We start from the raw sequence: 288,358 nt of genomic DNA on the forward strand, positions 1-288,358 counted from the left end.
CTCTTTTTTGTGAACCTGGGAATCTAACTTAAGGTTTGGAGGGTGCCAGGCAAGTGCTCTCCCAGAGTTACATCCCCAGGGGCTGGCCACACCCCACTCCCCTGCCCATCCCACCGGCCGCATTTTTTTTTCTGTTCAAAGCCGTACTCAGAAGCTCACGAAGGGCAGGTCCCTTTTTATTTTCTCTTTGAATCCCGGGGCCAGGCAACCCTCCCCCTCAAGACCCCACCTGGCACCCCATGAGCACCAGGGGCCCTGCCCCAAGCGGGTGGAAAAAAGGGCAGCCCCACCCTGAGTGACAGCAGAGATGTGAGACAGACTCAGTTTCCCCGACGTGAAGTCTCTCAGGTCATCATTGGGCCTGAAGGAGAGATGGGGTATCTGGGACAGAGTCCTGGGAGACAATTAAGAAATCTTAGTTCCGGTCCCTTGGTCGTATACACTCGCGGCGGCGAGCGGGGATGGGTGTTTCCTGTGTTCCGGGTAATTTAATATTTTCCAAGGCTCCCAAGGGGCTGGAATTGTTTCCATTTTATAAGCCAAGGGTGCTAAGTCACAGACAGTGGTAGTTTTCGCCGTCTTGGTCAGTGCTGTGTCCAGAGTCTAAAAGCATGCGGGCACATAGTAGGTGCTAAATGAGAGAAGGAATCTGCCAATGACTTCTATAACGGATTGCCGGGTCCCTGCCCGCAGAAGGACTTCCCGCAGAAAACTCATCTCTAGATAATAAGACCCTGCACGGCCTCCCGCAGCCTGTAATTTGGATCTCCAGGAATCGCCTTTGTTGTGGGAGACCAACCACAGGCAAAGCAAGCACCTGCTTCTCCAGCAGGTCCTCGCAGGGGGGCCCCAGGCTGCCGCGACCCCGCGTGGCTGCCTCGCGGGGTCCCTTCTCTCGGTTTCCCGGGAGCTGGGGACCTGGAGGCGCCCCCGGGACACGCGGCCAGGGTCTGTCCCAGCGCTTCGAAATCGTGTTGACGCGCGTGCCCAGGTGCCCGACACCCTGACCGCGGTTGGCATTCTTGGCCCCCTATGGCCGGGCAGGAGGTCTGGGGCTGCGCCAAGGGTCTCCTACGGCACCCCCGGGCCTGTGGGGCTAGGAGCCTGAGTCACCGCCGCGCCCGCCCCCTTCCCGGCCTCCATCCCGGGGCCACCTCGGCTCCTCAGGGCCGGCCCCGGCGCCGCGGGCTCTCGGCGGGTGTACGGTACACCCCGCTCCCCCGCCTGCGCCTCCGCGGCCACCGCCCTCACCCCTGACCAGCTCCCGAGGAGCCTCGCCCGTCCGCCCCTCCCCTGGAGAAGCCGGAGCTCCCAGCGCTCCCCGGCGGCTCCCGCGGGAGGGGGCGCGGCCGCCCCCGCGGCTCCACCCTCTCGGCGGGGCCTCAGCCATCTGGGGCCCCTGCCAGTCGCGTCGGCTCCGGGGCCCGCGCCGAGGTCGCGTGGGAGGAGGCAGCCCCTGGCAGGGACCTCGGCCGCTCCACCGGGCGGTCCCCTGCCTGCGCCGCCGCGGAGAGCCCCGCGCTGACATGCCCCGAGGGGGCGGTGGCTGCGAGCCGAGTCTGAGTGGAAGCGCGTCGCAGCGGACGCGGGCGCCCCTCACCACCTCGATGACCCTTCGGGAGCCGTGACCGGAGCCCCGGAGGTGGCGGCGCGGGCCCGCGAGGGCGGCGAGGTCCGTGCTTTTAGCGTCCGGAGGGGCCGCCGGCTGCGGACTCGCCCCCTCCTGCCTTTCCCCCCCAGCCCCCCGCGAGCTGGCAGGAGGAAATAGCGCGCGGCCCCTTTAAATTTACCCAGGAGCCCTTAAAGGAGCCCCAGGGGCCCCAGACAGGAATCCCCACCCCGGTCCAGCCCGCGCCGCCGAGCGAGCAGCCAGCCGTCCGTGCGGCCGGCCGCCCCGTGCATGCGCCCCGCACCCCGGGGCCTCGCGCACCGAGCGCCCCGCGCGGGCCGCCTTCGGCCCCGCGGCCCCGCGCCCCGCCGCCCCGGGGCCCCGCTCTGCAGCGCAGCGCATGGAGCCCGGCGGGGACCACCGGAGCCGGAGCGGCGGCGGCAGGGGCGGCCCCGGGCCAGCAGTGGCCTCGGCACGGGGCCGACGGCTGCCGCCCACCGGATCGAGCGGCGGCGCGGAGCCCGAGGAGGACGACGGCGGTAAGAGCTGGGGCCGGCGGCCCAGGCGGGGGCCCCGGCGTGGGGGAAGGGAGGGCTTCGGCTCCGGGCTCCGGGCCCCTCTCCGCCGGCGAACAAAGGGGGGGACGCGGGCAGGCCGGCCGGGGGCGCCACCTGGCGGGCGCGGATCGAAGTTGCAGGGCCAGCGGGAGAGCCCTCCGCCCAACGCCCGGGGTCGGCCCGCGGGGCTCGGGCGGATCCCTTCCTCCTTAAAGGGCCCCGCGGCGACCCGCCTTGGGGGCCAGGCGGAGGGGCCCCGCGGGGCCAGCTCCGCGGAGCTCAATGGGGTTGGACTTGCGGTCCCCGCCCCTTTCTCTTTCAGACTCCCAGGTGGTCTTTCTTATCCAGCTGTCTCTTAAAAGACCGCCCACACCCCGTGTCCCTTCTGGATTTTTTCCCCTCCTTCCCTAGAGTAGCAGAGCACCCAACTCCAGTTTCCAGTCCGCCTGCCTCTCTTCGTGTGGCCTGCTTCGAGGCAGGAACTCTCTTTCCTACGTTCTCCCTGGCCAAGAGAATGGCTTGCGCCCGGGGCCCACCACCACCTTCCCCCACCGCGGGCAGCTTTTAAATAAGGGATGGGTTCGCCCACAAAGGCAGACACCCTCTTCTGTCCCCGCCTTGTCTCTTCCTTTTCCAGAATTTCCCTCAACCCCAATTTGTCAGCTGTAGTGGGACCAGCCCGTCCTCTTGGCTCTCAGAGAAAACTGTTGTCAATTCCTAGCTGTGCCTAAAGACCTGTGAGGGTGCAGTCCCGACCTGGGAGACTCTGCCCTAATCTCTGAGCTCTCCTCCCCAAAACTCCCCATCCCCTTTTGTTTTTAAAGAATCTCAGCTCCTCCTCTTTTTTTTTTTTTTTTGACTCTTAAAGGGCCAGTCTGCCTTAGACTATCATGGCTCCAGCGCTGGAAGGATGCTAAAAGACCAGCTAGCCATCCAGTATCCTTGCAGACAAAGACGGCAAAGGCCCAGAGAGCGGACATGACCTACTAGAGGTCACAGAGCAAGTTATCAGTGAAGCTAGGACTTGAACCTAGTGGTTTTTTTTCTATGAATCTACTTTTTAAAAATGCAAACTAAAACAAACAAAACCCTCTACAGTGTGACAGGAGTCCTCTCTGAGCCTGTCTTTTGTTTGCTGGATCCTGGGATTCTCCAATGGGAGAATGACCAGAACCTGTCCATTTACTTTATGTGGCCAGGAGACCATTTTCTAAATAAAAGGGTCATAACTGTCGGGAGGGTGGGGACTGCTCTGGGTGCCTGTTTCACAAAGGGAACACCACTGGGTTAACCCCCCATCCCCTCCAGTGCCCTCCCTTCTTATTGCTGGGCAGTGGCCAGCTCCCTGCCAGAGCAAAAAATAAATCTCCAGAAAGACTTAATGGGTTCTAGTGGGTGGTGGCTGCTCCCTGATGCAGTATCTTTGGTAGCCTCTCTGGTGGCCTTGCTGCCATCCCCTTTCAGGGTCATTGGCTCTCTCAGACTGCGGGGGAAGTCCAGGTCCAAGAAACTCCTTTTTGTGGAGGTGTTGACAGCTTTATGTTGGGGATCTCTCCTGTAGGGGAATCTGTATTTAGGGAACTGACAAAGGCATAGCCTATACCTATATGGGACTCTCAGGAGGCAGTTTTTGAGGCGTTATTGGAAAAAAGGAGAACTTTGGGTGGGGCCCTCCTGGCTGGGGCCCCAGGTGGGTGGGTCCTTGTGCAGGCCTGGATGTAGACAGATGCCCCCTTTGTTCCTCTCACCCCACTGCCTTCTCCATGCTGGCTGTAACCGCCCCAGCTGCTGCTCTCCTGGCTTTATCCCTACACTTTCCTCCAAAAGGGTGCTGTACAGAGCTGGTGTGTCCTTGGCCCTCACTTATCTTTAAAAAGTCACAGCTGGCTCATAGGGTACCCAGCATCCTTTTGTTCTCAAGCCTCTCTCACAGGGTCCTTGCCCTGTGTTAGGGTGTTTTGACACCCTGGTTCTCCCACGTTCCTTTCATTGCTATTGCTGTCCCTTCCCTTCCGTGAAACACCCCACCCCCTTCTCAGGCTCTGAAATTAAAGCTCTGGTTCTTTTCCTGGAAACTGGAGATTGAAATCTATCTTCCTTTTCTCTTCTTCAGGACAAGATCTTCAGCTGGAAGGGGGTACCTTGGGGTCCTGGGGGAGTACCCCCCCGCCCTCCTCCAGGGCCAGGGGACCAGCATCTTCGGGCAGGAAATACTCAGACCATTGTGAGGCCAGGGCCTCGAGGCCTGGAAAGAGCCGTATCCCTGGCCGTGACCACCGGCGCTACTACCACGACCACTGGCGGCTGGAGTACCTGATGGACTTCAACCCTGCTCGGCATGGCATGGTGTGCATGGTGTGTGGCAGCTCCCTGGCCACCCTCAAGCTCAGCACCATCAAGCGGCACATCCGCCAGAAACACCCCTACTCTCTGCATTGGAGTCCCCGTGAGAAGGAAGTCATCAGCAACAGCTGGGATGCCCACCTGGGGCTGGGGGCCTGTGGTGAGGCTGAGGGCCTAGGGGCCCAGGGGGCTGAGGAAGAGGAGGAGGAGGAAGATGAAGAGGAGGAAGAGGGAGCTAGCCTCCAGGCTTGCCCACCCAAGGGCTCAGGTAATGCGGGACATGGAGAGGCAGGGACCTAGGTATGTTGGGACCAAGTCAGGGCAGCTGCTCTGTCCACTAGCTGATTTTCTGGGACAGGTCACTGCTCCTTCTCTGGGTAGGGCCTGTTTATTGCCCTTATTGTCCAATAGTGAGAGAGGACAGTTGATGGGAGTCTCCAACCTCTCTAACACCTTTGACATTCTGTGGTTTTAGAGGAGTTAGAAGTTGGTGGGGACAGCAGGGAGGGTGAGGGTAGGTGAGGGAACAGAAGGGGGCTAGAAAAGCTGACAGTGGAGCCCAGGGAAGGGGCTGGAATCTGGGTCTAGGAAGGCTGGTTGGACTTAGCTAGCGTGTGCAGGAGGATTAGGGAGATGAAGCTAAGATGTGAGGGGAGAGGATGGCAGAGGCAGAGGTTAGATGTGGCACTTGAGTCACAGTTCAGTGAGCAAGAGGCTGTGGAAGGCCTGGCTGTGGTGGGGGGCTCCCCAGAGGGCCAGCATCTCAGTTGCTTCCCTCCAACCCTTTCAGGCAAAGCCTCAGCTGGTGGGGGCTCCCGGCTTCGGCGTCGGGTGCAAGGGGGCCCAGTGGCATCCCGACGCAGGTGCCTCTCAGCCTCCAGAAGGGCTGGGGGCAGCAGGGGACTGGGGTCCCAGCGCCTGGAGAGAAGGCTGAAGGAGTCCTTGCAGAGCTGGTTCCGGGCTGAATGTCTCATGGACTATGACCCGCGGGGGAACCGGCTGGTGTGCATGGCGTGTGGCCGGACATTGCCCAGCCTGCACCTGGATGACATCCGTGCCCATGTGTTGGAAGTGCACCCCAGCTCTCTGGGGCTCAGCGGCCCTCAGCGCAGTGCCCTGCTGCAGGCTTGGGGTGGCCAGCCTGGGGCGCTGTCTGAGCTCACCCAGCCCCCACCAGGTGCGAGGTTGCCCCGAGGCTGAGACTCCCCCCTCTTTAGTGCTGCAAGGTGGGGTCTATGACTAAAACTGAGAGGCAGGTACTCCTGGCCAAGGGCCAAAGGCCCCGCCTACTCATCCCATCCCTGCACTTGCACTGGTGGACGGACTCTCCTGTGCCCTCTCTTTCTCACCCTCCCTCTCTCCTTCTCTCTCTCCCTCTCTGCCTCTCCCCCCTTACCTCCTCTGCCCCCTCTTCCCCCTCCCTCTCTCTTCTTCCTTCCCTCCCTCCCTCCCTCTCTCTTTCTCTTTCCTCCCTCCCCCTCCCTCTCCCTGGGGCCTCTAGCTTGGGGCTGGGGTGAAGACCAAGGATAGATACCCCCCCACCCCGCATGGGTAAGGACAACACCGTCAGCAGGCTGAGCCCCTCTCCCTCAACCCTTCCCCAACAGACGAGGACCTCGTTCCCCAGGACCTGACCAGAAAGAGCCGGGACTCGGCCCCTGCTGCTGGAGCCCCCTCCTCTCAGGATCTCAGTCCCCCAGACGTAAAGGAAGAGGCTGGCAGGGTCCCTGAGAGGCCCGGGCCCACAGAGGAGGGCGAGAGCGAGGGAGAGGCGGAGAGGGAGGGGGTTCCCGGGCAGTCGCTGCGGGGCGGCGACCACCGCCCTCACTACCAGGAGCGCTGGCGACTGGAGTACCTCATGGAGCTGGATGGCGGCCGGCGCGGCCTGGTGTGCCTGGTGTGCGGGGGCGCGCTGGCCTCGCTCAAGATGAGCACCATCAAGCGGCACATCCGCCAGCGCCACCCGGGCTCCACGTGCCTCACCGGGCCTGTCAAGGAATGGAGCGAGAAGGCCGCCCACCTTCTGGCCCTGGGGCTGCCCTGCTCGGAGCCGCCCCCCGGCCCCACCGGCCCCAGTACTGCCGCAGTCCGGGAAGGGGGAAGGGCGGAGGAGGCGGAGGCAGAGGAGGAGTGGTGGGGTGAGCCGGTGGAGGGCCAGAGCAGGTGGCCAGGAGCGTGGGCAGGGACCGGGCAGGCACGGAGAGGGCTGGGCCTAGCGTGGCTGCTTGAAGAGTGAGAGTAGAAGGCTGAAGGGAGGCTGGGATCGAGGGACAAAAGGAGGGGAATGTGTCCTGAGATGTGGGACCTGTCCTGCTGTCGGCCAGCAACTCCAACGCAGCCCTTTGTCCTTCTCCAGGCGAAGTCCCACTTTCCCCTGGGGCTGCTTTGGAGCGGCCCGCCGAGGAAGAGGAGGACGAAGAGGACGGGCAGGAACCCGGAGGACTGGCCTTCCCGCCGCTGCCACTGCCGCCACCGCCCCCTCCCCCGCCGCCGCCGCCGCCCCGCAGCCGGGAACAGCGGCGGAACTACCAGCCGCGCTGGCGGGGCGAATACCTGATGGATTACGACGGCAGCCGGCGCGGCCTGGTGTGCATGGTGTGCGGGGGCGCGCTGGCCACGCTCAAGGTGAGCACCATCAAGCGGCACATCCTGCAGGTGCACCCCTTTTCCATGGACTTCACACCGGAGGAGCGCCAGACCATCCTGGAGGCCTACGAGGAGGCGGCGCTGCGCTGCTACGGCCACGAGGGCTTCGGGCCACCCGCCCCTGCACCGCGTGACGGCGGCACGGACCTCAAGCCGGGTGCCGTGTGCCGGGCATAGCGGACTCGCCGGGTCGCCCTGTGCTCGGCCGGGCTGGGCTGGGAGGCCCTCGTATCTCGTGCTAGAGCTTCCCACGGCCGACTGCTGTCGCGTCCCCCCCCGCTGGCCGGGCTGGGCGGAGATTGGGTGGCGCCGACGCTACTTAGGTGTCGGAGCTAGTCGGGCGCTGGGGGAGCGCACCCGGTCCCGGTGCTCCGGGCCTCTGCGCAGCGCTCCGCTTTCTATGAAGCCAAAGCGGTCTCTGAAGTGTTAGCCCCGAGCGCCGCTAGCCCCAGCCCGTGTCGGGCAGCAGCCGGCGAGGCGCCCCTTTGCCAGGCTGGGATGGGGGCGTCATCAGTCAGTATTAGGGCCTCGGGAGGGGCCTCGGGGAGGGCAGGAGGAGCGCGCCGGCCCCTTGTCCTGGCCGAGGGCCCAGTTCTCTGCGGCCTTGCACGCCAGCAGGCACAGCTCCCGTCTCGGGGACGGCTGACTGCCTGGTCCTAATTGGTATTCTTGGCCTCTCGGAGGCCCTGGCCACGGACGGGGGCCTTAGGCTTGGGGCGGGGCCCTGGGCTGGGAGCCTCCGGGATGGGGGGGGGCGCGTGGGACCGCGGACGGGCGGGGCGACCCGCCCTGAGCCTGGGCCCTGCCAGCTGCGCCAGCCTCGGGGGCAGGCTCAGAGAGACCCTGCCCCAGGTGGCTCCGCCCTCTGCCACTCCCTCCCGCCCTATTGGCTTCGTGTAAAGGGATTAGCACTTTTTTCCTTTGCTCCTCTCCTGCCCTGAGGGCCTCCGTTTACCCCTAAACTGAGTCTGGCGTTTTTTGGTCTAGCGCCAGGTCCATTCGAGCCCGGGGCACTGGCGGTCCCGGCAGTTGACCTATATTCCCGCCTCCTCCCTTTGTCCTCAGTGGACTCGCTACCCGTTCTTCGCTCCCAGGGCCTGGGGCCGGGCCTCGGCCTCTCTCTTCCGGAGGCAGGGCCAGGCCCTGTGGGTGGGGAAGGGGCCGCGATCTCCCAGGCAGGTCCGAGAGAGGGATGTGTAGACTCATTCTCCCGTGGAGAACCGGTGGCCCTGAGATCAGGCCCCTTTTTGCTCTTTGTATTTTATTTTGGAACTGTATTTAATGCTTTTATATGAAAGGGGGCGGGACGGAGACGGAGCTGACCCAATCACCCTAATGTGCAAATGTCTTATTTATTATGTGTGTATCAGAGATAAGCTGTGAGGTAGTGGGGGAAGGACCTAAAGGAAGAAGGAGCTAGGACAGCGGCGGGGATGGGAGGACTAAATATCCCATATATTCCTGTAGCCTCGGCCTCTTTCTCCTGCCCCAGCGTTGGCTTTCCACAAAGGGATGCCCCTGCAGGGACGGCGCTCTCCCGCTGGCTTAAAGTCAGGGTGGGGAAGCCAAGGGGTAGAGCTTGTGGGTGGGGTCTGCAAGGGTGTGGCCCTGGGGGACAAGGGCGGGCTGTCTTGAGAAAGCAGAAGGCAGAGAAAGCTCTTAATCCTTACCCGCCCCAGGCCAGAACCCAAGGTTCAAGTGCCTCAGGCCAAGTTCCTTGACTTTCTAATTGGGAGTTGTGTTTTTATATCACGAATTTTATAGCATTTTATACAGCTTTGCTGGAGTTGGAAGGGACTCTGGAGATAACTTAGTACCATCTCTCCCCCTTCACGCAGGCAAAATTCTTAATACCAGAAATAACTTTTCACACAGCTAAGGTAGAAACAGGACAAGAACTAGGAAAAAAAAAATCCTAACTCCCAATTCAGTGTTTTTTCCATCATAGCACGCTGCCTCCCAATCTCTGGTAAATTATTAGAATTCTTTACCCATTATGCCTGCAAAGGGGGTGGCATGTTTGGGGCACTGCAGGCTGTCACAGTGCACTTATGATTCCTGAGGTTGGCAGAGAACTGCACTTCTTTGAGGATGCTAAGCTCTTGGAATGAGGGGCAGCTCCTGCTGCTGCAGGCCTCAGCTGGGAGGCAGAGGCTGCTTTGCAGCTTTGGGATCAGAACACAAGATGGCCCTTCACCCCTGGCCAAAGGTCTACTCAGCAGGGCAAGGCTCTGGCTTTGTGTTCTTCCATTGTTTTGGAATTTGGGGATGGGCTGTCAGTTGGCTGAAAAGTGAATTTCCACTAGTTTGGCCCTCCAGGGTTTTTGAGACAGTATTAAAATCTTGAGAACAGATAAGCTGTGGCACCAGCCTGGGCATCGCCATTCTTTACTTCATGCATGTTGGTTTCAAATCCAGAAGGAGTATTCTATCACTTTTTCCACACTGCCATTCAAAAACAGGCAAATCAGGACAGCTGGTTATAATCACCTGAGCTCACTGTTGATGCTCAGGTAAGCCAAGTCAGAAAACGGGTTAGGTATTGGTTTCCCCCTTTACAGAAGAGGCCTTAGAACAAAAGTGACTGAGTGGCTTTTTAAGTGTGGCCCCAGATCATCTTAGGACCTTGCTAGAGGTATAAATTTTGGGGGCCCAGATGTGATCTGGGAAGTGCCGCTATAGTGATTACTACTGTGACTGGAGCTATGGCCTCAGAGTTGCCCTCATTGCTTGGGTGCCTCCTTGCCTTGGGATTCTGACATAAACAATTTCATTTTTTTTTTTTTTTTTGGTTAATGGTATCCTTGCTATTATGGCCAATATGTAAATGTTACTCTGAATACATATTTATATACCATGTTACTTAGTGACATTATTTGAACATTTGTATGCGTATTTGTGAAGTTGTTTGCTTCAGTCATTTAAAAAGAAATACTTCAGCCTAAGTTTTTTAAGAGGTATGTTGAATAAATTTTTAAAATCCAGCTTGAGTCACAGCAGCCTTAGTTTTGGGAAGAGCAACTTGAGAAACAAGTTGTTTTACAAAGAGGTGACTGATTCTTGATTTTGGTGCTTAGTGTGGCCTTCTGTGGTTCATATAGGCTGCTTCACATTGCAAGTGGGGAACCCTTCCAGTCTGGTGTGTTCCTCTGGGCCAGCAGCCCCCTTGCATCCATTTTTTTTTTCTTTAAAAGTGTGGCTGGGGTGATTGAACCCAGGGCGTCATGCATGCCAGAAAAGTGCTCTACCACTAAGCCATACCTCCAGCTCATCTTTCTCCTAAGCTCACCTCTTAGAGGGTGTTTGATTTTCTCAGAAACCAAATGCACAACTGTGCTTTTTACATTATGGAAATTCTGCAATTTTGGGAATTCATATAAATTGTTTTTTAAAACCCTCAAAGTGGAGTGAGGAGGGGGGAAGTGGAAGGAAGCCCCGTTTATAAGTATAAAGAATAAAGTTAGCAGAACACCACCAGTCATTGTGTTCTTTATTTTTAAATTAATACCACATCAATTTGCAGTTTTACAGGAACCAAGATTCAAGCTCCTTGGGTGCTACTGTATTTTTATGTTCCACGCACAGACACGCACACAGTTTCATTAGTACTTTTTTGTCTATGTTTTCCTTAAAAAAAAAAAAAAATTCTGCGTGGCACAAACATCTCTCCCATTATTATTAACACAGCAACAACAAAAGAAAAGAACCTGGTGTGGGGCTTCCAGTGCAGAAAGAGGTCCTTTGGAGGGGAAGCCTGAAAGTCCATCAGTGCATCGACTTCCTGGGAGGGTAAGGAATGGTGATGGAGAGGGAGATTCTTAATGACAGAAAATGTTAAAAATTTCAAAAAGAAAGGGGGCAAGAAAATAAGAAAAGGGAGTATGGGGAGAGTTCCTTTTTACTCATCTAAATTCCCCAGTAATTAAAAAAAAAAAATCCTCCCAGTGCTTCCTGCAGAGCTGCAGTACTTTGGGACCAACAAATATTGTAGCCCTTACAGCTTGCTCCCTCTTGGAAGGGCAGGACTACGTAGGAGCTACAAGCTTAAGGAACTTAATGACTGCTTTCACACTGACTTGAGTCTCCATGTGGAAAAGGGAGGAAGAAACTTTGTCTCAAACAGGAATCAATGATTCCCAATCACCCTCCACCTGCTGTGCCTGTGCAGTGCTCGTCTCCAACTGAAGAAAGCCCATCAATACACTCTGGCCCTGTCTGGTCATCTTAACTTAAAAGTCCACAGAAAGCACTCTCCAAAGGAGCATCCTGGGCCATGGTACAGGGGCTGAGCATTTTGTGTGTCTGAAAATCAAAGAAAGCACCCTCAAAGCAGATAGACTCCACATGAACAACAAAATGCACGTCCCCACACTGGCGTGCAGTCTCTTAGCCACAGACACATAAGATCTCCCCTCAAGCCAGCTTGGCTTTGGTCCTTACACTAAACTGATGAGCACACATTAAAGCAACAGCATGTGAGGAGAAAGCAGTGGTGGTGGTGGTGGTGGTGGTAGATAAAGAAAAACGTTTTCTTTTTTGGTAGTTCCATCTTTTGAGACTGTTCCCCCTCCATGGACTGAGACAGGATTACAATAACTCAATAACTAGGGAGCCCACATGCAGAGTATTTTTCTCTAACAAGTTTACAGCAGTGTACAGCAGGTACAGACATTTATTTCATAATAATAAAAGTACAACCATATTTATTAAACTTGAGGTGAGGTGGGTGGGCAGGAAAGAGGGGAAAGCACATTCAGGAATGAGTTCTCAAATTAACTCCCAGAACTGGCATCCAAGAGATGATATGGACACCATGCTCCCAGCTGGTGGAGCCCTTCCTTCCCTGTGGATGCGTGGCAGAGGGAGGTGGCCATTGCTGTGCCCCTGCCACACCCTTTCCCACCCTTTTCTGTTTCTACTCTTATTTCTCAGATGGCATTCTGGAGACAGGAATTATCACTACTACCTATAAGTTACTCAGAGCTGGAAGTTATATCATTAAGTCAAGAAGAGGAATATTAAGAGTAGCTGCTCACAGTGTGGGGCAGGAGGATGGGATTGGTGGGCTGCAAATAACCCAAGGAAGGCATCCCCCTCCTGTCTCCAAACCATTTCTTCACAAGTTAATCATTATTTCTTAACTTAAAAATAAGGGCAAAACTATAATGGGAGTTGTGTAAAACTAGTCCTTGAAAACTGAATAGAAGGACCCAAGAAATTTTTCTACCATTCACTTTCTCTTTTTCTAAATCTTTCCCCTTTTCATGCTACAGGTAAAAAGCTCCACCACCACTAAGGTATAATTTATCCTATTAATTTTATTCTTTTCTTTATTCTTTTGGGTTCTAAGATATCAGTTCTTTTTGTTCAGTCCACTGTTTCTTGTGCTTGATACTGAGGGTAAAGGGAAAGGAGGGGAGAAAATACCAAATTAAAATAAAAATAAGCTTGGAATGCAGGCTCAAGCTGACACTGAGCATGTCCTCCATGGTACAAGTAACATCATTATAACTATTAAGTGGTGTTTTAGTAACTGTTGCATTTCTGGTTTCCATGTGTTTATTCTGCCTTCTTTTTGGCGATTCCAGGGAGTTTTGCTTGGATCCTGTTCAGGGTGGGGGGGTGGGGGAGAAGAAGAAGAAGAAAAAAAAAACATAAGCATTTGTCTGGGTTTACATTTTTACAGTGATAGTAGAAGACAGTCCTGGACTTGCTAGAGTAACCTAGAAACATTCTCCCATTTTCACAGGGATATGGTGAAGAGAGGCAGGGGTTCCAAGCTGTCCTGTTCTCTGCCTGGGATGAGCCTGAGGGGTCCACAAAGATCATCCCTCTTCCCCTGCTGCCATGCCTGATCCTCTTTCTCTGCCAGGAATCTGAGTCTTTCACTGAGGGTTCCAGAGAAGAATGGAGGGACCCAGGCAAGATGCCTGATGACTATGTTCTAAACTTGCAGTCTATTACTTAAACTCACAAGATATTACTTAAAAAAGGCCCATTTCTCTGGCTCTGTGAGGTACAGAACCCACCAGTGCCACAAAGGACCTAGAAGTCAGGGTGAAGGAGACATGTAAAACAGATATGGGTCATAGTATCCTGGATCTCAGGCCTATGGGATGTGGCAACATTTCCCAGCCCCTCACAGGATACCAGAAGCTGCCTTTTATTCTGGCAAAGGGGCTATTCAATCAGAAAACCTGGTGCAATGGTGCAAGCCTATAATCCCATAATGCTCAGGGACAGTCTTGGCAACTAAGGGAGACACTGTCTCAAAGTAAAAAATAAAAAGGGCTGAGGGTGTATCAGTAGTAAAGTGCCAATGGGCTCTATCATCAGTATCACAAAGAAAAAAGAAAACCCTCAGTAATGTCAAGGCTACTCTCCACAAATGCCACAAACACAGCTGGCAACCCAATTCAAGCTCATATTGGCACTCAAGATGTTAGCTTTAAAGCCTAGCTATAATCACCTTTCACAAATTAACTAGGGTAAATAGCCACCATATATATATATATATATATATATTTGTGCTGTCTGTCTGATGTAGCTCAGTGGCAAAGTACCCTTAGGTTCAATTCCCAGTTTAAAAAAAAAATCAAAAAATCAGGTAAAGATTCTGGCATCAAACCAGACCTACTGGATATACTCAGTTTCTTCTTAAGTTTTTTGTAGTGGTGGGGATGGAACCTAGGACTCACTCATGCTAGGCAAGTGCTCTATCACTGAGCTACATACATCTCTAGCCTACTCAGCTTTTTCTTGAAAAACCTGGAGAAAGCACTAAAATCTGGGGTATGGAAGTAGCACACAGGGAATCTGTGGTACTTCTTTCTAAAAGAACACCTGAAGAAGGGAAGGGGGAAGGGGAGATGAAGGGAAGGCTCTGGGGAATGAGACTGATCAAATTATTTGGACGGATGAATGAGGCATATTGAATCTCACTTATAGTGTATGATTCATGATATATCAATAAAAAGTTAAAAAGAGAAAAACTGAAGAAAGTATGGAATAATGTTAACATTTTTACTTCAAATCATTGGTTTCATAATATTTGTTATGAATAACTGAAAATAAAAAAGCAGCTCCTTAATATAGGCGAGTCCTAGGTTCCATCCCCAGCACTACAATATTTTATTACTTGATTTAGGTATTACTTAAAAAAGAAAAGAGAGATTTGGTAATCACAGAAAACAGTTAGCTTAGCTGGGTATGATGATGTATGCTTATAACCCCAGCTACTTGGAGGCAGAGGCAAGAGGTTTGCAAATTTGAGGCCAGCCTGGACAACTTGGCAAGACCCAGTCTCAAAATTAAAAAAAAAAAAAAAGGGCTGGGGGTGTAGCTGAGTGGCAGAGCGACCTTGGGTTCTATCTTCAGTACCACAAAAACAAACAAAAAACACTCCTAAACTTGGTGGTACTAGATTTTGAACCCAGGGCAAGTGTTCTACCTTGCCCCCCCCCCCCAATAAACAAAACAAAGTTTTTTTTTGTTTTTTTTTTTTCCCAGGACGAAAATGACTATCTTTGACATGGGCATTTTAGACAAAGGACTAAAAATAACCAGGGGGAAAAACACATGTCATGATGAAATGTGTTTCCAAATGTACTTACTTTTCAACAATTGACTTGGTTTGATCCCGGACGATGCCAACATAGTGATCAATCTGGGTCTTTAAGGAAAGAAAGAAGACTCAGCTGTAGTAACACATAGATTAATGTTTCAGACTTCAAATTATGCCAAGCTGTGTGAAAGTGAAAGCTTTTGCAAAGGTAAGCTTTACTTGGTACTTTCTTTACTGGAGCATTCTACTATGTAAACATCTGCTTGCACCACCCTGAACAGCCTACAGCTTACCCCCCCATAAAACAAAAGAAACTGCTTCCTTTTACATTCAGTTTTTATTCATTAAGCATTTTTTCAACTTTTTGAAGAGATAATGCATCTATGCAATAAAACCTCGAAATGTTTACACAAGGGGTAACAAGTAAGTCTCTTTCCCACCCACATCTCTTCTAGACATCTAGTTTCTCTCACTGGAGGAAAACACCGTGACCAATTTGAACCCAAATTTGACTTTAAAATCAACTAAAATCAGTCATTTATCAACCAGCACACTGATTTGGAATAAATGCCTACCTTGTACTTCTCATAGACAATTGGGACGCTGAAGACGAGCAGCTCCGCTGAAAGACAGAATCACAGGACAGGGCAAGTGTAGGTGTGCATGAGACAGTCACAAAGTATCAAGACACAAGCAACTGCATCCATTTCCTCAGGAAATATAGGGTAACACACTTTCCTCAAAACGACAGATCCTGGCCAGAGCTCCCAATTAAGAACCATTACAAAAAAAGAGTAGATGAGAGAGGCTTGTGGTTTTTTACACTTATATAGGTTGCTTTCTTTGTCCTACAGATAACAATTTCCAAATAAAAAAAATGGCTTTATTATAAATAAGATCCCCATTTTCAAACCAAATCTAGATAACTCTCCTTTACTTCCAGCTATTTTGAAATATCATAAATGGGACCATTTAACAAATCTGTGATCACAAGTTCCTCCAGTATCTAGTTCATAGTCTCTGGCTACTGAGGTGGGACCACATGGAACAAGTAGAGCCATGATGAACATCCTCTTTACTTATCCTCACAAATCACTTCAAGGAGCATGGACATTTTCCTTGCCACCTTACCAAGAATCAGAAGGGTGATTCCATTAAAAACGGCACCAACATAGGTCATCAGCCACATGAAGACAGCCAGCTGTGAAAGCCAATGTAAGAGGGGTTAAGCAGAAAACCAGTAAAGTTCATCTTAACGGATACCAATCACCTCTAGCTAACTAAGTGTGTATAAACACAGTGACCTATGACACATGATTTCAAAATGAAGGTTCCCTCACTTGCATTATACATTTAAGTGCATGAGAGAATTCTGTGGATCTCTTAGGTCCAAAGACTGTACCACTGCTGATTCTATTATCAGATATTCTTTTTTTGGGGGGTACCAGAGATTGAATATAAGGGCACTCAACTCCTGAGCCACACCCCAGCCTTATTTTGTATTTTATTTAGAGACAGGGTCTCACTGAATTGCTTAGTGCATTCCTGTTGCTGAGGCAATCTTCCTGCCTCAGCCTCCCAAACTGCTGGGATTACTGGCATGTGTCACCACACCAGCTTATTACCAGATAATCTGATGTTCATTCTCTAATAGGAGGTGACAGCTTCTCATGATTTTTTTTCTTTTTTTTTTTGGTAGTGGGGATTGAACCCAGGGGTGCTCTACCATTGAACCACACCCCCACACCTTTTTATTTTGAGACAGAGATGCTTAAAGCCTTGCCACGTGGCTGAGGCTGGCCTTGAACTCTTGATCCTCCTGCCTCAGCCTTCTGAGCCACTGGGATTACAGGTGTGTGCCACCATGCCCAGCTCATGATATATGTATAACTTACCCAGGGCCCTGCACAAGAGCTCTTGACACTGAACTAATCTCCCTGGCCCTTGGTGACAGCTTTCTCTACTGACTACTACCTTCATTTTCACAAGATGACTGAGCTAAGCATATGTTTGTTTTTGTCTGATAAAACCCTATGCACCATTTTCCCTCTGAATCAAAATCCAGACCCTGATTTTTCTTAGTTTCACCATCAAAAACTGCAGAAGCAACTAACCTTCAAGGAGTCGACCAGATCTTCTACCAGAAAGAGACGAATGATGAGTTTTAGGGCCTTGTTGACATGCACCATGGCAGCATTCATATAATTATGGAAAGCTTCTGAGGACAGTGTAATGTCCACATCCAGGTAGGCTCTTTCAGAGGAAGAAACAACGGTCACATGTTTGAAATAAGAGAGAGCATTCTCTGTCAGCACAGCAGTTCTTGAGGGTTAAAGTGGCCTCTAGGGTGCATTTTAGAAATCTCTGGGATGTTTTTTGCTATCATGGGGTGAAAACAATATCATCATTTAGTGGGCAGAGACAAAGATGCCAGATGTCTGCAAAGTATGGGGCAGTCATACACAGTGAAGAATTGTCCTATGTTCTATGTAAATTTGACTCCCTCAATGAATATTCAAAAAAAGGTGAACCCATTTATAATTAAATGGCCGTAACATATGGCTCAGTGGTAGAGCACTTGCCTAACAGGTGGGAGACACTGGGTTCAATTCTCAGCACTGCATATAAATAAATGAATAAGGCAGGTGCAGTGGCGCACGCCTATAATCCCAGCGGCTCAGGAAGCTGAGGCAGGAGGATCATGAGTTCAAAGCCAGCCTCAGGAAAAGAAAGGGGCTAATAAGCAACTTGGTGAGACCCTGTCTCTAAATAAAATACAAAATAGGGCTGGGGATGTGGCTCAGTGGTTGAGTGCCTTAGAGTTCAATCCCCAGTACCAAAAACAAACAAATAAAAGGCCTATCAACAAGTAAAAATATATATTAAAAATAATAATAAAAAAAAATCACAAGATTATTGGGAGGATTGAATGCCATAAGAAGTTTACAATTAAAAAAAAAATCCTTGGGGCTGGGGATGTGGCTCAAGCAGTAGCGCGCTCGCCTGGCATGCGTGCGGCCCGGGTTCGATCCTCAGCACCACATACAAACGAAGATGTTATGTCCGCCGAGAACTAAGAAAAAATAAATAAATGTTAAAAAAAAAAAAAAATCCTGAGTTTTGTAAAACTATACCACTGTCACATGTTTTAGGCAAGTGATATGCCACTGAGCTATAGCCCTAGGCCCTAAAACCATACTCCGTTTATGATTTGTTTCCCATTTTGGAAAATCACATCTGCACTAGTGATTACAGAGGTAGGTGCAAGAATCCAACTCCACTATGCTACTGGGTGTGGTCATATTCAAGCAACTAAATATTGGCAGATAGTCATTTATAATTAAGTAACATGTCTATGTTTCACATTTTTTTTTTAAAGAGAGGGAGAGAGCGAGAGAATTTTAATATTTATTTTAGTATTTGGCGGACACAACATCTTTGTTTGTATGTGGTGCTGAGGATCGAACCCGGGCCGCACGCATGCCAGGAGAGCGAGCTACCGCTTGAGCCACGTCCTCAGCCCCAATATGTTTCACATTTTTATAATTGATCTGTTTTGAAACTACATTTGAAGCTAGATCACATTATCTATGAATTTCATTCAGAATGATGAAGAAGGCATTTAAAATATTTGTTTAAAAAATAATAAATTTGACAGAGCTGAAAACTTTAGAAGAAAGACCAGGGTTCTGTCCCCAGGTACTACAGGACTGAGATGTAACCATGTGCTCATAACCTGTTCATTCCCTCAATACTGACTGCATGTGTCTTGCATACCAGACATTCTGCTACATGCTGGGATGTCAGGAAAGGTGAGGCCACTTTTACTACCTTTAGGAGCCCCTAGTCATGGGGAAAATAGAAGAGTAATAGGCTTTTCCCCTTCTATTTATTAAGAAAATACTTACAATTATGTGTAAGAGTTTTAAAAATTAGGTATTATAATTAATAAATTTTCATGAAACATTTTTTAAATATTTTTTTAAGACACAATATTTTTATTTATTTATTTTTATACGGTGCTGAGGATTGAACCCAGGGCCTTGCACATGCTAGGCGAGTGCTCTATTGCTGAGCCACAACCTCAGCCCATAAAACATATATATTTTTTATATCTACAAGTGTCATGCAGAAAAGAACAATACTCCCTTAAGATATCAGAGCATATTGCAAAGCAGTAAAATTTATTCACACATTCATTCTGTGCTGATTTATTAAAATTAATTGGCAAGAAAATTTTAATGGCACTTAAGTTATTTCTTCTTTTACAGAAGGAAAGTATATGCACAGCATGGTGGCCAGAAGGCGTTCAGCTGCAGTGCTGAGGTCACAGCAGGGCCTCTTCCTCTATGAGAAAAGGGCTTTTTAAAAAACTGTCATATTTTGCTAGTGTTTATGTTTTTATGGGTTAAGAATTTCAAGAAGAAAAGATCTGTTAAAGTGACAGAACAATCAGAAAAGCTAGAAACTGGATCCTAGAAATGCATGACCTACCAACTTGATTCTGGGATTATTAAAACCAAATGAGAGATAAGGAGGAAGTCAGTAATAAAACCAGGATTAAATACATTCAGTTCTGGATGCCACCGAGAACACAGGTCCAGTTAAGATTTCAAAGCCATTTCAAGATTCATCCACATGAGGGCTGGGGTTGTAGCTCAGTGGTAGAACACTTGCCTTGCATGTGTGAGGCACTGGGTTCGATCCTCAGCACCACATAAAAATAAATAAATAAAATAAAGATATTGTGTCATATGGGAGGCTCATAGGCAAGATCGACCGCATGAATGAGCACAGCTCTAGGTGTGCTGCGCTTGCTGTCATGCTCAGGGTTTAGTCCTCTTTGATCTTAAAGCATAAGACTTTAGTGTGTAAAAAAACAGTTTGGGCCACTTCTTAGGGTAATCATAGTCTCTAGGAGATGAATAATGTCACCAGTCAGCTCCATGAAACCCTATATTTCTTGCTTTTTATTTAGGTCCAATTTTCAGACTGGACCAGTCTCAGCAAACCCCTCCACTGAAATGTGGAATATTGTGTGACACTTCAACTCACTTGAATGGATGGCCTTCTTCTGATTTCTGTACAGCTTGGATGACAGACTTGTAGACTCTGAAGCTGATGGTGACAGAGAGAAGGGCCAGGATGAGGTAAGAAACCACACTGATGACACTGAAGGCTGCCAGGGACAGCAGCATGATCAGTGTGGTGCCAAAGACAAACCCAGTCTTCTTCACATCTCGCCAGAAAATCAGATCGTGCACTGCCAAGAGAAAGGGAATGTGAGTTGCAGAAGCAGGAACTGCTCTGGATGAGCTCTGCACACCTGTGGGGTGTCCCACTAGCATAGAGAATCTGACACTTAAAAGAATTTATTTTAATTTTTTTTTTTGAGAGAGAATTTTAATATTTAGTTTTTAGTTTTCGGCCAACACACATCTTTGTTTGTATGTGGTGCTGAGGATGGAACCTGGGCCGCACACATGCCAGGCGAGCGCGCTACCGCTTGAGCCACATCCCCAGCCCCTAAAAGAATTTATTTCAGCTGCTTAAGTCCACTAATGTAAAGTCTCATTGACCTTAAATGTTTTGGCAGAAAGGATGACAGAACTGGGCAGTGATGTACACCTGTAATCCCAGTGACTTGGGACGATGAGGCAGGAAGATTGCAAGTTCAAGGCTAGCCTTGGCAACTAAGTAAGTCCCTGTCTCAAAATAAAAAACAGAAAGGGGTGGAGATGCTGCTCAATGGTAAGGCATCCTTGAGTTCAACCTTGGTACTTACTGACATATATACACACATCCATAAAAAGGATGCCAGGGCTGGGGATATAGCTCAGTTGGCAGAGTGCTTGCCCTGCATGCACAAGGACCTGGGTTTGATGCCCAGTACCACCAAAAACAAAACAACAACAACAACAAAAAACCAGAGTGAGGCTGGCAAAATCTTGGTAACTGTTGACTAAATGAAGCAAACAAGGTTGGTGTGGGTGCCTGTGGTTCTAGCACTATGGAAGCTGAGGAAAGGTGATCACCTGAGCCCAGGAATTTGAAGCCAGACTGGACAACATGGCAAATTCTAGTCAAAACCAACTGATAACGACTACAAAGATAACCAGAAATGTATAATTAGGGTAGGGGCAAAAAAAAAGTTGGTGATAAAAACAAACCAATCTCAATTAGTGTTACAATGAAACACAAGTCTGTGTTAATCTGAAGAGGTTTCAGGAAGGACAATGAGTTTGGGACAATATAATTATTCAAACTACTACATATATATAACACATACACACACACACACACACACACACACATATATAATTTACCCCCCATCTTTTCATCTTTTGTGGTGCTGGGGATTGAACCCTGGGCCTTGAGCACATGAGACAAGCAATCTTGCCTCAAGTTACACCCTTAGCCCTAATTTTACTTTTTTTTTTTTTTTTTTGGTACTGGGGATTGAATCCGGGGTGCTCTACCATTGAATTTACATCCTGTCCTTTTTATTTCAGACACATCTTGAGAAGTTGCTAATGCTGCCCTTGAACTTGTGATCCTCCTGCCTCAGTCTCCTGAGCTGCTGGGATTATAGGCATGTGCCACTGCACACACAGCTCTTAATTTTTACTTTTTAAGAGACAGGGCCTCCTTATGTTGCTTAGGTTGGCTCTGAATTCCTGGACTCAAGTAATCTCTCTGTCTCAGCCTTCTAATCAGTTGGGACTACAGGTGCATGGCCAAACCATAAAACTTTTAAAAGCAAGTGGGATACTTTTAATTGTCGTGTCGAGGAAACAGCTATAAACCTGGACAACCCCAGGCAACCAGATCTTATGGTTGGGAATGTAAAAACTGGAAGAATCTAAGTTCTTGTACTTTAAAACACCTCAAACTGGATGGCAGGCTGGTAACTACTTCCAATCTAGGCTCTGTAAAAGGCTGACTCTTAAGTAGTAGCCCTACTGTGACTTTCCTCCCATCTACTCCATTTAAAAAGAGAGCAAGACTTTTGGAGATAGACAAGAATTTCAGTGTTAGTAATTTCCAACCATATTACTTAAACCTGTTTAAGACTGCATATTCTCTCTTTTTTTTTTGAGAGAGAGAATTTTAATATTTATTTATTTATTTTTTTGTTTTTGGTAGACACAACATCCTTGTTGGTATGTGGTGCTGAGGATTGAACCCGGCCGCACACATGCCAGGCGAGCGCGCTACCGCTTGAGCCACATCCCTAGCCCCTGCATATTCTCAATTGTAAAACAAATAAAATGACATCTATTTCCTAGAGTTGCTTCAAGGATAGGTTAGTGCAGGGAGAATGCTCTGCACGGTAACTGACATGCAGTAAACACTTGCAATCAAATACAATTAGCATGAAAGACTGTGATTTGAGATCAAATGAACCTGAGAGACCAATGAGATCTACTCCTTCCCCATGTTCAGCTCCAACACTCTCTGAAAACATTTCTCTCAAGCCTAATTTTGCCCAAACTTAATATGAGTACAACTCAAAATCAAGAACACTATTAAAAAGATGCTGATTGGGGGGCTGGGGTTGTGGCTCAGCGGTAGAACGCTCGCCTAGCATGTGCAGGGGCCTGGGTTTGATCTTCAGCACCATATATTTAATAGATAAAATAAAGGTATTGTGTGTGTGTGTGTGTGTGTGTGTGTGTATTCAAAGATGCTGATTGAATAGAATAAATGAGCACTGGTTTAGAGATTCTGACCAGGGGAGGTGACTCATGAGGAGAGGAAAGGGGCATTATAATTACTGATGGGAAGTCGAATCATAGGTAGTAGTGCTGCAGAGCAGGTTGAAATCTGGGAGACAATTCCGGCTCATATGACTGAACTGAGACTGCAGAGGAAGCCTAACAGAACACTGGCCAAGTAAGAGGGCAAATATCAAGTGGGGGAATCTGCTAGTGGTCAGAGTTCACCTGCTACAAGAGCGTTTCAACATGGAATTCTTAGAGGCTCAAGGCCACCAGTAGTAGAACAAAGTGATTTCATGTGTTTCTCTGGATGCAATGCACTGAGAAGGATAGAACAGTACTTCTGTGATATTTCTGCCCCAAACACACAACTTGAATCTAGAGAGAGAATACCAAGCAAGACAGTCTCAAAACAACTGACCTATAGTCTACAAAAGGATTAATGCTGTGAAAGAGAAAGAAGAACCTTCAGATTAAAGGAGAGTAAAGACACAAAACAATATGTAAATGCCAAGTATGATCCCACACTGGACTTGGAAAAGGAAGTCAAAATAGCTATGAAGGTATCAGTAGGACAAGGACAAAATTTGTAAATGAAAAGCACTGAACCAATGCTAAATTTCCTAAATGTGGTTAAGTGTACCATGATTATGTAAAACAAATAACAAAAGTTTTTGTTTCAAGGAAATACCCTCCAGGGTATTCAGAGTAAGGAAGCAGGAAGCTTGCAAAACTCCAAAATGGTCCAGAAAAAAACAAAACAAAACAAACAAACCAGAACTATAGTGAAGAAGGGAGCAAAAAAAAGCACAGGTGGCCAAATGTTAATAACTGGTGAGTTAGCGCCAGTCAAGGTCACATGGGGGCTTTTTATACACTGCTTGCAGTTCTTCTGTAAATCTGAATATTTGAAAGAGAAAAAAAAATTAGAAGATAATGCTGAGGCCCAGAGAGAAAAGGACTTTGATGTACCAGAGAAGGACAAGGCAATAAATAGCCTAAAAGCAAATTAGAAATTCCTACCTTTGTGTAAGTTGAAAATGTCACCCTGTCTTATGAACTTTACTGCCATCTACTGGAAAGCTGTGATAAGATGGTCAAACCTACAATGACAACACGTGGCTAGTGCCTGCAAGTACATGCACCACAGTACAGAAAGCCTTGGACCAGAGGGGCATCCTGATTGACAAGGAACCAAGAGCTTGGAAAAGAAGGCCCCAATGCATTACAGCTCATGGCTTGCTCTTTCTTCATTCAGGTGCTGGCTTAGTATGACTGCCCACCTTGTATAACATCCCCTTCTCTCTCAACTCTTTATCCCATTACCCAGCTTTTTCTTCAGCACTTGTCACTTAAATTATATCTGTTGAGGCCTCTTCATATCCATTACTGAATGCTTAAAAATGGGCCAGCTAGTGACCGAAAGACAGCATAAACACAACCGTTTCCCGAGAATGACCCCTTATACTCAATCTATCAAGCACAGAGACTAGGGATCCTGAGTACAAAATACCAAAGAAAGGGAACTGGTGTGATGTTTGAAAACTTTTGGGAAAGACAAGAATGAATAATACAAGGAAAAAAGATGAGAAATAAGGTAGGCGTCAAGTTTTAAAATGTGAGGTCACTAGACCTCATATTCATTTCATAACCAGGACACCAGGAAAAGGTTGTGATGGTTTGTTTCCATGAAAATTTCTCTTCATTCTTTTCTATTTTCATTCCTGTGTTCTTTCTGCCTCAGTATAGTACTTTAAAACAGAAGATTCCTAAGAGTTTTCTTTCTTTCCATTTCCACTCTATTCTTCTTTCATGTGTTTTATTAAGTACCCATTATGTGCTGGGCAAGTGCTAGGAGTCACAGCTGTGAATAAGGCAAACAAGATCTTTACTTACATTCCACAGGGGAAGAAAGGAAATATATATAATAAAAGTGTTGGGGCTGGGCTTGTGGCTCAAATGGTAGAGTGCTTGCCTAGCATGTGAGAGGCACTGGGTCTGATTCTCAGCACCACATAAAAATAAAATGAAGATATTGTATTGGGCTGCGGTTGTGGCTCAGTGGTGGAGCACTCTGCCTAGCAAGTGCGGGGCCCTGGGTTCGATCCTCAGCACCACATAAAAGTAAATAAATAAAGGTATAGTGTCCAACTACAACTAAAAAATAAATATATAAAAAAATTGTATCCACCTAAAACTGAAAAATGAATATTTAAAAAAAGAGAGAGAAAGTGTCCCCCTATAAGAGTGGATCACAGAATAAAAACCTATGGGCTATGTGGGTGTTTTTTTTTGGCACTGGGTACTTTACCACTGAACTACATCTACAGACCTTTTGAGATGGTATTGCTAAGTTGCTTAGGGCCTTACTAAATTGCTGAGGCTGACATAAAATTTGTGATCCTCCTATCTCAGTTTCTGAATGGCTGGGATTATAGGTGTCTAGCACTGTGCCTGGCCCACTGAACTTTACTGAGAAGAATGTGTGCAGGAAGGCAATCGGGAAAAGCCTCTCTGCAGACTGGACACTACAGGTGAGATACAAAGGTGGGAAAGAGTTGAATGCAAAAACCCAGGGGAGGAATATTCCAGGGCAGGGAACACCCACAAGGACTGTTGGCAGAATGGTATTTGCACTTGTTTAGGAAAGGTCAGCTAGATGGTTTTAAAACAGGAATTTGGGATACAGAAAAAAATAATAAAACTGAGTCTCAAAAGAGAAGTACCCATAAACCTTTAGAATGCGGGCAATAAATATTCACGAATAAAATGCCAAATAAGCATCTCGAGCAACCTTGGGTAATACAGTCTGTATCCTCAGCCCACAACCTTGCCCACAAACAGTAACACGATGTGAGGTAAATGCTCAAGCACAGGAAGAGGTGATATAAGACTATAACTCTGCCCTGATTTCAACTCTAGTCCTGCTTGTAGCTACTGTCCTCTATAAATATTAACACACCAGATGCTCTGGTTGGAGTCTCTCCTCTAGAGATGGCCAGCATTCTCCCTCACATGAGTATTCCTTGTTTGACTCCAAAAGTTTCTCACTATTGAGATGGCCTGCATTCTCCCTTCAATGTGCATTTCTTGCTTTACCCTCAAACACTTCTCTCTTGAGACAGCCCATTCTCCTTGGAATGTGTCTGCTTTCTGAAATAAATGAATATGTATCTCTGGCTGGCACACATGCTGAAATTTCTTTCCTGTCACGTTTACTAAGGACCCCACTTGTGCTGAATCAAAGTCTTAATACGGGTAAACCCCTACCCCCTACCCAGGTAATAGTCAGGGAAAGGAAGACTGGCTGGACCGCAGAACACTTCCAGAGAACAAGAAGGTTAAGAAGGGCTGGGGATGTGGCTCAAGCGGTAGCGCGCTCGTCTGGCATGCAGGCGGCCTGGGTTCGATCCTCAGCACCATATACCAACAAAGATGTTGTGTCCGCCGAGAACTAAAAAATAAATATTAAAATTCTCTCTCTCTCTCTCTCTTAAAAAAAAAAAAAGGTTAAGAAGCTTGGTCCCACTAAAAACAGTAAGCAAGGCCTGGGGATACAGCTCAGTGGTGAACATTTGCCCAGCATGTTCAACGCCTTGGGTTCAAACCCCATTCCAAAGGAAGGAAAAAAATCAAGCAGGGCAATAACATGATGTACTCTTTTTAAAAAAATATTTTTATTTTTTAGTTGTAGTTGGACACAATACCTTTATTTATGTGGTGCTGAGGATCGAACCCAGGGCCTCACACGTTGCTAGGCAAGCATTTCACTGCTGAGCTACATATAACCCCAGACCCGTAATTTTTTTTTTTTTAAAGAGAAACACTTGCTATTATTTGCTGTTATACAGAGAAATGGATTGGGATGGAGCACAAGTGAAAGCAGGGAGACCTGGAGGCTATTATGGAAGTGTAAATGAGAAACATGTGGTCATTTAGGTTAGGATGGTGTGACAATAATGAGAAAAACCAAATTAAAACTCAGTTTCTGCTGGGCATGGTGGTGCATACCTGTAATCCCAGTGACTTGGGAGGCTGAGCCCTAAGCAACTTAGTGAGACCCTGTGTCAAAATGAAAAATAAAAAGAGTTGGGGAGATAGCCCAGTGGTAAAGCACCCTAGGTGCAATGCGAGGTACTAAAAACAAAACAAAAATTCCTCAGTTTCTCCCAGTACAATCTCAACAAGAAACTATCGTAGAAATTCTGAACAGTTTAGGAATTGTGTGCCATGAATAGATTGGGAGTATCAGGACGAGAGGGAAGATCTGAGCTATATTTTGAAACCAGAACTTGGGGATGGGATTGAATGTGGGGGGGACAAAGGGCAGGGGAGAAGGAGTATGAGTGACATCTAGATTCCAGTCTGAGCAAAATGGATGGCTGTGGTATTATTTACTGATATGAAGAAGAATGAAGGGCAGGGAGTGCTACCTTTGGGATGGAGGGATGGAGATACCCATTACTAAGCAAGGTGGGCAGATTCATCAGTGTGGAAAACACAGGCAAGTCTGAGCCGGAGATACAAGTTTGAAAGTCATAGCACACAATTTAGAAGTCATGGGAATGGATGTTGTTACCCAGTACCGATACAGAAGGTGGGCCAGATCGATTCTGAGGTATTCCAATATCTAGTAGCCAAGTAGGAGTGCAACTAGTGAGAGGAAACTGAGTAAATAGTCAGGAGGTGTTAACAGTGGTCCATTTTATGCTCTGAATATAGCCCTTGCTGCTCTGCCACTGCAACTTATTTTTTTATATATTTATTTTTTTTTAACTTTTTAGTTTTCGGCAGACACAACATCGTTGTTTGTATGTGGTGCTGAGGATCGAACCTGGGCTGCACGCATGCCAGGTGAGCGCGCTACCGCTTGAGCCACATCCCCAGCCCTGCAACTTATTTTTAAAATGAACATGTTTCTTTCTCTTTCTCTCTCCCTGTCCTCCCTAATTTGGGGAAACAGGATTATCTTTCCTCCCATCCTAAACAGAGTTATCTGTTCCTGAGTAACACCCACCACAGGAAGGAAGTAATTCAGATTTGGGGATGACACAGAAGATCTCAGAAATGAAGGTTTCCCAAACTAACAAATGAATTACAACTCCAAAAGAGAATGCTTGGAATACAGGCTTCGATTTGCCTCTTTAAAACCTCCTGTTGGAACTGGAGTTGTGGCTCAGTGGTAGAGCACTTGCCTAGAATGTGTGAGGCACTAGGTTTGATTCTCAGCACTGCATACAAATAAATAAAGGTCCATCAATATCTAAATAAATAAATAAATAAATAAATAAATAAATAAATAAATAAATACCCTCCTGTTTCCCCTGATGGAATCACAGCCTCTGGGACAGGAGTCCCCTGCGTTTCTCCTTTGCTAGCAAAGCAATAAAACCTTTTCTTTTTTCTCAAAACTGTGGTTGACACAAGGGACAAGGAATGAGCTTTTGGTAACTGAGGCAGGGGACCATTAGGACAGTGTGAATCACAGAAGCAGAAAGGAGTGCTTTGAAGAAGAGGACATAGAAACTGGCTAATTCTGCTGAGGATGAATAAGAAAAAAATCACCTTGAAATTGGCAATATGGAGATATTGGTGACTTGGACAGAGTGGTGGGAACATTAATGACTAGAGGCAGCTGGAGCAGATTATTGGTGAAGATGTGGAGGCAGTATGAGAAAAAATGCTGCGCAAGTATGGCTGTGGAAGTAGAGGCATTTGGAGCTAAGGGACAGATTAGATGGAGAAAACACCAAAGCACGCTTATGTGCAGACACAAACAGGGACAAGATAGCCGCAGAGGCAATGAAGTCCAAAAGAAGGCAGTGAAGGCCATACAAATGGCCAAAAAGCCATGAAAGATGCATCAGATCATTAGGAGAAATGCATACCAAAATCAAGAGAACCCACTAGGATGACTATAGTACATAAAAAAGGACATAATGATAAGGACACGGAATGATTAGAACCACGGAACATTTTTATATTCCCACAAAAAAATTTCTCCTGATAATCTGGCACATCTTTCATGTGTGCTTTGGTGTTTTATGGACAGAAAGTAGATTCATGGTTATCTGGGCCTGGGATGGTAGGAAATGGGAAGTGACTGGTAATGAATATATGTTTTTTAAAAAATTTTAATTATAAAAAAGTAATTAAAATATTTTTAGTTATAGATAGACACAACACCTTTCTTTCTTCCTTCCTTCCTTCCTCTCTTCCCTCCCTCTCTTTCTTTTTTTCTTGTGCTGAGGATCAAACCCAGTGCTTCACATGTGCTAGACAAGTGCTCTACCACTGAACCACAACCCAGCTCCTGGGTATAGGGTTTCTTTTCCTTTATTCCTTTTTAGTTTTTTAGAGCCTGGGGATGGAACCCCCAGAGCCTTGCATGTATTGGCAAGTGCTCTTCCAAGGAGCTAAGCCTTCCACATGCCCTTCCCTTTTCTTTTAAAGAAATGGGGTCTCACTATGTTACCCAGGCTGGCCTTGAACTCTGGGCTCAAGTGATCCTCCTGCCTTAGCCTCCCAAGCAGCTGGAATCACATACGCTTGTCACAGTTTCCTGGGTTTCTTTTTCAGGGGGACTAAAATTATAAAAAATTAGACTGTTGTAATGGTTATACAAACCTGTAGTAAAAGCCATATAAAAACCACTGGGGGGCTGGGGATATAGCTCAGTTGGTAGAGGGCTTGCCTCACATGCACAAGGTCCTGGGTTCAATTTCCAGCACCACTGGGGCGTGGGGGGAACCACTGAGCCTGAATTGTACACACTGAATGAATGAACTTAAATTCTTGACTTATGAATATTTAAAAAGGTGAAATAAATCCACAATTATAGATAGATTTCAATCCCACTTTCTCCATAATTGGTAGAACAAGTGGAAAGCCAATGAAAATACAGAAGACTTGAATAACACTGTCAACCAATTTGACCTTCCTGACATTATAGAACACCCTATTCAACCAAAGCAGAATATACACATATGCATGAAACATTTACCAACATTTATATGAACTAAATCCTGAACCATCAAATAATCCCAATAAACCTAAAAGGATTCAAATCACTTTTCTGCATGAAGTTGGGGGATGGAACCAGGGCCCTGTGCATGCTCTACCACTTGGCTTCACTTGCAGCCCTCAATTTACTTATGCTAATTACAAGATAATCATATAAAATACCCAGATAATCCTCAATATCTATAAACTAAATACCACATTTCTAAACAACCCATGAGTCAAACAAGAAATCAACAGGAAAATAAAATATTTTGAATTGAATGAGAATGAAAACACATTAATAGTTGTGGGATACAGCTACAAAAGTAGCTACTCTAAAGCAGTAGAGGAATAATGACACCACGAACTAACGTGCCTGTATTAAAGAAGCAAACCAGTGGTATTGGCTTCAACCTTAGGAAACTAAAAAGAACAATTAGAGGGCTGGGGGAATATAACTCAATGGTAGAACATGTGTGAGGCCCTAGCAACATCAAAATAAACAAATGTGCCAGGCCTTAAATTCAACCCCCAGTACCAGGAGGGGGAGGGGAGTTCTACCAACCACTCACAAATATACCTATTAACCCAGGAAATAGGGCTCATTCTTACTCCTCTTTCATCTCCTTCAATTTAACAACAGGGACACATAAAGTCTAACTTCTTGAATTTACATAGGAAAATAAAGATCTTAATTTTGATTAATTTTCATAGAAGATCCTTAAACATTTTTATGACTGTAATTTTTTAAAAAGATTTTATTAGTTGTTGGTCCATCAACAACTAATAAAATCTTTTTATTTACTTATATGTGGTGCTGAGAATGAAACCCAGTGCTTCACACATGCTAGACAAGCACTGTACCACTGAGCCCCAGCCCCAGTGACTATAATTTAATTCATACAAGCCGACTACTTAGAGGATATTGCACCACCCCAGTGGCTCTCACTTGAATGTGAGAAGAGAAACAGACTGCAAGATGGGAAGTGGGCCCCGACTCTAGGGAGGTTCAAAACATGACCTTTTCCATGCTGCAAACAAACAGTTGCTTCTCTAAAGATTCTTTCTTCTTTCTTCTTTTTTAATTTTTTGTATTATGGGGGTTTGAGCCCAGAGGTGCTTTACTATTGAGCTATGCCCTTAACTTAGCTATGCCCTCCCTTTTTGGAGACAGGATCTCCCTATGTTGCCTAGACTGACCTCAAACTTGAGATCCTCCTGCTTCAGTCTCCCAAGTGCTGGGAATACAGGCCTGTACCACTTCTCTAGATTCTGATGCCTCAAGTAGAGAACCACTGCTCAAGAGAACCTCTGGTACAGACATGGAACGTCCTTTTCACTGGGTAAATTGAATGTATCTTGGCTACTCTGAAACAGAAGACAACCACTGAGAGTTGATGGGCTAAGAATCTTCTGTTCCACTAGTATACAATCTTGTGGAGACACAATGAAAAAACTTTGGCTAATCTCTTCCAAAAGTCCTAAAGAGAACTGGCCCCCATGACTTCCATTGGGTACTGGAAAAACAGGCCAAAAATTTTCAAAAGATCAAAGCCAGTGTCTCTTTACCTTTTAGATTATAACTTTATCTTTAATATCATGTTACCTAAATTTTATTTTCATTTGAAAGAATTTTTTTCTAGCTATGTCAATGTTTAAAATCTTGTGACAAATTATTGTGCTGTGCAAAATCTTTTATTACTTGAACGTACTTTAAAGGCCTCTTAAAGTTAAATCATCAAATTATTTTGCTTGTGGCAATGAAGCTTCTGAGAAAGAATGGCAGTAACAACCAAGAGTGTTTCTATTGATGGTGGGATTATAAATAATTCCTCACTGAGCTGCTTAGTGCTCCGCTTTTGCTGAGGCTGGCTTTGAACTCACGATCTTCCTGCCTCAGCCTCCTGAGCTGCTGGGATTACAGGTGTGTGCCACCACACCCAGCAATTCTTTCTTTTATTTTCCAAGTCTTCTATAATATGGTCATATTACCTTTTTTTTTTTTTTTTTTTTTAAACCACAGACTGAACCAGAGGCACTTAACCAGTGAGCCACGTCCCCAGGCCTTCTTACTTTTTATTTAGCAACAGGGTGTCACTAAATTGCTTAGGGTCTTGCTAAGTTGCTGAGGCTGGCTTTGAACTTGTGATCCTCCTCTTTAGCCTACAAAGTTGCTGGGATTACAGGCATGTGCCACCATGGTTTGGCAGTCCTATTATCTTTATTGCAAAAATTAAAAATACCCATGTTATTTAAAAATTAAAAATGCCTATGTTATTTAAGGATGTCAGGTGCAGTACCCATAATACACCAAAAGAGGGCATGTGCACACACCATGGTAATCTCAGGCTAAGGAAAAACATGAGCCTAAGTGGTTTCAGCAGGAACAGCAGTGAACCTTGTTGACTCCTTACCCATTTACTCTGTTACTCAATTTGGGGAAAGATCTTGGTTTGATTCTAAGTTCACTCATTCCCAAAGGTCAACTCAATTTAATTTCTCAAGTACACACTTCAGTAGAAAAAAAAGGCTATTCAAACACTTATTCTGAAAAGGAATAAATGTGAAAGAAATTTCAAGGTTTAGTAGTCAATCCACTTTAACGTCATTTTAAAAGAACAAAATTCAAGGACCTGTACAGTTTATTTTTCTTGGAACAGTTTTTCAAAATATAACAATATGTAACACACATAAGAAAATTTAAACGTGTGAAATAATTAAATGGAAAAAAAGTGCCAAACTTTTGATCACAAAAGTTTTGAAAAACTGTTCATTAATGTAGGAGAAAGCCAGAAATGTAGCTTATTAATTTATTTATTGGTACCAGGGATTGAACTCAGGGGCGCTTAACCACTGAGTCACATCCCCAACCCTTTTTGTTTTGCAACAGGGTCTAAGTTGCTTAGGGCCTAACTAAATTGCTGAGGCTGGCTTTGAACTTGTGATCCTCCTGCCTCAACCTCCTAAGCTGGGGGATGTACCTTAGATACATGATACATGGGGGATGTACCTTATATACTTGATAGAGTGCTTGCCTAGAATACATAAAGCCCTGGGTTCCATCCCAGCAATGAAAAATAAATAAATAAATAAGAGCGAATAGGCACTTAAAAAAAAAAGAACAATTTATGTAAAGAAAAAGACTGCATTTCCACATGGATTATTTCTCTTTTTGATAGAGGGGTACTTTTTGAATTGTAAAAGAGAGCAGATGATGTTTGTAAATTTTAGATTCAAATTTTGTGGCCACTGAAATGGGTTAATAGTCTGCTCTGCTACAGATTGCCTTAACCAAAGAAATTCCCCTGAAAATGGCACAGAAGAATCATTGAAGGAAGACAAAGCTGCCTCTGTCAAATACAGACACACATGCCTTTGGCCACAGAAAAGTCGGCAGCAGGCCAAAGAAATTTGTAGGAAACCCTTTCAACTAACATTCTCTCAGACTCAGAAAAAATAGTTTTTCGTTCACTAAAATAACCTAACATCACCTTTGCCCTCAATTTCAGATTTATAAAGCACAGAAAACAAAATGGCATTGACTACTCCCCCCCAACTGGATAGCCGGGTGGATCTGAAAATGTTAACTTCTGTCCTTAGTTTATCTAAAGAATAAAGATAACAACTGCAATGCTCAATCAAGATGGAATGGATAAAACACAACACTAATCCTAGTTTTCTAGCCCCCCCCATTAAGACTGGCAGGTTTTTGTATATGTTGGACAACTATACAATTTACAAATTCAAACAGTACAGCCACTGTGGTAGCCCATGCCAGCCACCTCAGCTACTCAGGAGGCTGAGGCAGAAGGATTTCAAGCAAGGCCAGATTGGAGAACTTAGCAAGCTCCTGTCTCAAAAATGAAACATAAAGTGGGGCTGGGGATGTGGCTCAAGCGGTAGCACGCTTGCCTGGCATGCGTGCGGCCCCAGGTTCGATCCTCAGCACCACATACCAACAAAGATGTTGTGTACGCCGAGAACTAAAAAATAAATATTAAAAATTCTCTCTCTCTCTCTCCTCTCTCACTCTCTCTTAAAAAAAAAAAATGAGGGGCTGGGGATGTGGCTCAAGCGGTAGCGTGCTCGCCTGGCGTGCGTGCGGCCCGGGTTCGATCCTCAGCACCACATACAAACAAAGATGTTGTGTCCGCCGAAAGCTAAGAAAAAATAAATAAATATTAAAAATTCTCTCTCTCTCTCTGTCCCCCTCTCTCAAAAAAAAAAAAAAAAAAAAAAAAAGAAACATAAAAAGAGTTGGGGGATGTATCTCAATGATTAAGTATCCCTGATTCAATCTCTGGTATGAAGTGGTGGTGGTATGTGTGTGTGGGGAACAACAAACTCAATACAGATTTAAACTTCCAGAAGCTAATGAAAACACTAGTTAATTGCTAACAACTGTGAAAGATCAATCAAATTTAGTAAGTAGTTTAATGTTCCCACCCCTCCACCTTCTTGTACTGGGGACAGAACCCAGGGCTTCACATGTGCCTAGTCATGTGTTCTGACCCACACACCCAGCCCCTCACCTAATTACTTCTAATTCAGCTTTCTATTCTAGTGAGGTTATGCCAACATATTTCTTCTATGGTTTGACACACTTGGACACATGCTTCTTTTTATGAGTGCTGGGTATTTAACCCAGAGATGCTTTACCACTGAGTCACATCCCCAGCTCTTTCTTTTGAGAAAGGGCCTTGCTGGGCTGGGCATGTGGCTCAAGCGGTAGCGCGCTCGCCTAGCATGAGTGTGGCCTGGGTTCAATCCTCAGCACTACATACAAACAAAGATGTTGTGTCTGCCAAAAACTAAAAAATAAATATTAAAAACATTCTCTCTCTCTTAAAAAAAAAAAAAAAAAGAGATAGGGCCTTGCTAAGTTGCCGGGGCTTGTCCTGCAAAGTTATAGGTGTGCCCCACAACATCTGACCACATGTGCTTCTTTGGCAGTTTGTAAACTAATGTGGATATGGGATAGAGCTTCAGACTATAACAATATGTGACAGTAACACTGATTAATAAATCTCACATATCAAAGAAAACTCAGCTTCCCTGACATTGTCCCTTGATCATAAAATGATTCTAGCCTGGTACAGTGGTTGGGAGGCTGAAGCACATACTGAGTTCTGAGATCTTATTCTATTTCCCTAGCAGCTCTACCAAGTATTTCCACCAAGAGAAACATGGGGATCTGATTATAACTGGGACAGCTTCCCCACCTCTGTTTTATTTTTCCCAAGCATATAGCAAATTTGAGAAGAGTTTACAGTGAACATCCATAGACTCATCATCTGGAGTTTACCATTAACATCTTAACTTTGTATTTCTTTTTTGCAGTGCTGGGATCAAACCCCAGGGCCTTATGCATGCTAGGCTAATGCTCCATCACTGAATTACAATCCTATTATTTTTGTTACTCTGGTAAATATGCATATCATAAAATGTATCATCTTGGCCAATTTTGGGGGGAGTTTAGTAGTAGTAAGTATTGTTTTTTCATATTGTTGTGCAACCATTAACACCATTCATTAACCTATTTTGTTCCATGACCAGATATGGAACATTTATAAAAAGCTAGTATATAACATGATAATAAAATATAATTACATCACAGTATTAATGCAATACTATATATAAGCTCTAGATTATGATTTCTAACCAATTTTAATGCACCTGTGTCAATTTCTTTTTTCTTTTTTTTAGAGAGAGAGAGAGAGAGAGAGAGAGAGAGAGAGAGAGAGAGAGAGAATTTTTTAATATTTATTTTTTAGTTCTCGGTGGACACAACATCTTTTATTTGTATGTGGTGCTGAGGATCAAACTGGGGCCGCAAGCATGCCAGGCGAGCGTGCTACCACTTGAGCCACATCCCCAGCCCTGCACCTGTGTCAATTTCACTGAAATATTCACAGAATTGAAAACTTAAGATTTACTGGACCTGACCCTTCTGTTCACTCATGTTTTTAAAATATGCATTTCCAAGTAAATTATCGATAGTAGAAAATCTACTTCAGCTTGCATAACTTTTTTTTTTCTTTCCTTTTTTTGTACCAGGGATTGAACTTAGGGACACTCAACCACTGAGCCAAATCCCCAGCCCTATTCTGTATTCTATTTAGAGACAGGGTCTCAATGAGTTGCTTAGCGTCTCATTGTTGCTAAGGCTGGCTTTGAACTCACGATCCTCCTGCCTCCGCCTCCAGAGCTGCTAGGATTATAGGCATATGCCACTGCTCCTGGCTGCATATCATTTCTAAAGTTCAAAATTAGTTTGGCATTTTTCTTTAGATATGAGTTTTACTTACAATGAAATATACAATATAGTCACTGAGTCTGAAGATGTGCACACACCTATATAATCTTGTAAGTCTACAGAATATTACTATACCCAAAAAATGTTCCCAAATGCTCCATTCTAGTTGCTATAGTTTTTGTAATATCTGGTATCCCACAAAGACCCATGTGTTGAAGGCTTGATTCCCAGAGGAGCAGTATTGAGAGGTGGTAAAACCTAACAATTTTATGTGACAGGGCATGTTGCTGCATGTCCTGGCCAAGAGGTGAGCAACTCTCCTCCATCACATGCTCCTTGCCATGATATGCCCCCACAGGTCCAAGAACACCAAGGCCAACCCGCCATGGACTAAAATCTCTAAAGCTGTGAGCCAGATTAAGCCTTTTCTGTTTATGAGTTGATTAGTTCAGGTATTTGTTACAGTAATGGAAAACTGATGGACATAACAGTCAATACCCCAGAAGCAGCAGTGTCCCGCCCACCCCCCATTTTGCTGCTTCTACAGTTTCATATACATGGAACTAAGAAGTAGGTATTCTTATACACATATGTACATTTTTATTTATTTTGATGATGATAGGGATCAAATCCAGAACCTCACACATACGAGGTGCACACTCAATACTGAACTACATCTCCAGGCCCAATATATTCTTTTTCTTTTTTAAGTATTCTTCTTTTTTTTTTTTTTTTTAGTTGTAGATGGACACAATATCTTTTTTTTTTATGTGGTGCTGAGGATTGAACCCAGTGTCTCACACATGCAAGGTAGGCACTCTAAACCACGGAGCTACAGCCCCAGCCCTTCTTTTTTTTTTTTTTCCGGTCCTGGGGACTAAACCTAGTGGCACTCTACCACTGAGCTACATCCCAGCCCTCTCTTGTATTTTATTTAGAGACAGGGTCTCATCAAGTTGCTCAGGACTTTACTAAGTTGCTGAGGCTGACTTTGAACTCAAAATCCTCCTGCCTCAGCCTCCCTAGCTGCTGGAATTACAGGCATGCACTAATATGTCTGGCTTGTATTCTTTTTCTACTGCTTCTTTCACTGGCTATAATATTTTATTAATCTATACTGATGAAAAGTGTCAAAAAAGAGCTCTATCACAGGTTATTTATACTTTGTTGATAGGCTGTTGACTATTTTCAATTGGGTCATTTACGAATAAAACCGCTATGAATACTTACAAGTATTTGTGAATACATGTTTTCTCTCTCTGCAGTTGAGTTGCTGAATCAGAGAGGAGGTGTGTGTTAAGTTTTCTAAGTATTGTACTATACGTTCTTAGCAATAGTTATTCTATAACTTTGCCACCATTAGGTGTTGTCAATCTTTAGCCACCTGGATGGATAGGTAGTGGCATCTTATTTTAATTATGTGAGGATTCATTATGTTGAACACATTTACATTGGATTACTAGTAATTTTTTTTTTGGGGGGTGAGAGTACCGGGAATTAAACTCAGGGGCACTCAACCACTGAGCCACATCCACAGTCCTATTTTGTATTTTATTTAGAGACAGGGTCTGAATTGCTTAGAGCCTCACTGTTGTTGAGGCTGGCTTTGAACTTGGATCCTTCTGCCTCAGCCTCCCAAGATGCTGGGATTACAGGCAAGTGCCACTGCACCTGGCTGGATTATTGGTCATTTGCATAACTTATTTTATGAAGTGTCATAAGCTGTTCTGTCCAACTTCTTTTATTGGCTTGTCCTTTTTAAAAAATTATTTCATAGATACTAGTTCTTCATTAAATACACATTTTGCCAGTATTTTCTCCCAAATGAATGGTGCTTTTTATTGAACAAATTTTAAGTCTGATTAATTTTATGCTTAATGCATTCTGTGACCAATGAAACCTCTGACTATCCTAAAGTCATAAATATATTCTCCTTTGTTTGGTTTTTGGGATTGAACCCCAGAGAGCTTTACCACTGAGCTACATCCCCAGCACCCCGCCCTTTTGTTTTTTAACTCAGGGGCACTCGACCACTGAGCCACGTCCCTAGCTCTATTTTGTATTTTATTAGAGACAGGGTTTCACTGAGTTGCTCAGAGCCTTGCTAAATTGCTGAGGCTGGCTTTGAACTTGCAATATTCTTGCCTCCACCTCCTGAGCTGCTGCGCCCTGCTCCTCAGTCTTTTATATGCTAAGTAAATGCTCTATCACTGAGCCCACCACCCTCCAGCCATAATTAGCCTTTTTTTTTTTTTTTAAATAGTATTGGGTATCAAAGCCAGGGGCACTTTGCCAGTGAGCCTCATCTCTTGCCCTTTTTATTTTTTAATTTTGACACAGGGTCTCGCTAAATTGCTGAGGCTGGCCTTTAACTTGCAATCCTCCTGCCTCAGCCTCCTGAGTTACTGGGATTTATGGTCTGTATTACTATGCCCAGCTATTCCCATCTTTCTAAATTCTATTAATTTCTGCTCTTACCTTTATTTCATTTCTTCTACTTATTCGGGTTTTGTTTTGTTCTCCTTTCACTAGCTTCTCCAGTTGACACCTTAGATCTTTTCTGATTATTTAGAACTATAAGTTTCTTGGCACTGTATTGTCCAAGTCTGATGTTTTTGTTTTCATTGTCAGTTTAAAATATTTCAATTTTTTAATGATTTTTTCTTATTTGTAGATCATGTAAAAGTGTCTTATTTAATTCCCAAATATTTGAGAATTTTCCTAAATATCTTATTTTCATTATTCTAACATCTGTTTCACTATGGTCTTAGAATATACTCTGTATGATATACATTCCTTAGAGCAGGACATGGTGGTGCACTACTGTAATCTTAGTGACTCGGGAGGCTGAGGCGGAAGGATCCCAAGTTCAAGGCCAAGTTCAGCAACTTTAGTGAGACCCTAACAAATTAGGGTCTCAAAATAAAAAATAAAGAAGACTGGGAGGGCTGGGGATATAGCTCAGTTGGTAGAGTGCTTGCTTTGAATTCACAAAGCCATGGGTTCAATCCCCAGCACCACACACATACACACACAAAAAAAAAGACTGGGGATGTGGCTTGGTGGTAAAATGCCTCTGGATTCAATCCCCAGCACTAAAATAGATAATAAATTCCTTTGAAATTGAGAATTTTTTATGACCTCGCCAGTTGTCTATAATGTTGAATGTATACTTTATTTACTGGTAGGAAGTTTACTCTGCAATTTGTAGGCTAGCAGGGTGTTCTATAAATATCACCTAGGTCAAAGTGGTTGATCATATTGTTCAGAAATGTGTGTCTAATTGGTTATTGATCACTGAGAAAGAGGTATTAAATCTCCAGCCAGGCGTGGTGGCACAAGCTTGTAATCCCAGTGTGGGAGGCTGAGACAAGAGAATCATGAGTTCAAAGCCAGCCTCATCAAAAGCAAGGCACTATGGGGGCTGGGGTTGTGGCTCAGCGGTAGAGTACTTGCCTAGCATGTTCGCGCCCTGGGTTTGATCCTCAGCACCACATAAAAATAAATATTGTGGGCTGGAGATGTGGCTCAAACGGTAGCCCACTCGCCTGTCATGCTTGCGGCCCGGGTTCAATCCTCAGCACCACATACCAACAAAGATGTTGTGTCCGCCGAAAACTAAAAAATAAATATTAAATTCTCTCTTTCTCTCTCTCTAGAAAATAAATATTGTGTCCAACTACAACTAAAATAAATAAATAGAAAGATAAATAAATAAATAGATAGATAGATAGAAAGCAAGGCACTAAGCAACTCAGTGAGACCCTGTCTCTAAATAAAATACCAAAAAATGGGGCTGGAGATGTGGCTCAGTGGTTGATTGTCCCTGAGTACAATCCCCAGTACCAAAAAACAAAACAAAACAAAAAAGGATCTCTAATAATGAGTACAGAATTGCCCACTTCTCCCCTTTATTTCTGTTGACTATTACTTCACGTATTTTGAAACATATAAATTTATGACTATCAAGATATCCTGCTGTCTTTTACCAAAACATGTCTTATTTTTATTTCTGGTAATACCCTTGTTTGGGCTGGGGATGTGGCTCAAGCGGTAGCGCGCTCGCCTGGCATGCGTGCGGCCCGGGTTCGATCCTCAGCACCACATACCAACAAAGATGTTGTGTCCACCGAGAACTAAAAAATAAATATTAAAAAAAATTCTCTCTCTCTCCTCTCTCATTCTCTCTTAAAAAAAAATACGCTTGTTTCTTGTGCTTGTTGACAGCAATATATATATATATATATTTTTTTTTGGACATTTTTTTCATTTACTTACTTTCTACTGTTTTTATTCTTCTGGAGAATATTAACAGTTTTTTTTCAGTATGCAATTAAATTTGGTTAAACCCAAATTGCAAACTATGGTCTAATAAGCAGTACCTCAAACTTCAGTTCAGTTTTTTTACTTTTAGCTCGTCTGCCTGGAATCTTTTTTTTTTTTAATTTTTTTAATATTTATTTTTTAGTTTTTGGCAGACACAACATCTTTGTTGGTATGTGGTGCTGAGGCTCGAACCCAGGCCGCACGCATGCCAGGCGAGCGCGCTACCGCTTGAGCCACATCCCCAGCCCCATGGAATCTTGAGTATATGCGTGGTTCAGGGATTAAACAGAGGTTATACACAGAGTTCATCTTATGCATAGAATTTTAGGCTTTCATTGTCTACATCTTTCCTTTCCAGGATTCCTTCTCCCTTCATTATCTAGTGCTTGATTTGTTGCGGCTGACCCAAATTCCATCCTCAGTGAAAGTTTTGGGCAACTGATCAGGTGCCAACTTCTTCAACCTGTCTTCTGGCTAAAAGGAGTAAAAACTTCAAATGAATTCCATGTTGCCTCTTCTTACAACCGTCAACTCTCTCAGTATCTGCTTGCTTCTTTCATTCTCCATTGTCTTCGACCTTTGTTTTTTAAGCAGAGTGTATAATTATATGAAGAAAGGTTGCATCCAATAGAAGCCTACTAGACCATAATAAAAGAAAAAAATACATTGTGATCTGTTTTAAAAAATTACTTTAGGAGCTAAGAATATAGGTAAACAAAACAGACACACAGGAACAACAAACTATGTGTGGGGGTATATAAATTCACTATTTTTTTTGAGAGAGAGAGAGAATGAATGAGAATTCTTTTAATATTTTATTTTTTAGCTTTCGGTGGATACAACATCTTTATTTTGTTTTTATGTGGTGCTGAGGATTGAACCCAGCACCCTGCACATGCCAGGTGAGCGCATTACTGCTTGAGCCACATCCCCAGCCCATAAATTCACTTTTAGTGATATCAAAATAGGGATCCTTCTGTATACTTTATTTTGTGACTCACTTGTTTTCTACTTTAAGCATGCATCCTGTCATAAAAACGGCTACGTGCTCATTGCAAAATACTCAACTATAATAATATTTAAAAACAAACAAAACTACAAAGATGTACCAGATTCATGATGGCTGTTACCTCTTAGGAAGTGAGGGGAAGAATTTAGTGGGTCAGGTAGCAATCAAAGGGCATTTTAATTTGGAAAAAAATAGGACCACCCATGTTAATAATTAATAGAAGTTAATTCTATGAGTAGAGACACGTGTTCATCTTAGTACTTTTCTGTATTTTTTCTGTTTCTTAAAAACAAACACCTATAACAACTTCAATGACTGTACAATAAATATTCTGTTGCTTAGGTATGTCATATGTACTCAACCAATTGTTAAAGACATTGAGATGGGGGGCTGGGGTAGTGGCTCATTTGTAGCATGCTTGCACAGCATGCATGAGGCACTGAGTTCGATTCTCAGCACCACATATAAATAAATAAAAGGTCCATCAACAACTAAAACATAAATAAACAAATAAAAAGACATTGAGATGTGCCACCACCATAATCAGTGCCACAATAACCATCTTTGTAGTTATTTTTGCATATAAATTTCTTTTCTTAGAATAAATTGCTAGGGTTTTCTGCTTCCTGGCTGTCATGAACTGAGCAGCTTTCCTCTGCCACACCTTTCTATCATGTGTTCGATCTGACCTTAGGCCCAGAGCTAGGGAATTAGCCTACCATGAAATGAACCTCTAAAACTGTCAGCCAAAATAAACTTTTCCTTCTCTAAGTTGTTCTTTTTTTTTTTTTTTTTAAGAGAAAGAGAATTTTAATATTTATTTTTTAGTTTTTCGGCAGACACAACATCTTTGTTTGTATGTGGTGCTGAGGATCGAACCCGGGCCGCAGGCATGCCAGGCAAGCGAGCTACCACTTGAGCCACATCCCCAGCCCCTCTAAATTGTTCTTGTCAGGTTTTTTGTCACAATGATGAAAAGCTGACTAAAATGAAGTCCAATTCCAGTTCTGCAAGTCCTGTGGGCTGTGGCAGAAAATAATGGGTTCCAGCAATTCCAGGCTGGCAGACATGTACCTAAGCCACCTAGCCATCAGTAGCTGGGCTGTGGATATCCTGGTTGGCTGATTCTGAGCCAGTCACTATTGGCTGGCCTGCAAGGTTAACTTCACTCTGTCATCTATCTGCAGAGGGTTTACAGTGCAGAGTTCAGCCAGGCAGGTGGACCAGGGTCTACATAAAGCAAGAGAGGAGCAGCAGGTCTAGGGGCACTCCAATCACATGTGCTCACATTCCTCCAACTTTCTATGCCAGGGTGGGGCAGCATACCTGAAAAGGCAGCTGAGGTGGGCAGACAACAGTGGACTTTCCCCACAGAAAACGGAAACTCACATCCAATCTCACCCCAGACCCAAAGACTTCCTCTTTTTAGAGTGAATGTGTTTATAGGCATTATTTGGGGAAAAATGAGATTCTTTTGGGTTCTTGTTCCTCTCTGCTATTAGCTCATCTACTCTATCATTATCATTCCTATATTTTAAGAGTTCTATTTGAAGAGGATAAAGGCATCCACCCTTCAAATATCACATTAGGCCACCAACACAGGTCTGTTTGGAATCTGTACACAGTCATCAATTCCCATTGGTTGGGCCAATCTTAGAGAGGGGGAAATCACAAATTCTCCATATAGAACCCCCACTGTGAACCAGTGCGCCCCTACCCTACTCCAAGCTCTCCCTCTCCCACCTCCAGCCTGAGCTGAGGCCTTGCTCTCATTGTGTAGCCCCCACAAGAGAAATTGAGGCGGATGAGCTTACAACAGAGTCTAAAGAGAGGGCATCCTCCTCCAAGTCCCATGGGGCACAAAACAGATGATCACATGTCCTATGACTCTCTGGGGCCTAACTGGGCAGCAGGAAAGGGAGAAATGCAAGGAATAAAATAAATTGTTACGATACTAGGTTTTTATTACAAATTATGTAACCGCCTCTCAGAAAAGTTAGCAGTGTATAATACACCATCACCAAGCCTGTTTCCTTGAAATTCTTGCCAATCTGGATACCCCAAAGCAAAAACTATCTTTTTCTTTAAAAAGAGAGAGTGAGAGAGAGAGAGAATTTTAATATTTATTTTTTAGTTTTCGGCGGACACAACATCTTTGTTGGTATGTGGTGCTGAGGATCGAACCCGGGCCACACGCATGCCAGGTGAGCGCGCTACCGCTTGAGCCACATCCCCAGCCCAGCAAAAACTATCTTTACCAAAATAAGTATATGAAGAAGGGATCTAATTCCACCCCCTATAAATTGTTAGAGAATATCATACCATAATTACCGAGCAACTAACTATAATATCATAAATGCCTCATTATAAACTGGTATATAATAATAAATTTTTCATTATTTCTTTGGCATATTTCTGCCCAGCAACTTTAGAACATAATTAAAGAACTGTTTTTATTTTAAGAAAGACTATATATATTTTCTTATTTAAAGCTAGAAGATAATACATTTTACTGAAATAGTTTATATTTTATAAAGATTTATCCATAAAATAACTTAACAAGGTTTTCAATTTTTAAACATGCAAAGGAAGACCTTTTAACTCTAATTATATCAGTCTTATTTGTCATCTAAAAATATCTACTAATCACAAAATTTGATCAGTGATAAATACGCTGAATTTTCCAAAGCCCTTTTCATTTCTCATAGATTAAACAACTCAGTTGCAAATTACTAATCATTTCTAATATTTGCACAGTTCTTTACTTACAACAACACATAAAGCATGGCAAAGTAATTACCATCACCCTATTAACAAGGGAAGATGCTGAATCAGTAAGAGCAATTGTCCAAGACCACACTCATACATGAAAGTGCCAGAATTAGACACTGGAGTTTTTGTAGCCTAATTTCTGTATGCCTCATCACTCAAAAGTAACCACATGTAATAATTACAACAACAACCACACAGGAAAAAAACTACAATGTTCAGAGTCAGACAATCCTTATTGAAATAATCGAAGACCATCTACTTCAACATCCTCATTTTATTTAATTTTATTTATTTATTTATTTTTTTTTAGAGAGGGAGAGAGAGAAAGAGAGAATTTTTTTAATATTTATTTTTTTAGTTCTCGGTGGACACAACATCTTTGTTTGTATGTGGTGCTGAGAATCGAACCCGGGCCGCACGCATGCCAGGCGATCGCGCTACCGCTTGAGCCACATCCCCAGCCCCAACATCCTCATTTTACATGTAAAGAAACTCAGGCCTCTTCTAAGCACAATAGTATAAACTAGCACTCCTTTTTTTTTTTTTTTTTTTTTTGATCCTGGGGATTGAACCCAGGGGCACTTAACCACTGGGCCATACTCAGCCCTTTTTATGTTTTATTTTGGGAGGGTCTCTCTCAGTTGATTATGCTGAGGCTGGCTTTGAACTTGTGATCCTCCTAACTCAACCTCCTGAATTGCTGGGATTCCAGGCTTGCGCCACCATGCCAGGCTAAACTAGCATTCTTTAAGTTCAACAATAGCCAATTACTAGAGTATACTGCTATTCTGAATTATTTAAAATTTGGGGTTTACTCTAAAACTTCAAGGACTGGGGGTGTGGATAAGACATAAAGCATTCACTTAATACACGTGAGGCCCAGGGTTCAATTCCCAGCATCCCCAAAACAAAACAAGCCCCATGATGATCTAGGCCTGTAATCCCAGTGGCTTGGGAGGCTGAGACAGGAGAAACATGAGTTCAAAGCCAGCCTCAGCAATGGGGAGGTGCTAAGCAACTCAGTGAGACCCTGTCTCTAAATTAAATACAAAATAGGGCTGGGGATGTGGCTCAGTGGCTGGGTGCCCCCAAATTCAGTACCCAGTACCCACCCCCACAAATAACCAATTCAAGTCCAGGGGCTGGGGTTGTGGCTCAGTGGTAGAGTACTTGCCTAACATGTGTGAAGCACTGGGTTGAAGTCTCAGCACCTTGTATAAATAAAAATATAATAAAGGCCCATCAACAATTTTTAAAAAATTTGTTTTTTGTGTGGTACTGTGGATTGAACCTAGGGCCTTGTGCATGTGAGGCAAGCACTCTACCAACTGAGCTATATCCCCAACCCAAAAACTAAAAAATATATAAAAAAATAAAAAATTTCAAGTCCAGCTGGGGGCAGCTCCTGTAATCCCAGAGCTTTCGAGGCTGAGGCAGGAGGATCACAAGTTCAAAGCCAGCCTCATCGAAAGTTAGGTGCTGAACAACTCAGTGAGACCCTGTCTACAAATAGAATACAAAATAGAGCGCAGATGTGGCTTAGTGGTCAAGTGCCCCCGAGTTCAATCCCTGGAACAACCCCCCCCCCAAAAAAAAAGGCAAGTCCAGCTTTGGCAATTTATCAAGACCTTGTCGTAAAATAAGAACAACAGCTGGGCACGGTGGAGCATGCCTGTAATCCCAATGGCTCGGGAGGCTGAGACAGGAGGATTGAGAGTTCAAAGACAGTATCAGCAACTTAACAAGGCACTAACCAACTCTGTGAGACCCTGTCTCTAAATAAAATACAAAGAAATTGGGCTGGGGATGTGGCTCATTGGTTGAGTACCCCTGAGTTCAATCCATGGTAACCCCTCACCCTGTCAAAAAAAAAAAAAAAAGAAAAAGGGCTAGATGTAGCTCAGGATAACTAGAGAACTCCTGGGTTCAATGCCCAGTACCACAAAACAAAAATAAAAACAAAACCTTGATGTACTGATAGCTCAAGAAATAATTATCCAGTATACACTATGTACCAGGACCCATGCGTGGTGCCCTATCTGACTGAATATTCACTATATACTAGAGAATACAATGCCTGCGTTTTCACATTCAACCCTTATAATAAGTAGCATTATAGGATTAAGTATGATCGTTCTCTCAATTTTAATATTTAAAATTTAGGCCAAGTGATGAACCCAGTCATATTTCATTTTAAGATTGGGAGCCATCTCGTCACAAAGTCATGAAAAGTTAATTTCTGTTTTACTATAAATTATTGCGATCTCTAAACTTGTTTGGAATTCCTGCCCATGCCTTGAACTCACCCATGCCTGGCTTTCCCTGACCAAGTAACAACCCTCTCTGAAACCTCAATGGCACTTCATAAATTCTGATGGATCTAACTTTATTCCCTACCTTGAAATGTTAAGCCATGTAGATCATTAACCTAATATCTGCCTTTGTATTATGCTTGTCAAAATCCTGTTATCTGTAGGTTCTCAAGACACCCCCTTTGTGATTTTTTGTGTTATGAAACTGTGTTCCTAGAGATCTGGGGTACTGATCTCTAGCCCAAGGTTTTCGGAGAGACAGTCCTGGCCACCTCCTGTGTACACAAATATAAGCTTGCTTTAGTTTAATTCAAAATTGGAGTTCAGTGGTCTTTTCTTTGCATCGTGGATTAACACAATCATGGTGGCACATATCTGTAATCCCAGTGACTTGGGAAGCTGAGACGGGAGGACTACAAGTTTGGGGTCAACTTCAGTCATGTAGGGAGATCCTCAGCAACTAGTAATAGCCCATCTCAAAATAAAAAATAAAAAGGGCTGGGAATGTAGCTCAGTGGCAAAGTGTCAAAGCACCCCTGAGTTAATTCCTGGCATCTAAAAGTTGAAAATAAAATTTAGAAAGATTAAGTAATCTGTCTATGATCTTCAGTAAGGAAATACATTTATAAAAAGTTAAAAATGTAATCAAATATAAGTATATTTATCCTAATATTTTTGCAGCATTATAACTCTGTACGATTTCATCTGGAAAAAAGGGTCTATTATCAAAAATATTCTGAAACCACAGATCCCTAGGTTGCATCTAACAGTATGTATACAGTAAGAATAGAATTGGGATATTAGATTGGAGGTCAGGGACCATTTATGGAGGGCTTTAAATAGCCTTTGTGACCCTAGAAGAGACAGCACTTGAAGTAATCTAAATGAAAGCCAATAATTATGAGGAAATGGATGATTTCAAATATGAGGTAAGAGGAAGGGCTTCTGGTACCATCTAATGAGTTGTGGCCTGAAGAATATTAAAGTCCAAAGTACAAGAATGCACAAAGTTCTCTTACGTATTACTGCAAAAGAGTATGTCAATACTGATTACCTACTTTCAGAGCATTAAATCTCTGTGGTATATGACTAAATTAATTAAAACTTTCATTTACTGTCTTTCCCAACAGGAATTCCTTTATCTTTGATTGCTAAGTAGATTTCACAAGGTCTCTATCAAAAAACACCCAAGTGCCCAGCAGTTTAATTGTTATGGAGATTAAAAATTATTTTGTAAATAAATGAGAACATGATGATTTTTTTCCTGGCAGTATGGGGATCAAACCCAGGGCCTTCTGCATGCCAGACAAGTACTTAGCCAGATCAATGTAATGCTATCCTTAAAAGCAGTATTCACCTTCAGGCTAACCTAGAAGGAAAGAAGGACCCTGAAATATAATTGAAATATTAAAACATTTCTTTCAGGGAAGAGTAATTTTACAAAGTGGTTTAATGCTTCAGGAAATATTGGTATAGGGAAATCAAATCAAGTGATCATAAAAGACAAAAACAAAAACACTTTGCCTTCCCTCACCATACAGGGTGTGGTATCCCAGCTATAATTATATAGGCATAAACCAGAGACTAAGAAAAGGCACTCTGATAAGTAATCAATCACAGCTGAATTAATCACATGCAATATTTCTAATGTAAATGGTTACCTGAGAAGTCTGTCAGAAGTCTTGGTAGGACATGCTTGTTTACCAATTCAGTCTTGCTAAGGCTGGAAATAATATCTACCCTAGTTTCTTTGATAATAGAGGGCTTTTTGGAAATCCCAAGATCAGATACAGTCTTAACATCTGTATGTTCTAGGATGTCATCTGATCTCTGTGGCCAAGGTTCTGGAGCAAATGTTTGCTTGAGTCTTTCTTCAGAAGGAGATTCTTCACCCTGCACAGAAGGTGGCTCCTCACCCTGCCTTTCACCTAACTCTTTCAGGGCTCTGATTGTGAGCTGCTCCTGTTCTAAGTCAAGAGATACCACTGGAGTCCCACGGGTAGTGAAAACATGCAGAAAGTCACTTCCATTTGTTTCTTTGCATTTTGCACTGTTTTTGCTTGAACTATTTGACTTACTCTCAGATGAGACTTCTACTGGAGAAGCTGGCTTCTGTGACACTGCTTCAGAATCAGTTCCGTCCTCTTTACCTAGTATTCCTTTCTCTCTGGTTTCTGTTAAGGCTGCCATCAAGTCCTCTGGGGAGGAATCATCTATGTCTTTAATATGATTTCCATATAATGACTCCAACGTGGCAGAAGCTGTCACATTTAATGAGAATTCTGTCTCACTAAAAACATTTGGAGGTGCGGCTGAAGGAAGTTTTGGGTTCTCAGTTGTAATGGGCTTTTCAGGAGCACCTTCACTCACAGCATTGGACTCTCTTACACCTTCCAACACAACATTCATACCAGGTATTGGTGAACACACTGCCTCACCAACTGGTCTCCTTCCAAGACTACCAGACTGAGTTTGATGTGGCTCCCTGACCAGCTCTTCAGTGCTTTTAGATGTTGTACTTTCTACCTTCTTACAACTGGGAGTCTCTTTGATTTCATTTGTTCTTACAACAGCATTTGGAATAGAGAAAGGTTTTTCAGTGTGAATCCTATTTTCAAATGATCTCTCTGCTGTGATGTCCTCTATTACTGTGTCATCAGACTCACCAGAACTATCTGCCTCTGTGATTTCTTCTGGCACAGAGATCTGCCAGTTTGTTTCATCCTTCAGGATGTCATCAGGTAAAACCACTTTCACTGTGGCCACTCCAGAACCCAAAGAGACATGTTTCTCACATGGAGATCCAGGCAACTCTGGAAGTATGTCATCCTGTTTCTGTTTATCACCTTGTACACCTTTGACATTGACTTCTTTTGTGGAAATGAGATGGTCACTTACAGGTTTTCCAATGATAGCATTTTCTTGTGGGAGAGATATGTCTTCCCAATCACCTGTGATTTTGGTGATAGATGTGCTCTCATTGATAGAATATGCAGGAATTTTCTGGTAAGTGTTTGTCCTAAGATTTACAACTGGGATTTCTGAATGATATTCATTCCTGTCAAGTCCTGTACTTTTTGTGGGGTAGTCAGAAGATTTATCAGTCTGTTGTTTCACTTGGGGAACCAAGTCCCAAGTCAATATTTCATTAGTAAAGTTATGTATATCATTCACACATCTAGACACCTCTTCCAATGCTGCAGTTGTGTGTGAAAACTGTCTAGTGAGTAATGCAGAGGATGGGTAACGCCCTGCCTCTCTATTTCTCAGTGGAAACACTTTGTCATTAGTCTCTGACATGTCTGCAGATGATTCTATATCAGTGTGCACGGCCCAGCCACCCAAATCATTTGCGCTCTCCTTATATGAATCTTTAAATTCTCTGTCAAATGCTGCTTTGTCAATAATTACTTCAAATGGTGATTCAGGGGAATCTTTTTCTACAATACCACCACCTGAAACTTCATAGGGGGATAAGGAATATGTTCTAGTGTCTTCTTCATTAGACTGCTCAGTGGGTAGTTTCTGGGCAACTGGCAAAATGAACCTGTCATCAACATCCAATGCAGTTTTATCCTCCCTATTCAGTACCTGATTTGAGTTCTTGGACTGTTGATCTTTATTTATTTGCTCTTCTACTTGACAGGCTTCCTTTAGGAGAAAAGCAGGACACTCTGGGAGACTGGCTGGAATGGAAGGTTGATTACAAGGAACTCTTCCTGCTGCAAGAGAAACTGGAGAGTCTGCTCTGTCTTTGCAGGTCCCCTGAGGCTTTTCCATCTTTTTCATATGTAGAAGAGCCAAGTGATCTTTTCCTTCTTTGGCTATAACAGGCTGGCTGCCTAACACTTCATTTTTTTCTCCATGTAGTGTTGCAGGGTCAGAGTTATGTGTTTCAGAGGATGAAAGAAAGGAGGAAGTCATAATTTCTGAAGGTGGCTCATCAGAGCAAAGAGAGCTCAATTCCACTATGGTCAAAATTTGAAAGAAAAAAATTGTTTACCAGGTACAATCACACATTAGCTAGTCAGGCCAAGCAGCATGCTTTTTATTTTTAAATTATACACACACACATATATACACACAGGATGTGTGTGTGTGTGTACATATATATTTATACAAACACACACAATACGTAACAAAGCAATGATCAACAGTTATCTTACAAGACATGCATAAAATTGCCAACATGGAAACAGGAAAGCCATAACATGCTAAAAACTGCAAATGACAAAAAAATTCCACAACAAAAAATGTTTACTTTTGTTGTGAAAATTTTTCCCCCTGCAAAAGTGAAACATAAAGGGTAGTATTGGAAAATTTGGGGTAGTTTTTTCTTTTTGTGGGTTACACAACAGAAGCAACACAATCAATACAAAACAAACACCTTAATGCTCTGAAGCACTGAAATACTTTTTTTTAAAAAAAAATCTTTATTTTACTTATTTTTATGTGGTGCTGAGGATCAAACCCAGTGTCTCGTACCTGCGAAGCAAGCACTCTACCAGTGAGCCACCAACCCCAGCCCCTGAAATACTTTTATGTGTAAGCTGAACAATTTAAATCACACTGCCTCTATAAATCCACTGTTACATTCCCACAATCTGAGAAGGAAAAAAGAATGGTCAGAGTTCCTTTTTTTTTGGTACCGAAGATTGAACCCAGGGGCATTTAACCACTGGACCACATATCCTCATCCCTTTTTTGTATTTTATTTAGAGACAGGGTCTTGCCAAGTTGCTAAGTAGCAGTGTCATGCCAAGTTGCTGAAGCTGGCTTTGAACTCAAAATCCTCCTGCCTCAGCCTCCCAAATCACTGGGATTACAGGTATGTGCCACTGTGCCCATCCTCATATTTCTTTTTGATCTTTAAGAGAGATAGCATCCCTTTCCTGAACCTGAAAATGAGATTAAAATTATTCTATTCTACCCCCAAGAAAGCTCTGTCCCGTGTATGAATGGCTTGCTCCCAAATCTCTTGTACCAACTTGCCATTTTAAGCAAAATTCAACAGTGCCAATTGGTTTTTTTGGTTAAGACAGAGTTAACTCCATCCAGAATTCCTTTTAAAATAAAAGTGGTGTATTGGAGAATGAAACTGACCAAGTTATACTGTGTGCATGTACAATTCCTACAATTATGTATAATTTTAAAATGCACCAATAAGGGGCTAGGGGTGTGGCTCAAGTTGTAGCGTGCTCGCCTGGCATGCTTGCGGGCCGGGTTCAATCCTCAGCACCACATACAAACAAAGATGTTGTATCCACTGAAAACTAAAAAATAAATATTAAAATTCTCTCTCTCTCTCTTAAAAAAATGCACCAATTATAGAAATAATGCATTCTTAACAGTTATTAATACCACTAGCCATTAATTACCACATTGTTTCCTAACTTTCAAATCTAGCAAGTTTTTATTTCAGAAAAAGATAAAAACAACTATCGCAAGGGAAGGCACTGCCTGTCTTTCATGCACTCTGTTATATATGTTATATAACTGGAGCTGGAACAAAGTAGGTCTTAGATAAACAGTTCTAAATAAATGAAATAAAGATTCAGCATATAGAGATCTAAGTAGGCTCAGAACAGCAATGCCTTGAGCATGAATGAAGAATTGGGAAAATGTCAAAGAGAAATTCTTTTGGGTGACCAATATTTAGCTAATGTTCTCTTTTTCATGTGAGAACCCGAATAATCATATTAGATAAAAGCAAAGTTCTGACCTCAAACTTATTAAATTGAAAATAAATCTTACAATAAATAAATTCTACTACTATAAAAATGTTTCCAAATGCTATATAGAGTTCCTTTACTTTGACATATCACTGATATTTGATGAAACAGGACCTGAGCTATGGCTCAGATCAATAGCTTTAGAATGATAAATAGCTCCTTAAAACTATAATGTGGGTATTAGAAAAAAGAGTCTTTATAGATGAAAAATTGTTGAACTTTGGTTGTAAAACTGTACTGCTAGGATAGAAAATATTTGAAGTAAATTATAATTCAGATTTAGTTCTAATGTAAGAAACACAGTCCCGATATATAGCATGACAGGATTAAGAGAATACGATAAATAAAGCCCAGCATTGTGCATTAAAAAGTCCCAAAAGTTGAAGTTTTAAGTATTATCAACCACATTTAAATCAGAAATATTCTGAAAACTGGGTCATAAATTATTATTGGAGGACTGGGGTTGTGGCTCAGAGGTAGAGCGCTCGCCTACCATGCGTGCGCTCTACCATATGTGAGGTAGGCATTAAAGTGTCATCTTACAGGGTCTGGGTTGTGGCTAAGGAGTAGAGCACTTGCCTGGCACTGGGTTCGATTCTCAGCAGCACATACAAATAAATAAAATAAAGATCCATTGACAAGTAAAAAATATATTTAAAGGGCTGGGGATGTGGCTCAAGCGGTAGCGCGCTCGCCTGGTATGCGTGCGACCCGGGTTCGATCCTCAGCACCACATACCAACCAAGATGTTGTGTCCGCCGAGAACTAAAAAATAAATATTAAAAATTCAAAAAAAAAAAATATATATTTAAAAAAAGGAGAGAGAAGGAAAGCAAAAGCAGAATCACTGGGTTCAATCCTCAGCACCACATAAAAATAAAAAAGATATTGCATCTACCTATAACTAAAAAATAAATATTTTTAAAAAATTGTTTTTGGACGTCATGGTCATTGTTTCTATCAGAAAACATTCATGGACCAAATCAGGGTTAAGGTAAAACTGCCTAGGAGTCCTCCCGTCAGACAGGAATGAAACTTTGAGGTGAGCAAAACTGACTCTACACTACAGGGATGGCTCAACTTACATGTTTTACAGAGATGGAAATTTCAGATGAACTGTCATCTTACAGATGAAAGTAAGAAAAGTAAATTAGTTATTGGAATTAAAAAGTGGGGAGGAGGGGCTGGGATTGTGGCTCAGTGGTAGAGCATTTTCCTGGCACTAGGTTTGATTCTCAGCAGCACATACAAATAAATAAAGATCCATTGACAACTAAAAAATATTTTTAAAAAAACGAGAGGGAAGGAAAGTCATAAGCCGAATCACTAAGCAAAATAATGTCAGTGGCAGTGGTAGCAGTGCACCATGAAATGAAAATGAAATGGCACCGAAATGAATGCTGATAAAAGAATGCATCATTACTAGAAAAATAAAAAGACACGGTAAAAATGTTCTATGCTCTGGCAGGACACAAACTTGTCAGTTTATCAATTCTTGCTTTTCTCTTATCTTCCTTGAACTCTAGCACTCCAAAAGTTATGAATTAGATGTAGAACAAGGTAAAAACTGCAAGGTTAGGTCAGAAGAAGCCCTATTCTCAGAGTACCAATGAGTCCATTACTGAGTACCAAAACTGCCTGAACAACATCAGTTTATTAAATATTCTTAAAAATGACTTCTATATGCAAAAATAATCTATTTTATTTTACAAAAATAATTTAAATCATGTTCCTTAATAATGATTTCCTATCTTACTGTTTGGGGTAGATAATGTTTTTTCTTCTCCCCCAACCCCTGTACTAGGTATTAAACCCAAGGGTGCTCTATCACTGAGTTACAACCCCAGCCCTGATTTTTATTTTAAGAAAGGGTCTTGCAAAGTTACTGAGGCTGGTCTCAAACTTAAAAAAAAAAAAAAATTAAGTTGTAGGTGGACACAATATCTTTGTTTATTTATATGAGGTGCTGAGGAACCTGGTGTCTCACATGTACAAGGCAAGCACTCTACCACTAAGCTACAACCCCAGCCCTGGTCTCAAACTTTTGATACTCCTGCCTCAGCCTCCCAAGTCCCTGGAATTACAGGTGAATGTCACCATGCCTAGCTAGGATAGTGTTTTCTGAGGGTAACCCTGGATGGTAAACAGAGTTCAATGTTGCATTCATTCCTTAGCGATTGTGAGATACAGGTGTAAATTCTCATTACACTCAAATTTTCCCATATGTAGCCAAAGAAGGTAACATTCCCATTTATGTTTTAATTTTAATGATCTTGTTTAGAATTTCAGCAAATGAAAAGAAATTCTTTTGGCTAGCTGAAACCCTAACAAACTTGGACACAGCTGACTTGTACCAAGACAAAGGAAAAAACTGGACTGGAAGTAAAAAGTTTATAAAAACACAAAAACATTAAGCAGAATAAAGACTAGAATCTAATAAGCCTTTTAAAACTACTCCTAAACCAAGATTCTTTCAGTTAGTCAGTATGGCCCTTAGTGGTCATTGGTGCTATCCAAGTCAGCACCTGGAAAAATAGCAGAAAACCCTGAGAAACCTGAGGGTTATTAGATTTTCAAATTCTATACACTATACAACTCCTTGGTGAAAACATTTTGGATTACTTTATGTCTCAGAAAATGTATATTACTTTTCCTGTATTTCACACAGCACTTCACATGCACTCAACAAACCACCAAAAAAGTCTCATTATGAACATTTCCTAAATGAGTTATTTGTGACAGTGGGATTTAATGTTTATATTATATATATCTAATAGATTTATGATGTTGGCAGTCATAGTCTAAATTTCTCTACCGTTCCCAAGTAAAAAATTCTCATTAAAAGATAAAAAATCCTTTCATCACACTTATTGTCTGGCACTGGGTAAGTTGTTTAGTTTTACTTTAAAAAAAATTGGGGTTATTAAATCAACTAATTTTAGAATTGCTGTCAGAAGTAAATCAGTGAATACATGTTAGGAACAGTATCTACAGCTGGGCCCAGAGGTAAAGGTTTGTAAATCCAGCTACTTAGAAGGCTGAGGCAGGAGGATTCCAAGGTTCAAGGTCAGCCTGGGCAGGATCCTCTCTCAAAAACAAAACAAGGTGCATGCTTAAAATCCCAGTGACTCAGGAGGCTGAGATCCTAACCAACTTAGCAAGTCTGTCTCAAAAAAATAAAAAGGCAGGGATGTGGCTCTGTGGTTAAGTGCCCCTGGGTTCAATCCCCAGTAACAAAACAAAAACAGTATCATGCATTTAGTAAACCCCCATAAATGTCCCAAACACCACATACTCCCCCCCCCAAAAAAAATCTTTCCAAAGATTCCAGACCTTATACTTTTTTATTAGGGGGGAGAAAAAATGTATATTGTTGAATCATAACTACCTGTATCTGGCATATAATACAGAAATTCTCACTCATACTTTCACTCCTATCATTCACAAATAAAATAAATATACATATTTTTGTACTGGGGATTGAACCCAGGGACACTCTACCACTGAGCAATATTCCCAGTTCTTTTGATTTTTTTGAGACAGGGTCTAATTGCAAAGGCTGACCTCAGCTTGCACTCTTCCTACTTGAGCCACCTGAGTCACTGGGATTACAGGTGTGCACCACCATGCCTAGAAAGTTAAATAATTTGGGGTTGTATCCATTTCAAAATTTTGGGTGACACAACTTCTGAGTCAGCTGATACAAACCGAATGCCTTTGGCATCCCAAGTTCTCTTAGATCCCATGTGGACAAGTTAACCTATGAGAAATTCTAAGCTAGGTCATCACCAAGTCAAAGTATGTTTTTAGTTCAATGTGCAAGTAGCTGCACAATTTAACAAGATAGTACAAACAGCCTTTTGCCCAAACCTTTAGCATCCCGTAAATCTTTAGGACAACTATCAATATTTCCTAGGCTTTATATCTGACTTACTCAGAATCTTGGAGGAGTTTAGAGCTCATCACCCAGGTCACTGCTTTATTCCATTGGATTAGTTTTAGAAGAGTGGAAAGATCAGCCCCAATATTTTATTCTTCCAAAATCCTACAGAAAGAGGCTGCCACTCCTCATCATAGATGGTCTTGTCCAGGAGCACAACTTAGAGGTAGCAGGGGAAGGAGCAGGGCCAATTCTTCTGTGCCTGTTTTAAACACTTGTAGAGGGTGGGGTGTGACTTAGTGGTAGAGCACTTACCTACATGCAGCAGGCCCTAGGTTCCATCCCCAGCACCATACACAAAACACAATAAAACAAAACACTACTAAAACTAATTTTAACATACATTCTAAATTTTGATTGAAATAAGGTAAAAGTTCCATTTGACTAGAAAATCTGGTTTGGGAATTGAATAATACTTTTTAATTTTCTGCCTGGAGTATTTTTATCTTAAAGAACAAGGGAAGTTAAAAACATTATGGAAAAAACTTCTAAGTGAATACCATGTACACATCAAGTTGAGCCGAAAAACATTCTTCAATATTGCTTACTTTATACTTTAAAACATTTTCTCTTTACTTTTCCCCCACACTGTCTCTCAAATGAGTAGTGTTTCTAATTTGATTACTGCAAACAATTTGATCTAAAAATAAGCAATAATGAATTTTATTTTTTTTTTTTTAAAGAGAGAGTGAGGGGGACGGAGAGAGAGAGAGAATTTTAACATTTATTTATTTTTTCGTAGTTCTCGGGGGACACAACATCTTGGTTTGTATGTGGTGCTGAGGATGGAACCCGGGCTGCACGCACGCTAGGCGAGCGCGCAACCGCTTGAGCCACATCCCCAGCCCAATAATGAATTTTAGATGTTATATCAAAAAATTTTTCCTAAAAACAATCAAGAGCTTCTGGAATAGTTACCACCTGGTTACTATACCCTCCCTTAGAAAATTCATTTTTCCCCCTTTGGTACCAGAAATTGAACCTATGGGTACTTAACTACTGAGCCACATTCCCTGGCCCTCTTTTCATTTTTTACTTTGAGACACGGTCTCACTAAGTCGCTTAAGGACCTCACTGAGTTGCTGAGGCTGGCTTTGAACTTGGGATCCTCCTGCATCAGCCTCCCAAGCTTCAAGCAGCTGAGATTACAGGTGTGTGCACATCTGGCAGAAAATTTATTCCTTCAAATTAAAAGGAAACCATAATGTGAAAAAAACACCCTAATCAGAGAGGAAATGGTGCCACTGTTACTTTTTCATATAAATACTATGCATATTCATACAAAGGAGGCTTGAAATATTCAGGTACAGGATTTCCTACACATGAATTTTCTCATTTTCACAAAACAAGAAGACAAATCACCGTGCAAAACAGTATCAGCAACTTTCAGCCACAGCATCAAAATAGGAAGTTAGCCAGCAGACACTTTGCAGCCAAGCTAGGTCCTAAACAAAAAGACTCTTTTAAAGTACAAAGAAAAATGTTTTGCTTAAAATTTTTTAAAAAGGCTGTAACTGGCAAAATTTTTTCCTCAATGCTTGCCCCGAAGTTCAGTATGTAACTTCCTATTCTAGATGCCTACTTCATTAGTCAAAGAGAATGTAACATTCATCAATGTAAATATGCTTTCCAATTCTGAATATGCTTTCCAATTCTGAATGATGGATGGATTCTCTTTCCAATCTTTTTTTCACCTACTTAAAATGTTTCTAAAGAAAATCAAAGTACTTTCCAGCCTCCACTTTTTCCCAAAGATTTCAAAATTGAAACAAATTTCTGTTTTTGTGTCTAATAGAAGGAGCACATTCTGCAGATGACAGCTATATTACTAATAGCAAGGATATGGTCAAAACAGTAATTTCTGCTTATTTTTGCTTTCATAATCTTGGGGACAGGGCACTGGGGATTGAACCCAGGGGTGCTCAGCCACTGAGCCATATCCCTGGACCTTGCTGAGACTACATTACTGACTAAATTGCTGAGGCTGGCAAATTTGCCAACCTCCTGCCTCAGCCTCTCCAGTTGCTGGGATTACAGGCATGTACCACTGCACCCAGTTTTGCTCTCATAATTTTAACACCAACTTCAAAATTACATCTTTTAAAAAACCTCCAAACCCTAAGATACTGTCAGTTAACTTGACCATCTGTATCACAGGCAGAAGATATAAGCATGAATTTGAGTCCTTAATCTGTCACTTGCTTGCTGTGTGACCTCGAGCAAGTCACTTCACCATTTTAAACCCCAGTTCCCTCAACTGGTAAAAGAGTTAGTACTTTTCCTCCACAAAATTGGCCGTGAGGATTAAATGAGAAGATTTGCATGAAGTACTAAGCATAGCAAAAACTTAAAAATTAGTCACATACAAGACATCTGTCAATATCTTTATATCGTTTTATAAGTATAGGAAATTATTAAAAATATACTCCCCTGTTTTGAAACTCTCAGGGATTAGGCTGAAATTTACAATACTTAATGGAAAAGCAAGACTATAAGGACCTACTTGGGAGGCACAACTTATTTAGGAAGGACCTCATTAAATTCATTAAATTTTTGTATATGCACATCCTTGAAACCCAATTAATGATAAATATGTATTTGAGGATTAAAAATGCAAGTCATTTTTAAATCTACAAATGTTCCATTTAATTATTGCTTTATATTGTTTAACATATAAAAATATATAGGGTTCGGTTTTCCCTAGGCTAAATGGCTAAAGAATATAAAAAAGATTAGTTGGGTTAGCGCTAATTACAAACTTAAAGGTGCAACCTGGTGATGGCATTCACTCTGAAAGACCTTTGTAGGACTAGATAGGCCCTAGTACCTCAGCCCCCTCCCTCCCTCCCTGGGGTTTTAATACACCTAAGTAAGTACACCAATAACTTCCTCTTCCCTTATTTTTATTAATGCAGATTAGAAGTTCCTAGTCTTGACTACCCTAGGATATACCTAATTATCTGTCAAGGCATCCCTGCAAACAATTTAACAGGCTGACCCATAGATGGCCAATGAAATACAGCCCTATCAGGCTGATTTTCCATCATGTGTTTCTGCAGGAGAAAATGTTATTAAAAGAGACTAGAGAGCTGTGGCTGTGGCTCAGTGGTAGAGCGCTCACCTTACACGTGCGAGGCCCTGGGTTCGATCCTCAGCACCACATAAAAATAAACACATAAAACAAAAGTATTGTGTCCAACTACAACTAAAAAATAAATATTAAAGAGAGAGACAGACAGACAAGAGCTGGGCATGGTGGCTCAAGAGGCGGAAGCAGGAAGATTGGGAGTTCAAAGCCAGCCTCAGCAATTTAGTGAGGCGCTAAGCAACTCAGTGAGACGCTGTCTCTAAATAAAATCAAATTAGGGCTGGGGATATGGCTCAGTGGCCAAGTGCCCCTGAGTTCAATCCCTGGTGTGTACACACACACACACACACACACACACACACACACACACAAAACCCCTGTTTCTGATGAGGGGCAGAATCAGTCTTTGGGACAGGAGTCCCCTATGTTTCTCCTTCGTTAGCAAAGTAATAAACCTTCATTTACCTCTTTCTCAAAAAACAAACAAACAAAAAACACCCCCACACACACAAAAAAAAGAGACTAGATTGGAATGCTTTTAAGAATGCAGCAGTTTTAACCACCACTTTACAATAACACTACCCTGAAAATAAATTTCTGGAAGCAAAAAAGGAAGAACAATAATTGTATGCTCTTATACAAACATTAATATGCACTATAAAACTGAAGTTTTTTTGAAAACTGTTGTTGTGCAGTACTGGGGATTGAACCCAGGGCCTCCCACATTCTAGTCAGTGTTCTACTACTGAGCTATATCCTCAGTCCTTTTGATTTTATTTTGAGACGGTCTAAATTGACCAGGCTGGCCTTGAACTTGCCATCCTCTTTCTTGCCTTAGCTTACAGGAAGCTGGGATTACAGGTGTAGGCCACCATGACCAGGACTAAATCTTAGTTTTTAATCAGAAAAGTTCTTAAAACAAAAACAAAAACAAAACTCCATTCTACTTGAGATCATGCATAATTTTTGTTAAGAGATTCAAATGTCTTTTTCTCTTTTTGCACTGGGGACTGAACCCAAGAGGCTTTTCCCACTGAGTTATATCTACAGACCTTTTTAATTTTGAGACGGGGTCTCCCTAAATTGTTGAGGCTGGCCTCAAACTTGTGACCCTCCTGCCTCAGCCTATAGAGTTGCTGTAACTACAGGCCTGCACCACTGCAGCCAGCTTAAAATTTTAAAGTTATGCAGTCTAAATTTCACACATTGGGTATGTTGTGTATAAGTTGCACTTTTCACTATTTAGGATATTAACTATCCCATTTCTGTATGAAAAAAGTGACATAAAGCTATAATGTATTTTTAAGGATCTGAAATACAAAAGTAGAAATGTGGTTATTTTTTCAATGTATACTATGGTTTTCCCATAGTAGAATAATGTAATAACAATTTACCTAAATTACTAAATTTCTCATGAGGAAAAAAAAAAAAACCTTAAAAATATAAATCTGATCAAGTTCCAAATGTCAAGAATGAGAACTACTTTGTTTTAGTTATTTTGTAATGTTTACAAAATCTCTACCTTTTAATGTAAATATGTTAATTTCAAAGGTCATGATTTCATACACAACTCACCTAAATTCACATAATTAGGGACATTATAAAGGTTTGGGGGTGTGTTAATGTTATCTGTTTGAATTGCAAGTAATGAACTGTCTATAATTTTTCCTAAGAAGACTAGATGAGACAAAAATTTAACAAGTGTAGGTTTTATCCCATTATATTTTTTTCTTATAAGGTCAAAGTCTTCGTAATAAATCAACATCTAGACTTTACAGTTAGAGAATTCTAGTTGGGACAATAAACTGTTTATACAGGATTTTTTAGATCTGTCTAGTGATTTTAATTACTTTTCCTGTTTTTTTTTTTTTTTAAAGGTTTTTCCACTGACCTATATTTGGGAATCTAGTTCAACTGTACAAATGGAATAGCACTTTATTACTAGAACAAAGCAAGGAAGCAGTATTCTCTTTCTCTCTCAGGTTCATGGTGGTAGCTACTCCTAAAAACTTTGATACCCTTCCTCATAGACTGACAGATAAAGGGAGAAAAAAAGCCATGGCTTAAATCTCTAGGACAAGAAGTCTTTTTTTTTTTTTTTTTTGTCTTTTTTTTTGTTTGTTTGTTTTTGTTTTGTTTTTTGTTTTTTTTTTTTAGGACAAGAAGTCTTAATTGCCAAAAGTCAACTGACTTGTTCAATTTGGATCTAGCCTAGCTCTTGGGACAAATCCCAGAGAAATTCAGATTATGATATTCTAGTTGTTGACATATTTGTAGGCACACTTTTAAATTATTTTCTAAAGTCACTACTCTTTCTAAACAAGTTACATAAATAGAAATAAAAAAATTAAATGTATTCTGGGGTGGAGTGTTTTCTGAGCCACAAATTCCACAGTCAAGTTTTCAATTTTTAGGAAATATTCAAAATTACATCTAAACTTATGCTGTGTTCAGTGGTCCACCCACCCTCATTCTATCTTATCAATCTGTACAGAAAACCCATTGACAACTGTTAAATAGAAAGGACTGGCTTGTAATTAGTTTTGTTTGTTTGTGGTACTGGGCATTGAACCCAGGAGCATTCTACCTGTCATTTTTTAATTCTGCGATGGGGTCTCACTAAGTTGATTAGGTTGGCCAAGAATTTGTGATCCTCCCGCCTCAGCCTCCCAAGTCGCTGGGATTTACCACCATGCCCAGCTATAATAATTTTCATATAGGAATGTGGGGTCAATAGAAGACTGTGCCTCTTGTCCCCAGTTACAGCCTCTTTCTCAACATTTTTCTTTTATTAATGAACAAAAAAAGTTTACAGACTTGCCTTTAGAGGTCGAAAATAGAGATACAGGCTGAGAGGAAGAGGAAGAAACAAAGGAATCTGAAAGAAAATATACAGTATGAGAATAACAACCTCACAAAGGACTTTTCATTTTAACTTTTTTTTTTTTGGAGGGGGTCAAGCATCATAATTTCATTGGGTGTAGCAAAGGCGAAAATCCAAATCTATATTTTCAGTTACTAATTCCACTCACCTGCTAGTTATTTCCAAGATGCATTTCTAAAAGTCAATCTTTTAAAGACAAACATTATCACATTCAAAGAAAGAAAAGAGGAACTTCTAGCATTTTAGAACAACCACAACCTCAAGAGCAGATGGTGCCCCTCTGTTGCTCTGCATGGAGAGGGAAAGTAGGTATCGTTTCTTTTTTTCTGGTACTAGAGAATGAACCCAGGGGCACTTTACCACTGAGCTACATCCCCAGGCCTTTTTGGTTTTTATTTTTGAGACAGGGTCTTGCTAAGTTGCTGAGGCTGGCCTCAAGCTTGGGAGTCTCCTGCCTCTGTCTCCTAGTTGCTAGGATTACAGGCATGCACCACTGCACACTTTTTATTTTGAGACAGGGTTTTGCTGAATTATTCAGGCTGACCTTAAACCTGTGATCCACCTGCCTCAGCCTCCAGAGTGTCTGGGATGACTATAGGTGAGTGGCTGGGATCACAGGTGTGTATCACCACTCCTGGCTGAAGGAAAGCAGGTATCTGAATACTAATTAACTATCTGCTTTTAACTATTTTCACATGTATTTTAAGGTATCAGTTACTAATAGAAACATTTGAAACATCTAATTAGCAAATATGCAAAGTCAACCCTCAATACCTATAACAAAAACTCACAATCCAATAGGAAAATATGAGAAGTTATACTCCTTTAATTTGGCAACAGAAGTCAAAATTTAAAATACACATATCCTCCCCACTTCCACATCTCAAGCACATATTCTTCTTCTTCTTCTTCTTCTTTTTTTTTTGGTACTGGGGATTATAACCCCCAGGGTGCTTAACCACTGAGTCACATCCCCAGCTCTTTTTAATATTTTTTTAGAGACAGAGTCTCACCGAGTTGCTTAGGGCCTTGCTAAATTGCTGAGGCTGGCTTTGAACTCGTGATCCTCCTGCCTCAGCCTCCCAAGCCACTGGGATTACAGACCTGCACCAGCACACCCAGCTCAAGGACATTTTAAAATTAATTAATTAATTTATTTTTTAAGGTAAAAATGGTCAGAACATATTTATTTATTTATTTATTGATGTGGTGCTGAGGATCAATGAACAGAACTTATTTATTTGTTTATTTATTGCGGTGCTGAGGATCAAACCCAGGGCCTTGCAAGTTAGGAAGAGTGCTCTACCCTGAGCTACAACCCCAGCCCAAGCACATATTCTTTTAATTCAGCAATTATACTTTTAGGAATCCATCCTACAGACTTATTTGCACACATATACAAGAACATGTGTGTGAATATTTATTCATAAGAGCACTAGGTATAAGTACAAAAAATAATCTCTATGACTACCAATAGAAGACTAGTTAGAAAGTTAAACCTAGCCAAGGAACAGTATCACATGCCTGTAATTCTAGCTATTTGGGAAGCTGTAGATCTTAAATTCTTAAATTCTAGACCAGCTCGGGCAACTTAGGAGGGCCATCTCAAAACTAAACTTTTAAAAAAGGATCAAGAATGTAGCTCAGTGGAAAAGTAATTAAGTACAAAGTTCTAGGTTCAATCCTCAGTACAGGACGGGTGGAGAATAAGGAACAAAAGAGAAAGAACGAACAAGTTACAGTTATACATGTTGATATAGTCTGTATTTTACATTTAGAAAGCAAAGCAAAGTGCAACAGTGAATTCAGTGTGACCCCATGTGGTCAATGAAAACAAAAGGGAGCCAGGTGGATTGGGAGGCTGAGGCAAGAGGATCATGAGTTCAAAGCCAGCATCAGCAAAAGCAAAGCCCTAAGCAACTCAGTGAGTCAGTGATTCTAAATAAAATATAAAAATGGACAGGGGATGTGGCTCAGTAGTTGAGTGCCTCTGAGTTCAATCCCCGGTAGTCCTTCCACCCCATCCCAAGGGACTAATGTAAGGGACTGGAACATCTGGGATAGGAGGGAGATTTGTTTTTCAATATAATCTTTGGCTCTTAAGAAAACATGACCTTTTCAATAAAAATGGAAAGAAATTAATAAAAATAGCTATGTGAAAAACTCCAAATATGCCCCTAAATATATGGCACTTTATATATTAACTCCTTTTTTTTTTTCTTTTTGGTATCACGGATTGAACCCAGGGGCACTTAACCACTGAGTCACATCCCCAGCCATTTTTATGTTTTATTTAGAGACAGGGTCTTGCTAAATTTGCTGGGGCTGGCTTTGAACTCATGATCCTCCTGCCCCAACCTCCTTAGTGGCTGGGATTACAGGCATAAAACACCATGCCCATTTACCTCCCTTTTTTTCTTTGCAATTACAAAAATCTTTTTCACAAATACTAGAAACATACTTAAAACTAGCCAGGTCAAACATCTGTAAGCCTAGCAATTTGAGGGGCCGAGGCAGGAGGATTGCAAGTTCAAGGCTAGCCTAAGTAATTAGCAAGACCCTGTCTCAAATAAAAACATAAAAAAGACTGAGGCTATATCTCAGCAGTAGAGCTCCCTGGATTCAATCCTCAGCACCAAAGTTTAAAAAAGTAAATAAAGAAAAAAAGAAAAGAGAAAAAACACTCAAAAATAGAAGACTGGTTTCTTTAAGGACTGAGCCAGAGCTATATCTATAAGTATTAATTTAGTAAAACTATTCAGTAGTAATGGATACAGAGAATATTAACATCAAGGCAGAATTTAGTGGCTATCAAGCAGTAACTAGAGATCAGAATTTAAAAATTCACTGCTTTTAAGTTATCTTAAAATGAAACATAACATTTTTGTTAAAAAGCAGTCCTTTTCTTCTTAAAAAGAAGTACATTTACCCCTCTAATGTTTCCAGATGAGTTCATTTCCATATGCATTTACTATCAACATTAAATCTCCACCAACTAATGAGTTTAAATCTGAACAAACCTGAAAAACCAAATGCTTTAGGTAAACCCAATGCCAAGAAAGATCCTATGAACTTGCCAGCTGTCTACCTTTGCACTTCCACCTAAATACCTCCTCCTAATGGAAAATTTCAACATCAATTTTTATGCATAGCCTCTGTTCTGATAGAGAACACAGATAACCAGTAGTTTGTACCAACATTTCATGAGGTTTCTAACTTACAAAATCACACAGGGAAGTAACTTCAGAAGGGTGATCTTAATCCTGAAATGCTAATAATGAAATCGTTTTCTATAAGCAGCTAAATCCAGGCACTGCAAAATAGTGCTCAAAAGTAGCTGAAGAAGAAATATAAACCGGTAAGACTATATGATGATTATGGGAACACAGCAGAGGCAGCCACTAGGGTAAAATTAAGATTGCTTCAGAAGACGTGGTAACCTTGGTCTTAAAGGACATTCAGCAGGTGAACGAGGCAAAGGAAGACATTCTGGAGACAGAACTGGCCACATTCCAAATGGCTTTAAGTGTCACCTAATGAAATCTGGATTACATTCTTTGTGCAGTGAGAAATCACTAAATGTCTTTAGGTAAAGAAATGACATGATAGCATGTTTTAAAAAGAACTAAGCATGAACTGAACTAAAAAGTGACTGCATAATCTTGTCAAGAGATGTCGACTTAAGCTAAAATTGTGAGGATGGGAATGAGGGGGCAGATTTGACAAGAAAGAATGGACAGGACCTGGAATCATCTGACTGGAAGCTGGAGACTGGAGAAGTAACAAAGAGGGACTAAAAGAAATGCCACTAGAATGATTGCCTTATATTATCAATTTTTAATAAAAGAAAAGTTAAGGCAGATTAAAGTGAAAACGGTTGAATTGGCATTCAACAAGGGGGATAGTCTCAGGAGATTACTGGATTAAAGGCTGCAGATAGGTGTCTGGGAGTTAACATTTATGTGATCATTGACACCACTGGAATGAGATTAGCCTCAGGAGAATAAGAGAAGTTACAGAGTTTATGGCTTGGATTTGAATGTCCCCAAAAGGCTTGGTCCCCAGCTGTTGGTACTACTGGGATGTGAGGGAAACTTTAGGAGGTCAGTCACTGGGTGCATGCCCTTAAAGTGTATATATCTTATCCCTGGCTTTTTTCTTTCTCTCTGCCCCTGGGTGAGCAACTTGCTCTGCCAAACCCATAATGTTCTTGCCTCACCACAGGCCCAGAAACAATAAAGCCAAGCACATGTAAAACCTGTGAATCTGTGAGCCAAATTAAATTTTTCCTCCTCTAACTTGATTTTCTCAGTATTTTGTCATAGTAACAAAAAGCTAACTAACACACAAAGGAATCTTAAGATATACCAATATTTAAAGGGGAATAAGAAAGAAGGTGAAGGAGACCAAAATGAACTGATACAGAAGGAAAATGGTGTCACTTGGAGAATGCTTTAAAGAGTAGCTAGCAGAGGCGAAGATACTGAATGATCAAATTAAGACAATTTTAAAAAGAGTCACATGAATTAAGCAATCAGGCAATTTGGCATCGATAACTCTATAATTAGAGTGACTAAGGGGTGGGTGCAAACCCTGAAACTGGGGAATAAATGAAAGTTTAAAAATCACCAACAGGGCTGGGTATGGTGGTGTACATGCCTGTAATCCCAGTGACTACGGGAGGCTGACATAGGAGGATCCCAAGTTCAAGACCAGCTTCAGCAACTTAGTCTCAATCCTGTCTCAAAGTAAAACATTTATTTTTTTTAAGAGAGGATTTTTAATATTTATCTTTCAGTTCTTGGCGGACACAACATCTTTGTTGGTATGTGGTGCTGAGGATCGAACCCGGGCCGCACGCATGCCAGGCGAGCGCGCTACCGCTTGAGCCACATTCCCAGCCCCTCAAAGTAAAACATTTAAAAAGAGAAAAAAGTTAGGAATATGGCTCAGTAGTTAAGTGCCCCTGGGTTCAATCCCTGTTACCAAAAACAAAAAAAAAAAAACCAGCCAAAGGGCCAGGGCCATGTGCGCTGACAATACACCTATAATCTCAGCTACTTGGAAGAGTTAAACTCCACCTCCTTGAGAAAGGAGAATCTATATAAACTGGCAGGTTGGTATTTATTTATTTATTTATAGTTAACATAATTACTAAAAGATAGACTACTTGGTAATGTTTTTATAGTTCTCTAGAAACAATAAAACTAGATATGATTTATTATTCAATTAAATAAATTCAATTTATTTGTTGTCAGAAATAAATGACAACCTGATTGGAACACCTCAGGGTTAAGAAGCATCTTACGTATCTTTCATATAGCACAGAGTACGATGGCCAGCATACAGTGGACACAGAATGGAGGCATGAACATTCACAGATGCTAAAATTTTGCTTGCTATTTCACAATAGACTCTGGGCAGTGACTAGACATTAGTTCTACTACTGTAGCAGTTACTAACGCAGTAGATCCCTCTGGCATAAGTCAAAATGTGCTCACAACCAACAGGTCCACTCTTCTGTTACAACACTAAAAAAAAGTTGGAAATTTTTCTCTGTACCACTTGTTTGGAGTGAACGTATATGCAACTAACAGGAATAACAAACAGAACTCTTGTTGCAAAGAAACAAAATTATAAAGTCTGATAGAAACAAAATGGATTGTGTAAATGGGAAATAGGTTACAAAATATTTTAACACTCTAACCTCATTTTTTTTTTCAGCCTTGTTTTTTTTAATTGGTGCTGGGGTGAACTCAGGGCCCCTGTGCTTGGGCCCTCCTGCTGAGCTAACCTCCAGCTCCTCATCCCAAACTCTGAGTCCTCATTTGCTTCTAGGAATGTTTTCTCCCTTTCCAAATATGTCTAAGATATATCAAATCAGATCCCTATTTTGTTAGGAATAAAACTGAAATGCAAGTTAATTTTAACATATTTTTAAATTCTAGCATATCAGACTCGCCTAACCATTAAGTCCTTAGGGGAGGTAAGTCTCCAATATGACAATCCAAACAATCATGAAAAGATGTTTTCTGTATTAAAGATGTTTATAGAGGGGCTGGTAGTGTGTTCAATGACAGAATGCCTGCCTAGCATGCATAAGACCCTGGGTTCAATCCCCACACCACCAACAAAAAAAGACTGGTGCATACCTGTAACCCCAGCGACTTGGGAGGGCGAGGCAGGAGAACCTCAAGTTCAAAGCCAGCCTCAGCAACTTAGTGAGGCCCTAAGTACCTTACCAGCCAGACCCTGTCTGTGGCTCAGTGGTAAAGCACCCTGAGTTCATTCAACCCCTAATATATAACAAGCAAACAAAAAAGCAATCTTCAATCTTTTTTTTTTTTTTTTTTCTTTTTTTTTTATTTTTTTTTTATTTTTTTTATTTTTTTTTTTTTTTAAAGAGAGAGTGAGACAGAGAGAGAGAGAGAGAGAGAGAGAGAGAGAGAGAGAGAGAGAGAGAGAATTTTAACATTTATTTATTTTTTCTTAGTTCTCGGCGGACACAACATCTTTGTTGGTATGTGGTGCTGCTGAGGATCGAACCCAGGCCGCACGCATACTAGGCGAGCGCGCTACCGCTTGAGCCACATCCCCAGCCCCGCAATCTTCAATCTTAAAACAGACATATTTATTAACAAGAAAACTCTCTTCTCAGCACTTAGCTGGATACAATAATTCTTTAAGGTCTTAAGGAAATTGTGAACTAAAAGCTTTTATGCAAAATTTACTTTTCAAAAACTGTTTTTTTTAACTTTTAAAAAATTTGTTCTTTTTAGATATACATAACAGTAGAGTGTATTTTGACATATTGTACATACATGGACTATAACTTATTCCAATTAGGATCCTATTCTGTGGTTGTACATGATGTGGAGTTTCACTGATGGTGTAATCATACATGAACATAGAAAAGTTATGTCCAATTCATTCTACTGTCTTTCCTATTCCCACCCCCGCTTTTCCTTCATTCCCCCCCCTACTTTATCTAATCTACTGAACTTCTGTTCTCTCCATGCCTCACCTTTGTTGTGAGAACATTAGACCTTTGGTGTTTTGGGATTGGCTTATTTCATTTAGCATTATAGTCTCCAGATATGTATCCATTTACTGCATTAAATGTTCTTTTACTGAGGTTTACGAATGGATTTCACAGTGGTTCATGAAGCTTATGTAAGTTTATATAATACTATGTATATGAATATTTTTCTAGTAAGGACTTTTCCATTCATTTGTTCATTCCATAAAACATTTTATAGCTCAGTTGATAAAGAGTATTTGGCTCGTATGCATAAGGCTCTAGGTTCAATCGCCAGCACCATCAAAAAAAGAAAAATAAGTATCTGAGGGCCTGCTTTTTGTCAGATACTGTTCAACCATAGGTGCAGTGAATAAAACAGCAACATTTGGCACTCTGATGAAACATATTCTAGTAGGAAAGACAGTAAAATAAACAAATAAATCAAATACAGTAAGACAGATTATGATGCATGATAAGAAAAATAAAGCAGGGAGGCCTGTAAGGTATTTTTGTTTCCTCTACAATTTAGATAGGGTAATGTATGGTTTGAATAAGAGGTATTACCCCAAAGCCCCTGCAGAAATATTCAGAGCTGAAATGATTAGATTATGATAGCTATAACCAAATTCGTCCATCCTAGTTTGAATGGACTGACAGCGATAACTGCAGGCAGGGAGAGCATGGTTGGAGGAGTTACATCATCGGGTCTGTATCTGAGGTCCCTTCCTCCAACACCTGCTTCCTTGCTGCCATGAGGGGAGCAGCTTCTGTCCACTACATCCTTATTGCATGGTAGGCTGCCTCACTGTGGGCCCAGAGGAATGGACTGGCCAACTGTGGACTGAGACTTCTGAAACTGTGAGTTCCAAATAAACTTTTCCTCCTCTCAGTTGTTCTTGTAGGGCATTTCAGTCAGTGATAAAAAGCTGACTAAAACAAGTAGCTAAGCAAAGACCTAAAGGAGGTGAGGGGATAATATTGGTGTCTTCCTGTTCAGCTGCTGTATAACAAAACACCATAAATCTGCTGGTTCATAAACAGAAATCTATTTCTCCTCAGTTTTGGAGGCTGTAAAGCCCAAGATCACGGTGCAGGCATAGATTCAGTGTCTGGTAAAGGGACTTTTCCTGTTCATATGTAGTGGGTGCCTTCTTGCTTTATTCTCACATGACAGAAGGGGTGAACTCATTCTCTGGGGTCTTTATTATAAGCACACTTATCCTCAGCACCACATAAAAATAAATAAATAAAATAAAGATATTGTGTCCAACTACAACTAAAAAATAAATATATTTTTTTAAAAATGCAGTTAACTGGAATGGAGGAACAGCATTTCAGATAAACAAGTAAGTCCTTGAAGTAAGAGGCATTTCTGGTATGAAGAAAAACATGGAGACCAATGTAACCAAAGCCAGGTGAGTGAGGGAAAATTAGGGTCAGATTATGGTATAATAAGCCCTATGAGGATTCTACTATTTACTGGAATGTGACAGGAAGCCACTGGAGCATTCTGCCCACAAGTGACATGATCTGACTTAAATTTTCACCGATTTATATCAGCTACAACATAGAGAACAGACTGAGAAGGAAGAAAAGTACAAAGGCCAGTTAGACAGTAATTGGAGTTACTCAAGAGAGCTGTCATCGTCTGGACCAGGGTGGTAGTCATGGAAGTGAAGGGAACTGGTCAGACTTTGGATATATTTTGAAGTAAACTCAATAGCATTTGCTGATAACTGTATGTGGGTCAAGGATTTGGGCAAAAGATGAACAGGGTGGAATGGCCATTTACTAAGATGAAAACGACTGTAAGAATAGATTTAAAAGGAAAAATCAGAAATTCATGTTGAGAGACATAGCATTGAAATACCAAGTAGATTTGGGGCTGAAGATAAAAATTTGAAAGGCATCAATTTAAAGTGGTACTTTAAACAACAAGGCTGAGTGTCATAAATAGAGAAAAGTTCTGTGAAATGAGTCCTGAGCACTCTAATGTCTATAGGTTGCAAAGATAAAAAAAAAAAAAAAAAAGAATTAGCAATATGAAATCTCTACAATAGGAAATCCATAGAATCAGAAAGATTAATGGTGGTCAATGGAAAAGGGGAGCGAGAAAGGGGGAGTAACTCATAACTCATGTGAAGGATGAGGAAAATGTTCTGGAATTAAATAGGCATGATGCTCAAACAACCTGTGCGTAAATTAAAAACCACTTTAAAATGGTGAATCTTGTGTTATGTGAAAAAGGCCTAACAGGGAAACAGAAGAGGAGGAGTCAATGAAAGAGAATGTGTAGTGTCATGGAAGACAAATGACAAAGGCATTTTAGGAAGGAAGGGTGATCAATTATGCTAAAGGTATTGAGAGGACACTGGGAAGTGACCACTGGCTTTAACAATGTGAAAAATAACTGGCAAACTTGACCAGAGAAGTTTCTACAGAGCAGTAAAGCAAAATTAGGCACCTGGCTTAGGAACCATGGAACCAAAAATTAAGTTAAATTAATTTTTAATTAATCACTGAATTAAAGGGGTGACTGATAACTACCTTCCTCCATATAGTTTGAAACTACAAACTACATACAATATTAAAAAAAAATTCTTCCTGAAGTTGCAACATGTAAGAGTAACACATCTTACATAAGTCATAGATACGAAGTAAAAGACTTCAATGATGCAATCACAAGCAATACTGATTATGGCTAAACTTATTAACATACACATTTCTTTTGATATATCAATAATACTTCCTATGATCCAAAATCACTAGAATTAGTAACCCTTACAAATGAATAAAAAGTAAGCCAGTTTTCCTGGGCAACTTCTAAATGAGCTGATTACATAAAATATCAACTTGATAATTTTTATCAAAAAAGTTTTACTATTGAAAAAATATATTTTGTAAAAGTCTGTATATTTTAGGAGACTAAATACATAACAATAAAACTGAATACAATCTATAAGCTAAGTACATATAATTAATAAATACATTAATTAGTAATCTTCAATTACTAACATTACAAAACTTATGTGGGACCTTTGTAACTCTGGTCAGAATTGGAAAAACTAAGTTCTAGGACTATAGCTGATCTAAAGAGAAATGTCCTTCTACAGAACAAACTAACTCTTGGCTCAAACAAAACTGGAAAGCTTAACTTTCCCCTTTCCTTTATGACACGTCATGGATCCCTTTACTACCAGACTTGATCTCAAGTGCTTGTGCACAGAATTAGACAGGTGACTCCTATGTCAAGTCAAACATATAATTCCTCACAGCAGAATTTTTTTAAAAAGCAGTAATATTGGGCTGGGGATGTGGCTCAAGCAGTAGTGCGCTCGCCTGGCATGCGTGCGGCCCGGGTTCGATCCTCAGCACCACATACCAACAAAGATGTTGTGTCCGTCGAGAACTAAAAAAAATATATATATATTAAAAATTCTCTCTCTCTCTCTCTCTCTCTCTCCCCTCTCTCACTCTCTCTTAAAAAAAAAAAACTGTTTAAAGACCCCCCCCATTTTTTAATTGCCCAATTTACTTTGAGGTAATTTCCACAAGCAGATAAATGAAATGTAGCTTTATTTTGGCATCAATGTTGCTAGGGATGTAGTAGCTCAGTGATAGAGCACTTGCCTAGCATTCATGAGGCCCTTGGTTTGATCCACAAAAGAAAACAACTATAATTTCCATGTTAGATAAACAATAGACACTTAAAACAATTCAGATAATAGACATGTATCTAGACTTGATGTCTAATAAGGGCAACCTTCTTTCTAAAAAGAAAACACTAAATATTTCAGTCTCTCTTATCTGAACCTCAAATTTCTGCCTTTGAAGTCTTTGGTTTCTTTCAAAGGCAGCAATCAGGGGCATCCTGGCCCCGATCTCGTTCTCTAAGTGTACTACACTGGTGGGTGCAAGGTACCGTACCAGAAAATGCCATCAATCATTTTCCAAATATATGTGGAAACAAGTACTTCTAAAATACATTATTGGAAGGTCAGTTAAGATAAAATTGTTTTCTGCAGGACACCAAGTGATCACTTACCACCTTTTACTTAAACCAAAAGAAGCTTAATAAAAGAACATGAAGCAGGGCTGAGGATGTAACTCAGGGGTGGAATGCTTAACCTAGTGTGTGCAAAGCCCTGGGTTCAATCTCCAGTATGAAAACAAAGAATAACAACAACAACAACAAAAAAAAAAAAAAAAAAGAAGAAACTGACAGCCATGCTTATAGATTTTTTTCTAAACACCAAGGTAGATTATTTTAAAAGCAAACTTTATCTTATTTTCATTATGGCAAGTCTGAGATATTTCCTCTGTGAGATGGAAATAACTTTGGATAAGGAAGAAGGGTTTTTGCAATTAAGTGATAACTTATGTAAACTTTTATATTGAAGTAGTGACCTGACAAATGAAGATCTTGCATTGAGCACACCAAAATTGTTCTAATGCTTTATAGATAATATTAATATATTTGCTTAAGATTATCTTAAGATAATCTTAAAAAGTTTAAGACTATCTTCTTATTTTTCAGGTTTTCCTTTCCAGCTCATAAATTTGATGATTTATTGAACAAAAACTGATCAAGTACTACTACATTAGTGACAAAATGTCTACAGCAGATCTAAGATATACAAATTTTGTAATAAAGTTTTATTAAGAAACAACTGGTGGGGCTGTGGTTGTGGCTCAATGGTAGAGTGCTAGCCTAGTATGCACGAGGCACTGAGTTCAATCCTCAGCACCACATAAATGTAAAATAAAGATATTGTGTCCACCTAAAACTTAAGAATAAATATTAAAAAAAAGAAAAAACTGGTGATGGGCTGGGGTTGTGTGGCTCAATAGTAGAGCACTCGCCTAGCACGTGTGAGGCCTGGGTTTGATCCTCAGCACCACATAAAAATAAATAAGATAAAGGTATTGTGTCCAACTACAACTAAAAAATAAATATTAAAAAAGGGGAAATAATTAGTGAGTACTGAGGCATTTAATACTATTAGGAAAATGTAATACAAATCCATGAATTTAGAATGCCACTTCAGAATATAAATTCCACTACTTTCAGCAAAATGCCTGATTTCACTATCTTCTCTACTGTTATAAAGAAGGGAATAAAAAATAAGGTAGGCTGGGTACGGTGGCACAGGGAGGCTGAGACAGGAGGATTGAGAGTTCAAAGCTAGCCTCAGCAATGGCAAGGCACTAAGTAACTCAGTGAGACCCTGTCTCTAACAAGATATAAAAATTGGGCTGGGGATGTGCTTTAGTGGTTGAATGCTCCTGAGTTTAATCCCTGGTTACCTAGCCCCCCAAATAAGATAAAGTCAATACTCAATAAAAATTGTGACTAGGGTAAATAACATCAGAAATCAGAACTATTCTATGTTACATCATTAAATTTGTATTGCCAGCTTGGTGTGGTGATGCATGCCTATAATCCCAGCTATTTGGGTGGCTAAGGCAGAAGGATTGCAAGTTCTAGGCCAGTCTGAGTAACTGAATGGGACTCTATCTCAAAATAAAAATTAAAATAGGGCTGGGGAGGTAGCTCAGTATCAGAGCGTCCCTGAGTTCAATCCCCAATATGGCAAAATAAATAAATCAACAAATAAATAAAACAAAATACATTGTGCATTGCAAATTAGAGTCCACGTATATGAACACATATATATGTGTAGTTGTAGATGAACACAATATCTTTATTTGTTCATTTTTATGTAGTGCTGAAGATGAAATCCAGTGCCTCATAAGTGCTAGGGAAGCACTCTACCACTGAGCCAAACCCCAGCCCCCAGGGTCTGCTTTTTGGTGGTGGTGTGTTTGTGTCTGTAAATAAAATATTTTTTTTTGCTTTACTGGCCCAGATCTTTCATAACAGTGTATTAAAAGAATAAAAAAGTTGACTTTCAAATGCTTTCCCCATGTGGCTATACATGTTGGAACACAATTTTAATAGCCTGCCTGCTAACTAGAACGACTCCTCAATATTTAACATCCATTTTCTCTTGAGCACAAAAGGTCATTTCGTAAAACACAGGTCTGAGTCAAAAACTGAAAATCAAGAATAAGCAAAAGGTACCCACAAAAGGGCCAACCAAAGGGGGCTGGGGTTGAGGCTCAGTGGTAGAACTCTTGCCTAGCATGTGTGAGGCACTGAGTTTGATCCTCAGTACCACATAAAAAAATAAATAAACAAAATACAGGTATTGTGTCCATCTACAACTAAAAAAGAAATTCTTAAAAAAAAAAAAAAAAGGCCAACCAAATCATAAGCAGTGACAAGTGATTAAAGCCAAAAGACCAAGTTGCTAAGTTATAAGGAAACTGCTGTTCATTTGGACCTTATCCCAGAACACAAAAATTTGGAGGAGAAACGCTGGCAGTTTAAAGAGAACAAGAATTCCAAATCTGCTGGCTCATTCCTTTATCTACAGAAGCCTCTGATACTGTTTCTATGCAAATGACCATAACCTCGCTGGAAAATTTGTGGCACTTCAATTCTCTCTTAAACAGGTGGAAATCTATTGTTAGGAAAACGCCTAGAGAATATCAGAAATGACCAACCTGAGAATCTGCCAAAGGAGACAATGATTTTAAAATCTCTCAAAAATTCTTCCTCTGGCAACGCCCCTCCTCTCTTTTCTTCCTTTAAGAACCTCCACCTGCCCATGGTGCATATTCTTCAAGAAGACATCTGCACTGCAGATCTCTGCACGAGGCCAGCCAGCTCCCATCAGCAGGCAGACGCGGATACAATGGAAACTAAAGGAGGCCTGCAGTTTCCCTTCTAGTCCTTCAGAGATGGGAGGAGAAGGGGGTTCATCAGCCCCTGCTTTGTCTGAATTTTCTCCCCTCCCCCCTTTCTGCAGTACACATCCTCTTTTGTCATACTGCGATCAATAACAGCCCAGAGAAAATCTGAAATCAAAACATGTTGATGGCTTGGCATGACTCTATTTATTATTTTCTAGAATATAAACGACTGATTGCGCGTCCCTACCCCCACGCCACGCCAGTGAAGAGCCAGCTGTGTTGCAGATGCAGCCACGGATCCATCTTGGACCATCAGAAGCTCCCTCCCAAATCTTCCCAGAGCTATTCTCATCACGCCTCCTCTACCTTGGAGTCTCAGAAAAATCAGGCCTTTACGTAGAGTCCAGTCGAAAGCAGTAAAGAAAACGGGCGACAACGCTTCCATTAAACTTCCCCATCCTCCCCAGGGGCAAACAAAAATATTTTTCTTGGAAGACTATCAGGCACGTCTGATTATGTCAACACCTGACTGCAAACCTGCAATGCAACCCTTTCGCCACCATCCCTCAAAATCATAACGAACCATTTCTCCCAAGACCCACCTGCCCCAATCCTCTCAACGTCGCTAATCTTACTCCTCGGAATCACCCCGGTCCAGCGGGTGGCTCTGGCCTCCTCCAACACGGCCCAAGCCCCACCTGAGCGACCGTCCGTTTCATCCCAACCTCGCGGGGCGGCTGTTTCCCCACCTGCCGGGTCTCGGCGTGAACGCCCACTCTCCAGACCGTCTTCCCGCCCCCAACCTGTTTTCCTCACACCCCGTTATTTCCTCACCGCCCGAAAGACCTTTCGCTCCCCTCCCCCTTTGCCCATTTTCCAAACGTTCGTCCCCCGGGGTTGAAGCCACCAGCAGCCGAGTGTAACTCGTCCTCCCCGGTCGCTCCCGAAAGCCCCCGGCTCCAGCTCCCCTTCGTCCCCAAGGCGGGGGCTTCCCCGCACGCCTCACCCGCACAAGAGGAGCCGCAGCTTTTCGCCCCCAGGGCGGGGCTGGCTCCCGGGCTCCCGCCACCGCCGGCCGCGGACGGATCGGCCCCGGAGGACGACGAGGAGATGGACGGGGACTGAGTGGCCGCCGACGACTCCGCCATGGCTACGCGAGCAAGGGCGGGAGAGGGGTGAAGAGAGACGTGGGGCGGGAGACAGGGAGGGAAAATAGAATAAGTAGGCAGCAGGCTCTCCGAAGTCCCTTCGCTCAGCCTGTTCCGAAGACAGACTCCGACAGACTGACTGACTGACTCAGCCGAGCACTGCGCGAGGGAGAGCGAGCACGCATGCGCACAAAGAACTCTAGAACGCGCGGCGGGGGCGAGAGGCAGCTGCGGAGGCGCGCAGCGGAGCAGTGCGCAGGCGCAAGAACTGTCCCTCGGCGCTCCAAAAGGAAGGAGAGGTAAAACCGACCTCGCGCCAAGCCTCAAGCGGCTGGGGTGGGGCGCGCCTCTAGAGGACGGGACGCAAGAGGCGTGGTCAATCATCAAGCCACGCCCACCACTGCGGCCCTAGGCGTTGGCGCGGACGCTGCGGGGTAGAATTTTTTCACGGCTCTTTATGTGAATGTTTTCGACTGGATGGATTATGTATTTTTATAATAGATATTTCTTTATGCTTCCAGTAGCTGGAAACGATCTTTCCCATAAATTCCCGGAGCCTGATATCTTTTGTGTGATGCATTCCCCCTTAGAATCTGAAGTGAAAACCGCAGGGTAGAGAAGGCCCACTCTGCAAGGTGCTTTATGAATTTCTCTGAATGTCATAATATCGCCTCACTGTGAGACACAGACAGCTTCATGGTCCCGCTTTTAGTAGGTGGAAAAAGATGTTCTACAGAAGGAAAAAACTACTATTCATTCTAATCACATTGCCGTGCAGTCACAGACCCTGCTTCAAATTCTTGCCTTGTTGCTGTTCTTGTCCACTTTGAGTCTTAAGGTTGTCTCTTCCTCCAAATAGGCTCTAAGATAGAGAAAATGTATTTTGGAGAAGAAAAAGCTGAACTCATGAAGATAGAAAAGCAAGGAGATAACATCCTGGATGTGATTCTAAGGGACTGGGAATGGGAAGGTGTTACAAAATGTGTTATTAAAATTTAAGAATAGGGCACAAATACGCATAATTTTATTCATAACCAAAAAAGGGTCCTTAGCAGAAATGTATTTGAAACCAAATATCCAATTATCTTGGATTTTTTTTTTTCGGGTTCTCCTGGGTTGGCTTGTCAAATTCAAAGCTATCTCCCTACATCTGGACAAAATATTTTAAAGGTGCATAGCCTTTTAAAAAGGGGAATGTATCCTGGAAATAATAAAAGCCAAGGTTGTAGCCTTTGCTATTGCTAAAGCAGCGATCGATGACCCAAAGTGCAATTGCAGGTTCAGCAAATCCTATAAAGATGCAACCTCATGAGTGGGAAGGTTGTCTGCCAGGCAGGCTGCTGCGGAGGGGAAAAAGCAGTCTGACCAGTGGAAATCTTTTAGAACACAGGCTGTGAACTACATCTGCCCTTGACAGTTTTTAAAATCACATAAAGCCCAGAAAGTGGGGTGGAAAGAAAAAAAGGAAGAAAGAAAACAACAGCAACATCCAAGTGGTTGCAATGCTTTGAGGAAGGCACAGAAGAATATGTCCCAAAATAACTTCCTGACAAATATCTTATCCTGGTGCTCACAGCATCAGCTGATGATGCAGCAAACTGTCCTTAGATGGTAAAGGGAAATAGAAGCCAATGTGATATCCAAGCCAATTATCTACCTATGCTGACAAATGCATAAGTTTTAAAAATCTTTTATTAAGTGTTAGGAAATTATGCTAATACCTAACCCTGACAGTACTTGCTAGAAACTGGGGCTCCTAGGTGGATAGAAATCTCATTCCTGATAGTCATAATAGAAAATAATCTACCTTATCGATTCATTTCTCCCCTCTGAAGGAGTGCCCAACTACCATTAGGGACAGGGGCCTCTACCACTCTGGCTACTTCAAGTTGGAAAGGGGCATTAGGAGATGCCTGTCTGGGTCCTTTATAGAGGTCAATCTAAGGGGCCCTGGTAGATGAGAGATTTTATTTTGGATATTTATCTGTAGGGCCATCTGTAGTTTGGGCATCTTGTGCATCAGGCAGTCCAGAGGTCTATGGTGGCAGTGAAGTGAGATACAGGGCAGGGATCATATAGAGTTGCAGGATCCTTAGAGAAGTCCTGTCATTCTCTGGGTTCTGGCTGACCTTGGAGGACAAGGGCCAAATATTGGCTGCTTTTTCCTCAGTCCTTTTACTTCCTTGACCTAGGTCTCCAAGGTTTGGTTTCAAATATCCAGCAGACCAGTTCCACCAGTCTTAAAGTAGGAGTAATAGGTTTTAACTTTGAAGTTTATAATTTTACAGTTACTCTTTCTGTTGAGTTAGGGTGAGTTTCAGTGCTAGAAGTCAGCATTATATCCTATCTGTCCTGGAGATGATGGCTTATTGGTCTTAACTTGGGTTGTTTTATTAGAAGTAGTCTCTCTTTTTTTTTTTTTTAGTTGTCAATGGACCTTTATTTATTTATATGTGGTACCTCACACATGCTAGGTAAGCGCTCTGTCAGTGAGCCACAAACCCAGTCCCAGAAGTAGACTTTTTAAGCACCTCAGAGATTTTTTTTTTAAACAAGAAGTCTTAGTGGTTAAAGTTGAAGAGGAAGAAGAAAAAGTAGTAATAGTAGAAGAGGGGGCAATGGGAAGAAGAGGAAAAAGTATAAAAAGAAACACATTAAGGGGCTGGGGATATAGCTCAGTTGGTAGAGTGCTTGCCTCACATGCACTAAGCCTTGGGTTCAATCTCCAGCACCACATACACACACACACCAAAACAAACAAACAAACAAAAAAACCCCCAAAAAACTAACTAACTAACTAAATAAATAAATAAGAGAAGAAAGAAACATATTAAGGCAGAAGTGCTTTCTGGAGAAGGGCCATACACCAACACAATTCCTAATCCAGAGAAGAAGGAGGAGGAGGACAAGAAAGACAGATAATAATGAGGACTACTGGGAAAGAATCCTAATGCTGTTACTTAGACACATCATGCTTAAGATTCAGTTGGGAGTACCAGACATGCTCTCTAAAATAATCTAAGGGAGATTGAATTAAACAGTGGTTAATCATCTATAGCTTTTCAAACTTTTTGTGTCTTGATATTATATCATCATTTTTTAGAGTCTTTGAAAATAAATATATTTTCTTTGTATTGGTAACAAAACAAAGCAAAACAAAAGAAGCATTTGTGCTAAGTCCAAGTCCTGAGGCTGTTTTTTCTCTTTCCTGCTATGCCAACTTCCCTGAGACTGATATTTCCTTGGGATATTTGTTCATGTGATTTGTTTCATAGATGTTTACTGATCACCTGTTGTTAGTGTGACACTATCCTGGGATCTTTGTAGGGACTCCAAACTATGTTTATCCAGTCTTCAATGAGCTAACAAGCTAGGGCATAGAACATACATAAAGTTAAATAATACCAGTTAAATAGCAACCAACACCAATCCTAAACAGCACAAAGCCATGGTGCTTTGATCAGGTGGCAAGTGGACTGTATGAATTTAACATAGAGAAGGGCTGGGGCTTGTAGCTCAGTAGAGTGGTGCTTGCCTTTTATGTGCAAGGCCCTGGATTGGATCCCTACTATTTCAAGGTGGGGGGTGGGAGACAGGAAGTCAGGTATGCAGACAGACAGACGCACCCTGTGGAATGGCAGTTTAGAAAGGGTTTATGAAAAAGTCCAAAGTTGGATAGGAGTTTAGAGTTGTAAGAATGTCATTAAAGGCAGAGAAGGATGGTTTGAAGCAAACATAGGGTTGCTTTTGTGCATGCATACAAAAAGGCACCCTTCTGGGCAGACAAATCACATAAAAGAACCATTTCCTCCCAGTCCAGCCCATAGTGCAGTTCCATGCTTACTTGCTCAACAGAACATGGCCCTGATTTGATCCCCTCTTGCCCCTCCCCTGTATGACTGCCATGATGGATATACAGACTGCACAACCACACATGGTAGCTGGAGGCTCAGAAGTGTGATGTGTGTGAGATCTTTTGAGTGCTGGGTCAAGATATAAAGGGGGAAGATATTTTTGGACCAGAGTTTGGAGAAGCAATAGTATTTCACTAAAGAACTGAGGTTTTTCCAGGCACAGTGGGGTATGGTGAGGCATTCTATGGCTGCAATCCCAGCTCCTCAGGAGGATCCATCACAAGTTCCAGGCCAGCCTCAGCAACTAAGTGAGGCCCTAAGCAACTTAGCAAGACCATTTCTCAAAACAAAAACAAAAACAAACAAACAAACCAACAAACCACAAGGCTTTGTCTTAAGGCTTAAGGCCAATGGGGATTCAGTGAAAGTTTTGGCACAGGGAATGGCTCAGATGAGTTTTTCTTTTTTTTTTTTTAGTTGCTGATGGACTTTTATTTGTAAGTGGTGCTGAGAATTGAACCTAGTGCCTCACACATGCTACGCAAGTGCTCTTCCACAGAGTTACATCCCAACCCTCTATTTTTTTTGTTAATAAATATATATTTTTTAGTTGTCGATGAGTCTTTAGGTATGTATGTACTTATTTTATGCAGCACTGAGAATCAAACCCAGTGCCTCACACATGCTAGTCAAGTGCTCTACCACTGAGCCACAACCCCAGCCCCTCAGATGAAATTTTTTGAGAGTGAGAGTGAGAGTGAGAGAGTGTGTGTGTGTGTGTGTGTGTGTGTGTGAGAGAGAGAGAGAGAGAGAGAGAGAGAGAGAGAGAGAGAGAGAGAGAGAGATAATTTTAATATTTTTTAGTTTTCGGCGGACACATCTTTGTTTGTATGTGGTGCTGAGGATAAAGTCCAGTGCCTCACGCATACTACGCGAGTACTCTACCACAACCCCAGCCCCTCAGATGAATTTTTGACAATTATTTTTTTTCTTTTTTTATTCAGACATTTGTACATCTTTATATCCTAATTCAATACATTCATACATTATGTAATGGACAAATCTCAGTATTACGTACTTCCATCTCCTCAAACATTATTCATATACATCTCTTGGGAATTTTGCTCCCTTCTAATTATTTTGAAACATAGTGCAGATTATTTTAACCAATAGTTACCCTACTATGCTACAGAAAACCAAAACTTATGCCTCCTCGCTGCATACTGATGCCCCCTGTGTAACTTCTTTCTATCCCTTCTCCCCTCCACCCTTTCCAGTCTCTAGTGTAACCATTATTCTACTTGGTTCTTTTTTAGTGGGGAGGGGATACCAGGGATTGAACTCAGGGGCACTTGATCACTGAGCCTCATCCCCAGCCCTATTTATTTAGAGACAGGGTCTCACTGAGCTGCTTAGCACCTTGCCTTTGCTGAGACAGGCTTTGAACTCGTGATCCTCCTGTCTTATCCACTTGGTTCTTCTGTGAAATGGGCTTTTTAGTTTCTACAAATGAGTGAGAACATGTGATGTTTTTTTTTCTGAGCTATTTCACATCATGACCTCCAATTCCATCCAAATTATTGCCAATAACAGAATTTAATTCTATTTTATGGCTGAATACTCCATTGTGTATATATACATTATTTTCCTCATTTCCTTCCCAACTTTCCATCTGTTGATGGACATCTTGCTTGATTCTACATCTTAGCTACTGAAAATAATGCTTCAGAAAACATGGAAGTGGAGATGTCTCTTCAATACACTGATTTCATCTCCTTTGGATGTATACCCAGTAGTGAGATTGCTGGATCTTATGGTAGTTCTACTTTTAGTTTTAATAGGAATCTCTGTAATGTTTTCCATATAGATATACCAGTATATATTCCTACCAATTGTGTATAAGAATTCTCCTTGGGCTGGGGATGTAGCTCCATTAGAAGACTGCCCACCTTACATGCAGAGAGCTCTGGGTTCAATCCCCAGCACCAAAAAAAAAAAAAAAAAAAAAAAATCTCCTTTTATCTGAATCCTTATCAGTCTGTCATTTTTGATAATAGCCATTCTAACTAGGGTAAAATGACATCTCATTGTGGTTTTTGATTTTGTGCTTTCCTAATGATTAGTGACATTGAATATTTTTTTTTCATTTGTAAGCCATTTGTATGTCTTCTCTTGAGAAGCCCCTATTCAGATCTTTAGCCCATTTTTTACTTGGATCATTTGCATTTTTGTGTGTTTAATTTTTTGACTTTCTGATATATTCTGGATATTAATCCTTTGTCAGATGAATAGTATGCAAAAATATTTTCCATTCTGTAGGTTATCTCTTAACTGTTGATTGTTTCCTTTGCTGTGAGAAAGTTCTTTCTTTGATATGATTCCATTTGTCTATTTTCACTTTTGTTTCCTGTACCTTTAGGGTCCTATCCAAAAAATCTTTGCCTACACCAATGTCCTAAAGTGTTTCCTCTATGTTTTCTTGTTGCAAATTCTTAGTTAGATTCAGGTTTTACCTTTAAGTTTTTGATCCATTTTGAGTTGATTTTTGTATATAGTGAGAGGGAGGAACCTAGTTTTATTCTTCTGCTGTGTGTATTATCCAATTGTTCCAGCACAATGTTAAAGAGATTATTCTGACTATAGTGTAAGTTCAGATGAAATTTTAAAGAACTCACTGGAACTTAGGCATTTCCTAAGAGTTCCACCAAGCAACTTTTACTGCTGAGGTTAGACCTCTTCTTTCCCATCCTGTCTTATGGGAGTATTACCACCAGTAATTTCCCATCTCAAAAGAGGTGTGGGGCGCACACCTGTAATCCTGGTGATTTGGGAGGCTGAGGCAGTAGGATCACAAGTTCAAAGCCAGCTTCAGAAATTTAACAAGAATCTCAGCAATTTAGTGCAAAAATAAAATATACAGTAAAATACTGATAAATATACTTTCTCAAAATAAAAAATAAAAAGTACTGGGGATGTAGCTCTGTGGTAAAGCAGTCTCAGTCTTCCCCTGCCCCAAATTCCCATCTCAGCTTCTTCTCCTTCTTCATGCTGGAGATTGAACGCATATCCTTGAGCATGCTGAGCATGTACTTTACCACTGAGCTACACTCCCACCTGTCCTTATTTTTTTTTCTTGAATATCAGGACAAGATATACTTCAATTTTAAAATGTTGAATTGTCTGTGGATGTATCTCAGTGGTAAAGTGAATGCCTAATATGCACGTGAGGCCCTGGGTTCAGTCCTGAGCACCCCTAACACCTGAAAATAAATAAATTTGAAAAATTTAAATACATTCATGTTATTCTCATGTGTGCACAAGATCCTGGACTTGATTCCCAGCACTGCAAGGAAAAAAAAAAAAAGAAAAAAGATACACATAATCATGCATTGTTTTGTTTTGGGTACTGGGGATCAAACCCAGGTGTACATTACCACTGAGCTACATCTCCACCAGCTTTTCTTATTTTGAGACATGGTCTACTAAGTAGCTTAAGGCCTTATTAAGTTGTTGAGGCTGGCCTGGAACTTGTGATCCCCTTGCTCAGCCTCCTGAGTCTCTGGGATTATAGGTATGCAGCAGTGCACTTGGCTTCTTTAAAAAATATATATAATTTTTTTTAATTCTGAGAAAGGGTCTTTTTAAGTTGCTGAGGTTGGTCTTGAATTTGTGATGCTCCTACCTCAGCCTCCCTGGGATTACCAGCCTGCTCAGATGTATGCTCAGTCATGATTTCTTAGACAGGGATACCTTCTGAGAACTGTATCATTAGTCAATTTCATTCTCAGCCATCCTGTGGAAACATCAAAGAGTACACTGTCATAAAGCTACATGGTATATTCTCTGTGGCCTCTTGATGCAATCAAAATGTGGTAAACACAAGATGTGTGAAGGTGCTGCAGGTATAACAAGGCATATTGTTTTATAGTAAACTTTTTGCTTCATAAGTAGTAGGAATGCATGGTATAATACTGATAAAATACAGTATAGTAAATATGTAAACCAGCCACATAATTGTTTATTGTCATTATCCAGTATTATGTACTGCATGTACTTGTATGTACTCTGCTTTTATATGATTGGCAGCCAGTAGGTTTCTTTACATCAGTATCTCCATGAGTAGTGCATTGCCCCAAAATATTAGGAAGGCTACCAATATCACTAATAGGAATTTTTCAGCTTCATTATGGGATCATTGTGGTATATGCAGTCTGTCATAGGCCAAAATTTCATCATGTGGTACATAACTGTACTGTAAATTTTTCTTTTATCTCTAACCTTCTCCATTCTACACACATATAATCACTGTTAGAATATTCCAGTGGCAAACTCAAGCAAAGGTGAATATAGCAAATATGTATCCTCATCTACTCTATCATAAAGGATAGCATGATACACACATTGTTGTGTACATTCATTTCCTTCTAGTGATCTTTTAGTTTTTTGTTGTTGTTGTACTAGGGAACTCAGGGGTGCTTAACCACTGAGTCACATCACCAGCCCTCTTTTTATATTTTATTTAGAGACAAGGTCTCACTAAATTGCTTAGGGCTTCGATAAGTTCCTTAGGCTGGCTTTGAACTTGTGATCCTACTGCCTCAGCCTCCTGAGCTGCTGGGATTACAGATGAGTGACACTGCAGCTGGTTCTTTCAGCCATCTTTATGAAGAGTCCGACAGCTGTATTGTTGACTGAAATACTAATAATGAAGCAGCTGAAAAGGTCTTAAGCTTTTACAATGTTACCATATTTACATCCTAATATTCAACATTTAAAAAAAATTTTTTTTAGTAGTAGGTGGATAGTAGTTGGAGACAATGCCTTTATTTTATTTATTTTTATGTGGTGCTGAGAATCGAACCCAGTGTCTCACATGTGCTAGATGAGTGCTCTACCACTAAGCCACAACCTCAGCCCCATATTCAATGTTTTTAAAAATTGTTTTTAGTTCTAGATGGACATAACACCCTTATTTTACTGATTTTTTTAATGTGGTACTGAAGATTGAACCCAGTGCCTCACACATGCTAGGCGAGTGTTCTACCATTGAGCTGCAGCCTCAGCCCATAATACTCAACTTTAAAATTTCACTTTTATAAGAAATGGGGTCTTGGCTGGGGTTGTGGCTCAGTGGTAGAGCACTGATCTAGCATGTGTGAGGCCCTGGGTTCCATCCTCAGCACCACATAAAAATAAATTAAAGGTATTATGTCCAACTACAATTAAAAATAATTTTTTTTTTAAAAAAAGAAGAGAATGGGATCTTAGTAGGATGTCCAGGCTGCCCCCAAACTCCTGGACTCAAGGGAGTCTCCTGCCTTAACCTCTTTAGTACCTGGGACTATAGGTGTATAACACTGTGCCTGATTTATGATTACTTTTTGTGATTCTGGGGATTGAACTCAAGAATTTGCACATGTTAATCATGCACTTTACCAAGGAGCTACATCCTCAGCCCAGGGACAGATATTTACACGATGTCCCAGGATGTAACATTCCAACCTGTCCCTTCCAAATTTCTTAACTATTGACCCTTACTGAACTTGGCGGCTCACACCTGCAATACGAGAAATTTGGGAGGCTGAATCAGTAGAATTGCAAATTTGAGGCCAGCCTTTGTAAATTAGTGATAACCTGTCTCAAATAAAAAATAAAATGACTGGGGATATGGCTCAGCAGTTAAACACCCCTGGGTTCAATGCCTGGTACCAAAAATCAATCAATTAGTCAATCGATAGCTCCTGCAATAAATGTCAGGAGTCTGAACTATGTCACAGTATAGTCATAGGAGTGATATTTACTTGGCTGTTTATCCCATAAGACTATGATTTTCTGGAGGACAAGAATGTGTCTTATGAATCATTATTGCCTAGAAGAGTGCCTGAAACATAACGAAGCCCTATTTTTGTAAAGTTTTGAAACCTGAATCACAGTGGATATCTTTGTAGAAAACAATTTTACTATTTTTGTGCTTCATATACTTGAGTATTTTGAGTATTTATGCCTTTGCTTTTGCTTTTCCAGAATGAATATGATGACTACCACTTTTTAAGTACTAACTACACATTCATTAGTCATCATTTTCAAACATATCTCATTTAACCTACAACTGTGTGGGTACTGGAATTATTTTGTGGGTGATGAAAGTTTCAGAGAAGTTAAGGAACTCACCCAAATTTGTACAGCTAGTGAGCATCAAAGCCAAAATTCAAAGCCAGTGGCCTTAACTATTCAAACATTATCTACCCGTTGCCTACTTCTAGAAATGCAGAAGGAAAGTTCAACCTCTGTTCATACCCTGTGTCTCAATTCAGAGTAAGATTGCTGAAGGCTGGCTGTATATCAGTATTATCAAATTCAGCATTTCAGTCCATTGTTTTAATGACCCTGGATATTTGAGACTAAAACAACAATATACATTTCTCATGTATAGGGGCTGCTTTCTATGCTGTGACTAATCCTAAACTCCACCTATAATTTATACTGTGTTGTTGCAAATTCTAATAGTGTCTACAAGGTATGAGGACGGTTGATGTGTTCACATTTGACCTTGATGATGTTGTAATAATGCCTGCATTTGCTACTTGCTTCCTGACAGGATAGACTTCAATGCATCTTTATTGAGAATCCTTAAAATAGTATAGTTTTTTTTTTTTTTGGTTCAATAGCAAAAGTTAGGTATTGAATATTAAAGGAGTCATAAAGTTAGTGAGCAACATTAGTTGTAACATATACCTTCTTCAATGAAGACTTAAATCTCTACTCTCTGCCAGATCTGTGTGAGGGGTTGGGGATATACCAGAGAACAAAAGAGATAAAAATTCCTCTGCATTGGAATTTCTATTATAGTGGAAAGCACAAAATGAAATGTAAAATGTAGGTCAGATGATAAAAAGTCTTATGGACAAGTGTAATGAATGCAGTAAGGGGAATAGAGAATACTGGGATGTATGTGCAATTTACACAGTGTTACACAAAAACTTTTTACACAGTGTGTTGCAATTATGACAAATCATTGGCTTTTGGCCCTTCCTTTCTGAGTATGACACACACTGCCCTGCATTTGTGTTAACATCTTGTTGGTTCAAATTTCCAAACATCATGTGAAACTTCAGTAATTCTTGTTCTGAAGTTCATTTCTACTTTCTTGGTGATCCAAGTTGGACTAGATAAAATCTAGATTTAAATCTAAAGGCTAGAAGAAGGCATTCCAACAATCTTGAGAATTTGGGAAGAATTAGAAGGGGTAGGGGAAAAGTCAAAACAGGACTTCTTTAGATAGGATAAGATAGAATTACCTTTACCTCTCCACCTCTGGCCTAATTACTCAGGAAGTAGAAAACAGCTCAAGGGCTTGGCAGAGCCTAGAGGCAGGTGGAAGGAGATCCTGGGTAGATTATAATAGCTGAAGCTGAAGAAGGAAGACAGTGCAATTACATATTGAATGAATGGGACAATGGTGGCCGTGGGAGAGGGGGGGGATGAATACTTTAGCTTCTCATAAACTCCATCAGTTATCTCGCCTCTCCTCCCCCCAAAGACAAAAAACAACAAACAAATAAACAAACAACCCCTCCCCCCAAACCAAACTATTCTTCAATTGTGGCTAACGGTTTTTTTTTCAATCACATGTCAGATATTGAAAAAGCATTTTGGGGGCTGGGGCTGAAGCTCAGTGGTAAAGCGCTCACCTCTCTTGTGTGAGGCACTGGGTTCGGTCCTCAGCACCACATAAGAATAAAGAAAGATACTGTGTGTTCATCTACAACTTAAAAAAAAAAAAAAGCAATTTCGGAGAACCTCGTATTGTACTGATCTACCATACAGTTTAAGTGTGCTTGGAAAGGCAGCTTCTACCCATGATCCTGTAAGCTGGACAAGGCGGTGGCAGACAGACGTTAGAGCGGTGACGGTGCACATCTGGCGACTAGAAGAGCGGGTGGCGATGATAATGGTGGTAATTAAGTCATGGCTTCCTCTCCTTGTTAAGTCAAAATTATTAAAAACTCAACCTCAACGACGTTCACGTCATATGGCGTTGAGGCTTCTCTTCTGCGGTGCATCTGGGGGCCCCGCCAGTGTTAGACCCCAAAACTATGCCAGGGCCCGAGGCGTGACCCTCAAGGCCGCCGCCCAAGGTCTGGTCTCCCGGCGGGGCTCGCAGGCGGCCCCGGCCTCCCCGCACGGCCTGCTGGGAATTGTAGTTCAGTCGCCCCGCCTCTCTCCTCGGCTTCCTCTTGGCCCCGGATGAGTGAGCAGAATGGGGACCGCGGGCCGGACCCAGAGAGCGCGGGACCACAATTTCCAACCGACCGAAGCTTCGAGCACGCAGTCGCAGGTAGTCGGCGGCGCGCTCCGCGTCCCCGCGCACGCGCACACGGGCCGGGAGGTGGCGGGATTCGGCCGCGTGCGCTTTCCCGCCCGGGCTCGCCACGCCTCCGGCTGCGCGTCGGGCATCGCCCACACGCTCGGTGTTGGCTTCCTCGCGTCTCCACGCGCCCCTCCTTCACCTCAGTTTTCTTCTAGAGCCCAGGCCCCGCCCGTATCCCGCCTACCGGGCCTGGTTCGCCAGGCCCCAGCCCGCTCCTCCCCGCTCCTCGCCTCTGCCCCCCCTGCTGATTTTCTGCTGAAGGCTGAAGCTCCATGTTGTCCCCTCAGCGAGCGGTAGCGGCTGCCTCGAGAGGAGCAGGTGAGGCCGCCACTTGCCCCCGACCCGCCCTGTGGTCACCCCGCCGCCCTCCCTCCTAAGGCTCGGAGGAGACTGCCTTCTAGTCCCGGGGCTGCGACCTCGCGCCTGCCGTCGTCCCTACGCTTCGCGCGTTTGGCGCCCGGGGCTCCTTGCGTGGCCCGTGGGGCGGCGCCTTCCTCAGCCTTGTCCTAGGAGCGGCCGCCCTGGCGCGGGTAGTCTGCTGCCCCTCGGCGCGGGCGCGGCGGCCTGCCGGTTCCGGGGGTCCCCGGGCGGCGTCCGTCGGCTCCAGCCTGCCGCGCCCTGCGCTGCGCTGGGCCGCGCGCTCGGGGCGGCTGCCCGCTCGGTGCCTGAGCGCCCGCAGGCTCCCGGGCCGGGACTCTGGGGCCGAGAGGCTCTGGCCCGGTTAACGGGCCGGGAGGGTTCGGGGTTTCTTAAAGCGGAGGGCTGCCAAGTGTCCTTAGAATTGGACGTTTTGTTTTCATCCTAACGACCTTGAGGCACTGACAAGTATTGGGAAAAGTTGGTTTTCAACCCTCTTATCGCCGTAAAGGAGATAAAAGAAAGGGCCTAAATTGACTCAGTAAGTTCTTTGAGTACGTTGGGTACCGTGCGCTGTTCTTGTGCTTCCCGAAGACGCAGAACTCGGCGACGGAATTAAAGCCAAATAGGGTGTCAGCCCAAACTCACGACTGCAGTTTCGCCTGTCATCATACCTAGCTTTGCTCCTGTTTAATGTGTGTGCACCTGAAATCGCCAGAAGTTTCAGTTGCGAAATCTAAAGGCAAAGGCGTCAAGAATAGTGAAGCATCTTTTAATAAGTTCCATTCCTCAAATTTGAATAGGAAGTGGAATGTTTTGTGAAAGGCAACTAAAACGGTGCGATTCCCCATTTTGGCTAATTTTAGAATTAAGAAGCAGATTTAAGAAGTAGAATCTACGGTGTTCTAATATGTGTCAAGTATTTAGCATTGTAAGATACATACTGGGAATTCGTGTGGTTTTAACACCAGCAAAGGAAATATTTGGTTGGAGGGGCTCTCTGCATAACAAAGTATTAGGCTGGGCCAGCACTTTATCTTATAAGCTATGGTTTATCTCATGTAATTTTCATAAAATTAAGAAAAATAATAGAGGGTAGATGTGATGTTGTGTACTACCATTTTTCTTAGTTTTCAGAAAATAAGGCTTATTTATTTTCTTTTGCTGTACTAGGAACCCAGGGTTTTGCCTATGTGAGGCAAGCCCTCTAGCCCCTAGGGCTTAAACTAGGCTTAAAGCAAAAATAAATTTTTAAATAGTTTAAACATTTAAGTTCTTTTTTTTTCCTCCCCTTCTATTTTAGATGTCAATCACAGGGAAAAAGTTATACACACTAATTATTTAAAATGAAATAATAGAGAATTGGGTGAACAAGAAATATGAAGTTCTCTGCACTTCCCCAGTTCCCCAACATATGAACAGTTTAGTCACACATTCTTTTTTCAGATTTTTATAGACTACGCTAGGCAACCCTAGTTGTGTGTGAACTTGTTTGAGAGCTGGTTTAGAACTGACCTATAATGATTGGCATGCCTGTTAAAGTTCTTTATGTCCTTGTATTCTGTATTGAGAAAGTGTTCAAGTAACACAACTGAATTTAAAGTTTGCCTGAATTTTAAAACATTTTTCTGAGTTTTCTTTGATATTTTTGGAGCATATTATCTAAACACCAAGAGGAAAAGTGAGAGAAATCTCTTTATTTTTCATTTTTAAAAATCAATTTATTTATTTTACAGTACAGTACATTTTTGACATATTGTACACAAATGGAGCAAAACTTCTCATTCCTTTGACTGTACATGGTTCAGAGTCACTCCAGAGTGTAATCATACATGTATATAGGATAATAATGTCTGTCACTTTCTACTGTTCTTCCCATCCCCACAACCCCACCCCTCCCCTTAGAAATCTTTTATTTAAAAAAATCTTTGAGTTGCCTTACAGACCTTCTGTACACTAGAATTATCCAGTGGCTTAAAACAATCAATCAAAACCAAAATCTTCCGATTCTTGAGTACCACTCATAAATTCTGATTTAATTCATTCAGGGACCAAGCAACAGTTAAAATTTCTCCAGTAATTCTATTTTGCATAGTACTTTATTTTTATTTTTTGGTACTGAGATTGAACTCAGGGGCACTTAACCATTGAGCAACATTCCCAGCTTTTTTATTTTGAGGGTCTCTTAAGTTGCTGAGGTTGGCTTTGAACTCGATATCGTCCCACCTCAGCCTCCCAAGTTGCTTGGATTGCAGATGTATGCTACCGTGCCAGTTGCATAGTCGTGTTTAATCAAGTTTTCCTATAGGTAGTTACTTACATTTGAATTATTTCGTTGTTTTTTTAGAAAACAGAGTTTATTAATTGTCAATGTGTATTTTGAAGAGTTGTTTTCTGTGCAAATTTCTAAAAAATGCCTTTTAATTGCATGCATCTAAAAAATATCTTTATTATATTTACTTATTTGTGGTGCTGAGGATCGAACCCAGTGCCTCACAAGAGCTCTGCCACTGAGCCACAACCCCAGCCCCTACTTGCATACATTTTGATTGTTAGAACATGTTAGATGTATTTGACAGCTGAAGTATATTATGAATTAAAAAATTGTTGGGCTGGGGATGTGGCTCAAGCAGTAGCGTGCTCGCCTGGCATGCATGCGGTCTGGGTTTGATCCTCAGCACCACATACAAACAAAGATGTTGTGTCCGCTGAAAACTAAAAAATAAATATTAAAAAAAAAACTCTCTCTCTCTCTCTCTCTCTTTAAAAAAAAAAGATTGTCATTACTGATATAGTAGGCTGTTAAACAGAGCAGTGGAGTAAGCATATTTATGCCCTAAAATGATAAATATGAGCCAACTAAGTATTGTCAATTAATTAAGAAAGCCTTGTTAACTGGAACATTGCTAATTAAAACCTTTGGGTAACTAGATTGATTTTGGTGCTGTTCCTATGTTTAGGAAAGAGACAAAATTACTTTTGAATTTATTCTGTTGAAATGTTTTTTCTCCACCTGTGGTATAGCCTGTTAGTCTTTTTATTTATTTATTTATAATATTTTGAGACAGGAGTCTTTCTTTCTTTTTTTGGGGGGGGGGTACTAGGGATTGAACTCATGGGCTCTCAACCACTGAGCCACATCCCCAGCCCTCTTTTGTATTTTATTTAGAGATAGGGTGTCAGTGAGTTGCTTAGTGCCTTGCAGTTGCTGAGACCGGCTTTGAACCTGCAATCCTCTGAGACAGGAGTCTTTCCATGTTGCCCAGGCTGGCTGTGAAATTCTGAATCGATGGGATCCTCTTGCCTCAGTGTCCTCAGCATCATCCACCCAGCTTCTGCCATCATTTTTAGATTTAGCCCTATTCCTGCATTCTCCATGTCAATAATGTTTAATCATAGTTGATCTTCATAAATCCTTGAAGCACTACAGAATTCCTTGGGCAGGACAATGGTAAATGCTTGCAATTCCAACTATGAGGGACATTGAGGCAGGAAGATTACAAGTTTAAGGCCAGCATGGGCAATTTAGCCAGACCTTGTCTCAAAAAAAGGAAAAAAAAAACTTAGAATTCTTTTTTTTTTTTAAATATCCTTTTAGTTGTAGATGGACACATTTATTTTATTTTATTTATTTTTATGTGGTATTAGAGATTCTTTTTTTAAATTGATTTTATTATTATTTTTTAAATACATGACAACAGAATGCATTACAATCCTTATTGTGCATATAGAGCACAATTTTTCGTATGTCTGTATATAAAGTATGTTCACGTCAATTTATGCCATTATACATGTACTTTTTTTTGCATTATAATTCTTAATACACAGATATGCTACAATTTTTCATACAGATTCTTAATCAAAAGAAAATCTGGGGTGGGGATATAGCTCAGTTGGTAGAGTGCTTGCCTTGTATTCACTAGGCCTTGGGTTTGATCTCCAGCACCACCAAAAAAAAATCTGGGCCAGGTGTGGTGCTACATGCCTATAATCCCAATGACTTGGGAGGCTGAGGCAGGAGGATCATGAGTTCAAAGCTGATCTGAGCAAAAGCAAGGCACTAAGCAACTCAGTGAGACCCTGTCTGTAAATAAAGTACAAAATAGGGCTTGGTATGTGGCTCAGTAGTCGAGTGCCCCCCCCCCCCGCGCCTCCCCCCCCAAAAAAGAAAAGAAAATCTGGTTATCTTCAGCATTCTACACTAAGGCACAAAGTTTTTTTTATTGGTGCTTTATAACTATACATAACAGATTTGTTGTTACATATTCAGATATGCATACAGTATAATAGTGTAATTTGGTCCGTTTAATACCTAATACCTCCCCTTTTCTTTCCATTCTTCCTTCCCCTGGGGCACAAAGGTTTTCTACAACAGAAGAATTGGAAAAAAACCTTCTTAGCCCTTTAGTTAATTAGAATATAAAATTTCCCCATTATTTTGGCTTATTGGGTTTTTACTAGTATTTCACAGAAACAACCTTATATATGTTTCTACTATCACATTCATTGCCTTAAGCCAGTGGAATATATTGCCCCACCCGTTGCCCTAGCACCAGTTCTAAAGTTGGGAGAGGGCTTAGTATACTTATCCTTGCATATGATATGTTTTCTTTGGCTTTGTGAATCAGGAACTTTTAACAACTTCCAGTAAAGACAAGGCAAAAAAAATGGTATGCCTCTGTTTTGGGGTGTGTTGCTCTTGCCCTTTAGAGAATGTGGTATTTTAAAAGGAGACTGGAAAACTCAGGTCATAACTCAACCGTGAGTCACACAATATGCTCAGTTAAGTGTTCTGTAGCTTTGGTTCCTTTGCTTTTAAGAATTCTCTGGACAGGGCTGTGGCTGTGGTTCAGCGGTAGAGCACTTGTTTCGCATGTGTGAGGCCCTGAGTTCAATCCTCAGCACCACATAAATAAAATAAAAAGGTATTATGTCTACCTACAACTAAAAAAAATTTTTAAAAAAAGAATTCTCTGGACAGTAAAGATGAGTACTGAGGCTGGTTTTATACTAGTGATTCTTTTTTTTTTTTAATTTTTAATATTTATTGTTCAGTTCTCGGCGGACACAACATCTTTGTTGGTATGTGGTGCTGAGGATCGAACCGGGTCGCACGCATGCCAGGCGAGCGCGCTACCGCTTGAGCCACGTCCCCAGCCCCTATACTAGTGATTCTTAAACCAGGGTGATTTTTGTTCCCTTGGAACTTTAAAAAATGGCTGGAGATGCTTTTGGGTCTCACAAATAGGAACACTGCTGGTTTCTAGTGGGTATAAGTAAGGAATGCTAAGTATCCTATAGGGTGTTGGATGTGTGCCCCTGCTCCAGCAAAGAATTACCCAGTCCCAAATGTCAGTAGTGCTGAGGTTGAGAAATCTTGATATACGCTGTCTCTTCACTATTGAATTAATTGACTAATTTCTGTGTGTGTGTGTGTGTGTGTGTGTGTGTGTTTATGTATGTATGTATGTTGGGGATCAAACCTGGGACCTTGCACAAGTTAAGCAAGTGTTTTACCACAGAGGCATTCCCCCAGCCCTGACTTTTCTGATAGCAATAATAACTGCTTTCAATTAACTAATTTAATTCAGTTTGTCAGAGGGGCTTCTTAAATATTTGAGGGGCATTTAAACCTTTCCCCATAAAGTTTTTATCATAGAACTTATCTCCTAGAATTTATGTATTTTGTGAGACTGAAAAGTTCACCCATGATTTAGCATCACTTTTTTTCAACCTATGCAGCTCCTTTGTATGTGCGTATGTGTGTAGGGGATTAAACACAGAGTGTTATACTACCACTTAGCTGTACCTCCAGCCCTCTTTTTTTTTTTTTAAAGGACTATAATTTTAGGAAAAGTTATCCTTTCATGTGTACAATGGTGTGTAATTATTATAGAGATTATTTGAACAGGTGTATGAAACTTATTTATTAGTCTGGATTAAGGTGTTGTGCCAAAATCAAAGGACAAATTAGTATTATATAAATAGGAAAAAGGTTGTAGTTTTTACTTAAGTTGTTAGAATGCTTTCTAATTATTCAAATATTTTCAGTATTTTCTATGTATTTGAAATGATGTCTGGTACAATATTTTTTAAAAATTTCTAAAATTTAGTTGTAAATGGACACAATACCTTTATTTTATTTATTTATTTTTTTGTGGTGCTGAGAATTGAACCCACTGCCTCACACATATTAGGTAAGCGCTCTACCATTCAGCCACAACTCCAGGCTCTGATACAGTATCGATATGAGTTATTTAAAGCAATCAGAATTGGCAATATAATATAGTATTTCTGCTGTTCAACATTTTCTAAAACATTTTTTTGTTTTGTTTTGTTTTTGTTTTTGATGGTGCTGGGGATTGAGCCTAGGGCTTTGTGCATGCCAGGCAAGTACTTTACCACAGAACCACATCCTGTCCCATAAAATGTAGGTTTTAAGTTGTGTTATATGTATACGGCTGAAAGGTGTGACTATAGAAAAGACAGATCTTTATAGTTGTAAAAATGTCACATTTGGGGGTTGGGGATATAGCTCAGTTGGTAGAGTACTTGCCTTGCATGCATAAGGCCCTGGGTTCAATCCCCAGCACCACCACCACACACACATAAAGGTCACACTTGTTATCCATAATCTTGTAAGTGCATGTAGTGTAGTATTAACTGTTGTCTCAGTGTGCAGATGTAGACTTTGGAAATAATTGCTTCTCTAAAGGGAGAAGGCACATAGGTTGCTACTGAAAGATACTGTCTCTGGAGACTAGATGAAATCTCCAGATATTAAAATTCTTGAGAAGTGAGAGTAATTTAACTGCACTAAGTGGGGCCCTCCCCCAAATGCCAGAACAAAACCCACAACTCCAAAACCTTCTGTAAATTACTGAGCAGGTTACTTTAATGTTTTTGGGAACATAAATTTTGGGTTACTGTTTAGCCAGTCCTGTAAAATTTAAATTAAGTGGAAGAATCAATAGGTTTCCTAGCAAGCTTGGCCAGTTTAGTTATTCGGGAAATTAAATATCTTCTGCCTGATTTTCATAGTGGAAATGCAGACAGAGAAGTTAAGTGATTTCCTCATATTGCTATAGTCAGTGTAGAACAAGGTCCAGAATTCTGTTCTTACTGTTAGGGAAGGCTTTTCTCTCCGTACCTACTGCCTCATTAGAATAATAGCTTTTGCTAAAACTGAACTAAAATCATGGAAAAAATATTGGGATTTGGTGATGGATTACCTATAGGGAGATAGAACTGGGAAAATACATAGGCTTTGAGAAATTTGAGAGAAGTGGAGTAACTGAGGATTCATTCTGACAGTACTAAATGTAGTCTGGTGAAATGTTAGCACTGAAAAAGTTTTGAAAGTTGAAGCATTTGACTCATTTTATTGATGAGATTGAAGACCAGTCATGCCCAGGATCACATAAGCTGTTAGTAGAAGAACTGGAACAGGAACTTGTTTCCTGATTCTTAGGTCCATGTATTTCCTCATATTCCTCCTGAGAATGAGGTGAGTGGAACATCCAGGTAATCGTACTTTAGGCAATTGTGCATTTGTACTACATGGAAGTTAGAGAGCTAATGAAATTGTGTCATCAAAATAGAGGGTATAGTTGAAATTATAAGAATAAAGAGCTCATTGAGGGCTGAGGTTGTGGCTCAATGGTAAAGTGCTTGCCTATCATGTGTGAGGCACTGGGATCCATCCTCAGCACCACATTAAAAATAGATAAATAAAATAAAGGCATTGTGTCAATCTACCAAAAAAAAAAAAAAAAAAAAACAACTCATTGAGGGAGTGAGAATTTTAAGAGATGACCAGAGGGTTGGTGTATATCCACTGGAGGCTGAACAAGGAAAAGAACTAGTGAAAGAAGATGAAGAGTCTGGAAGAAAACTAGGGATATGCTTGTCACTGAATCCAAAGGTTTTAAGTTATAGAACTGGTGGCGTTTGTGTTTTGTCATAGAGGGGTAGAATTGACCGAGAATCAGGAGGGCCATTGGCTTTGGCAAGAGAGGTCGTTGAAAACTAGAGAATAGTATCAAAAGATTGAGAGGAAAGTTATATTGCAAGGTGTTAAGGGAATGGGTAGATAACAAGTGGATGAAGGCATACCTTCAAGGACTTTGACCACAAAGGCAAGGAGAATGGGAGGGACAAGGAAAGACACCGCTTTTTATTGAAGTGCTTTACATGTATTATTGGGTTTATGTTTACACTCCTGGGAAACATTTTTCCTATGTTAGATAATGGGGCCGAATGACAATTTCTCTGATTCCCTAAGAGCTCCCAGTTTGTTTGATCAATCTTCATTACAATATTGTAATACTATAATGAGTAGAATAGTAGTATGTGCAATATTTCAGTGGAAACAGGAATGTGGAAAGAAGAAACTGTTTATTGAGTTCCTATTATGTGTCAGGCACTGTGCTTTGAGATGGGTATTAGATTTATAAATGGATAAAAATTGGTTAGAAATTTCTCCATATTCATATACTTACATTCTAAGTGGTGGAGTTTGTTTATTCCACAAATATTTATAAATGGCCCACTGCATGTGGGAACTGTTCTGAGAACTTGTTGATATAGCATTTAACAAAAGAGATAAAAATTCTGGCCCAATAGGGCTACATTCTAGAAAGGAGAAATTCAAGATTCAGCCTTTTCCTGTCCTAATTCCAGAATCTTGTTTTTTCTTTTTAATATACCATGTAAATTGTTAGGGTCTGAGAGGATAGGGTAGGGTGATTAGGACAAAAGGGAAGGCTTCTTCTGAAGGTGAGTATTGAAGGATGAGTAAGTATTTACTTGCTGTCAAGGGGAGCATTCCAGGCCATTAAAACAAATGATTAAATAGGTTGTTCATTTGAAACTTGGAAGCAGGGCTGGTTGGTACCTGAGGATAGATGGACTTTTATGAACTGTGGATTAACCCAGGGTCTTACATGTGCAAGGCAAGCAATCTCCCATTCAGCTACACTCCCAGCCCTTTCTTTTTGAGACAGTCTCTGCTAAATTGCCCAGGTTGGACTTGAGCTTGTGATCCTCTTGCCTTATCCTCCTGAATTACTGAGATTACAGGTGTGCACCATCATGCCCAGCTTTAATCCTTGACTTTCTCCTAATAGGAAGACCAAAGAGAATAAATTTTCCTGGGAGGACAAAGAGATTGAAGAATTAGAGGAAATAAGAAGACAGTGGGAGAATGGTGAAAGGCTGGGCAGGGGTTATAGCTCAGTGGTGAGGTGCTTGCCTAGCATGTGTGAGGCACTGGGTTCAATTCTCAGCACCACATATAATAAATAAACAAAAATTCCATCAAAATTAAAAGAAACAAAAAAGAATGGTGAAAAGCTTCAACTTGAAGGATGGAGATTTTAGTTTTGAGCCATCCATCCACAGTTGCTGTTGTATATGTTATATATGTATTATAATGAAGTAGAAGATTCAGTCTTAAGGAATGTAATGACATCATCAAAGGAACACCTGGGCTCTGTGACTTGGATAATCAACTGAACAGCAAAGTTGGAAGGTGACATGATTAGGGGAGAGGGTTTGATAAAGGCTCTAAGAGATTGGGGCATCTGAAATATGAGGATTAGCAAAGGACCTTTATTTGATATTTGAAGAGAGATGAGTGGAAATGAAATTTTTACTTGGAAGATTAGTAATATAGTTTTGTTGACTACAGAAAGCAAGAGGGAGAGATGGTGTTTTGAAAAGTGAGGATCACTCCAGCTCCCTGAACTAAACACAGCCTGTGCTTCTTTATTCTTGGGTATTGTAGGAAACAAGAGAGGAAAGACTGTCTTCAGCTGGGCATGGTGGTATACCCCTTTAGTCCCAGCTACCTAGTGGCTGGTTTCTAGGGTTGTACCTGAAGGAGCCACCAAATAAGTGATTTAAGTAAGACAGACATTTGTTTTTTATTCTTTTAAGAGTGAACCAGTATGGCAGCTCCACTGTACAAAGTCCTAGGCCCTGCCTGTCCTATTACTTCAGTATTTTAGGGTGTTGCTTGGCATCTACTGGTCCAGGATGACTCACTCCTACTTGTACATTCAGACAGCTAAAGGGGAAAAATGCCTGCCCTGGAAGTTTCCTATGTCATTTCCCATTGGCCAGAACTTAAGTCACATGGTCATATTCCAGCTACAAGTTTGCTTAGAAATTTGTTTCTTTTGGGTAGTTATATGCCTGGCTAAAAATCTGTTACAAAGTAGAAGAAGGATATGAATATTAGGGGAATGACCAGCCATCTCTGCCACAATCAGAACTTAGTTTTGTACTTCTTTGAATACTGCATGGTACTTAGCACTGTGCCTTATCCATAAGGTATAAATAATTTATCCTTATTTTAATTTATTTTTAAAATTATTTTTTTTTGGTGGTACTGGGGATTGAACTACTCTACTCTACCTTTGAGTTGCATCCTCCATCCTTCTTTATTTTGAGACAGGGACCCTCTAAATTGTCCAGGTTGGCCTTAAACTTGTGATCCTCTTGCCTCAGCCTGAGTCACTGGGATTACAGGCAAGTGCCACTGTGCCTGACTGATAAATTCTTGATTTCTTTTAGGTTTTGGATTTATCTGTTACTTGGCATTATGAACCCTAAAAGGTTATCCACAGAAATTCTATCCAGGGAGGACAAGTGTTAATATATATTTCTTACCACTATAGCATATTTTTATCTATATTTATAAATTGTTTTCTCATAGTCTACAAAGAAATAAAAAGTGAGAAGAACCCTTTTGTTGCTGACATTGCTAGTATAAAAAGTGAGCGGTTCCAGGAGCTTAAAGGGTAGAGCCTGAGATTCAAGCCGATTTGTATGCTTTGCATGCTCTAACCATGTGACCTTCAGTGCCTTTCAAATGAAAGCCATTTGGAACATATTTGTGATTTGGGTCATACCTGCCTATATAATATGCTTTACTAAAAATGTGTCCTTAAATCTGAATTGATCTATTCTTTAGACTTAGCCTCCCTCTAAGCAACAATCTATTGAATTGCTGGTGTGGTGTTTTCTAATATAATTAAGATATATAATTATTATCGAATGTCCTTTTGAACTACCTAAAAAAATCTTTACTATAAGAGGCAAGTATAGAGAACTAGGTAGAGCTTTGCCTATTCTCTAGCCTCACTGGAAGTGTTTTTGTTTTTGTTTTTTTTAGTTGTAGATGACACAGTACCTTTGTTTTATTGTAATTTCTTTTTATGTGGTGCTGAGGATTGAACCCAATGCCTCACACAATGCCAGGCAATCGCTCTACCACTGAGCCACCATCCCACCCCTCACTGGCAATTTTTGTAAACTTTCCATAAATCCACAATTACTAAATGGCTTTGAATTTCAAAGCAAATTTCTTTATGCTTTCAACTCTGGTAGAGAAAGTACTTGTTAATTCTTACTTTTCAACTATAGAATTAATAGCCCCTGAAATGTTGACAGTTATTGAGAATGATCTGCAAGTTGGATGAGGTATCACATGCCTGTAATCCTGGTGACTCTGGAGGCTGAGGCAGGAAGGTGGCAAGTTCCAGGACAGCCTGGGCAACTTAGTGAGACCCCATCTCAAAATAAAATAAAAAGTCTGGAATGTAGCTCAGTAGTAGAGTGCCACTGGATTTAATCCCCACTACTGTACCCCCTCCCCAAAAATCTGCAAAATAGCCACATGAAAAGATCTTTTTCCAACTTATCTCTGGGACCTGTTGTGCAAGATACTAAAGCTTTTTTAAGCCTTAGTTTCCTCGTTTTTATAATGGGACATATTATTTACCTCATAGGGTTTTTCTGAAGATTAAATGACATATATAGAAGGTTTTGCAGTGGCAGATGACACCCTTTGATGGACATTTGTGTTATTTCCACTTTTGGGCAACTTTGAGTTAGGCTGATGTGAACATTCTTATTCAAGCTTTCTAGGCTTGAATTCTGGATCCTAGGATATGTTTAATTTTAGTATGCACTGGCAGTTTCCCAAAATGCCTGTACTATTTTATACTCCCATTAGAATGTATGAGAATTCCAGTTGTTCCATATCTTCTCCCTTAGTTGATATTGTCATACTTGAAAATTTTTAGCTGTTCTGCTAGGCAGGATGTGATTTTATGCGGGAAGCCATCGTGAAATGTGTGAAGACCTGTTTCAGCATGGTGGCCACTGAGGGGGTAGATCTGGGTATTGGGAACCTCCTGTGGCAGTCCCATTGGGTAAGATTGCCCAAATGTAAGCAAGCAAACCGTCCTCTCCCCCAAGTTCTGCTAAGAGGTCTCATGCAGTATTGGAGAGGGACGTGACCTGCTAGGGACCCAGCAGCATACTTGCCCCCACCTGTTTTGGTGAAGAACTTTCTATAGAATTTCTTTGATGTGTCCTGATATAAATAAAGTAAGCATAGGCTTCCTTCTGGACCCATCTGGTCAGCTTTGCCTATCGCTGTTCTGGCTTTGATACTGTACTTTTCTGTGTTCTGTGGTTATTTTATGGTACTACTTTGCAAGTGCTCTATGGTACTACTTTTCTTAGCTTCTATTTCTCAGCCAGTCCATCCCTCTGGAAGGAAACCCTTTCCTTCCCCTGCGCAGGACGTGGGCAAGAGTTTTAATTTTCATCTCCTTGATAAGTAATGATTTTGACCATTGGGTATCCCTTTTTTTTTTTTTTTTTTGGTGAAACTCCTGTTCATAGTCTTTCCCCATTATTATTATTTTTAAAAAATGGACTGTCTTTTTCTTATAGAGTTACTGATTCTGGATGTGAGTCCTTTGAAAATAGATATTGTGAATATTTTCTCCTTGTCTATGGCTTTTACTCATTTATTGGAATTTTTTAATGGACATTCTTCATTTTAATGAAGTCTAAATTTGTTGTTTTTTATTTTTAGTGTTTTGGGTACTGGGGATTGAATTCGGGTTTCCGACCACTGAGCCACATCCCCAGCCCTATTTGGTATTTTATTTTGAGACAGGGTCTCACGGAGTTGCTTAATACCTCACTGTTGCTAAGGCTAACTTTGAACTCAAGATCCTGCTGCCTCGGCGTCCCAGACCTCTGGGATTGTAGGTGTGCACCACCTCACCTGGCTTGTTTTTCACTTTTTATGATTAGTATATTTGTGCCCTGTTTAAGAAGTTTTTGCTCTTTCCATGTTAAAATGTATTAAGCTCCGTGTGGTGGTGCAAACCTGGAATCTCAGTGAGCACGGAGGCTAGGATAGGAGATCCCAAGTTCCAGTCGAGCCTGAGCAACTTAGTGAAACTTTATCTCAAAAAAAAAAAAAAAAAAAAAGCTTGGGATGTGGCTCAAGCGGTAGCGCGCTCCCCTGGCATGCATGTGGCCCGGGTTCAATCCTCAGCACCACATACAAACAAAGATGTTGTGTCCGCCGAAAACTAAAAAATAAATATTAAAAAATTCTCTCTCTCTCTCACTCTCACTCTCTCTTTAAAAAAAAAAAAAAAAGGACTGGGGATGGGGATGTAGCTAGGTAGTAGAATACCACTGGGTTCAATCCGTAGTACGGTAAATAATAACTTTTATATGTATACATGTTGTCTATATGTATGTTTATATTTGCGTATGTATGTGTGTTTAAAAGAGTTTAAAACTAATATTTTTTCACAACGTTAACGTAGGTGATGCCATGGAAAGCGGAAAGCCTGGTCCAGTGCAAGTTGTTTTGGTTCAGAAAGAGCAGCATTCCTTTGAGCTAGAAGAAAAAGCCTTGGCTAGCATTCTTCTGCAGGACCATATCCGAGATCTCGATGTCGTGGTTGTGTCAGTGGCTGGTGCCTTCCGAAAGGGCAAATCCTTCATTCTGGATTTTATGCTGCGATACTTATATTCTCAGGTAAGGGATAATTAGTTTATCCCATATGATGAGAAATGAGACTTTTATGTCCAAAAAAGCAAAATAAGCTCTTGAATTATCCTTGAAGTGTAAAATTACTTGTTTTCGATTTAATTGAGGCCCAGGCTGTGCTACAGGCTATGCTTGTATTCCCAGCAACTCTGGAGGTTGAGGCTAAGGATCACAAGTTCTAGGTCAGCCTCAGCAATTTAGTCTTAGGTTGCTTAGATCTTGTTTCACACACATACAAAAAAAAAAACGTCCGGGACTGTGACTCAGTGGTAAAAGGTTCCTGAGTTCAATCTCTGGTTACTCCTGTCCCCCTCCCCCGAAAAAAAAAAAGATTTAGTGGAGGGGTCTTGGGTATAGCTCAGTAATAGAGTGTTTGCCTTGTATCTATGAGGTAAGGTCTTGGGTTTGATCTCCAGTAATGAATGGGGAAAAAAATGGCAAATTAATGGAAATGTCTTATTTCTCCTTTAGAAGGAAGGTGGCCATTCAAATTGGTTGGGTGACCCAGAAGAACCATTAACAGGATTTTCATGGCGAGGAGGCTCTGACCCAGAAACCACTGGGATTCAGATCTGGAGTGATGTTTTCACTGTGGAGAAGCCAGGTGGGAAGAAGGTAAGGATGAAAACAAAAAAACAAAAAGAAAAGAAAAACAACAAAAAAGTGAACTTTAAGTATACTGTGTTAATTCATTTAAAAAATACTATTTTTAATCAAAGTGTTGTAAGTGTATGGTTTAAAAATAACATGTGGACATAATGTGTAAAAGTTCAACTACATGATTCTTCTGTAAGGTTTCTAACAGGAAGTAGCTGTCAATGTGTTGTTCTTCCCTCTCCCAGTTTTCACTTTCTAGAGGCTTTGCTTTCACTATTAAGAATGTTACCTCTATTTTTTACTTCTTGTCCCTGTTCATGTCATGAGTGGCACATACCTGCTACCATTGTTGTGAGAACTGATTAGTGAGATAGCCTGGAGAAGGTGGGCATTCACTCCCCAGCCCTAGTAAGCTTCCCATCTGGTGGCATCCATACCTAATAAGCTGCAGTTGCAGAGTCTCTTCACAACTTATATGATTGGGAGAGCAGGTCTTGTATTTCTTACACTGACTTTATACCATTCCTTGTTTTTAGCCCTATGCCTTCGTAGCTGTTTGTGCCTGAGTCTTTCCAGACTCAGAAGATTTCACATCCCCTTTCTGGTTGTTCAGTTTCAACCTTTCCCTAATCTAAGTTCTAATTTAGGATTGGGAGCTGAAGAGTTGATACACAATTTTTTTGTTTTTGTTTTTGGGTACTGGGGGTTGGACCCAGTTACGCTTTTCTACTGAGCCATATTCCTAGCCTTATTTTTTTTGGTGGTACTAGGGATTGAACCCAGGGCCTTGTGCATGAAAGTCAAGCATGTTACCAGCTTAGCTATATTCCCAACCCCCCATTCCTAGACTTTAAATTTTTTTTTTTTTTTAATTTTCATACAGCGTCTCACTAAGTTGCTTAGGGCTTTGCTAAGTTGCTGAGGCTGTCCTTGAATTTGTAATCCTTCTGCCTTAGTTTCTTTCTTGAGTTGCTGGGATTACAGGTATGTAACACTTTGCCCAAGTGATACACAATTCTTTTTTTTTTTTTTTAAGAAATTTATGTAAATTTTATTTGTTGACTTTTTTTTTTTGTACCGAGGATTGAACTCAGGAGCACTTGGCCTCTGAGCCACATCCCCAGCCCTATTTGGTATATTATTTTGAGACAGGGTCTCACTTAGTTGCTTAGTGCCTTGCCATTGTTGAGGCTGGCTTTGAACTTGCGATCCTCCTGCCTCAGCCTTCCAAGCTGCTGGGATTACAGGCATGTGCCACTGTGCCTGGCCACAATTCTTTAAAAAAAAAAAAAAATTTTAATAGTAAATGGACACTGAATACCTTTGTTTTATTTTTATGTGGTGCTGAGCATTGAACTCAGTGCCTCACACATGTGAGGCAAGCACTTTACCACTGAGCTACATTCTCAGCCCTATGACTATTGATTCTTAACATTTTGGGACATTTCTAGGAAGTTAGTAGTAAGGAAGCTTTGTTTTTAATTTTTGATATTTGTAGGTCCTTCTTTTTTTTTTTTTTAATCCTGTTGAATTGACTCTTTTATGAAGCTCCATGTTTTTTGTTATCATTCTGTTTTTTGCCTTTTAAAAATATTAATAGTTTTATAACCCGCGCCCTTTTTTTTTTTTTTTTTTAACTAAGGATTGAACTCCAGGGGCATTCTACCACTGTATATCACCAGCCACCTTTTTTTTTTTTTTTGTACTGGGGATTAAACTCAGGGGCATTTAACCACTGAACCACATCCCCAATCCTTAATTTTAAATTTTGAGACAAAATTTCTTGAAGTTTCCCAGGGTTACCTCAATCTTGTGATTCCCCTGCCTTAGCCTCCTGAATAATTGAGATTCTAGGCATAAATCACTGTGCCAGCAATAAACTTATTTTTTTTTTAATTTTAAATTTTTAAAAATTTATTTAAATTTCTAGAAACTTTTTATTCTTATACATGACTAAACTTAATTTTTTAAAGCAGTTTTAGGTTTACAGGAAAATGATGTGGAAAGTAGAGTTCCCACACTTACGATTCTCTGTCAGTTACTCACTGATGTGTATGATATATTGATTACACTTTAATGAACCAGTCTTTATCTCTTGTCATTAATTAAAGCTCAGAGTTTACATTAGGGTTTACTCATTGTGTTGGACATTGTGTGGATTTTGACAAATGGATAATGGTGTTTTTCTACCATTTGGATCATATAGAATAAAAATTGCCCTAAAAATTCTCTAAGTTACCTGTTTTTTTCTCTCTCTTCTTTTGTCTCCCCAGATTTCAGACATCCACTGATATTTTTATTTTTTATTTATTTTTTGGTGCTGGAAATTGAACCTGGGGGTGCTTAACCACTAAACTACTCTCCAATCCTTTTTTATTTTTGAGATAGGGTCTCACTAAGTTGCTTGGGACCTGCTAAAATTTCTGAGGCTGGCTGTGAATTTGTGATCCTCCTGCTTCACCCTCCCAAGTCACTGGGATTATAGGTGTGCGCCACCACTCCCAGCTATATTTTTACTTATTCATAGTTTTGTCTTTTCCAGAATGTCATATAGTTGGACTCAAACAGCATGTAGCCATTTCAGAATGAATTCTTTCACTCAGCAATGTGCTTTTAAGGTTCCTCCATATCTTTGTATTTCTTGATAGCTTATTTTTATTGTTGAATATTTCATTGTATGGAGGTATCATCATTTGTTTATGTGTTTACCTGCTGAAGAACATCTTGGTTATTTCCAAATTTTGGCAGTTAAATCAATCAACCAATATCTATCTCTCTCTCCCTCTCCCCCTCTCTCTCTCCCTCTCCCTGTCTCCCTCTCTCCTATGATTGCTGAATTATTAATAGAGAATGTGTTTAGTGTTGTAAGAACCTGCCAAACTACTTTCAAGAGTGGCTGTACCATTTTGCATTTCTACCAACAATGAATGAAGGGTTCCTTTTACTCTACATCTTCACCAGCATCTGTTGTCAGTGTTTTGGGTTTTCATTATTCTAACAGATATGTAGTACTATCTCACCATTATGTTTCCTTCTCTTAATGTTAAAACTTTCAGCAGGATCAGGAATGCTTTATATTGGATATATGCCATATTGATGACAATTCTTTTTTTTTAAAATTTTTTTTTTAGTTGTAGGTGGATACAGTACATTTATTTATTTATTTATTTTTATGTGCCCCTGAGTATCGAACCCAGTGCCTCACATATTCGAGGCAAGCATACTGCAACTGAGCAACTAAGCTACAATCCCAGCCCGATAACAATTCTTTATATGTTAGCCAAAATAAAGTTTAGTATGATTTTCTTTTTTTTTAAAATACTCAGGGAGATTATAGCCTGGAAACTTAAGTGATTTAAAAAGTGGAGAATTCTTTTTATTTGTTTTTGCATTTTAACTAAGAGTCAACATCAGTAATTATTAAGATCTGGAATTTACATATTAAACATCCTAAGAATATACTACATTTCATAATTGTCATTGCTTCCTTTTCCTTTTTTATAATTTTTGTTAAAGTGAACATCCTGAAAATATCTTGTTGAGTAAAATTGCAATTGTGTCTTGAGGCCACAGCTTTTTAAAAAATTTTTTTGGTACTGGGGATTGAAGCCACGGGCACTTAACTACTGGGCCACATCCTCAGCCCTTTTTGTATTTTATTTAGAAACAGGGTCTTGCTGAGTTGCCAAATGCCTTGCTGAGTTGCTGAGGCTGGCTTCAAACTCTTAATCCTCCTGCCTCAGCCTCCCAAGCCGCTGGGATTATAGGTGTGCATTACCATGCCTGGCTGAAGCCACAGCTTTTTAAACTGTTAGTATTCTGTTAGAGGTAGAAAAATCAGTGTATTGGCTCATAACCAATATTTAAAACATTTTAAAGAACTAGAACAGAATAGAAATTTTCATAGTGGAGTGTGCATAAAAATCTGGTTTCAGCTTTTTGTACAGGTGTATTTATTTGATTATGGTATAAAGTATATTTCTCACGGTGGTTTCTAGCCAAAAACATTAGCCACTGTGAAGTAGAATTGCTGGGAGTGGGAAGGCTCATTTCCCCTTTCTTTTTTTTTTTTTTTAATTTTTTTTTATATTTATTTTTTAGTTTTCGACAGACACAACATCTTTGTTTGTATGTGGTGCTGAGGATTGAACCTGGGCCACACACATGCCAGGCGAGCGCGCTACCGCTTGAGCCACATCCCCAGCCCATCATTTCCCCTTTCTTGAGAATACCCTTTATAGCTACTGACAGATGTTCTTGATAGTAGTTATAGCTGTTTACTGTTCATTATATGGTATGAGAATACCATTTCTTCCAACTCCTTCCCCTCAAAGAAATTTTCTTTAGTATTTCCCCTTGTTTGCTTTTTTTAGTATAGTTTTTCTAGTTAGCAAATGCATCCCAGGATTAACTCTTTTTTATTGAAATACAATTAACACTAGAAAATCAATCATCTAGAAGCTATTTATTTATTTATTTATTTATTTATTGATGGTGCTGGAGATTAACTCTTTTTATTGAAATACAATTAACACTAGAAAATCAATCATCTAGAAGCTAGCTATTTATTTATTTATTGATTGATTGATTGATTGATGGTGCTGGAGATTGAACCCAGGACCTTGTGCATGCAAGCACTCTACCAGCTGAGAATATGCCCAGCCCCTATTTTGTGTTTTTTAATATACTTCTAAGCTGTGCAGGTATCACTACCATATAATTCTGGAATCTTTTCATTACATCAAAAAGAAACCCAGGGAGCTGGAGTTGTAGCTCAGTGGTAGAGCGCTTGCCTTGTACATGTGAGACACTGCCTTGTACGTGTGAGATGGCACCAAATATAAATAAGCAAATAAAATAAAGGTCCATCAACAATTAAAAATATATATAAAAAAAGAAAAAAAAAGAAACCTCAGTATCCATTAGCAGTCAGTCCCCATTTCCCTCTTCTGTCAACCACTGGCCACTACTACTATGCTTTCTTCATGACTCTGTGACATTTCACATGAATGAAGTGTTATGTGTTTTTTCATGTCTTCCCTCTTGTACTAGGCTCAGTGCCCTCATGGCTCATCTATGATGTAGTATGCATCAATATTTTACTCCTTCCATGGCTAAATAATACTCCATTTTATGAATATGCCACATTCTCTGTCATCAGTTGATGGAAATTTGGGTTGATTATACTTTCTGGCTATTGTGAATAATATGCTGCCTTGAACAGTTGTGTACAAGGTAGCTGTACCAACCTATTTTTCTCACTAGTAATACAGGAGGCTTTAGTTTTCATATCCTTGACAACACTTGATGCTATTTATCTTTTTTTGGGGGTACTGAGAATTGAATTCAGGGGAACTCAACCACTGAGTCACATCCCTAGCCATATTTGGTATTTAATTTAGAGACGGTCTCACTGAGTTGCTTAGTGCCTAGCTTTTGCAGAGGCTGGCTTTGAACTCACGATCCTCCTGTCTCAGCCTCCCAAGCTACTGGGAATACAAGCATGAGCCACAATTCCCGACTGAGGCTGTGCGTTTCATCATCAGTCCTGAAAAAAAAAAATCTGTTTTAATTGTGTAATCTTTAAGTTGTACAGTTTCTTATTTATTCTAGATACTAGTCCTTCTCATTGTGTGTTTGTGTGTGTGTGTTGCCTTTTTCACTTTTATTTTTTTTAGTTGTAAATGGACACAATATCTTTTATGTATTTATTGTTATATGGTGCTGAGGATGGAACCCAGTGCCTCTCCCCTGTGAGGCAAGCACTCTATCACTGAGCTACAGCCCCAGCCTACCTTTTCACTTTCTTTTTTTTTTTTTTAAATTTTTTAAAAAATTTTTTAGTTATAAATGAACACAATATCTTTATTTTTATGTGGTGCTGAGGGTTGAACCCAGTGCCTCATACATCTAGGCTGGTGCTTTACCACTGAGGCACAACCCTAGCCCCTCACTTTCTTAATAGTGCCCTAATAACTACAAAAGTTGTCCCTGGCCCCCGCTCCTTCCCAGTTCTGGTTATTGAACCCGGAGGCAATATTACTGCACTACATCTATAGGCCTTTAAAAAAGGAGTTTGGGGCTGGGGTTGTGGCTCAGTGGTAGACTGCTTTGGGTTCAATCCCCAGCACCCCATAAAAAAATACTAAATAAAGATATTGTGTCCATCTACAACTAAAAAAACAAACAAACAAACAAAAACTTTAAAAGATAGGGTCCTGCTAAGTTGCCCGGCTGGACTTTTAGCTTGTGAATTTCCTGCTTCAGCCTCCCAAGTATCTGGGATTACAGGCGTGCATCACCACACTTACCTAGTTTTTTTTTTTTTTTTAATTAATTAATTTATTTTTTAGTTTTCGGTGGACACAAATCTTTATTTTATTTGTATGTGGTGCTGAGGATCGAACCCAGGACCTCGCGCATGCCAGGCGAGCGTACTACTGCTTGAGTCATATCCCCAGCCCCTTACCTAGTTTTTAAAATTTATTTTTTAACAATGAAAAACCATTGAACAACTGATGGGGTAGTGAGGTGATTGATTTCAGTGTTGGCTGTTTTGATTGATGGGGCAATTTTCCTCCTGTGTTGCCTTGTATGCCTCTGTTTTGTGGCATCTCACCAGGTTAGAACAGATGTTCTCCAGCAAAGTGCTCTGGTCAAAGCAAGGTACCTGAATAATCGTTCTTTTCTAATAGATACTCAGTGGGTGCTTGAGGCTCATGTAAACAAATCTGTCCTTTACCTTTTCTCTCTTCAACATATTTTATTTGTATTTATTTTTTAGGTTGCAGTTATTCTGATGGACACACAAGGGGCTTTTGACAGCCAGTCAACTGTGAAAGACTGTGCCACCATTTTCGCTCTAAGCACCATGACTAGTTCTGTTCAGGTAAAAACCACTTAACTTAAAATAAGAGGAAATAGGATAAAGGGAGGCCATCAATTTTTTTTTTTCTTTTGGGTACAGGGTATTAACTCGGAGGCATGCAATCATTGATCCTCATCCTCAGCCCTATTTTGTATTTTATTTAGTGACAGGATCTCACTGAGTTGCTTAGCACCTTGCTTTTGCTGAGGCTGGCTTGGAACTCATGATCTTTCTGTCTCAGTCTCTCGAGCTGCTGGGATTATAAGTGTGCACCAGCGTGCCCAGTCTATCTAGTTTTAGTTACTGTTCTATTAAAAAAAATTCCTGTGATGATATGGAAATGTTATTTTTAGACTATAGATGTAAGACAAACTCTTAGCTCAAGAAGGGGGGCTAAATTTTTTTTCCTCTTTGGTGATAATCATATTTAATATGTTCTAGGAAAGGTCCAAAATTTGGAAATTGAAATTATATCTTTTATGTAGGAAATGTAGATTTGGTAAGAACTTAGGAAAATTATATTTTAAAATGTAAAGGAAGAATTTTTTATTCCAACCTTGTATTTTTTTGTCTCAAAGACAGATAATATTACTGTTTGAATGGGCTTCACTTTCTTATACGCAAGCCTTTAATTGTCCACACTTCTTTTTTTTATTCAATTTTTAATTGTAGTTGGACATGATACCTTTATTTTATTTATTTATTTTTATGTGGTGCTGAGGATCAAACCCAGGGCCTTGCACATCCTAGGTGAGCACTCTACCACTGAGCCACAACCCAGTCCGTGTCCAAACTTCTTTTTGAATGCTTTAGGCTTATTTGGGATTTGTTTGAAGTAAGTCAGAATAGATCAAGTTGAGTTTTGTTTTCTAGATATATAATTTGTCTCAGAACATTCAGGAAGATGATCTTCAACAGCTGCAGGTATGTATTATAAATATTTTAACATCATAACCCATCACTTGAAGTTTTAAGAGTAAGAAAACTATGAGAACTGAATAGTTTTTAGCAAATGATTGAAACCTGAAGCATTTGGTTCTTAGTAATCCTACACTGATGTCTATGGATGAGGTGGAGCAATGGTGGTCAGCAGGAAAGGTGTTACAGATTGGGGAAGAGAATGAAATAAAATGGATGAGTAAGAGCTTCAAGTATATGTTGGGTGAGATGTTAAAGGAGAGGGAGCAGCAAGAAGGGGTTTCAGGGTGTGATGGGAGGGGCTGAATGATGAAGTCAGAGAGGTGGTGAGATCAGGTTCACACCAGGCCTTGGGTATTTCTTGTCGGGGAGATGGGAGCCATAGGGAGTTTTGAGCAGAGGAGTGATGTTATCTGACATTGTAAAAGGATCACTGGCTGCTGGGTTCAGAATTTTTAGGGGTGCAAGAATGCATTCAGTGAGAACGGTTATGGAGTTACTGCAGTAATGCAGGTGAGGTTAAATAAATTAGTATTTGTTAAATGCATAGAATTATGTGCCTAGAAAGTAGTGTTTTCTAGTGTTTAACATTTGCTAACCACTATTATTATTACTGTTACTACAATTATTATTCAGTGACTTCTTCATAGCAGTTCTTATCTGTTTTTCCTGTAAAACACTTTTTTGTTGGGTATTCTAGGGTTGGATGCAATTCTTAGCATGCTTCTCTACTTTTATCTCCCCCAGTGACAATTCAAGTGAGTGAGTGTATCAGTTATGAGAGGGATTCCCTTGAATTATATATATTGTCTAGTCTTTTTAATAAAACAAGATCATTGTTAAATATTGGCCCTTAATAACTAAATGGCAATTATTTGTACTGTTTAATTGATGGTATTCTACTTATGTATGAGTGGTTGAGAGCTGTGGCTCTGTGTAACATTTCTATCAAAACTTAAGTTTGTCACCATGTTATCTGAAATTTACTCCTTCCTTTCACAGGTTTTTCAAATGCTTGCCTATGCAGTGTATAGGGCCAAGCACTATAGATATGACAGTGTTTGATATAGACTTGTTTTTTTTTTTTTTTTTTTTGTGTGTGTGTGTGTGTGTGGTGCTGGGGATTGAACCCAGGATCTTGTGCATGTGAGGCAAACACTCTAACAATTGAGAGTGGGCCCAGCACCCCCTGGTTCTTATGTTTTTAGATTTTGTAGCCAAGTCAGTGAGAGAGATGTGAATGAGTAGGTAGGGTGGTGTGTTAAGATGTCCAAGACCATAAACCAGGTTGCTTAAAACAAATAGAATTAAATGTCTCATATTTCTGGAGGCCAGAAGTTGGAAATCAAGATGTTGGCAGGTCGTTCCAAAGAAATTGAAGACTGGTGGGTAGAATCTCTTTTTGCTTCTTTCTAGCTTCTGGTGGTTTGCTCGTGATCCTTGGCGTCCCTGGACATTCAGTCTCTTGTAACACGTCAGTCTTTGTCTCTGTCTTCACATGGATATATCTTCCTTGTATGTCTGTGTCTTTACGTGGCATTCTCTGTGTAGGTTTGTTTTTCATATTGGATTAGGGTCCATCCCAATGACCTTGTCTTCACTTGGTTACATCTATGAGGTCACACTCATAGGTGCTGGGTGTTAGGACTTCAACATGATATTTTGGGGGACACAATTTGTCCCATAACAGATAGTTAAGGAAAATAAGATACAGTTCCATAATTTTCCTATGATAACTATTCTCAAGAGCTTCATCATGTGCTTATTCTTCAAACTCAAGATATGTTTAAGTATGTCTTTCTCTAATCATTTCAGCATAAATCTTTCTGCTTTTTGTCTTACACAGTCCTGCAACTCCTGTACTGATCTTATCTTGTGTGAAGTCTCACAATAGCTCCCCAGCTGACTTTCCTGTTGCTGTTTCTTTTATGGGAGAACTGTTACACACTGCTGAATCATCTTTTTAAAGTGTTAATGTAATTCTTAGACATCTATATTATTTTCCGGATTATTGTATTACATTAAAGCTTTACTTTGTTCTTCAGCACAGTCTATACAGTCTATTTAACATGGTTTTCATTATCAATTATGCTGTTTTAAGTTTCATTCATTTCTTTTTTTGTGGATACTGGGGATTGAACTCAGGGGTACCTCTGAGCCACATCCCCAGCCCTATTTTGTATTTTATTTAGAGACAGGGTCTCACTGAGTTGCTCAGCATCTCACTTTTTTTTTTTCTGAGGCTGGCTTTGAACTTGTGATCCTCCTGCCTCAGCCTCCCAAGCTGCTGGGATTACAAGTGTGTGGCACTGCACCCAGCTAATTTTATTCATTCTTCCCTAGTAATGCAAATGCTCATAGTTTCTACAAAATTCAAATTGCTTAATTCTTGTAATTTTTGTAATTTTTGAAACAAATAAATTTGTTTTTTGTTCTGGTATCTTTCCTAGTTTCATTTTGGCCACATTCTCTTTCTTTGAACTCAATTTTTAAAAAATCACATTTTCATTAAGACTTTTGTAAACTAGTGCTGAGCACTATTACTTTATATTCTGAGTTCCAGTAACTGGATGTAGTTTTAAGTGTTGGAGACATTAAAGTCTGGAGATTTTTCCCAGTGATATGCAATTTTTATTTTCTCTACAGTAAATATTCTCATGAAAGTATCTTTTATCTTTTATGCTACAATAATAGGTTTGTTGTGAAAGGATTTTTGGGCTGAGATAGAAGCATATATTATGGATAACTTGTAAGTTTTGGGAATAAGAGAGGGAATTTTGGAAAAGGACCTGTGTTTGTAAGATAAAGCAGAGGGGGTCTTTGGAATGGAAACCTTGGTGAGGGCAAAGAATAGCAATAGGAATGATTCAGTAGCTGAAACAAGGTCAAGGAGCCAGAGCAGAATGTTTGAATTTGTTTGACTTTGGTAATGAAACAGTTATAGGTGACAGAGTCCAAGCTGTGGATATACTGGAGTGAAAAAGATCATTGGAGGTCAAATAGCAAGGGGTTTTGAGGCAGGGATTGAATGTAAATGCCTACTTTGATGGAAGAAAAGCCTTAGACAGATATCAAAGTCCTCAGTGAATGAGAAGGAAATGATGAGATGATTGGCAGATGGACAGCAGTAAAGAATGAAGGAAAGAGGTAAGTAAGTATACAGAATGAACAGATGCAAAAGGAATAGGGCTTTTGCAACACAATGGGCAATATGATTTAGAAGTGACACAGAGAAGGAAGGAAGTCACCAACCTCACCTTTTGTGAAAGAGAGTAATAGTCACTGTTTCAGATGTCTGTGGGGAAAACAGGGCCCTCAGATTTTAGTTAAAATAAGGAGGCAGAGAAGCAGCTCAAATTTAGGGGGATTTGGTCTTTGGGGTTCAGAACTTACAGATTATTCAGTGGAAGTATCTGCATGGTGAAAGAAGGGAGATCTGGAGTATTATTTCCATGGGATGCCACTGCCATAAACTACGAAGCTGGGGTGAGGGGATGTGGCTGCCTTTAGGTCATCAAATCAATGGATAGGTGAAAATAGGTATGATAGGCATGATGGATTTACTCATTATAGGTTCATTTACTGTATCAGTCCATTTTTCTATTACTATAATAAAATACCTAAACTGAATATCTTTATAAAGAAGATATAAATTTAGCTCACAGTTCTGGAAATTTAAGGGGATGTTGTCAGCATCAGCTAAGCTCTTGTGAAGGCCTACTGGTGAATGGCATCACAGTGGCAGGAGTGTCTGGGAGTGAGATCATGTTTCAAGAAAAGAAGCCATAGAACAAACAGGAACTAACTAGGGTCCCAGGAGAACTGCAGTAATCTCTTTCATGTTTCCAGTGACCTATAGACCTACCACATGGCTGCTCCTCTTAAAGTCTCACTGCCTCAACACTAATAACACTGAAGACCAAGCCTTCAACACATGAACCCTTGGGGGATAAACCACAGCACTCACATTAGGCCACCAGACAATGGCTAGAGGTCTTTTTCAACTTAAAAGGTTGGTGGTAGATTTAGCAAATTATATAAATATAAATGTTAAGAAGGAGGGCTGGGGATGTGGTTCAAGCATTAGCGCGCTCGCCTGGCATGTGTGCGGCCTGGGTTCGATCCTCAGCACCACATACAAACAAGGATGTTGTGTCCGCCGAGAACTAAAAAATAAGTATTAAATTCTCTCAAAAAAAAAAAAAAGTTAAGAAGGAGAATATAATATTGTTGTGTGCCTAGAAATACACAAAAATCAACTGGAAAGCAATTTAGAGCTTAAGAAATTAAATAGAATACCCATTACAAAAAACTAGCATCTTGACTTTCCTAGCCCATTTAAAAAAGTAATGGAAAACACCTATTGTAGCAACAGAATATTTAAGTCATGGAATAAACTTAATGAGACCTATAGGAAGCATTTCAGAACAGTGCGAGATGGGTTGGGGTTGTGGCTCAGCGGTAGAGCACTTGCCTAGCACATGTGAGGTTCTGGACTTGATTCTCATTCTCAAAACACACACACACACACACACACTAAATAAATAAATGAATGAATGAATAAATAAATAAATAAAACAGTATGAGACACAAAAAAGATTTAACCAGATGCAGGAATACATTACTTTCAACACACTGATTTCATTTCCTTTGGATATTTCTAGAGCATGTGGTAGTTGTTTTCTTTTTTTCTTTTTTTTTTTTTTTGGTATGGCTGATTGAACTCAGGAGCACTTTATCACTGAGCTCCATCCCTAGTCTATTTTATTTTGGTGGGTAGAAGGGACAGGGTCTCATTAAATTGCTGAGGATATTTGTTTTCCTAAGTTGCCCAGGCTGGCCTTGAACTTGAGATCCTCCAGGCTCAACCTTCCAGGTTGCTGGGATTATAGGCATAGGCCACCATGCCCAGCCTCTTTTTTAAATTTTTTGAGGAACCTCCCTACTGTTTTCTGCCAAGGCTGTCTTTTCAGAGTAGTGCTTTTGGTTGTTTTCTGCTTTGAGTTTTTTTTTTTTTCTTTTGTATGGAGCATTAAACCCAAGGATGCTTAACCATTGACACATCCTAGCCCTTTTTATTTTTTATTTTGAGACAGGATCTTGCTGAGTTTCTCAGAGCCTTACTAAGTTGCTGAGGCTGGCTTTGACTTGCAATTCTCCTTCCTCAGTCTCCCAAGCCACTGGCATTATAGGCGTGCACCACTGCGCCTGGCATGCTTTTAGATAAGAACATGATTATAACACTGCTTTAAAATTTTTATTTATTGATTGATTGATTGTGCTGTTGATGGAACCCAGGGCCACAGGCAGGTCAGGCAGGCACTCTACCACTCAGCTACAGCCTTAGCCCCTCATTTTGAATTTTAAAAATTTAAATATTAATAATACATAAAATTAAGATTCAGTTTTCTTTATTCCCTCCACTCTTTATTTTTTTTATTTTTTGGAGGTACCAGGGATTGAACTCAGGTGCACTTGACCACTGAGCCACATTCCCAGCCCTATTTTATATGTTTATTTAGAGACAGGGTCTCACTGAGTTGCTCATCGAGTGCTTCGCTGGCTTTGAACTTGTGATCTTCCTGCCTCAGCCTCCTAAGCCGATAGGTTTACAGGTGTTTGCCACTGTGCTCAGCTTTTTATTTTGGTATTGAGATTAAACCCAGGGGTAACCACTGAGCCACATCTCCATAGTGAGAGTCTCACTAAGTTGCTTAGGTTGATCTTTAACTTTTTTTTTTTTTTTTTTTTTTTTGGTACCCAGGATTGAACTCAGGGACACTCACTGCATCCTCAGCCATATTTTGTATTTTTTTTTTTGAGTCAAGGTTCTCACTGAGTTGCTTAGTGCCTCACCATTGCTAAGGCTAGCCTTGAACTTACAATCCTCCTGCCTCAGCCTCCTGAACTACTGGAATTACAGTCGTGTGCCATTGTGCCCGCCTCCTTTTTTATATTTTATTTAGAGACAGGGTCTCGCTGAGTTGCTTAGAGCCTCCCTAAGTTGCTGAGGCTGGCTTTGAGCTCTTAATCCCTTTGCCTCCGCCTCCTGAGCCACTGGGATTATAGATGTGTATCACCATGTCTGGTTATTCCTTTCACTCTTTACCCACAGTTTCCCTCCTTTTATTATCCTAATAATTATATCATAATTTTTGGTTAAAAAAATGACCATTATTCAGAGTTAATATTGTCAAAATGTTCATACTACCGAAAGTCCTAAACAGATTGAATGCAATTCCTATTATATTCCAGTGACATTCTCCATAGAAATAGGAAAAGCCGTCAAAAAATTCATTTGGAAAAATAAGAGGCCCAGAATAGCCAGAGCAATCCTTTTTTATTTTTTATTTTTTTTTTGTGGTGCTGGGGATTGAACCCAGTGAATGTGAGGCAAGCACTTTACCAACTGAGCTGTATCCCCAGCCCTAGGCAAAGCAATTCTTAGTGAGAAAAGTGAAGCTGGAATATCAATTCCAGACCATAAATTATACTACAGAGCTATAGTACCAAAAATGGCCTGGTATTGGCACAAAACCAGTCATGCAGACCAGTGGTACAGAATAGAAGACACAGAATCAAACCCACATAAATACAGTTATCTCATATTAGACAAAGGCATCATAAACACACATTGGAGAAAAGTTAGCTTCTTCAACAAATGGTGCTGGAAAACTGGAAACTCATATGTAGCAAAATGAAATTAGACTCCTGTCTCTAAACCTGCACAAAACTCAAAGTAGATCAAGAACCTTAGGTATTATCAGAGACCCTCCACCTACCAGAAGAAAAAGTAAGGGGTGCACCTAGGGAAGCAACGCTGGGAGCAGCGAGAGGCTATCCTGGGTACAGGGGCTGCATTCTTTGGCTCAAAATGTCAAAACAGTTTTAACAGGCTTTCCTAAACCAAGCAAAACAAGCATTGGTGGATCCAACATGGCGGCCGGTGAGGAAGCAGCACTTTCAATATCTCCACATTAATGGGATCAGAAAGACCCATTAAAACAGCTACATTCTACCTACTGAGGAACTTCTAGCAAAATTCCGCTGAAAGGAGACCTGCCGGGAATTAGTAAGTTTATTAGAGGTGACAGTTTGTCCCAGACAAGTGAATCTTGGCTGACCACGCGGGTGCAGAGGTCCAATCCCGCGGACACCACCCGCGGCCAGCGGCCCAGAGCGGCCCAGAACGGCACGGCGAGAAGGGTCCCCGCCCTACTCGGCAGAAGGCCCCCGCCATCCCGGCTCTCCTGGCGGCCCTGCTTGCTCCGCGAAAGGCCACCCCGCCCGCCCGGCTCTTAGCCATGCGGCTGCAGCCGCTGGGCTCTATAAGCGGCCCCCGGCAGCCCGGCTCGTTGAGAAGGGTCCCCGCCCGACTGTCAGACAGCCCCTGCCATCCCGGCTCTCCTGGCGGCCCTGCCCGCTCTGCGAATAGCCACCCCACCTGCCTGGCCCGGCCCGTGCCCTCCTGGCTCTGCTAACGGCCCTGCCCACCCGGCAAACGGTTCCTCCCCTGAGACGACGTGAAGGGAATCTAGCCAAGCCTTTATGAAATAGCGAACTGGGAACTAAAAACAGAGATTGTGTCAGACCAGAGACAAGCCAGTTCCACCCCTCCCTTCAGACACTCTGGCAAGGAGCCAGGGGCCCACCATAGCAGAGAGGGGAAGTCACCAAAGTTCGGCCAAAGAGATTCCTTCCCAGCGAAATCTATTTTAGCAGGTGTGTGACTCCCACCCACATCAGATACAAACAACCGGGAAACTTCAAAATCTCTCCGAGGGCGTGACCGTAAGGGCCAAAGAACTCTTGACCCCCAACTCCCCCTACTACCAGTGACGTGGGCGTGACTGTAGGGGCAGAGGGAAGCAGAGAAGACTCCCCAACCCCAACTTCCCCAACCGCCAACTGAGAGGGCATGACCGTAGGGGCGGAGGGAAACAGAGGGACACTCCAGACCCCTAACTCATCCAGAGGGGATCTTCGACCCCTAATTACCACCTGCGGCGACACCAATGGTCTTAGCTGCCAGATTCCGAAGATGTGCCCACCAAAGGGGTCTGGAAAAATTAAACTATTGACTCCCAGACCACAACTCCACAGCACTGGGGCTTAGATGAAGGACAGAGAGAGTGCTCAGTCGTTAGGGAAATAGAGCACTTAGTGGGTCTGAAAGTGTAACCAAATCCTTGGGGAACCATCTCCGGTGAGCAGGACCTGGCAGGCTGGCAGGAGGAAGGGGAGGAGGGGCCGTAGAAGTGAAACGGCTCTGGACCAACAGGATTGAGAGACTCCCAGGAGCCTCCTTTGAGGGATTGCTGTTGACACATTGAGGGCAAAACTCAACCCGGGGGGCGCACAGCTTTGCCTACGGGAAGAGAAGAAAATGGATCTCCAAGACCTAATTTTATTTTAGTTTTTTTTCTCTCCCTTTTTCCCTCTTTCTCTCCCCTTCCAAGTTTTATTGTTCTTTCCATTCTCCTCTATGCTATCTATCTCCCTCTCCTTCTTTCTTTTCAAGAGCACCTTCCTTCCCCTTCCCCCCAACTTTCATCCCAAGCATTACGTCGTCCATTTTGTGTAACTGTCCAAATGCAAATAGGTGAATGTTTCAAGGCCGTCTATAGTGATCCTAAATACCTAGCTACTACCAACACCCTGATCCAATCGACGGTTAGTATCCCCCTTCAGTAGAGCAATCTTCTAAAGTAGCCAAGACATACTAACCCTTATACCTGCATAGCACCTAACCTAAAGTCCTAAGAACAAAAACAAATCACTATATGCATACAAAATCCGGAAGCCCTTTATAAATTGAATGAATCAACTCTAAAGTACAATAAAGCCCAACATCTATAGGCATGATCTCCCACCACAAAGGAGAGACAACAGAGATAAACAAAGCCAAAACAAATGTATAGGAGAAAGCAGTTACAAAGCAGTGAAACAGAGCTGGAAAGTAACGTGAACAACATGAAAAAACAAGGGAAAAAAGGATTACAGATAATGCAGGACAACTTAAATCTACAGGAGGACCTAGAAGCATCAGAAACATGGACAGGGAAAGAAATCAAGGCATACCTAATTCAGATGGAACGGAATTTTAGAGAAGACATGAGACAGCAAGTCCAAGAATTGAAAGTATATTTTGAAAACGAACTAAACAAATTCAAACTGCAAAGAACGAGCTTTACCAGGAGATAGAGGTCTTAAAAAAACCCAAACAGTAATTTTAGAAATGCAAGAAACCATAAACCAGATTAAAAATGCTAACGAGAATATTACAAATAGACTAGATCAAGTAGAAGTCAGAACATCAGATAATGAAGACAAAGTTTATCAACTTGAATAGAGTATAGTCAACACTGAAAAGATGCTCAAATCTCACGAGCAGTTTATCCAAATCCTGGAAGCCTACAGGACCCCAAACATCCAAAACTGTAATAGACCAACTCCAAGACATATAATTATGAAGATAGCCAACATACAGAACAAGGAGAGAATATTAAAAGCTACGAGGGAAAGGAGGCAGATTACATTCAGGGGTAAACCAATTAGGTTAACGGCTGATTTTTCATCACAGACTTTGAAAGCGAGAAGATCCTGGAACAATGTATTTCAAACGCTGAAAAGTAATGGTCTCCAACCAAGAATACTGTATCCAGCAAAATTAAGCTTCAGATTTGACAATGAAATTAAAATCTTTCACGATAAACAAAAGCTAAAAGAATTTGCAGCCAGAAAACCAGCACTGCAAAGCATTTTGGGCAAAATTCTACAAGAAGAGGAATGGAAAAATAGTGCCCAAAACCAACAGCGGGAAGTATCTCAGTAAAGGGGGAGGAAAACCAGCAAAAAGTAAAAACTAGCCAAACTAAAATAAATAAATAAATAAATAAACATGACTGGAAGTACAAATCATATTTCAATTGTAACCTTAAATGTTAATGGACTAAACTCACCAATCAAGAGACACAGGCTAGTAACCTGGATCAAAAAAACAAATCCAACAATATGCTGCCTTCAGGAGACTCATATGATAGGAAAAGACTGAAGGTGAAAGGTTGGGAAAAATCATACCACTCAAATGGACCTCGGAAGCAAGCAGGAGTGGCCATACTCATATCGAATAAAATCAACTTCAAACCTAAGTTAATCAAAAGGGATAAAAAAGGACACTATATCCTGTTAAAAGGAACTATCCACCAACAAGACATAACAATTATCAATTTATATGCACCAAATAATGGTGCAACAACGTTCATAAAACAAACTCTCCTCAAGTTCAAGAGTCAAATTGACCACAACACAATAATTATGGGTGACTTCAACACACCACTCTCACCATTAGACAGATCCTCCAGACAAAAGCTGAATAAAGAAACTATAGAACTCAATGACACAATCAATAACCTAGACTTAACCAACATATATAGAATATATCAACCATCATCAAGTGGATACACATTCTTCTCAGCAGCACATGGATCTTACTCAAAGATAGATCATATATTATGCCATAGGGCAACTCTTAGTAAATATAAAGGTGTGGAGATAATACCATGCACCATATCTGATCATAATGGAATGAAACTGGAAATCAATGATAAAAGAAGGAAGGAAAAATCCTGCATCACATGGAAAATAATATGTTACTGAATGATCAGTGGGTTACAGAAGACATAAAGGAGGAAATCAAAAAATTCAGACACAACATACCGGAATCTGTGGGACATAATGAAAGCAGTTTTAAGAGGGAAATTCATTTCCTGGAGTTCATTCCTCAAAAAAAAGAAAAAACCAACAAATAAACGAACTCACACTACATCTCAAAACCCTAGAAAAGGAAGAGCAAAACAACAGCAAATATAGCAGAATACAAGGAATAATTAAAATCAGAGTGGAAATCAACGAAATTGAAACAAAAAAAAAACATTGAAAAAATTGATAAAACTAAAAGTTGGTTCTTTGAAAAAATAAATAAGATCGACAGACCCTTAGCCATGCTAACGAGAGAAGAGAGAAAACTCAAATTACTAACATACGGGATGAAAAAGGCAATATCACAACAGACACTACAGAAATACAGAAGATAATTAGAAAGTATTTTGAAACCCTATATTCTAATACAATAGAAGACAGTGAAGACATCGATAAATTTCTTAAGTCATATGAGCTGCCCAGATTGAGTCAGGAAGACACACACAATTTAAACAGACCAATAACAAAGGAAGAAATAGAAGAAGCCATCAAAAGACTACCAACCAAGAAAAGCCCTGGACCGGATGCGTAAACAGCGGAGTTTTACAAAACCTTCAAAGAAGAATTAATACCAATACTTTTCAAGCTATTTCAAGAAATAGAAAAAGAAGGAGCTCTTCCAAATTCATTCTATGACGCCAACATCACCCTGATCCCAAAACCAGACAAAGACACTGCAAAGAAAGAAAACTACAGACCAATATCTCTAATGAACATAGATGGAAAAATCCTCAATAAAATCCTGGCGAATAGAATACAAAAGCATATCAAAAAAATTGTGCACCATGATCAAGTAGGATTCATCCCTGGGATGCAAGGTTGGTTCAATATATGGAAATCAATAAATATTATTCACCATATCAATAGACTTAAAGATAAGAACCATATGATCGTCTTGATAGATGCAGAAAAAGCATTTGACAAAGTACAATGTTTCTAGTGTTTATGTTCAAAACACTAGAAAAACTGGGGATAACAGGAACTTACCTCAACATTGTAAAAGCTATATATGATAAGCCTCAGGCTAGCATCATTCTAAATGGAGAAAAACTGAAGGCATTCCCACTAAAATCTGGAACAAGACAGGGATGCCCTCTCTCACCACTTCTATTTAATTTAGTCCTTGAAATACTAGCCAGAGCAGTTAGACAAAAGAAATTAAAGGCATAAAAATAGGAAAAGAAGAACTTAAAATATCACTATTTGCGGACGATATGATCCTATACCTAGAAGGCCCAAAAGGGTCTACAAAAAAACTACTAGAACTAATAAATGAATTCAGCAAAGTGGCAGGATATAAAATCAACACACATCAATCAAAGGCATTCCTGTATATCAGCAACAAAACTTCTGAAATGGAAATGAGGAAAACCACCCCATTCACAATATCCTCAAAAAAAAAAAAAATACTTGGGAATCAACCTAACAAAAGAGGTGAAAGATTTATACAATGAAAACTACAGAACCCTAAAGAGAGAGATAGAAGAAGATCTTAGAAGATGGAAAAATGTACCCTGTTCATGGATAGGCAGAACCAACATCATCAAAATGGCAATATTACCCAAAGTTCTCTACAGGTTCAACGCAATGCCAATCAAAATCCCAGCGGCATATCTTGTAGAAATAGATAAAGCTATCATGAAATTCATATGGAAAAACAAAAGACCCAGAACAGCAAAAGCAATTCTAAGCAGGAAGTGTGAATCGGGAGGTATAGCGATACCAGATTTCAAACTGTACTACAGAGCAATAGTAACAAAAACAGCATGGTACTGGTACCAAAACAGGCAGGTGGACCAATGGTACAGAATAGAGGACACAGAGACCAATCCACAAAATTACAACTTTCTTATATTTGATAAAGGCTCTAAAAGCATGCAATGGAGAAAGGATAGCATCTTCAACAAATGGTGCTGGGAAAGCTGGAAATCCATATGCAACAAAATGAAGCTGAACCCCTTTCTCTCGCCATGCACAAAAGTTAATTCAAAATGGGTCAAGGAGCTAGATATCAAATCAGAGACTCTGCACCTGATAGAAGAAAAAGTTGGCTCCGATCTACATATTGTGGGGTCGGGCTCCAAATTCCTTAATAGGACGCCCATAGCCCAAGAGTTAAATACAAGAATCAACAAATGGGACTTACTTAAACTAAAAAGTTTTTTTCTCAGCAAGAGAAACAATAAGAGAGGTAAATAGGGAACCTACATCCTGGGAACAAATTTTTACTCCTCACACTTCAGATAGAGCCCTAATATCCAGAATATACAAAGAACTCAAAAAATTAAACAATAAGATAACAAACAACCCTATCAACAAATGGGCCAAGGACCTGAACAGACACTTCTCAGAGGAGAACATACAATCAATCAATAAGTATATGAAAAAATGCTCACCATCTCTAGCAGTCAGAGAAATGCAAATCAAAACCACCCTAAGATACCATCTGACTCCAGTAAGATTGGCAGCCATTATGAAGTCAAGTAACAAGTGCTGGCGAGGATGTGGGGAAAAGGGTCCACTTGTACATTGCCGGTGGGACTGTAAATTGGTGTGGCCAATATGGAATGCAGTATGGAGATTCCTAGGAAAGCTGGGAATGGAACCACCATTTGACCCAGCTATTGCCCTTCTCGGTCTATTCCCTGAGGACCTTAAAAGAGCATACTATAGGGATACTGCCACATCAGTGATCATAGCAGCACAATTCACAATAGCTAGACTTTGGAATCAACCTAGATGCCCTTCAATAGATGAATGGTTTAAAAACTGTGGCATTTATACACAATGGAGTATTACGTAGCACTAAAAAACGACAAAATCATGGATTTTGCAGGGAAATGGATGGCATTACAGCAGATAATGCTAAATGAAGCTAGCCAATCCTTAAAAAACAAATGCCAAATATCTTCTTTGATATAAAGAGAGCAACTAAGATCAGAACAGGGAAGAAGAGCATGAGGAAAGATTAACATTAAACAGAGACGAGTGGGGTGGGAGAAAGGGAGAGAGAAGGGAAACTGTATGGAAATGGAAAGAGACCCTCATTGTTACACAAAATTACATATAAGAGTTTGTGGGGAAAAGGGGGGAAAAATAAAAACAAGGGAGTGAATTAAACAACAGCAGATGGGGTAGAGAGGGAAGATGAGAGGGAAGGGGAGGGGGGATAGTAGGGGATAGGAAAGGTAGCAGAATACAACAGTCATTAATATGGTATTATGTAAAAATGTGGATGTGTAACCGATGTGACTCTGCAACTTGTATTTGGGGTAAAAATGGGAGTTCATAACCCACTTGAATCAAATGTATGGAAGATGATATGTCATGAGCTTTGTAATGTTTTGAACAACCAATAAAAAAAAAAAAGAAGAAAAAGTAAGCCCATGGGGTTGGGGATTGTGGCTCAGCCGTAGCGTGCTTGCCTAGCATGTGTGAGGCAGTGGGTTCGATTCTCAATATCACATACAAATAAGTGAAATTAAAAAAAAAATCCATCAACAATATTAAAAAAATATTAAAAAAAAAAGTAAGCCCAAATCTCCATCAAGACAGCTTAGGAACTGAATTCCTCAACAAGATTCCTAAAATACAAGAAGTAAAACCAAGAATTAATAAATGGGATGGAATAAAACTAAAAAATTTCACAGCAAGGGAAACAATAAAAAAGGTGAAGAGAGTGCCTACAGAATGGGACAAAATCTTTGCCACCCGCACCTCAGAGCATTAATCTCTAGGACATATAAAGAATTCAAACATTTAACACCAACCTCCCCCATAACCCAGTAAATAAATTTGGCAAAGGAACTGAATAATCACTTTATAGAAGAAGAAATACGATCGGTCAACAAATATATGAAAAAATATTTAACATCTCTAGCAGATAGAGAAATGCAAATTAAAACTACACTGAGATTTCATCACACTCCAGGCAGAATACCAATTATTAAGAATACGAATAACAATAAATGTTGGCAAGTATGTGGGGGAAAGGTACACTCATACATTGCTGGTGGGACTGCAAATTGAGGCAACCGCTCTGGAAAGGAATATGGAGATTCCTCAGAGAACTTGGAATGGAACCACCATTTGACCCAGTTATTCCACTCCTTGGTATAAACCAAAGGATTTAAAATCAGCATACTCTAGTGACACGACCACATCAATATCAATAGCAGCACAATTCATAATAGCCAAGCTATGAGGCAACCTAGGTGCCCTTCAATAGATGAATATAAAGAAAATGTGGTATGTATACACAAGGAATATTACTCAGCCAAAAAAAAGAATGATTTTATGACCTTTGCTGGTAAATGGATGGAATGGGAGACTGTCATGCTAAGTGAAATAAGCTATTACCAATTAACCAAAGGCTGAACGTTCTGATATGTGGATGCTAACACATAATAAGGGCAGGGTGCGGGGAGGAGGGAAGAATAAAAGTTCACTGGATTAGACAAAGGGGAATGAATGGAAGGGAGGAGGGATGGGATTAGAATAAATCAGATATAACTTTCCTATGTTCATATATGAATACATTACCGGTGTAACTCCTCATCATGTACAACCACAAAAACAGGAAGCTTTACTTCATACATGTATGATATGTCAAAAATGCATTCTACTGTCATGTAACTAAAAAGAATAGATTAAAAAATGTTTTAAAAGGCCATTATTTGTCATTTTGTTGGTATATATGCATCGGTGTCTCTGTTTAAGTACTGCATCCATGGATTCAACCAATCTCAAACTCATAAACTTTTCAGCATGATCTAAATACTTCTGGGTTGTTTTATCATTCCTGGGGAGGCCTTACATCTAGGAGTTGAGTGGTGCTGGAGTCTGGACTGGTGCTTGCTTGTCTGGTGGATAGCTCTCATCCAACAGCCTTCCTTTGCCACCATCCTGGCAATTTCATTTCACTTTACTCAGTTGGGTCCTGTTTAATCTTTGGATTATTCACTCCTAACTATCCATTCTCTAAAAGAGGAAACTTTTTTTTTGAGGTCTTCTAAGAATATTTAATTTTATCCTAAACTTATAGAATGGAATTATTTTCTCTTAGAATTGCGAAGGTATGGTTTCATTGTCTTCCAGTATCCACTGTTGCTGCTAAGTCTTGAGTTATCTCATTCCTGTTTCTTTGTATGTGACGTGTTTTCTTTCTGGAATTTGTAAGGTCTGTATTCTTGGTATGCATTCATGGTAAAAGTGACTTAGTGTGGGCTTTTTCTTTTCCTTTTTTAAAAATATCTTTATTTATTTTTATGTGGTGCTGAGAATCGAACCCAGTGCCTCACTAGTGGGAGGTGGGCACTCTACCAATGAGCTACTGCCCCAGCCCAGTGTGGGTTTTTTCTTCATTCTGGTAAATTTGTATCTTCAAAGAGATAAGATGTTGCAACTGAAAATAACAGAATGATATTAAAAAGCAACATTCAGAAATAAAAAAAGATCTGGAAATTAGAACTATAAGAATAAAAATGAAAGATTCAGTAGGGGAGGAGTTAGAATATAAATTGGAGAAAAATTTCCCAGCAGGTTGAATAAACATACAGAATAGAAACCAGGAAGGAGGGAGGGAGTAAAGGAGAAAGGGGAAGGAATGAAGGAGAGAGAGGAGAGAGAAACATAGAGTGTGGGGGAGTGAGGATGGGAGGAGCTAGAGTAAGGAATTTGAAGGAACAGGGAGGGCACACAACAGAAAAAGGATCAATTCAGGAGAATTTTAGCATGTTAATAGTAGGTGTTAAAGAACAGAAAATGAAAAGAAAGAAATTAAATTTTTTTTTTTTTTTAGTTGTAGGTGGACTTATTTTTTATACGTGGTTCTGAAGATCGTACCCAGGGCCTCACATGTGCTAGGCTGGCGCTCTACGGCTGAGCCACAACCCTATCCCCGAAAAGAAAGAAATTTGAAAAGGACATTATTTTGTCTTTGCTGCTTTAGGATTTTCTCAAATGTGTGATGGTCTTTGGGTGTCTGTATTTAAGAGTGGGAACTTGGTAAGAGGGCAGGTCTTATGTATTGGTGTGGATCATAGTGATTGGGTACGTTTACTAACTATTTTGTTGACAACTCCTAAATATTTGTCTTTGCAGAAGTTTATTCTTGGGCTGTCATTTTCCCCAGAGATTTCTTTGATCTTCCAGTAGAATGAGAGGGCTAAGGAGTCCCACCTCAGCATGTGTAGTTTTTTTGTTTTTTGTTTTGTTTTGTTTTGTTTTTAACCAGCTGGGCAGGTTCTTGTACTCCCCATCAGAAGACTCAGATAAAGGCACAGCTACAGCAGAAATCAGACTCTTCATTGGGATGTTTTGTTCCAGTGAGAGACACAGCACTGACCAAGAGAGTGTCAAGCTGACTTTCCAGACAAGAGAAGAGAGCCAGTCTTATTCTCATGGAATGGGTGGGTTTGAGTTTAGGAATATTAATTGCCTTTAGATGAATTTTAGAAGGTGTTTTTCTTTTCCTTGGTGAGCACTTTAACCTTGAGGAAGGGATAGTCAGCCAGTCATCCAGGTGCCAAATGTTATCTGTCACACTAATTCTATGCCCTACATAAACATCTTTGCCCTGTGATAGGGATGAGTTGCTGTAGCTGTTAAAAGTGCACATAGGTGGGAAATGGAAAAGAACACAAATCATGACAAGTAACACTTCCTGGGAATATGCGACTTTGGGGATTCCTCAATAGTTTTATGCTTTATGTTTGCCTCGGACAGGCTGGTGGGATCATCCTGCCGTAATGATGCATGTGGTTTCTGAAGCTAGTAAGGTTGTATGTGGATGAGTAAGGCACATACCACGCCTTTAATTGCTGATAGGCTGAGTTGAACTCCCTGGAGAGGGTAGGAACTGTCTCGTTCCCCCACCCTCAGAACTTTTGCTTTACAAAAGGGTGCTGCTTTCCATGAGAGTCTCTGATTCACTCACTTTGACTTAAGTACTGGTGTCCAGTAAGGTAGTGGACTCATTCCTAAGCCCATCTGAGCTTGGTGTCCAAGACTAGGATTTTTGTTTATTTATCCTCTCTAGACAGTACACCTTTCATCTTCTATGGTAGTCCAGAGAACATGGGGCTGAGTGGATGGGAATCTGGGGGTTTAGGTGCTCTCTGAAGAGATTTGCGAACATTTCTATTGTTGTCAACCCCATTCTTCACATCTCTTCTGCAAGGTAACTGCACATTGATAATTTCTGAGCCTTTAAGGGATTCTCCTAAGAGAATCTGCTTATTTCTTATTGGTTCTTTCCTCTCACAGAATTCTTACAGGGCATAGAAAGCTAAAATTTGACAGTTATCTGTCTCTTTCTTTCAGAGTATTTTGATAGTTCTATTTGCTGTTATGTTATTTCCCATCCCTTTTATCCTGTGAGTTTATAATATATTTTTTTTTTTGGTAGTAGGAATTTGAACCCAAGGGTGCTCTACCACTGAGCTAGATTCCCCAGCCCAGCTCTTTTTATTTTTTATTTTGAGATTGGGTCTTGCTAAAATTGTTGAGACTGGCCTCAAACTTGCTATCCTCCGTCTTAGCCTCCCAAGTAGCTGACATTACAGGGTCTGTCTGACATTACAGACACTCTGTCTGTCTCTGAGTTTATAATTTCTATTTATTTATTTTGGATTGCTGGGGAAAGAACCAAGGTCCTCACACATGCTAAGCAAGTGTTCTATTGCTGAGCTATCCCCCGCCCCAGTTTATAGCTTTGTTTTGTTTTGGTACTGGTGATTGAACTCGGGGGCACTGGACCACTGAACCACCTCCCCAACCCTATTTTGTATTTTATTTAGACACAGGGTTTCACTGAGTTGTGTAATGCTTCGCTTTTGCTGAGGCTGGCTTGAACTCATGATCCTCTTGTCTCAGACTCCTGAGCCACTGAAATTACATTCATGTGACAGACCCCAATTTCTAACTTTTAAATATCACTTTGTTATACTTTTAGTGAGACTTCACAAAAAAACAGGTAAATGTACTTGTAAAGTCTCAACCTGAATCATTGATTCAGTCATTTGAATGTCATGAATACTATGGCCCTGTACTTTTCTTGCTGCTTCTTGTTACAAAATACAAAACTGGCAGATGTTCTTGCCCTCCTGTGGTTTAAATGTTTGTTGTGAAGATTGACACTATTCAAGACAAGTATTGAGATGTAGTATATTAGATAATGGTTAATGTTAGAAAAATAAAAAGGACATGGATTAGGAAATACTATGTGGAGAGTTGTAATCTTTTTAGGTATATGGTTATGGAAAGTTTGTTCAGAAGGACTATTTGAGTAAAGACCTTAAGAATCAAGGGAGCCAATCCCAAGAATTTTTTTTTTTTTTTTTTTGGTACCTTGGAGCAAACCCAGGGGTGCTTAACCATGAGCCACATGCCCAGCCCTTTTTTATATGTTATTTTGAGACAGGGTCTCATGAGTATGGCTTTTAACTCATGATCTTCCCGTGTCAGCCTCACAAGTTGCTGGGATTACACATGTGTGCCACTGTACTTGGAACCCAAGGATATATAGGTTCAAGATATACATATATATGTGTATATATATGGGCAAGAACACTGCAGGCAGAAGGAGGAACCAGAATAAAGGCCCTGAGGGAGCTTTGTGCCCAGTGTGTTTGAGGCATAGTGTGAGAGGGACCAATGTGTCTGGATCACAATATAGGGACTAGTTTTAATACTAAGTGAGGTTGACAGAGTTGTGAGCAGAGTCATGCTATGTTCTAACATTATGTATAGCAGAGCTGCTGTGACTGCTTTCTTGAGAATAGTCCATGAGGAGGCAAGGGCCGAGGTGGGGAGACCAGTTAGAAGGCTGTTGCAGTATTCTAGCCTATGTGGAAGTACTCAGTGGTTGGATTCTGGTTTGACTGATGAATTGGGATATGAGAGAGGGGAATCACCAAGATTATTTTAAGGTTCATAGCTTCTGTGGTCTTTTAAAACTATAGAACTTTGGTTTTAATATTAGTAGTATCCAGTCTGTTAAATGAATACTTTTCTAAAGAATAACATAATTATTTTAAGTTATTTTGCTTTACAAACCAAAGCTCTTTTTTTTTTTTAAAGCTCTTCACAGAATACGGTCGTCTGGCAATGGATGAAATTTCCCAAAAACCCTTCCAGGTAAATTATTAACTATGAATGTAATATATATCTTTGTTTTTAGTTAAAATAAATCAGCAAATGATAGCTCACAGGCTAAATGTGGCCTGTTGCCTGTTTTTATATGACCTGTGATCCATACACACACACACACACACACACACACACACACACACACACTTTAATTTTTTGCAGTGCTGGGGATTGAACACACAGCCTTATGCGTGGTAGGCCAATGTTCTACCACAGAGCTACATCCCCAGCCCTGGTTTTATTTTTTTATTTTTGGTACTAGGGATTGAACTCTCAGGGGTACTTGACCACTGAGCAGCATCTCCAGCCCTATTTTGTATTTTATTTACAGACAGGGTCTCATTGAGTTGTTTAGTGCTTCATTTTTGCTGAGGCTGGCTTTGAACTTGTGATTCTCCTGCCTTAGCTTCCCAAGCTGCTGGGATTACAGGCATGTGCCATTACACCCGGCTCCCAGCCCTTGTTTTTATATGTTTTAATGGTTGGGGGAAAAAAATGAAAATAGGAATAATATTTAAGACATGTAAATTATCTGAAGTTCAGACATCAGCAATAGCTGAAGTGTTAGTGGGACATAGCACATGTTTATGTGTCAGCTATGGCTGCTTTCCTGTTACAGTAGCAGAGTTGAGGAGCTATTTAAAATATTTACTCTCTTGCCTTTTATAGAAATCATTTGCTGACTTCTGCATTAGCTAATTGTTTCTTGAGAAAGCACAGTAACCTCAGTAAGACTAGAGGTGCCTTAATATGTGAACATTATTTCTTTTCCTTCCTTCTTTGTTTTGGTACTGGGGATTAAACTCAGGGATGCTTTACTGCTTTACCATTGAGCCTACATTCCAAGTCCTTTTTATTTTTTCTTTTGAGACAGGGTCTTGCTTAGTTGCTGAGGCTTGCCTCAAACTTGTGATTCTCCTGTCTCAGTTTCCTGAGTAACTGGGATTACAGATATGTGCCAGTGTACCTTATTTTTTTTTGGTTGAGTGTCTTGCTAATGTTGCCCATGCTGGTGATAAAACTTATGGGCTCAAGAGATCATCCTGCCTCAGTCTCAGGAGTGCTGAGACTACAGATGTGTTCCAAGCCTGGCTGTTTCTTTTCCTTTTCTAATGTGAGTAACAGATCTGATCTTATGATTAGCTGGTGCTATGTCATTTTTTTTTTCCTTCTTTCTTTACTACATGCCTCCTACTTGCCTTTAGGGCAAAGATTTGAATTTAATATTTCCTTTTTTTTTTTTTCCTGTGCTGGGAATTAAACCCAGGTCCTCACACATGCTAGTCAAATGCTTTATCACTCAGCCCTACCTTCAGCCCAAATTTAATGTTTTCTTGGCAGTCTTTTTTATTTCTGTTAATCTGTAGGAATGAAAATAACAGATGGGATACATTGACCTCACATTTGGCTTAAACGTGTCGTTTATAGAACAGAAAAATCGTTCAGCACATATCCTTGCCTCCTTTGTAGAAATCAGCATTAAGCAAAGAACTACTGCCATTATTATCTTGAAAATGCATTTATGCCATGTTATATGTTCTCTTTTTTCTAAATAGACACTGATGTTTTTGGTTCGAGACTGGAGTTTCCCCTATGAATACAGCTATGGACTGCAAGGAGGAATGGCATTTTTGGATAAGCGTTTACAGGTAATTGGAAAGAAAATCTCCTGGGGAATTTTCTAAAAGTATTGACAGCTTTCTTATTTGCCTTTGGCTGTTGTATTTAAAACAGATAATTGAAAATTATACTAAATGTATTAAATATATGTATGAATCTTAGCACAAACTAACATAGTTTATTCATGATATAAAAGAACCTCGGTGGGGGCCAGGGATATAGTTCAGTTGGTAGAGTACTTGCCGTATATGCACAAGGCCCTGGGTTCAATCCCCAGCACCACCAAAAAAAATCAAAAGAACCTGGGTATGAAATGCACCGAGATATGTAGAGAAGAACTTTGAGCAAAAACCCAAGTGTGTTTATAATCTCCATTTCATATTTTAAACCAGGTTCTATATGTGTCTTTATATTCAGAATTTTAGTTCTGTTATTTTATTCAAAATTCATATTTGTTTTGACATAGATATAAACAGACCTAGCCTGTTCCCCCAAAACCAAAGCACAGGGGTCTTTAATCACTATTAACTGGTTAGACCCTCCTTTCATCCTATAGAATCTCTGTTCTTAAGCACTGTGCAGTACTCTTTTTAAATTATTTATTTATTTATTAAATGGGTGCTGAGGTTTGAACCCAATGCCTCACAAATGTTAAGCAAGCACTCTTCCACTGAGCCACAACCCCAGGCCTGTGTACTCATTTTTTTCTTTAGTACCTCTTCTTAGTTAGCTATGGGAGAATCAAGCATGGTTAATCACATTCATGCATTTACTGCTTCTTGGGGTTCTCAAGTTTTTTTTATTGGTGTATGTAATCCATCACAACTGAATTACTTAACATGCCTAATTTTTACCAATTTCTTCATCTATAAGTAAGGGAAATCTTTCCTTTGTCTCCATTCTAATGGTTCCTAGTGAAGAAAACCAAATAGTCTTTGGTTGATAAATAGTTGTTCTTCATTGGCAGGTGAAGGAACATCAACATGAAGAAATTCAGAATGTTCGAAATCACATCCACTCATGTTTCTCCGATGTTACCTGTTTTCTCTTACCACATCCAGGACTCCAGGTGGCCACAAGTCCTGATTTTGATGGGAAATTACAAGGTGTGTTACAGATGTTGTTACTCTAAACATGTGACTTGATCTTTGGAATTAAGTAATGACCAATAAATGTCAATTAAAAATCAAGTGAATAGTTGGCCAGGTGTGGTGGCTCAAGCCTGTAATCCCAATGGCTTGGGAGGGTGAGGCAGGAGGATTGCAAGTTCAAAGCCAGCCTCAGCAATTTAGCAAGGTCCTAAGAAATTTAGTGAGACCCTCTCTCAGAATATAAAAAGTACTAGGGATGTGGCTCAGTGGTTAAATGCCTCCGAGTTCAATCCCTGATACCAAAAGCGATCAAGTAGTGAATGCTTAAGAGAAATAGAATAGTCTATAAGAAAAAACAGTATTTAGAGTCGAGTTCACATTTTGCTCTTGACTTAATGTGACCATCAGAATTAGTTTACCGAGGCTGGGGTTGTGGCTTAGCGGTAGAGTGCCCGCCTAGCACCTTCAAGGCCCTGGGTTCAATCCTCAGCACCACATATAAATAAATAAAGGTATTATGTCCAACTACAACTAAAAAAAAAGAATTAGTTTACCCTAATTTCTTCATCTGAAATTGTGATGGTTATATCCATCAATGATCTTTCTAAGAAATGTTATAATTATTGATTTACAAGAGATGGAAGTGAGGGGCTGGGGCTATAGTTCAGTGGCAGAGTGCTTGCCTAGCAGCACTGGGTTTGATCCTTAACACCACTTAAAAATTAACAAATAAAATAAAGAAATGCTCTTAATCTGCTATTACAAAAAATAATGAAAAAAAATAGATATGGAAGTGCTAAATAAAGGAAGGCTATTTATCAAGTGAAGTTATCTTCCCAAATAAAGGTACCATGATGCGTGTTGTTTTCATGTTGTGATTATAACAAAACCCGCCAGGTCAAGTTTTAATATCAGGAAGTGGATGGCAGGTTAGAGGAATTAAGAATTGGGACTCTTAGGTTCCATTATCTTATTTTTGTTCCTTATTCATCAAGGCATTTTGTTCCTCATTCATTAAGTCATTTAGTGGCTGGCCCACAGTTTACATGTGCTAAGCTGAGTAGTTTGTTTATAAGCTGCTCAGTTCCTGGTAAAGTGTTGATAATAATAGCTACTAGTTTTGGAGACCTAGCTGAGTTGCCATTGCTATGCAAGGTGCTTTCATACTGAGGCTCCCAATAATTTAATGAAGTTGATGTCATTTCCCTTAACTTACAAATGAAGAAATTGGTAAAAATTAGGCATGTTAAGTAATTCAAAGTGCTCAGTGAAAATGTAGGGCAGATTCACATTCCAGATTCTGATGTCCCAAAGCTGTACTGTTCAAAAATAGAAATTCTTTGTTGTTTATGGGAAGTCTTTCAGAGGATATGTACTATTTAGTTACCAGAGGAACTTGCCTTTCAAAGTAGAAGGTTTTCATAGTTTCATATTAAATATAAAATGCATCATTTTTCACTTTATTTGATTTAGTGGATCGAAGAAAATGAATGTACTTAACCAATTCAAGACTTACAGTCTAGCTGATCTTAGTATGGCAAAAGGAACCCACTTTTAGAGATTAATCTTTGACCTTGTATTTGTTACTTACATGATAATTTTAAGTTGTTGGCAGCATTCTTGAAGAGGAAACTTGCAGACTGTTATATTGTGATTGAAAAATCCACGATTAAGATCTGGCTTTGGGATTGGGATTGTGGTTCAGTGGTAGAGCTCTCGCCTCACAACTGCGAAACCCTGGGTTAGATCCTTAGCACCACAGAAAATAAATAAATAAGTGAAAAAAAGGTGGTTGTGTCCAATTACAACTAAAAAATAAATATTAAAAAAAAAAGATCTGGCTTTGGGAGAGAAATCTTCTTAGGCAAACATGAGTTAGAAATCTCTTACCTAATAAAAGCAGTTGTGAGGGAATTTTCAGAGGTAGGGAGAAAAAGTTGAGTGTGAATTTGCATGTATCTGTGTGTAGGTTATATATATGTATGTGTGTGTGTATTTTTGTTTTGGTATTGGGGGATTAAAACCAGGAGCACTTTACCACTGAGCTTCATCTTAGCCCTTTTTTAATTTAAAAATTTTTGGGGGGAGTACTTGGGATTGAACTCAAGGACACTGAACCACTGAGCCACATACCCAACTCTATTTTGTATTTTACTTAGAGACAGGGTTTCCGTTGCTTAGTTTTTTGCTGAGGCTGGCTTGGAACTCCCAATTCTTCTGCCTCAGCCTCCCAAGCTGCTGGGATTCCTGGTGTGCACCACCGTGCCCAGCTAGGTCTTTCTTTATTACATGAGAGAGTAAGTTCAGGAATAAATATAGGGGGACTGGGATTGTGGCTCAGTGGTAGAGTGCTTGCCTAGCACATGTGAGGCACTAGGTTCGATCCTCAACACCACATGTAAGTAAATAAAGGTATTGTGTTCATTTACAACTTTAGATAAATAAATGAATAAATATAGGGCTGGAGATATAGAGCTCAGTGATAGAATGTTTGCCTAGCGTGAGGCCTTGGGTTTGATCCCCAGCACTGCAAAAAGCAAAACAAAAAATGGTCAGAATATATTAATGAAAACATGGGCAGCATCACAACAATCAAAGCACAAATGTGTTGGTATGAGCTATAAACTTAGTAGTACTGGGGCAGTATCAAAATTTAAAATGTCTATGTTCTTTGATATCCAGTATTCTCCTTTTAGGAATTTATGCAAGGAGTTTTCCAAATCAGTGGACAAAATGTATGTTCAAGGCTAAAACTTCACTAGCATTATAATTATGGAGAGTAGTTGGAAACAACCCAAATGTATGTTTATCAGGAATTGGTTAAATTAAAGTACCTCGGTACAGAGGAATAAAATGTGGTCCTTAAAAAGGATAAGATATTGGGCTGGGGTTGTGGCTCAGTGGTTGAGTGCTCAGCAGTTGAGTGAATCCTGGGTTCCATCCTTAGTGCTACATAAAAATAAATAAGTGAAATAAAAGTTTTGTGTCCAACTACAACCAAAAAAAAAAAAAAAGGATAGGGTATATAGGTGGATCTATATGTATTTACAAAGAAAGATTTTCATGATAAATTATTAAATGTAAAAAGATTGCTCAATACCATATGTAGTATGATCCTGTTTGTTTTAATATACATATGTTTTTTAAGTACTTTTTCAATAGAAAGATTTGAAAAATGATTTCCTTTTTTTGCTTCATTTAAAAAATGTCATTCGTTAAATAGTCCTCTGTGTCTATGAGGATTGCTTGTGAAGAATTCTTTTAGGGCTGGGCGTGGTGGCGCACGTCTGTAATCCGGGGCTGTGGTAGGAGGATCAAGAGTTCAAAGCCAGCCTCAACAAAGTCCAGGCACTAAGCAACTCTGTGAGACCCTGTCTCTAAATAAAATACAAAATAGGGCTGGGAATTTGTCTCAGTGGTCAAGCCCTAAACGGAATTGTTTTAGTTCTGCGAAAGTTTATGTATAGCCATGTGCCACATAATGACATTTCAGTCAGTGATAGACTGTATACCCAGTTGTCCCAAAATATACATGGTCCCATATATATATTTTTACATAGCCTACATATGTAGTAGGCTATCCCATGCAGACTTGTATAAGAACGATCCATGAGCTCACAAGAGGAAATTGCTTAATGAAACAGTTCTCAGGGGCTGGGATTGTGACTCAGTGGTAGAGCATTTGCCTAGCACATGTGAAGCACTGGGTTTGATCCTCAGCACCAAGTAAAAATAAATAAATAAAATAAAGGTATTGTGTCCACCTTCAACTTAAAAAAAAACCAGTTTTCAGATTGTCTCTCTGCTGTTAAGTGATGCGTGACTGTACTTTTTAGAATTGGAGATGGATATTTTGTAATTTTAGGAAACCTTTTAACCACATTGAAGCATTTTGAGTGAAGAGTAGATGCTAAATTGCAAACAACAGGTGACTTTTTTGAGTGTTTGGCTGGTGCTGGCCTAAGACCCACAGCCTTTTTTACAAGACACCTGTAAGTAGAGCTGATATATTTCTCAGAGTTAAAAAACCTGGATGTTGGGTTTGGGGATATAGCTTAGTTGGTTGGGTGCTTGCCTCTCATGCACAAGACCCTGGATTCAAATCCCCAGCACCAAAACTAAACAAAACCAAAAAAACCCTGGTTGTTGTATTATCTGAAGTTTACTTGTGTAATTACTTGATTTAGTGTTCATAGTCTTATTCCATATAAGTTGGAAAAGCCAACCTTAGAATGGTTAGGGGTAATTCTTTGGAGAACCTTAATGTAGTTTCTATAGAAAATTTAAATTTCGTAAGAAGCCATTTCTAGATGGTTCCTCAAATCTTTTAGGAATTGTTTTAGTGGTTTTATTTTACTATACCTTTAAAGATTTGACTACTTACTCAAATAGCTACCAAATACCATCTTCATTTGTGGTGTAATAGAAACTGAGCTGCTGCTGCCTGCTTGTATTAATTAGCTAGGAGATTTAGCTGCTTTTTAAGACCCCATTTTATCAGACACAATTTGACTTTGTCATTAGTATAAAGAAAAATGTCTTTTCCTAACTACTGGAGTAGGGAGATGAATATAGTTACTGTTTAGTTAGAAATTAAACAGAAAGGTTTGTAGAGCACAATCTTTGACATCATGAGGGACTGAGCTTATCTCTGTTGGTATATAGTTTTTGTCTATTCTGATTTGAAATAATGTTAAACATGAATGGCTTAGGATCTGTAAATGTTGGTAAGATGCTATCTGTAGTACCTGTATCCTGCCAGTTCCCTGCATGAAATATTTTTTGGAACAGTCTTTCAATATGATAAAAATTGAAACCATAAAACAATTTAAATAGATAATACATTCCTATGTTTAAAATTCCAAAAAGAGTTAAGCTTTTGGTGAAAAGTCTCTCATTTTTTATAAGCTTCCAGAGTTTCTTTAGTATATGCAAGCAAATATGAATTTACATAGGATTTATATTTTATTTTTTGCTTTACTGGGAATTGAACCCATGGCTTTGTGCATACTAGCCAAATGCTCTAACACTGAGCTATATCCCCAGCCTTTTAAAAAATTTTACTTTGAGACAGGGTCTCACTAATTTGCCCAGATTGACCTTGAACTTGAGATCCTCCTGCCTTAACCTCTCTAGTTGCTGGAATTACAGATGTGTACCATTATTATGAATGGCAGATACTTTTTTAGTGCAAGTTTATAAGAAATTTATCTCACTTTTCTTGAAATTTTGTGCTTTAAATTTTAATATTATAATTAGGTTTGTGGGGTGTTAAAGAATTCTTACCTTGTTATGAATTCCAGCCTACTTTATTTTCAGCTGGAAGTTGGAAACTCAGAAAGATGTTAGAAGATTATACAAATAAGATTTGTCTTTTAATTTTGCTTCTTTATTGTTGGACAGGCTAATTCTCACTTTAAGAAACTAGCTCTTGTTTGAGCACCTTCCTGAATCCTCTGTGGGAACTTTGTAGAACCTGTAAAGCCTCTGTCTCCTTTCCTGACACAATGGTTTTTTTCATCTTGAGGTAGCCCAGAGAGTTATCTGAGGAGATAATAGGAAATAACAGCATGAGGCATAGGGGCTTCTACCTCTTCTACCTCTTAAATGTTAACAAAAATAAAGCATATTAATGAACAGTGATTTCTGGTTGATATCAAGGGCTAGTGAGAGGGTGCAGCAAAAGCCTGAGACAACTTAAAAGGTTGTTTATGTGGGCTAGTTTTTTTTGTGTGTGTGGGGGGGTGCTGGTGATTGAACCCAGGGCACTTTACCACTGAACCACATCCACAGCCCCCCTCCCCCCCCCTTTTTTTTTTTTTAATTTTGAGACTGGGTCTCACCAAGAAATTGAGCCTGACCTTGAACTTGCTATCCTCCTACCTCAACCTCCTGAGTCACTGAGGTTACAGGTGTGCGCCACTTTGCCTGGCTGTTTATTAGTTTCTGAGATCTTATTAGTAACATTGTTTTAAAAATTGAAATTTCTTGAACAGTTAGGGAATAAACTGAATATCCCAGAATGGAAACCAGGATAAGAATATTTTATATATTCTTTTCTGAACTAGAGTGGACTTCACATGCCAGAAGGGAAGGAGACAAATAGAGGTGCATTTGAACAGAGATCTGTCAGCATCCTGGTACTATCCAGGAAGTATCAAACATACATATAATCTGGGATTCCTCTAACTACTTTTCAGCAAGCAAATGTTAAAATAATTGGATACCCTATGAAGTTTGTGTTTATGCTCACTTTGGTTGAATAAGGCTGTTTGGATTCTTGTCTCCTTTTTCATGGTTCTGTGAACAGATATTGCTGGTGAATTCAAAGAGCAGTTGCAGGCACTGATACCATATGTATTAAATCCATCTAAGTTAATGGAAAAGGAGATCAATGGCTCAAAAGTTACCTGCCGCGGACTGTTGGAATATTTTAAGGTAAATATGGGTTTTATATTTAAACTGTTTGATTTTTGATAAAACTAATCTAGGTTGTAAACCATCCTGAATTTTAATATTCTGAAACTTCAAAATTTCCTGGAGGAGATGGTGAAATGCATTTTGAGACCTCAGTGCCCTTCCCAGAATGGGCCGCTGGGTGGCAGTATGGGTCTAGGAACCAAATGATGTTCTTTGCACTCTCTTTGAGGAGTGTTTACAGTTGCATAAGGAAGATGGTTCTTCAAGGAAGATGGTGTGGACAGGAGATGGGTAGGAAGTTGTGACCCGACTACCTCCAGGCGGATGGTCTCTCTGCCCAGGTTGTGGTGAGACCAGTGTGCATGGGGAGTCTGATGGGAAAGGGTTGCTAGGCTTTTGCTGCTTGAGAACATTTTTAGATAAAAATGCTAACATGCACTCAAAGGTGTGTTGTGTTTTTGCTAATTCCTGGTTGTTGTTGTAGGTTTTTAGGAAATTGCAGTTGTATGGTCCCCATTTCAAAAAATTAGAGCATGATTAAACTATGATAGAATGACTTTTCTCATAATAATTTTTATGTTTATATTCTAAGGCATATATTAAAATTTATCAAGGAGAAGATCTGCCTCACCCCAAATCCATGCTTCAGGTAATCAGTCCTTTGATATCTTAAATGGTATCCTTTAATTGCTCAAGTTGTTGCAGTTACAGTAAAACAGAATCCTGTAAGAAGAGAATGAAACAACTTGCCTTTCCCATAATGCTAGATATGTTGATGTTTAGCACACCTTGCTGCACTGTGGGTGCCTTTTGGTTTTCTTGTCTTCATTCACAGTGGTACAGTTAAAACAGGTTGGCCTCTCTTTCCTGTTCTTCCTCTCACATAAACTTTGGGAAACATTGCTTCATTATGCCTAGGCGAAGCATACCCACTGTATTAGACAAGTGACTTCTAGTCATCTGGGGTTTACTTCAGTAGGACATGTCTTGATCTTAACTTGTCTACTTACGATGCACACTGTTCAGGTTTTTTATTTTCAAGTAGAAAAAAGTCATTTGTTTGAAACACTTTCTGACTTCATTTGCTGAACATAAAGGCATTAATTGCCAAATACTGATTTCTTTAGTAGCAAAACATTTTCACAAAGGTAGGTAGAGCCTGTGATTGACATCATAAAGATATGTGTGTGTGTGTGTGTGTGTGTGTGTGTGTGTGTTTATTTGCATCTATTTCTTTTTTTTTTTTTTTTTTGTGGTGCTGGGGATTGAACCCAGGGCATTATCCAAGCTAGACAAATTCTCAATTCTGTATCACTAAGCTATATTCATAGCTCAAGCCTTTCTTTTTTTGGTACCAAGGGTACTTAGCCACTGAGCCACATCTTCAGCTGTTTTTTTACATTTTATTTAGAGACAAGTTCTCACTGAGTTGCTTAGAGCCTTGCTAAGTTGCTGAGGCTGGCTTTGAACTTGCAGTCCTGCCTCAGCCTCCTGAGCTGCTAGGATTATAGCTTTCATCTATTTTTTTACATTTAAAATGAAGCAAAGGAAATGATGTTTTCCTTGACTTATGGAGTTTTAATTCATGCTAAAGATTTTAGATCAAAGAAACATGTTTTGGTAGAAAGTTTGGTAGAAAGGTGTAATTTATTCATTAATTGATGATATATGAAGACCTGAAAAATAGCAGAAGGTCATTAAAAAAAAACGAATGGGGAAGAAGGTAAGGGATGGTTTTTACTTGGTAAAAAGAAGGTAAGGGATGGTCTTTACTTGGTAAAATGGAAGAATTTGTAATTCATGCTTTCATTTCTTAAAAGGCCACTGCTGAAGCCAACAATTTAGCAGCTGCAGCCTCTGCCAAGGACATTTATTATAATAGCATGGAGAAGGTATGTGCTGCATATTCCTTTTTCTGAAATATGTGTACCCTATGCATTGTTGCTTAATTGAAAAGTCCAAACTCAATCCTGCTTAGTGCATCTTCTGATGAGGCAGCAGAGCTGTTTTCAGGTCCGCCTGGTGATCGGGGCCTTCTGATTACTAACATTTCTAACCAAGGTTTTATTACAGTGCAGCTGCTCTTTCCGATTACTAGTACTCTGGTGGTTTAAGTGACTTTATTAGCCTTGATCATCTCTCTAACATTAAGTTCTAATATTTTAAAACATCTTCTATGTCTTTTCACTTGTTTTATTCAGCACTTGTTTTTGAAGGGATTTTCAGTATACCATTTTTATTCTTTTTAGGTTTGTGGGGGAGAGAAACCTTATATGTCTCCTGACATTTTAGAGGAGAAGCACTGTGAATTCAGACAACTGGCTCTGGACCAATTTAAGAAGACCAAGAAGATGGGTGGGAAGGATTTTAGCTTTCGCTACCAGCAGGAGCTGGAGGCAGAAATCAAGGAACTCTATGAAAACTTCTGCAGGCACAATGGTAGCAAGAATGTCTTTAGTACTCTCCGAACCCCTGCAGTGCTGTTCACAGTCATTGTTATTTTGTACATAGCCTCAGGCCTCACCGGCTTCATTGGTCTTGAGATTGTGGCCCAACTGTTCAACTGTATGGTTGGACTGCTGTTAATAGCGCTCCTTACTTGGGGGTACATCAGGTATTCCGGTCAATATCGAGAGCTGGGCGGAGCTATTGACTTTTGTGCAGCATATGTGTTAGAGCAGGTAAGTATTTTTGCTGGCTGAGAGTTGATAATGGACAGATATTTGTGTTTCTATTATATCTCAGTTTGGGAGAATTTCATAGTGAAACGAAGCATGAGAAACTTACCTTGTTCATTTTTTAATGATGGATTTTATATATTATTTTTCTTTAGAATATTAATATTCCTAATATTTTGTTTCCTTGCCTAAAATTAGTCTTTAATGCAAAAAGTTTTGAACTTGGATGTATTTGTTCCTCGTGGGACACTTTTAAAATTACATGCTCTTTAAGCATAATTCCAGTGTAATTCTCTTCTATGCCCACTCCCCTGATTAATTTGTTTCATGAAAAATCAAGAGCTTTGAAAAAAATAAGAACTCAACAAAATGTTCTGTTTTGAATCCTATTGGGTTAGAAAATGGCCTCTCCTTCATTTAAAAATCTTGCAAAAAGCCAGTGACTTGGGCTGGAGCTGAACCTCATTGGTAGAGTGCCCACCTCGCATATGTGAGGCACTGGGTTCAATCCTCAGCACCACATAAAGATATTGTGTCCAACTGCAACCAAAAAAAAAAAAAAAGAGTCAGTGGCTTTTGGCATTGGCATGTTCTCCAATTTTATAGATCTTTTTTTTATTATAGATGGATACAGTATCTTTATTTTTACTTTTACTTGGTGCTGAGGATCAAGCCCAGTGCCTCACACGTGTGAGGCAAGTGCTCTACCACTGAGCCACAATCCTAGCCCCAAATCTTACAGATCTTTGAGCCTGGCTTGTTTCTTTTCCTGAGTAACATGAACAGATCAGTTAGGTCAAGTAGCATATGAAACCAGGCAAGCCACCCACACTTCCCCAGCTATGGGGCAGATGCTCCACTGACTCTTGGGAGTTAGCTGCTGCCATAGCCTCCCCTCACCCTGCATTCTCATTTTCCTTCTTTTGGCAGCATACTGATGAGGAAAGTTTATTTCCAAGGACTGTCTTGGGTTCTGTGTTGTATTTCATTAACTTACATATTGAATAAATGGACTTTTGCAGGTTTCTTCTCATATTGGTAATTCTACTCAAGCTGCTGTAAGGGATGCAGTTGTTGGGAGACCACCTATGGATAAAAAAGCTCAATAGCATCTTAACTGATCCAGCAGGAGCCCGACCAGTTCCTGGATTCTTGGATCTCTTCATGGCCCTGGGTCCAGGTCCAGAGGAAGGGCAGATCAGAAACCATCTGGCAAGAGCTGCAACAGGGAACTGCAATAAATGAACTGACCTCTTCTGTGGTTTCAAATTCTTAAACACATTTCCATTTCTGTTGAAAGCATTCCTTTTCTTGCTCTTAGATCCAAGTCCATATCTGTCTTGTTATTCTCTGCTTTGTGCACTTTATAGGCAGTGGGGGAAGCTAAAGAAAAATGTGGAAATGCAGCTTTTAAGTCTTTTATGTGCCACTCTAGTGCCTTTTAAGATTGAATCCATGCTTTTGTGGACACAAAGCGGAAGAGATGGAGGATAACCTCATGAAAATGTGCTATTGTGGGTGAAACTTGTCAATTCTTACATACCTTACTCATTTGAGACGGTTTCCTTTTTTAAAAAGTTTACAAAACTTGGAGAAGCTTCAGAACTAAAGAATAACTGAAAATGATGCCACTACACTTTTAAAATCTTATTTATAATTTTAAGATTCTGTTTGCCATATGCCATGGGAAAACCATATCATATTTAAATATACATACTTTAAAATATAAGGTCTTTTACTTGATAGCTTGGTAGTTTTGTGGAATCTGCTTTATTTTTTTTCCGATGGCTTTTAGTACAGAGGTAAACATGCCTGAAAAACCAGAGTAGCCCATAATAAGAGGAATGAGAATGGATACTTTGAGGAAAAAGCTGAGTTTGAATGAACCTGTGAACGTCTGTCAGTCACTTGAACTTGTGCCTTTATTTTTTTATAACATGTATATGTTATACGTAGCTCTCAAACAAAATTGTCATTTGAGATATTTTGGTTTTGAGTTTTGCATGAGTATAGAACTTTATATTAAGGATTAGAGGAAAGATTACCAAATATTAATGCCTTTAATGTCCTTTTTCAAGTGACTTAACAGTAATTAATAATTGAATTACCTGACTTAAAGTCTTTGCCCAAACTGTTTATTTATATTCTTCTATGCACTAATGTTCTTAATAACGAAGCTAAAATTGTTAATTTCACTTCATGAGTCTTCCTGTATTTACTTTTAGTGTTCATTAGTCTAGTAGCTTTAGAATAACTTTGGCTTAGGAAGGACCAAAGTCCTACCCAAATATAGATAGTATCTAGAATTATCTATGAATTTTTAAAAAAATTTACTTTATGAGATGAAAAAGTTTTATCTGTTGGTTGCTTTGTCTTTGATTTATAATGATGAATTACAGATTTTAAAACTTGCCTACAAGTATTTATATAAACATTCAGGTATATGAACCTTTATTTTTAAGATAATTTGATTTTTGTTGTGGGAGGGAGGTTGGAGGGCTTAGGCAAAACCTGACTGGAAATTTTATATACATGAAGTATGAATGGAAAGGAGAAAAAAGAAAGTATAGCATTCAGTTGCTGTCAGGGAATTTTCTTTTGACAAAACACTTTACCTCTCAAGTATTTTTATAAATCCTGAATTAATTCTAAGCCCTTTACATATTTTCATATTTACATACCATCTTGTCTTGAAGTGCTTGCTATTTTATTCACTTTCTGTTAACATTTTAGAAAAATTTCAGCTTGTTCTAAAAGCTGTTCACTTGCATCTGAGTGATAAACAAGCTTTGACTAATAAATTGAAAGCTCACTTTAGAAATTTTGGTGCATTTTGAGGTGACTTCTCATCTCTCTGAAGGTTCATACTTACAGGCCTTTCTGATAACTAAAATTTTAATGAATTCTATAAGTAAATTTACATGTAAGTAAATTTACAGATTTCAGAATAATTGTCCAAAGTGGTTCTACATTTAAAAGTGACAGAGGATGATGATGCATCTCTTTATTCTAATACAGAAGTATTTGGTTTCTTTTTAAAAAAGTGTATGATTTAATAATGTCTTAGGATTTTGTTCCTGTTTAATTCACTGTTTCTGTTTTGGTCTTCTACAGGAACAACCTTTACAAGAATTACTCTGAGTTTTTTTCATTGTTTTTAGTTACCTTACTCTGCCTCTGGAAAGTGTTTATGTAAAGTTTTGTGTGACAGTTCTTTGGCCTCTTTTTTTGGCCTCTTTTCTCTTTTAACAGTAAATTGATGATTTTATATCAACCTTTTCATGAAAGATGTCTTCTCATTGCTTATAACCAGGTTGAAAATGTCTTTTCCAGTTTTTCCCCCTTCAGTCTTTGCTTTGTTTGGGCTATTATGTAAGAATCAGTGTTCACTGCTCTGTCACTGCTGGTGGACATTCATGCACACATCGTTAATTTGCACTTTCTTAACAATATATGGAGCAGATTTTTATTAAACTGTATGTGGAAATTTTTTTAAAATTCCGTTAAAATAACTCATTTCAGGAGAAATTGCCAATTTTTTTTTGGGGGGGGGGCGGGTGCTAGGGATTGAACTCAAGGGCACTCAACCACTGAGTCCCATCCCCAGCTCTATTTTGTATTTTATTTAGAGACAGAGTCTCACTGAGTTGCTTAGCACCTTGCTATTGCTGAGGCTGGTTTTGAACTTGCAGTCCTCCTGCCTCAGCCTCCCGAGCCGCTGGGATTATCCAAGCCGCTGGGATTATAGGCTTGAGCCATCGCACCCGGCATGCCAGTTTTAATAGTTCCAATTTGCTTATAGTTAAAATAGTAGAATCGAAGTTTTGAGTCTTTCACTGAGAAATATTTCTAGATAAGTTTGTAGACAGGGCAAACTGTTATACTGTATGGTGATAAAAATTTTCACATTTGTCACTTTTTTTTTTTTTAAATGGTATACCAAAAATATCTGCTTATTCCATGGAGGTTTATGTTTTAACAAAATTGCTTATTGTTTGTTGTATTTATTCTATTTTTTTCCTCTTACTTTGGGCAAGTAAACAAAAACACTGCCTTGTACTTGGAGTACTTTCTCTAGCAAGTCAACACAGAATGTTTCTAACCTGGCTTATGAAAATGGTGCCTTGGATAGGGTATGTTTGGATGAGCACAGATATGTATGAGAGTTCTAGAGAAATTAGGTAGGTTGATTTTACCCAGACAAAAACAATAAAATAGCCCTCCCCCAGGATTAAAAAAAAAAAAAAGATGAAACATTTGTTAAGTCTTCTTCATAGAACTGATCTTTTTTTTTTTTTTCTTTTGTAGAACTATTGGAATGTGGCTCAGGATGATTTGATGTTTCCACTGAAGGTAGCCAACATGGGCTGTGTCATTTCAGTTTACATTTGGATCCAACAAAATTTTAGTCAAGGGATAAGGGCATAATGAAGATAAGCTTCAGTTATTAAAAGTACAAACTATCTGTAATTTTTTTAAATGACATTAAGAAGCCCATTGTAAAAGACTCCACTTTAGCAATTTTCCTCCTGTTATGAAAAGTCTCATTGTAGCTGTATTTTGGGTAGTGGTTCTCATTTGCCTTGGAGTGCATTTAAGACTTAACTCTGTGATCCTCAGCTTTATACCCAGGGATTGCCTCTGTTGGTCTGGGCTATGTCCCTGGAATCGTCACTTTTATAAACATATTGTGATTCAGAGACCACAAGGAGACTAACCCAGAGGGTGGAAAGTACCAATAAAGGAAAATTTGGTGTTGTCTGGAGGCAGGTGGACAGCTCTTAAACCTGAGTTTCAGGATCAGCGGTCTGCTGTCAGCTACAATCACCAAGGGTTTACTGTGTTCAGAATAATAAGGGTGCCTTAATCCAGAGGATTGTTCTTCAAAATCGTCATAGTGCCTTCTAAGAGAAAATAAACGAATGTAACAAGTATCCTATATACTAACAGTATAATTAGGATTTTTTTAAATGTAATTTTGATAACCGTTTTTCTTTTAAAAAGCCAAATTCAGCACTGTGACTCAAATTCCTAAATCACACAGAAAACAAACTACAAATAAAAATAATGAACAAAAAAAGAGGATGGGATTAAAACAGATAATTAGCAGCTGAAGTACCCCATATCAGGAACTTTCTAAGATCAAGAGGCAGAAGAGTTTTGAAAAACAAAAAATGTTTCTTTGTGAAGGAATTTCATGTGACAAATAAAATTTAAATGTACTGTTTTTAAGATGAAAGGAAGGTTGTAGTGATTCCCAAAACTTTCTAATTCAGATGGACAAAAGCTATCATGGATGTAAACCTTAAAGGGGTTAAATCTTGAACATATACAAATGTTCCTTAGTTTTGTTTTTCTTTTCTTTAAAAAATGACTTGTTAAAATTATGTTCTGCTAGATCCTTGCTTTTGGATGGCTTCAAATTTCAATATAGTTTTTAAAAAGTGCAATGGAATGAGATTATGCATTAGTATATTAAAAGCATGTTTCTGTTTTACTCCCAGTCATTTAATGGAATAAAGATCACAGTACCTTGTTGCTTGTTTTTCTTGTTCTGTAGCATGTAAGGACCTGTGAGTGTGAGATGGGCAAAGGGAGTAGAATCTCAGGGGGGGGATCTGTCGAGGGGTTGTGGTATGGTTCCTGTCAGCCAGCTTTCTCAGTCCCACAGTCATCATGATCTGGTGTTTATTATCATAGTGCTGTTGGCACAGCAGCTTAAAAGTGAAGGGAAACTTTATGTACAGTAACGTGGACTTGTGAGGACCTTTGGATATGTAGCACTTTGATTTGGTTGCTCTGTTTGGAGGCAATAGCTTAAATGGTTCCCTTTTGGATATGGGGAAGGTGAGAGGCAAAGCTCTGCTGAAAGGTTTCCCTTCTGCAGGTGATCCTGGAGGTGGCAAAAAACTCCACTCCTAATAGCTGGCCATCCCCTATATTGCCCTATGGTAAAAGAGTTTGAAGCACACTGAGTGGAGTAGGCAGCTTTCATCTGCCTAGTTCTCCATTCCTGATGTGGTGATCTTGTGTAAAATGCTATCCTGGGTGCCCAGCAGGGTTCTTCAGTTTGGCAAGGGATGGGGTGGAGGGGGTGGGGGGGATTGGGTGCTTCCATTGGTGGTGTTGCCCCCACCAGCTTAAGGTTGGGAGGAGTGAGCAGGGTGAGGTGTGTGGTCCTGCATGGATGAGTCCAGTAAATTTATGGCTTGCTTTTGACTCTCCTGTTCCAGGTGGCAAAAAACAAGTTCAACTCTTAATCCAAAAACAGGATTGTAGCTGGGAAAAAGTTTTTGTAACTGGATTTCTAGGGCCAAAACTGACAACAGGCACTTAAGAGACTCAAGAGACCAACAGGACCAACAGTGGCCAAATTATCTGTTGTTGCAGATGGGTTTCTTGAATGCCCTAGGGGAGGGCAGATAGATGGTTCTAGGCTTATGTCATTACACTTAAATATCCCCAAAGGAAAGAGGCTTTTAATTAAGTTGTCTATTTAAAAATGTATTTCCATTCCCAGAGAAGACACCTGATTGGTGTGATGTGAGTCATGCTTCTTGCAATCAGTACTGTAGCCTGGGGACTTGGGCCACCTTTACCAGTCACAGCCAGGTCACAGGCACTGTGATTGGCAACTCCACTAGGACCACACAGAGATACCCAGTGAAGACTGCTGGCCAGACCAAAACAAATACCCACTTAAGTTACTAGTTACTCAAACTGGCCCATTTCGCAAACATGGGAGTGAGAGAACCCGGCACGTTTCCCAGGTTAAAGGTTTTGAAATGTACTTTTAAAGAGGGGGTAGATATTAGTTATGCTGCACAGCTCTTTAGAGCATTTTCACTAGGGTTTTTTTTTTTTTTCTCTTTTTAGCAGGGCTTGAGGGTGTTTGAGAGATAGGAAAGAAGTTATTAGTTATCCTTCATCATCTTTCATAAAAGCCTGACGTTTTTGGTCAGAGCAAACTGTCAAAATTGATACATTCACCAAGCCTTACAACAGCCTGGACACTTGTAAACCCTGTATTCATTTGGCTGATGAATGCTTTTTCCCTAAGGAGTATTTCCGTTTTGAGTTGTTAATCAATAGAGTCCCTCATGTCACCACAGAATCTGTTCCTAGTGTGTAAAGAAGCATCTGGAACATTTAAGCCTCCCCTTAAATGCATCTTACCTGCTTTTGCTCTCTCCTCACCCTCTCCCTTTTCCCTCCTTTGCCTTGGCCTTCCTCTCTACCCTGCCCCAAGGGATGTTTCTTGCCTGCACATCAATTTAGCCTTGAGCCGTTTTCCCCTTGCTCAGTTACTCCTTCAGACTAAGAACAGTGAATCCATCCTCATTAGGACATAAGCGTGGAGAAGACAGCAAATACTTAAAAATTAGTATTTCCCTTTTCAGAAGAATGGGGCTCCATAGCTGAGCTATGTAGAAGCTTTAGGGTCAGATATTGGTTCTATTCTGTTCACTTCCCTTGGTGTAGGGGTATTAAGGTTTAAAAATGTTCCCCAAATTTCGTATTTTGGAAACTGAATCCCCGAAGTCAGATTGTAAGGGTCCGGGGAACGACGGAGGAAGAGACCACCAAGAGACCAACTCATGCAATAGCAAAAGGGGGTTTATTGAGGATCCAGCGTGCTGGGGCTCCAGGCTCACTCAAGAAGGGAGAGCGGCCAAGAGCCCCAAGCAGGGGTTGAGCAGTGCTTAAGTACACTTCTTTAGGGAGGGCAGGGACTTTACATACATCACAGTCCCCTTTAACAAATCACCATACACCACGGGAAAATCAAACAACAATTCTCAAACATGATTAGTACATTCATTGGCGGGAACAGGTCGGGCTGGAGTGATAGGTCATTCCTAAGGAGGGGGATACATTCAAACTGATTGGTTTGGGCCCTGAGGTGCCTACGTGCCTAGCTGCACAGGGTCCAAGTTGTTAAACAACTAAGTGGTCAGGGGGGATTATTTAATGGGCAGTCCCGGGAATTGTCTTAACAGCTACAGGAATTTCAGGCTTTGAGTGTAGCATAGAAACTTAACAATACCTGGTCCTTTACATTTTAACTCAGGCTTTGCAGCTTAGAAACTTTACAATACCCGGTCCTTTACATTTTAACTTCAATTTCTTTTATCCTTTCAAGATGTTAATGATATTTGAAAGGTGGAAGCTTTGGAAGGTGACTGGGCAGAACCTCCATGAATGGATCAGCCCCTTCATGGATTAATGGGTTCTTTAGATTCTTGCTGTCTCTTGCCATGTAATGTCCTTACCAAGTTATGATGCAATATAAGGCCATTGCCAGATGCCAAGCAGAAGCTGGTATTATGGTCTTGGACTTATGAGTCTCCAGAACTGTAGACCAAATAAACTTTTCCTGCATAAATTATCCATACTCAGGCATCTATTATAAGCAATAGAAAACAGATTAAAGTGGATAGTCTTGCTAGTGATGGTGGTAGCATCAAGTAGCAGTTTCTCACTAAGATCTGGGGCCTTCTTACAGAGCTTTTTTTTTAATATTTAGTTGTAGATGGATACAATACCTTTATTTTTATGTGGTGTTGAGGATTGAACCCAGTGCCTCACACATGCCAGGCAAGCGCTCTACCATTGAGCCACAACCTCAGCCCAAGAGCTCCTCTTTTTAAGCTGTAAAAAAAGTAAAAATTTATAGCCCCAAGCTGCACTCCCAGCCTTTTGTCTTTATTTGCTTTTGTCTGGCACAGCAATAGGACAAAGGGTAAGGGAGGTAACATTTAGACCCTTCTGGAAGCAGAGGGTGAGGAGAGGCAGAAGTCTGTTTGGTTTCCTTAAGACAGAACTTCTTGGGCTGGGGATGTAGCTTGGAGGTACAGCACTTGCCTTGCATGCATGAGGCCCTGGGGCCCATCCCCAGCACTTGCAAAAGCAACATCAAAAGGGCACTGTTAGGTCGGTGGCAACTTAGAGGCGAATTAGAACAAAGCAGCCACGGGAAAGGAACATCAATTAGGTGCGGTGAGAAACGCCTGTCAATCAGCAGGAACCCCTGGCCAATCCTGGAGTTCAGCCAACTCCCCTGACCAACTCCAAAGGGACAAGGGACCCTAAAAACACCTTTTCCTGTCCCAAGCCCTTCCCTTCCTGCTGTAAGCCCCATAAAAGTCCAGTCCTGTCAAGCTTCCACACGGTTTCTCCTCAGACCCTTCTCCTGTCCACTCTGTGGGTCTGATGGAGTTCCTCTTGGGAGTGATATCTCAATAAAGCCTCATTCGGGGGCCCTTTTAAATCTGCCTCCTTTGGTCACTGCCTGCCTCGGCTGATCTGACAGGCCCCTTCTCCATCCTAGTGATTCGACAGTCACTAGCTCAGTGTGCTCAGCAATGGGTTGGTTGAGTAATAATATACATAAAACTAGCACTTATTTATATTACCTCTGACTCTTATTCTCAGGAAGCTGGTGAATATCATGTGATGATGAGCATGTGACTCTTCTCATGTTATTAATAGCCTGTGTGTCCCGATCAAGGATTTTCCAAGAATTTTCCACATGCCAGACATCAGGCTCAGCACTTTATAAGCATCATTTCATGTGTGGCTCTCCCTTTGGGGAATGTATTCTTATGTGTTATCTAATATCACCTAATTTTACAGATTAGTAAACAGACTAAGAGGGAACTCTGCCTTGGGCCCTACAATCACCAAGGGTCAGGGGCAGGATTTGTCCCAAGCATCCTGACCCCAAGGCTCAGTGCTGGCATGCAATGGCAGGAGTAGAGAGACAAAAGAAGCTGGTTCTACTTTTAGGGAGTCAGAATTCAGTGCAGAGAAAAGGCCTGTGTGTGGCTGTTCATCTTTTCAATCACTCGTTTACCTGCTGTTGTGTCAGGTTCTGTGGAGGGTATTGGTATCCTATGGCTTAAGACCCAGTGAGTGGAGGTATTGCTATGTTGCTCAGGGTGGCCCCAGACTCCCGGGATTAAGTGGTCTTCCTGCCTCAGCCTCCTAGCAGCAGGGACTACAGGTGTGTGCCACATCTGGTTCCTTTCTTGTCTTTCAATAGCTTTACATTTAATACAGTTTTATAGGAAGGAGCAAAACTCCACCTCTACCCTCAGGGTCCTAGCTGGACTTGAGAATAAAATTGACACAAGATAGGATAGCAGGGGAAAAGCATACAAAATGTCTTTAATACAGTTTTCTGTGGCACAGGAGATTTCCTAAAGAAATGAAGACCCAAAAAGCAGAGTCAGTTCCTTACACACTGACTCAGACAAAGAAGCACCTAAATCATGTGGGGAGACTTAAAATATAAAAGCGTTATTATCATCATCATTAGTTGCTTTTTTTTTTTTTTTTCCCAGTGCTGGGGATCAAATCCAGGGTATTGCTCTATGGCTGAGCCACATCCTCAGCCCTGAAGTCTTATTTAACAAAGTCTATACAGAATTCTTTTCCATTTGAATTCTCTTTCTTGAGGAAAGGTGTTGCTCTTCCTTCTAGTACAGGGAGAATGCTTTGACATAGGAATTTCATCTCCTTGCTCCCTCCCTTTCTCCCTTCCTCTCTTCCTTTCTTCCTTCCTGTGCTGGCAATTGAACCCATAGGCTCTCTACTGCTGAGCTACTACACCAGCCCTTTCTATTTTGAGATGTGGTCTCACTAAGTTGCTGAAGCTGGCTTCCAACCTGGATCCTCCTGCCTGAGCCTCCCGGGTCTCTGGAGGTATGTGCCACTGTGCCCTGTTCATTTGCTTCTAAGAAACTTAAAAGACCTTGGAGTTGGTCTCTTCCTCCCCAACTGTAGCTCCCTAGCCAAAGCTTATGCAGAGAAGTGGGCTCTGAGATTGACCAAAGCCCCAGGAAAAATGGTGGAAAATTCACTGTTGCCATGCAATTTATGGCTTTGTTCTTTTTTAAGCTCCCAGTTTGGCTTGGTGCTTTATCTTATGTGGGCTCCTATTCCTGAATCTTGGCTAAGCTCCTTAGGCTCAATCTAGTTGCCTCAAAAATAGTGGGCGGTCGAATTATCTCTCTATCTTCTTATTACTATAGTAACTGATTATGTACTCTTATTTGGAATTAACAGGATAAGTACTTCTCCACTCAACTCCATTCATACAATCACAGATAACTATGCTAAAAAATCAACAGCTGAAGAAGTACCAAGAAGGGGCCATCCTAGCATTAAGAGATATTCCTAAGAGTGAAGTAAATCAAATGTACTTTCTTGCAGGCAAGGAACTTTATACAAAAACTGAATTGTGTCAAGCATGATGTTTTTGACAATGATTCTGACCATAGTTATATTGATATCTTATTATTAATATTGAAATGTAAATAAAGGAAGTTTTCCTTCTCTTAGGCAAATTTTATATATATATTTAGTTGTAGATGGAACAACTTTATTTCATTAATTTATTTATATGTGGTGCTGAGGATCAAACCCAGTGCCTCACCTGAGCTAGGCAAGCGCTCTACCACTGAGCCACAACCCCCAGCCCAGGTAAATTTTAATTAATATTGTAAATGTTTTCAAATATTCATTAATAATAGATTAAATAAAATACTGTATTATTCCCCCACCCCCCCTCAAAAAAAGAGGTTAGAATGATCTTCTTGCACCTGTTGTTTTAAGTGCCTTTAAGTTAAAATAAGAAGAACAGGATCTATACACACACACACATCCACACATACATATATATTTATTTTATTTACACTGTCACTTTTTAAACTATACTTCTCTAGAGGAGATAAGTAAATCGATCCCAACACTTCAGTGTGCTGTGTATACAAAGATCAAATGCAACACAACCTGTGGTTAAATACTTGCAGCCTCGGGTCAGAGGAGGGCGTGGAGAGAGACCGCCCCGCCGGCCGGCTGGAGCGGGAGGCTTCCAGCTGTCTGTAGGGGTTGGGTCAGAGCTCGGCCAGGCTGTCATTAGCCAGTCACAGGGGGAGGGGCGGGGTGACCTCGCGCTGGCCGGGGCTCTGCGGCCCTTAAGCTGGTTCCTTTGCTGCGGCCGCTGGCCTGCCTCCCAAGTCCGCCGGGTGGGTGGAGCGATTGTTTCTGGGACGACAGGAAAGGTGAGAAGCTTGGGTGCCTCTCGCGGTCCCCGAGGGCTGCCTGGGAGACAGGAGTTGAGTGGAGCGGGAGTAAACAAGTCAGGTGAGCAGCCGAGCAGCTGCGGCCGCCCGGGGATCGCGGGGCGGGGACCGCGGGCGCGGAGGAGGGGGAGCCCCGAGGGCGGGTGCAGTGGCCCCGATGGCGTGACAGTCGCCGCTGACTTTCCAACCCCGAGCGGACCATTCAGGTGAACCATCCAGACCCCTGCAAGGGACAAGTCCAGTGCAGGGCTTGGAGGGTCCGACCGCAGTCGGGGGGGGGGGGTGGTGGTCAGGTGGTTATTCCGAGGGGTCAGCGACGAGCCAGGGCTCCAGGCTAGAAGCCGCTGGCTTCTGGGGTCTTGAGGACGCTGTTTCTTGTTGGTGGCCTAATGCATTCCTGCTCCCCTTTCCTCAGGCATTAGGGCCACTGAGAAGTGAAATCCAGCCTGACATCGAGGGTCCACGTCGCGAAAGAAGATGCGCGCGCCCATTGTAAGTGTGGGGACCAGGGAGCATGGGGACCGGGTCGTGTCCTAATGGTAATTTGTTGAGTCCTCGTGCCTGGAGGGAGGATCCTCGTTTCTGGGGACTTTTGGAATTTTCTCAGGACTTCTCGTCCAACGCGTGGTCAGGTTGGGGGCTGCCCTGCCTGAATCAGCCCTGGTGGAAGGCAGGACCCTCGGGAACAGGATGGCAGTAGAGAGGTCTCTCCATTAAGGACAAGGGCTGCCTTTCTGGTCGGACAGGCTCCTGGGCCTCAATGTCTGAGGCTGGACCTGCTGCGCAGGGGCCTCCCCCAGTCAGCTGACTGCGCGGTGACCAGTCCTGCCAGCACCTTCCCAGTCCCGCTGTTGGTCTTTCTAACCTGTGATGTGGGGTAGGGGGCTTTGCGGAGGCTTCCCGTCATCCAGCAGGACCCACCAGAGTGGTTAGAGAACAGATTTTTGTGATAGGTCATCAAGTACCTCACTGGGATTTCTGTACCCCAGAATGAATATCACTTAAAATTTAGGAAGTGCTCTGAACAATACTTGGCACACATATTGAATGCCCGACGGTAATTAGTCATCATCATTATTATTTCAATCCAAGTAAAGAGCTGGGCATACCTGGCATGTGTGACACTTTTTAATATCCCTCTCCTCGAACAACATTACTTTCAGCAATAGTCATAATATGAATGATAATAGCAGCCAGAAAAGAAATGTGGACAGTGAACATTTTCTTTTATTGGACTTTGTGTATGGAATCATGAGGTAAAAAAATGAAAAATGAAAAATAAAGGTAATAGCAAAAAAAAAAAACCCAGAAAAAAGTAATGGATTAGTAGTTTTTAGTTACATTAATGTATTTTTGAAAAAAGGGAAAATTTATTCTTATATGCAGGTTGATCACAGTAATGAAAAATTATAATGCTATAATTTCTGTTTTGGAAACTTCTGAAAAAGCTGTTTGTGACATGGTCAAAATTTATTTTCTTTGCATATTCATATTCAGTATTCAGTATAGCTAGATTTCTCAGTCCATCTTTGCTTACAGTTGATTAAATAACATTTTTTGTTAATTTTAATTTGGAAAGCTGCTTTCACATGAAACAACAGTTAACATTAGTTAGGAAAAGCCTTAAACTTTAGGATTGGTTTGACAGAGAATTGTAAAAATCCCATTTATAATAAAATTCCAGAAATTGTAATACTGTTCTTACTTAAAAAAAATCAGTTCTAGTGGCTTTTTAAACATTTTTATGTTGGCTGGGGATGTGGCTCAAGCGGTAGCACGCTCGCCTGGCATGCGTGCGGCCGGGTTCAGCACCACATACCAACAAAGATGTTGTATCTGCCAAGAACTGAAGAATAAATATTGAAATTCTCTCTCTCTCTCTCTCTTTAAAAAAATTATGTTTTTATTAATTTTAATTTTCTTGAGACAGAACCTTGCTCTGTTGCGCAGGCTGGTCTTGAACTTCTGTACTCAAGTGATCCTCCTGCCTCAGTTTCCTAAGTAGCTGGAACCACAGGTGTCACCACCACGCCTGGCTTGCTTCTAGGGGCTTTTAATGTCCCCCCATTCAAAACATATTCACTAAAACATCTGAACCAGAAAATTCACCTTACGTTTTTCTTTTATGTGGCAAAACTCCCCCCATTTTTCTTCTTGTGCAAAAATCAGGGAAAATGACTGAATGCTCAGGAACCTTGACATTTCTTTCATCTCTAACTCTAGAATGAGAGTCTAGTTCTTGGTCACTCTTAGTTTCTTCTGGAGACCAGACTGTTTTGTTTTCTGTTTGAACATAGGGAGAGGTAGACTGTAGGGGTTGGTGACATAATCTGTGTATGAAGTGAACCTGAACTCTGCTGAGCTGTTAGGAAACCATGGAAACAGACCTGGGTGCCGAGTCTGTGTGTGTTGGGGGCTGACGACATAACTGTGTGTTCTCTGATTTAACTTCCACGTTGGTGGTTACAATTTTTAAAGATTAAGAAATTCAAATGTGCCAACTGGAGGTGATGATGATGATGATGACGATTAAGTCTCAACAGTAACTCAACTCTCCTCTCGAGTGGAGAATGGAAACTGATCACCCCTTCCCTCAGGCCCAGCCCAACGATTCTAGCCATCCCACCACAGGGCGGTGGAGGCAGCAGCAAATCACTGCTCCAGGGCCTGGGGAGATGCTGAAGAGTGGAGACTTGAGGCCCATCTCTGTGTGTTCCGAATCTGCTACAAGGTGTGGGTCTTTTCCTTTCCCCTCCACCCACCCCATCCTGGAGTCTGCCTTGTTGACCAAGCCGCTGCAAGGAAACAAAAGCCCAAATTGAAACTGAAACCCAACCCTTTTAATGTGAAGAAGTGATTCCATTCCCGAATCCAGACTCCCTGTTTCGCTGCTGTAGCGCCTAAGTTTGCCAGGTGTTCTGGAGAATCTCTGCAGACCTAGTTAAGGTGCAAAGGGGAGAAGAAAGGAGAGGGGACTTCTCCAGTTGATTTGGGGCTTCAGGTCCTTGCAGGGCTTTCTGTGCACTCCAGAGGGGCTGAGAGAGGCTCAAGGAGAGCCACTTGTCCCTCCAGGCCATAAACCTCTGCTGAGAATGTCTTATGTGCCAGGCGGAGGCTGGTGAATTAGACGGCGCCCTAGTTGTCGGGCTGGGCATGGAGCTGCTCATGCCTACCCCTGGCTCAGTCCAGCAAGTTACAGTCATCCCATACACACGCCGCTCTTCTGGGGAGTCTGGGAGGCGTGCGGGAGTAGAGACGGGAGCCATCTTGAGGGGGGAATGGGATTTTGCCAGGTGAATGGCAAAGGGCAGGTCTAGAGAGCAGCAGTGCAGAGGTGAGGCCCCTCATGGGAGCCGAGCTGTTCTGGGATGGCAGCACCTCCCTGAGAATTAGTTACACGTGAAGAACTTGGCCTTTTTTTTTTTTTTTTTTTTTTTCTGATACTGGGAATTGAACCAAGGGGCACTTGACCACTGAACCACATCCCCAGCCCTATTTTATATTTTATTTAGAGACGGGGTCTCACTGAACTGCTGAGGGCCTCGCCATCACTGAGACTGGTTTTGATCCTCCTGTCTCAGCCTCCAGAGCTGCTGGGATTACAGGTGTGCGCCACCATGCCTGGCCTTTTCTTATGATGTACCGATTACGTGTTACCCATACATTGGATTTCAGGCATAAAATGAAGAATACCACTTACTCTCTAAAATACTGTGAATTCTAATAAAATTTATGTAAAATATCTGGCACAATTTGTGGGTCTCCAGGCTTTCAAAGCCGCGGGCTTTCCACTGAGCCGTGTAGCCTAGCGAAGGCACACTGGAGGAGTTTTCCCATCTTCCTGTGTGAGGTTCCAAATAATCGGACCACCTGGTGTACAGTTTCCATGTTTGCAGATTTAATTTCCAAAAGAAGACTTTACTTTTTGTTTCCTTTTTTATATTCCTAAATACCAAGCTTGCTCTCCATCGTATGAGAGCTGCGGTGACTTCCGGCACTGCTTCCTAGGAAGCTGAGAGACCTGGGATAAGTTAGTTCCCGTCTCTGGGCCCAGTTTCCCGGTCTGTACAATAGGGCTGTTGTAAGGCTTCCTTATGTGAAGACCCCAGCAGGGCCTGGTGGAGGTGGTGAGAGCCAGGCACCCTGACATGGGAGAGGGAACAGCCTGGGGGTTAGTGTGGAGAGCCTGGGAGGGAAGAGGAGTTTTGCCTTCTTTTTCTAGGAAGCCTGTGACCTTTGGGCTGCTGAGCTTGGACCTGGCGCCCGTTGCAGATGCCCCTGTTCCTCCCTGACGCCTGGGAGGCCTGGGCACAGGGCAGTGAGGGAAGGGGCCATGTGTCTGGCCAGCTCTTGTTTAACTCTCATCCACATTTTCTCTGGGCCTGATGCTGACAAGTCCAGGCAATCAGGCCCCTTTCTTGTTCCCCTTCACCCACCTCTCCTACTTCAACACAGCCAGAGTCACCGAGTCTGCCTCTTGTTGGTTTAAGTGGCTTTATAGTGTTCACCCCATTATCTCAGTTTTTCCTTACACAGACTCTGCAGGATGGGTATTAATAGTCCTGTTTAACTAGAAAGCTCAGAGAGGTTAAGTGACTCCTGAAAGTCACACAGCAATAGAGCACAGAGAGGCTCAGAGGAGGCCTTCCAAGGGTGGTCTTGGTTCTGCTTCTCCGGATGCAGCCTCAAACTGATTGATGCTAACTAAGCTCCCCATAGGTTTCTTTTCCCAAAAACCTTGGCAAAAAACTCCCAGCTCTCTGCTGGAAAGTCCATTCTATGTTCCACTCAGACTTCCCTCTTTATCATAAAATTCTAGACTTTTCCCCCAGAGTGTCAAAAGTGAAAGAGGCATGGTGAGGGAGTTCCACATTCACCCCAGATTGTGGTTGAGCAGAAAGTTGGGGAGTGCCTCTGAGCCTCACAACCTCTAGCTGCTTCCTGAGCTGACTTTTCTAAGCAAAAAGAACAACCACACCCTCAGGCCCGGTGGCAGCGGAAGCTGCCATTTACAGCGTCCTGCCTGAGCTGAGCGTCTTACAGCTGTTGCCTCATTTGAGGCTCAGGACGATCCCAACAATCAGGTGCTGTCAGTGTCCTGGGTTTACAGCTGAGGACACGGGCTGCGAGAAGCCAGTGAGCAGGCCCAGGGCTGTACCGCTAGTAAGTAGCGGAGCCTGGTGAACTGGGAGCCCTAAGTGTAATCACTTGCTGTTTCTGAAAATTTAATCCATCTAGAAAAAACAGAGAAGTTTAAACATTTTCCTACTTTCTCTAGTTTTCATAGTCCTGAAATATTTCATAAAGAAACACAAGCAGCCGGGAGCAGTGGCACATGCCTGTAATCCCAGCAGCTTGGGAGGCTGAGGCAGGAGGATCTTGAGGTCAAAACCAGCCTCCACAACAGCAAGGCTCTAAGCAACTCACTGAGACCCTGTCTCTAAGTAAAATACAAAATAGGTCTGGGGATGTGGCCCAGTGGTTGAATGTCCCTGAGTTCAACCCCTGGTAGCAAAAAAAAAAAAAAAAAAAAAAAAAAAGAAAAGAAAAAAAGAAAAAAGAAAAAAAGAAACAAAACCCCCAAACCCTGAGAAGACTTTGGTGCCTGGATGGGTTAGGATGCTTCCTGAAAATGGCCTTGAGTGAAAGAAAAACATTCTTTTGGTTTTGTTTTACTCCTTGGTTTGGAAATTGTTCTAGACGCGCCCTCACGTTCCACCCTGGCCTGCTCATGCCCACAGCTGGGGTCTTGTACTGGGTCAGCGTCACAGAGTGAATGGGGGTCATTCTGCAGGGACTGTGACTGCAGGGGGTAAGTCTGCCAGGCTGTCTCCTTTCTTCTTGCAGGAGGTGGGAACAGGCTGGGGTGCACATTCCAGCCTTGCCACTTTGGGGTGACTCCCCCCACCCCCCCTTGTTACCCCGCCTGTGAAATGAGGCCTGTGCACCGTCTCGGCCTAACTTCCCGACATCACCTGTTCTGAGTCTCCCTCTGAGGTGCACAGGGGAATCATCCGGGAACTTGAGCGACATATCAGGCCTGGGCTCTGACCCCGGGATCCTGCTCTGGCCACACCCCAGGAGCCTCTGAGTCTCCCCCCACCACGGCGCGGGGCTCCTCTGGACGCGCTGCCCTGCCTCCCAGTCTGCCCCACCCCCGTGGACTGGTCTCTCTGCGGGCCACTTCGTGTCCACTGCCTTCTCTGAGGGCAGTGCAGTGTGTAGGACTTGGGTGTCTCTAGATCCGGGTTCGAATTCTGTTTCGCCACCGACAAGTTCCCCTTCCTCTTTCCAGACGGCAGCAGGAATCCCCGGCGGCTTCACTTCCAGTTCTCTCCCTCCGTGGCGCCGAAGCCCACGCAGCCAGGCTTCCACCTCCAACTCTCGTGAGGGTCGCGGGCCCTGGTCCCAGCTCACTTGCTGTGTGCAGCAGCTGCCCTGGCCTCTCCAGTGCCTCTAACAGGCCTTTCAGCCCAGCCTCCCTGAGCCCGCTTGTCTGCCCCCAGCTGCTCTGGCCAAGCGCCTTGGGGTCATCTGACTCCTCTTTCCTCCTCACCCCTCCTCATGGGCTGTCCCTTCAAAGTGGAGGCGGCGGCCAGGACTTCCGCCCAGCCTGTCTGAGCTGCCCCCCTGGTCTCCTTCTTCCTCCTCATGCCCCGTGTGGTCTCTTCCAAGGGCAGCAGCCAGAGGGACCCTGTGGTGGGTCCTGTCTCTCCGTGTTCCACACCTTGCAGGGGCCCCTGTCAGTCAGGGTCAAAGGCCTTAGAGTGGTGGCAGGTGCTGCACTGCCACCTCTGTGGCCCTGTGACCCTCTACGCTACCACTCTTGCCCTCCACCCCCATTGCTGGCCTTCTTTTCTTTTCTTTTTTTTTTTTTTTGGTACCAGGGATTGAACTCAGGGGCCTTAACCACTGAGCCACATCCCCAACTCTATTTTATTTAGTGACAGGGCCTTGCTAAGTTGCTGAACTCAAGATCCTCCTGCCTCAGCCTCCCGAGCTGCTGGGATCACAAGCATGCACCACAGGGCCCCGCTGATGATTTGTTTATTTAGTAAGGTTTTTTTTTTTTTTTTTTTTCCTGTCTTTCTCCCTGTCGCTGAATGACAGCTCCGTGAAGGCAGGCATCTTTGCTTTTGCTCATAGACAAAGTCCAGGTGTCTGGCACCTGGTACACAGCTCAGGGAGTATCTGGAGAGTGAATGAGTAAATGCATGAGTCCCTTGATCCTCCAAGGCAGAGGTGGGCACCCCCAAAGTGAGGGGATTCTCAGGGATATTATTGGCCACTTAATTAATTGGGATTTGTTAAAAATGTGGGATGAGCTGAGCATGCTGGTGCTGTAATTGCTGTAATCCCAGCAATTCTGGAGGCTGAGGCAAGAGGATCCCAAGATTGAGGCAGTCTCAGCAATTTAGTGAGACCCTGTCTCAAAATAAAAATTAAAAAGGGCTGGGGATATGGCTCAGTGGAAAAGTGCCCCACAGGTTCAATCCCTGGTAACAAAATAATAAAAACAAAAAAACCCAAAGGCGATTCTGCATGTTAGCAATCCGTTCTCCTGTCATCCATGCTGGGGAGGAGGAGGCAGGAACCCAGGGTATGGCTACGGATGGTAATTTTTAGGGAGCTGTAAAGGTGCATCTTCTCGCTCTTGTCATTACCTTGGACTCCCTCATTGCTTGAGCTCTTAAATGACTTAAAACAGCAACGACAACAACAATAAAATTTGAAGATACAGTACAGCAGAAACAAAAAGATGGCCGTATGTTGTGTGATAAAGCAAATACGGTATCAGGTCTATAGATGTTCATTTAAAATCTTCCTTCACTTTTAAATATTTGAAAACTCAAATCATATGTTTGAAAATTTTTTTTATAATAAATTGTTGGGAAGTGTGTTATATACTTGAAAATGTGACATAAAATCTGGAAATTTTTGGAGAAACGAAGGATCACCCTTAGCTCTCTCCAGAGAGAATGTCTTTTAGGATGTTGAGAGAGATATTTATCTATTTCAGCAAATAAATTTCAACAAATATATTAAAATATATAAACATACGTATATATTTATGTATATATGTGCACATATATATTTGATCTATCTAAATACCTATATCTTTCTAATATTTTTGCTTTGCATGTGAGTGTGTGTGTGTGCACATGTGTGTCTTTTGGTACTGGGGATTGAACCCACTGAACTACATTCCCAGACCTTTTATTTTTTAATTTTGAGACAGGTTCTCATTAAGTTGCTTAGGGCCTCTCTAAATTGTCCAGGCTGGCCTTGAACTTGGGATCCTCCTGCCGTAGCCTCCCAAATTGTTGGGATTACACTATACCTGGCTATGTATTTTTTTTTTTAATTTTTATATTTTGGCATGACAGTGTTTGGATGAATTACCCCAAATCAATTTTTGATTGATTGAACAAACACACTGATGTTTGTTCAATCCTGTTTTTTTTCCAATTCTAAAATGAATACATGCTTATTTAAACATTTTTTAAAAGTAGAAAATAATTCAAAAGAAAATTAATGCCTCTAATCGGGACAAAGTTTCATAAAGTTTTAGTAACATACGATCTATATTTTCCAACTAAAAACTACAAGTTCATCAACATGAGGGTATTTTAAAAATCTTAAAAAATTTTCATTATCAAAGTAATTCATACTGGAAAAGTTCAAACAAATCAAATTATAGAACATAAAAGTTTAAAACTCCTTGAATCTCAGTCACTTACTGCAATGTATTTTTGGTGTGTTTCCTCGGATCATAATAGGGTATAATACATTTTAATTATAAATGCATTTTGAGCAAAGATGGAATAATAATGCCTTCCAACTTGCTGATTTGGATGATTTCCATGTCTGCTGCTGTGACCCACCTTCTCTCTTAACCCCCGTTTGGGTTGTTTTCCATGATGCATTTCAGAGGCCAGGGATTGCCCTCAATTTGCTTGCTAAGGAAAATGCCTGTCACACTGCCTTTGTCACTGTGCTTTTGTGGGGGAGATAAAGGCTTTTTGTGGTGAAATCCCGTGGGTGAGCAGAGTCTCAGCTGGCCATTGTTACCGAGTGTGCTGCGTAGGAGGGTCTCGGTCACTTCACTGTGCAGCTGGGGGTCCCCTGAGTCCTTCCCTGGAGGAGGCAACCTGTTCCTGTGTCTGGCGGCGCTCTGCTGAGCCGAGCCTGGTGTCACTTGCCTGGATTCCTGGGAGAGCTGTGGGACCTTTCATGACAGAGGTTGGCAAACATTTTCCCTAAAGGCCCAGGTAGTAAACATTGCAGGTTTTACAGTTTAGATGGTAGCTGCCACAAGGTCTCACCCTGCTGTCGCAGAGAGCAAGCAAGCTGCAGAGGGAAGGTGAATGTGTGAGTGCGGTCACGTTCTCACAGACGATGACATTTGAATTTCCTGTGTGAAAAGATATTCTCTTTGGACTCTTCCCCAGCTACTGAAAACTGTAAGAAACATTTTGAGCTTTCCGGCAGGCCATACCAAAGCAGACAGAGGGCCAAATTTGGCTCTGGACGGTAATTTTCGTACCTTTAAATTGAACATATGAGGTTTTGAATCCTTAATTATGACTCAGCAGGGCAGGCGTGTGTGTGTCATTAGGTAATTGCTTTTCTGATTGGATTTTGGTGGAAGAGGGTAAATTATGCCTGTCCTTAGTTCATGGCACCCTGACTTCTTGGGTCCCTTCTTTTTTTTTGGGGGGGGGTTCTGGGGATTGAACTCAGGGGCACTCGACCTCGGATCCACCTCCTCAGCCCTATTTTGTATTTTATTTAGAGACAGGGTCTCACTGAGCTGCTCAGTGCCTCGCTGTGGCTGTGGGTCTGTGGGCCTTTAGTTCACTTAAGTGATGTTGTGTGACCGAGTCCAACCTTCATTTCCCAGTAGGCACTGTTTTAAAGTCCCTCTGGGGCTGGGGTGCACCTCAGGGGCAGTGCACTTGCTTAGCATGTTTGAGGCCCTGGGCTCCATCCCTAGCACCTTGAGACCCCCCATGTTGCCCTGTGGACATCAACTCCCTACTTTTAACTAGGGCATAGGACTCCATACGGGAGTCCTCTACTTTTTTTTTTCAATATTTTTTTGATTGTTGATGGACCTTTATTTTATTCATTTATTTATACGTGGTGCTGAGAATCGAACCCAGTGCCTCACACATGCAAGGCAAGTGCTCTACCGCTGAGCCCCAGCCCCAGCCCATGAGTCCTCTACTTTTTACTTCTTATTCATTTTGGGGGTGCTGGCATGGAATGTGGGCAGCCCCTGTACTCCTAGGAGCAAGCAGGCCGGAGCCCCTCACCGTGTCTTCACCGTGTGGAAGGCGGTGCCGGTTCAGATGGCAAAGGTTCAGAGTGGTTGGAACCAGGTGCTGATGGGCCTGTCTCCAGAGGTCCTGGGGGGTGGGTTTCCTTGATCATTAGAGTCTTATGATTGGCCTGGGCCGCAGAGGCTAGCCCACCCCAACTCTGGTCAGAGTGGGAAACTCCCCACCCCCAGCGCACAGCACAGGTTTGACCCTGGGGTGTCAGTGGTGTGGGTGGATGTGATCTTGAACCTCTCTACCCCGTGTTCCCCTAACAGGCAGGGACTTGGGAGCATCTACAGCACCCTTCCCACCTTCTTCACACACACACACACACACACACACACACACATGTCCACGTGTTCACACACATGTCCACTCACGTGCTCTAACCCACTGCCTAGGCTCCACCCACTCACCTGAGCACTCACGGCCCTTCTCTTTGTGCTGAGCAGCCAGGAGCACCTCATTGCCTCAGGCCCATCCCGGTTCTCTGTAGGGCCCTTGGCCATGTTGGGGTGCCTGTGGGGATGCCCTGTAGACTGGACAGCCTCAGGTGGTCAAAACAACCAGTGACGGTAGCCTGACAGTCTGTGTGTAGTCAAGACATGGACCTGGGGATTAGCCTGCCTGATGTTGAGTCCTGGCCATGTCACTCACGAACTGGGAGGCTTTGTGCAAATTCCCGCACATCTCTGAGCCTTATAGATGGGGTTCAGGATAGACAGTACTCACCTTATAGGATGGGTGGTGCGTGGACTTATTGAGGCACGCGTGTGAAATAAAGTGCTCGGTCCAGAGTAACAGTTCGTTTAAAATATTCCTAGAAAGAGTCACAACGAGAGAGATCCAGATAACAAACCTTTCTGATTTGCACTTTGTCATTTGTAAGGTCAGGGTGGGTTTTGTGGGAAGGCAGCTCCGTGGTCCCTGCAGGACTGGAGCTCAGGACTGGAGCTTGCTGCTTGTGGACCAGCATCAGACTAGCAGGGCAGGGCTTGGGACACAGGTCCTGCTGACCTGATTGCTGGGAACTGCTGACTCAACCCTCCTGACGGCGCCCCACCCCTGGTTCCAAAGTCTCATGCCACCACTGACATCCCTCTTCTTGCTTTTTCCAGCCAGAGCCCAAGCCTGGAGACCTGATTGAGATTTTCCGTCCTTTCTACAGACACTGGGCCATCTACATTGGCGATGGATATGTGGTCCACCTGGCCCCTCCAAGTAAGGGCACCCAGGCCTCTGCTGTGCTGGGCTGTGCTGGGCCCAGGGGCTGGGGAGAGGGGGATGGGAGAACCACACATAACGGGGCTCCAACTTCCTCCTTGCTCCCCAACTGGGGTTTTGTTCCTGTTAACAGAAGGCAGGCAGGCAGTTTGGAATGGGGCAATGGTTCTTGAAAAGGGGCTGAAGAAGCATCCAAGGAGGCAGCTCTGCTTTTTTTGTGTGTGGGGGGTGCTGGGGATTGAACCCATAGCCTTGAGTGTGCGAGGCAAGCACTCTACCAACTCAGCTAAATCCCCAGCCTGGCAGCTCTCCTTTTAAACAAAGACTCCTGGAAAGAACGCAGGTGTTGGGCAGACAGACTTGGTTATGAGTTCATTTGGGCTTTCCCGCCTTGGTTGGTTTATTCGTAAACTGAGGCTAAGAAACACTTACCTTTGAGTCCGGTGGTGAGAATTCCCCATCCCCTTTCTTAAACTTTTTACTTAAACTGGAAAACAACACAAATATAGCCAAGCACACAGATGCACTAGAGGGTAAGTCAGTGAACTGAAAAAAAACCATCTGCCATCAGAGTTGGCCCAGTTTTTGGCCGCTTTGAACAGAGCTGGTGTGGACATCCTTGAATGTGTCTTTTGTTCATCTCTTTACTCTTAACTAATGGCCTTAATTAATGGAGTAACCAGAGTGGATGTCCTCTTCCCCACCCCTGTTTAACCAAACCACCAGGCTCTGTATGAGCAGAATCTGCATCCAACTGGATGGTTCTAAAGGGTACATCGGTCATGCCACTCACTCCTTAAAATTCTCTCCCAGTGACTCAGGTGTAGCATGAGGAAGGCCCAGGGTGCCATTCCTGGCACTCCAAAAGAAAAAATCCTCCATTGGCCTTTCCCTTATATGTAGAACCAGATTCCGGTTAACCTAGAAACGATAGTCTGTCCTGTAGACGCGGGGCCTGCCTCTCTGGGCCTCCTCATCCTCTCTCTTCCTGGGCCTCTAGGTGGCAGCCACGGTGGCTTCCTTACTGCCCCTTGGGCCTGCCACACTCTTCCCTTGGTGGGGTCTTTTGGCTTATGCTGTCCCTCTTGCTTGGCGTGCTCTTCCATATAAAAATAACAGCCGACTCTTGCCTCTCAGCCACTGGGACTTAGGGCCTGGCAGTCCAGCTGTGGCTTCTGTGCCTTTAACCACCATGCTCTGCTGCCCACTTGGACATTTCTGTGTCCAGTCACGGGTTGTTTGCCAATCCACATGCCCTTTCTTACTCTTTTCTTTAATAGAAAATGTGTGTTTGCTCAGCATTGGCCCAGCAAAGTGAAGTCACACGTGCAGACCCCTCAGGCCGTCAGTGATAGAGCCGGAATCACTCACAGGGTGGCACCGAGGGGACAGAGTTTAAGGAAGCCCTTACCTAGGTGTTGCTGCTGTCATGCATGTCGCCGAGAGCTGGTACCTGCTAAATATTGTGCCACATGCACGGTGCTTGCCTCACCTCGTCCCAGCCCTGTTCCCCACCCCACCTGTGGGCTGCGGGTGGGTGGCTGAGCCTCAAGGGCGCAGCCTGTCTACACACGAGGCCACCTGGCTCTCATTTACTTCGGCGACTCTCCAGCACCACCTCCTCTGGCCACTAACTCTGAATTCCTCTGACTTTCTAAAGATCTCAGGGTTGTACTCAGGGCAGAGGGCTGTTGTCCTTTCTGGAAAGCCGAGCAGAGCGGGATCTGGAATCTGATTAGCCCTTGCTGCCACTGCTTGTTGCTGTCCCATGGTGTCACAGTTGAAGGCTGGTCCTGCCCAGTTGAGGGGGGTACTATTGCTGCACCTGGGGGGCCTGATTCTGGCAGGGCTACAGAGGCTCTTTACCGGTGGGCTTCCTCTTGGGGGGTGCTCCCAGGCTCCTGCGTCCACCTCTTGGGTGCACACATACTTTTTCAGTGACTATGCCCAGTGCATGCCCCTGCCCATGATGCAGGTGGCTGGATTGGGAGGTGCTGGGTCTGTGCTGGCATCAGCTCTAGCCTCTGGGCCTTGGTCAGGACTGCTGGTGTCCCTAGGGGCCCTCCTTAGCCTCACACCTAGGGAAGCAGCCATGGGGTTTTGGTCCCTTTGCTCCCAGAAGGTGGGGACTGCTCTGAAATCAGTCAACTTTTCTCTGTCCTCCGTGTCCTGAGGTCCAGGAGTTGTAGCCCTGATGGAATCACAAAAGATCCACACTCTTCTCTAAGAAGAAAAGGTGTGCTCAGAGCTCATATTTGCATAATCAAGAGGGCCAGTTAGTTGTCAAGGGCACAGAAAACCAGCTTCTCTAGGCTCACAGAAATTATCATAAATCCTGGAACTTCACTGGTCCTTACTTTAGGTAAGAAAACCAGGACACGGAGACCACACGCCCTCTCCAAAGCCACGCAGTCATGTCTGGACCCTTCTGGTGCCAAGGGCAGATGCTCAGCTGGGGACAGTTCTGATTCTCTGGGGCCCTTTCCTGGGCCTCTCCTCTGTTTCCCCTTTGTGGATCCTCAGGTGAAGTGGCAGGAGCCGGTGCGGCCAGCATCATGTCCGCCCTGACGGACAAGGCCCTAGTGAAGAAGGAGCTGCTGTACGACGTGGCCGGGAGAGACAAGTACCAGGTCAATAACAAGCACGATGACAAGTACTCCCCGCAGCCCCCCAGCAAGATCATCCAGCGGGCGGAGGAGCTGGTGGGGCAGGAGGTCCTCTACAAGCTGACCAGCGAGAACTGCGAGCACTTTGTGAACGAGCTGCGCTACGGGGTTGCCCGCAGTGACCAGGTGTGTCCTCAGCCTGTGTCCCCATCCCAGGAACCAGGCCATTCCCAGCTGACAGTGGCTGGGCCTCAGTGTGGGGGGAGAGAGAGAGCCGAACAGGATGTGCTTCCTGTCCTCAAGGGTGTCACAGTCCGGGTGGGAGGACAGTCAGACATGGTGGCAAGGCAGGTCAGTGCTGTTAGGGACGTGACGGCCAAGAAAGGAAGTCATGGCCGTGGTGATCAGCCTCAGTGACGGCCAAGAAAGGAAGTCATGGCCGTGGTGATCAGCCTCATTCCTGAGCCCTCCCTGGTGCCTAGCCCCGGGATGAGCCTCTGTAGCCTGGAGGTTCTATTATTCCCGCTTAACAGATGGGAAAACGGAGGCTTCCAGTGCTTCTGGAACTGTCTGTGGCCGTTCATTTCATCCGACAAAGCTCTGTTGGGTCTCCAGACCTGCACCTGTCTTTTCCTTGGAGTCAGATGGGCCTACGCCGATGAATAGCAGAGGGGGCACTTAGCCTCCTTGGGCTTACAGTCTCCTCAGCCCTGCTGAAGTCCAAGAGGAGGCCCCAGGGCATCCCAGGGGATGGCACTCAGCACACGTGTTTACTGGGGCTAATGGTCTTCAAAATAGTGTCCTGGGCTGGGGTGTAACTCGGTGGTAGAGTCTGGTTTTGGCCATGCCCGCTCTCTTGGATCTCTTTTTCTCCTTCCTGTTCTCCCCACCCCCCACTTTGATTGCTACTGCCTGCCCCCCCCTTTTTTTTTATATTTTTACAACTTTATTCAGGTATCTTTTACATGCTATGAAGTTCATCTGTTTTATGTATATGAAGGATTTTAATACATTCATACATTTTTGCATTCGTCACCACAGTTGTTCTGCAATACTTCCATCACCCCCAAAATTCCCCTGTGCCCATCTGCCATCAATTCCTACTCCAATTTCCATACCTATATAACTGCCCCCCTTTTTGATGAGCACATTCTTGGAAAAAGTTCTTATATGATTGTTGATGCAGAAAAATATGATTTTTTTTCCTTCAATGAATGATGAGGTTAAAATCAGTCTGGTGGTTCATTTTTATTTTTTGAGATCCATTCCTTTTTTTTGGTCAGGGTGGTGGTCAACGGCATGGGCTCCTGGAGTCAGGCTGACCTGGGCTGGATCTGGGGCCTGGCTTTTGTCAGCTGTCTGACCTTGGGAGATTTGTTTGACCTTGAGAGATTTAGCCAAGTACCCCAACTTGAGTAAAGAACAAGTGATAACTGATCCTGGAGGATTTCCATAGGAATTAGCTTAGAAGGTCTTTCTGCTTAGTGCAGAGCTGGCTCAGAATATGCACGTAAACTGTTGTACTAGTGGAGTGGTCCTGCTGGTCCTCACCTTGTTCTTTTTGCCTGGTTCCCCTGTGCCTTGTCTGCTGGCCTATCAGGGCCACAGTGACTCGGATGGGGAGGCACTCACCAGCGCCACCTACAAGGATCCGTCTCAGCTTTCTCTCAGACGCTGCCAACAGCTGTACTTACTGCATTGACCCTCCAAAGTGGTTGGTAGCTTCCTGTTCCTGTCTATCATGAGATATTAGATGTCTTCCAATGGGTATCTTCATATTGTTTTTCTCAACTGGTTGGGTTATTACTGTCTGTCAGCTGTTTATACATATGTTAAGGCTGATTCATACAGAATTTGAGTGGCAAGTGCATGCTAAGTAGATTGCTGCTTGTGTGTGGGGTGGACTCCCAGGTCCCTGGGTTGCAGTCTGGCTTCCACTTCCCTGAGAGCTGATAAAAGACGTCAGTGTGCAGGACCATGCGAGGAACTTCACTAGGACCTGAATGTGGCAGGTTCCAAAGGTGATGCAAAGAAAGAAGGGGTCTGGGGGAGATGGCACTCAGCACATCTGTTTACTGGGGCTAATGGTCTTCAAAACAGTGTCCTGGGCTGGGGATGTAACTCGGTGGTAGAGTGCTTGGCTGGCATGTGTGAGGCCCTGGTTTCCATCCCCAGTGTGAGTGTGTGTGGGGGAGGGGGGCAAGAAAAAAGCATTCGACTTCTAAGTAACAAGGCTGTCATCCGGGCATGCCCTTCGCTAGCCTCCTAAAGATCCCGGGCACTTCTCTCCTGCACTGATGTTTTTATCCTCTGAAGCTCACATCTTTCTCTCTCTTGGTTTACTTCCTTGTTTTCGTTGGACTAGTTTCCCTAATCGTTTATTGAAAAATAGTGCATTGTGAAAAGAGCTCGGGTGCCTAGAAATGTCTCTGGTTTGCCCTCACATTTGATTGACAGTTTGGCTAAGTGTAGAACTCTAGGTTGCAAATCAATTTTTTTTTTCTAGACTTTTGAAGGCATTGATTCACTGTCTAGATTTTGTTATGGTGGCGGTGGAGTCAGAAACCATGCAAATTCTTTTTTTTTTTTTTGGTACCGGGGAATGAACTCAGGGGCACTGGAATACTGAGCCACATCCCCAGCCCTATTTTGTATTTTATTTAGAGACAGGGTCTCACTGAGTTGCTTAGCATCTCACTTTTGCTGAGGCTGGCTTTGAACTCACGATCCTCCTGTCTCAGCCTCTCAAGCCACTGGGATTACAGGTGTGTGTCACTGAAACCGTTCTATTTTTGAGCCTTTAAATGTGGCTCATTTTTTTTCCCCAGAGCTATGGAATCTTATCTTTTTTTCACTATGATATGCCTTGGGTAGGTCTGTTTCATCTATTGTGCTGAACACTTGGTGATTCCTTTCAATCTAGAAACTCCTTTCTTTTAATTCTGGGAAATTTTCCATTTTGACTTCTCTGGGACTCCTGCTCTTGGGATGTTGGACCCTGGATTGCTCTCCTGATTGTTTTATCTTCTTTTTCCTGTTTTTCATTTGTTGATCTTTTTGGATTAGAAAACTAACATTCATTGGCAGATTTAGGTATAATGAAAGTTTCATTTTTAAATATAGCAATGATTATCAGCATGAAAAAGAGAAACTTACACTTAAAAGATTCTGTGTTATCATTGCTGATATTGCATAAAAGTCAATCATGTATGATTTCCTCTTCAGGTAAATTTCCCTATATCTATATAGCAATAAACTCCAAATATAGATTACAATACAACCTTGGGAAACAGCAAGATTCTCCATAAAATCAAGGGTGTACATTAGGAAGATTTACAAAATAAATCCTAATCATCTCATTTTTATCTCTTCTTGGGTTCTATTAATAGAATAATGGACAGATCCACAAGTTTCTGTAAGTAGAACATTTTTCTTACTGCCAAATTGTTACACAGTTTAGTAAAATATGTATATCATTAGGCACAAATGATATTTAGAACATTTAAATGAAATTTCAAATCTTGAGATAGTGAAATAACCAGGAAACATTTTCTACCATTTCTTCTTTTTATAAACGATAATTCTACTCTTGTGGCAAAATGAAACAACACGAACTGCACACATAACCCTTTTTTTCATGTGGCTTTAAGCCTCAACTGATCCATCCAGGGGAAAGAGGCCAACATAATGACGGTGCAACAGACCAATCCACTTAATCCACCATCACAGAAAGTGCAACCAGAATATAACTTAAAACCAAGAGAAGTGCCACCTGTTTTGTTGCAAAGATTTCCTCTTCACTTTTTTGATCTAGGATGTGGGTTTCTGAACCTCAGTGGCTGTTGACAGTTTTGGGCCAGATAATTCTTCCTGACTGTGACACCAGGAGCATCCCACCCCAGACCAACAATGTCTGTAGACATTGCCACATTTCTTCCTGGGGCAAAATTGTTCCCATTTGAGGACCCCCAGCCCAGGGAAGTCATGACTATAATACCTGCTGGTGAGCCAAATTGAAATGTAACCTTCCCAGGTGTCCCTCTCACTAACAATGGCCAAATTAGTAAAAAACGGGAAAAAGTCCAGCCGCATTTTTCTTCGCAAATGCTGTCAAAAGCCATGACTGTCCCTGTCATTGACTCATGAAGGCATTTTGGTTTTTAAGAATCTGATGAGTCATTATCTGCACTGGCTCTTTGCAGCAGGTCAGATTTCTATCAACAGAGTACTTAGGACTTATCTAACTTCCCAGGGGGGGAAAAAAAAAAAAGTGAAGCAGTGGATTTAAATTAAAATGCATTCTGTGCCTTATGTGCCTAAAAGCATTCTAGGAACAGGGTTTTCTAGTTTCTATCCACTTAAAAATACTTGGGCTTCACAAAGTGTATTTTAGTAAATCTCTGTAGAGAAGCCTTTGCACTGAGTTATACTAAAAACAAAAAAACCCCAAACAAACAAGCGAAAAAATACCTCCACCAACTGGGAGCTATACTCACAGTGAAGTCTAGTCTGAATTAGATAAAATATTAAGATTGAAGATGTGGACAGTCCATCTGGATAAACTGTGAGGTAGTACTTTAACGTTACTGTAAAGAAAGACCAATTTCTCTTTTTTAAACTTTTTTCTTTTTTATTAATTTTAAAATTTGTTTTAATTAGTTATACATGACAGTAGAATGCATTTATGTACTTTGATATATCATTCATAGATGGGATATAATTTCTCACTTTTCTGAGTGTATATGTTGTAGAATCATATTGGTCATGTAGTCACATATATACCCAAACTAATAATGTCTGTTTTATTCCACTATCTTTCCTGTCCCCACATCCCTTCCCCTTCCCTCCCATCACTTCCCTCTACCTAATCTAAGGTAACACTATTCTTCTCTAGTCTCCCCTACCACTTTATTGTGAATTAGCATCTGCATGTTAGAGAAAACATTTGGCCTTTGTTCTTTTTTTTTTTTTAAAGAGAGAGGGGAAGAGAGAGAGAGAGAGAGAGAGAGAGAGAGAAAATTTTTAATATTTATTTTTTAGTTCTCGGCGGACACAACATCTTTGTTGGTATGTGGCGCTGAGGATCGAACCCGGGCCGCACGCATGGCAGGCGAGCGCGCTACCGCTTGAGCCACATCCCCAGCCCTCACTCTTCTTTAAAGCTGAGTAATATTCCATTGAGTAGATATACCACATTTTCTTTATCCATTCATCTATTGAAGGACACCTAGGTTGGTTCCATAGTTTAGATATGGTGAATTGAGCTGCTATAAACATTGATGTGGCTGCATTACTGTAGTATGCTGATTTTAAATCCTTTGGGTATAAACTGAGGAGTGGGTAACTGGGTCAAATGTTGGTTCCATTCCAAGTTTTCTGAGGAATCTCCATAGTGCTTTCCATCGTGGTTGCACTAATTTGCAGTCCCACCAGCAATGTGTGAGTGTACCTTTTTCCCCACTTGTTCACCAACATTGATTGTTGCCTGTATTCTTTTTTTTTTATTTTTTATTTTTTTTAAAGAGAGAGAGAGAGAGAGAGAGAGAGAGAGAGAGAGAGAGAGAATTTTAATATTTTATTTTTTAGTTATCAGCGGACACAACATCTTTGTTTGTATGTGGTGCTGAGGATCGAACCCGGGCCGCACGCATGCCAGGCGAGCGCGCTACCGCTTGAGCCACATCTCCAGCCCTGTTGCCTGTATTCTTGATGATTGAAGAAAGGACAATTTCTATACATATATTTTATAACTCTTTGTTTTATAAACTCTAAGTCTATATCAGGTTGCTTTTAGAATAGCACTACTCTTTTTGCTTTTTCTTTTCATTTTTTTAAATGTTATTGTATTTTTTATACTATTTATTTATTTATTGGATGTAGTGCTGAGGATGGACCCCGGTGCCTCATCCTTTCTCGGCAAGTGCTCCACCACTGAGCCACAACCCCAACCCCTCCGCTTCTTTTTAAATCCACTTCAAACATTGCTCAAGGTGAAGGAAGCATAGTAGAATTTCCTTTTCAAGAAACGATTTAGACATCACTAAATCTGGATTCAACTCAGAAGAGCTGTGTCACATGAACAGCTGTCAGTAATGATAGAATCTCAGTTTGCCCACTTGGGAAAAAAAAAAAAAAGATAAGATTTCTTAACATTTCTCAGGAGAGATAATTTTCTCTTTGACAAGATTCTGATTTAAAGACCTGTGATCCACCTCATGTAGCCCTTTCCCCATCAGAATTCCTGTAGCATGAGCCAGGGCTGGGTGGACCCCTCTGCAGTGCACAAGAACATTATCAATGGCATCTGCAGGCGGGCGCCGATTCGTGGACAGATTGTTTTCCCCAAAAGGTCTGGCACTATCAGGGCCACTAGATACTGCTTTCTTGTATTTAATCACACTTTGTGACTATGTACAAAGCTGGAGCACAAACAATGAGGATATTGTTGTTTTCCCTGACCACGTGTCTTTTGTATGAACCAGCTGCATTGGCGTTTGCTCTCAGGCCATGAGGTTCTGTAAAGAACTGGGGCCATATTGTTCCTCCGGCATCATCTGCAGGTCATTTCTCCCACCCTGACACAAGAGCTCAGCAAGGAAAATACTGGACGCAAGTGACGGTATGCAGGCTTCGGGGCAAGGTGACTCCGCAGAACCACAGCTGCTACAAAACCACAAACCTATGTCTGATTATGTTTTAGAAGAAGGGTGAGGGGCTGGGTTGTGGCTCAGTGGTAGAGCACTTGTCTAGCATGTGTGAGGCACTGGGTTCAAATCTCAGCACTGTATATAAATAAATGAATAAAACAAAGGTCCATGAACAACTAAGAAAGAAAGAAAAAAGAAAGAAAGAAAGAAAGGTTGAAAGACTGACCAGCAGTCAAACCTCTGGTTGGTAGCTCCATCAAACTTTTCTAACATGAGTTCTGGCTGCTGAGAACCTCAGTTTTAGGCACTTTGTGTTGTTGGTTACACTGGTGTTTGCTGATGTGCACACAGCTATGATGGACATGTTTATGGCCCAGATAAGTCTGAGCAGCATGAAACAAACAAACAAACAAAACTACTGCAGCCCTCAAATCCGTCTCTACATTGGTTATACAGGATTTTTTTTTCATCCATACTTATCTCCATCCATCCATCCATCCATCCATCCATCCATCCATCAGGGTAAGCTCTCTGCTTTGAGTATCAATAAAGCATTGGCCATGTCATGTTGGGGTGTAGGTTTTGTGTGCTAGGCGCACATTTTCATCCTTTTTGTTTCTGAGTTTCTTGGTGTGCTGTCTTCATTGAACTTCTTGGCATGAAAGATACAATGTTTTCCATGGCAGCTCAGATTCTGCTTTAAGAGACTGGCTTGGTTTTAGGGTGAGTTTTCTTGATCCGTTTGTGACACTCTTTCATGCCTTTGGTGGGAGAGACTGCAGTTTTGTTGACTTGGGACACGGAGCCTTCACTGGGGACAGTTGGTCTATATTGGGACCCTTTGCCGTCCCTTTGCATTGTCTCAGGGGCTGATGGCCCTGTAATTGGACCCTGGATGATGCCAGAAGTAGGGAGACTGGACTCTCTCACTGTGGCTCATTGATCTGGATCATTTCTATTCAGTTTTCTTGCTTTCAGTGTTGCTGCTGTGCTATACAACACTAAGGGTGACATGGATGGGAGGACACTATGGCTCAGAGACTGGAAAAAGTCGAGGAAAGGGCCACCAGATACACTGAACCTCTAGCCAAACTGCAAATGAGGGCAGCAGACCTCTGCCTGGCACTGGTTTCCAAGCTTCAGATCATATCCGAGGCACTCACTCGTAGAGGTTCTTGATCTGCATTGAGTCTGAAGCTCTGAGTGCTACTGGGCTCATGTCCTGCTGCCAAGCACGGTTCAGGCAGCAGCAGACAGTCAGACCGTCCTCCAGTGTCACCTTCACAGTGTTTTGTACACCAAACATATTTGAATGCTGAGGTGAAAGAATAGCTGTACTAAATTCGCTTACTGAATAGACAGACTCCTGAAGTCTGACATGTCAAGCACATGTTGAGTGGATGTTTAGGCACTGGAGTTAAACCAGATTGAAGATCAGAGGTCAAAGGTAAATGGGGGTCTGGGTATATAGCTCAGTTGGTAGAGTGCTTGTCTTGCATGCACAAGGCCCTGGGTTCAATCCTTAGCACCACACACACAAAAGAAAAAGGTAAATGGGAATGTTTTAAACAGAGGATGAGTCTGAGATATGTGTGTGTGTGTGTGTGTGTGTGTGTGTCCGTCCTCTTAAAGCAATGACCCATTACTGGACAAAGCCAAGGTACCAGAGCAGTAATCAATTGCTTCTGGGTCTGCATCAGCACAGCTGTCTGTGTTATGAATTAGCAACAAATGGGCTGGGGATGTAGCTCCATGGTAGAGCACTTGCCAAGCTTGCTAGAGGTCCTGGGTTTGATTTCCGTCATGACAGACACGTCAAAAACTTAGCAACGTTTTCTTGTGGCCCTTTCCTAGGATGCTTAAATGCTTGTCTTCTGAGATGGATTGTTTTTGCATTAATTGTGTGATGATTTCTTCATTGCTTTTCTTGCCTTTCTAGTGTTGTAGACATAATGTTCATGCTTGAAGTTTTATTATGATAAAGTATTGTATCAAATTCCTGGGCCTCTTTCTTTCTTTTTTTTTTTTCCTGGAAAAGTTTTTAAATTAATTTTTTTTTTTGGCACCACAGATTGAACCCAGGGGCACTCAACCACTGAACCACATCCCCAGCCCCATTTTGTTTTTTATTTAGAGACATCACTGAGTTACATAGTGCCTCAATGTTGCTGAGGCTGGCTTTGAACTCGAGATTCTCCTGCCTCAGCCTCCAGAGCTGCTGGGATTACAGGTATGCACCACCATCCCTGGCTCTATTTTTTTATTCACAATATATATATATTTTTTTGCTGGAGGGGGCATGGAGCACACTGGGGATTGAACTCAGGGGCACTCAACCACTGAGCCACATCCCAGCCCTATTTTGTGTTTTATATAGAGACAGGGTCTCACTGGGTTGCTCAGCATCTTGCTAAATTGCTGAGGCTGGCTTTGAACTCATGATCGTACTGTCTCAGCTGCCTGAGTCGCTGGGATTACAGGCGTGTATGGCAGTGCCCAGCATGAATTATTTCATTTTTAATTTTTTTCTTCCCTATTTCTTTTTCTGGAATTTATATTATTCAGATGTTGGGCTGGTTGGATTATTCTCTATATTTTTAAAATCTTGGCTTTTATTTTCTTCTGAGAAATTTCTCATCTTTCAACTTTCCTACTGAGTTTGTCACTTCTATCATATTTTTATTTTCTATGAACTGTTTGTTTTCTCAATTTCTATTATTTTTATAATACTGTGTACTTATTTATTGAATGCAATATGTCTTCTGTTCTCTATTAATAGTTTTTAAAAAGTGGTTTCTTTTCTAGATATGATTTATTTCTCCAGATGACTTTTTTTGGGGGGGGTGAGTACCAGGGATTGAACTCAGGGTCGCATTCTTCAGCCTTATTTTGTATTTTATTTAGAGACAGGGTCTCACTGAGCTGCTTAGCTCCTCACCATTGCTGAGACTGGCTTTGAACTTGAGATATTCCTGCCCCTGCTTTCTGAGCCGCTGGGATTACAGTCCTGCACCACCGTGCCCAGCCAGATGACATTTTAAAATGTTTGTTTTCCTCTCTGTCTTTAATTTAGGTGTGTGGTACTTCTAATGATTAAGGGTGGATGATTACTACCTAACAGAAGCTCTCAGTGAATGGGGGTGGGAAGCACTTCATTAACTTTGAGTTTCATTGTGATGAGATCCTTGTGGGCTTTTTGAGAGCTTCCAGTATTGCTATCTTTTGCTCTACTACAATTTCTTTATTCATTCATCTCTTAAGGGGAAACCTAGTTTTGCGCCATAAGGGGAAACCTAGTTTTGCGCCATAGTTAGCTAACGTGAATTGAGCTTCTATAATCATTGATGTGGCTGTGTTACTATATTATGCCCATTTTCAGTCCTTTGGATATGTATTGAGAAGTAGGATAACTGGAACAAATGGTGGTTCCATTCCTAGTGTTTTGAGGAATCTCCACACTGCTTTTCAGAGTGGTTGCATCAATTTGCAGTCCCACCAATAATGTATAAGTGCACCATTTCCCCTGCTTTCTCACCAACATTTACTGTTATGTATTCTTGATAACCGCCATTCTGCTTGGAGTGAGATGAAATCTCAGCGTAGTTTTAATTTGCATTTCTCTAATTGCTAACAATGTTGAACGTTTTAAAATTTATTTGTTGACTGTTCATGTTTCTTCTTTTGAGATATGTCTGTTTACTTCCTTTGCCCATTTATGGATTTTTTTTTGTGTTAAGTTTTTGAATTCGTTGTATATCCTGGAAATTAACACCTACCTGAGGTGCAGGCGGCAAAGATTTTCTCCTATTCTGTAGGTTCTCTCTCCATGCTCTTGATTGTTTCCTTTGCTGTGAAGAAGCCTTTTATTTTGATGCCAACCCATTTGTTGATTTTTGATTTTACTTCTTGTGCTTTAAGAGTCTTGTTGAGAAGTTGGTTCCTGAGCTCACATCATGGACTGTTGGACCTACATTTTCCCTAATATGTGCAGGGTTATTAGTCTAAGTCCTTGGTCTTGAGTTTTGTGCAGGGTGAGAGATAGGGGTTAAGTTTCATTCTACTACATATGGATTTCCAGTTTTCCCAGCACCATCTGTTGAATATGCTATTTTTTTTCTCCAATGTGTGTTTTTGGAACCTGAGTCTAGTATGAGTTAACTGGATTTATGTGGGTTTGTCTTTAACTTGGGTTGTTCTGGTTAGATCAGAGATATTTGGCTTAGTGTTTTCATCACAAATTGTAATTGCTATAAAGCCACACACAATTTTTGAACTTTTAATTTTGCAATAAGTATTATGGCTAGAATTATTTACTGAAAATTTTAGTAAAATGTGTGAATGTTTGTTTCTTTATATATTAGCCTTACAGGAGTAGATGAATCTGAATAGATTTCTGTTGAAATCTTCCGTGTGAACATTGTTGTCGTTTTTGTACTAAGTTTAACCATGAAATAAAAACGATTTTTATGCATAGATCAGAATTTAAACATAAAGTTTTTTTTTTTCCTTAAAAAAAAAAAAAAAGAGACACAAAGAGCATCTCCATGCCTGACTGGACCAGGTGCTGGTCCGGTGAGGGGTGAGGTCGCTGTTCTCATGCAGGTCATATTTTATTGCGTTGTCAACAACAAGTTCCTGACTTCACACTCACTTCAAGGGCTTCCCAGTAGCTGGCCAGTATTTTGACCATTCTGATGTCATCTCCTTGTCCTTTCCCCACAGTCACCCGCTGAGGATTTATATTCTTTAAATAGCCACAGGATGAACGGAGTTTCTCACTTTTGGGTTTCTGTGAAGTCCAGGCCAGCTGGCTACACCCACTGATTCTTTCCCCATCCAACTCTCTCCTCGGCTCTTCCAACATTTGTTGGTTGGTTCCTGAGTTTGGTGAAGGGAGACCAAGGACATGGAGGTGCCCTGAGCCGCAGGATCCTGTTGAACGTACAGCTTGTTCTGGATTCCTGCCACTAGAGGCTGACTCACCCCTTCTCTGTTGCAGGTCAGAGATGTCATCATGGCAGCTGGCATCGCAGGAGTGGGCTTGGCAGCCGTGGGCCTCATTGGAGTCATGTTTTCAAGAAACAAGAAACAGAAGCAATAAGTTGAAGCGACTGTCAGGAATGCCTTTATGCTCCAGAGGGTCTTGTTTTGCTAGAGAGTTTGGGGTTTGGTTTGTGGATTTCATTCTGACTTATAATAAGGCTTATTTTCACAAATAAAATAGAGCACAATAAGAGAGGATTTTATTGGGGAAAATGCAGCACTGACGCTTGGTATGAAGTCCATGTAGGGACGAGCTGGACTGTGTTCCAGGAGACTCCCTTCCATGATTTTCTCTCTCTCTGAAGATTGTATTCTTTGCAGAAATCAGGGGCTAATTCTGGTGATCTCCTGAAGGGTAGTTGGGGGAGTCAGGACACACTGCCTTGTCTCTTCTGCCTCCTCAGTGCTTTGGCTTCCTCTCCACTTCTGCTTGCCATGACCTCCAAGCCTGGAGTCCCATATTCCCACCCGCCTTCTCTTCCCGCCTCAGCTTAGCATCCTCTTTGCCCACTTCAGGCAGCTCTGTGCTCCCAAGTGCAAGTTCCTGAGAATCTGATTGGCTCGGCACCACCCAGCTCAGCCTACCCATTGGCTGCCTTTGGGTCAGGTAACTTCCATCAGGCCAATCAGCCATGCAGGATGGCCCAGGGTCACATGGAACAAAGGCAGTCTCAGAGCTTGGGGAGTGGCTGGTCCTGGCCCCCTACCCCTCCCTGCTGCCAAGTCCTCGTGGGAGGGGCTTGGATAAGGTACCACCTTCCATTGTTGGTCGTTTGACATCTGTTATGGCTTAATGGATTTTTTGGATGTTCAGAGTGACCTGTTCTCTGAAGGGGTTGTTGTGGGTTCTTTGGAACTGCTGGGGCGGACTGTCCTTCCTTCTTAAGGGCATGCTTCCTTGTACTTGCTTGGAATGTTTCCTTCTTTGCCCCTGGTTGTCTGGGGACCATCCTGTCCATAGCAAGTCTGGACAGGATTTACAGATGGCCCCAGGGCTATTCCCTCCTGCCTTGCCCACATCTGGTGCAGATAAGCAGTACTCTCAAGGACCAGTGTTGAGAGAATACTTTGTTTCCAGACCAGTTTCCTTTCTGACTCAGCCCTGTTGATGTGTCTCATTAGAGCTCACAAGCTCCCCAAACCTGAGAGACAGGCCAAACTCAAAAAGTGGGTCTCCTTAAACCCTTTTTCATGTGGCTTAAGATAAAAGGGAAACACAGAGTGTAACTTCCAAACTAATAATGAGGGGATGGAAAAAGAATGAGGACAAACTCAAGCAAAACAGAACATATGCTCTTCAATTTTTAAAAAGTGAAAAATAAAGGAGGAAAATTTACATACAAAAAGTGGTGTATGGAAATAACTGGATAAAATGGAGGAGCTAATTCCAAATATATTGATAATCACGGAAAGTATTTTGCAAGTGAACTAAACTTGCAAAGTAAAAGACAGACATTACACTGGATTTAGAGATGAGTCTACAAATACAGTTCATAATAGGCATACTTAAAATATAAGAACACAATGACTGAGATGAAAAGGATGGTCATTTTGGATAAGATAGGCACAGAGCTGGGGGTGAGCCTGAATGGAGGTTACAGGAAAGTTCAGACTCAAGGGCCAGCCAATAGCATTGGTACTTTTCCAAGGCCTGCTTAGCATAAATTTGGACCAACAGTGTTGGCCAAGAGCTGTATAAACCCCTGGACTAGTATACTCCAATGGCAACTCACTATCGGGTCCCCTCTTGTCCTGCGAGAGTTCAGTCTCTTTTCTTCACGTTTTAATAAATCTTACTCTTTTTCACTCTGCCTTCTGTTGTTGTCGTCCATGAATTTCATTTTTTGAATTTGTGAGACAAGAACCTGCAAAGAAATTGCTTGATAGTAGTGGAGAAGAATCTGGCTTTGCCACCTGCCACCCTGGGTCCTCCTGGAGGGGAGCTGGCAGGATGCCCTGCTGTGATTAGCTGCCAACACCAAAGTGCTTTCTCAGCTGCAGAGGCTGTAGCGTATGCTGACTCCACCTGCCAGAAACAGAATTGAGTTTTGTCTCAAACCCTGGTTTAAACTTCACATGGCAACTGGTCTGATGTCTTAATAAAGTTAATGTTATCGAGGAGAAAAATTTGGGGTGTGTGAATGCTGTTCTGTGCTGAAAGAAATAGTTGACAAAAAGCAAATGTCAAAAACAACTATAAAAACAATTTGAGATAATTGGAAAATTCAAGTTTATTCTGGGTATTAAAGAATACTAAGGAATTATTAATTTTATTGTGTGATAATAGTATTAAGCTTATGTTAACATATGTCCTAATTTAAGAAAAGAGATAAAGCAAATATGGTAAAATAATGTTTTATTTAATTTTTTTTAATTTGCTTTTTCTTTTTTTGTAGTGGGTATTAAACTCAGGGGCACTTGACCACTGAGCCACATCCCCAGCTCTATTTTGTATTTTATTTAGAGATAGGATCTCACTGAGTTGCTTAGCAGTTCACTCTTGCTGAGGCTGGGCTTTGAACTTGCAATCCTCCTGTCTCAGCCTCTGAGCTTTTGGGATTACAGGTGTGTGAACTTGTGCTGGGCGGTTTGCTTAGTTTTTATTTTATTTTTTTTAAAATAAAGTTTTAAATTGAGGCAGTAGGTGTATGGTATGTGGATAGTAACTATAGTAAATTTTCTAGTATTTTTTTTGTATGTTAAATGTTTCAAATTAGCAAACATCTTCAATAATACCTAAAATTTAAGATTAAATAAGATAAATTTATTTAGATAAATTATAACTATTTAAAAATTAAAGGATAAAAGAGATATGCTAAGCAAATACTAACAAAAAATTAGGATACTTAGGACTTTGGTCCATTTGAGTTGACTTTTGTATGGGTAGGAGAGAGGTTTTTAATTTTATTCAATCTGTATGCATATCCAGGTTTCCCAACACCATTTGTTAAAAGTGCTTTATTTTTTCCTCCAATGAATGTTTTTGTCACTTTTGCAAAAGTCAGATGACTGTAGCTGTATGTGTTTGCATTTTCTGTTCTGCTCCTTTGGTCCATGTGTCTGTTTTTGTTACTACGGCTTTGAAATATTATTTGAAATTGGGTATTGTGATGTCTTTGGAACTGTTAGAAGGAAAAATGGAGAATACTTCAACATGCAGGAGCAGGGAAAGACTTCTGAATAGGACCCATACAAGTCAGGAAATAAGAGCAAGAATCAATAAATGGGAGAGCATCAAACTAAAAAGCTTTTGCACAGCAAAGGAAATAACAGTGAAGAGGTGATCTACAGAATGGGAGACACTCTTTGCAGCTACTCTTCCAACAGAAGATTACCGTCCAGAAAACACAAAGAACTCAAAAAACTCAACACCAAAAAAACCCAAAACCAAAACCAAAACCAAAACACAACAACAACCCCCCCAAACCTAATCAATAAATGTGTAAATGAACTGAACAGATAATTCTCAAAGAAGAAATACAAATGAAAAAGAAATACATGAGAAAATGTTCAACATCTTTAGTCATCAGGGAAATGCAAATCAAACTATACTGAGATTCCATCTTACTCCAGTTAGAATGGCATTCATCAAGAATACGCATGGCAATAAACACTGGTGAACCTGGGGAGGAGTGGGGGATGGGGGAAAGAATTTTTTTTGGGGGGTTTTGGGTACCAGGGATTGAACTCAGGGGCACTTACCCACTGAGCCACATTTCAAGACCTTTTTTATTTTTTATCTTGAGACAGGGTCTTGCTAAGTTGCTCAGGGCCTTGCCAAGTTGCTGAGACTGGCTTTGAATTTGCTATTCTCTTGCCTCAGCCCCTCCCCAGACCCTGGGAGAAATTCTTGTACACTGTTGTTGTCATTGTACATTGGTACAGCCACTATGGAAACTGGTACAGAGGTTTCTCAACAATCTAAGATAGATCTATCATACGATCTAGCTTTACCACTTCTTGATGTTTATCCAAAAGAATTAAAGTCAGCATACATCAGAGGTGCATGCATACCCACTTATCGCGGCGCAATTCACAGTAGCCGGGTTATGAAATCAGCCTAGGTGCCCACCAGCAGAGGAATGGATAAAGAAAATCTGTATACAGAGGAGTTTTATTCAGCCATAAAGAGAAAAAATAATTGTTATTTTCAGGAAAATGAACCAAAAAAGAGACCATGAATTTGAGCAAAATAAGTTAAACTCAGAAAACCCTCATGTTTTCTCTCCTAAGCTTGAAGGAAAAAGCAGGGGGAAAGGATTGCCAGAAAAGTAGAAGGGAGACCACTGGGTTAGGGGAAGCAGGTGGGGGGAGGAGGAGGGGGGGTGGAGGTTGGGGAGTAAATCCATCAAGTTGTGTTTTTATGTATATACAAATAAACCAAATGAAACTCACCATTCTGTGTAAATAATTTGTACCAATAATAAAAAAAGAGTATAGGCTAAAGGTTATCACTGAAAGGAAAAAATAAATTTACTTTATTGAAAAATTTAGTATACAAACTAACCAAAAGCTAGTATAATGATACCAGAAAACATAGCATTTATGGCAAAAGTCATTAGGATAAAAGTGTTCTGATTAAAGTTCTGACTCCGTATCAATATATGTCAACTTTCTGTTTGTATCTAATAGTCTTAAAATACATAACAAAAAATACATAAAAAAAAAGATTACAAGGGAAGCTGGCAAATTTACCATCATAAGGGGGAATTAAATACCTTTGTTGCTCCTGACCTGCAGAGGCAGCTGAACTTAAGGTCGCTCCTGTGAATTTTCAGGGACACCAAATAAAACACAGACACAAACTTTACCTTTAAACAGGTTTCAGGACGGCTCCTCCTATCTCAGCCTCAAGCTCCCCAAACGGGAGAGCCAGGGAAAGTCATGGAGGCTGGAGAGAGGGGAGGAGGAGAGGGAGGGAGGGAGAGAAGGAGAGAGAACACGTTTGGAAGTGGGCTTTTATTGCAAGGACCCTCATTCTTAGAAAGTTCCATCCAAAAAAGGTAAGAGGTGGAGTTACACGGAGAGGTGAGTGTAATTCCACCCAAGGGCTGTAGGGAGATGCCTGTGTCTGAAGTTGCGTCCTCAAACTTCTGGGATAGGGCAATGTCCAAGTCACTACAAGGTGTAGTGACAGTCAAAGCCTCTACGCTCCAAGATTAAAGACATGAATCATTCAGAGTGGCTCCCCACAACCCTTCTCTTAGGAACTAAATAAGGACATGCAAAGATATAGAAAATTTGAAAAATTTTACCAACAAGCTGATTTAATGGATACATGTAGTATGATTGTGGAATACGGATTCTTTTTAAACTTCACATGAAGGAATATTTAGGAAAATTGTATCCTGAGCCTTAAAGAAGTCTTAACACATTTTGTGGGTTTAGTTCATTGAGATAATCTTTTCCAAATGTAGTGCAGTTACGATGGGATCGGTAACAAAGACATAGCTGGCAAGAGCTCATACTTTCAGAAAATTTAGAAATACTGCTAGGTAAACTAGGAATCAAAGAAGGAAACAATGGAAATTGGGTAATATTTAGAACTAAATGATGATGCAAATACTGGATATCAGTGCCAAGGTCTCCGCTTGGCACCAGAATCACGAGCCACCACACACCTTTGTAGGTTCAAACAGCAATTCTTTATTCCCGCTCTCACACTGCCTCCACACAGGTCCAGGGACAATCGCGTTCTGCCGTCTACCCCATAATTCACCTACTCCACGAGGCTATCTCCAAATCCCATTTTAATCTCAGGAGAACTCAACTGGAACAAGCAGCAGGAACACCCTAATCCCAGCAATAATCTTCAACCTCCAACTTCCCTAAAACCCATTGTCTTAAACTGGCAACGCCTTAAACTCAAGGAGTTTAACCTTCCTCAAACCTGATCAGCTCTAAACCCGGATCCGCCTTGGTCCTTGAGCAAGGTCACCTTATTAAAGCATGCATGCAATGTCCCATGAATGTCCTCTAAGCAGCATGGGGTACGCTTGGCAAGGAAATTTCGATGCGTCATTCCTACTTGACAATGGCCTTCAGCATATCAGTATTTCACCCATGCAGCAAAGGGATGCTCAGGAAGATATTTGTAGTATCTTCACATTAAGGAAAAAAGTGCAAATTAATAATTAGCAGAAATAAAGTAAAAAGACTACAGCAAAATCAAATGAATCCAATCAGGAATATAAAATAGAGAACATTAACATTTTAGGAATAAAAGAGAGGGTGTTAAGTACAGATGCCGACGAGCTAGAACCAACATGAAATATCAATAAATAACTTCATGACAAGAAATTGGAAAATTTTGGTGAAATTAATACACTTAAAAAGTCAATGATATTGGGTTGGGTGTGGTGATGTATGCCTGTAATCCCAGTGGCTCAGGAGGCTGAGGCATGAGGATTTCGAGTTTAAAGTCAGCCTCAGCAAAAGCAAGGTGCTAAGCAACTCAGTGAGACCCTGACTTTAAATATAATACAAAATAGGGTTTGGGATGTGACTCAGTGGTCGAATGCATGGCCCCTTTAAATCATCCACCACTGCTCCTGCCCTAGCAGCAACCAATCACCCCGCCCCCACATAAATCCCCTTTAACTGAAAGTATGCAGCAAATACAGGAGGAATGACAATCTCATAGTTTAGCTGTTTTTCCTATTAGGCTAAATACCGCTTGTCAACTAGAGCATGAACAATTACCTTTTGTTGTATTTAACGAATTACAATGTACCAACCCCAGGGCAAAAGGAGGGGATCTGTTTTTTTCAGCCCCATCAAGCTCCCCTGACACAGATGTTTCCAGTTGAAAGAAAACATCCTTGCAGAAATCCTTTCATGCCACTAGAGGGAGTTCTAACTTTAATTTTAATTACTATTGCAAATGCCCAAGTGCAACTTCCTAGGGAGATATATAAAAATTATTTCTCAAAATCAGAAACCCTTACCCAATACTTTTGGATTACTTGTGTCTTGTTCTCATAATGCTAAAGAGGAGAATTTGTTGTTTTGATTATACCGGTACCATATATGACTAAATGTGGTCCCATATGCCCTTAAGCCTCTCCAAAGGCTGCTCTATTGCTCAGTTGATTGTGATTCCCTATGTTTCAGCTCAACAACCTTTAAATGAAAGGGGAAATACAAGGTTTGGCTCTATTATCATTGGAGCATGTTTACTAATTACTGAAGGTAGACCTAAATTAACTCTTTGCTTAAATGAGCACCCAGTTACAGGGCTATTGGATACTGGTGCTGATGTTACGGTACTCTCTCTTTCAGTATGGGCCTTATGCAAGAGGCCTCCCCAGTATGGGACCGAGGAGGCAAAGATGAGCAAGTGTCCTAAAGTTCCTTGTGGTTACCTACTACTTCCAATCCTACTCCTTCCAACCCACAACAAATCATCACTCATGTTCAGCCCCGTTTAATGTTATTACAAGATTTAAAACAAAAACAAAAATAAAAAAGAACTCTCCAAAAAATATATAAATGATAACAACATGCTTTAAGAGAAGAAAAATGATTACAGCAGTTTTCCTTACTTCTTAATTTCTGCTGGATCTCTAACTCTTCCAGCCTTATACTTAAAATGTGAATTACAGGGCCTACAAGATATGCTAGGCTTATTAAAAACCAGTTAAGACTAAAGAAGAAAAAGTGTCCCTTTTAAATCCAAACGATTTGGCTGGCTATTTCATCTGTTTTCAGCTGCCTTTCCTAGCCAGTTCCTCCCTAATGTTATAGCACAGAAAAAGAAAAAATAAAAAGATTCCAAATATACAAGCTATCTTCTTCTTTTTTAAAAAAAATTATTTTAAAGAATTTCACAGGCTTCCCAAGTGGCATCACTATACCAGACCTTAAACTATACTACAGAGCAATAGTAATAAAAACGGCCTGGTATTGGCACCAAAATAGACCTGTAAGACCGAAGGTAGAGAGGACACAGAGACAAACCCACATTAATACAGTTATCTCTTATTAGACAAAGGTGCCAAAAACATAAAAATGGAGAAAAGATAGCCTCTCCAACAAATGGTGCTGGGAAAACAGGAAATCCACATGCAGCAAAATGAAATTAAGCCCCTGTCTCTCACCATGCACGAAACTCAACTCAAAGTGGATCAAGAACCTAGGAATTAAACCAGACCTAATAGAAGAAAAAGTAGGCCCAAATCTTCATCATGTCGGATTAGGCCCCAACTTCCTCAAGAAGACTCCTATAGCACAAGAAATAAAATCAAGAATCAATAAATGGAATGAATTCAAACAAAAAGCTTCTTCACAGCAAAAGAAGCAATCAGTGGGGTGAACAGAGAGCCTACAGAATGGGAGCAAATATCTACCACATGCACAACAGATAGAGCACTAATCTACAGGATATATAAAGAACTCAAAAGTCTTAACACCATAAAAACCTAAAAAACCCAATCAATAAATGGGCCAAGGAACTGAACAGACACTTCTCAGAAGATGTTATACAATCAATCAACAAATATATGGAAAAATGTTCAAAATCTCTAGCAATCAGAGACATGCAAATCAAAACTACTTTAAGATTTCATCTCATTCAGTCAGAATGGTGGCTGTTAAGAATTCAAACATCAGTAAGTGGAGGTGAGGATGTGGGGAAAGGGTACACTCATACACTGCTGGTGGGACTGCAAATTAGTGTAGCCAATAAGAAAAACAGTATGGAGATTCCTTGGAAAACCTGGAATGGAACCACATTTGACCCACTCCTTGGTTTTTACCCAAAGGACTTAAAAACAGCATACCCACAGGGACACAGCCACATCCATGTTTATAGTAGCACAATTCACAAGAGCTAAACTGTGGAACCAACCTAGATACCCTTCAGTAGATGAGAGGATAAAGAAACTGGTATATACACACAATGGAATGTTACTCAGCATTAAAAGAGAATAAAACCATGGCATTTGCAGGTAAATGGATGGAGCTGGAGAATATTATGCTAAGTGAAGTTAGCCAATCCCCTAAAACCAAAGACTGAATATTTTCTCTGATATGAGGATCCTGATCAATAATGGGGACAGGGTGGAAGGGGAGCATGGGAGGAAACTTTAGATAGGGTAAAGGGGAGGGAGGAGAAGGGAGAAGGCAGAGGGATAGGAAAGGCCGTGGAATGAAATGGACATCCTGACCCTAAGTACATGTATGAAGACACAAATGGTGTGACTCTACTTTGGGTACAACCAGAGATGAAAAATTGTGCTCTATATGTGTACTGTGAATTGCATTGCATTCTGCTGTCCTATATAACAAATCAGAATAAATAAATAAATAAATTTAGAAAAAACCAACAACAACAAAAAAGAATTTCACAGGCTTCCAATGGACTCTTATCTGAGCTAAAAGTTCACTCTGACCTGATGAAGTAGTTAATATTGCAGCCATGTCAGTTTTAAATATTCCATGTAAGTTAATGTAGAAATTCCTCTGGTGGCTTCAAAGCTGCTCTGTGAGTGCCGACTCGCTGCTGCTCTCTGCGGAGGGACAGCCTCATTGGTTTGCTCCACGCTACTGACAATAAATCCTTTGCATGAGATTCTGGTGTGTGGTATGGTCCTTGGACTTTGTGAGTCTCCTTTCACATGGGTGGTTATTTATCCCCCCCCACCCAGTATCAGCACTTGCTTGCTTCACTTTTTTTTCTCCCTGAAAATGGGGATTTTGGCATATCCCCCCGGATTAGAGATGCCACCAAATCCAATTGAATGCACACTGAGCTCTGATCTCTCTCCCCTCCAACTGATTTCCATATCTAACTGTCTCCTGGACAAGTGCCCGCAACCTGTTGGAAGATTAATTAATTAATTATTTTTGCAGGGCTGGGGATTGAACCCAGGGCCGTGTGCATGTGAAGTAAGCATTCTACCAATTGAGCTGTATCCCCAACCCAGATGAAAATTTTTTTTATATATTTATTTTTTAGTTGGACACAATATCTTTATTTATTTATTTTTATGTGGTGCTGAGGATCGAACCCAGGACTCGCATTGTGCTAGGCAAGCGTGCTACAGCTGAGTCACAACCCCAGCCCTCCCCAGATTAAAATTTTTATGTGAACTTTGATCTACATTTTCCACTACTTGAAGGCTTGGGTAAGTGAAGTTAAGGAAAAATGAAACTCAAAGGTAAAAGAAGTCTGGATGTCTAGCCAGCAACACAAAACACCTCTGGACCGAAGGATGACTCTCCAGAAAGGGTTTTAAAGCTTTCATTTTCAAAGCAACAGTAGCAAGAATTATGTGTGCTGTCCTTGTTGGCTCCAGCCCAGGTGTAGAGGGGACAGGAAGGGAGAGGGGCAGGTGGGCTGCAGGTCTGGGGCTCTTGCACAGCAGGAAAGGAACCATGGTTTGGGTCCAGGAGCCCAGAGGCTTCCCTGCCTCCGCTGCTGTGTGGGGTTTGGTCTCCTGAGTGCTGGCTGCCTCCTGGCACCTCGCTGAAGGCTTGGCTTTACCCAAACCAGACTTCAGGAAACACCTCATTGGGACGGGTTGTGACTCAGCGGTAGACAGCATGCCTAGCACACGTGAGGCCCTGGGTTCGATCCCCGGCACCACATAAAAATAAACTAATAAAATAAACTGATAAAAAAGGTATTGTGTCCATCTCCACCGCCCCGCCCCCCAAAAAAAAGAAGTAGAAGAAAACGGGCAATGATCTACCAGTTGAGATCAGAGGAATTCTTGAATGATAGAGGGGCATTTATATCCCAAAGCATTTAGTTCTGTTTTTTTTTAAATTTAATTACATTTTCTAATTTATTCACAGTAATTTGTGAATGTATTTGCCTTGTTTAAGAAAAAACAAGAAGAAAGTCCAAGGGACATCAAGAGAGGAAAGGGATGAGGTTGGAAGAGGGAAGTGAGGGGGAGGTGTTAGGGAGTGATACTGGGCATATTATATTGCTGTATTGGTGCAGGTGTGTATAGGCAACGGAACACTCATCATTATGTACAAATATAATGCACTCATAAAAGCATGTTGAAGGAGAATTTAAAAAAAGAAAGAAACTAAAATCCAAGTGGAATTCCTGAGCATGAAGAATCAGCCCTTCTCCCAGACCCCCTGTGTTCTCTCTTCCCCCTGAAGCAGTTTGGGGTGCGCTCTGCCAGATGGTTCTATTCACGTGTATATAGCTCCCTTATCAGTGCTGACTTGAAGCCTTATGTTTTATGGTGGTTTTTAACTGGGCTCCCTGAGTACAGTTCATCTAGATACACCTGAATCTTTCTCATTACTTAAACGTGTTTCCTAGAATCAATCTGTTGTATTTCAGTACATGTGTGCTGATTTTTTTCCCAGTACGAGGGATTGAAACCAGGACCTTGTGCAAGCGAACCAAGTGCTCTCTATGAATGAGCTACTTCCCAGCTCTTTTTAATCTTCACTATGAGGCCAGGTCTCCTAGTGGCCCAGGCTGGCTTCAAACATGTGATCCTCCTGCCACAGGCTCCCAGTCACTGGGACTAGAGCCATGCCTGAGCACTGCCAGCAGGTATTACCTGTCTGATGCTCTGATCAGCCCCCCTTGGGTCAAGCTGACTCCGGATCCTTGCTGCCAAGCACTTGAACTCCCAAGAGATCTCCCACCTCCTCCAGGCAGCTGCACCCTCACTTCTCTCTGCAGCAGCTCAGCTCCCTGGCAGGGTGCACTGGGCCAGAGGCCAGGCTCAGCCGAGTTTGGGGAGGGCAGCTGGTTGCATCATTGTACTCCAGAGGTACAACTCACTCATATGAACTTCAAAGAGAACCCCTCCCCCTCTGATTCCCAAACACATCCTGTATTTCTCTTTCTTGGTTTTGGCCTAGAGCCCAGACTCCAGCTGCCCCAGCTTGTCTGGGACCTTCTGGGAAACCCTGAGATCTCGGTTTCCTCTGGCTCTTCTGCTCTCTAGGCAAGTCACCTAACCATCCTGAGACCCAGTCTTCTCATCTGTGGAGGAGGGTGATGGTAGTTCTTGCTGGAAGGATGATGGACAGTGGGGTCAACTGTTCTGCAGTGTTTGGCAGGTTGGGGTCTACACGTGGGGGCTCTGTACCATCACTGAAGCCCAGGTTCATGGCTGGTGACCTTTAACGATGCGTTTTGGACCTTCTTGGGAATCATTTTGACATTTGCTGATATAAACATTCTCTGTGCATAAAATGTGCTCTCTGCAGCTGGTGCACATCACCACCCCACACTCCTATGCTGCAGATCTACTGCCATGGTCCCTCAGAGACACCCCTTCCCATGTCCTCCTTGTCCTGAGATCTTTCCAGGCAAGCAAGCACATGGTAAATGGAGAGGAGAGGCTTCCCACCTGTGTTTGGAGCAGTCTCTCCTCTCTGACTCCTCAGGTGATGAGCACAGGTATTCTGTGGGACTGGGTTGGGGCTCCTTGCAGGTCAGGTTTTAGAACAACCCATACAAAGGCCCCCTCTTTCTGTGTTTGATTTTTCTGTTGCAGGACAGAACAAGTTCAGAACCTGGAGACCTCATTGAAATTTTTCGTGATACCTTTGAGCACTGGGCCATCTATGTGGGGAAAGGGCTATGTGGTGCATCTGGCTTCACCAAGTAAGCATGGTTTCTCTATTAAACACAAGGGCTGACATCAAGGGTAACAATGCAGGCACAGTTATGTGCTGGTCCTCACACTGCCTGGCAGAGCAGGCTCTCAGTCAGCATTTACTGAATGAATCATGCTCTTTGCTCTGGCTGTATCTCTGCTAGTCCTACTTATCAGTGAGTTCAGGGAGAGAATAGTGACCATATTTTCATTCTACAGTGAGGTTCAGTCCCAGGTGAACCTCTTTGGCTAATAGCATCCCTCCAAAGGTTCAATACCCTGTGTCTGTGGAGTTCTGCAAGGTCAAACAACAGTAGAAGGAGTTGATCCTTCCAAGAGTTTATACCTGGCTGCAGAGAGCAATGGACAGGTGAGGGCCTCCAACCTCCCCAGGGCCAGCCTGGAATCCTGCTCCTCTGCCTCCTGACTGTGGAGCGTGTGGCTTCACCTCAGTCAGTTGAGCTCCACCTCAGAAGAGCAGGGATAGGGATTCCTGTCTCCCAGGCCGTGAGGGACAGAAATGAAGGAGGGCAGGGAGGCCTGTGTAGGGCCTGGCCAGGTGTGGGGCCTCCTCCCTCTCTGTCTCAGCATCATGGCTTTAAGGGACATGCTGGAAACCCCACTCCCCTGCACACAGAGGAACGCTGTCCAGTCCTTCAAGTCACTAGTAGAGTGGTGTGGACATGCACCTGTGTGCACATAGGAAGTCAGTCAAGTGGGAGACATTGAGACCTTCTGTGGCACCTACAGCAGCTCACAAACTCAGAGACTTTGAACAGCAAATGACAAAGAGCTCAGCTCACAGCAGTGCTCACACTCAGTTGTTGAAGTGTCATGAGGGAGTGCATCTGTCCCTGAGCCTGGCCACTAGGAACCTGCCCCCCTTAGGCTGTGCTGCTGCGGGGGCTCCCTGGTTGGTGTCCAACCCCTGGGACAGCAGCAAGGTCCTGCTCACAGCAGGAGAGGGAGGTCTGTCTGGGCTAGAGCTGGCTCTGGGGAAATCAGGACAGTGTCCAGTTAGGGCTGCATGAGGTGGGCCCTTTGTTCTTGTTGGTTTGTTTGTTTGGCTGAAGCCCGGGGGGTTGAACCCAGGGTGCTCTAACCTTGAGCTACACCCCAGGCCTTTTTAAAATTTACCTTTGAGTCAGAGTCTCAGTGCATTGCTTGGGCTGGCCTCAGACTGGCCTCGTCCTGCCTCAGCTTCCCGGGTGTCTGAGATTACAGGCAGGTGCCCCACACCATGGCTGGCTAAGGGGTTTTGGTCTACATTCAGTCTGCTGCCTCCTTTCCATGTCTGTTTAACAATCCCCAAGATTACTCTTGCTCACAGATGTTCGACCTTCAGGGGACCTCGTAGATAGTAACCAGGACTCAGTAAGTCCTTCACAGGTTCATGTGAACGCAGTTTTGGTGGCTTATGCTCATACAGGTCATCTGAAGAGCATGTGGCTGCTGACAAACTTCACATCTCTTGAGGATACACCACATGTAGGGAGTCTTGATAAGAGAGAAAGGGCATCCATCATCGCCCACAATTTCAGGAACTTCCAAACAACAGGGCTGACCTGATCTGGCTCTGACTGCATCCTGTATTTATGTTTTGTTCAGGACTGATTTGATAAAGGGTCCTTGGGTGGAAAGTGGAACTCAAATGAAGGCTAGGCTGTCCCTAGTCTGGAAATTCCAGTGTAGATCCTTGCAGTTGGTGTTCCAAGATTCACTCAGCATAGTTCTGGACTAGTTCACTTGTTCATAAAGATGGTAAACGAGAACCCCAGGATTTCTCTGGGATTTGATCTGTGTTTATTTTTCTCCTTATTATTTTTAAATTGGTCTATTATGATTACACACACAGTGGGACTCACTGCTGCATATTCACACCTGCGCACAGCGTCATTTGGTCTGTTTCATCCCCCACACCTTCCCTTTCCTCCCTTCCCCCTCCCCTGTCCCTCCCACTACTGAGTGCTCTCTGTTTCATTTTCACGAGGTCCCTGTCCTTTCCTGTTTTCTCCCTAGCTTCCACATGAGTAAACACAGGATCCTTGACTTTCTGAGACTGGCTTATCTCCCGTAGCCTGTGCCTGGTCCTGGACTTTTCTGTGTGACTTGCCTTGGGAGCAGCGTCCTGGGAATCCAGAGGAGCCCCGTCGTGCCCCCTGTGCAGTGGTGGCGAACCTGTGGACATTTCTAGGTGGATTTTTATTGTTCATTGTGGGGTTTTGAGAGTTCTTTATATATTCTAGATCTGAACCCTTGGCCAGTATGAGTTCTGTAAATGCTTTCTCCCAAATCAGTCCTGAACAAAAAATAAATACAGGATGCAGTCAGAGCCAGATAAGGTCAGCCCTATTTTTTTGAAGTTTCTGAAATTGTTGGCGATGATGGATGCCCTTTCTCTCCCATCAAGACTTTTTTTCTTCTTTTTTCTTATTTCCTTTTCCCCTCCACACTGCTACATTTTTGACCTTTTTAAATTTTAACTTTTTAACTTTTTTTGAAACATCATTTGATGCTATTGTATTATTCTTTGTTTCATTATGTGTAATTTTATGTGTATGTATGTGAGTATATAGGGCTAAAGTTGTGTATGCTCTCACTGCGCAGATAAGTTTGAATATATATATATTAACTCTCTTTTTCGTGGGTTCATTATTTAGCCTAGATTAGACTGAGATGGGGTGCAATTATGTGAGAGTGTAAGTTATTTCAAACTTAAATGTCCTGGTTTATTCATACCCAGATCTGGGCCCTCATATCTGCCCTCATGCACCCTCTTTCCCAGTAACAGCCCAAATTTTCTATTCTCTTCTCCTTTCTTTTTTTTATTACTTTCAGTTAATTTTATATTTCTTCTTTACACTCCTTGACACTTATTTCCTATCTCCTGCCTCTCCTCTGATCACTTCTGCAAATTATTGAAACTTTCTCTTACCTTCCCACCCTATTTGGTCTTAAGAAACTGTAATCCCACAAAATAATAAAATGTTTATAGATCATGTGATTCCTACCTCATTCAAGTTGTGTTTGTTGTTGTTGTTTTTTCTTTTCTTTTCTTTTACCGAGGATTAAACTCGGGGGCACTCGATCACTGAGCCACATCCCCAGCCCTATTTTGTATTTTATTTAGAGACAGGGTCTCAAGAGTTGCTTAGCACCTCACTGGCTTTGAAATACGTGATCCTCCTGCCTCAGCCTCCTGAGCTGGTGGGATTATAGGCATGTCCACCACACCAGCTTAAACTGTGGTTTAGGTATTGGTTTTAATATTTATTTTTTAATTGTAGTTGGAAACAATATCTTTATTTTATTTATTTATTTTTATGTGGTGCTAAAGATTGAACCCAGGGCCTTGCACATGCTAGGCAAGTACTCTGCTGCTGAGCCACAATCAAACAGCCCCAATTGTGGTTTTTAAAACAGTGGACAACATATAGACACCTGCTGTCAAAGTCTGATCTAGTTTACAATTTTTTTTATTGTTGATACTGTTGTAAAATGCTGACCCCAGCATTCCTACATAGGTGGCCATTACTGTTATAGATGTCAAAGTAGAACCAGACATTTATTTTAAGGCTCAAGATCTATTGTGACATTAATGTCATTCTTGTCTCCTCCTCCTCTATAAGGAGCTGAAAAGAGATTGGTACACTTCAAGATCACAGAGTAGAGATCCCACTGACGAGAAATACACACATCTCAATGAAGAAACAGTGAATTTCACCCCGCACAATCTAGCCCCACCTGAGCCTTAATATTACTCCAACTCAAAGAATTTAGAAGATAAAAATACCAAGCCAACAACAAGGAGGAACAATCAGAGAGAGGGACATCAGGTTCCACCCCTTGATACTTACTCATATACCAAAAACAGAAAAATCCCAGAATAAACACACACACACACACACACACACACACACACACATACACACAGTGAGAGAGAGAGTGACAGAGAGAGAAGCATACAAAAGAGGAAAAGAGGAAGGGAAATCCATCTCCAGTGATGGGCAAGTTCAGGACCTCTTGAAATTATGAGGAAACAATCAAACAAATTGCTTCCAAAATTCAAAATCTCCCAACAAAGGATCCCACAGATATGGAAGAAGATAAAACCCCAGAGAAAGACTATATAAAACTGATCATTAAAGGGTTCAATGTACTAAAAGAAGATCTAAGGAATGAATTAAGATGGAGAATACAGAATATAAAAGAACATTTTAATGAAGATATAGAAATATTAAAAAGAAACCAATCAGAACTCCTAGAAATGAAAGATCCAATGAAGCAAATTAAAAATTCACTTGAAAGCATCACCAGCAGATTAGATTATATAAGAAATAGAACTTCAGGGTTTGAAGGAAGAACCTAAAGACTGGAAGACAGGATACATGAATTTGAGTACACAGAACGTAGTCCTAGAAAAAATAATAGTACATGATCAGAATATACAACGTCAAGAGACCAAACCTGAGAAGAGACCAAACCAGATAGAAGAGAACATGGAGTTACAAACTCAGGGCATAAAGAACATTCTCAATGAGATAGTCACAGAAAACTTCCCCATATCAGAAAGGAGATAGACATCCACATACAGGAGACATACAAGACCCCTCATAGACCCAACCAGAAGAGGAGTTCTCAAAAAACATCATAATCAAAATGCTTAACATAGAAATAAGGAATAATAGTAAAAGCTGCAAAAGAGAAACATGAGATCACATTTAGAGGCAAACTAATAAGGCTCATTTCTGACTTGTCAACTCAGACACTAAAATCAAGGAAGTCCTAGAATGAGATATTACAAGCTCTAAAGGAAAACAATTGTTATTAACCAATATCACTATACATACCAAAGCTCTCCTTCATATTTTATTGGAAAATAAAAACTTTCCATGACAAGGATAAACTAAAAGAATCATAACAACCAAGCCAGCACTATAAAAAATTCTCAAAGGTAAACTTCATACATAGAACACAAAAACAAATTTTCAAACTCCCAAATAGATGAAGATCAACAGAAGGTGAATCATCTAAAGGAGAATCAAGACAGAATTAAACACAACAAAATATCAAAATGGCCGTAAACCACAAACATATCCATAATATCACTGAATATAAATGGTCTCAACTCCCCAATTAAAAGATGTAGATTAGTAGAATGGATCTAAAAACAAGATCCAACTATGTGCTATCTGCAAGAGACTTACCTCAGAAATGAGACAGACACTCACAGGCTAAAAGTAAAAGGTTGAAAAAAAGTATTCCATGCAAATGGATTCTGTAAACAAGCCGGAGTAGTTATTCTCATGAGACCAAAAAAAAATTATACCCTGGAAAAGAAAACAATCCAACAAGAAGATACAATAGTAAATATATATACTTCAAATGTCAGCACACCCAGTTACATTTAAAAAAAATTAGTCCTTGACATGAAAACCCATACAGACCCAAATAAAATAATAGGTGACTTCAACACAGTCCTATCACCAATAGACAGGTCATTAAAGGGTAAAATCAATAAAGATATATCCATCTTAAATAAAACTATAAATTAAATGGACCTTATAGATATCTATAGAATATTCTACCCCCAACAGCTAAATCTAGCTTTGTAGCAGCTCATGGAAACTTTTCCAAAACAGAACACATTCTGGATCACAATATAAGTCTTAGCACATAAAAAAAAGATATAATCCCATGCCTCTGGGGCTGGGGATGTGGCTCAAGCAGTAGCGCGCTCGCCTGGTATGCGTGCAACCCGGGTTCGATCCTCAGCACCACATACCAACAAAGATGTTGTATCCTCCGAGAACTGAAAAATAAATATTAAAAAAAAAAGAAAAAAAAATAATCCCATGCCTCTTATTGAGCCATAATGAAATGAAACTAGAATCAACAACAATAAAAATGATAGAAACCACATAAACACATGGAGCTGGAACAATACTCTCTTAAATTAAAAATGGATCAAAGAAGAAATTTGAGTAGAAAATCAAGAAATTCTTAGGAATGAATGCGAAAATTGAACATATCAAAATCCCTGGGACTATATAAAAGAAGTTCTAAGAAGAAAATTTACAGCATCTAGTGCCTGCCTTAAGAAAATAGAGATACAAAATAAATGAAGATCAATAGGAGAATCATCTAAAGGAGAATTAAGACAGATTATGCTTATGCTGCACCTGAAGATCTTAGAAAAAGAACACCAAACTAATTCCAAAATTAATTAAATGCAGAAATTAAAATTGGAGCCAATTAATGAAACTGAGAAGAAAAATGATATGCAGAATCAATACAACCAAGAGTTGGTAATTCAAAAAGATAAATAAGATTGATAAACCTAAAGCCAGACTAACTAAAAGAGAGAGAAGGCCCAAAACAATAAAATTAGAGATGGAAAGGGAGATATCACCAAAGACCTGTCTGAATCCAGAGGATCATCTGAACCTATTTTGAAAAAAAATTATACTCCAATAAACTGAAATATCTAGATGACATTCACAAATTTCTAAACACATATGACCTGCTCAGTTTGAAACAGGAAGACATTGAAGCCAGTATAACTCCAATACCAAAACCAAACAAAGACACATCAAGGAAAGAAAACTACTGAATAATGTCCCTGATGAACATAAATGCAAAAATCCTTAATAGAATATTAGCAAACCACATCAAGAAAATGGTCCACCATGATCATGTTTCATTCCAGAGATGCCTAGGAAAGCTGCAGGCAGTGAACAGGGCCAGTCCAAGGGGGAGCCTCTGTGGTCTGCAGCAGGCAAGGTCTGAAGCCCTTTCCACTTCACACCTCCCCACAGTGTGCTGCAGATGCTGAGCCTGGAGCCTCGGGGTTTCATGTTGCCCTGCTGGGTTTTGACCTTGCTTTGGTACCATCCCTTCCCCCTATGCTACCATTCCTCCCTTTTGGAATGGGAGTGTCCACTCTGTCCTGTTGTATGTTAGAGGCATGTGGCATTTTCATTACTATAGGGGATAACAGCTATGAGTTTGTTTTTGGTCTTAGATGACTTTCGACTTGGCCTTTTGAGCAATGCTGGAACCGTGGAGATTCTGGTGACTCTTAGAAATGAAATGAATGCCTTTTCAAGTGTGAGATGGATGTGGGCCTTTGAGGACTAGGGGCACAATCCTATGATTTGGATATGAAGTGTCTCCCCCAAACTCATGCAGTTTTGGACCTCAATGCAGCTGTGCTCAGAGGAGGAGCTTTGAGGAAGTGATTAGGGCACGAGGTTCTGACTCCATCCATGGATTAATCCTGTGGTGACTGAATGGACTCCCGGGAGGCAACAGAGACCACAGCAGATGAGACCTGGTTGAAGGAGGTCGATCAGTGGGGCTCTCCCTCAAAGGGCATTTCTAGTCCCTGGACCCTCTGCTTTCTCTTTATATCTATCCATCTGCCATCTGCCACCTATAAGTCTCTCTTGTTGGGTTTCTGTTCACGACTAAAAGGCTCAGGGTTTACTCCAGTTGAACTGGGCTGACTGTGCTGCACAAATAACCACACAAGAGGCACAAATACTTTTTTCTTTGGGGTCGCTGTGATGGCTCCTCTGACCTTAAGGGTCTGCAGGAAGAGAGCCAGAGCACGCGCTGACCCCTTTTGTGGAGGAGAAGGTATTCAAATGAGGTAAGGGGTCAGGTTTCAGGGGGCTGAGTATCTTCATGATGTCCACTGTCAGCAGGTTGACAGACACCTGGGTAGGCCACACCCAAGGGCACAGTAAGAGGAGGGGACACACACAAGGCACTTCCATGGAAGGTTCTACCCTAAACAGGGCAAGCGGTTAGATTACAAAGGAACAGGTGAGCGTAGCTTCACCCACGGGGCTGTAGCAAGACACACCCATGTAGGAGATACTGACCCTCAAACCCAAGAAGGGTGGGGAAATCTCTGCACATTTCTGTGACTGAGCGCCTCAGCACCCAGCCGGGGAGTGTGACTCAGTCATTGTAAGGTTGGTCTCCCACACCCTCTCTCCTTCCTGGGTGCCATGAGTGATGAGGTTTCCCCTGCTCTGAGCTTCTGCCATGATGTTCTGTTCACTCAGGCCCCGCGCAGTGGAGCAAGGTGTCCACGGACTGAAACCATGAGCCAGAACAAATCTTTGCTCCTCCACGTTATTTTTCTCAAGTACTACCACAGTAATAAAAAATAACACAGAACATCTCTAAATAGGGCTGGGTGACGCACTTGCCTGGCATGTGTAGGGCTTGATCTTCAGCACCACATAAAATAAAATTAAGGTCTCCACCGGAAACTGAAAAATAAATATTAAAATAAAATTCTAAAAAAAAAAATCTCTAAAATATTTTAGCCGACTCACATCTTGTGACTAACTCTGATATCACTAGTGAGTGGTCCTTTCTAGTCTTTCAGTTGTGCTGATTGTCAAGCTTTCATTTTCTCCAGGAAAACATCCCCAGCATCCAGTATGGTTACTAGAAAAGCATCTGCTGTTCAGAGGTAAAGATGGCTTACAGCGACTGCCGCCTGCAGCACAGAGCCAACTGTCTGCCCGAGGGATGAACTTCCCTAAATGAAACTTGCCAAACCAGGCGACATCTTTAGAGGAAATTAGCCTCTTTCCCTATTGGGCAGTGCCGCAGTCTGACTGGGCACAATTCAGGAGCCACTTGTCAAAGGAAACGAACTTTATTTTTAGAACACACACACTGCACCACACAGCTCTTCAGGAAAACCCTCAGAGCCCAACTGCCACCACGGGCTTCCCACAAGCCTCTCCACCTCCCCCACTCCTCCTGCTCTTGAGGCCGATTGGCTGGGTCGCGTGGGCATAGCCCAAAAAAGTCCCCCAATGAGCAGCTCCGTGGTGTGAAAGGGCGGGGAAATAGCCCAATGAGCATCACTGCAGAGGAGCCAATCAGCTGGCAGCTAGAAGTTTGCTGGCAGCTGGAAGTTTGCTGGGGCCCCTTCCTCTGTGGCTCTCAACAGGGAAGGAGGGACGTGCAAAGGGACTGAGCATTCTACTCTCTGAGAAAGTCTCAAGGAGGCTGGCAGGAGCTGCCCAGAGGGAAAATAATCAGAGAATCCATAAAGGGAGCCTGTATTGGTGTGAACAGTTTCCTGGGGGGAGGGCTGCAAGGGAATGCTAAGGGAAGCCCCACAAGTCTGAGCCCCCCCCTTCACTCTGACGACCTCCTCCTTCAGGGGCTGAAGCTCTCCAGTGGGGACTGACATCTCTGCTGAGTAGGATGCACCACCTGAAGTGGCTCAGTGCCACCTGTTAGAGGTGAAGGAAGTGAGCTCTGAGGGTCGTGCACTTTTCTCAAGGTCACAGAGCTTGCACTTGCCCTAACCACCCAAGAGGTGCTCAGTCATCGTGACTTTCCTCCTTTCTGATTCAGACATCCCCCAAACACGCAGAGTTTCTGAAGGGATAGACGGACATGTTCATGGATTCTGGAAAGTTCTAGGTTTAGGTCATCCCTTAGCCATGAGGGAGGGGAAATGAGAAAGGAAAGACAGAAGAACTCACACAGCTTATGGGATGTCTGAGCTGCCCCATTAAATATCCAGGTAGAGAGGTGGATAAGAAGTGGAGGTCGGGTCGCAGGTGGGCTGAGGTAGAAGTTTCCAGACTGCACCTGTGAGCAGTGCACAGGGGACTCAAGGTGCACTTGCCTGGGGCTGAGGCCTCCTCTGTGTCCCTCAGCTTCTGCCTTGGTGCCCCCTCTTCAGGTGAGAAGCTCAGGTGAGACCCAGACTGGAAGACAGGACCCAGGCTGACTCAGATGTCTGCCCCAGGAATGCAGGCACAAATGCTCTGTGCCCACCCCATATCAGGAACAAATGTCCTGACCCAGGGAGCTGACTCCAGAGGATGCCATAGGCCCATTGTCAGGAAGAGCCCAGACAAGTCCAGCACTGAGAAGTGGCCGTAATTCAGGACATGGAGACCCCAGGATGGAGAAGTGTGTGGTGAACAGAAGGAGGGGAGAGAAGAAGAGGCCAGGCCCTCATTCCCTGGGACAGGACAGTGAATTGGGGCTCCAGGTCCTGGGAGGGTGAAGGGGCTTATTTTGCAGGTGGAACTTCTCATGATCACAGAAACAACTGATGCCATTAACTGCAGGCTTTCTTTGAGGAGCAGCCACCAAGCAACAGTGACTCCTTGAAGCAGCCACAGAAATCTCATGTTAGAAGCAGCTATGGAGCCTCCAGTGCAGATGGACCCCACTGTCCCCTCCCCCAGGTCCTCTGTTCTCCTGACCCTTGCTCTCCACCATGACAGTTTTCAGTCCCTTTCCTTCCTCTCTACCCCTCTCCCAGGGTTAAAGGAGCATCTAAATCTAGCAACTTTCTGGAGTCTGTAAATGTATCTATCTGTGCCTCCTGAGGGTCTTCTGAGCTCCCACCAGAGTCATTCTACCACACTCTGAAGCTTTTCCAGCCTGTATCTATACAGTATCCCAAACTCCTGTGGACCAGCTCTGAAGGCTGCTGACCACATGGTCATGCTGGTTACAGCGACAACCTCTCTTCTTGGTAATAACTCCTGTCTCAGTCAGCGTTGTGTCACTGTGATCAAAATACTTGGTCAGAACAACTCAGAGGAGGGAAAGTTTGCTGTGGCTCATGGTTCAGAGGTTTAGCCCGGGGTGGGCTGACTCCTCTGCTCTGGAACCATGAAGAGAGAACTCAATGGCAGAGGGCATGGGGAAGAGCTCTGCTCCATTCATGGCAGCCAGGAGGAGAGAGAGAGAGGAAGGACAGGCCACAGGGAAGAAGAAGCCTTCCAGCACATGACTCCAGTGACCCACCCTCTCCAGCCTCACCCTCCTGCCTAGGCCTACAGCACAGTCGATCCGCTCATATGGTATGGCAGGAAGAAGAAGTGACAGCTTTCTCAATCTAATCATCTAATCTTCCTGCATTGACACAGGAGCTTTGGGGTGGGAGCATTTCTTATCCAGACGATAACAACATCTGTTCACCAGATGTTTTTCTAGTTAGTAAGTTGAATGTTGGAGGTGGACTTTCCTTGGAAAAATTAAGGACTGGATACACAGCACAGTTGGAGGTTGGAAATCACCTCCCTCTCCCAGGTGAAATTACTACTAGTTATGAGATGTGAATTGGCTAGAATATTGTAGAGACATTGCCCAGCTCTGAGGTGACACAACATGAGGCAGGCCTTTGGAGCCTGTGCCTTTGGGCCTGGCACCTCAATGCACCTGGTGTGGCCAGCCTCTGATTGGATTTCCAGTTGCTCAATGCTGATTTGGAAGACAGCATCTTGCACTGAGTGAAGCTTTCATGTAAGGTATGGATACAGCACCCAGAAGGAGAGAGGATTGTGTCTTCACTCAGTAGCAGAGTGCTTGCTTAGCATGTGAAAGGCCCTGGGTTCAACCCCCAGAACTGCAAAAAAAGAAGAAAAAAACAACAGAACTGGTTCTGCATACACAGTAGTCACAGGAGCTGCCTCCTTTCCCCCACACCAGAGGCACAGACAGAGGGGTCTGGCCATGGGAGAATGGGCTGGAAAGGACATAGCACTTTTGCTACTTGCTGCCCAATCCTGATAACTGTTAAGAAAATGGGCAATTTATCCATGAAAAAATTAGTAAAAGGTTTGATTTACACATTTTTAAATTTTACAAATAACAGTGTCATATGGAGGAATCAGATCTTATGTGTGATGTGAGCTCCAGTTGCTAATTCCAGACAATGGATCTCCTCTGGTGCAATATCCAAGCTCTCTGCAGTTCTTGAGGGGCCAAAGTTGGAGCCAGGATTGCCCCCACATATCATTCTCCACTGCACCTGAACCAGGACCTTCAGTCACGGACCTGGCCTGACCTGCAATCCTCTGCAAGTGAACTGCTTCATGGCCATGTGGGAATTATTGATGGACCCCATTGGGCAGAGCCGATTGGCCCAGTGGGCCTTGTGATGAAAGGGCAGCCAATGGGTAGGCCAAGCTGTGTGTTGCACTGGGCCAAACAGATACTCCCAGGAACTAGTGTGGGAGCAGGTCGCAGAGAACAGTGGTGTTGAGCTGAGGCAGAAAGCAGAGCAGAGGGGAATGTGGGATCAGAGAGGAGAGGCAGTGCCCAGCAGATGTGGGGAGGAAGCAGGAGTCTGAGAAGGTGGAAGAGACAGGCAGAAACAGACATGGAGAGCAGAGGGAAGGAGTGACTCCAATCACTGTTTGCATCAGGAGTGGCCAGAGGAAGGCAGGTGGGCACTAGTGACAGGGTCACACTCAAGGTCAAGACTCTTCCACACAACTCAAGCCCATGAGACACCAGCCCTGGCTGACCCTGTGGTTTCCCTTCTTACCCGTCATTCAGGTCAGTTTCCTTGCTGACCTGTGTGTGTCCTCACACCACTTCAATAAAAATTACCTCCAAGAGGAAGAAGCAGAAAAGCTTGAAGGGCCAGGAGCCTGTGTGTGCCAGCACAGGCTGTGACAGCAGGCTGCAGGTGGTGTGGCTTAAACCACAGACTCCTACTGTGCACAGTTCAGCTCTAGAGGCTGGCATCTTAGTCTGTTCTCTGTTGCTAATAAGGAAACACCACAGACTGGGTAAGTGATAAAGGAAAGAAGTTTTGGCTCATGGTGTGGTCCAAGGTCAACAGTCTACACCTGGAGATGGATTTCTTGCTGGCAGAGTCCTGAGGTATTGCAGGAATCACACAGAAAGAGACAAGGAGCACCTAAGACACAGAGTCCAGGTGGCTTTTATAGGAAACCCATCCTGAGATACCCACTAGACCACCAACCCACTCATCTAGTAATTATGTAACCACATGAATGGATTAATCCTTAAAATTAATACCTCTTAAGGGGAATTGTGTTACAACATGGATTTCTAAGGGACAAACTAAATTGAAATCACAGCAGCAGGAAAATCCAAGATCAAGGTGAGGCAGACATGGTGTCCAGAGAGGTTCTTCTTGGCAGGCAGTTGGCCCACTTTTCAGTAAGGCTGCACATGGCAGAGGGAGGGAAAGAGAGCTCTGGTCGCTCTTCTTCTTCTTCTTCTTCTTCGGACACTAACCCACATTGGGGGTCCTATTCTCACCCCCTTGTCTAAACCTAGTGACCCCTTTACACTACCAGCTCTGAAGAGCACACATTGGTGGTTAGAGAATCAACATGTGCATTTGGGGTGGGAGGGGACACAAACATTGAGACCATGATATTGTGCAATCTCATCTTTAATAGAATTTGTGCTAGCAGCATTTCCCCCAGATAAAGGCTTCCTGTGCTTTGATTCAGCTTTACTAACCCAAGTGCTCATGATTACAAAAGAGAGTGAAATCTGTAAACCAGCTTGCTCAAATCCCCCAGAGTTAACTGGTGCCGCCAACATAACGCCTTAGATTTATTAATTGTTCCGCAGTATTCTGGCCACTACCCTGAAGACGAATCCTGGAACACCAAGTAAAATCGTAGTAACAAACGTGATGACTCCATTAATCACCTGCAATAGAGGAGAAGAGGGGGGAGTGGGTCACTCTCCACATCAGGAGTCTGAGCAGAGATACTTGGGCAAGGAACCTGCAGCTCAGGAAAGACCCATGATCCCTGTCCTCTTCACCACATCCCAGAGGACACACTATGGGCAGGAAGGTGAGGGGTGTTTCAAATGGAGATGGGGAGAAGGGTGAAGGGGGCAAGTGGGGGTCTCTAGAGTCAGGGAGGTAAAAAGTGATGAAGGGTGATCCAGTAAATGCAATGAGGCCGGTGGAAGTGCTCCCTGGCACCAATGAGGTTGGAATTGTACTGTCCAATGGAGACGGCAGGAGGCCCTGGCTTTTCTGATGAATAATTCCAAAGGAATCCCTCTCAGTCTTTGCAGAAAAACCCTTCTGAGTCTTAAGGCCTCTTTCTGGGCCTAAGTGATCTTGCTACCTCTCACTCTGCATCTCATAGAGCCAGAGGAAGGATTCCTATTTAAAGCTTGTTTTAGTAAATGCACTAGGACAAGGAGGCCTTGCAAGAGTTATCTGCTGTTGTTTTGGGGAAAAAAATAGCACACTCTTTTTTCAGTCAGATCTTTCTCAAGCAGGTATTTGAAGGGGATGTTCCTTGGGCCAGAGCTTCATGTTGCCAGTGGTCTATCAGTGCAGAGTGTGGGCAGAGTCACTAGGGGCCCAGAGTTCTGCAGTGCCCACAGCACACTGTGTACAGAGAGAGAAGGAGAAAGAGCTGGAGACGGGCAGAGGAGGAGCTTCCTAAGGAGACAGTTCAGAAGGGAACGAAGGAGTGAGAGGGAGAAGACAGGCGAGTCATTGAGATACCTTTGAGAAAATGTTCCCAAAGAGGGACCCCAGGGAGAAACTAAATGGCACAGCCACCACCAAGCGCACCAGCCTTTCTTGAGTTGAACCCTCAGGAGCACAGCAGAGAGCCATGCACCCCTAAAGCCCCGGGTGTGGGGACTGATCCGTGTGGCTTCTGTACAACTTTGGAAGTAGGTTTAGATGCAGGACAAGGCACTTCCCCACCCCACCCCACCAGCACACCACCCTGGGTCCAGACACGTGCCCACCCTCCCAGCTGACAGGAAGGGTACCCACTCAGCGAGGTCACAGCAACAAAGCAGGTCTCGCTGCACCCCAGTGCCTGAGCTGATGGGAAGTTCTCAGTTTTCAGCCTGGGCTCCAGCCTGGGGCCCTCACTTCCAGAAGGCATGGCTCTTCCCCGCCCACCTCCCCTCTTCACCAGAGCCCAACCCTCCCCTGTCCTGAATCTGTGTTGCACAGGCCAAGGTCAACCTCCCTGGACACCAAGAAGGGAAGATTCAAGAAAACAAACCCCGCAACAGAGAGGCCTCCAGTGAGGCATGGCGGCACCTGCCTGTTATCCCAGTGCTTAGGGAGACTGAGGCAGGAGGATTACAAGTTCAAGTTCAGCCTCAGCAACTTAGTGTGGTCCCAAATTAACTTAGAGAAAGGCAGTCTTTAAATAAAATAATAATAATGATGAGGTAATATTCCTTAGTTTTTTCTTGTGTGTGTGTGTGTGTGTGTGTATGGTGCACACCAGGCAAGTGCTCTGCCACTGAGCTACAGACCCAGCACTTCAAGGTCTTTTAAACTAAGCCTTGCTACCCAATGTCCCATAGGTCAAATCTAGCCTGTCACCTATTTTTACAAAAGTAAATAAATGAAAAGAAATCAAGCTCTATTGGAACGCAGCCTCGCCTATTCATTACAAAGAGTCTATGGCTGCTCTCAGGCTGTAGAGCGACCCTGGCAGAGTAAGGAGAGGGACCAGCTTGCCCACAAAAGCTCGCGTGTTTCCTGTTGTTCTTGAGCAGAAAAAATGGGCCCAACATGACCAGGGTCCCCTGCTCCTGGACCCCACTGCTCACTCTGCCAGCTTCCCTGACCCCCGCTGCTGGGCAATCTCCAACTCAGGTTGCACTGCCAGCCCTCAGCAGGTGCCCATACCCTGTGAGCTGGGGAATGGTCTGGTCCCAGGGAAGGGGACACAGGCTGAGGACACACCTGGTCACTGCGGGAAACTCCATAGCGCAGCTTGTTCACAAAGTGCTCACAGTTGTTTCTGGTCACTGAATAGCGGACTTCCTTCCCCACCATTTTCTCTGCCTGCTCGACAATTTTGTTGGATGTCAGTGGGTTTATCTTGTCATCGTTCTTGTTATTGACCCGGTAATTGTCTCTTCCGGCCACCGCGGACAGCAGCTCCTTCTTCACTATGGCTGTGTCACCCACGACGGAACTGAAGCCACTCACACCACCTCCTGCCGCTTCACCTGTGGAAACAGTGGACTCAGGCCTGGGCAGGGCCACAGAGCACTGGGCTCAGAGCTGGTCCCAGTCCAGACAGCCTCAGTGCACATTGGGAGAGAAGCGGTTTTCAGATAGTGGCCTCCTCTCCTTGTCAGTGTCTGTAGCCCGCACTCCTTCCCAGCTGGAGCAGTGCTCTGAGCAGCCCTCCACCCTGGCATGGCTCAGGACAGCTGCAATGCTTTCACTGCTGTGCCCCCTCCTCCCTGACTCAGGCACGTCCTGGATTGCTCTATCATTAATTCCTTTCATAGGATTCACATGGGAGGTCCTGGAGTCCAGTGTTGAAGGAATCAGAACTAAAATGAGAAAGTGAAAACGATACCTTCAAATAAGTATTAAGAAACTCACTGGAACCATAGTTGAAATCAGTGGAATCTCTGTGAGTGCATGGAGTGTTTCTGTAGTACCATTACGTGAGGCAGAGGGCAGGTGTGCACAGGGTACAGACCAATATTCACAGCATATTGGAGAAGGAGTTGATCATATTTATTTGGGGATAGAATTTGTGAAAATTTTTATCACATGTATAAAAATGTATTATGATTCCCCCTGTTTTAAGCACTATTGATCACCTGACATTTTGCCAATGCCAAGATGCCCAGAACAATCATGATATTCCTAATATACCTGGTGGTGGGTAATGGATCTACCTGGAAACACACACACTCCCTCTCTGTCTCTTTCATGTTGGATTATTCATTATTTGTGGTAATAAAATATGCAAAGGTTTCCAACCTAAGGGAGCTGGATGCTGCAACCTGGGATATCTCTCACCCCCAATAACAATATATGACTTTTGAAATGTCAATCAAATTCTCACCTTGACATAATTATGCATAAAGCATTCCTACATAATTGAATTTTTCAAGAAATTCCAAAGCTGATCCTGAAGAGAATCTGGATATTATTTTTCGTCAGCATGCCCTTTATTTATGTGGAAATCTCTGAATTAGAAAAATCCATGACCAATGATTCTACAAGGCCTGAAAAAAGTTCTAACAACACATTAAATTCTCTTCAGGGAAGACGGCCTGACATAAGCAGTTGAGCTTCAAGACTCCATAACAAAAGGGTTTTCAATAGCCTAACTGTTGCACAGAAGGAACTGAAGCTCTTACTGTGGAAAAGGCTGCTTCTAAGACAATGAACGTGGGGTGGGGACCCAGACTCTTAAGGATCGGAAAAATGGATCCAGGTACTTCGTGGGACCAAGGAGACCTGCTCATTGGACACACCTCCCAAATCAATTGATTAACTCTGGGCTCCTGGAGACCTGGCTTTGGAATGTTCTCCAAGCCCTGGGTACTCTTCTCCACCTGGTTGCACTAACAACATTGTGTACGTGTGGTTCTTCTCAAGGGAGGTGAAGTTGGTCAGAAGCCATGCACTTTTCACATGACCTCTGTGAGCAGATGATCGTATGAGCACTAAGACATGAAATCTGTATTCACATGAACCCTAGGAAGGATCTGCTGAGTCCTGGTTTACCATCTACAAAGGTCTCCTGAAAAACAGACATCCAGTATCCAAGAGTAATCTTGGGGATTGCTAAACAGAAATGGAAAGGAGGCAGCAGACTGAATGTAGACCAAAACCCCTGAGCCAGCCAAGGTGTGGGGCACCTGCCTGTATCCTCTGACACTTGGGAAGCTGAGGCAGGAGGAGGCCAGTCTGAGGCCAGCCCAAGGAATGAAGTGAGACTCCGACTCAAAGGAAAATCTTAAAAGGGCTGGAGTGTATCTCAGCATTAGAGCACCCTGGGTTCAACCCCCCGGGCTTCAGCCAAACAAACAAACCAACAAGAACAAAGGGCCCACCTCATGCAGCCCTAACTGGACACTGTCCTGATTTCCCCAGAGCCAGCTCTAGCCCAGACGGACCTCCCTCTCCTGCTGTGAGCAGGACCTTGCTGCTGTCCCAGGGGTTGGACACCAACCAGGGAGCCCCCGCAGCAGCACAGCCTAAGGGGGGCAGGTTCCTAGTGGCCAGGCTCAGGGACAAATGCACTCCCTCAATGACACTTCAACAACTGAGTGTGAGCACTGCTGTGAGCTGAGCTCTTTGTCATTTGCTGTTCAAAGTCTCTGAGTTTGTGAGCTGCTGTAGGTGCCACAGAAGGTCTCAATGTCTCCCACTTGACTGACTTCCTATGTGCACACAGGTGCGTGTCCACACCACTCTACTAGTGACTTGAAGGACTGGACAGTGTTCCTCTGTGTGCAGGTGAGTGGGGTTTCCAGCATGTCAGCGTGTCCCTTAAAGCCATGATGCTGGGCCAGAGAGGGAGGAGGCCCCACACCTGGCCAGGCCCTGCACAGGCTCTCCCTGCCCTCCTTCATTTCTCTCCCTCACGGCCTGGGAGACAGGAATCCCTATCCCTGCTCTTCTGAGGTGGAGCTCAATTGACTGAGGTGAAGCCACATGCTCCACAGTCAGGAGGCAGAGGAGCAGGATTCCAGGCTGGCCCTGGGGAGGTTGGAGGCCCACACCTGTCCATTGCTCTCTGCAGCCAGGTATAAACTCTTGGAAGGATCAACTCCTTCTACTGTTGTTTGACCTTGCAGAACCCCACAGACACAGGGTATTGAATATTTGGAAGGAATATCATCAACTATAGTAGATTCAACAGGGACTGAACTACACTCTAAAATGGACACAGGTGGACTGTCTCTCCCTGAACTCACTGGTAAGGAGGACTAGCAGGAGACACAGCCACAGGAGACACAGTCCCAGCATGACTCATTCAGTAAATGCTGATTGAGCATTTGCTCTGCCAGCCAGCGAGAGGACCACCACATAACTGTGTCTGTGTTCTTACTCTTTATCTCAACCCTGTGTTAATAGAGAAACCATACTTACTTGGTGAAGTCAGATGCACCACATAACCTTTTCCCACATAGATGGCCCAGTGCTCAAAGCCACCTCGAAAAATTTCAATGAGGTCTCCATGTTTTGGTTTTCTTCTGTCCTGCAACAAAAAAATCATGCACAGATAGAGGGGGCCTTTGTATGGGATGTTCTAAAACCTGACCTGCAAGGAGCCCCAACCCAGTCCTACAGAATCCCTGTGCTCATCACCTGAGGAATCAGAGAGGAGAGACCTCTCCTCACACGAGTGGGAAGCCTCTCCTCTCCATCTACCATGTGCTTGCTAGCCTGGGAATGTACTCAGGGCAGAGGAGGAGATGGGAAGGGTGTCTCTGAGGGACAATGGCAGTCGGTCTGCAGCACAGAGTGTGGGGCGGTGATGTGCACCAGCTGCAGAGAGCACACTTTATGCACAGAGAATGTTTGTATCAGCAAATGTCGATATGATTCCCAAGAAGGTCCAAAACGCATCGTTAAAGGTCACCAGCCATGAGCCTGGGCTTCAGTGATGCTTATGAGGTTCAGAGCGCCCACGTGTAGACCCCAACCTGCCAAACACTGCAGAACAGTTGACCCCACTGTCCATCATCCTTCCAGCAAGAACTACCATCACCCTCCTCCACAGAGGAGAAGACTGGGTCTCAGGATGGTTAGGTGACTTGCCTAGAGAGCAGAAGAGCCAGAGGAAACCGAGATCTCAGGGTTTCCCAGAAGGTCCCAGACAAGCTGGGGCAGCTGGAGTCTGGGCTCCAGGCCAAAACCAAGAGAGAGAAAGCCAGGTGTGGTTGGAAGCCAGAAGGGAAGGGTTTTCTTTGAAGTTCACATGAGTGAGTTGTATTTCTGGAACATCTGAGGCAACCATCCCTCCCCAAACTCAGCTGAGCCCGGCCTCTGGCCCAGTGCGCCCTGCCAGGGAGCTGAGCTGCTGCAGAGAGAAGTGAGGGTGCAGCTGCCTGGAGGAGGTGGGAGATCTCCTGGGAGTTCAAGTCCTTGGCAGCAAGGATCAGGAGTCAGCTTGACCCAAGGTGGGCTGATCAGAGCATCAGACAGGTAATACCTGCTGGCAGTGGTCGGGCATGGCTCTAGTCCCAGTGATATGGGAGCCCTGGCATGAGGATAAAAAGTTTGAGGTCAGCCTGGGAAACTAGGAGACCTGGCCCATAATGAAGACTAAAATGGGCTGGGGGGTATAGCTTAATGGTAGAGCACTTGCCTAGCTTGCACAAAGTCCTGCTTTCAATCCCTAGTACTGGAAAAATAATAACCACACATGTATTGAAGCACATCAAGCTGGTTCTAGTAAACACAATTAAGCAAAGGAAAAGATTCAAGTATGTCTTAGATGAACTCTTCTCAGGGAACCCAATTAAAAGCTACCATAAAACCTGAAGCTACAAATCAATATTTACAAGGTAGCTATATACATGTGCAAATGCATAGAAATATATATGGTGGGGCAGGCCCCAAGCTGCTTCAGGGGAAGGAGACAGAGCAGGGAGCCTGGGAGAAGGGCTGCCATCCTTCACGCTCTTGGCTTTGACTTTAATTTTGGTCTTTCTTTTGCTTCTTAAAATTCTCTTTCCACGTGTTTTTATTGGTGCAATATACTTGTGCATAATGATGAGCGTTTTGTTGAATATACACACATGCACGCCATATAGCAATATATTTTGGCAAATAGCACTCCCCAACACTTCCCCCATCCCTCCCCTCCTCCCACCCCCTGGTTCCTTTCCTCTCTTGATCTCCCTTGGATTTTCTGCTTTGGGTTTCTTAAATACGGCAAATACATTCACATTTTTTGTGGAATTAATTAAATTAAACACAAAACTAAAGGCTTTGGAATCAAAACTCTCCTCCACCTTTGGACACTCCCCACTCTAACTTAACTGGAATCTCATTCTCCGTTTCCTCCTTTACAACCTGTTTCCTGAAGCCTGGTTTGGGTAAAGTAAAGCCTTCAGCGAGGCGCCAGGAGGCAGCCAGCACTCAGGAGACCAAACCCCACACAGCAGCGGAGGCAGGGAAGCCTCTGGGCTCCTGGACCCAAACCATGGTTCCTTTCCTGGTGTGTGAGAGCCCCAGGCCTGCACCCACCTGCCCCTCTGCCTTCCTGTCCCCTCTATACCTGAGCTGGAGCCAACAAGTACAACACATTTATCATGCTAACAGACTGTCACGTTGCTTTTTAAATGAGAGCTTTAAAACCCTTTCTGAAGACTCACCTGAGCCATCCTTCTGTCCAGAAGTATTGTGTGGTGCTGACTAGATATCCAGACTTCTTTTATTTAGCTTTTAAGTTTCATTATTCTGTAACTCCTCCTATGCAAGCATAATATACGGGAAAACATAGATCAAAGTTTGTGGAGAGATGAGCCCCCAGCCATAGCCTGATCCTGTGGGTGTCAGCAAAAGCCAAGCCCTAGAAACATTCCTTTCCAAGAGCTGAGGATGTTATCAGTCTTGACAACTCAGCTCTGATGCTAACAGTTATCAGACTTCCAGTAGATTGGGCGTCCTGGGTGCAGCAGGATGTTCCCAGCACTGGAACAGTAGGATAGCTGCACAAGTGTTTCTAGCTCTGTCACTTTTTAGTTCACAAAGAAGCCTCTTGATAACTCACAACCTTGAACAATTTCCAGTGCCCTGGAGTTTCACTGCCTGATTATGAGACCCTATGTAATAAACTTGCAGAGCTAGTTCTGGGTCACTGTTCCTCCATCAGAGTGCCGTGTCCCACCTGGCCCCAGGTTTGCTTAAAAATGTCTCTGCGTTTTTCTCCATCCTCAGTCTCTCCTGCTCGAGATCTTCTGTTGATGCTGTACGGGTCGTGACAAAATTCACGTAAAATATTTAATCATCCAACAAGTGCAGGGCACACATCCAGGACACAGTCAGGTATGGAAATCAGTGGCGGAGTGGGGGGGAATCAGAGCTCAATGTGCATTCAGGAGGATTCAGTGGCATCTCTGGTCCGGGGGACATTCCAAAATCTCCAGGTTTCAGGGAGAGAGGAGAGCAAGTGAAACAAGCAAGTTGGGTGGGTGTGGGGAAGGCAGGACGGAGGAACAGAGCCACAGGGTAGAGGGGCTCTGAGGACACAGACACACCCCACATGAGGACCCAGAATCACCAGAACACTTGAACATCTCCACCCACTTCAACGCCAGCCACAGGCCCACCAGGGACAGGCCACCAGAGGCACATTCCCCATACCCTGGAAACCCAGGGAAACTGCGTGGCCAGAGGATGGACAGAAACACTCCCTTCCTCTCACCCTCAGGTCAGAAGCACATTCATTCTAGCCCAAGAGGAACCCAAACCCTTACTAGCTGGTGAAGAGGCTGCTGCTTTGAGGCACCAGCATGCTACCCCACCCAAGCCCCTAATTAGTCTCTCTCTTCTGACACCCACTTATGGACGTCACATCCTGGGCAGTCCAGACAGCAAGGGGTGGGAGGGGCAGGGGCAGCTCAACATCCTCACTGTGGGGCTTGGGGAGGAAGCAAGGACCAGCTCAATCCCTCTTCAGGCTCCTGGGGAGACAGAGCTGTGGGTGAGCACACAGGGGACTGGAACTGAAACTGGGAGACTCCGTGTTCAGGACCCACAGTGTCACTGCAGACCTGCTACTCCCGCAGCCCACGTTGCTCCTGTGGACATGGGGCCTCTCTCAGCCTCTCCACCCTGATGTCCTGTAGATGACAGATGGACCCTCCTCAAGGTCTTCTCCATCCTCGTTCTGGAGAGAGAAACTGGGGATGGGCTCAGATAATTCCCTGACTCCCCCACTGGATCCCACTGGATATCTTTGGGTGGCTGACCTTCAACCAGGTGATCTTAGCTTATTCTGCTAGAACCAGGACGCCCAAATCTACTGGAAGTCTGGCAACTGTTGGCATCAGAGCTGAGTTGTCAAGACCGATAACATCCTCAGCTCTTGGCAAAGAATGTTTCCCAGGCTTGGCTTTTGCTGACACCACAGGGTCAGCATTGGTACCCTTAGTGCCCACATTACAGTCCCATCTATTGAGCAGGAGGACTTGGTGGGCCTGCTGGCTGAAGGGATGACAGGTAAGGCGGGCACAGGGACTACCTGGAGTGTGCAGGTTGGAGGAGGAAGCAAGGTCACAGTCCTCGCATCAGATCTTGTATCTCTTCAGCTAATGCAATGTGCTCAGTGCCAGAAACTCAGTCTCAGGAGCTACAGGAGAGGAGTTAGAAAAGAAGTGGGGTCCAGCTGGAATGCTGCCTGTCCTGAGCTAGAGAGGCTTCTCACCTGCGTCAAGAGAGGCCTCTCCTCTCTGATTCCTACAGATGATGAGCAGAGAATTCTGTAGGCCTAGCTTTGGGTTTCTTGCAGGCCAGATTCTAGAACAAAGGCCACCCCCAATCTGTGGTCTTATTTTTCTGTTACAGGACAGAACACAACCAAACCTTGGAGAACTAATTGAAATTTCTTGGTACCCGTATGCACACTGGGACATCTATATGGGGAAAGCCTATGTGGTCCATATGACTCCACCGAGTAAGCCTGGTTTCTCTATTAAACACGAGGACAAGATCATAAGTATGAATGCAGGCAGAGGTATGGGCTGGTCCTCACACTGCCTGGCACAGCAGGCACTCAATCACTCAATCAGCATTTACTGAATGAATCACGCTCTTTCCCTGTGGTGTGTCTCCTGCTGGTCTTCCTTATCAGTAAGTTCAGGGAGAGACAATCCACCTGTGTCCATTTTAGAGTGTAGTTCAGTCCCTGTTGAATCAACTATAGTTGATGATATTCCTTCCAAATATCCAGTCCTCTGTGTCTGTGGAGTTCTACAAGGTCAAACAACAGTAGAAGGAGTTGATCCCTCCAAGAGTTTATACCTGGCTGCAGAGAGCAATGGACAAGTATGGGCCTCCAACCTCCCCAGGGCCAGCCTGGAATCCTGCTCCTCTGCCTCCTGACTGTGGAGCATGTGGCTTCATCTCAGTCAGTTGAGCTTCTCCTCAGAAGAGCAGGGATAGTGATTCCTGTCTCCCAGGCCGTGAGGGAGAGAAATGAAAGAGGGCAGGGAGAGCCTGTGCAGGGCCTGGCCAGATGTGGGGCATGCAGACATGCTGGAAACCCCACTCACCTGCACACAGAGGAACACTGTCCAGTCCTTCAAGTCACTAGTAGAGTGGTGTGGACATGCACCTGTGTGCACATAAGGAAGTCAGTCAAGTGAGAGACATTGAGACCTTCTGTGGCACCTACAGCAGCTCACAAACTCAGAGACTTTGAACAGAAAATGACAAAGAGCTCAGCTCACAGCAGTGCTCACACTCAGTTGTTGAAGTGTCATTGAGGGAGTGCATTTGTCCCTGAGCCTGGCCACTAGGAACCTGCCCCCCTTAGCATGTGCTGCTGCGGGGGCTCCCTGGTTGGTGTCTAGGCCCTGGGACAGCAGCAAGGTCCTGCTCACAGCAGGAGAGGGAGGTCTGTCTGGGCTAGAGCTGGCTCTGGGGAAATCAGGACAGTGTCCAGTTAGGGCTGCATGTGGTGGGCGTTTGTTCTTGTTGGTTTTTTGGTTTTGTTGAAGCCCTGGGGGTTGAACCCAGGGTGCTTTAACCCTGAACTACACTTCCAGGCATTTTAAAATTTTATTTTGAGTCAGGGTCTCACTGAGTTACTTAAGCTGGCCACAGTATGACCTCCTCCTGCCTCAGCCTCCGGGGTGTCTGAGAATACCGGAAGGTGCCTCCACAGCATGCCTCGTTATGGGGTTTGGGGCTACATTCATTCTGTGGCCTCATTTCCATATCTGTTTAAAAGTCCCCAAGATTACTCTTGGTCACCAAATGTTTGTCCTTCAGGGGACCTCGTATTTGGTAAACCAGGACTCAGCAGCTCCTTCACAGGGTTATGTGAATGTAGTTTTGGTGGCTTATGCTCACAGAGGTCATCTGTAAGAGCGTGTCTCCTAACAAACTTCACCTCCCTGGAGAGTACACCCCATGTACAGAACGTTGTTAGTGCAACTGGTGAAGAAGAGCACTAGGTGCTTGGGAACCTTCCACAGCCAGGTCTCCCGGAGCCCAGACACAAGCAGTTGATTTGGGAGGCACGTCTCCTGATCAGTCTCCCTGGTCCCAGGAAGTACCTGGATCCATCCTTTAGATCTTTCAGGGCCCGGGTTACCGCCCCACGTTCATTATCTTACAAGCAGCATTTTCCACAGTGAGAACTTCAGTTCCTTCTGTGGAGCAGTTAAGCTACTGAAAACCTTTTTCCTGTGGAGGTTTGAAGCTAAACTTCTATGTCAGGCTGCCTAAAGAGAATTTAGTGAGGGGCTGGGGCTGTGCTCAGAGGTAGAGTGCTCTCCTACCATGTATGAGGCACTGGGTTCGATCCTCAGCACCACATAAATGTAAAATACAGATATTGTGTCCACTTAAAACTAAAAAATAATTTTTTTAATACAAAAGAGAATTTAATGTGTTGTTAGAACCTTTTTCAAGCCTTGTAGAAATATTGGTCATGGTTTTTTCTAGTTCAGAGATTTCCACTTAAATAAAGAGCATGCTAAAAAGAAAAATAATACCCAGTTTCTCTTCATGATCGGCTTTGGAAATTCTTGAAAAATTCAATTATGGAGGAATATTTTATGCATAATGATCTCAAGGTGAGAATTTGATTGACATTTCAAAAGTCATATGTGGTTATTGGGGGTGAGAGATATCCCAGGCTGCAGCATACAGCTCCCTTAGAAATCTTTGTATATCTTATTACTACAAATAATGAATAATCCAATGTGAGAGAGATAGAGAGAAAGTGTGCGTGTTTGCAGGTAGATCCCATTACCTACCACCAAGTGTATTTATGAATACCATGATTATTCTTGGCACTTGGGCATTAGCACGATGCCTGGTTGAATGACAGGGCTTTAAACCAGGGTAAAAGTATAACACATTCTTACCAATTTGATAGAAATTTCCACAAGTTATACCCACAATTAAATATGATTGATTCCTTCTCTAGACATGCCCTGAGTATTGGTCTGAACCGTGTGCAAAGACCAATATTGGTCTGCCCTCTGCCTCATAATGCTACTACAGAAACACTCCATGTACTCACAGAGATTCCACTGATTTCAACTATGGTTCAGTGAATTTCTTAATACATATTTGAAGATATCATTTTTACTTTCTAATTTTAGTTCTGAATCATTTAACACTGGACTCCAGGACCTCTCATTTGAATCATTGGCCCGATGGCATTGTCCCAGCTGACAGGGGCTGGGCACCTGCTGAGGGCTGGCAGTGCAACCTGACTTGGACGTTGCCCGTGATTGGGGGTCAGGGACTGAACAGCAAATCCAAATGCCTGAGCCAGGCCCCAGGACACTAAGATTTCCCAGGTGGGGGGAGGCAGTGAAAGCACTGCAGCCACCCTGAGCCACCCCTGGGTGGAGGGCTGCTTACAGCACTGCTCCAGCTGGGAATGAGCGCTGGGGAGGACGCTGTCTGGGGGGGAGGACAAAACTTTCTGAAAACTACTTACTCTCCCAATTTGGCACTGAGGCTGTCTTGATTGGGGACACTATGTGCCTCTATGGCCCTGTCCAGGCCTGGGTCACTGTTTCCACAGGTGAAGTGTTAGGAGCTAGCATGAGCTTCTTCAATTCCGTCCTGGATAACACAGCCACAGTGAAGAAGGAGCTGCTGTCGGTGGTGGCTGGAGGAGACACATACCGGGTCAATAGCAAGAATGATGACAAGTATGAGCCACTGCCACCCAACGAAATAGTCCAGCAGGCAGAGAAAATGGTGGGGAAATGCATGCCCTATTCATTGACCAACAGCAACTGTGAGCACTTTGCGAATAAGCTGCGCTATGGAGTTTCTTTCAGCAACCAGGTGTGTCCTCAGCCTGTGTCCCCTTCCCTGGGACCAGACCATTCCCCAGCTCACAGGGTATGGGCACCTGCTGAGGGCTGGCAGTGCAACCTGAGTTGGAGATTGTCCAGCAGCGGGGGTCAGGGAAGCTGGCAGAGTGAGCAGTGGGGGCCAGGAGAAGGGGACCCTGGTCATGTGGCACCTGTTTTTCCTGCACAGGGTCAACAGGAAACACTTCAGCTTTTATGGGCCAGCTCGTTTCTCTCCTTAATCTGCCAGGGTCACTCTGTAGCCTGAGAGCAGCCATAGACTCTGTAAACCTACAGGCGAAGCTGTGTTCCAACAGAGCTTGATTGTTTACATTTATTTACTTTTGTAGAAATAGGTGACAGGTGAGATTTGACCAATGGGACATTGGGAAACAAGTCTTGGTTTAAAAGAACTTGAAGTACTGGGGCTGTAGCTCAGTGGCAGGGCACTTGCCTGGTGTGCATGAGACCCCGAGTTCTATTGCCAACACCACACACACACACACACACACACACACACACACACACACAAACACACACAAATAAACTACGAAATATTACATTATACATTTTTAGGTAACAATCAAAAAGTTCAAAAATCATAAATGTAAAATATTTACAGAAGATGTAATTTTGTGCATTTTGCATCTATGATTTCATTCCAAATTTTCTTGACAACCTTGGAGTTACACAATTAGCTTATTTAATGTGTGAAAAATGTCTTCTACATAATTCAAATAGCCAAGCCCAGTGTTATTTTAAAACTGTCAATCAAATCAGACAATTTTTCTAGTCAAAAACTGACAATTTTTCAGTTCACATTGAAGGTGTTAATGCCCGTCACCATGACACCAGCTCACATTGTTTCAGGAGGCCTCTCTGTTGGGTTGGGTTGTTTTTCTGTGTTTTGGCTTTTTTTTTTTTTTCCGGTACCAGAGATTGGACCAAGGGTACTTTAACTCTGAGCCACATTCCCAGCCCATTTTTATATTTAACTTAAAGACGGGGTCTCTCTAAGTTACTCTAGGACCTCACTAAGTTGCTGGGGCTGAACTTGAACTTGTGATCTTCCAGCCTCAGCCTCCCTGCCACTGGGAGCACAGCAGGTGCCACCATGCCCCACTGAGCCCTCTCTGTCGAGGGTATGTGTTCTTGAACCCCCCTCCTTGGTGTCCAGGGATGTTTGTACCTTGGCCTGTGCCCCACAGATTCAGGACGGGGAGGCGCTGGCTCTTCTTTGGTAAGGTAGGAGAAGGGCTGGGTGAAGAGGGGAGATGGGCAGGGAAAATCCGTGCCTCCTGGACGTGAGGGCCCAGGCTGGTAACTGGGAACTGCCAGTCAGCTGTGGGCACTGGGGTGAGTGAGACCTGCTTTTTGCTGTGACCTTGCTGAGTCGGTCCCCATCCTATCAGCTGGGAGGGTAGACATGTGTCTGGACCCAGGGGTGGTGTCCTGGGGGCGGACTGCCTCATTGTGCATCTAAACTCACTTCCAAAGGTTGTACAAAAGCCTCAAGGACCACGTCCCACCCACAGGTGTTTTAGGGGTGGTTGGCTCTCTGCTGTGCTTCTAAGGGTTCAATTCAAGCAAGACTGGGGCACTCAGTGACGGCTGTGCTGTTTACTTTCTCCCTGGCCTGGGGGTCCCCTTTGGGAACCTCTTCTGCAGGTATCTCAATGACTCGCCTCCTCTCCCTCTCCCTCCTTCCTTGTCTTCTGCCCTGTCTCCATAGGAAGCTCCCCCTCTGCCTGTCTCCAGCTCTTTCTCCTTCCCTCTCTGTACACAGTGTGCTGTGGGCACTGCAGAACTCTGGGCCCCTAGTGACTCTGCCCATACTCTGCACTGATAGACCACTAACCTCTAGCACGGCCCCTGGAACATGAGGCTCTATCTGAGAAAGTTCCCAATCCCCTTTCAAATCCTGTTTGGGAAAGTTCTATTTTTTTCCAAGCAGATGGGCATTAATTAGTGACAGGGTCACACTTAAGGTCAAACTTGCCTGGCATGTGTTATATTTTTTCCAAGCAGATGATAGTTGCAAGACCTCCCTGTCTTAGTACATTTGTTGAAACAAGCTCTAACTAGGAATCCTTCCTCTGACTCTATGAGACACGGAGAGGAAGATAGGAAGCTCACACAGACACAGAGAGAGGCCTTAAAACTCAGAAGGGTCTTTCTCCAAGTCTGAGAGGGATGCCTTTGGAATGTACTCATCAGAAAACCAGGGCCTCCTGCCATCTCCACCGAATAGTACGATCCGAACTTCAATAGTTGCCAGGGAGAACACTCAGCGGCCTCATTGCATTTACTGGGTCACCCTTCATCATTTTTACCTCCCTGACTCTAGGGACACCCACTTGTCCCCCCCCCCACCGGCTCCTCATCTCCCTTTGAAACACCCTCACCTCCCTGCCCTTAGTGTTTCCCTCTGGGATGCGGTGAAGAGGACAAGGACAGGGATCATGGGTCTTTCCTGAGCTGCAGGTTCTCTGTGCCAGTATCTCTCTCAGACTCCTGAGGTCGAGCGTGACACCCCGCCTTCTTCTCTTCTGTTGCAGGTGCTGAATGGAATCAACACATTTGTTACTAAGGTTTTATCTGGTGCTCCAGGATTCTCCGAGATGGGGGCCAGAACACCGCAGAACAACCATTAAATCCAAGGCCTTATGTTGGCGGCACCAGTTAACTCTGGGGGATTTGAGCAAGCTGGTTTACAGATTTCACTCTCTTTTGTAATCATGAGCACTTGGGTTAGTGGAGCTGAATCAAAGCACAGGAAGCCTTCATCGGAGGGAAACACTTCACAGCACAAATGCTATTAAAGACCCGGTTGCACAATGTTATGGACTCAATGTTTGTCCCATCCCACCCCAATTCATATGTTGATTCCCTAACCAATAACGTGTGTTCGGAGGTGGTGGCATAGGGCGGTCACTAGGTTTAGAGGAGGTAAGGAGGGTAGGACCTCTAATGTGGGGTTATAAGAAGAAGAAGAGTGAGCAGAGCTCTCTTTCCCTCCCTCTGCCATGTGCAGCCCTACTGAGAACAGGGCCCACTGCCTGCCAGGAAGAACCTCTCTATACCATGTCAAGAACTTGGATTTTCCAACTGCTGTGGTTTCAATTTAATTTGTCCCTTAGAAATCCATGTTGTAACACAATTCCCCTAAAGATGTGGGACCAGGGTCAATTTTAAGGGGCAGGACAAGGATTAATCCATTCATGTGGTTAGATAATTACTAGATGAGTGGGTTGGTGTCTAGTGGGTATCTCAGGATGGGTTTCCTATAAAAGCCATCGTGTCTTTGGTGCTCCTTCTTTTTTTTCTGTGACTTGTGCAATGCCTCAGGACTCTGCCTTCACCTCTGATGAAGGGTGATCCAGTAAATGCAATGAGGCTGGCTGAGTGTTCTCCCTGCCATCTCCAGGTGTGGCCTGTTGACCTTGGACCACACCATGAGCCAAAACTTCTTTCCTTTATCACTTACCCAGTCTGTGGTGTTTCATTTTTAACAACAGAGAACAGACTAAGATGCCAGCCTCCAGAGCTGAACTGTGCACAGTAGGAGTCTGTGGTTTAAGCCACACCACCTGCAGCCTGCTGTCACAGCCTGTGCTGGCACACACAGGCTCCTGGCCCTTCAAGCTTTTCTGCTTCTTCCTCTTGGAGGTAATTTTTATTGAAGTGGTGTGAGGACACACACAGGACAGCAAGGAGACTGACCTGAATGACGGGCAAGAAGGGAAACCACAGGATCAGCCAGTGGTGTCTCATGGGCTTGAGTTGTGGGGAAGACTCTTGACCTTGAGTGTGACCCTGTCACTAATGCCCACCTGCCTTCCTCTGGCCACTCCTGATGCAAACAGTGATTGAAGTCACTCCTTCCCTCTGCTCTCCATGTCTTGTTTCTGCCTGTCTCTTCCACCTCCTCAGAGCTCCTGCTTCCTCCCCACATCTGCTGGCACTGCCTCTCGTCTCTGATCCCACATTCCCCTCTGCTCTGCTTTCTGCCTCAGCTCAACACCACTGTTCTCTGCTACCTGCTCCCACACTAGTTCCTGGGAGTATCTGTTTGGCCAAGTGCAACACACAGCTTGGCCTGCCCATTGGCTGCCCTTTCATCACAAGGCCCACTGGGCCAATCGGCTCTGCCCAATGGGGTCCATCACATAATTCCCACATGGCCATGAAGCAGTTTCACTTGCAGACGATTGCAGGTCAGGCCAGGTCCGTGACTGAAGGTCCTGGTTCAGGTGCAGTGGAGAATGATATGTGGGGGCAATCCTGGCTCCAACTTTGGTCCCTCAAGAACTGCAGAGAGCTTGGATCTTGCAGCAGAGGAGATCCATCGTCTGGAATTAGCAACTGGAGCTCACATTACTCATAAGATCTGATTCCCCACTATAACACTGTTATTTGTAAAATTTAAAAAGTGTGTGAATCAAACCTTTTATTAATTTTTCATGGATCAAGTGCCCATTTTTTTAGCAGGTACCACAATTGGGCAGTGAGTAGCAAAAGTGCTATGTCCTTTCCAGCCCATTTCTCCCATGGCCAGACCCCTCTGTCTGTGCCTCTGGTGTGGGGGAAAGGAGACCAGCTCCTGTGACTATTGTGTTTGCAGAACCAGTTCTGTTGTCTTCTCCTTCTCCTTCTCCTTCTCCTTCTCCTTCTTCTTCTCCTTCTTCTTCTTCTTCTTCTTCCAGTTCTAGGGGTTGAACCCAGGACCTTGCACATGCTAAGCAAGCAATCTGCTACTGAGCCATATCTCTCACACTACAGAACCAGTTCTGGAAGCCTAAGTCTGGCAGCTACTGTAGCAAATCAGGTTGAGCCTTCCCAGATCACACACACAGCTCTCGGATTTCTTTTTGCCAATAAGTGATACACATCCACAAATCTGAATGAGTTCATGTTAGCTGTTGCCCCAATCTTACCCTCAGTTACTAGTAAAACCATCTTTCAGAGCAATTTCCATCACACACACACACACACACACACACACACACACACACACACACACTTTATTAAACAGGTGATCATCAAGGAGTCACTGGGCCACTCATGCATCCTGTCCTGAAAGCTGAATGAAGACACAATCCTCTCTCCTTCTGGGTGCTGTATCCATACCTTACATGAAAGCTTCACTCAGTGCAAGATGCTGTCTTCCAAATCAGCATTGAGCAACTGGAAATCCAATCAGAGGCTGGCCACACCGGGTGCATTGAGGTGCCAGTCCCAAAGGCACAGGCTCCAAAGGCCTACCTTGTGTTGTGTCACCTCAGAGCTGGGCAGAGTCTCTACAATATTCTAGCCAATTCACATCTCATAACTAGTAGTAATTTCACCTGGGAGAGGGAGGTGATTTCCAACCTCCAACTGTGCTGTGTATCCAGTCCTTAACTTTTCCAAGGAAAGTCCACCTCCAACATTCAATTTACTAACTAGAAAAACATCTGGTGAACAGATGTTGTTATCATCTGGATAAGAAATGCTCCCACCCCAAAGCTCCTGTGTCAATGCAGGGAAGATTAGATGATTAGATTGTGAAAGCTGTCACTTCTTCCCGCCATACCATATGAGCAGATCGACTGTGTTGTAGCCGTAGGCAGGAGGGTGAGGCTGGAGAGGGTGGGTCACTGGAGTCCTGTGCTGGAAGGCTTCTTCTTCCCTGTGGCCCGTCCTTCCTCTCTCTCTCTCCTCCTGGCTGCCATGAATGGAGCAGAGCTCTTCCCCATGCCCTCTGCCATCGCGTTCTCCTCTTCATGGTTCCAGAGCAGAGGAGTCAGCCCATCCGGGGCTAAACCTCTGAACCATGAGCCACAGCAAACTTTCCCTCCTCTGAGTTGTTCTGACCAAGTATTTTGATCACAGTGACACAACACTGACTAAGACAGGAGTTATTACCAAGAAGTGAGGTTGTCGGTGTAACCAGCATGACCATGTGGTCAGCAGCCTTCAGAGCTGGTCCACAGGAGTTTGGGATACTGTATAGATACAGGCTGGAAGAGCTTCAGAGTGTGGTAGAATGACTCTGGTGGGAGCTCAGAAGACCCTCAGGAGGGACAGACAGATACATTTACAGACTCCGGAAAGTTACTAGATTTAGATGCTCCTTTAACCCTGGGGGAGGGGTAGAGAGAAAGGAAAGGGACTGAGAACTGTCATGGTGGAGAGCAAGGGTCAGGAGAACAGAGGACCTGGGGGAGGGGACAGTGAGGTCCATCTCCACTGGAGGCTCCATAGCTGCTTCTAACATGAGATTTCTGTGGCTGCTTCAAGGAGTCACTGCTGCTTGGTGGCTGCTCCTCAAAGAAAACCTGCAGTTAATGGCATCAGTTTTTTCTGTGATCATGAGAAGTTCCACCTACAAAATAAGCCCCTTCACCGTCCCAGGACCTGGAGGCCCAATTCACTGTCCTGATCCCAGGGAATGAGGGCCTGGCCTCTTCTTCTCTCCCTCCTTCTGTTCACCACACACTTCTCCATCCTGGGGTCTCCATTTCCTGAATTACGGCCACTTCTCAGTGCTGGACTTGTCTGGGCTCTTCCTGACAATGGGCCTATGGCATCCTCTGGAGTCAGCTCCCTGGGTCAGGACATTTGTTCCTGATATGGGGTGGACACAGAGCATTTGTGCCTGCATTCCTGGGGCAGAGATCTGAGTCAGCCTGGGTCCTGTCTTCCAGTCTGGGTCTCACCTGAGCTTCTCACCTGAAGAGGGAGCACCAAGGCTGGAGCTGAGGGAGACAGAGGAGGCCTCATCCCCAGGCAAGTGCACCTTGAGTCCCCTGTGCACTGCTCACAGGTGCAGTCTGGAAACTTCTACCTCAGTCCACCTCCGACCCGACCTCCAGTTCTTATCCACCTCTCTACCCGGATATTTAATGGGGCACCTCAGACATCCCATAAGCTGTGTGAGCTCTTTTGTCTTTCCTTTTTCATTGCCCCTCCCTCATGGGTAAAGGATGACCTAAACCTAGAACTTTCCAGAACCCATGAACATGTCCGTCTATCCCTTCAGAAACTCTGCGTGTTTGGGGGATGTCTGAATCAGAAAGGAGGAAAGTCACGATGACTGAGCACCTCTTGGGTGGTTAGGGCAAGTGCAAGCTCTGTGACCTTGAGAAAAGGGCACGACCCTCAGAGCTCACTTCCTTCACCTCTAACAGGTGGCACTGAGCCACTTCAGGTGGTGCATCCTGCTCAGCAGAGATGTCAGTCCCGACTGCAGAGCTTCAGGGAAGATGAGACGCAGCCCCGAAGGAGGAGGTCCTCAGAGTGAAGGGGGGGCTCAGACTTGTGGGGCTTCCCTTAGCATTCCCTTGCAGCCCTCCCCCCAGGAAACTGTTCACACCAATACATGCTCCCTTTATGGATTCTCTGATGATTTTCCCTCTGGGCAGCTCCTGCCAGCCTCCTTGAGACTTTCTCAGAGGGTAGAATGCTCAGTCCCTTTGCACGTCCCTCCTGCCCGAAAGGGAAAGAGGCTAATTTCCTCTGAAGATGTCGCCTGGTCTGGCAAGTTTCATTTAGGGAAGTTCATCCCGCGGGCAGACAGTTGGCTCTGTGCTGCAGGCGGCAGTCGCTGTAAGCCATCTTTACCTCTGAACAGCAGATGCTTTTCTAGTAACCATACTGAATGCTGGGGAAAGTTTTCCTGGAGTAAATGAAAGCTTGACAATCAGCACAACTGAAAGAGTAGAAAGGAGCACTCACTAGTGATATCAGAGTCAGTCACAAGCTGTGAGTCAGCTAAAGATCTTATGTGTTAATTCTTATTACTGAACAATCATCTGAGAAAAATAATGTGGAGGAGCAAAGATTTGTTCTGGCTCATGGTTTCAGTCCGTGGACACCTTGCTCCACTCCTGGGGCCTGAGTGAGCAGAACATCATGGCAGAAGCTCAGAGCAGGGGAAACCTCATCACTCATGGCACCCAGGAAGGAGAGAGGGACAGACAGATGGCAGATGGATAGATATAAACAGAAAGCAGAGGGCCCAGGGACTAGAAATGCCCTTTGAGGGAGCGCCCCACTGATCGACCTCCTTCAACCAGGTCTCATCTGCTGCGGTCTCTGTTGCCTCCCGGGAGTCCATTCAGTCACCACAGGATTAATCCATTGATGGAGTCAGAACCTCGTGACCTAATCACTTCCTCAAAGCTCCTCCTCTGAGCACAGCTGCATTGAGGTCCAAACTTCATGAGTTTGGGGGAGACACTTCATGTCCAAACCATAGGATTGTGCCCCTAGCCCTCAAAGGCCCACATCCATCTCACACTTCAAAAGGCATTCATTTCATTTCTAGGAGTCACCAGAATCACCAGAGTTCCAGAATTGCTCAAAAGGCCAAGTCCAGAGTCATCTAAGACCAAAAACAAACTCATAGCTGTTATCCCCTATAATAATAAAAATGTCACATGCCTCTAACATACAACAGGACAGAGTGGACACTCCCATTCCAAAAGGGAGGAATGGTAGCATCGGGGGAAGGGATGCTACCAAAGCAAGGTCAAAACCCAGCAGGGCAGCATGAAACCCCGAGGCTCCAGGCTCAGCATCTGCAGCACACTGTGGGGAGGTGTGAACTGGAAAGGGCTTCAGCAGCTGCAGACCTTGCCTGCCGCAGACCACAGAGGCTCCCCCTTGGATTGGCCCTGCTCACTGCCTGCAGCTTTCCTAGCCAGATGCTCACGTTCCTGGCCTGTCAAATTTCTTGGGTACTGTGTTAGTCAGCTTTGTGTTTCTGTGACTGAAATATCTGACAAAAACAACTTAGAGGAAGAACAATTTCTTTTCCCTCATACTTCAGAGGTTTAGTGTCTGGTGGCTGACTCCATTGCTCTGGGCCAAGGTGAGGCAGGACATCATGGCAAAGGGGTGTGGTGGAAGAGTGCTGCTCCATTCATAGCAGCCAGCAAGCAGAGAGAGCAGGGAGAAGGGGTACAGGGAAGAGTAGCCCTTCCAAGGCACGCCCCCAGTGACCTACCTAGTCACCATGCCCCACCTGTCTTCAGTTACCACTCAGTTCATTTAAAGGAGACTAGACTGACTGGGTTACAGCTCTCACAATCCCATCATTTCACCTCTGAACATTCCTGAATGGATAAAGGAGCCTTTGAAGGACACTTATATCAAACCATAGCATTTTACTCCAGTCCCCAAAGGTTGCACCCATCTCACAATGCAAAATGCATTTAGTCTACTTCCAAGAGCCCCAGAGTCCTATCAGTTCCCCAAAGTCCAAGTCCAATGTCTCCTCTGAGACTGAAGGCAAACTGTTGGATTTGAGCCCCGTAAAAATCAAAAGCAAGTTACGTGTATCCAATATACAGAGGCACAGAGTAAGCATTCTCTGTGCCTCTGTATATTGGAAAGAAGGAATGGGACCAGAACAAGACTGAAGCCCAGCTGGGCTAACAGACCCTCAGATGTGTGGTGGGATATGTTCTCTAAATAGCTTGGGCAACCCTTTGGCCTGCCTGGTGGCAGCCTCCGTGGGCTTTCTTTTAGCCTGGCATACCAAACTTCTTGGGGTTTGCTTAGTCGGCTTGGCTTTGCTGTGATATCTGACACAAACAACTTAGGGGAGCAACAGCTAATTATGGCTATTTCATGGTGTCTCCACGGCATCATTTCTCAGCAGAAGCATCATTTCTCCTTGTTGCTTGGCCACATGGAGAGGAAGACCTCCCCTCTTTCAGGACAACCAGTGTCCCAGAACCTTACCTGTGCCAAGGCTCATTTTTACCCAGGGCATCTACAATGTGAGTACCTTTTCTTCATTGGAACACTGGGTCCTGTCCTCAAAAACATTCTCTTCATTCTAGGATTAGGTCAAAGCTCTCAGGACTCCAGGTACCTCCCTTATTTGTAGCACTTATCATGTTTGAGACTTAATTTGGATTGGTTTTTGTGACTTGCATCTATTCCTCCTACAAGAATTGTTGTTCCCTGGAGTCAAATACCCAAACTCCTATTTCTCATTGTTACAACCCAGATTCTACTGTCTGATATATGAAGTTAATCTAATGAAAAGCATCTGGAACGGTTGGTCAAATCTATGACTGAGCTTAACAGAAAAAGTTAGAAGGAATCTACCAAGTTCCAGGAATGAAGACAGAACTTAAAATCAAAGTAATGTTTATGAGCTGGACCCTGTGTATCAGAAAGGAATGCAGGTGAGGGAATATTGGTCTTGATATTAGTCCTGATACTCTGAAAATCTGGAATTAAGATTTGAATGTCGGGGCTAGGGATGTGGCTCAATCGGTAGCGTGCTTGCCTGGCATGCATGCAGCCTGGGTTCGATCCTCAGCACCACATACAAACAAAAGATGCTGTGTCCGCCAAAAACTAAAAAATAAATATTAAAAAAATTCTCTCTCTCTCTCTCTCTCTCTCTCTCCCCCCTCCCTCTCTCTCTCTCTCCCCTCTCACTCTCTCTTTAAAAAAAAAAAAAGATTTGAATGTCTCTTTGAGGAAAGAAAAACAGCTGTAGATACATAGAATTATGGAATGAGAAATGAGATCTCTAAATAAAGCTGAGTTCTTCCTCCAAAGAAATCCTTTAGTGAAAGAAGAAGATAAAAAAAACCCTCACAGAGCTCTGGGACGAAAATGTACAAGTCTTTTATGATAAATTGCAAAACCAGGCCTTTTCTATGTGCAAGATAGAAGTCTATATTTTCAGTACCCACTAGAGGAATCCCTGAATTAGATTGGTAAAGCCCTCCATCATCCTGCAGATGTAAGTACAGGGCATACTGGACTCCCAGAGAAAAACCTATGATGAAAATTACCATGAAGAATGTACAAACTGTACCAAGATAAAACTGTGACTAATGGGACACAGGAGACCAAGTCAATGGGAGAATTGATTCCTCACTGATTTGAGATAAAAGAGCATTCTGGCGTATGTGCACTGATAGCTCTGTGTGTTGGTATCTTTCGAGCACAGTACAGCAGTAGAACTGCTGGACCATGGTTGAGGGAATGTAAAGTGACCTCTAATGTACAGAGACAAGTGGTCTTCCAAAGTATTTAAATTGATTTACACCCCTGCAAGGAATTGCCAGGGGTTTTGGATTAGTTGTTTTCTTTTTATTCAATCAACTTTTAAATTTTAACAATAGAGTTACCCGTAGTAATTGGGTTCATCCAGACAAACTCATACAGGCATACAATTCAATTTCAGTTCATGATCCCCCTTTCCCCTCCCTTTTCCCTCCTGGCCTCCCTCACCTCCCACATTCTCCTTTCTCTCCTCGGCTAGATCTCTTTTTGTTTCTATAATTTTTTGTATTTGATTCCTTCATTTACTTATGCATAAAGGTGGAATTCCCCGTGGTGCATTTCTATGTGCACATGATTGTTGAAGAACGCATTGAGCATTGCCTCGCCTTTGCCATCCCTCCACTCCCCCTCTTAATCTCCTTCTTTTACACTAATGATTTCCCCCATATCTCTATGAAGGCCTATCCTTCCCTCCTCATTTCCTCCATTGTATTTTATTTATTTGATTTTCAAAGATCCAGCCACACTTGGGTTCCTGGGATCAAGTCCATGGGGTCATGTGGGAGTGTTCCTTTTGAAAAGAGCTCAGTTTGATCCTCTGATGTTTTTTGAGGATGTTTACCTCTGTGTTCATGAGAGATGTTGATCTCTGGGTTTATTTATTACTGCTCAGCTGTCAGATTGAGATGTTACTGTAAATGGATGAGATGAAGGTTCCCTTCTCTGTTTCCTGAAATAGCTTCATGGAATGGGACTGTTCCCTCCTCATTTTGCCAGGCCAGCCTTCTAAACCTGGACCTTTCTTTTTCAGTGATTATAAACAAAAATGCAACCCAGTCAATACTTGTAGAGCTATTCAGAGTATCTATTTCATCTAGATGCATTTTGGTTGTTGGTGATTTTTAAGAAATCAGTTCATTTAATCCAAGTTGCTCAATTTTAATTGTGATATTATTTTTTCTCATTTAATATCTGCCAGACCTTGTCTGAAAGCTCCTCCTTCACTCTTAACATGGGCATTATGTGTCATTTTCCTTTATGCCTCTGTCGGTCTCATCAGAGGTTTAACTTTTGCTCTTTTAGAAGAATCAGCTTTTGGAGCTATTTTCTCCTTTTCTGTTGCTCATTGTACGGATTGCTGCTCTTATCTTCATTTTCCTTCCTTCTGACCCGTTTTGCACTTATTTACTCTTTTCTAGATGGAAACTCAGTATTTTGACTTTCAGTTTTCTTCTCTGCTAAAATATGCATTTAGCTCTATAACGTTCCTTCTCCGTCCTGCATTAGCTTTAACTCGCAAATGTTGATCTTCTGCATTGTGATTTGGGGTCATTTAAACTATGTTTTAGTGTCCTTGGAGACTTCCTATTTGATACTTGGGTTATTTAGAAGCATGTTGTCCAACTGCAAGTAGTGGAGATTATTCTTGTATTCTTCTGTTATTGAGTTCTGGTTTAATCCTCTTTTTGTGAGAAAGTATATGTTGGATGATTTCCAGGTTTTTAATTTGTAAGGGTTTGTTGGTTTGTTTTTTCATCATCTAGGACAAGAGCACATTGGAAATGTGCCTGGGCACTCACAAGGACTGTGTGTTCTGTGGTTGTGGGTGAAGTGGTCAGTGGATGCCAGTTTGGTTGATTACTCGGGGGTGGTGTTCAGTTCTGGGTCCTTGATGGTCTCCTCCCATGAACTCTGTCAGTTATGTGAGAGGAAAGTCAAGTTCCCAATTGCAATTGTTTATTTGTCTTTTACATTTTCCAGATTTTTTTCCCTCCACAGTTTTGAGGCTGTGGGTGCCCACATACTTGGAATCGGTGTATCTTACACACAAGGATTTAACATGCCATATCAGAGACAGGCACCCTAGGGAGACCTACTCACAAGGTTGGCTGTTGGCTGAGTCTGGGAACTGGGCAGGTAAACCTTGCCCTCAGTGATCACAATGACTCACCATGTCTAAACCCTCTGCATGAACAATGTGGTCTACACTGCATGCTGCCTGCCTTCTGGGAGTCTATGGCTTCAGGACATGCCAGGCAGAGAGGAACTAGGAGACGCTCCCTGGACTGAGACCCTGGACGTCTACATTGGGGATCTTCTCAGGTAGACAACCCTCCACACATGTTGTCCCAATTCATTAGTAAGGACCTGAGTGATCCCCTGTGAGTCCACTGGAGGGGATCTTGGAAGCTCGCACCTGGCTTCCTCAGGACGTCTCCCTACGTGCCCTTTCCTCTGCCCGTCTTGCTCTGGGTCCTTTGCTTTAATAAATCTTAGTTGTGAGTGTGACTCTATGATGAGATCTTCTTCTTTGAACCAGTGAATATCGAGTGGCCTCAGGATGCCCTTGTCCAGTAGCTGAGGCCCTAACACATACTCAAAGAAAGATCTAATGTTCCCCAACAGGAGGTCAGGCAGGAGACACACAGCTGTCCTCAGAGATGTGGACATCTGATTCAGGTGCTGTCCCTCCCGTGATCCAATCCACACCACAACAGGAGGAAGGGGGTGAATCTCTCCTTGTGGAGGTGCAGGGGTTGGGACTCAGGGAAGGGGAGAGATATGCTCAGGTCACTCCTGTGCAGAGGCTGAGCTGGACCCTCCCCCTGCCCGTAGCCCTCATGACTCACCCCAGGGCCCCGCTCTGCTCCTTGTTCCTCACCTCTGTCCTCACTCTCAGCACTCCACCAGGGCACCGCAGTGTCACCAAACAGGACTTCTTCTTTTTCTTTTCCTCTTCCGGCCTGATCTCATGAATGAGATCTCTTCCAACCCCTTATTCAAGGCTCCTCAATACCAAAAGAGGGGTCCCTGTACATCCTCCTCCTGCCCCACACTCTGCTCAGCTCTGTCCCACAGCCCACACGGCCACCACCTCCAGTCACAAAGTCCAGTTCCTGCAGACCTCAGACTCTCTCCCGATTCCTTTCCTCCTCCACCTCCTGTCTACTAACTTAATCAGGGCAGTTCCCTTCCTGCTTCCACGACCCCCATAGCTTCCTGCCAGCTTCCCCACCTCCTGTCCCTCTGCCCCATACCCAGTCCCCCAGACCACATGCCCTTCCTCACCAACACTTCTCCCCTCCCTCCCCTCCCTGGGCTCTGCCCCCAGGTCCACCCAGGGCCTCAACCTCCACTCACCTAGTGCTCCCTCTGGCCTCTGCTCTTCTGCATCCCTAGGTCTCCCTGGCCCAACCCCCTCCCCATGTCCACTCCCCCTCTTCCCATTCCCATCTGCACAACTTCCCACCAGGCTGTCCTCACTGTCCTTCTGGCTCAACTGGCCCTCTCTGGGACCTAGATCTTGGAGCCCATCGTGCAAGGAACAGGATGGGCCACAATTCCCTGTGCCTGTCTGAGCTCCCTCCAGCATCAAGGAGAAAACATTCTGAGGGCTTGGCCTCCCTCCCTGCATCTCCAAGATCCATCTCGGGCCTGACTTGGACTGGAGCAGAGCCAGGCCTCCTGTCCACCTCCTGCTACCCCCCAGCCTGAGTCAGCCTGTCCATCAAGCCCCAGCAAGGCTGAGACAGCAGGAGAGAGTTTCTCTTTCATCTTCCATCGCCCAAGGTCATGGCCAGGGCACTGTGAGCAGAAAGGAGCTGAGCTCTGAGGTTGAGCCTCTGCCTCCATGAGGACACAGGGCCGGGAATTTTTCTGGGGACAGGGAAATAATACACCCACAACTTCCCTTTTCCAAATTATAAAACATGTCCTCCAGGAACTGTTCCATTTCTTAGAATTATAAGAACCTGGCCTCTTCCTTTTCTAATTCCCACGATAGGGCTGAACTCAACCCTGCTGAGAACTTCTCTAACAGAAAGTCAAGGTTAGGCACTTCAGGGATCACAGGGTGAGGCGAGAATCACCTTGAACTGGGAGGAAAAGACTATGGAAGGAAGAAGAGGGACAGGGGTGTTCTCTGGGGCTTGGAGAGACCCAAACTCTCCTCACCGAGAGGCAGGCAAGGAAGAAGCTCACCAGCCAGAAGCCCAGAATGCAGGCTGAGTGTGGACGGAGTGTGAGCCCAGCCCTCAAGGCCCAGATACACGCCTTCTACAGCAGGGACCTGTCTCCCTTCACAGGCCACTCTCAGTGCCTCCCCTCCCCAGCCCAAGACCCGTACTCAAGCCTCATGGACACAGAAAGGAGATGTGCCTTGGAAAGAACCCATTGTCTCCCATGGAAAATCTCTTTCATATAACAGTAGAATTTTTGTAGAGGCTTTCCTAGTCCAGGCTAGCACAGCTGCACACAATAGCATACAGGAGTCATTCCAGCAACTCAGGAGGCTAAGGGAAGTTTGAGGCCAGTTTGAGGCCAGCCTTGGCAATTTAGCAGGAACGTATCTCAAAATAATGAAAACTACAAAGTGCTGGGTCTGCAGCTCCTTCATGCAATGCCCAGTGTTCCCAGCAGGCTGGGCCTGGGTTCTGACTCGCCCAGGAGGAGCACACTGGCCCCCTGGCCCAGCTCAGCTACTGTAGGCACCAGCTAGGCACAGGCAGCATTCCAGCTGGACCCACCTTGGTTGCTGACTCCTCTCCCGTGGCTCCTGGGCCTGAGTTTCTGGCACTGATCACACTGGATTAGCTGAAGAGCTAAACGTCTAGCACAAGGACTGTGGTCTTGCATTCATCACCACCCTGCACAACCCAAGTTGTCCCTCACCTGCCATCCCTTTGGCCATCAGTGCCCCCCACCCAGCCTACTGCTCAGGACATGGGGCTGTGATATTGTTAAAAGTGGCTGGCACCCACCCATCAGCAAAATGATTCCCCCTGGTTCACTGTCATCCACCCAAAGATGTGGGGACTGCCCATGAGGCTCTGGACATTGGTATCAGCACTTGCTTGTTTCACTTTCTCTCCTTTCCCCCTGACACTTGGGGATTTTTGAATGTTCCCCTGACCTGAGGGAATCAGCTGAACCTACCCCCACTCTCTCCCTCCAGAATGAGGTTGGGAAAGTCCGTAAGGAGGGTCCCACGCAAGCCCCAGGACATTGGCATGGAGATGCTGAGAGAGGCCCGTGTCCCCAGGAGCAGCATGGGCTGAGGAACAGCACGTCTACAGTGACCTGTGGACCCTGAAGATGGAGTCTGCCGGCTGTGGTTCCAGTCCCCCTGTGTGCTCACCCACAGCCCTGTCTTCCTAGAGCCTGAAGAGGGCATGCGGCTGGCCCTGGCTTCCTCCACACCCCACAGTGAGGGAGCTGAGCTGCCCCACTCCCTCCTGCCCCTTGCTGTTAAGAAGTGGGTGTCAGAAGAGAGAGGCTTGTTAGGGGCTTGGGTGGGTCGCACACTGGTGTCTAAAGCAGCAGCTCTTCGCACCAGGGAGTAGGGTTTGGGTTTCCTGTTGGGCTACACTGAATGCGCTTCCGACCTGGGGGGAGAGGAAGGGAGGGTTTCTTCCCCTCCTTCTGGCCACGCGGGCTCCTGGGTTTCCAGGGTGTGGAAATGCCTCTGGTGGCCTGTTCCAGGTGGTGTGGTTGTTTGGAAGTTGGTGGAAATATTTGCCTGTTCTAGAGATGTTCGCTCCTCCTTGTGGGGTGTGCCTCTGTCCTCAGAGCCCCTCATTCCTGGAAACCCCTCCCTAAGGCTCTGCCCCTCCCTTCTGCCTTCCCCACACCCCCAAGACATGGGTGGGTTTTGGGGTTTTTTGTTTTTTGTTTTTTGATTTATGTTTTTCAGTATCAGCACTTGCTTGTTCCACTGTCTCTCCTTTCCCCCTGACACTTGGGGATTTTTTAATGTTCCCCTGACCACAGATGTCAGCAAATCCTCCTGAATGCTCACTGATCTGTCTCCCCTCCAAGTGATTTCCATATCTAACTGTCTCCAGGAAGTGTGCCCTGCACTTGTTGTAAGATTAAAAATTTTATGTGAACTTTGACCTCTGTTTTCACCTTACTTAAGGCTTGGGTAGGTGGAGTTACAGGAAGAGGCAAAGCTAAATAAAAGAAGTCTGGACATCCAGCCAGCATCACACAGCACTTCTGGACAGAAGGATGTCTTTGGTGAGTCCCCAGAAAGGGTTTTGAACCTTTGATTTTCAAAGCAACAGTGACAGTCTATTATCAGAAATATGTGTGCTGTCCTTGTTGGCTCCAGCTCAGGTGTAGAGGGGACAGGAAGGGAGAGGGGCAGGTGGGCTGCAGGTTTGGGCTCTCACACTGCAGGAAAGGAACCCTGGTTTGGGTCCAGGAGCCCAGAGGCTTCCCTGCCTCCGCTGCTGTGTGGGGTTTGGTCTCCTGAGTGCTGGCTGCCTCCTAGCGCCTCGCTGAAGGCTTTTCTTTACCCAAACCAGACTTCAGGAAACACCTCATTGGGACAGGGTTGTGACTCAGTGGTAGAGAGCACATGTGAGGCACTGGGTTCGATCCCCGATAAAATAAACAATACCTTTATTTCATTAATTAATTAAAAATTAATTAATAAAATAAAGGTATTGTGTCCATCTCTGACCAAAAAAAATAAAAGAAAAAAGAAGTAGAAGAAAACGGGCAATGATCTTCCAGTTGAGATCAGAGGAATTCTCGAATGATAGAGGGGCATTTATATTCCAAAGCATTTAGTTCTGTTTTTTAAATTTAATTACATTTTCTAATTTATTCCACAGTAATTTGTGAATGTATTTGCCTTGTTTAAGATACAAAAAGCAGAAAGTCCAAGGGACATCAATAGATGGGGTGGGAATAGGGAATGAGGGGGAGGTGTTAGGGAGTGATACTGGGCATATTACATTGCTATATTAGGTGCTATATGTGTGTATAGGAAAAGGAACACTCATCATTATGTACGAATATAATGCACTTGTAATGGGATGTTGAAAGAGAATTTTAAAAAAGAAAGGAACCAAAATCAAAGTGAAAGCCCTGAATATGAAGAATCAGCCCTTCTTCCAGACTCCCTGTGTTTTCTCTTCCCCCTGAAGCGATTTGGGGTGCGCTCTGCCAGATGGTTCTACTCACCTCTATATAGCTCCCTTATAAGTGCTGACTTGTAGCTTTATGTTTTGTTTTGTTTTTTTAAAGAGAGAGAGAGAGAGAGAATTTTTTTTAATATTTATTTTTTACTTTTCAGTGGACACAACATCTTTTATTTTTTTTTATTTTTATGTGGAGCTGAGGATCGAACCCAGCACCCTGCGCATGCCAGGAGAGCACGCTACAGCTTTAGCCACATCCCCAGCCCCATGGCTTTATGTTTTATGGTGGTTTCTAACTGGGTGTATATATATATATATATATATATATATATATATATATATATATATAGAGAGAGAGAGAGAGAGAGAGAGAGAGAGAGAGAGAGATAGATAGATGATATAGATATAGATATACTCATTACTTAAACGTGTTTCCTAGAACCGATCTGTTGTATTTCAGTACATGTGTGCTGATTTGTTTCCCAGTACTAGGGATTGAAACCAGGACCTTGTGCAAGCGAGGCAAGTGCTCTCTATAAATGAGCTACTTCCCAGCTCTTTTTAATCTTCATTATGAGGCCAGGTCTCCCAGTGGCCCAGGCTGGCTTCAAACATGTGATCCTCCTGCCACAGGCTCCCAAGTCACTGGGACTAGAGCCATGCCTGAGCACTGCCAGCAGGTATTACCTGTCTGATGCTCTGATCAGCCCCCCTGGGTCAAGCTGACTCCTGATCCTTGCTGCCAAGGACATGAACTCCCAGGAGATCTCCCACCTCCTCCAGGCAGCTGCACCCTCACTTCTCTCTGCAGCAGCTCAGCTCCCTGGCAGGGCGCACTGGGCCAGAGGCCGGGCTCAGCTGAGTTGGGGGAGGGCAGCTGGTTGCCTCAGTGTACTTTTTTCCCATTTTTTAATTGGGGCACTATAGTTATACATACAGATGGGATCGCTCCTCAGTGTACTCCAAAAGTACAACTCGCTCATGGGAACTTCAAAGAGAACCCCTCCCCCTCTGACTCCTAACCACATCCTGTCTTCTTTGCCTTGATTTTGGCCTGGAGCACAGACTCCAGCTGACCCAGTTTGATTGGGACTATCTGGGATTGTTCAGGCATAAATGTTGGAAACCCTGAGACTCAGTTTCCCTCTGGATCTTCTGCTCTTTAGGAAAGTCACCTAACCATCCTGAGACCCAGTCTTCTCATCTGTGGAGGAGGGTGATGGTACTTCTTACTCGAAGGATGATGGACAGTGGGGTCAACTGTTCTGCAGTATTTAACATGTTGGGCTCTGTACATGGGCACTCTGTACCTCATAAGCATCACTGAGGCCCATGCACGTGGCTGGTGGCCCTTATGATGTGTGTTGGACCTCCTTGGGAATCATATCGACATTTGCTGATACAAACATTCTCTGTGCATAAAGTGTGCTCTCTGCGGCTGGTGCACAGCACTGCCCCACACTCCTGTGCTGCAGATCTACTGCCATGGTCCCTCAGAGACACACTTTCCATCTCCTCCTTGTCCCTGAGCACCTTTCCAGGCAAGCAAGCACATGGTAAATGGAGAGGAGAGGCTTCCCTACTATGTGAGGAGAGGTCTCTCCTCTCTGATTCCTCAGGTGATGAGCACAGGGATCCTGTAGGACTGGGTTGGGTCTTCTTGCAGGTCAGGTTTTGGAACATTCCATACAAAGGCCCCCTTTATCTGTGTCTGTTTTTTCTGTTGCAGGACAGAACAAGTCCAAAACCTGGAGACCTCATTGAAATTTTTCGCATCGGCTATGAGCACTGGGCCATCTATGTGGGAAATGGCTATGTGGTCCATCTGGGTCCAACACGTAAGCATGGTTTCTCTATTAAACACAAGGGCTGAGATCAAGAGTAGGAATGCAGGCACAATTAAGTGCTGGTCCTCACACTGCCTGGCAGAGCAGGCTCTCAGTCAGCACTTACTGAAAGAATCATGCTCTTTGCTCTGGCTGTATCTCTGCAAGTCCCAGTCGATCCCACTGTAGTTGACCTCCAAAGGTCCAGTCCCTTTGTCTGTGGAGTTCTGCAAGATCAAACAACAGTAGAAGGAGTTGATCTTTCCAAGAGTTTGTACCTGGCTGCAGAGAGCAATGGACAGGTGAGGGCCTCCAACCTCCCCAGGGCCAGCCTGGAATCCTGCTCCTCTGCCTGCTGACTGTGGAGCGTGTGGCTTCACTTCAGTCAGTTGAGCTCCACCTCAGAAGAGCAGGGATAGGGATTCCTGTCTCCCAGGCCGTGAGGCAGAGAAATGAAGGAGGGCAGGGAGAGCCTGTGCAGGGCCTGGCCAGGTGTGGGGCCTCCTCCCTCTCTGTCCCAGCATCATGGCTTTAAGGGACACATGGACATGCTGGAAACCCCACTCCCCTTCACACAGAGGAACACTGTTCAGTCCTTCAAGTCACTAGTAGAGTGGTGTGGACACGCACCTGTGTGCACATAGGAAGTCAGTCAAGTGAGAGACATTGAGACCTTCTGTGGCACCTACAGCAGCTCACAAACTCAGGGACTTTGAACAGCAAATGACAAAGAGCTCAGCTCACAGCAGTGCTCACACTCAGTTGTTGAAGCGTCATTGAGGGAGTGCATTTGTCCCTGAGCCTGGCCACTAGGAACCTGCCCCCCTTAGGCTGTGCTGCTGCGGGGGCTCCCTGGTTGGTGTCCAACCCCTGGGACAGCAGCAAGGTCCTGCTCACAGCAGGAGAGGGAGGTCTGTCTGGGCTAGAGCTGGCTCTGGGGAAATCAGGACAGTGTCCAGTTAGGGCTGCATGAGGTGGGCCCTTTGTTCTTGTTGGTTTGTTTGGTTTGGTTGAAGCCCTGGGGGTTGAACCCAGGGTGCTCTAATGCTGAGATGCACTCCAGCCCTTTTGAAAATTTCTGTTTGAGCACACCCAAGATTACTCTTGGTCACCAAATGTTTGTCCTTCAGGGGACCTCGTAGATGGTAAACCAGGACTCAGTAGGTCCTTCACAGGGTTATGTGAATGTAGTTTTGGTGGCTTAGCGCTCACAGAGGTCATCGGAAAAGTGTGTGTCTTCCAACAAACTTCACCTCCCTTGAGAATACACCCCATAGAAGAATGTTGTTATCACAACTAGGTGGAGAATAACACTAAGTGCTTGGAGAACACTCCACAGCCAGGTCTCCAGGAGCCCACAGTTAATCAGTTGATATGAGGAGCATGTCCCACGAAGTACCTGGATCCATCCTTTAGAGCTTTAAGGTTCCAGGTTACCACCCCATGTTCACAGTCATCCTGAGCCACGCCTGGGTGGAGGGCTACTTACCATGGGCATATTTCTACAGTAAAAGTTTTGGCTCCTTCCTGTGCAGCAGTTAGGCTATTGCCAACCCTTTTGATATGGAGTTTTGAAGCTCAACTGCTTATGTCAGGCTGTATTCCCTGAAGAAAATTTAATGTATTGTTTGAACTATTTTCAGGCATTGTAGAATCATTGGTCATGGATTTTTCTAATTCAGAGATTTCCACTTAAATAAAGGGCATGCTGACGAAAAATAATATCCAGATTCTCTTCATGATCAGCTTTGGAATTTCTTGAAAAATTCAATTATGTAGGAATGCTTTATGCATAATTATGTCAAGGTGAGAATTTGATTGACATTTCAAAAGTCATATATTGTTATTGGGGGTGAGAGATATCCCAGGTTGCAGCATCCAGCTCCCTTAGGTTGGAAACCTTTGTATATTTTATTACCACAAATAATGAATAATCCAACATGAAAGAGACAGAGAGGGAGTGTGTGAGTTTCCAGGTAGATCCATTACCCACCACCAGGTGTATTAGGAATATCATGATTGTTCTGGGCATCTTGGCATTGGCAAAATGTCAGGTGATCAATAGTGCTTAAAACAGGGGAAATCATAATACATTTTCATACATGTGATAAAAATTCTCACAAATTCTATCCCCAAATAAATATGATCAACTCCTTCTCCAATATGCTGTGAATATTGGCCTGTACCCTGTGCACACCTGCCCTCTGCCTCACGTAATGGTACTACAGAAACACTCCATGTACTCACAGAGATTCCACTGATTTCAACTATGGTTCTAGTTAGTTTCTTAATACATATTTGAAGGTATCGTTTTCACTTTCTCATTTTAGTTCTGATTCCTTCAACACTGGACTCCAGGACCTCCCATGTGAATCCTATGAAAGGAATTAATGATAGAGCAATCCAGGACATGCCTGAGTCAGGGAGGAGGGGGCACAGCAGTGACAGCATTGCAGCTGTCCTGAGCCACGCCAGGGTGAAGGGCTGCTTACAGCACTGCTCCAGCTGGGAAGGAGTGTGGGCTACAGACACTGACAAGGAGAGGAGGCCACTATCTGAAAACCGCTTCTCTCCCAATGTGCACTGAGGCTGTCTGGACTGGGGCCAGCTCTGAGCCACTGTGGCCCTGCCCAGGCCTGAGTCCACTGTTTCCACAGGTGAAGCGGCAGGAGGTGGTGTGAGTGGCTTCAGTTCCGTCGTGGGTAACAGAGCCATAGTGAAGAAGGAGCTGCTGTCTGTGGTGGCCGGAAGAGACAAGTATCGGGTCAATAACAAGCGCGATAAAAAGTATAAACCACTGCCACCCAACAAAATTGTCGAGCAGGCAGAGAAAATGGTGGGGAAGGAAGTCCGCTATTCAGTGACCAGAAGCAACTGTGAGCACTTTGTGAACAAGCTGCGCTATGAAATTTCCCGCAGTGACCAGGTGTGTCCTCAGCCTGTGTCCCCTTCCCTGGGACCAGACCATTCCCCAGCTCACAGGGTATGGGCACCTGCTGAGGGCTGGCAGTGCAACCTGAGTTGGAGATTGCCCAGCAGCGGGGCTCAGGGAAGCTGGCAGAGTGAGCAGTGGGGTCCAGGAGCAGGGGACCCTGGTCATGTTGGGCCCATTTTTTCTGCTCAAGAACAACAGGAAACACGCGAGCTTTTGTGGGCAAGCTGGTGCCTCTCCTTACTCTGCCAGTGTCGCTCTACAGCCTGAGAGCAGCCATAGACTCTTTGTAATGAATAGGCGAGGCTGCGTTCCAATAGAGCTTGATTTCTTTTCATTTATTTACTTTTGTAAAAATAGGTGACAGGCTAGATTTGACCTATGGGATATTGGGTAGCAAGGCTTAGTTTAAAAGACCTTGAAGTGCTGGGTCTGTAGCTCAGTGGCAGAGCACTTGCCTGGTGTGCACCATACACACACACACACACACACAAGAAAAAACTAAGGAATATTACCTCATCATTATTATTATTTTATTTAAAGACTGCCTTTCTCTAAGTTAATTTGGGACCACACTAAGTTGCTGAGGCTGAACTTGAACTTGTAATCCTCCTGCCTCAGTCTCCCTAAGCACTGGGATAACAGGCAGGTGCCACCATGCCTCACTGGAGGCCTCTCTGTTGCAGGGTTTGTTTTCTTGAATCTTCCCTTCTTGGTGTCCAGGGAGGTTGACCTTGGCCTGTGCAACACAGATTCAGGACAGGGGAGGGTTGGGCTCTGGTGAAGAGGGGAGGTGGGCGGGGAAGAGCCATGCCTTCTGGAAGTGAGGGCCCCAGGCTGGAGCCCAGGCTGAAAACTGAGAAGTGCCCATCAGCTCAGGCACTGGGGTGCAGCGAGACCTGCTTTGTTGCTGTGACCTCGCTGAGTGGGTACCCTTCCTGTCAGCTGGGAGGGTGGGCACGTGTCTGGACCCAGGGTGGTGTGCTGGTGGGGTGGGGTGGGGAAGTGCCTTGTCCTGCATCTAAACCTACTTCCAAAGTTGTACAGAAGCCACACGGATCAGTCCCCACACCCGGGGCTTTAGGGGTGCGTAGCTCTCTGCTGTGCTCCTGAGGGTTCAACTCAAGAAAGGCTGGTGCGCTTGGTGGTGGCTGTGCCATTTAATTTCTCCCTGAGGTCCCTCTTTGGGAACATTTTCTCAAAGGTATCTCAATGACTCGCCTGTCTTCTCCCTCTCACTCCTTCGTTCCCTTCTGACCTGTCTCCTTAGGAAGCTCCTCCTGCCCGTCTCCAGCTCTTTCTCCTTCTCTCTCTGTACACAGTGTGCTGTGGGCACTGCAGAACTCTGGGCCCCTAGTGACTCTGCCCACACTCTGCACTGATAGACCACTGGCAACATGAAGCTCTGGCCCAAGGAACATCCCCTTCAAATACCTGCTTGAGAAAGATCTGACTGAAAAAAGAGTGTGCTATTTTTTTCCCCAAAACAACAGCAGATAACTCTTGCAAGGCCTCCTTGTCCTAGTGCATTTACTAAAACAAGCTTTAAATAGGAATCCTTCCTCTGGCTCTATGAGATGCAGAGTGAGAGGTAGCAAGATCACGTAGGCCCAGATAGAGGCCTTAAAACTCAGAAGGGTCTGTCTGCAAAGACTGAGAGGGATTCCTTTGGAATTATTCATCAGAAAAGCCAGGGCCTCCTGCTGTCTCCATTGGACACTACAATTCCAACCTCTTTGGTGCCAGGGAGCACTTCAGCCGGCCTCATTGCATTTACTGGGTCACCCTTCATCACTTTTTACCTCCCTGACTCTACAGACCCCCACTTGCCCCCTTCACCCTTCTCCCCATCTCCATTTGAAACACCCCTCACCTTCCTGCCCATAGTGTGTCCTCTGGGATGTGGTGAAGAGGACAGGGATCATGGGTCTTTCCTGAGCTGCAGGTTCCTTGCCCAAGTATCTCTGCTCAGACTCCTGATGTGGAGAGTGACCCACTGCCCCCTCTTCTCCTCTATTGCAGGTGATTAATGGAGTCATCACGTTTGTTACTACGATTTTACTTGGTGTTCCAGGACTCGTCTTCAGGGCAGTGGCCAGAATACTGCGGAACAGTTAATAAATCTAAGGTGTTATGTTGGCGGCACCAGTTGACTCTGGGGGATTTGAGCAAGCTGGTTTACAGATTTCACTCTCTTTTGTAATCATGAGCACTTGGGTTAGTAAAGCTGAATCAAAGCACAGGAAGCCTTTATCTGGGGGAAATGCTGCGAGCACAAATTCTATTAAAGATGAGATTGCACAATATCATGGTCTCAATGTTTGTGTCCCCTCCCACCCCAAATGCACATGTTGATTCTCTAACCACCAATGTGTGCTCTTCAGAGCTGGTAGTGTAAAGGGGTCACTAGGTTTAGACAAGGGGGTGAGAATAGGACCCCCAATGTGGGTTAGTGTCCTTAGAAGAAGAGGAAGAGCGACCAGAGCTCTCTTTCCCTCCCTCTGCCATGTGCAGCCTTACTGAAAAGTGGGCCAACTGCCTGCCAAGAAGAACCTCTCTGGACACCATGTCTGCCTCACCTTGATCTTGGATTTCCCTTCTGCTGTGATTTCAATTTAGTTTGTCCCTTAGAAATCCATGTTGTAACACAATTCCCCTTAAGAGGTATTAATTTTAAGGATTAATCCATTCATGTGGTTACATAATTACTAGATGAGTGGGTTGGTGGTCTAGTGGGTATCTCAGGATGGGTTTCCTATAAAAGCCACCTTGGCTCTGCCTTAGGTGCGCCTTGTCTCTTTCTGTGTGATTCCTGCAATGCTTCAGGACTCTGCCAGCAAGAAATCCATCTCCAGGTGTGGCCTGTTGACCTTGGACCACACCATGAGCCAAAACGTTTTTTCTTTATCACTTGCCCAGTCTGTGGTGTTTCCCTATTAGCAACAGAGCATCGACTAAGATGCCAGGCTCCAGAGCTGAACTGTGAACAGTAGGAGTCTGTGATTTAAGCCACACCACGTGCAGCCTGCTGTCACAGCCTGTGCTGGCACACACAGGCTCCTGGCCCTTCAAGCTTTTCTGCTTCTTCCTCTTGGAGGTAATTTTTATTGAAGTGGTGTGAGGACACACACAGGTCAGCAAGGAGACTGACCTGAATGACGGGTAAGAAGGGAAACCACAGGGTCAGCCAGGGCTGGTGTCTCATGGGCTTGAGTTGTGGGGAAGAGTCTTGACCTGGAGTGTGACCCTGTCACTAGTGCCCACCTGCCTTCCTCTGGCCACTCCTGATGCAAACAGTGATTGGAGTCACTCCTTCCCTCTGCTCTCCATGTCTTGTTTCTGCCTGTCTCTTCCACCTCCTCAGAGCTCCTGCTTCCTCCCCACATCTGCTGGGCACTGCCTCTCCTCTCTGATCCCACATTCCCCTCTGCTCTGCTTTCTGCCTCAGCTCAACACCACTGTTCTCTGCTACCTGCTCCCACACTAGTTCCTGGGAGTATCTGTTTGGCCCAGTGCAACACACAGCTTGGCTTGCCCATTGGCTGCCCTTTCATCACAAGGCCCACTGGGCCAATCGGCTCTGCCCAATGGGGTCCATCAATAATTCCCACATGGCCATGAAGCAGTTCACTTGCAGAGGATTGCAGGTCAGGCCAGGTCCGTGACTGAAGGTCCTGGTTCAGGTGCAGTGGAGAATGATATGTGGGGGCAATCCTGGCTCCAACTTTGGCCCCTCAAGAACTGCAGAGAGTTTGTATCTTGCATCAGAGGAGATCCATCGTCTGGAATTAGCAACTGGAGCTCACATTACTCATAAGATCTGATTCCCCACTATAACACTGTTATTTGTAAAATTAAAAAATGTGTAAATCAAACCTTTTACTAATTTTTTTTGTTGATAAATTGCCCATTTTCTTAACAGTTATCAAGATTGGGCAGCAAGTAGCAGAAGTGCTATGTCATTTCCAGTCCATTCTCCCATGGCCAGACCCCTCTGTCTGTGCCTCTGGTGTGGGGGAAAGGAGGCAGCTCCTGTGGCTACTGTGTTTGCAGAACCAGTTCTGTCGTTTTTTTCTTCTTCTTTTTGCAGTTCTGGGGGTTGAACCCAGGGCCTTTCACATGCTAAGCAAGCACTCTGCTACTGAGTGAAGACACAATCCTCTCTCCTTCTGGGTGCTGTATCCATACCTTACATCAAAGCTTCACTCAGTGCAAGATGCTGTCTTCCAAATCAGCATTGAGCAACTGGAAATCCAATCAGAGGCTGGCCACACCAGGTGCATTGAGGTTCCAGGCCCAAAGGCACAGGCTCCAAAGGCCTACCTTGTGTTGCATCACCTCAAAGCTTCGCAGAGTCTCTACAATATTCTAGCCAATTCACATCTCATAACTAGTAGTAATTTCACCTGGGACAGGGAGGTGATTTCCAACCTCCAACTGTGCTGTGTATCGAGTCCTTAATTTTTCCAAGGAAAGTCCACCTCCAACATTCAATTTACTAACTAGAAAAACATCTGGTGAACAGATGTTGTTATTGTCTGGATAAGAAATGCTCCCACCCCAAAGCTCCTGTGTCAATGCAGGAAGATTAGATGATGAGATGGTGAAAGCTGTCACTTCTTCCCGCCATAGGAGTATGAGCGGATGGACTGTGTTGTAGCCGTAGGCAGGAGGGTGAGGCTGGAGAGGGTGGGTCACTGGAGTCCTGTGCTGGAAGGCTTCTTCTTCCCTGTGGCCCCTCCTTCCTCTCTCTCTCTCCTCCTGGCTGCCATGAATGGAGCAGAGCTCTTCCCCATGCCCTCTGCCATCACGTTCTCCTCTTCATGGTTCCAGAGCAGAGGAGTCAGCCCACCCTGGGCTAAACCTCTGAATCATGAGCCACAGCAAACTTTCCGTCCTCTGAGTTGTTCTGACCAAGTATTTTGATCACAGTGACACAACGCTGCCTGAGACAGGAATTATTACCAAGAAGAGAGGTTGTCGCTGTAACCAGCATGACCATGTGGTCAGCAGCCTTCAGAGCTGGTCCACAGGAGTTTGGGATAGTGTATAGATACAGGCAGGAAGAGCTTCAGAGTGTGGTAGAATGACTCTGGTGGGAGCTCAGAAGACCCTCAGGAGGGACAGACAGATACATTTACAGACTCCAGAAAGTTGTTAGATTTAGATTCTCCTTTAACCCTGGGGAGGGGTAGAGAGAAAGGAAAGGGACTGAGAACTGTCATGGTGGAGAGCAAGGGTCAGGAGAACAGAGGACCTGGGGGAGGGGACAGTGGGGTCCATCTGCACTGGAGGCCCCATAGCTGCTTCTAACATGAGATTTCTGTGGCTGCTTCAAGGAGTCACTGCTGCTTGGTGGCTGCTCCTCAAAGAAAGCCTGCAGTTAATGGCATCAGTTTTTTCTGTGATCATGAGAAGTTCCACCTACAAAATAAGCCCCTTCACCCTCCCAGGACCTGGAGGCCCAATTCACTGTCCTGGTCCCAGGGAGTGAGGGCCTGGCCTCTTCTTCTCCCCCCTCCCTTCTGTTCACCACACACTTCTCCATCCTGGGGTCTCCATTTCCTGAATTACGGCCACTTCTCAGTGCTGGACTTGTCTGGGCTCTTCCTGACAATGGGCCTATGGCATCCTCTGGAGTCAGCTCCCTGGGTCAGGACATTTGTTCCTGATATGGGGTGGGCACAGAGCATTTGTGCCTGCATTCCTGGGGCAGAGATCTGAGTCAGCCTGGGTCCTGTCTTCCAGTCTGGGTCTCACCTGAGCTTCTCACCTGAAGAGGGAGCACCAAGGCTGGAGCTGAGGGAGACAGAGGAGGCCTCAGCCCCAGGCAAGTGCACCTTGAGTCCCTTGTACACTGCTCACAGGTGCAGTCTGGAAACTTCTACCTCAGCCCACCTCCGTCCCGACCTCCAGTTCTTATCCACCTCTCTACCCGGATATTTAATGGGGCACCTCAGACATCCCATAAGCTGTGTGAGTTCTTCTGTCTTTCCTTTCTCATTTCCCCTCCCTCATGGCTAAGGGATGACCTAAACCTAGAACTTTCCAGAATCCATGAACATGTCCGTCTATCCCTTCAGAAACTCTGCGTGTTTGGGGGATGTCTGAATCAGAAAGGAGGAAAGTCACGATGACTGAGCACCTCTTGGGTGGTTAGGGCAAGTGCAAGCTCTGTGACCTTGAGAAAAGGGCACGACCCTCAGAGCTCACTTCCTTCACCTCTAACAGGTGGCACTGAGCCACTTCAGGTGGTGCATCCTACTCAGCAGAGATGTCAGTCCCGACTGCAGAGCTTCAGGGAAGATGAGACGCAGCCCCTGAAGGAGGAGGTCCTCAGAGTGAAGGGGGGGCTCAGACTTGTGGGGCTTCCCTTAGCATTCCCTTGCAGCCCTCCCCCCAGGAAACTGTTCACACCAATACAGGCTCCCTTTATGGATTCTCTGATGATTTTCCCTCTGGGCAGCTCCTGCCAGCCTCCTTGAGACTTTTTCAGAGGGTAGAATGCTCAGTCCCTTTGCATGTCCCTCCTGCCCTGTTGAGAGCCACAGCGGAAGGGGCCCCAGCAAACTTCCAGCTGCCAGCAAACTTCTAGCTGCCAGCTGATTGGCTCCTCTGCGGTGATGCTCATTGGGCTGTTTTCCCCGCCCTTTCAGACCACGGAGCTGCTCATTGGGGGACTTTTTTGGGCTCTGCCCACGTGACCCAGCCAATCGGCCTCAAGAGCAGGAGGAGTGGGGGAGGTGGAGAGGCTTGTGGGAAGCTGGTGGTGGCAGTTGGGCTCTGAGGGTTTTCCTCAAGAGCTGTGTGGTGCAGTGTGTGTGTTCTAAAAATAAAGTCGTTTCCTTTGACAAGTGGCTCCTGAATTGTGGCCAGTCAGACTGCGGCACTGCCCAAAAGGGAAAGAGGCTAATTTCCTCTAAAGATGTCGCCTGGTTTGGCAAGTTTCATTTAGGGAAGTTCATCCCTCGGGCAGACAGTTGGCTCTGTGCTGAAGGCGGCAGTCGCTGTAAGCCATCTTTACCTCTGAACAGCAGATGCTTTTCTAGTAACCATACTGGATGCTGGGGATGTTTTCCTGGAGAAAATGAAAGCTTGACAATCAGCACAACTGAAAGACTAGAAAGGACCACTCACTAGTGATATCAGAGTCAGTCACAAGATGTGAGTTGGCTAAAATATTTTAGAGATTTTTTTTTTAGAATTTTATTTTCATATTTATTTTTCAGTTTCCGGTGGAGACCTTAATTTTATTTTATGTGGTGCTGAGGATCAAGCCCTACACATGCCAGGCAAGTGCGTCACCCAGCCCTATTTAGAGATGTTCTGTGTTATTTTTTATTACTGTGGTAGTACTTGAGAAAAATAACGTGGAGGAGCAAAGATTTCCTTTGGCTCATGGTTTCAGTCCGTGGACACCTTGCTCCACTGCGCGGGGCCTGAGTGAGCAGAACATCATGGCAGAAGCTCAGAGCAGGGGAAACCTCATCAGCCTATGGCACCCCTGAAGGAGAGAGGGTGTGGGAGACCAACCTTGCACGTGACTGAGTCACACTCCCCGGCTAGGGGCTGAGGCGCTCAGTCACAGAAATGTGCAGAGCTTTCCCCACCCTTCTGGGGTCCAAGGGTCTGTGTCTCGTGCATGGGTGTGTCTTCCTTCAGCCCCGTGGGTGAAGCTAAGCTCACCTGTTCCTTTGTAACAAACCCCTTGCCCTGTTCAGGATGGAATCTTCCATGGAAGTGCCTTGTGTGTGTCCCCTTCTCTTACTGTGCCCTTGGGTGTGGCCTACCCAGGTGTCAGTCAACCTGCTGACAGTGGACATCATGAAGATACTCAGCCCCCTGAAACCTGACCCCTTGCCTCATTTGAATACCTTCTCCTCAATAAAAGGGGTCAGCACGTGCTCTGGCTCTCTTCCTGCAGACCCTTAAGGTCAGAGGAGCCATCACAGCGACCCCAAAGAAAAGGTATTTGTGCCTCTTGTGTGGTTATTTTGTGTAGCCTAGTCAGCCCAGATATACTGGAGTGACCCCTGAGCCTTTTAGTTGTGAACAGAAACTTGGCAAGAGAGACTTATAGATGACAGATGGCAGATGGATAGATATAAACAGAAAGCAGAGGGCCCAGGGACTAGAAATGCCCTTTGAGGGAGCGCCCCACTGATCGACCTCCTTCAACCAGGTCTCATCTGCTGCGGTCTCTGTTGCCTCCCGAGAGTCCATTCAGTCACCACAGGATTAATCCATGGATGGAGTCAGAACCTCGTGACCTAATCACTTCCTCAAAGCTCCTCCTCTGAGCACAGCTGCATTGAGGTCCAGAACATCATGAGTTTGGGGGAGACACTTCATGTCCAAACCATAGGATTGTGCCCCTAGCCCTCAAAGGCCCACATCCATCTCACACTTCAAAAGGCATTCATTTCATTTCTAAGAGTCACCAGAATCTCCACGGTTCCAGCATTGCTCAAAAGGCCAAGTCCAGAGTCATCTAAGACCAAAAACAAACTCAGAGCTGTTATCCCCTATAATAATGAAAATGTCACATGCCTCTAACATACAACAGGACAGAGTGGACACTCCCATTCCAAAAGGGAGGAATGGTAGCATAGGGGGAAGGGATGGTACCAAAGCAAGGTCAAAACCCAGCAGGGCAACATGAAACCCCGAGGCTCCAGGCTCAGCATCTGCAGCACACTGTGGGGAGGTGTGAAGTGGAAAGGGCTTCAGACCTTGCCTGCTGCAGACCACAGAGGCTCCCCCTTGGACTGGCCCTGCTCACTGCCTGCAGCTTTCCTAGGCATCTCTGGAATGAAACATGATCATGGTGGACCATTTTCTTGATGTGATTTGCTAATACTCTATTAAGGATTTTTGCATTTATGTTCATCAGGGACATTAGTCAGTAGTTTTCTTTCCTTGATGTGTCTTTGTTTGGTTTTGGTATTAGAGTTATACTGGCTTCAATGTCTTCCTGTTTCAAACTGAGCAGGTCATATGTGTTTAGAAATTTGTGAATGTCATCTAGATATTTCAGTTTATTGGAGTATAATTTTTTTTTCAAAATAGGTTCAGATGATCCTCTGGATTCAGAAAGGTCTTTGGTGATATCTCCCTTTTCACCTCTAATTTTATTGTTTTGGGCCTTCTCTCTCTTTTAGTTAGTCTGGCTTTAGGTTTATCAATCTTATTTATCTTTTTGAATTACCAACTCTTGGTTGTATTGATTCTGCATATCATTTTTCTTCTCAGTTTCATTAATTGGCTCCAATTTTAATTTCTGCATTTAATTAATTTTGGAATTAGTTTGGTGTTCTTTTTCTAAGATCTTCAGGTGCAGCATAAGCATAATCTGTCTTAATTCTCCTTTAGATGATTCTCCTATTGATCTTCATTTATTTTGTATCTCTATTTTCTTAAGGCAGGCACTAGATGCTGTAAATTTTCTTCTTAGAACTTCTTTTATACGGTCCCAGGGATTTTGATATATTCAATTTTCTCATTCATTCCTAAGAATTTCTTGATTTTCTACTCAAATTTCTTCTTTGATCCATTTTTAATTTAAGAGAGTATTGTTCCAGCTCCATGTGTTTATGTGGTTTCTATCATTTTTATTGTTGTTGATTCTAGTTTCATTTCATTATGGCTCAATAAGAGGTATGGGATTATATCTGTTTTTTATGTGCTAAGACTTATATTGTGATCCAGAATGTGTTCTATTTTGGAAAAGTTTCCATGAGCTGCTACAAAGCTAGATTTAGCTGTTGGGGGTAGAATATTCTATAGATATCTATAAGGTCCATTTAATTTATAGTTTTATTTAAGATGGATATATCTTGATTGATTTTACCCTTTGATGACCTGTCTATTGGTGATAGGACTGTGTTGAAGTCACCTATTATTTTATTTGGGTCTGTATGGGTTTTCATGTCAAGGACTAATATTTTTAAAATGTAACTGGGTGTGCTGACATTTGAAGCATATATATTTACTATTGTATCTTCTTGTTGGATTGTTTTCTTTTCTAGGATATAATTTTTTTCTTGTTCTCATGAGAATAACTACTCTGGCTTGTTTACAGAATCCATTTGCATGGAATACTTTTTTTCAACCTTTTACTTTTAGCCTGTGTGTGTCTCATCTCTGAGGTAAGTCTCTTGCAGATAGCACATAGTTGGATCTTGTTTTTAGATCCATTCTACTAATCTACATCTTTTAATTGGGGAGTTGAGACCATTTATATTCAGTGATATTATGGATATGTTTGTGGTTTATGGCCATTTTGATATTTTTGTTGTGTTTAATTCTGTCTTGATTCTCCTTTAGATGATTCACCTTCTGTTGATCTTCATCTATTTGGGAGTTTGAAAATTTGTTTTTGTGTTCTATGTATGAAGTTTACCTTTGGGAATTTTTTATAGTGCTGGCTTGGTTGTTATGATTCTTTTAGTTTATCCTTGTCATGAAAAGTTTTTATTTTCCAATAAAATATGAAGGAGAGCTTTGGTATGTATAGTGATATTGGTTAATAACAATTGTTTTCCTTTAGAGCTTGGAATATCTCATTCTAGGACTTCCTTGATTTTAGTGTCTGAGTTGACAAGTCAGAAATGAGCCTTATTAGTTTGCCTCTAAATGTGATCTCATGTTTCTCTTTTGCAGCTTTTACTATTCTTCCTTATTTCTATGTTAAGCATTTTATTATGATGTTTTTTGAGAACTCCTCTTATGGTTGGGTCTATGAGGGGTCTTGTATGTCTCCTGTATGTGGATGTCTATCTCCTTTCTGATATGGGGAAGTTTTCTGTGACTATCTCATTGAGAATGTTCTTTATGCCCTGAGTTTGTAACTCCATGTTCTCTTCTATCTGGTTTGGTCTCTTGACGTTGTATATTCTGATCATGTACTATTATTTTTTCTATGACTATGTTCTGTGTACTCAAATTCATGTATCCTGTCTTCCAGTCTTTAGGTTCTTCCTTCAAACCCTGAAGTTCTATTTCCTATATAATCTAATCTGCTGGTGATGCTTTCAAGTGAATTTTTAATTTGCTTCATTGGATCTTTCATTTCTAGGAGTTCTGATTGATTTCTTTTTAATATTTCTATTTCTTCATTAAAATGTTCTTTTATATTCTGTATTTTCCATCTTAATTCATTCCTTCGATCTTCTTTTAGTTCATTGAACATTTTAATGATCAGTTTTATATAGTCTTTCTCTGGGTTTTATCTTCTTCCATATCTGTGGGATCCTTTGTTGGGAGATTTTGAATTTTGGAAAGCAATTGGTTTGATTGTTTCCTCATAATTTCAAGAGGTTCTGAACTTGCCCATCACTTGAGATGGATTTCCCTTCCTCTTTTCCTCTTTTGTATGCTTCTCTCTGTCTCTTTCTCTCTCTCACTGTGTGTGTGTGTGTGTGTGTGTGTGTGTGTGTGTGTGTTTATTCTGGGATTTTTCTGTTTTTGGTATATGAGTAAGTATCAAGGGGTGGAACCTGATGTCCCTCTCTCTGATTGTTCCTCCTTGTTGTTGGCTTGGTATTTTTATCTTCTAAATTCTTTGAGTTGGAGTAGTATTAAGGCTCAGGTGGGGCTAGATTGTGCGGGGTGAGATTCACTGTTTCTTCATTGAGATGTGTGTATTTCTCAGCAATAGGATCTCTACTCTGTGATCTTGAAGTGTACCAATCTCTTTTCAGCTCCTTATAGAGGGAGGAGGAGACAAGAATGACATTAATGTCACAATAGATCTTGAGCCTTAAAATAAATCTCTGGTGTATACTTTGACATCTATAACAGTAATGGCCACCTACGTAGGAATGCTGGGGTCAGCATTTTACAACAGTATCAACAATAAAAAAATTGTAAACTAGATCAGACTTTGACAGCAGGTGTCTATATGTTGTCCACTGTTTTAAAAACCACAATTGGGGCTGTTTGATTGTGGCTCAGCAGCAGAGTACTTGCCTAGCATGTGCAAGGCCCTGGGTTCAATCTTTAGCACCACATAAAAATAAATAAATAAAATAAAGATATTGTTTCCAACTACAATTAAAAAATAAATATTAAAACCAAAACCAAAACCACAATTTAAGCTGGTGTGGTGGACATGCCTATAATCCCACCAGCTCAGGAGGCTGAGGCAGGAGGATCACGATTTCAAAGCCAGTGAGGTGCTAAGCAACTCTTGAGACCCCATCTCTAAATAAAATACAAAATAGGGCTGGGGATGTGGCTCAGTGATCCAGTGCCCCCGAGTTTAATCCTCGGTAAAACAAAAGAAAAGAAAGAAACAACAACAACAACAACAACAACAACAACAACAAACCCAACTTGAATGAGGTAGGAATCACATGATCTATAAACATTTTATTATTTTGTGGGATTACAGTTTCTTAAGACCAAATAGGGTGGGAAGGTAAGAGAAAGTTTGAATAATTGGCAGAAGTGATCAGAGGAGAGGCAGGAGATAGGAAATAGGTATCAAGGAGTGTAAAGAAGGAATAGAAAATTAAATGAAAGTAATAAAAAAAAGAAAGGAGAAGAGAATAGAAAATTTTGGCTGTTACTGGGAAAGAGGGTGCATGAGGGCAGATATGAGGGCCCAGATCCGGGTATAAATAAACCAGGACATTTAAGTTTGAAATAACTTACACTCTCACATAATTGCACCCCATCTCAGTCTAATCTAGTCTAAATAATGAACCCACGAAAGAGAGAGTTAATATATATATATTCAAACTTATCTGCGCAGTGAGACCATACACAACTTTAGCCCTATATACTCACATACATACACATAAAATTACACATAATGAAACAAAGAATAATACAATAGGATCAAATGATGTTTCAAAAAAATTTAAAAAGTTAAAATTTAAAAAGGTGAAAAATGTAGCAGTGTGGAGGGGAAAAGGAAATAAGAAAAAAGAAGAAAAAAAGTCTTGATGGGAGAGAAAGGGCATCCATCATCGCCAACAATTTCAGGAACTTCAAAAAAATAGGGCTGACCTTATCTGGCTCTGACTGCATCCTGTATTTATTTTTTGTTCAGGACTGATTTGGGAGAAAGCATTTACAGAACTCATACTGGCCAAGGGTTCAGATCTAGAATATATAAAGAACTCTCAAAACCCCACAATGAACAATAAAAATCCACCTAGAAATGTCCACAGGTTCGCCACCACTGCACAGGGGGCACGACGGGGCTCCTCTGGATTCCCAGGACGCTGCTCCCAAGGCAAGTCACACAGAAAAGTCCAGGACCAGGCACAGGCTACGGGAGATAAGCCAGTCTCAGAAAGTCAAGGGTCCTGTGTTTACTCATGTGGAAGCTAGGGAGAAAACAGGAAAGGACAGGGACCTGGTGAAAATGAAACAGAGAGCACTCAGTAGTGGGAGGGAACAGGGGAGGGGGAAGGGAGGAAAGGGAAGGTGTGGGGGATGAAACAGACCAAATGACGCTGTGCGCAGGTGTGAATATGCAGCAGTGAGTACCACTGTGTGTGTAATCATAATAGACCAATTTAAAAATAATAAGGAGAAAAATAAACACAGATCAAATCCCAGAGAAATCCTGGGGTTCTCGTTTACCATCTTTATGAACCAGTGAACTAGTCCAGAACTATGCTGAATGAATCTTGGAACACCAACTGCAAGGATCTACACTGGAATTTCCCGACTAGGGACAGCCTAGCCTTCATTTGAGTTCCACTTTCCACCCAAGGACCCTTTATCAAGTCAGTCGTGAACAAAAAATAAATACAGGATGCAGTCAGAGCCAGATCAGGTCAGCCCTGTTGTTTGGAAGTTCCTGAAATTGTTGGCGATGATGGATGCCCTTTCTCTCTTATCAAGACTCCCTACATGTGGCGTATCCTCAAGAGATGTGAAGTTTGTCAGCAGCCACATGCTCTTCAGATGACCTCTATGAGCATAAGCCACCAAAACTGTGTTCACATGAACCTGTGAAGGATTTACTGAGTCCTAGTTACTATCTACGAGGTCCCCTGAAGTTCGAACATCTTGTGAACAAGAGTAATCTTGGGGATTGTTAAACAGAAATGGAAAGGAGGCAGCAGACTGAATGTAGACCAAAACCCCTTAGCCAGCCATGGTGTGGGGCACCTGCCTGTAATCTCAGACACCCGGGAAGCTGAGGCAGGACGAGGCCAGTCTGAGGCCAGCCCAAGCAATACAGTGAGACTCTGACTCAAAGGAAAATTTTAAAAAGGGCTGGGGTATAGCTCAAGGTTAGAACACCCTGGGTTCAATCCCCAGGGCTTCATCCAAACCAAACAAACCAACAAGAACAAAGGGCCCGCCACATGCAGCCCTAACTGGACACTGTCCTGATTTTCCCAGAGCCAGCTCTAGCCCAGACAGACCTCCCTCTCCTGCTGTGAGCAGGACCTTGCTGCTGTCCCAGGGGTTGGACACCAACCAGGGAGCCCCCGCAGCAGCTCAGCCTAAGGGGGGCAGGTTCCTAGTGGCCAGGCTCAGGGACAAATGCACTCCCTCAATGACACTTCAACAACTGAGTGTGAACACTGCTGTGAGCTGAGCTCTTTGTCATTTTCTGTTCAAAGTCCCTGAGTTTGTGAGCTGCTGTAGGTACCACAGAAGGTCTCAATGTCTCCCACTTGAATGACTTCCTATGTGCACACAGGTGCGTGTCCACACCACTCTACTAGTGACTTGAAGGACTGGACAGTGTTCCTCTGTGTGCAGGTGAGTGGGGTTTCCAGCATGTCAGCATGTCCCTTAAAGCCATGATGCTGGGCCAGAGAGGGAGGAGGCCCACACGTGGCCAGGCCCTGCACAGGCTCTCCCTGCCCTCCTTCATTTCTGTCCCTCACGGCCTGGGAGACAGGAATCCCTATCCCTGCTCTTCTGAGGTGGAGCTCAACTGACTGAGGTGAAGCCACACGCTCCACAGTCAGGAGGCAGAGGAGCAGGATTCCAGGCTGGCCCTGGGGAGGTTGGAGGCCCTCATCTGTCCATTGCTCTCTGCAGCCAGGTATAAACTCTTGGAAGGATCAACTCCTTCTACTGTTGTTTGACCTTGCAGAACTCCACAGACACAGGGTATTGAATATTTGGAAGGAATATCATCAACTATAGTTGATTCAACAGGGACTGAACTACACTCTAAAATGGACACAGGTGGACTGTCTCTCCCTGAACTCACTGACAAGGAGGACTAGCAGGAGACACAGCCACAGGGAAAGAACGTGATTCATTCAGTAAATGCTGATTGAGAGATTGAGTGCCTGCTGTGCCAGGCAGTGTGAGGACCAGCCCATACCTCTGCCTGCATTCATACTTATGATCTTGTCCTTGTGTTTAATAGAGAAACCAGGCTTACTCGGTGGAGTCATATGGACCACATAGGCTTTCCCTATATAGATGTCCCAGTATGCATAAGGGTACCAAGAAATTTCAGTTAGTTCTCCAAGGTTTGGTTGTGTTCTGTCCTGTAACAGAAAACTAAGACCACAGATTGGGGGTGGCCTTTGTTCTAGAATCTGGCCTGCAAGAAACCCAAACCTAGGCCTACAGAATTCTCTGCTCATCACCTGTAGGAATCAGGCCTCTCTTGACGCAGGTGAGAAACCTCTCTCAGGAGAGGCAGCATTCCAGCTGGACCCTCCTTCTTTGCTAACTCCTCTCCTGTAGCTCCTGAGACTGAGTGTCTGGCACTGAGCACATTGCATTAGCTGAAGAGATACAAGATCTGATGCGAGGACTGTGACCTTGCTTCCTCCTCCAACCTGCACACTCCAGGTAGTCCCTGTGCCCGCCTTACCTGTCATCCCTTCAGCCAGCAGGCCCACCAAGTCCTCCTGCTCAATAGATGGGACTGTAATGTGGGCACTAAGGGTACCAATGCTGACCCTGTGGTGTCAGCAAAAGCCAAGCCTGGGAAACATTCTTTGCCAAGAGCTGAGGATGTTATCGGTCTTGACAACTCAGCTCTGATGCCAACAGTTGCCAGACTTCCAGTAGATTTGGGCGTCCTGGTTCTAGCAGAATAAGCTAAGATCACCTGGTTGAAGGTCAGCCACCCAAAGATATCCAGTGGGATCCAGTGGGGGAGTCAGGGAATTATCTGAGCCCATCCCCAGTTTCTCTCTCCAGAACGAGGATGGAGAAGACCTTGAGGAGGGTCCATCTGTCATCTACAGGACATCAGGGTGGAGAGGCTGAGAGAGGCCCCATGTCCACAGGAGCAACGTGGGCTGCGGGAGTAGCAGGTCTGCAGTGACACTGTGGGTCCTGAACACGGAGTCTCCCAGTTTCAGTTCCAGTCCCCTGTGTGCTCACCCACAGCTCTGTCTCCCCAGGAGCCTGAAGAGGGATTGAGCTGGTCCTTGCTTCCTCCCCAAGCCCCACAGTGAGGATGTTGAGCTGCCCCTGCCCCTCCCACCCCTTGCTGTCTGGACTGCCCAGGATGTGACGTCCATAAGTGGGTGTCAGAAGAGAGAGACTAATTAGGGGCTTGGGTGGGGTAGCATGCTGGTGCCTCAAAGCAGCAGCCTCTTCACCAGCTAGTAAGGGTTTGGGTTCCTCTTGGGCTAGAATGAATGTGCTTCTGACCTGAGGGTGAGAGGAAGGGAGTGTTTCTGTCCATCCTCTGGCCACGCAGTTTCCCTGGGTTTCCAGGGTATGGGGAATGTGCCTCTGGTGGCCTGTCCCTGGTGGGCCTGTGGCTGGCGTTGAAGTGGGTGGAGATGTTCAAGTGTTCTGGTGATTCTGGGTCCTCATGTGGGGTGTGTCTGTGTCCTCAGAGCCCCTCTACCCTGTGGCTCTGTTCCTCCGTCCTGCCTTCCCCACACCCACCCAACTTGCTTGTTTCACTTGCTCTCCTCTCTCCCTGAAACCTGGAGATTTTGGAATGTCCCCCGGACCAGAGATGCCACTGAATCCTCCTGAATGCACATTGAGCTCTGATTCCCCCCCACTCCGCCACTGATTTCCATACCTGACTGTGTCCTGGATGTGTGCCCTGCACTTGTTGGATGATTAAATATTTTACGTGAATTTTGTCACGACCCGTACAGCATCAACAGAAGATCTCGAGCAGGAGAGACTGGGGATGGAGAAAAACGCAGAGACATTTTTAAGCAAACCTGGGGCCAGGTGGGACACGGCACTCTGATGGAGGAACAGTGACCCAGAACTAGCTCTGCAAGTTTATTACGTAGGGTCTCATAATCAGGCAGTGAAACTCCAGGGCACTGGAAATTGTTCAAGGTTGTGAGTTATCAAGAGGCTTCTTTGTGAACTAAAAAGTGACAGAGCTAGAAACACTTGTGCAGCTATCCTACTGTTCCAGTGCTGGGAACATCCTGCTGCACCCAGGACGCCCAATCTACTGGAAGTCTGATAACTGTTAGCATCAGAGCTGAGTTGTCAAGACTGATAACATCCTCAGCTCTTGGAAAGGAATGTTTCTAGGGCTTGGCTTTTGCTGACACCCACAGGATCAGGCTATGGCTGGGGGCTCATCTCTCCACAAACTTTGATCTATGTTTTCCCGTATATTATGCTTGCATAGGAGGAGTTACAGAAAAATGAAACTTAAAAGCTAAATAAAAGAAGTCTGGATATCTAGTCAGCACCACACAATACTTCTGGACAGAAGGATGGCTCAGGTGAGTCTTCAGAAAGGGTTTTAAAGCTCTCATTTAAAAAGCAACGTGACAGTCTGTTAGCATGATAAATGTGTTGTACTTGTTGGCTCCAGCTCAGGTATAGAGGGGACAGGAAGGCAGAGGGGCAGGTGGGTGCAGGCCTGGGGCTCTCACACACCAGGAAAGGAACCATGGTTTGGGTCCAAGAGCCCAGAGGCTTCCCTGCCTCCGCTGCTGTGTGGGGTTTGGTCTCCTGAGTGCTGGCTGCCTCCTGGCACCTCGCTGAAGGCTTTACTTTACCCAAACCAGGCTTCAGGAAACAGGTTGTAAAGGAGGAAACGGAGAATGAGATTCCAGTTAAGTTAGAGTGGGGAGTGTCCAAAGGTGGAGGAGAGTTTTGATTCCAAAGCCTTTAGTTTTGTGTTTAATTTAATTAATTCCACAAAAAATGTGAATGTATTTGCCGTATTTAAGAAACCCAAAGCAGAAAATCCAAGGGAGATCAAGAGAGGAAAGGGACCAGGGGGTGGGAGGAGGGGAGGGATGGGGGAGGTGTTGGGGAGTGCTATTTGCCAAAATATATTGCTATATGGCGTGCAAGTGTGTATATTCAACAAAACGCTCATCATTATGCACAAGTATATTGCACCAATAAAAACACGTGGAAAGAGAATTTTAAAAAGCAAAAGAAAGACCAAAATTAAAGTCAAAGCCAAGAGCGTGAAGGATGGCAGCCCTTCTCCCAGGCTCCCTGCTCTGTCTCCTTCCCCTGAAGCAGCTTGGGGCCTGCCCAGCCATATATATTTCTATGCATTTGCACATGTATATAGCTACCTTGTAAATATTGATTTGTAGCTTCAGGTTTTATGGTAGCTTTTAATTGGGTTCCCTGAGAAGAGTTCATCTAAGACATACTTGAATCTTTTCCTTTGCTTAATTGTGTTTACTAGAACCAGCTTGATGTGCTTCAATACATGTGTGGTTATTATTTTTCCAGTACTAGGGATTGAAAGCAGGACTTTGTGCAAGCTAGGCAAGTGCTCTACCACTGAGCTACACCCCCAGCCCATTTTAATCTTCATTATGGGCCTGGTCTCCTAGTTGCCCAGGCTAACCTCAAACTTTTTATCCTGCCACGGCTCCCAGTCACTGGGACTACAGCCATGCCTGAGCACTGCCAGCAGGTATTACCTGTCTGATGCTCTGATCAGCCCCCCTTGGGTCAAGCTGACTCCTGGTCCTTGCTGCCAAGGACATGAACTCCCAGGAGATCTCCCACCTCCTCCAGGCAGCTGCACCCTCACTTCTCTCTGCAGCAGCTCAGCTCCCTGGCAGGGTGCACTGGGCCAGAGGCCGGGCTCAGCTGAGTTTGGGGAGGGATGGTTGCCTCAGATGTTCCAGAAATACAACTCACTCATGTGAACTTCAGAAAAGAACCCTTCCCTTCTGGCTTCCAACCACACCTGGCTTTCTCTCTCTTGGTTTTGGCCTGGAGCCCAGACTCCAGCTGCCCCAGCTTGTCTGGGACCTTCTGGGAAACCCTGAGATCTCGGTTTCCTCTGGCTCTTCTGCTCTCTAGGCAAGTCACCTAACCATCCTGAGACCCAGTCTTCTCCTCTGTGGAGGAGGGTGATGGTAGTTCTTGCTGGAAGGATGATGGACAGTGGGGTCAACTGTTCTGCAGTGTTTGGCAGGTTGGGGTCTACACGTGGGCGCTCTGTACCATCACTGAAGCCCAGGCTCATGGCTGGTGACCTTTAACGATGCGTTTTGGACCTTCTTGGGAATCATATTGACATTTGCTGATAGAAACATTCTCTGTGCATAAAGTGTGCTCTCTGCAGCTGGTGCACATCACCGCCCCACACTCTGTGCTGCAGACCGACTGCCATGGTCCCTCAGAGACACCCTTCCCATCTCCTCCTCTGCCCTGAGTACATTCCCAGGCTAGCAAGCACATGGTAGATGGAGAGGAGAGGCTTCCCACTCGTGTGAGGAGAGGTCTCTCCTCTCTGATTCCTCAGGTGATGAGCACAGGGATTCTGTAGGACTGGGTTGGGGCTCCTTGCAGGTCAGGTTTTAGAACATCCCATACAAAGGCCCCCTCTATCTGTGCAGGATTTTTTTGTTGCAGGACAGAAGAAAACCAAAACGTGGAGACCTCATTGAAATTTTTCGAGGTGGCTTTGAGCACTGGGCCATCTATGTGGGAAAGGGCTATGTGGTGCATCTGACTTCACCAAGTAAGCATGGTTTCTCTATTAACACAGGGTTGAGATAAAGAGTAAGAACACAGACACAGTTATGTGGTGGTCCTCTCGCTGGCTGGCAGAGCAAATGCTCAATCAGCATTTACTGAATGAGTCATGCTGGGACTGTGTCTCCTGTGGCTGTGTCCCCTGCTAGTCCTCCTTACCAGTGAGTTCAGGGAGAGACAGTCCACCTGTGTCCATTTTAGAGTGTAGTTCAGTCCCTGTTGAATCTACTATAGTTGATGATATTCCTTCCAAATATTCAATACCCTGTGTCTGTGGAGTTCTGCAAGGTCAAATAATAGTAGAAGGAGTTGATCCCTCCAAGAGTTTATACCTGGCTGCAGAGAGCAATGGACATGTGAGGGCCTCCAACCTCCCCAGGGCCAGCCTGGAATCCTGCTCCTCTGCCTCTTGACTGTGGAGCGTGTGGCCTCACCTCAGTCAGTTGAGCTCCACCTCAGAAGAGCAGGGATAGGGATTCCTGTCTCCCAGGCCGTGAGGGACAGAAATGAAGGAGGGAGAGCCTGTGCAGAGCCTGTCCAGGTGTGGGGCCTCCTCCCTCTCTGGCCCAGCATCATGGCTTTAAGGGACACGCGGACATGCTGGAAACCCCACTCACCTGCACCCAGAGGAACACTGTCCAGTCCTTCAAGTCACTAGTAGAGTGGTGTGGACACGCACCTGTGTGCACATAGGAAGTCAGTCAAGTGGGAGACATTGAGACCTTCTGTGGCACCTACAGCAGCTCACAAACTCAGAGACTTTGAACAGCAAATGACAAAGAGCTCAGCTCACAGCAGTGCTCACACTCAGTTGTTGAAGTGTCATTGAGGGAGTGCATCTGTCCCTGAGCCTGGCAACTAGGAACCTGCCCCCCTTAGGCTGAGCTGCTGCGGGGGCTCCCTGGTTGGTGTCCAACCGCTGGGACAGCAGCAAGGTCCTGCTCACAGCAGGAGAGGGAGGTCTGTCTGGGTTAGAGCTGGCTCTGGGGAAATCAGGACAGTGTCCAGTTAGGGCTGCATGTGGTGGGCCCTTTGTTCTTGTTGGTTTGGTTGGTTTGGTTGAAGCCCTGGGGGTTGAACCCAGGGTGCTCTATCCTTGAGCTACACCCCAGCCCTTTTAAAATTTTCCTTTGAGTCGGAGTCTCACTGCATTCCTTGGGCTGGCCTCAGACTGGCCTCGTCTTGCCTCAGCTTCCCGGGTGTCTGAGATTACAGGCAGGTGCCCCACACCTTGGCTGGCTCAGGGGTTTTGGTCTACATTCAGTCTGCTGCCTCCTTTCCATGTCTGTTTAGCAATCCCCAAGATTACTCTTGGATACTGGATGTCTGTTTTTCAGGAGGCCTTTGTAGATGGTAAACCAGGACTCAGCAGATCCTTCCTAGGGTTCATGTGAATACAGATTTCATGTCTTAGTGCTCATACGATCATCTGCTCACAGAGGTCATGTGAAAAGTGCATGGCTTCTGACCAACTTCACCTCCCTTGAGAAGAACCACACGTACACAATGTTGTTAGTGCAACCAGGTGGAGAAGAGTACCGAGGGCTTGGAGAACATTCCAAAGCCAGGTCTCCAGGAGCCCAGAGTTAATCAATTGATTTGGGAGGTGGGTCCAATGAGCAGGTCTCCTTGGTCCCGCGAAGTACCTGGATCCATTTTTTAGATCCTTAAGAGTCTGGGTCCCCACCCCACGTTCATTGTCTTAGAAGCAGCCTTTTCCACAGTAAGAGCTTCAGTTCCTTCTGTGGAGCAGTTAGGCTATTGAAAACCCTTTGTTATGGAGTCTTGAAGCTCAGCTGCTTATGTCAGGCCGTCTTCCCTGAAGAGAATTTAATGCGTTGTTAGAACTTTATTTTAGGCCTTGGATCTTTTTTTTTTTGGTCATGGATTTTTCTAATTCAGAGATTTCCACTTAAAGAAAGGGTGTGCTGACAAAAAATAATATCTACTTTTTCTCATGATTGGCTTTGGAATTTCCTGAAAAATTCACTTATGGAGGAATATTTTATACATTTCAAAGTCATATGTTTTTATTGGGGATGAGAGATATCCCAGGCTGCAGCATCCAGCTCCCTTGGATTGGAAATCTTTGTATATTTTATTACCTCAAATAATGAATAATCCAATGTGAAAGAGACAGAGAGAGTGTGTGCTCCCAGATAGTGTGTTAGGAATATCGTGATTATTCTGGTCATCTTGGCATTGGCACAATGTCAGGTGATCAGGGGAAAGCCTAATACATTTTTATAAATTTGATAAAAATTTTCACAAATTCTCTTCCCAAATAAATATGAATGACTCCTTTTCTGTGAATATTGGTCTATACCATGTGCACACCTACCCTCTGTCTCATATAATGCTACTACAGAAACACTCCATGTGCTCACAGAGTTTCCCCTGATTTCAACTATGGTTTCAGTGAATTTCTTAGTAGCATATTTGAAGGTATCATTTTCATTTTCTAATTTTAGTTCTGAATCATTCAACACTGGACTCCAGGACCTCCCATGTGAATCATATGAAAGGAATTAATGATAGAGGAAATCCAGGACATGCCTGAGTCAGGCCCCAGGACACTAAGATTTCCCAGGTAGAGAGGGCGGGCAGTGAAAAGCATTGCAGCCACCCTGAGCCACCCCTGGGTGGAGGGCTGCTTACAGCACTGCTCCAGCTGGGAACGAGCGCTGGGGGAGGACGCTGTCCAGGGGAGGGGGACGAAACTTTGTGAAAACCACTTCTCTCCCAATGTGCAGTGAGGCTCTCTGGCTGGGGGCCAGCTCTGAGCCACTGTGGCCCTGCCCAGGCCTGAGTCCACTGTTTCCACAGGTGAAGTGGCAGGAAGTGGCGTCAACAGCTTCACTGTCCTCGGTGACACAGCCATAGTGACGAAGGAGCTGCTGTCCGTGGTGGCTGGAGGAGATGCATACCGGGTCAATAAGAAGAATGATGAGGAGTATGACCCACTGCCGCCCCCCCCAACATTGTCCAGCAGGCAGAGCAAATGGTCGGGAAGGTAGTCTCCTATTCCGTGACCAGCAACAACTGTGGGCACTTTGTGAACGCGCTGCGCTACAGAGTTTCCCGCAGTGACCAGGTGTGTCCTCAGCCTGTGTCCCCTTCTCACAGCTGACGGGGGCTGGGCACCTGCTGAGGGCGGGCAGTGCAACCTGACTTGGACATTGCCCGTGATTGGGGGTCAGGGAAGCTGGCAGAGAGAGCAGTGGGGACCAGGAGCAGGGGACCCTGGTCATGTTGGGCCCATTTTTCCTGCACAAGGTCAACAGGAAACACTTCAGCTTTTGTGGGCCAGCTGGTCCCTCTCCTTACTCTGCCAGGGTTGCTCTGTAGCCTGGGAGCAGCCATAGACTCTGTAAACCAAAGGCGAGGCTGTGTTCCAAAAAACTTTCTTTTCCTTTATCTACTTTTGTAGAAATAGGTGACAGGTGAGATTTGACCAACGGGACATTGGGTAGCAAGTCTTGGTTTAAAAGAACCTGAAGTACTGGGGCTGCAGCTCAGTGGCAGGGCACTTGCCTAGAGTGCATGAGACCCTGAGTTCTATTGCCAACACCACACACACACACACACACACACACACACACACACACACCTAAAACCAAAAACAAACAACCCCCAAAAACCCCCTAAGAAATATTACATTATACATTTTTAAGTAACAAACATTTAAAAAATCATAAAAGTAAAATATTAACAAATGATGTGATTTTGTGCATTTTGCACCCATGATTTCATTACAAATTTTCTTGACAACCCTGGAATTACACAATCAGCTTATTTAATGAGTGAAAAAAGTCTTCTGCATAATTTAAATAGCCAAGTCTGGTTTTATTGTAAAACTGTCAGTCAAATCAGACAATTTTTTCCTAGTCAAAAACTGACAATGCTTCAGTTCATGTTGATATTGATGCCCATCATCATGACACTGCCGAAGTCTGGCTTGGCACAAATCAGGAGCCACTTGTCAAAAAGAAACTAACTTTATTTTTAGAACTACAAACGCCAAACAAAACAGCTTCTCAGGGAAAAACCCTCAGAGCCCAACTGCCACCACCGGCTTCCACAAGCCTCTCTCTCCCACCCCAGCCTCTCCACCTCCCACAATCCTCCTGCTCCTGAGGCCGATTGGCTGGGTTGCGTGGGCAGAGCCAAAGAAGTCACCCAATGAGCAGCTCCGTGGAGGAGCCAATCAGCTAGATGTTGCTGGGGCCGCTGTGAGCCAATCATCAGCTGGCAGTCTGAAGGGCAGGGAAACAGCCCAATGAACATCACCGCAGAGGAGCCAATCAGCTAGATGTTGCTGGGGCCACTGTGAGCCAATCATCAGCCGGCAACTGGAAGATTGCTGGCAGCTGGATCATCAGCCGGCAGCTGGAAGTTTGCTGGGGCCCCTTTGGCTGTGGCTCTCAACATGACACCACCTCACATTGTTTCTGGAGGCCTCTGTATTGGGTCGTGTTGGTTTTTGTGTGTATGTGTTTTGGTTTGTGTGTGGGGGTTGGTACCAGACTTCGACCAGGGGTACTTAACCAGTGAGCCATTTTTATATTTTATCCAAAGACAGGGTCTCTCTAATTTAATTTACGACTGCACTAAGTTGTCGAAGCTAAACTTGAATTTGTGATCCTCCTGCCTCAGTCTCCCTAGCTGCTGGGATTACAGGCAGGTGTCACCATGTCTCACTGGAGACCTCTCTGTTGGAGAGGTCTTGAATCCTCCCTCCTTGGTGTCCAGGGACGTTTGCATCTTGGCCTGTGCCCCACAGGTTCAGGACAGGGGAGGGGCTGGCTCTTTTTTTGGTAAGGTAGGAGAAGGGCTGGGTGAAGAGGGGAGGTGGGCGGGGAAAACCCATGCCTTCCAGAAGTGAGGGCCCCAGGCTGGAGCCCAGGCTGGTAACCGAGAACTGCCCATCAGCTCAGGCACCGGGGTGCAGTGAGACCTGCTTTGTTGCTGTGACCTCGCTGAGTGGGTTCCCCTCCTGTCAGCTGGGAGGGGAGACATGTGTCTGGACCCAGGGGAGGTGTGCTGGGGGTGGGGTGGGAGGATGCCTTTTCCTGCATCTGAAACCCCTTCAAAGTTGTACAAAAGCCCCAAGGATCATTCCCCACCCCTGGGTGTTTTAGGGGTGGTTGGCTCTCTGCTGTGCTTCTGAGAGTTCAACTTAAGCAAGGCTGGGGCACTCAGTGGTGGCTGTGCCATTTAGTTTCTCCCTGGCCTGGGGTCCCTCTTTGGGAACCTCTTCTGCAGATATCTCAATGACTCCCTGTCTTCTCCCTCTCACTCCTTCCATCTGCCCTGTCTCCATAGGAAGCTCCTCCTCTGCCTGTCTCCAGCTCTCTTTCTCCTTCCCTCTTTGTACACAGTGTGCTGTGGGCACTGCAGGACTCTGGGCCCCTAGTGACTCTGCCCACACTTTGCACTGATAGACCACTGACCTCTATGACCTGGCAACATGAAGCTCTGTCTCAAGGTTAACAATCCCCTTCAAATGCCTGCTTGAGAATGTTCTGTCTCTCAGGAAAATGTACTATTTTTTCTAACCAACAGCAGACGATAGTTGCAAGGCCTCTCTGTCTTAGTGCATTTACTAAAACAGAATAGGAATCCTTCCTCTGACTCTGTGAGATGCAGATTGAGAGATAGGAAGATCACATAGACACTGAGGCCTTACAACTCAGAAGTGTCTTTCTGCAAAGGCTGAGAGTGATTCCTTTGGAATTTTTCATCAGAAAAACCAGGGCCTCCTGCTGCATCCATTGGATGGTACAATCTGAACCTCACTGGTGCCAGGGAGATCATTCAGCCGGCCTCATTGCATTTACTGGGTCACCCTTCATCACTTTTTACCTCCCTGACTCTAGAGACCCGTGCTTGTCCTCCTTGCCCCATTCCCCATCTCCCTTTGAAACATCCCTCACCCCCTGCCCATAGTGTTTCCTCTGGGATGTGGTGAAGAGGACAAGGACAGGGATCATGGGTCTTTCCTGAGCTGCAGGTTCCTTGTCCACGTATCTCTGCTCAGACTCCTGAGGTCGAGTTGACACCCCACTCTCTTCTCTTCTGTTGCAGGTGCTTAGTGGAATCATCACAGCTCTTTATTCAGCTTGTTTTTGGTGCTCCAAGATTCCTCTTTAGGATGGGGGCCAGAATACTGCAGAACAACCAGTAAATCCAAGGCCTTATGTTGGCGGCACCAGTTAAGTCTGGGGAATTTGAGCAAGCTGATTTACAGATTTCACTCTCTTTTGTAATCATGAGCACTTGGGCTAGTGGAGCCGAATCAAAGCATAGGGAGCTGTTTTCTGAGTGCAATGCTGCATAGCAGGGATACTATTAAAGAGCTTGTTGCACAATGTCATGGTGTCCATGTTTGTGTTCCCTCCTACCCCAAATTCATATGTTGATGCCCAACCCTCAATGTGATGGAGTTCGGAGGTGGTGTCATTGGGGGTCACTAGGTTTAGAGGAGGTGCTGAGGGTAGGACCCCTGTGGTGGGGTTAGTGTCCTTCTAAGAAGAAGAAAGGAGACCAGAGCTCTCTTTCCCTCCCTCTGTCATGTGCAGCCCTAGTGAGAGGGGGGCCCACTGCCTGTCTGGGAGAAGATCTCTAGACACAATGTGTGTAGCACCTTGATCTTGGATTTCCCAGGTGCTGTGACTTCAATCTAGTCTGTCCCTTCCAAGCCCATGTTCTAATACAGTTTCCCTAAGGACATATGAAGAGGCAGCGTGAGAGGTCACCGGGAAAGGCAGCTGTGCTCATGTTGGCTGAGCTCCCTCCACTGTACAGCCCACCTGCTGGCCCGAGTGACCATCAGGTCCTCTATTGTCTCAGTATCTCTGCGTTGGGATGGGAGGCCAGTTCGTCCCCCACTGTCTCCCCAGAATCTGGGGGAGTGGCTGGGAGAGGGTGGGTTTTCATTGTGACATATTCATGTACCTACAAAACATAATTCCCCAGTATTTTCCCTCCTCCTGTTTCCCTTACTCTATTCTTCAGGGCTTCCATATATTTTTTCCCCCCGTTGGTGCTGAGAGTTTTTTTTAAATTATGAGTGAATGTTGAATTTTGTCAAAGGCTTTTTCTGCATCAGTTGATATGACCATGTGACTGTTGTTCCTTGTGCTGTTAATATGGCATATTGCATGTTTGATTTTCAAAGAGTCACCCTTGCATCACTGTGATGAAGTCCACAGGGTCATCGCGTAATGTTCATTTTGAAAAGAGCTGAATTTGATCTGCTGGTGTTGGGGACTTTTACATCTGTGTTCATGAGAGACGTTGATCTCCAGTTTTATTTTTTAATACTCAGTTGTCCGATTGGGATCTTACTGTAAATGGATGAGATGAAGCGTTCCCTTTTCTGTTTCCTGAGAAAGTTTCATGGAATGGGACTGTTCCCTCCTCTAATTGCCAGGGCAGGCATTGAAAATGTATCTTTCTTTACAAGAGATTATAAACTAAAAAGAGAATCCAGTCAACACTTGCAGAACTATCAAGAGAATCTATTTCATCTAGATGCGTTTTGGTCATTTGTGATTTTTTTTAGAAATTAGTCCATTGAATCCAAGTTGTTAAATTTTATTATGATATTATTTTATTCTCATTAATGTCTCCAGATCTTTTTTGAAAGCCCCTCCTTCACTCTTAATATTGGAATTTGTGTTGTTTTCCTTTTTACCTCTGTCAGTCCGTCTAGAGTTTTATTGTTGCTCTTTTAGAAGAGCCAACTTTTGGCTTTATTGATTTTCTCTATTGCTCATCTTATGGATTGCCTCTCTTATCTTCATTATTCTCTTCCTTCTGCATATCTTGGACTTATTTACTCTTTTCTAATTTCTTCAAGTGGGAACTCAGTATGCTGAATTTCAGTTTTTCTTCTCTCCTAATATATACATCGAGTTCCGTAAAGTTCCTTCTCAGTACTGCACTAGCAATGCCTCACAAGTGTTGATATTCTGTATTGTGACTTCCGGTCACTTCAAATATGTTTAAATGCCCATGGAGACTTCCTATTTGATGGATGGGTTATTTAGAAGCATGATGTTCAACTGCAAGTATTAGGGATTATTCTCATATTCTTTTATTGAGTTCTAGTTTAATCTTATTTTTGTGAGAAAATATATGTTGGATGATCTAAATTTTTTTTTAATTGTAAGGACACTCGGATTCAGACACCAACTCCTGGAGTGGAGAATTCTAGGCATAACAAGATGACCTCAATGTCTCACAAGATTCGCTACATCCTTTGGACTGCCTGTTTTGCTAAAAATGTCTCAAAAATAACTTTCTGATGACAAAACCATAATAAAACATGCTCAGCCAGCTCTGGTGTCAGTCAAGCCTCACAGAACTCAGCCTTTCCTGCCGGGCCCCAGCCTTTTCTCTGTTCTTCACCCCGTTATGGCCCCTTCTGTTTCTGAATTCACAGCTTTGCTGGTGGTGGAAGTTGGTGCCCAAACAGGGACCAGACACAGGGGATCTTCTTTATTGGTCAGATGTGGGGGCACTTCTGATTAATGGCCACTGCAGTGAAAGAGAGATGAGGAGGGTGTTTTTAGTCAGGTTGAAAAATGGGAAATGCTGGATCCAAAGAAAGGGATCTCTGTGTTGCTATGGCTTAAGTCTATGCTTAAACCAAGGAAGGCACAGTTACCACAGTTATTAAAATTCATTGTTGAAACTTGCCTCGCATTCTCTAAAGATGGAGTGGTAACTGTAGAAACCTGGGAAATTGGTGCCCTGCTTAAAATAATGCTAAAGGATTGAGAAATAAAAAAAGAAGAAAGATGCTCCCCAGAAAAAACATAAACTATAGCACCATGCCTTAAACAATAATTTTACAAAAAAAGTTAAAATGCTCTATGCATGAGGTATTGCTTCTCGAATTAAAATAAAAGTGGCTTTCCTTATTCCTTAGTTTCTATTATATCTCTGTCTCTGCTACTCTTAAATTTAAAATGTGAATTGAGAAGGCCTACAGAGCCTACAAGATTGGTAAGACTTACAGAGAACCAGTTAAGGCAAAAGGAAAAAAGTGCTAGGTCTAAGTTCAAGCTGTTTGTGGCTTGGCTGGCTATCTTTTCAGCTTTACCACCCTGTTTTCTTAACAAGTTGCTCCCTAATGCTATAGCATTGGGAGGAAAAATGGAAAGATTCCAAATGTACAAACTTTCTTTTTATTAAAAAACCTTTTTCTAAGGATTTCACAGGCTCCCACATTCTTTTACTCTGTGAACTGACTCTAATCTGAACTAAATATGACCTGATAAAGATGTTCTTTATGCTCTTTTCTTAGGAATGCAGCTGTGTATTTTTTTTATAACACCTTTTTTTTAATGCTATGTTTTTAAGCTGATGATTTTATGGTCAATTCACATTTGATCTTGTAAGCCTAAATTATTGTATTTTTCTGATTAGTCTTATTTTATTGAACTATAAAGTTTTTTTTTATATTCTGTCTTTGTTCAGAGGCCATTTTTTCAAGGGTCAACTCTCACACTAAAAAAAAAACACCCTTTTACTAAATCCAAAAAAGGACATAGACACAGTGGTGTTAGGGGTAGATCTGATAGCCATCAAGGACAAATGGCCAGCTGTCTGAATCTTTGCTTTCAGTGTCTGTCATGGCTGTTAGGTTTTTACACGTGGCATTTCCAACTGTACAAGCCTATCCTATATTTAAGTCATAATATAAAAGTCTGATAGACTCTAATTTCTATTTAGAATAAAATAATTCTAATAGAGGCTTTAATAAACATCAGTAACATTGCCTCCTACCTGTCAAACTCCACTTACAAAAAAGTTACAGAATCTTTGTTTCTGGTCCGTTTTGTGTATGTGTGCACACCTGAGTATTGTGTTGTTTCTACATATGTGTTTGTGTCCATGTATTATGTACATAGTATTAAAGTTGACATATAGATAAATGTGCACTCATACATTAAAATTTAAACAAGAAATGGATCCAAATATATTTTAGTTCACATAATTTAAAAAAGAAGTTGAATTTAAATGAAATAAACAGATAAAAATAAAAATTTCTTTAAAATTACTAACTCACAAATTTTTCTAGGTAAACTAGTCTTAAAGAAATTATTGTTTGTCTAACTCTGGTTAAATAAGCACTGTTATTTTAGAGTTTTACCCTACATTCCAGTGTCAAAATTTTTCCTTAAAAACTAAACTTGGGGGGCTGGGGTTGTGGCTAAGGAGTAGAGCACTTGCCAAGCACGTTCAAGGTGCTGGGTTCGATTCTCAATGCCACATAAAAATACATAAATAAAACAAAAAGTTATTGTGTTACTGGCCTCTTTGTATTCTAAAAGTATTCATACCTTCCAAGTATACAAGTCTGTAAAGTATAAGATCTAAAAGAACATTTACCAAGCTGGTATTCTTCAAACTAAATATTAAGATAAAAATTTGGTATTTTAAAAATTATATTTCTTGGTTCATAGCTATTATTCAAACTCAATATGTTTTTACTCTTTGTTCATTTCATCTTGTGTTTTCCTTGTAAACCTTATAACTCTTGTCTGTTAGTGCCTTACAAAAGTACAAAAAGCCTCTCCTTTCCAATATTTGGACAGTTTCCTTACAGGACACACAATTCGTCCATGAAATTTATAAATTGGAAGAAATGCTTTACATATTCTCAATGATTTTCAAAAACTACTGGGAGATATTAACTGGTTATGGTCTAGCCTACAATTACCTACTACAGATTGGAGCCTTTTATGTGATATCTTATGTGGAGATCCCTCTCCGGCCTCTCCTTGACAGCTCACTCCAGAAACAAGGGCTACATTAGCAAAGGTTGAAACTGCCATTGTGACTACACAGCTTACGAAGATTAACATACAGAAGTCTATACAGGTGTTAATATTTCCTACTTGTCACACCCCTACAGGGGCCATGTGACAGTCTTCAGAAGTTATTGAGGGGCTCGATCTTGCTCACTCTCCTCCAAAATCTTTGATTTCATTTCACAATTTTATTGCTCAGCTTATTATTAAACTCAGAGATCAAATCATACATTTGATGGGAGCTGAGCCTTTTTCCACTATGATACCCTTTTCAGTGGAGCAATAACATTGATTCTAACTATCATCCTTACATATTTGACAGGTGACTTTTGCTAATTTTCCTGGTCAAGTAAAAAATACTCATCAAGTCATTTCTCGGTGTTTAACTGCTTTTGCAGTGCTGGCCGTCCTCTACAAATTAAAACTAAAACCACGCTAGTTTAACCCTATTTTTTTGAGAAAATATATGTTGGATGATCTTAATTTTTTTTTTTAATTTGTAAGGAAACTTGGATTCAGACACCAACTCCTGGGGGTAGAAAATTCTAGGTGTAACAAGAGGACCATGATGTCTCTACTGTGTCCTTCAGACTGCCTGCTTTCCTAAAACTGTCTCACAAATAATCTCGTGCTGACAGAACCTACATGATAAGTGAGCTGAGCTAGCTCTGGTGTCAGTCACCACTCCCCAGGGCTTGGCTTTACCACTGGACCCAGCTTTTTCTCTGTGTGTCTGTTTGTGCTTTCTTCTTCCCCCATCACCCCTCTGGTTTCTGAATAAACGGCTGAGCTGCTCATAACATGTTCCCCTCTGCTCCTCGTTCCCTGCCTCTGTCCTCACTCTCAACATTCCAAGTGGGGCACCGCTGTGTCAATAATCAATACTTTTTCTTTTCCTCTTCATGCTTAATTTGATAGATGAGATCTCTCTTCCTAATTCTCATTCCAGGCTCCCCAATACCAAAAGAGGGGTCATCCTAAGTCCTCCTCCTGCCCCACACCCACCTCCCTCAGCCCCACAGCCCACGCTGCCACCACCTCCAATCCTAAAGTCCAATCCCCTGTTCCTGCAGACCCCAGGAGTCTCTCCTGATCCTTTCCTCCTCCACCTCCTGTCTACTAACTTAATCAGGGCAGTTCCCTTCCTGCTTCCATGACCCCATAGCCTCCTGCCAGCTTCCCCACCTCCTGTCCCTCTGCCCCATACCCAGTCCCCAGACCACATGCCCTTCCTCACCAACACTTCCTCCCTCCCTCCCCTCCCTGGGCTCTGCCCCCAGGTCTACCCAGGGCCTCAACCTCCACTCACCTAGTGCTCCCTCTGGCCTCTGCTCTTCTGCACCCCTGGGTCTCCCTGGCCCAACCCCCTCCCCATGCCCACTCCCCCTCTTCCCATTCCCATCCAGACTCCTTCCCAACAGGTGCCTCACTGCCCTCTGGCTCAACTGGCCCTCTCTGAGACCCAGGTTACAGAGTCCATCATGCAAGGAACTGGATGGGCCACAATTCCCTGTGCCTGTCTGAGCTTCTTCCAGCATCAAGGAGAAAACATTTTGAGGGCTTGGCCTCCCTCCCTGCATCTCCAAGATCCATCTCGGGGCCTGACTTGGACTGCAGCAGAGCCAGGCCTCTGTCCACCTCCTCCTGCACCCCAGCCTGAGTCAGCCTGTCCATCAAGCCCCAGCAAGGCTGAGACAGCAGGAGAGAGTTTCCCTACCATCCTGAGTTCCCCAAGGTCATGGCCAGGGCACTGTGAGCAGAAAGGAGCTGAGCTCTGAGGTTGACCCTCTGCCTCCATGAGGACACAGGGCCGGGGATTTTTCTGGGGACAGGGAAATAAAACGCCCACAACTTCCCTTTTCCAAATTATAAAACATGCCCTCCAGGAACTGTTCCATTTCCAATAATTACATGAACCTGGCCTCTTCCTTTTCTAATTCCCATGAAAGAGCTGGATTCAGCCCTGCTGAGAACTTCTCTAACAGAAAGTCAAGGTTGGACACTTCAGGGATCACAGGGTGAGGCGAGAATCACCTTGAACTGGGAGGAAAAGCTTGTGGAAGGAAGAAGAGGGACAGAGGTGTTCTCTGGGGCTTGGAGAGACCCAAACTCTCCTCACAGAGAGGCAGGCAGGGAAGAAGCTCACCAGCCAGAAGCCCAGAATGCAGGCTGAGTGTGGACGGAGTGTGAGCCCAGCCCCCAAGGCCCAGATACACGCCTTCTACAGCAGGGACCTGTCTCCCTTCACAGGCCACTCTCAGTGCCTCCCCTCCCCAGCCCAAGACCCGAACTCAAGCCCCATGGACACAGAAAGGAGATGTGCCTTGGAAAGAACCCATTGTTTCCCATGGAAAATCCACTCTTATACAACAGTAGAATTTTTATGTTTTCAAAATCCAAGCTAATATAATGTACGCAGTGGTGCACAGGTGTCATTCCAGCAACTTAGGAAACTGAGACAGGAAGATCTCAAGTTTGACACCAGCCTTGGCAACTTAGCAAGGCCCTATCTCAAAACATCAAAAAAACTCCCCAAAAGTACTGAGTCTGCAGCTCGTTGATGCAGTGTTCTCTGTTCCCAGCAGGCTGAGTATGTGTTCTGACTCTGCCCCATTCTCTGCCCAGGGGGAGCACACTGGCTCCCTGGCCTGCTCAGCATTTGAAGGCACCAGCTGGACCATCTTGGTTGCTGCCTCCTCTCATGTGTGGCTCCTGGGCCTGAGTTTCTGACTTGGAGCACATTGGATTAGCTGAAGAGCTACAAGTCCCAGCACAAGGGCAATGGCCTTGATTTCTGCTCTGCCCTTCCCACTCCAGGTAGTCCCTGTCCCCTCCTCACCTGCCATCCCTTCAAATCCTCCTGTTCAGAAATGGAGCTGGTATCCATGGGCCAACTGAGGTCACCTGATTCAAGGTCAGCCACCCAAAGATGTCCAGTGTGGCCAAGATGGGGCTGCCCACGAGGCTCTGGCCAGTGGGGATGGGAGGGAACTAGCTGAGCCCACCCTGCTCTCTCCCTCCAGAATGAGGATCGGGAAGACCTTGAAGAGGGTCCTTGTGCAACCCCAAGGACATTGGCATGGAGGGGCTGAGAGAGGCCACGTGTCCACAGGAACAGCATGGGCTGCGGGGGTAGCGGGTCTGCAGTGACACTGTGGATCCTGAACACGGAGTCTCCCAGTCCCCTGTGTGCTCACCCACAGCTCTGTCTCCCCAGGAGCCTGAAGAGGGCATCGGGCTGGTCCTTGCTTCCTCCCCAAGCCCCACAGTGAGGATGCTGAGCTGCCCCTGCCCCTCCACCCCTTGGTGTCTGGACTTCCCAGGATGTGACGTGGATAAATGGGTGTCAGAAGAGAGACTTATTAGGGGCTTGGGTGGGGTAGCACACTGGTGCCTCAAAGCAGCAGCCTCTTCACACCAGGTAGTAGGGGTTTAGTTTCTTCTTGGCCTGAATAAATGGAGTAGTGAAGCTAAACTGCTTTTTTTGGCACCAAGGATTGAACTCAGGGTTCCTTAACCTCTGAGTCACATTTCCAGCCCCTTTTTACATTTTATTTAGAGACAGGGTCTCCCTGAGTTACTCAGGGCCTCACTAAGTTGCTGAGACTGGCTTTGAACTCACTATCCTCCTGCCTCAGCCTCCCCAGCTGCTGGGATTGCAGGCAGTGCTGCGCTGCACTTATTTTTGTAAGGTTGTGTTACTTGAGGAGAATTTAAAGCATCAGAACTCTTTTCAGGACTTGTAAAAATATTGGTCAGGGATTTTTCTAATTTAGAGGTTCCCAGGCGAGGAAAGATTTGCTAAAAGTGAAATCCAGCGCTCCTTTTCATGATTGGCTTGGGAAGCTCTTGAGTAATTCATTGATGGAGGGATATTTTATATTAAAAATTTGGCATTTTGACATTTGGGGTGAGAGATACCCACAGTCTGCAGCGCCTACATCACTTGATGGAAAACCTTTGTATACAGTATAGAGAGGGAGAGAGAGAGAGAGAAGGTGGACCCCCATACCCACCAATCAGGAGTGTTAGGATGATGACGATTATTCATCATGTCATTGGCGTATTGCCAGTTTGAATGACTGTGGTTTAAATTAGGATGGAAGATGAAACCATTTTTATGAATTTGATAACATTTTCTAAGAATTCTATCCCCAATTAAATATGATTTGCTCATATTCCAGATGTGCCCTGAATATTGGTCTACACAGCATGAAAAACTGTTATGAAAAATTCATACAGTTTCCATTGAACTTACAAATGGTTTCGGTGAGTTCCTTAAGGGTGTGTTTGAGGGTGTCACTGTCGCTTTCTAATTTTATTTCTGCATCATTGTATGCAACAGTCCTGTCTCTACCATCTGAATCAACCAAAAAGTGGATTATAGAGCAAGTCCAGGACCTTGTGAATGTCACGTCCCACGACATCAAGGTTTTCTGTGCATGGAGATGGCTTGGCAGAAGCAAACTCTCCAGCAGTATGGGCTAGCCCTTGGCTTCTGACGGTTCTTTCCCAAACCACCTCAGCTGGCAGTGAGCATTATCTGAATGACTGTCAGGGGGAGGATGCCAAACATTTCTGAAGGGCCGCCATCCCAAATTGGTCACATAGGCACCTGTGGGAGTGGGTTCTAATGTTAACTGAGATTCCTCCCACTCACTTAGATGACTACATAGTATCAATCATTTAGGTTATTAAGAGAGGCTACTGTGTTGGATAGGAGAGTTTGGTGGATATTCAGCTTATGTGGTCAAGGTCTCCAAGAGAAGTGGAAAGACAAGTTTGCGTTAACACTTTGTGTTAGTTTGCAAAGTAGCAGGTCTGCAATAATTATTGTGGAAGTAAGAAGAAGTCCTGGAAAAATGAAAGGGAGGTTTGGGGCTTAGCTCAGTTGTCTATGTGTGAGGTTCTGGGTTCAATCCCCAGCACAACAAATAAAAGAACAACAACAACAAGAACAACAAAATCAAAGAAAGAAAGCCCAGTAGGAGTTGGTTCTGAGTTCTTCGGCAGGAGCTATCTACCTCATGTTTTTATATACTTCTGGGAAAAATTTCCCTTGCATATCCTGACTCTAAGTCATCTGTGGATTGACAAGTCCAAGGGCCCAAGAGTCCAAGAAGCTTTTAGTTGAGAGTCATGGACCTAAGGTTCAATACCATATAATGCGACTCTGTGTGAGAGGTTAAAAGAACCCTTTAGGGTCCTTTCTACTGATGATTTTAAAATAACAGTATGTAACCAGGTTCTACCATATCGAGCACAAAATACTCACCAGGCAATGGTCTAGTGAGGTAATCAGCAACTCCATGTTCTTTTTTTTACAGAGGCATGTTATCTGATGTTATACCCTCTCTCTTTTTTTTTTCTTGAAGGTCATTTGCTCTGCTGCAAATAAGCTTTCGAATGTTGCATTAGTGCTTTACAATGTCGGATCATATCAGAGTTTGCCAAACATAAGGACCTGGGTCACCCAGTAATGATTTCATAAGGTATCAACTTATGTTTTCCAAAATGTGTTGATCGCATCGTCATAAGAGCTAGAGACAGCCGTGTAGGCCAGTGTAACTTCAAGATGTCACTGAATTTTTCCAATGTCAATTTTTATAGTGCCATTTATGCTTTTAACCTATATTCAAGATTGAGGAGGATAGTAAGGCCTATTACTATTGAGGAGGATAGTAATGAATAATCTTAGTCGTTCTACAACTTATCCAATAGGGTGGGACTCTATCACTTGAAATTTCATTTTGTATTTCTCAAGGTGGAAAATCATTTTCAAATAACTCTAGTTACAGTAACTGCAATGTACTTTTGACCTGGAAGAACTTCTATCCTCCCAGGAAACGTGTCTTCTTACAAGTGTATGTTGATACGTTCATACAGGTAAGCAACTGAAGGAAGGCCACGTATAAGTGTTTGCATGAATGGGCCTGAAAGTGTGGGAGATGTTGCTGGGGCTACTTCAATGATCTCTCAGGACTATAGATATGACAAGTGAAATACTGACATGTTGTGGGGTTCCTCCAAAAGTATTTTGCTGAGTTTTGAGTCATTTTATCGACGCCCTGAAGAGGGAATGGAATGCTCAGAAGAGTAGCAAATCCAGGGATTGGGAGACCCCTAGTGGTGGTCTGGGCCTTCCTAGAGTCCTGGGACTAGTTTGTATTTATTTATTCACTTATTTTCAGTTTTAGGAGCATATCTTTGTTGTCAATGTTGAACTTCCTTTATGTCCTTTGGGTGGACTTTATTCAAGGTACATAGTTTTACAAGTTGAGTCAATTTCTTCGGTAGGAGTCTTTGCACAGAACTTAGAGTTAGCATTTCCTTGATATCTGTGGCCTGTTTTGTGAAAATGAGCTTCAATTTTTATGACAGGGTGAGGTAACAATAGTCTAGTGAGGTAATCCGCAACTCCATGCTCATTTTTTATAGGTGTGTTATCTGATGTTAAGAATACCTTCTTTTTTTTTCTTGTAATGAAACCACCATTTGACTCAGCTCTCTCATCCTTGTGAGATATACTCAAAGAACTTAAAATCAGCATGATACAGTGATGCAGCAACATCAATGTTTATAGCATCCCAATTCACAACAGCTAATCTATGCAACCAAACTAGGTGCCCTTCAACAGATGAATGGATAAAGAAAATATGGTATATATAGAAAACGAAATATTACTCAGCTGCCGGGTTTCTGTTCTCACGACTGAAAGGCTCAGGGGTCACTCCAGTTGAACGGGGCTAACTGGGCTGTGCAAAATAACCACACAAGAGACACAAATACCTTTTTCTTTGAGGTCGCTGTGATGGCTCCTCTGACCTTAAGGGTCCACAGAAAAAGAGAGAGCGAGAGCAGGCGCTGACCCCTTTTATTGAGGAGAAGCTGTTCAAATGAGGCAAGGGGTCAGGTTTCAGGGGGCTGAGTATCTTCATGATGTCCACTGTCAGCAGGTTGACTGACACCTGGTTAGGCCACAGCCAAGGGCACAGTAAGAGAAGGGGACACACACAAGGCACTTCCATGGAAGATTCTATCCTAAACAGGACGAGGGGTTATATTACAAAGGAACAGGTGAGCGTAGCTTCACCCACGGGGCTGTAGCAAGACACACCCATGCACGAGACACCGACCCTCGAACCCCAGAAGGGTGGGGAAAGCTCTGCCACATTTCTGTGACCGAGCGCCTCAGCACCCAGCCGGGGAGGGTGACCCAGTCACGGGCAAGGTGGGTTTCCCACACTCAGCCTTAAAGAAGAATAAAATTATGGCATTTGCTGGGAAATGGATGGAGCTGGAAATATCATGCTAAATGAAATAAGCCAATCCAAAGAGTCAAAGGCTGAATGTTTTCTCTGATACACAGATGATGATTCACAATAAGGAGGGGTGGTGGCTGTGGAAAAATAGAGTTACTTTAGGTTAAATAGAGGGGAGTGAAGGGAGGGGAAGGGGTATGGGGTAGGAAGAACAGTAGAATGAATTGGACATTATTACCCTATGTACATATATGACTACATGATCAGTGTGATTTACATCATGTACAACCAGAAAAATTAGAAACTGTACTCCATTTATGTATGATCTATCAAAATGCATTTTACTATCATGACAATTATCAAGAATACAAGCAATAATAAGTGTTGGCGAGAATGTGAGGAAAAAAGTACACTCATGTATTGCTAGTGAGGCTGCAAATTGGTGCAACCACTATGGAAAGCAGTATGGAAATTCCTCAGAAAACTTAGAATGGAATCACCATTTGACTCAGCTGTCTGCTCTTCAATTTATACCCAAAGGACTTAAAATCAGCATGCTATAATGACACAGTCACATCAATGCTTATAGCAGCTCAATTCACAATAGCTCAACTATGGAACCAACCCAGATGCCCTTCAACAGATGAATGGATGAAGAAAATGTGGACATATATACAATGGAATATTTCTCAGCCTTAAAGAAGAATGAAATTATGGCATTTGCAGCCAAATGGATGGAACTAGAGAATATCATGGTGAAATAAGCCAGTTCCAGAAAACCAAAGGCTGCTCTGATAAGTGGATGCTGATTCATAGTGGGGTGTGGGTATTAGAATGAAGGAACTTTGGATTGTGTAGAGGGGAGTGAGGGCAGGGGTGAGGTTGTGGGGATATGAAGGACAGTAGAATGAGACAGACATTGCCCTATATACATGTATGACTACACTACTGGTGTGACTGTTCTGTGTATACCAGGGAAGGGAGAAGTTGTGCTCCATTGTGTACAATGTATCAAAATGCGTTTTACCGTCATGTATAACTAATTAGAACAAATCAAAAAATAGGCCAAAAATATCCTCTTTTTTTTCACAGACTTCGAAAATCATACAGTACTCTCAAAGCATTCCTGCTACGAGTATAAATAATTTCCATCTTATCTTTGGCTAATTCACTGGCTCAAGTGAGGGCAAATATCTCTGCAGGTTGTACAGAATTACAAATTGGGGAAGGACTCTTTCCTATAATTCATACAGCATATCCAATTTGATATATTTCCTCAGAAGTTTTGGTGTAAAAGTCATCAACATAGAATAGTAATGTTAGCTCGGCTAATTGGGTTTCCTCTGAATGTGGCGTGGGAGTCAGATTTGAGAAATCAGTTCAACACAGCGACGAATCTCTGCTTCCTTGGGTAAAGGCAGGAGGGGAGGGGAGTTTGAAGAGTTACAGCAAAGAATGTGCAGGACTGACGGGGCCAGGCACAGGATCTCTTGGGATGTTAGTTTGCTGGCTGAGAAGTGCTGGGCATGCTGGGGATAGAGTCAGCTTTGCACAGCAGGAGGACACTGTGGATATAAGTAATTTCCCTGACCTACCCCTGGCTCCTTCCCATTTCTCGCTCCTGGTTTCCCATCTGCCAGAAGCGGAGCCACTTTCCTCCACCACACCCACGGTCCCTGATGTTCTGCCTCATCTCAGGCCCAGAGCAATGGAGTCAGCCCACCCTGGACTGAAACTCTGAAATCGGGAGCCAAAATAAATCTTTTCTCCTTTGAGTTGTTCCTGTCTGGTGTTTTGGTGACAGTGACATAAAGCTGACTAACATCTTCTAATCATGCTATCACAACGTCCTGGGCCTTTTAATTTCTTCTCGGAAAGCCTACCTAGTATGGTCATCAGAAGCTCCAGCTGCATATCCCACTAAACTCTTCTGGCAATATTTGAGCATTCCCTGTGCCCACTCTCGTATGAACAAGTTAATATCAGAGATTCCTGGGTCACAGGCTTCAAGAAGAATTTTTTTAATATGAGGTAGTGGGGCAAGTGTTTTAAACCAGGTAGAACCCATCTTTGCCTTTAAACTCCTTAAAATGACTCTACCTGTAGAAATTTCAATACTTCTGCCAAGGTCTAGAATCACAGAGAATGGCGGGGTTTCTCCGCATACACCCCAGATGGTGACTTACCAAAGAATCTGCAGTGAAACACAGGTATATGCCCACAGAAAAATCAGAGGTCAAAATGCAAAAAGAGTTTATCTTGGGTCTGACCAAGACCCTAGAACTCTGTAGTGAGCAAGATATCAGTGGGCACCATGGACTCTTTGGGTAACAGTACCTGGTGACTCACTGACCTCTGGGCCCAGCAGGCATGCAGCCTTCAGATCCCACTCTGACACCAGAACGGTCAGACATGAAATCAACTCAAGTTAGAGAGATTTAAAAGTCTGTTGCTCATCCTTTTGGATACTTGTGAACAGTTCTTGGATGGGGGCACTTCAAACTGATGGCAGAATCTCAGCTTCTCTCAGTTATGGCTCAGTTTTTAAAGCATGAATGAGAAAGTGGACATTTGTCTGTGATGATTGGCTACTAGAGACTTGCAGTCACTCAAGTTCATGCCGCGAGAACTTACTTGTTTGAAGTTCATGGGATAGGAGGCTGTAAGGTCACGTTGAAGCAAACGTAGTTTATGGATCATGATCACAGGTGACATTTTGTGGAATTCAAGACAGTTTTAAGGTTTGATTTTATGACTGTGGGACTCTGTTTTGGGGTATAGTGTGACTATGACCTCCATTATGGTTTCTTCTCAAATGAATATGTTCAAATTTAGTGAGATTTTCCCTTTTGGTTCAGGGATAAAACTCAGGGCTTCACACCTGCTTGGCAAGTGCTCTACATAAGGTTACATCTCAATTACCTTTTAATATATATATATTTTTAAATTTTGAGACAGGGTCTTGCTAAGCTGCCCAGACTGGAGTGAAGCTTGTGATCTTCCTGCCTCAGCCTCCTGATACCTGGGACTGTAGGTTTAGGCCACCACAACTAGCTCAAATTTTATTTTTTAAAGGAGGAGTTTACAAATCATAAAATATACGTGTTTTAGTATACAATTCTCTAAGTACTCACAAATGTTCATAATCATGCAGCCATTACCATAATGTAGAAAAAGAAAAGTTCCCTTATGTTCTGCCCAGTTCTATCCATAGCTGGGGTTTCCCCAAAAGTGGTGATAGGAGAGTTTCTACAAGGTACTTCTCCAAAAAAATCCCCAAATGGGGTTTCTGTTATTCTAAAACAAAAACCCCTAAATGCAGGTGAATCCCCACCAAAATATTAGGGGACCTGGGCGTGGTGGCCCACACCTATAATCCCAGTGGTTTGAGAGGCTGAGGCAGGAGGATTGCAAGTTCAAAATCAGCCTCAGCAATTTAGCAGAGTGCTAAGTGACTTAGCAAGACCCTGTCTCAGAAAAAAAAAAAAAAAAATAGAAAGGCCTGTAGATGTAGCTCAACGGCCAAGTGCCCCTGGGTTCATTCAGGTTCAATCCCTGGTAATAACAATAGTCCAAAATACTAATCAGGGGGATTTACCTACAAAGGCTGGATTGCCCTTGTCATGAACAACAGGACAAAAGAAATTGTGCCCAGGCATGTCTGAGAGGAGTGGTTGGCTTGTGGAGTTTAAGTAAGCGTTCAGGGAGCAAGCACTGTGTGAATGAGCTGCGCTGTGGAGTCACCCACCGGCACCAGGTGTGACCTCAGCCTGTGACCTGTTCTCTGGGAACCAAACACCCCAAGCTGCTCTAGGAGTGGGGGTGGGGGTGGGTGGGGGGGTGGTTTCTAGTGTTTAGTGACATCTGTGAGCTGAATCCTTTTGTCACGGTCTTGTTGCCACTTCCCAGGAGTGAGAGAGGATAGGTTCCTTTGGTTTTAGACAGCTTTTCTGTTCTGTGATCTGACAAGAACAACTGGAGGAGGCAAAGTTGATCTGACTCCACGGCTGGGGCCTGAGGTGAGGGAGACCATCATGGCGGAAAGACGGGGCAACCAGAAAACCCAGGGGGTCAGGGAGTACTCTGCTCACCAGGGACAAAATATGATCCCCCCAGGGACAAAATAGGATCTTCCTCCTCCAGCCACAGCCCACCTGCCCACAGTCACCACTATGTTAATCCAGTCCAGAGGCTTAATCCTCTGATTCACTCCCACAATCCAATCATTTCATCTCTGAAATTTCTTGCATTATGAGCTTTTGGGGACCCCCCTACATTCAAATCATAACACTTTTATAGAGAAAATCAGAGAATTTAGAGCTGGAGGGTGTGACCACTACCTGGCCCAATTTCTTCAATTCCTAAATGGTGAGCATGGGGTCCCAGGATGGGAAGAAACCTTCTTTTATGTTTTAATTTTTTTGTAGTTGTCAATGGACCTTTATTTTATGTATTTATATGTGGTGTTGAGATTCGAACCCAGGGCCTCACACATGCTAGGCAAGCGTTCTACCACTGAGCCACAACCTCAGCCCAGAAGGAACCTTCTTAATGACACACTGTGAGTGAGTAGGGCATGGGCCATGGGTCCTGGGGTCCCGAATGAGGTCTTGGCCTTTCTGCTGGCCCTCCCTCACCATTTCAGCATGTGACCCTAACCCTGCGAGGCTCCCATTGGTCCTGTCTAGAGAGGTGGAAGGACGTTTTTTCCTGGGCACCAGTTAGTAAGCTGGAGTGGGACTCAGCCGTCTGCTGACTCTAAACCACTCTGCCGACTCCATCAGGGACATGGGAGCTCCTGTGTCCTTGAGAACTCACATCCTTTATTTTAGACATGAACAAAACACACCGCAGGGATCGCCTTGGGTCTGACCCGTCCTTGAGTTCGAAGCCAGGCAGGATGGGCAGGTCCTGGCACATCTCATCCTTATTGATGGTGCCAAGGGCAGTGATGCTGTCTGGCTTGGGGCCATAGTTCCTCAAAGTGACCCTACTGATGGGTCCCCCCGCCTCTTGTCAGCGGAGGGGGGTGGGTAGACATGTGTTTGGCCCGAGTGGTGACATTCTGGGAGGTGGTGTGGGCTGCTTTGTCGGGTACCTGAAACCATTTCCAAAGGTTGTGCAAGGTCCCAGGGATCATTGTGGGAGAGCCCAGTTTTAAGGGGTGGCTGACCTTCTGCTGTGCTTCTTGGGGGGTTTGAACTCAAGCAAGGCGGTGGTTTCACTGGTGAGAGTTCTGTTTATTTCTCCTCTTGCCTGGTGTCTCTATTTTGAACCTCTTCTCCGGGTATGTCATTAACTTGCCCTTCCGGCTCCCTCTCGTTCTTCTCTTCTCTTCCGATGGGTCTCTGGGCAAAGGCACTCCAAGGTCTCTAGCTCTTGTCCTCTCTCTCTGTAGAACAGTGACCTTGGGAGAGCGGCAGAGCTCAGGGTGTACAACGGCTGCCAGGGAGCACGTTTAGCCGCCTCACTGCCTTACAGAGACCACCCCCATCATTCTTCACCTCCCTGACTCTAGGGACCCCCACTCACCCACCTCTGCTCCTCCATCTCCCTTGGAAGCACCTGTCACCTCTGCACAGATTGCAACAGAGCCCTGCTCACTGCCATTGGTGACTGAATGAAATCTGTTGTCATTGCTGTATCTCATGTCCACTTTTCCTCCTTTGAGATTGGTATATTTCATGCCTGGGTCTCTTCCTGCATTCCTTCCTTCCTGACCAGGCACCTCCTGCCCTCATTTCTGGGTGGCCTGACCTCTTGGGATCCCCACTTCCTGCCAATCGTTGTTCCCCTATGATGTGATGAAGAGGACAGGGATTCTGGGTCTTTCCTGAGCTGCAGGCTCCTTGTCTGTGAATCCCTGCTCAGACTCTGGATGTCGACTGTGACCCTGTCCCCTTCTCTTTTGCTGCAGGTCACTAACACAGTCATGACATTAGTGGTGGCAACATTGGTCCTGGCCATTGCTGTCATCTTCAGGTCTCTGCTGGCCAGAGCAAGGTGTTATCTTGATGGCACCAGCAAGCATGGGGGAATTCAGCCTGCAGGAACAGGGTTGGTTTGCTGGGGTTTTACTGTGGTGATCGTGCCTGCATTTGAAGGAACAAATAAGTGCTGTCCTTCTTCTTGTCACTATCTGCTCCTCCTAATTACAACAATGATTAGGAATCAATGATTGGTGCAAAATGAAGGCCGAGGGAGGTCTGATTTGGGGGGGAATACAGATAGTACCTGCCTTCCTTCTATACCCCACATCCCTGCTGCCCACACCTGAGTTTTGTGTTTATGGGTTTGGGTTCATTAGTTTGGTTTGGTTTTTTGAGACGGGGTCTTGCTATGATGCCCAGGCTGGCCTCAAACGCCTGGGCTCCAGCCATCCTCCTGCCTTAGCCTCTGGAGTATCTGGGACTGCAAGTGCATCCTCCTGCTCCTGCCTTGCCCTTTCTCTTGAAGTTTCTAAACACTCTCTTTGTATCCTGCCTACGCTGTTTTGTTTGACATATTTGGAACTGTATTGGAAAATGATGTGTGGTAGGATAGAATGTGGCCTTCCCGAATTCATAGGCTGACATCTCAACCCCCAAGGAGATGGTCTTAGTAGTTCGTTGAGGCCTCTGGGACGAAACCAGGTCACGAAAGCAGGCCCCGGGTGAAGAGGGTTAGTGTGCTTACCAAGGAGGCCCCGAGAGGGCTGGGTGTGAGAATGTAGAGGCCGCTGTCTGTGAACCAGGAGTTGGATCCACCCCAGACACTGAATCTGCTGTAAGGGTCTTGGGCTTCTCAGCCTTCTGCGGGATATAAATCTCTTGTTGTTCATAAGTTATTCTCTTATAACCCACCAAACAGATGAAGAGAAATGGTATCATGCTGTGTCTTGCTTTGTGCAACTTTCTTCTTTCAAAGTCATTTCCATGATATACAGGCATTGCTGCATAGAACTGCAATTTATTAATTCGTTTTCTTTTTCCATGATTTTTTTTTTTCCGACAGGGGATTGAACACAGGGTGCTGTACCACTGAGCTACATTCTATAGAAAACACTAATAAGAAATGGTTGAATAAATTCTAGTAGATCAAAGCAGTGGACTTCAATGCGTTCACTTAAAAATGGGGTTCCAAAGCACATTTGTCTATCTTGGATGTTTGTTTTGACATTGTATTAAGAGAAAATCCGCAATATAGTATTGGAAAATACTTGGAAATTATCTTCTTATTGATTTTTTAGGAGCTCTTTGTGTATTCTTGATATTCATCTTTAGTTGATTATAATTGTTTAGATATACAGTCAGCCCTCCATCTCTGTAGGTTCTGCAT

At 43.3% G+C, this 288,358-nt stretch overlaps 6 protein-coding genes, 2 long non-coding RNA genes, 2 other non-coding genes and 1 pseudogene across 16 annotated transcripts; 9 read left to right on the top strand and 2 right to left on the bottom strand.

Moving 5' to 3' along the window:
- Positions 1–1,172: 1,172 nt before the first annotated feature.
- On the top strand, positions 1,173–10,632 carry Zfta (zinc finger translocation associated). Of its 2 annotated transcripts, none has more exons than XM_078045777.1 (5): positions 1,173–1,672; positions 4,280–4,777; positions 5,300–5,686; positions 6,117–6,584; positions 6,866–10,632. In XM_078045777.1, the coding sequence occupies exons 2-5, from the start codon at positions 4,483–4,485 to the stop codon at positions 7,330–7,332; spliced, it is 1,617 nt and encodes a 538-aa protein (XP_077901903.1). In that variant the 5' UTR covers positions 1,173–1,672; positions 4,280–4,482; the 3' UTR covers positions 7,333–10,632. The 2 variants fall into 2 exon arrangements, with proteins under 2 accessions (XP_077901903.1, XP_077901902.1); XM_078045776.1 differs by having other exon boundaries at positions 1,177–2,148.
- A 1,177-nt stretch (positions 10,633–11,809) lies between these two features.
- Rtn3 (reticulon 3) lies at positions 11,810–76,905 on the bottom strand. Of its 5 annotated transcripts, none has more exons than XM_021731813.3 (9): positions 76,548–76,905; positions 61,699–61,755; positions 47,779–50,085; positions 19,775–19,982; positions 16,834–16,972; positions 15,851–15,920; positions 15,295–15,341; positions 14,769–14,827; positions 11,810–12,760 (listed from the first exon to the last, which is right to left on the bottom strand). In XM_021731813.3, exons 1-9 carry the CDS (start codon positions 76,687–76,689, stop codon positions 12,715–12,717), a joined length of 3,075 nt encoding a protein of 1,024 aa, XP_021587488.2. In that variant the 5' UTR covers positions 76,690–76,905; the 3' UTR covers positions 11,810–12,714. The 5 variants fall into 5 exon arrangements, with proteins under 5 accessions (XP_021587488.2, XP_040140117.2, XP_040140118.1 ...); XM_040284183.2 differs by lacking the exon at positions 76,548–76,905 and adding an exon at positions 75,353–75,594; XM_040284184.2 differs by lacking the exon at positions 47,779–50,085 and having other exon boundaries at positions 76,548–76,887.
- On the top strand, positions 58,880–58,952 carry Trnav-uac (transfer RNA valine (anticodon UAC)). Its single transcript has one exon. It is a non-coding gene; the product is annotated as a tRNA-Val (tRNA).
- Positions 76,906–83,074: 6,169 nt separating the features above from the next.
- LOC144376984 (uncharacterized) lies at positions 83,075–88,941 on the bottom strand. The gene is made up of 2 exons (XR_013437444.1): positions 88,235–88,941; positions 83,075–87,954 (listed from the first exon to the last, which is right to left on the bottom strand). It is a non-coding gene; the product is annotated as an uncharacterized LOC144376984 (long non-coding RNA).
- Positions 88,765–148,785, top strand: Atl3 (atlastin GTPase 3). 2 transcript variants are annotated; one of them, XM_013362033.4, is made up of 13 exons: positions 88,765–88,881; positions 102,918–103,132; positions 103,616–103,759; positions 110,526–110,630; positions 111,483–111,533; positions 131,370–131,426; positions 132,995–133,087; positions 134,026–134,164; positions 140,460–140,587; positions 141,162–141,218; positions 142,390–142,461; positions 142,819–143,250; positions 144,270–148,785. In XM_013362033.4, the coding sequence occupies exons 1-13, from the start codon at positions 88,791–88,793 to the stop codon at positions 144,354–144,356; spliced, it is 1,671 nt and encodes a 556-aa protein (XP_013217487.2). In that variant the 5' UTR covers positions 88,765–88,790; the 3' UTR covers positions 144,357–148,785. The 2 variants fall into 2 exon arrangements, with proteins under 2 accessions (XP_013217487.2, XP_005333585.1); XM_005333528.5 differs by lacking the exon at positions 88,765–88,881 and adding an exon at positions 88,995–89,232.
- Trnaa-ugc (transfer RNA alanine (anticodon UGC)) lies at positions 95,797–95,869 on the top strand. The gene has a single exon. It is a non-coding gene; the product is annotated as a tRNA-Ala (tRNA).
- Positions 148,786–149,378: 593 nt separating the features above from the next.
- Positions 149,379–155,812, top strand: Plaat3 (phospholipase A and acyltransferase 3). Its single transcript, XM_021731815.3, is given in 3 exon segments — positions 149,379–154,369; positions 154,371–155,315; positions 155,752–155,812. Coding segments are annotated over 2 exon segments (408 nt in total). The 5' UTR covers positions 149,379–154,096; the 3' UTR covers positions 154,506–155,315; positions 155,752–155,812.
- On the top strand, positions 155,746–182,993 carry LOC144364702 (phospholipase A and acyltransferase 3). Its single transcript, XM_078045779.1, has 4 exons — positions 155,746–155,828; positions 166,780–166,882; positions 169,409–169,677; positions 181,138–182,993. Exons 1-4 carry the CDS (start codon positions 155,814–155,816, stop codon positions 181,237–181,239), a joined length of 489 nt encoding a protein of 162 aa, XP_077901905.1. The 5' UTR covers positions 155,746–155,813; the 3' UTR covers positions 181,240–182,993.
- A 2,541-nt stretch (positions 182,994–185,534) lies between these two features.
- LOC144376985 (uncharacterized) lies at positions 185,535–196,780 on the top strand. Its single transcript, XR_013437445.1, has 2 exons — positions 185,535–193,773; positions 195,785–196,780. It is a non-coding gene; the product is annotated as an uncharacterized LOC144376985 (long non-coding RNA).
- A 40,449-nt stretch (positions 196,781–237,229) lies between these two features.
- On the top strand, positions 237,230–245,363 carry LOC144376722 (phospholipase A and acyltransferase 2-like). Its single transcript, XM_078044998.1, has 4 exons — positions 237,230–237,388; positions 240,029–240,137; positions 242,783–243,051; positions 245,080–245,363. The coding sequence occupies exons 1-4, from the start codon at positions 237,380–237,382 to the stop codon at positions 245,173–245,175; spliced, it is 483 nt and encodes a 160-aa protein (XP_077901124.1). The 5' UTR covers positions 237,230–237,379; the 3' UTR covers positions 245,176–245,363.
- A 16,496-nt stretch (positions 245,364–261,859) lies between these two features.
- On the top strand, positions 261,860–266,083 carry LOC101956431 (phospholipase A and acyltransferase 2-like; annotated as a pseudogene).
- Positions 266,084–288,358: the final 22,275 nt, after the last annotated feature.

The sequence above is a fragment of the Ictidomys tridecemlineatus genome, chromosome 4 (assembly GCF_052094955.1).
Source record: "Ictidomys tridecemlineatus isolate mIctTri1 chromosome 4, mIctTri1.hap1, whole genome shotgun sequence".
Classification (NCBI taxonomy): Eukaryota; Metazoa; Chordata; class Mammalia; order Rodentia; family Sciuridae; genus Ictidomys; species Ictidomys tridecemlineatus.

Excerpts from the sequence above, each read along its gene's own strand:
- Zfta (XM_078045776.1), top strand. The coding sequence starts at position 2,010 with ATGGAGCCCGGCGGGGACCACCGGAGCCGGAGCGGCGGCGGCAGGGGC. Across the intron at positions 5,687-6,116 it reads GCTCACCCAGCCCCCACCAG|ACGAGGACCTCGTTCCCCAG; the intron begins GTGCGAGGTTGC and ends CTTCCCCAACAG. Across the intron at positions 6,585-6,865 it reads CCCCGGCCCCACCGGCCCCA|GCGAAGTCCCACTTTCCCCT; the intron begins GTACTGCCGCAG and ends GTCCTTCTCCAG.
- Rtn3 (XM_021731813.3), bottom strand. The coding sequence starts at position 76,689 with ATGGCGGAGTCGTCGGCGGCCACTCAGTCCCCGTCCATCTCCTCGTCG. Across the intron at positions 16,973-19,774 it reads GAAGAAGGCCATCCATTCAA|AGCCTACCTGGATGTGGACA; the intron begins GTGAGTTGAAGT and ends TTCCTCTGAAAG. Across the intron at positions 12,761-14,768 it reads ACCAAGTCAATTGTTGAAAA|GATCCAAGCAAAACTCCCTG; the intron begins GTAAGTACATTT and ends CACCCTGAACAG.
- Atl3 (XM_013362033.4), top strand. The coding sequence starts at position 88,791 with ATGAGTGAGCAGAATGGGGACCGCGGGCCGGACCCAGAGAGCGCGGGA. Across the intron at positions 142,462-142,818 it reads ATTATAATAGCATGGAGAAG|GTTTGTGGGGGAGAGAAACC; the intron begins GTATGTGCTGCA and ends TATTCTTTTTAG. Across the intron at positions 143,251-144,269 it reads CAGCATATGTGTTAGAGCAG|GTTTCTTCTCATATTGGTAA; the intron begins GTAAGTATTTTT and ends GGACTTTTGCAG.
- LOC144364702 (XM_078045779.1), top strand. Across the intron at positions 166,883-169,408 it reads GGTCCACCTGGCCCCTCCAA|GTGAAGTGGCAGGAGCCGGT; the intron begins GTAAGGGCACCC and ends GTGGATCCTCAG. Across the intron at positions 169,678-181,137 it reads GGGTTGCCCGCAGTGACCAG|GTCAGAGATGTCATCATGGC; the intron begins GTGTGTCCTCAG and ends TCTCTGTTGCAG.
- LOC144376722 (XM_078044998.1), top strand. Across the intron at positions 240,138-242,782 it reads GGTCCATCTGGGTCCAACAC|GTGAAGCGGCAGGAGGTGGT; the intron begins GTAAGCATGGTT and ends CTGTTTCCACAG. Across the intron at positions 243,052-245,079 it reads AAATTTCCCGCAGTGACCAG|GTGATTAATGGAGTCATCAC; the intron begins GTGTGTCCTCAG and ends CCTCTATTGCAG.